The sequence below is a fragment of the Bombus bifarius genome, unplaced genomic scaffold (genome assembly GCF_011952205.1).
Source record: "Bombus bifarius isolate JDL3187 unplaced genomic scaffold, Bbif_JDL3187 scf7180000008214, whole genome shotgun sequence".
Classification (NCBI taxonomy): Eukaryota; Metazoa; Arthropoda; class Insecta; order Hymenoptera; family Apidae; genus Bombus; species Bombus bifarius.
The window spans coordinates 1,121,127-1,409,484 of record NW_022884517.1 but is presented as its reverse complement, the minus strand read 5'-3'; the positions used below and the strand labels follow the sequence as shown (position 1 = coordinate 1,409,484).

General features: G+C 33.6%; 18 protein-coding genes, 1 long non-coding RNA gene and 3 pseudogenes across 44 annotated transcripts; 10 read left to right on the top strand and 12 right to left on the bottom strand.

The window, feature by feature from the left end:
- Positions 1-20,991: 20,991 nt before the first annotated feature.
- On the top strand, positions 20,992-21,849 carry LOC117211026 (annotated as a pseudogene).
- Positions 21,850-22,553: 704 nt separating this feature from the next.
- Positions 22,554-23,907, top strand: LOC117211034 (60S ribosomal protein L12-like). Its single transcript, XM_033454592.1, has 4 exons — positions 22,554-22,711; positions 22,790-22,863; positions 23,048-23,438; positions 23,754-23,907. The coding sequence occupies exons 1-3, from the start codon at positions 22,675-22,677 to the stop codon at positions 23,432-23,434; spliced, it is 498 nt and encodes a 165-aa protein (XP_033310483.1). The 5' UTR covers positions 22,554-22,674; the 3' UTR covers positions 23,435-23,438; positions 23,754-23,907.
- Positions 23,908-24,237: 330 nt separating this feature from the next.
- On the top strand, positions 24,238-25,019 carry LOC117211025 (annotated as a pseudogene).
- Positions 25,020-25,799: 780 nt separating this feature from the next.
- Positions 25,800-27,153, top strand: LOC117211032 (60S ribosomal protein L12-like). The gene is made up of 4 exons (XM_033454589.1): positions 25,800-25,957; positions 26,036-26,109; positions 26,294-26,684; positions 27,000-27,153. The coding sequence occupies exons 1-3, from the start codon at positions 25,921-25,923 to the stop codon at positions 26,678-26,680; spliced, it is 498 nt and encodes a 165-aa protein (XP_033310480.1). The 5' UTR covers positions 25,800-25,920; the 3' UTR covers positions 26,681-26,684; positions 27,000-27,153.
- Positions 27,154-27,483: 330 nt separating this feature from the next.
- On the top strand, positions 27,484-28,265 carry LOC117211024 (annotated as a pseudogene).
- Positions 28,266-67,855: 39,590 nt separating this feature from the next.
- On the bottom strand, positions 67,856-68,839 carry LOC117211023. The gene has a single exon (XM_033454576.1). It carries the CDS (start codon positions 68,837-68,839, stop codon positions 67,856-67,858), a length of 984 nt encoding a protein of 327 aa, XP_033310467.1.
- A 188-nt stretch (positions 68,840-69,027) lies between these two features.
- On the bottom strand, positions 69,028-69,420 carry LOC117211022. Its single transcript, XM_033454575.1, has one exon. The coding sequence runs from the start codon at positions 69,418-69,420 to the stop codon at positions 69,028-69,030; it is 393 nt and encodes a 130-aa protein (XP_033310466.1).
- A 5,828-nt stretch (positions 69,421-75,248) lies between these two features.
- Positions 75,249-79,406, bottom strand: LOC117211010 (electron transfer flavoprotein-ubiquinone oxidoreductase, mitochondrial). Of its 3 annotated transcripts, none has more exons than XM_033454561.1 (8): positions 79,357-79,406; positions 77,896-78,003; positions 77,426-77,774; positions 77,046-77,352; positions 76,727-76,968; positions 76,257-76,651; positions 75,953-76,174; positions 75,249-75,557 (listed from the first exon to the last, which is right to left on the bottom strand). In XM_033454561.1, exons 2-8 carry the CDS (start codon positions 77,984-77,986, stop codon positions 75,394-75,396), a joined length of 1,770 nt encoding a protein of 589 aa, XP_033310452.1. In that variant the 5' UTR covers positions 77,987-78,003; positions 79,357-79,406; the 3' UTR covers positions 75,249-75,393. The 3 variants fall into 3 exon arrangements, with proteins under 3 accessions (XP_033310452.1, XP_033310450.1, XP_033310451.1); XM_033454559.1 differs by lacking the exon at positions 79,357-79,406 and adding an exon at positions 78,909-79,147; XM_033454560.1 differs by lacking the exon at positions 79,357-79,406 and adding an exon at positions 78,921-79,147.
- A 1,384-nt stretch (positions 79,407-80,790) lies between these two features.
- Positions 80,791-105,757, bottom strand: LOC117211008 (neurofibromin). 3 transcript variants are annotated; one of them, XM_033454554.1, is made up of 25 exons: positions 105,581-105,640; positions 102,054-102,378; positions 101,741-101,959; positions 100,826-101,513; positions 100,279-100,549; positions 99,812-100,189; positions 99,540-99,726; positions 99,057-99,098; positions 98,830-98,903; positions 97,703-98,574; positions 96,983-97,284; positions 96,300-96,861; positions 95,650-96,198; positions 95,352-95,546; positions 93,002-95,090; positions 92,471-92,611; positions 92,138-92,396; positions 91,953-92,068; positions 90,851-90,967; positions 87,747-87,833; positions 87,113-87,315; positions 86,070-86,256; positions 85,457-85,719; positions 84,078-84,248; positions 80,791-83,902 (listed from the first exon to the last, which is right to left on the bottom strand). In XM_033454554.1, the coding sequence occupies exons 1-24, from the start codon at positions 105,638-105,640 to the stop codon at positions 84,161-84,163; spliced, it is 8,274 nt and encodes a 2,757-aa protein (XP_033310445.1). In that variant the 3' UTR covers positions 80,791-83,902; positions 84,078-84,160. The 3 variants fall into 3 exon arrangements, with proteins under 3 accessions (XP_033310445.1, XP_033310446.1, XP_033310444.1); XM_033454555.1 differs by having other exon boundaries at positions 80,791-83,919; positions 87,747-87,806; XM_033454553.1 differs by having other exon boundaries at positions 80,909-83,919; positions 105,581-105,757.
- LOC117211009 (inositol-pentakisphosphate 2-kinase) lies at positions 103,436-187,494 on the bottom strand. 3 transcript variants are annotated; one of them, XM_033454556.1, is made up of 10 exons: positions 187,211-187,494; positions 151,334-151,422; positions 122,238-122,445; positions 114,232-114,436; positions 111,217-111,416; positions 110,378-110,800; positions 110,093-110,296; positions 109,452-109,807; positions 108,725-109,299; positions 103,436-103,447 (listed from the first exon to the last, which is right to left on the bottom strand). In XM_033454556.1, exons 1-9 carry the CDS (start codon positions 187,238-187,240, stop codon positions 109,107-109,109), a joined length of 1,908 nt encoding a protein of 635 aa, XP_033310447.1. In that variant the 5' UTR covers positions 187,241-187,494; the 3' UTR covers positions 103,436-103,447; positions 108,725-109,106. The 3 variants fall into 3 exon arrangements, with proteins under 3 accessions (XP_033310447.1, XP_033310448.1, XP_033310449.1); XM_033454557.1 differs by having other exon boundaries at positions 151,338-151,409; positions 187,211-187,493; XM_033454558.1 differs by lacking the exons at positions 151,334-151,422; positions 187,211-187,494 and adding an exon at positions 125,732-125,991.
- Positions 143,536-146,102, bottom strand: LOC117211012 (protein BTG2-like). Its single transcript, XM_033454564.1, has one exon. It carries the CDS (start codon positions 145,344-145,346, stop codon positions 144,831-144,833), a length of 516 nt encoding a protein of 171 aa, XP_033310455.1. The 5' UTR covers positions 145,347-146,102; the 3' UTR covers positions 143,536-144,830.
- On the bottom strand, positions 172,097-174,859 carry LOC117211011 (piggyBac transposable element-derived protein 4-like). Of its 2 annotated transcripts, none has more exons than XM_033454563.1 (4): positions 174,707-174,859; positions 173,730-174,045; positions 172,893-173,116; positions 172,097-172,815 (listed from the first exon to the last, which is right to left on the bottom strand). In XM_033454563.1, the coding sequence occupies exons 2-4, from the start codon at positions 173,794-173,796 to the stop codon at positions 172,270-172,272; spliced, it is 837 nt and encodes a 278-aa protein (XP_033310454.1). In that variant the 5' UTR covers positions 173,797-174,045; positions 174,707-174,859; the 3' UTR covers positions 172,097-172,269. The 2 variants fall into 2 exon arrangements, with proteins under 2 accessions (XP_033310454.1, XP_033310453.1); XM_033454562.1 differs by having other exon boundaries at positions 174,637-174,717.
- LOC117211014 lies at positions 180,815-182,339 on the top strand. Of its 4 annotated transcripts, none has more exons than XR_004488189.1 (3): positions 181,202-181,286; positions 181,421-181,469; positions 181,807-182,339. XR_004488189.1 is itself a non-coding variant. In XM_033454565.1 (2 exons), the coding sequence occupies exons 1-2, from the start codon at positions 181,046-181,048 to the stop codon at positions 181,931-181,933; spliced, it is 327 nt and encodes a 108-aa protein (XP_033310456.1). In that variant the 5' UTR covers positions 180,815-181,045; the 3' UTR covers positions 181,934-182,339. The 4 variants fall into 4 exon arrangements, 1 of the variants encoding a protein (XP_033310456.1); XR_004488190.1 differs by having other exon boundaries at positions 181,270-181,308; XM_033454565.1 differs by lacking the exon at positions 181,421-181,469 and having other exon boundaries at positions 180,815-181,245.
- A 1,146-nt stretch (positions 187,495-188,640) lies between the features above and the next one.
- Positions 188,641-192,108, top strand: LOC117211029 (spindle assembly abnormal protein 6 homolog). 2 transcript variants are annotated; one of them, XM_033454582.1, is made up of 5 exons: positions 188,641-188,712; positions 188,787-189,020; positions 189,130-189,656; positions 189,733-190,481; positions 190,712-192,108. In XM_033454582.1, the coding sequence occupies exons 2-5, from the start codon at positions 188,829-188,831 to the stop codon at positions 191,260-191,262; spliced, it is 2,019 nt and encodes a 672-aa protein (XP_033310473.1). In that variant the 5' UTR covers positions 188,641-188,712; positions 188,787-188,828; the 3' UTR covers positions 191,263-192,108. The 2 variants fall into 2 exon arrangements, with proteins under 2 accessions (XP_033310473.1, XP_033310471.1); XM_033454580.1 differs by having other exon boundaries at positions 188,648-189,020.
- A 1,280-nt stretch (positions 192,109-193,388) lies between these two features.
- Positions 193,389-196,647, bottom strand: LOC117211004 (pleckstrin homology domain-containing family M member 1). The gene is made up of 2 exons (XM_033454547.1): positions 194,151-196,647; positions 193,389-194,054 (listed from the first exon to the last, which is right to left on the bottom strand). The coding sequence occupies exons 1-2, from the start codon at positions 196,098-196,100 to the stop codon at positions 193,890-193,892; spliced, it is 2,115 nt and encodes a 704-aa protein (XP_033310438.1). The 5' UTR covers positions 196,101-196,647; the 3' UTR covers positions 193,389-193,889.
- A 542-nt stretch (positions 196,648-197,189) lies between these two features.
- On the bottom strand, positions 197,190-197,679 carry LOC117211045. Its single transcript, XR_004488193.1, has 2 exons — positions 197,477-197,679; positions 197,190-197,299 (listed from the first exon to the last, which is right to left on the bottom strand). It is a non-coding gene; the product is annotated as an uncharacterized LOC117211045 (long non-coding RNA).
- Positions 197,680-199,017: 1,338 nt separating this feature from the next.
- LOC117211044 (serine/threonine-protein kinase PLK1-like) lies at positions 199,018-216,712 on the top strand. 2 transcript variants are annotated; one of them, XM_033454607.1, is made up of 8 exons: positions 199,018-199,818; positions 209,204-209,308; positions 210,000-210,116; positions 212,242-212,456; positions 213,513-213,936; positions 214,584-215,017; positions 215,307-215,437; positions 216,268-216,712. In XM_033454607.1, the coding sequence occupies exons 1-8, from the start codon at positions 199,018-199,020 to the stop codon at positions 216,609-216,611; spliced, it is 2,571 nt and encodes an 856-aa protein (XP_033310498.1). In that variant the 3' UTR covers positions 216,612-216,712. The 2 variants fall into 2 exon arrangements, with proteins under 2 accessions (XP_033310498.1, XP_033310497.1); XM_033454606.1 differs by having other exon boundaries at positions 215,304-215,437.
- A 4,507-nt stretch (positions 216,713-221,219) lies between these two features.
- LOC117211043 (fibrillin-1-like) lies at positions 221,220-239,679 on the bottom strand. Of its 2 annotated transcripts, none has more exons than XM_033454603.1 (19): positions 239,182-239,661; positions 235,863-236,168; positions 235,358-235,618; positions 234,625-234,772; positions 234,149-234,363; positions 233,529-233,681; positions 230,453-230,605; positions 230,178-230,315; positions 229,390-229,648; positions 229,114-229,286; positions 228,593-228,909; positions 227,759-228,339; positions 227,309-227,403; positions 226,072-226,409; positions 225,122-225,594; positions 224,651-224,975; positions 224,046-224,298; positions 223,597-223,726; positions 221,220-223,108 (listed from the first exon to the last, which is right to left on the bottom strand). In XM_033454603.1, the coding sequence occupies exons 1-19, from the start codon at positions 239,261-239,263 to the stop codon at positions 222,703-222,705; spliced, it is 4,806 nt and encodes a 1,601-aa protein (XP_033310494.1). In that variant the 5' UTR covers positions 239,264-239,661; the 3' UTR covers positions 221,220-222,702. The 2 variants fall into 2 exon arrangements, with proteins under 2 accessions (XP_033310494.1, XP_033310495.1); XM_033454604.1 differs by having other exon boundaries at positions 222,987-223,108; positions 223,593-223,726; positions 239,182-239,679.
- Positions 239,680-245,617: 5,938 nt separating this feature from the next.
- LOC117211003 (protein SET) lies at positions 245,618-248,620 on the bottom strand. Of its 2 annotated transcripts, none has more exons than XM_033454545.1 (5): positions 248,244-248,620; positions 247,327-247,516; positions 246,605-246,810; positions 246,232-246,496; positions 245,618-246,098 (listed from the first exon to the last, which is right to left on the bottom strand). In XM_033454545.1, the coding sequence occupies exons 1-5, from the start codon at positions 248,499-248,501 to the stop codon at positions 246,073-246,075; spliced, it is 945 nt and encodes a 314-aa protein (XP_033310436.1). In that variant the 5' UTR covers positions 248,502-248,620; the 3' UTR covers positions 245,618-246,072. The 2 variants fall into 2 exon arrangements, with proteins under 2 accessions (XP_033310436.1, XP_033310437.1); XM_033454546.1 differs by having other exon boundaries at positions 246,605-246,801; positions 248,244-248,619.
- A 2,299-nt stretch (positions 248,621-250,919) lies between these two features.
- LOC117210998 (carnitine O-palmitoyltransferase 1, liver isoform) lies at positions 250,920-265,341 on the bottom strand. 7 transcript variants are annotated; one of them, XM_033454538.1, is made up of 16 exons: positions 265,281-265,341; positions 259,685-259,848; positions 259,419-259,555; positions 259,051-259,327; positions 258,548-258,871; positions 258,051-258,250; positions 257,200-257,404; positions 257,016-257,123; positions 256,906-256,931; positions 254,431-254,496; positions 253,880-253,942; positions 253,491-253,605; positions 253,048-253,317; positions 251,699-251,848; positions 251,419-251,628; positions 251,238-251,342 (listed from the first exon to the last, which is right to left on the bottom strand). In XM_033454538.1, the coding sequence occupies exons 2-16, from the start codon at positions 259,823-259,825 to the stop codon at positions 251,238-251,240; spliced, it is 2,397 nt and encodes a 798-aa protein (XP_033310429.1). In that variant the 5' UTR covers positions 259,826-259,848; positions 265,281-265,341. The 7 variants fall into 7 exon arrangements, with proteins under 7 accessions (XP_033310425.1, XP_033310432.1, XP_033310429.1 ...); XM_033454536.1 differs by lacking the exon at positions 265,281-265,341 and adding an exon at positions 265,173-265,260; XM_033454537.1 differs by lacking the exon at positions 265,281-265,341 and adding an exon at positions 260,584-260,691.
- Positions 265,342-266,162: 821 nt separating this feature from the next.
- LOC117211000 (gephyrin) lies at positions 266,163-269,502 on the top strand. The gene is made up of 11 exons (XM_033454542.1): positions 266,163-266,247; positions 266,377-266,528; positions 266,590-266,777; positions 267,236-267,449; positions 267,726-268,010; positions 268,076-268,142; positions 268,208-268,322; positions 268,397-268,672; positions 268,751-268,890; positions 268,991-269,178; positions 269,246-269,502. Exons 1-11 carry the CDS (start codon positions 266,217-266,219, stop codon positions 269,483-269,485), a joined length of 1,896 nt encoding a protein of 631 aa, XP_033310433.1. The 5' UTR covers positions 266,163-266,216; the 3' UTR covers positions 269,486-269,502.
- A 489-nt stretch (positions 269,503-269,991) lies between these two features.
- LOC117210988 lies at positions 269,992-283,546 on the top strand. 6 transcript variants are annotated; one of them, XM_033454500.1, is made up of 12 exons: positions 269,992-270,348; positions 271,094-273,530; positions 273,608-273,741; positions 273,849-273,984; positions 274,110-274,268; positions 274,637-274,775; positions 274,876-275,093; positions 275,384-275,700; positions 276,374-277,798; positions 277,877-278,036; positions 278,113-278,281; positions 278,671-283,546. In XM_033454500.1, the coding sequence occupies exons 2-12, from the start codon at positions 271,229-271,231 to the stop codon at positions 278,855-278,857; spliced, it is 5,346 nt and encodes a 1,781-aa protein (XP_033310391.1). In that variant the 5' UTR covers positions 269,992-270,348; positions 271,094-271,228; the 3' UTR covers positions 278,858-283,546. The 6 variants fall into 6 exon arrangements, with proteins under 6 accessions (XP_033310391.1, XP_033310390.1, XP_033310389.1 ...); XM_033454499.1 differs by having other exon boundaries at positions 275,378-275,700; XM_033454498.1 differs by having other exon boundaries at positions 274,864-275,093.
- The last annotated feature ends 4,812 nt before the right edge of the window (positions 283,547-288,358 follow it).

Sequence of the window (288,358 nt, the reverse complement as noted above, 5' to 3'; positions counted from 1 at the left end):
TTTGCTCGTTAAGGTCCTTCAGACCCAACAAATGTCCTTTTCTAAATCAGTTTCTAAAGACTATTGTTTACTACGGCTTGGCAAGGGAAAGTTGGGTTTTTCCACGTACGATGCTTCCTAATAACAACTTTCTATCAAGGGCAGCTAAGACCCTTCCTAATCCACCAACCTTCGTTTAACCAATTAAAAACGAAGCCTATTCCCTCACTCTCCTAAATAACATCGGCTCCAACAAATCCGATGGTCCCGTGCGCTGGAGGGACCGATCCTTAGCCTTCCACCGAGACAGCATCGTCTCCCAACGGCACTGATTTCACATCCTTCGAACGGTCAACATCCTTCGAGCGGGTATACACACCCGCAGATCAGTCACTCAATCATCTCGTACATACGCACCAGTGTAACTATCCTCGTTATAAGTTGTGGAATAAACGGTGACCTAACTTACTACTGTGCACTTCAATCAACCACCTCTGTTATCCTACCCGAAACAGGGGAACGACTGCTTCGCGGCGTCGATTCACCGAATCGTAGCGAGAATTTACGCCTCTCGCTGACGCGTTTTCCTAGCGACCGCGTCTCTCCGCGAACGGCCGTAACACTAAGTGTAATTTCCTTCCCGTTGGAGATATTTCGACGTTTAAGCGCTCGTTGAACTCCTCTATACACTGCAAATGTAATGCACTACCGTTTAAGCGTCGGAACAAGCAAAATAGTTTGCAAATCGCGAAGATTTCGTCGATTTTGATGAAAACTAAGTGTCATTTCCATCCTGTTGGAGATATTTCGACGTTTAAGCGCTCGTTGAGCTCCATTTTACACTGCAAATGTAATGCACTACCGGTTAAGCGACGAAACAAGCAAAATAGCTCGCAAATCGCGAAGATTTCGTCGATTTTGATGAAATCTAGCCGTCATTTCCTTCCCGTTGGAGATATTTCGACGTTTAAGCGCTCGTTGAACTCCATTTTACACTGTAAATGCAAAGTACTACGGTTTAAGCGTCGAAACAAGCAAAATAGGTCGCAAATCGCGAAGACTTCGTCGATTTTGATGAAATCTAGCCGTCATTTCCTTCCTGTTGGAGATATTTCGACGTTTAAGCGCTCGTTGAACTCCTCTATACACTGCAAATGTAATGCACTACCGTTTAAGCGTCGGAACAAGCAAAATAGTTCGCAAATCGCGAAGATTTCGTCGATTTTGATGAAAACTATGTGTAATTACCTTCCCGATGGAGATATTTCGACGTTTAAGTGCTCGTTGAACTCCATTTTACACTGCAAATGCAATGCACTACGGTTTAAGAGTCGAAACTAGCAAAATAGCTCGCAAATCGCGAAGATTTCGTCGATTTTGATGAAAACTATGTGTCATTTCCTTCCCGTTGGAGATATTTCGACGTTTAAGCGCTCGTTGAACTCCATTTTACACTGTAAATGCAAAGTACTACGGTTTAAGCGTCGAAACAAGCGAAACTGGTCACATATCGCGATGACTTGGTCGATTTTGATGAAATCTAGCCGTCATTTCCTTCCCGTTGGACATATTTCGACGTTTAAGCGCTCGTTGAACGCCATTTTACACTGCAAATGCAAAGCACTACCGTTTAAGCGTCGAAACAAGCAAAATAGGTCGCAAATCGCGAAGACTTCGTCGATTTTGATGAAATCTAGCCGTCATTTCCTTCCAGTTGGAGATATTTCGACGTTTAAGCGCTCGTCGAGCTCCATTTTACACTGCAAATGTAATGCACTACCGGTTAAGCGACGAAACAAGCAAAATAGCTCGCAAATCGCGAAGATTTCGTCGATTTTGATGAAAACTAAGTGTAATTTCCTTCCCGTTGGAGATATTTCGACGTTTAAGCGCTCGTTGAATTCCATTTTACACTGCAAATGGAAAGCACTACCGTTTAAGCGTCGAAACCAGCAAAATAGGTCGCAAATCGCGAAGACTTCGTCGATTTTGATGAAATCTAGATGTCATTTCCATCCTGTTGGACATATTTCGACGTTTAAGCGTTCGTTGAGCTCCATTTTACACTGCAAATGTAATGCACTACCGGTTAAGCGACGAAACAAGCAAAATAGTTCGCATATCGCAAAGATTTCGTCGATTTTGATGAAAACTATGTGTAATTTCCTTCCCGACTGAGATATTTCGACGTTTAAGTGCTCGTTGAGCTCCATTTTACACTGCAAATGCAATGCACTACGTTTTAAGAGTCGAAACAAGCAAAATAGCTCGCAAATCGCGAAGATTTCCTCGATTTTGATGAAAACTAAGTGTCATTTCCTTCCCGTTGGAGATATTTCGACGTTTAAGCGCTCGTTGAACTCCATTTTACACTGTAAATGCAAAGTACTACCGTCTAAGCGTCGAAACAAGCAAAATAGGTCGCAAATCGCGAAGACTTCGTCGATTTTGATGAAATCTAGCCGTCATTTCCATCCTGTTGGAGATATTTCGACGTTTAAGCGCTCGATGAGCTCCATTTTACACTGCAAATGTAATGCACTACCGTTTAAGCGATGAAACAAGCAAAATAGCTCGCAAGTCGCGAAGATTTCGTCGATTTTGATGGAAACTATGTGTAATTGCCTTCCCGATGGAGATATTTCGACGTTTAAGTGCTCGTTGAACTCCATTTTACACTGCAAATGCAATGCACTACGGTTTAAGAGTCGAAACAAACAAAATAGCTCGCAAATCGCGAAGATTTCGTCGATTTTGATGGAAACTATGTGTAATTTCCTTCCTGTTGGAGATATTTCAACGTTTAAGCGCTCGTTGAGCTCCATTTTACACTGCAAATGTAATGCACTACCGGTTAAGCGACGAAACAAGCAAAATAGCTCGCAAATCGCGAAGATTTCGTTGATTTTGATGAACTCTAGCCGTCATTTCCTTCCCGTTGGAGATATTTCGACGTTTAAGCGCTCGTTGAGCTCCATTTTACACTGCAAATGTAATGCACTACCGGTTAAGCGACGAAACAAGCAAAATAGGTCGCAAATCGCGAAGACTTCGACGATTTTGATGAAATCTAGATGTCATTTCCATCCTGTTGGAGATATTTCGACGTTTAAGCGCTCGTTGAGCTCCATTTTACACTGCAAATGTAATGCACTACCGGTTAAGCGACGAAACAAGCAAAATAGCTCGCAAATCGCGAAGATTTCGTCGATTTTGATGATATCTAGCCGTCATTTCCTTCCCGTTGGAGATATGTCGACGTTTAAGCGCTCGTTGAACTCCATTTTACACTGTAAATGCAAAGTACTACGGTTTAAGCGTCGAAACAAGCAAAATAGGTCGCAAATCGCGAAGATTTCGTCGATTTTGATGAAATCTAGCCGTCATTTCCTTCCTGTTGGAGATATTTCGACGTTTAAGCGCTCGCTGAACTCCATTTTACACTGCAAATGTAATGCACTACCCTCTAAGCGTCGAAACAAGCAAAATAGCTCGCAAATCGCGAAGATTTCGTCGATTTTGATGAAATCTAGCCGTCATTTCCTTCCCGTTGGAGATATTTCGACGTTTAAGCGCTCGTTGAACTCCATTTTACACTGCAAATGTAATGCACTACCGGTTAAGCGACGAAACAAGCAAAATAGCTCGCAAATCGCGAAGATTTCGTCGATTTTGATGAAATCTAGATGTCATTTCCATCCTGTTGGAGATATTTCGACGTTTAAGCGCTCGTTGAGCTCCATTTTACACTGCAAATGTAATGCACTACCGGTTAAGAGACGAAACAAGCAAAATAGCTCGCAAATCGCGAAGATTTCGTTGATTTTGATGAAATCTAGCCGTCATTTCCTTCCCGGTTGGAGATATTTCGACGTTTAAGCGCTCGTTGAGCTCCATTTTACACTGCAAATGTAATGCACTACCGGTTAAGCGACGAAACAAGCAAAATAGCTCGCAAATCGCGAAGACTTCGACGATTTTGATGAAATCTAGATGTCATTTCCATCCTGTTGGAGATATTTCGACGTTTAAGCGCTCGTTGAGCTCCATTTTACACTGTAAATGCAAAGTACTACGGTTTAAGAGTCGAAACTAGCAAAATAGCTCGCAAATCGCGAAGATTTCGTCGATTTTGATGAAAACTATGTGTCATTTCCTTCCCGTTGGAGATATTTCGACGTTTAAGCGCTCGTTGAACTCCATTTTACACTGTAAATGCAAAGTACTACGGTTTAAGCGTCGAAACAAGCGAAACTGGTCACATATCGCGATGACTTGGTCGATTTTGATGAAATCTAGCCGTCATTTCCTTCCCGTTGGACATATTTCGACGTTTAAGCGCTCGTTGAACGCCATTTTACACTGCAAATGCAAAGCACTACCGTTTAAGCGTCGAAACAAGCAAAATAGGTCGCAAATCGCGAAGACTTCGTCGATTTTGATGAAATCTAGCCGTCATTTCCTTCCAGTTGGAGATATTTCGACGTTTAAGCGCTCGTCGAGCTCCATTTTACACTGCAAATGTAATGCACTACCGGTTAAGCGACGAAACAAGCAAAATAGCTCGCAAATCGCGAAGATTTCGTCGATTTTGATGAAAACTAAGTGTAATTTCCTTCCCGTTGGAGATATTTCGACGTTTAAGCGCTCGTTGAACTCCATTTTACACTGCAAATGGAAAGCACTACCGTTTAAGCGTCGAAACCAGCAAAATAGGTCGCAAATCGCGAAGACTTCGTCGATTTTGATGAAATCTAGATGTCATTTCCATCCTGTTGGACATATTTCGACGTTTAAGCGTTCGTTGAGCTCCATTTTACACTGCAAATGTAATGCACTACCGGTTAAGCGACGAAACAAGCAAAATAGTTCGCATATCGCAAAGATTTCGTCGATTTTGATGAAAACTATGTGTAATTTCCTTCCCGATGGAGATATTTCGACGTTTAAGTGCTCGTTGAGCTCCATTTTACACTGCAAATGCAATGCACTACGTTTTAAGAGTCGAAACAAGCAAAATAGCTCGCAAATCGCGAAGATTTCCTCGATTTTGATGAAAACTAAGTGTCATTTCCTTCCCGTTGGAGATATTTCGACGTTTAAGCGCTCGTTGAACTCCATTTTACACTGTAAATGCAAAGTACTACCGTCTAAGCGTCGAAACAAGCAAAATAGGTCGCAAATCGCGAAGACTTCGTCGATTTTGATGAAATCTAGCCGTCATTTCCATCCTGTTGGAGATATTTCGACGTTTAAGCGCTCGATGAGCTCCATTTTACACTGCAAATGTAATGCACTACCGTTTAAGCGATGAAACAAGCAAAATAGCTCGCAAGTCGCGAAGATTTCGTCGATTTTGATGGAAACTATGTGTAATTGCCTTCCCGATGGAGATATTTCGACGTTTAAGTGCTCGTTGAACTCCATTTTACACTGCAAATGCAATGCACTACGGTTTAAGAGTCGAAACAAACAAAATAGCTCGCAAATCGCGAAGATTTCGTCGATTTTGATGGAAACTATGTGTAATTTCCTTCCTGTTGGAGATATTTCAACGTTTAAGCGCTCGTTGAGCTCCATTTTACACTGCAAATGTAATGCACTACCGGTTAAGCGACGAAACAAGCAAAATAGCTCGCAAATCGCGAAGATTTCGTTGATTTTGATGAACTCTAGCCGTCATTTCCTTCCCGTTGGAGATATTTCGACGTTTAAGCGCTCGTTGAGCTCCATTTTACACTGCAAATGTAATGCACTACCGGTTAAGCGACGAAACAAGCAAAATAGGTCGCAAATCGCGAAGACTTCGACGATTTTGATGAAATCTAGATGTCATTTCCATCCTGTTGGAGATATTTCGACGTTTAAGCGCTCGTTGAGCTCCATTTTACACTGCAAATGTAATGCACTACCGGTTAAGCGACGAAACAAGCAAAATAGCTCGCAAATCGCGAAGATTTCGTCGATTTTGATGATATCTAGCCGTCATTTCCTTCCCGTTGGAGATATGTCGACGTTTAAGCGCTCGTTCAACTCCATTTTACACTGGAAATGCAAAGTACTACGGTTTAAGCGTCGAAACAAGCAAAATAGGTCGCAAATCGCGAAGACTTCGTCGATTTTGATGAAATCTAGCCGTTATTTCCTTCCTGTTGGAGATATTTCGACGTTTAAGCGCTCGTTGAGCTCCATTTTACACTGCAAATGTAATGCACTACCGGTTAAGAGACGAAACAAGCAAAATAGCTCGCAAATCGCGAAGATTTCGTTGATTTTGATGAAATCTAGCCGTCATTTCCTTCCCGGTTGGAGATATTTCGACGTTTAAGCGCTCGTTGAGCTCCATTTTACACTGCAAATGTAATGCACTACCGGTTAAGCGACGAAACAAGCAAAATAGCTCGCAAATCGCGAAGACTTCGACGATTTTGATGAAATCTAGATGTCATTTCCATCCTGTTGGAGATATTTCGACGTTTAAGCGCTCGTTGAGCTCCATTTTACACTGTAAATGCAAAGTACTACGGTTTAAGAGTCGAAACTAGCAAAATAGCTCGCAAATCGCGAAGATTTCGTCGACTTTGATGAAAACTATGTGTCATTTCCTTCCCGTTGGAGATATTTCGACGTTTAAGCGCTCGTTGAACTCCATTTTACACTGTAAATGCAAAGTACTACGGTTTAAGCGTCGAAACAAGCGAAACTGGTCACATATCGCGATGACTTGGTCGATTTTGATGAAATCTAGCCGTCATTTCCTTCCCGTTGGACATATTTCGACGTTTAAGCGCTCGTTGAACGCCATTTTACACTGCAAATGCAAAGCACTACCGTTTAAGCGTCGAAACAAGCAAAATAGGTCGCAAATCGCGAAGACTTCGTCGATTTTGATGAAATCTAGCCGTCATTTCCTTCCAGTTGGAGATATTTCGACGTTTAAGCGCTCGTCGAGCTCCATTTTACACTGCAAATGTAATGCACTACCGGTTAAGCGACGAAACAAGCAAAATAGCTCGCAAATCGCGAAGATTTCGTCGATTTTGATGAAATCTAGATGTCATTTCCATCCTGTTGGACATATTTCGACGTTTAAGCGTTCGTTGAGATCCATGTTACACTGCAAATGTAATGCACTACCGGTTAAGCGACGAAACAAGCAAAATAGTTCGCATATCGCAAAGATTTCGTCGATTTTGATGAAAACTATGTGTAATTTCCTTCCCGATGGAGATATTTCGACGTTTAAGTGCTCGTTGAGCTCCATTTTACACTGCAAATGCAATGCACTACGTTTTAAGAGTCGAAACAAGCAAAATAGCTCGCAAATCGCGAAGATTTCCTCGATTTTGATGAAAACTAAGTGTCATTTCCTTCCCGTTGGAGATATTTCGACGTTTAAGCGCTCGTTGAACTCCATTTTACACTGTAAATGCAAAGTACTACCGTCTAAGCGTCGAAACAAGCAAAATAGGTCGCAAATCGCGAAGACTTCGTCGATTTTGATGAAATCTAGCCGTCATTTCCATCCTGTTGGAGACATTTCGACGTTTAAGCGCTCGATGAGCTCCATTTTACACTGCAAATGTAATGCACTACCGTTTAAGCGATGAAACAAGCAAAATAGCTCGCAAGTCGCGAAGATTTCGTCGATTTTGATGGAAACTATGTGTAATTGCCTTCCCGATGGAGATATTTCGACGTTTAAGTGCTCGTTGAACTCCATTTTACACTGCAAATGCAATGCACTACGGTTTAAGAGTCGAAACAAACAAAATAGCTCGCAAATCGCGAAGATTTCGTCGATTTTGATGGAAACTATGTGTAATTTCCTTCCTGTTGGAGATATTTCAACGTTTAAGCGCTCGTTGAGCTCCATTTTACACTGCAAATGTAATGCACTACCGGTTAAGCGACGAAACAAGCAAAATAGCTCGCAAATCGCGAAGATTTCGTTGATTTTGATGAAATCTAGCCGTCATTTCCTTCCCGTTGGAGATATTTCGACGTTTAAGCGCTCGTTGAGCTCCATTTTACACTGCAAATGTAATGCACTACCGGTTAAGCGACGAAACAAGCAAAATAGGTCGCAAATCGCGAAGACTTCGACGATTTTGATGAAATCTAGATGTCATTTCCATCCTGTTGGAGATATTTCGACGTTTAAGCGCTCGATGAGCTCCATTTTACACTGCAAATGTAATGCACTACCGGTTAAGCGACGAAACAAGCAAAATAGCTCGCAAATCGCGAAGATTTCGTCGATTTTGATGATATCTAGCCGTCATTTACTTCCCGTTGGAGATATGTCGACGTTTAAGCGCTCGTTGAACTCCATTTTACACTGTAAATGCAAAGTACTACGGTTTAAGCGTCGAAACAAGCAAAATAGGTCGCAAATCGCGAAGACTTCGTCGATTTTGATGAAATCTAGCCGTCATTTCCTTCCTGTTGGAGATATTTCGACGTTTAAGCGCTCGTTGAGCTCCATTTTACACTGCAAATGTAATGCACTACCGGTTAAGAGACGAAACAAGCAAAATAGCTCGCAAATCGCGAAGATTTCGTTGATTTTGATGAAATCTAGCCGTCATTTCCTTCCCGGTTGGAGATATTTCGACGTTTAAGCGCTCGTTGAGCTCCATTTTACACTGCAAATGTAATGCACTACCAGTTAAGCGACGAAACAAGCAAAATAGGTCGCAAATCGCGAAGACTTCGACGATTTTGATGAAATCTAGATGTCATTTCCATCCTGTTGGAGATATTTCGACGTTTAAGCGCTCGTTGAGCTCCATTTTACACTGCAAATGTAATGCACTACCGGTTAAGCGACGAAACAAGCAAAATAGCTCGCAAATCGCGAAGATTTCGTCGATTTTGATGAAATCTAGCCGTCATTTCCTTCCCGTTGGAGATATTTCGACGTTTAAGCGCTCGTTGAACTCCATTTTACACTGTAAATGCAAAGTACTACGGTTTAAGCGTCGAAACAAGCAAAATAGGTCGCAAATCGCGAAGACTTCGTCGATTTTGATGAAATCTAGCCGTCATTTCCTTCCTGTTGGAGATATTTCGACGTTTAAGCGCTCGTTGAGCTCCATTTTACACTGCAAATGTAATGCACTACCGGTTAAGAGACGAAACAAGCAAAATAGCTCGCAAATCGCGAAGATTTCGTCGATTTTGATGAAAACTAAGTGTAATTTCCATCCCGTTGGGGATATTTCGACGTTTAAGCGCTCGTTGAACTCCTCTATACACTGCAAATGTAATGCACTACCGTTTAAGCGTCGGAACAAGCAAAATAGTTCGCAAATCGCGAAGATTTCGTCGATTTTGATGAAAACTATGTGTAATTTTCTTCCCGATGGAGATATTTCGACGTTTAAGTGCTCGTTGAACTCCATTTTACACTGCAAATGCAATGCACTACGGTTTAAGAGTCGAAACTAGCAAAATAGCTCGCAAATCGCGAAGATTTCGTCGATTTTGATGAAAACTAAGTGTCATTTCCTTCCCGTTGGAGATATTTCGACGTTTAAGCGCTCGTTGAACTCCATTTTACACTGTAAATGCAAAGTAATACGGTTTAAGCGTCGAAACACGCGAAACTGGTCACATATCGCGATGACTTCGTCGATTTTGATGAAATCTAGCCGTCATTTCCTTCCCGTTGGACATATTTCGACGTTTAAGCGCTCGTTGAACGCCATTTTACACTGCAAATGCAAAGCACTACCGTTTAAGCGTCGAAACAAGCAAAATAGGTCGCAAATCGCGAAGATTTTGTCGATTTTGATGAAATCTAGCCGTCATTTCCTTCCTGTTGGAGATATTTCGACTTTTAAGCTCTCGTTGAGCTCCATTTTACACTGCAAATGTAATGCACTACCGGTTAAGCGACGAAACAAGCAAAATAGCTCGCAAATCGCGAAGATTTCGTCGATTTTGATGAAAACTAAGTGTAATTTCCTTCCCGTTGGAGATATTTCGACGTTTAAGCGCTCGTTGAACTCCTCTATACACTGCAAATGTAATGCACTACCGTTTAAGCGTCGGAACAAGCAAAATAGTTTGCAAATCGCGAAGATTTCGTCGATTTTGATGAAAACTAAGTGTCATTTCCTTCCCGTTGGAGATATTTCGACGTTTAAGCGCTCGTTGAACTCCATTTTACACTGTAAATGCAAAGTACTACCGTTTAAGCGTCGAAACAAACGAAACTGGTCGCAAATCGCGATGACTTCGTCGATTTTGATGAAATCTAGCAGTCATTTTCTTCCCTTTGGAGACATTTCGACGTTTAAGCGCTCGTTGAACTCCACATTATACTGCAAATGTAATGCGCTACCGTTTAAGCTTTGAAACAAGCAAAATAGCTCGCAAATCGCGAAGATTTCGTCGATTTATCCTATTGGAAAATTACATCGTAAAAAAATATATATATGTGTGTTCTACATTATTAAATTAAATATTAAAATATACAATATTACAACTAGCTAACACACCAATAAAATCCAGCGAAACATAACCTACGCCACGAAACATATATGTAGTATCGTGGACGAAAGGCCTGGGAAATATCGAACGAACTATGAACAGTGTCGCGAGAGCCGAGGCGCCGTCGGGCCCATCAATGTGTCATCGGTCTTTTCAAGTGCATAGTTTCGTGGAAAAGACCTACGTGACCCTGGCCACGAGCGTCTGCGGAACACGTGTGCTGTGGGCCTAGGAAAAGAACAACAGAATGCGACAACGGCCAGAGAGTTAGTCGAGAAACAGAGTGTGAGTCGAAAAGCAGAGAGTGCGAGTCGAGGAGCAGAGCGCGAGTCGAGAAACAGAGTGCGAGTCGAGGAGCCGAGTGCGAGTCGAGGAGCCGAGTGCGAGTCGAGCGGAGACGGAGGTTGCGAGTGGCGTTGCCTAGAGAGTGTGGATTGCGCTGTTTTCTGTACGTTTGGTGTGAATAGTTCAAGTTAAGCAACAATCGTCTTTTTCTGTCTGATTAACATCTCTATTGTCCACTCTTTGTAAACATATTACATCACGATATTACATATTTTTGGGGGCTCGTCCGGGATTGGACAAGACAGAAAACGAAACGGTTTAACAGAGCTATTCGAGCTAGTTGTGAATTTACCGGTACGCGGTGCGGTAAAAGACGATATCGTTGACTGTTTAAGTTTGTGTAGTGTGAAAAATGGCAAACGTCGGGGACGAACGATTGTCGTGTGAAGAGGGTTCGACGCTGGAAGAGCTGAGGAATAAACTCGCGCGAATGAACCTCCCTATATCGGGTGCGAGGTCCGTGCTGATTGCAAGGCTGAATCGGGCGTGTAGGACTGGACAATCGTATCGTAAGGGATCGACGGGCGGTGAAGAGCTAACCGGTCAACGAGATTTAGAAAATGTACAGAGAGCTGAGCGTGATTGTAACGAAGGTGAGGATGTTGAGAAAATGAATACGAAGGAGTTGAAGGAGCGCCTCGCTACTTTGGGTTTAAAAACGACGGGAAGAAAAGTAGAATTACGCGCACGGCTACGAGCGGCCATGGATGGTAATGACATATCGTCGGAAGAAGAAAGCGACGACGAAAGTGAGGATGAAGATGACAGAAAAAACGCCAGAGGATACAAGAGAGGTACGCGAAGCGTGTATCAGGACCGTGATGAATCTTGTCGAAGGGCATGCATTGATTCGACACTGAGTTTTAGAGACGTCGAAGATGCATTAGAGTCGTTTAGTGGCGACAAAGGTGAAAATGTCGAACGATGGTTCGAGTCGTTCGAGGAAGTCGCTGATACGTGCATGTGGTCGGATGGGCAGAAGGCAGTCTACGCGAGGAAGCTGCTGAAGGGATCAGCGAAAATATTTGCGAGCTTCGAGTGTCAGGATGCCAGGACTTGGCATGAGTTGAAGAGGAGGCTAGTGAAATAATTTTCGAGGAAAGTCAACAGTAGGCAAGTACATCAGAAACTTGAAGAAACAAAAAAGGAGAGTGATGAAGCATGTTTGGCTTACATGTACCGCATGCTCGAAATAGCCAGCCATGTGGACATGGAGGAGGAAGAAAAGGTGGAATACATAGTGGATGGAATAATAGACGACGAGAACAATAAGGCTGTATTGTACGGCGCTACGTCAATCAAAGAGTTGAGGAAGAGGTTAGTGATGTACGAAGAGCAGAAGAGTAGCAGAGCAAAGTCGATTGTGAAGCCGGCTAAAACCCAGAAGAACGGGAAGCCCAGTCAATCTGTAGATGCAATGAAGAAAAGAAGGTGCTTCATTTGCGGTAGTGAGGATCATCTAAGTGTTAAGTGTCCGGAGAGGGGAGAAGGTGTTAGGTGTTTCAAGTGCAGCGGATTTGGACATATTGCAGCGAGGTGTACGGCACGACCGAAAGAGACTTGCGTAGTGTCAAGATCCGAAAAGGGGAAGTATGTGAAGGAAGTGGCGATAGATGATTGTAGGTTTGTGGCACTAGTGGATACGGGTAGTGATCTCACGTTCATTCGATCAGACGAGTATGCGAGGTTAGGGTCACCACCGCTAGGTAAATGCAAGTTTAAGTTCGACGGTTTTGGTTCCGCTGGCAATGAGACCTGGGGTGAATTCACTAAGGTAATGACGGTTGATGGGTGTAAACTGCCAATCACTTTGCACGTTGTATCAAACAAAATATTGACGAAGCACGGCCTGTTGTTAGGCACTGATTTTCTGGATCAGGTAGAGTTACGGGTTAAACGAGGCGAAGTGACTTTCTTGCGGCTTGACGAACAGACTAACAAAGACGTGTCGGATGTGTTTAGAATTAACGTAGTAGAACAGACCGACGAAACAGACCTAACACACGTACGGGAACCGCATTATCGTGAAGCGATTCGAGATATCGTTAGGGGGTATAGGCCGGAGAAGAAGCGAGACGTCGGAATAGCCGCAAAAGTAGTTTTGGAAAGCGACAAGCCGGTAGCGCGAAGACCGCGAAGACCGCGAAGACTGGCGCCGTCGGAAAGAAAGGAAGAAGATGATTTGATGGAAGCGTGGACAAACGAGGGTGTCATCAAATCGTCAGACTCGGAGTATGCGAGTCCGATAGGTGTAATTAGAAAGAAAGATTTGTGTGTGCGTGTGGCTAGATGGGCCTTGTTACTAGGCGAGTTTAAGTATCAGGTGTGTCATCGGCCGAGGAAAAGTATGCAGCATGTAGATGCTCCGAGTAGGAACCCCCTGCCGAGCACTATGTATGTAACGGAGAGTGAAGACGGGCTAATTGCACGGTTGAGAAGAGCACAGAACAAGGACACTGAAGTCCGTAGGATTTTGGACGCCGCAACGTGCAGTCAGGCCGATGGGCAGGTAGTAAGAAACAATATTTTGTATAAGGAGTGTGAGGACGATGTGCTAATAGTAGTATCGAAGGCGATGAAGGGCTCAGGTAGTCAGGCAAGCGCACGAGCGTGGGCATTTCGAGGTTACCAAAACAGAAGCTAGGGTCAAGAAGGACTTCTGGTTCAAGGGGTTACGCGAAAAGGTCGAACACGTGGTATCCAACTGCCTTGACTGTAGCCTAACCGAGCGAAACATAGGTAAGCTAGAGGGGAACCTGCGAAATTACAAGAAAAGAAGAAAGCGTGTGAAGCAGTACCGAAGGAAGGACCCGCACACACCTCGATTTTATGAAACCTTGGGTCCTAAATGCCGAAAGTGACGCATCTGATGACAGCGAGATAGAAGGCAACATCTGAGGGCAGATGTTATTGCAGGATGGCCGAATGTAGTATCGTGGACGAAAGGCCTGGGAAATATCGGACGAACTATGAACAGTGTCGCGAGAGCCGAGGCGCCGTCGGGCCCATCAATGTGTCATCGGTCTTTTCAAGTGCATAGTTTCGTGGAAAAGACCTACGTGGCCCTGGCCACGAGCGTCTGCGGAACACGTGTGCGGTGGGCCTAGGAAAAGGGCCACAGAATGCGACAACGGCCAGAGAGTTAGTCGAGAAACAGAGTGTGAGTCGAAAAGCAGAGAGTGCGAGTCGAGGAGCAGAGCGCGAGTTGAGAAACAGAGTGCGAGTCGAGGAGCCGTGTGCGAGTCGAGCGGAGACGGAGGTTGCGAGTGGCGTTGCCTAGAGAGTGTGGATTGCGCTGTTTTCTGTACGTTTGGTGTGAATAGTTCAAGTTAAGCAACAATCGTCTTTTTCTGTCTGATTAACATCTCTATTGTCCACTCTTTGTAAACATATTACATCACGATATTACATATATGTACATTCCAAATTAAACCTACTAATTTAAATAAATATAATATGACACTATAGTATTAAAAATAATTAACATGTAGACAAATTTAAAGAATCACGTTGTGTGACAAAATATATATCGGAGATGAAAAGACATCGGAGCCTTCCCTTTGGAACTCCGGGAAAACCCCTTAACTCCGTAATCTGGATTCTATCATAGACCAAATTAAACAATTGTAGTTATTCAATCCGATTTTAATTGTTGGAGAGTTGTGATAATGAGCTTGGGCTCCAGACAACAGCTAGTCGTCGAACGTAGCCGCGGTCACGGGATGAACGCTTTGTCTAACAAAGGTATAGAGTAATTCCGTAGTTTTCCTTAAAATAAATATATGTGGCGGTACGCGACAATAAACATTCCAACGGTCTCTGTCCCGTAGCTCGCCACACGCCTATTCTTCGAGTAAGATGATTGCTAGATGTCGATGCGTCTCCGCAGTACATGTTCAGCTAGCCTGAGGGCCCGTTATAAATCTTAAGATTTAGCTAACTAAAGTCCTTCAAACAGACAAACAGTCTTTGTCCCAACTACGGGAAAATAGGGGAGACCTATTTTTCATCGAGCGGCGTCTCTCACTAGCAACTTTCCCTCGAGGGCGGCTAGCATCTTTTTCTAACCACCGATATAGAAATTGACCATTTAGCAACAACTCCAACTTCCCTCGCCTTCTGAACGAAGGCTATCCCCGACGAATCCGATGATCTCGTGTCCTTAGACACACCCCATTATAGTTTTCCTCTGTGACATCATCGGGACGGGAAAGTCATTCTCTCTCGCGATCTCATCGATGAAAAGAGTAACTCCTTACGACCAGTGAATATTACGCGTCCGACTTAGATTTTGTGAGCACGTTCATCTATCATCCCGTCGACCGCGGATTCGTTATTGAACCTAAGATCATTGCCATTAGTTTCTCGAGTATCTAATTACCACGGTTACTTGTCCGGTTCTATGATAATCGTATTTGCACTAGTCAATGTCTTCTCTATGGCATAACGACAACGAGTAATCCAAGCGAAGATTCGTTTCACGCCCCTAACCCTAATTCTAATGTAAACCCGACAAATATAATCATAACATTTCGTTCGTAGTATCCATTGCTTCTTTTAATGTTTTATTTAACAGTAGTTAACATTGCTATCTCGAAATCTCGAGATTGAAATTTTGAAATAATATCTCGAAATTGATTTTAAGTCACAGAGAAGTAATTGCTTTCCCTTGAAAAAGTTTGACGCCTGCCACACATGCTATATTGCTGACGAGAAGTCTCCGATTTACCACAGCAAAGAGAATACTGCGTTTTACGCGTTGAAGCTTCGAAGAATCGAACGAAGAGGAACATCGAGAGTAGTGCAACGCGTGACACAGTTCTGCAAGGCTCAAACGACCAACGAAACTGGAAGCAACGTGTTACTATCGGCCCATCGTCTTGTTGCATGTTTCTCTCGTTTATAGTAACGTAAAGACGCCGAAGTACGATCGATCTGTAAATTAACGTTCTTACCGAAACTTTACCTTGACCGATATATTGGCCGGCGTTACGGACACCACCAACCATCGTTTCAAGTGCATACATGGAAGAAAAACTTTGCAATTGCGTGCCGCTAATTCGCGGTGATTATGTCGTTAATTCGTAAGGGTTGAATTACACAGCCGAAAGCAAAGGTTTGACAGATTTACCTGTCGGGATTGATTCATCACGTAGCGGCTACAAAAAATAGGAAAACGTTTGTTCGGATTTGCATTTCCTCCCGATGTATATTTATTGAATTATATAGGTGCTATTTTTGCGGTGGTTCCATCTGCTGCAGCCTTAATTATTAAGACTTTGAAGGAAACACCTAGGGACCGAGAAAAAATAAAAAATATAAAACACAATGGAAATCTATTATTTGATGATATTGTTTCCATTGCTCGGTCAATGAGACCGAAGTCTCTTTCAAAATACCTTAGTGGTACTGTTTGTTAGGCTATATCCTTTGTGAGATCTGTTGGGTGTTTCCTTTTTAGTCTTCTTTCTATGCTTGATGTGTTGATCGTTTCCGCTGCCAGCCGGTTCGGGTCAGTTGCTATTCTTTCTCTGTACCTTCTTGCACATCTGCTAATCACCTCTTTGACCGTTGGTATTCTCAGGTCTTTCCGAATGCCCTCGTTTCTAACGTACCATGGGGCGTTTACTATTGTTCTAAGAATTTTAGCTTGCATTGTCTCTATTTTGGTTATATGGCTCATTGCTGCTGTTCCCCATAGTGGTATTTCGTACGTCCAGATTGGTTTTATGATCATTTTCTATATTTTTAATTTATTTTCTATACTGAGTTTGGATTTTCAACTTGTTAGCCAATGCATTTGTCTCCTTGTTGTCTGTATTTTGTCTATTATTGATTTAGTATGCTGTTTCCATGTGAGTTGTGTATCTATGTGGAGTCCTAGGTATTTGACTTGCCTTGTTTGTAATATGTGCGTGCCGTTAAGAAAGATGTTTGGTGGTATCTGTTTTCGCAGTGTGAATGTAATATGGTTGCATTTACTGGGGTTTGCTTTAATTTGTTTAACTTGTAGCCACTTTTCTATTTTTGTAATATGTTCTTGTAGTAATGTGACTGCTGTTACAGGGTTAGTGTGCCTGATTAGTACCGCTGTGTCGTCCGCGAATGTCAGTATTTTGCTATTGGTAGTTGTTGGTATGTTGGCTGTGTATAGTGTGTATAATATTGGTCCTAAGACGCTTCCTTGCGGAACCCCTGCCTTGATGTCTTTAACTTCGGAGTATGTGTCTTTGATTTTTACTACGAAGGTTCTGCTGCTTAAGTAAGATTTAATTAGATGGTATATCTGCTCCGGAGACTGTTTTCTGATTGATTGAAGTAGGCTATTGTGGTTTATTTTGTCAAATGCTTTTTCGATGTCCATAAAGAGTGCCGTGCAATATTGTTTTGTTTCCAGCGCCTGTAAGATTTCATTGACGAGTCTGTGCATTTGTTCTATTGTGGAGTGTTTGTTTCCGAATCCGAATTTGTGATCCGGTATTAATTTTTCCTTCTCTATTATTGGTTTTATGCGGTCGTAAATTACTTTCTCTAGTATTTTAGAGAACACAGGAAGTAATGATATTGATCTATGATGTAGTTTGATGTGGGTCTTTGCCTAATCTAGGTAACATTATGATCTGTGCCAGTTTCCAAATTTTAGGAAAGTATTGAAATCTTAGTATTGCATTAACTATTATTGTGATTTGTCTTATCGCTTTTGGCGGAAGGTTTTTCAAGATTTTTCCATTGATTAGGTCGATTCCTGGTGCTTTATTATATTTTGTTTCCTCGATTATGTTTCTAATTTCTTGTGCTGTTGTTTTGGGTATGGTGTAGTGTTTGTCAGTTGATGTACTAATGGTTAGCGCATCCTCGTCCGTATGACTATTGTGGTTGCTGTTGTTGATATTATGTGGTGTAAATGTGTTGCATAGGTGGTTGGAAAATTCTTCAGCTTGCTCTTCGTTGCTTCTTGCCCATGTGTTATCTGTTATATAGTTATCAGTTGTGTGTTATCAGTTTTATTGTCTTCTTTATTTTTTTGTGGCTTTCCATAGGGAGAAGTTGTAGTTCTCGTGTGCAGATAGTAACTCAATGAACTTTGTGAACTCGTTGTTGTTGTGTTCTTTTATTTTGTTTTTTATTTCCTTTGGAAGTTTGTTTAGGTGTTTTTTTTTTCTTTTGTTCTATGTTTTTTCTAACTATGTCTAATGGAATTATTTTTGTTTCTCTGTTGGTTGATTCAGATATGGTGGTTGCCCATGATGCTTCTTGAATAATTTCTGTAAGTGTAGTTACTGCTTGATCGATGTGTTCAGGTGTTTTCAATGGGATGTTGCAGTTGATTTTGCTCTCAATTATTTTTTTAAATGTTTGCCATTTGGTGGTTTTATTGCATAGTGTCTCTGAATTGCTGTAAAGTATTGGTTTGTTTCTGTATGTAATTATTATGGGTGTATGATCGGAGGTAAGCTCAAGGCTGAGTGCTATGTTTAATTTATTTGCGTTTAGTCCCTTTGTAACTGCAAAGTCAAGCAGGTCAGGTATTTTGCTCAGGTCTGTCGGCCAGTATGTCGATCTTCCCGTGAATAATATATTGAGGTTATTGTTTCTAGTGTATTTTTCTAAAGTTTTACCTCGAGGTGTAGTGACTCTTGATCCCCATAGTGTGTGCTTTGAGTTGTAGTCTCCAGCTGCGATATACTTGTCACCTAAGTGTTGAAAGTACTCTTCCCACATTTGTGATGTAATTTTGTGTCGCGGCGGTACATATACTGCTGACAACTGTAAATGGTTGCTGCTAGTTTGTACAGTAACGGTGGTTGCTTGTATATGTTCCTTACTAACCTGGCTGTGTAAGTGATGTTTAATGTCGTTTTTTATTACTACTGCGGGCCCTCCGTGTACTTTTCCTGAGGGATGCTTGGTATCATATATGGTGTAGTACGGTATTTTTATGTAACTTTTTGTAGTGAAGTGTGTTTTTGATAAGAGTAGTATGTCGATATTATTGTTGTACAGGAATGTTTTAGTTTCTGGGGCCCTTTGTTGTAAGCCGTTAGAGTTCCAGGCTGCTATTTTAAGCATGTCCAATTTTATTTTTTATTTTTTGCTCAGCATGTTTGTAAGTAGTTGTAGCATGACTGTGATTTGTCCCGTTTGCTGTCTGAGAACTACGTTTTGTTCGCTTATCATTTTCGTTAGCATTTCGGTGTTTTTGATGGATTGTTTTAGTAGTTCTTTGATTTTTGTAGCGTCTTCGGTGTTGTTGCTTTGATTCTGGTTGTTTGTGGGCGTTGCTTGTCTAATGTTTTGGGTTACTTGCGCGTAACTTCGGTTTCCTTGGGATCTGTGTTACTGTTTATAGCTTTTTGTTCATTTTGTGCTTACAATGTTGCTTCATTATCCGTTATACTTTGTTATGGTTGGTAGTTATCGACTGATCTATTGCGAAGTGGTGGAAACAGTTTATGTTGTAGTTGTTTCTTGATTTCACATCCTTTATAGCTGGCTGGATGGTTTCCATTACAGTTGTAACATTTGACTTCGTTTATTTTCCCTATGTAGGGACAGTGTGTTGTTAGATGGTTTTTAGCACATTTAACACATGCCGGGCTTCTGTTACAATAATTTTTAGTGTGTCCGTATTGTTGACACCGCATGCATTGTGGTATATCTTTTTTGTGGCGTGGTGGTTCCACTGTTACTATCGTATTTAGAATTCGTTTAATTTCGTAGATTTCCTTGTTGGAGCTAGGTTCCAGCTCTATTATGAATAAAGGTAGTAGTTGCTTCGTATCGTATCTTGTCATGTTGTTTATTGCACTTGTTTGGTGGCCAATTTTTGCTAATTCGTCACTTAGTTTTTTTGTGTTAGTTTTTGTATGTAGTCCTCTTATAACTACTTTGTAGCTCCTTTCCGTTTTGAGCTGGTAAGTGTGGTATATAGCATTTTTTTCTTTTAATTCTTTTATCACTTTCCTATAACTTTCTGGGGTGTTTGTTTATATTTTTACTTGTTCTAGTTTTGTTTGTTTTATTATGTAGTTTTCCTTCCCAACTATATCGTTTAGTCGATCAATAAGCGGGTTCATTATCTGGACCTCGACAAATATTGGTGTTGGTTTTGTAATGTGCGTTGATTTAGTTGTGTTTTTGGTTGCTGGGTCGTCGTCTGTTTCTTCCGTAAGTGAGCTGATGGAGTTTCTTAGTGGTAATTCTTGCAGCCATCGCTGCTTTTCTGTATCTGGATTTTCTGTTATTTTTCGTTTTTTGATGTAGTTCGCCACTTTCCAGCTTTCATCCTGTTGGGTTATTTCTTTATTGATTTCCATATCAACTTCGTTTGTAACTGAGCATTCCTGTTCTTGGTTTATTGGTTGGCTTGGTTTTGATATGTTTCTTGTTTTATTTGTCGGAGATGACAGGACACCGGAGACCTTCCCTGGAACTTCGGAGAATCCGTAGAATTGTAATTAAAGTTTACAGCTGTAATTAAGCGATTTGCTATCATTGTACTTGTTTGCGATTTGTGATAATAAACTTCGGCTCGGGGCGACAGTCAGTCGCCGAACGTAGCCGCGGTCACGGAATGAACGCTTTGTCTAACAAAGGCAAAAACTTAATAAAAAGTCATCATTTAATATATCATACATATGTAGTATTTTAATTATAAAAATTTTACGTTCCCATTGTTTCAGATTTATCATAAGGAGTAAAAAATAAAACATTTTTAATATGAAGGTGTTGTATTTTTATGTATGTTCCCTTCTTTTAATGAAATAAATAAATTAAAAATGTTTTAATGTATCATATACCTTGTACACAATGAATATATATCACACATCCATATAACATACTGTTATTGCATTTAATCAATGTTAGATATACTAATTATAGTATGTAACAAATATGTTATATAGTCAGAATAATTTGTTTGCAAGTACTGTACTAAAAGTGATTTTTAAACATAATGTTACTATTTATTTTCATTCATATAAAATTTATCTTTACTTTAGATTTGACATGTCTTAAAAGAAGCTGGATCTAATTATGATAAAGGTTTCATTTATTTAAAATTTTTTTTATTTTCTAATTTGTTAATTTATATTTTTCAATTCTGAAACGATCGAGAAATATGATATGATAAACATTATCAGCAGTGATTAATAATATTAATAATTCATTTTATTAAACATTAATAATATTTACTCTTTATATCTATTTACAGTCGTTGAAGTAACAATTTTCTTACAAGATATTAATGAGTTTAGTGATGTAAATGAAGTCTACAAAGAATGTAAGATTTAATTTATGGTTTTATTTATATAAGTGTATGTTATATTTGTGTACATGTCTACGCGCCATTTCTTTTCCTTTAGTTTTTAAGGAGAACTATCCAGCTGGATCTACATTCCAAGTTGGAAAGTTACCAATGGTGAGAAGTAACACACGTATGAATATACACATGTAATTCAAAATCTAACCGCTAACGTTAAACGTAAAATATTGCTGTAGGGTGCAAAATTTGAAATTGAAGCTATTGCTTGTTGTTGGCGAGGTAGAAACAATTTGAATATTGTAAGCAAAATTAATTTAAATGTTATATATTAATGAAATATGTTTGCATTTAAGCATTTAAATATTATTTCGAATTTACTATTTTTATGTGTGATGCTTTTATGATTATATTAATAAAAATTTGGTTCTTTTACCATATGTATATTTAAACATAAGTTTAGTTTTTAAAAACAAATAATGGGAAATAGTAATGGGAAATATCTTTCATAAATTATATTAAATATTTTTGTACTATTGAAAAACCTTAGAAATAAATATTTTTGGGAAGTTTCCTCTAATATTTTGCTTTGTACAGGGACATATAAAAAAAATAAAAAACGTAAAATAATGAATGTTAATAGTAACCTGATCAAAGTCACCAAATATTTCTTATAACATTGGCATAAAAATTAAATTTATAAAAAACACACTTAATAGTAATTCATCACAAGAAATAGTACTTTTTAATTAATATCAGGTGTAGCAAAAGAAGAATTTTTATATGTTGTAAATAAATTATATTACTTTATAAAAAAGAAAGAAAACATTTATGTATTTTCATAATAATTTATAATGCTATGACAAAAGTGTAACGATAAATGTAACTTTTATCTCGTAAAATAAAAGTAAAATCGTGAATATTGTAAGAATATTATATTTAAAATGTTTGTGTTTAAATATGTCATTGTAATAAATAAACAAAAACGTATCCTAACGAACAATACGAATGAATATGAATGATTAAAGAATAAACATGGACAACAACCAAACATAGCGGCAGATATGGATAGTATTGTGTTACATAGAGGGTGGTCCGTCATTCATGATACAAATGTGGTTAGACAGATTCTATGGCTCAAAATAAGACGAAGATCAAAAATAACAAAATTGCGTTGGGAACTTCGTTTGTGAAAAATCGAGTTTGAAAATTCATGAAGTGTACGTGAATACGAACAACCATTTCATAAAACGGCAAGAGGTGGTATCCAATTTCTACTACGCTTTGTAGTACCTAAAGCAGTAGACTGTATTCGATGTTTGTAGCGTATTAAAATGTTTTAGGAATATTTTAATAAATTGTAAAAGCGTATCCGCACTGTTCTATTACTATGATGTGTTATTATGTCACAGTTAGACGACTTGAATGTAAATCTACGTTGAGTTATATAGTTCATGTTACAGCGGTTCTTCATACCTCGATTTCACAACCTCTTTCACTCTTTTCGAACGAGATTTACCACGTGTGAGTGTTGTTCCTATTTCTTTTATTCGATTGTGTCTCATTTTGGTATTAACGTTATCATCACAATGCCACCTAAATTCGACCCTAATGAAATCAAGATAGGTATATTTTTAATATTTAATTTCAATATGTACTACAAGAATGTAAAATTTCCTCACATGTGCATATTTGTTTCAATAGTCTATCTAAGATGCGTTGGAGGTGAAGTAGGAGCAACTTCATCTCTGGCTCCAAAAATTGGTCCACTCGGTTTAGTAAGATTTTATTTTATAAATTTAAATTATTTATGAATAATATTTCTTCTAACTTTTTGAGAAACTATTCTATTTTATAATTGTAAATATTGATCTTCCTCTTTCATTGTTTGATTCTATTTTACATTCTATTGATAAATAAAAAACATTTATATAGTGCTTAAATATTGCTTTATATTTATAGTCTCCCAAGAAAGTTGGCGATGATATCGCCAAAGCTACCAGTGACTGGAAGGGTTTAAAAATCACCGTCCAGTTAACAATTCAAAATAGGCAAGCTACGATCGCAGTGGTTCCATCAGCTGCAGCCTTAATTATTAAGGCTTTAAAGGAGCCACCTAGGGACCGAAAGAAAATAAAAAATATAAAGCACAATGGAAATCTGTCGTTTGACGACATTGTTTCCATTGCTCGGTCAATGAGACCGAGGTCCATGGCGAAGTACCTTAGTGGTACTGTAAAAGAAATTCTAGGTACATGCCAATCAGTTGGATGTACCGTTGAATTTAGGCCACCACGAGAGCTTATCGAAGAAATTAATGGTGGAAAGCTCCAAGTCCCAGATGAATAATATGGTAAGTTTAGAGCTCCTTGCCAATATTTTCAGCACAATGTCTCATTTTATCAAATATTAGAGTTTATTACACAACTAAAATGATGGATAACTAAATAAATAAATGATATTTATATTGTTACGTAAAGTATTTGCTTCGAGCTCTGGGTAGGGGTTAGCATCCCATCCACCTGATAGCCGTAACAATTTATAACGTTGTTACAGACTATCGGGAATATTGCTACTGAGGAGAAAACCTCAATAAAAAGTCATCATTTAATATATCATACATATGTAGTATTTTAATTATAAAAATTTTACGTTCCCATTGTTTCAGATTTATCATAAGGAGTAAAAAATAAAACATTTTTAATATGAAGGTGTTGTATTTTTATGTATGTTCCCTTCTTTTAATGAAATAAATAAATTAAAAATGTTTTAATGTATCATATACCTTGTACACAATGAATATATATCACACATCCATATAACATACTGTTATTGCATTTAATCAATGTTAGATATACTAATTATAGTATGTAACAAATATGTTATATAGTCAGAATAATTTGTTTGCAAGTACTGTACTAAAAGTGATTTTTAAACATAATGTTACTATTTATTTTCATTCATATAAAATTTATCTTTACTTTAGATTTGACATGTCTTAAAAGAAGCTGGATCTAATTATGATAAAGGTTTCATTTATTTAAAATTTTTTTTATTTTCTAATTTGTTAATTTATATTTTTCAATTCTGAAACGATCGAGAAATATGATATGATAAACATTATCAGCAGTGATTAATAATATTAATAATTCATTTTATTAAACATTAATAATATTTACTCTTTATATCTATTTACAGTCGTTGAAGTAACAATTTTCTTACAAGATATTAATGAGTTTAGTGATGTAAATGAAGTCTACAAAGAATGTAAGATTTAATTTATGGTTTTATTTATATAAGTGTATGTTATATTTGTGTACATGTCTACGCGCCATTTCTTTTCCTTTAGTTTTTAAGGAGAACTATCCAGCTGGATCTACATTCCAAGTTGGAAAGTTACCAATGGTGAGAAGTAACACACGTATGAATATACACATGTAATTCAAAATCTAACCGCTAACGTTAAACGTAAAATATTGCTGTAGGGTGCAAAATTTGAAATTGAAGCTATTGCTTGTTGTTGGCGAGGTAGAAACAATTTGAATATTGTAAGCAAAATTAATTTAAATGTTATATATTAATGAAATATGTTTGCATTTAAGCATTTAAATATTATTTCGAATTTACTATTTTTATGTGTGATGCTTTTATGATTATATTAATAAAAATTTGGTTCTTTTACCATATGTATATTTAAACATAAGTTTAGTTTTTAAAAACAAATAATGGGAAATAGTAATGGGAAATATCTTTCATAAATTATATTAAATATTTTTGTACTATTGAAAAACCTTAGAAATAAATATTTTTGGGAAGTTTCCTCTAATATTTTGCTTTGTACAGGGACATATAAAAAAAATAAAAAACGTAAAATAATGAATGTTAATAGTAACCTGATCAAAGTCACCAAATATTTCTTATAACATTGGCATAAAAATTAAATTTATAAAAAACATACTTAATAGTAATTCATCACAAGAAATAGTACTTTTTAATTAATATCAGGTGTAGCAAAAGAAGAATTTTTATATGTTGTAAATAAATTATATTACTTTATAAAAAAGAAAGAAAACATTTATGTATTTTCATAATAATTTATAATGCTATGACAAAAGTGTAACGATAAATGTAACTTTTATCTCGTAAAATAAAAGTAAAATCGTGAATATTGTAAGAATATTATATTTAAAATGTTTGTGTTTAAATATGTCATTGTAATAAATAAACAAAAACGTATCCTAACGAACAATACGAATGAATATGAATGATTAAAGAATAAACATGGACAACAACCAAACATAGCGGCAGATATGGATAGTATTGTGTTACATAGAGGGTGGTCCGTCATTCATGATACAAATGTGGTTAGACAGATTCTATGGCTCAAAATAAGACGAAGATCAAAAATAACAAAATTGCGTTGGGAACTTCGTTTGTGAAAAATCGAGTTTGAAAATTCATGAAGTGTACGTGAATACGAACAACCATTTCATAAAACGGCAAGAGGTGGTATCCAATTTCTACTACGCTTTGTAGTACCTAAAGCAGTAGACTGTATTCGATGTTTGTAGCGTATTAAAATGTTTTAGGAATATTTTAATAAATTGTAAAAGCGTATCCGCACTGTTCTATTACTATGATGTGTTATTATGTCACAGTTAGACGACTTGAATGTAAATCTACGTTGAGTTATATAGTTCATGTTACAGCGGTTCTTCATACCTCGATTTCACAACCTCTTTCACTCTTTTCGAACGAGATTTACCACGTGTGAGTGTTGTTCCTATTTCTTTTATTCGATTGTGTCTCATTTTGGTATTAACGTTATCATCACAATGCCACCTAAATTCGACCCTAATGAAATCAAGATAGGTATATTTTTAATATTTAATTTCAATATGTACTACAAGAATGTAAAATTTCCTCACATGTGCATATTTGTTTCAATAGTCTATCTAAGATGCGTTGGAGGTGAAGTAGGAGCAACTTCATCTCTGGCTCCAAAAATTGGTCCACTCGGTTTAGTAAGATTTTATTTTATAAATTTAAATTATTTATGAATAATATTTCTTCTAACTTTTTGAGAAACTATTCTATTTTATAATTGTAAATATTGATCTTCCTCTTTCATTGTTTGATTCTATTTTACATTCTATTGATAAATAAAAAACATTTATATAGTGCTTAAATATTGCTTTATATTTATAGTCTCCCAAGAAAGTTGGCGATGATATCGCCAAAGCTACCAGTGACTGGAAGGGTTTAAAAATCACCGTCCAGTTAACAATTCAAAATAGGCAAGCTACGATCGCAGTGGTTCCATCAGCTGCAGCCTTAATTATTAAGGCTTTAAAGGAGCCACCTAGGGACCGAAAGAAAATAAAAAATATAAAGCACAATGGAAATCTGTCGTTTGACGACATTGTTTCCATTGCTCGGTCAATGAGACCGAGGTCCATGGCGAAGTACCTTAGTGGTACTGTAAAAGAAATTCTAGGTACATGCCAATCAGTTGGATGTACCGTTGAATTTAGGCCACCACGAGAGCTTATCGAAGAAATTAATGGTGGAAAGCTCCAAGTCCCAGATGAATAATATGGTAAGTTTAGAGCTCCTTGCCAATATTTTCAGCACAATGTCTCATTTTATCAAATATTAGAGTTTATTACACAACTAAAATGATGGATAACTAAATAAATAAATGATATTTATATTGTTACGTAAAGTATTTGCTTCGAGCTCTGGGTAGGGGTTAGCATCCCATCCACCTGATAGCCGTAACAATTTATAACGTTGTTACAGACTATCGGGAATATTGCTACTGAGGAGAAAACCTCAATAAAAAGTCATCATTTAATATATCATACATATGTAGTATTTTAATTATAAAAATTTTACGTTCCCATTGTTTCAGATTTATCATAAGGAGTAAAAAATAAAACATTTTTAATATGAAGGTGTTGTATTTTTATGTATGTTCCCTTCTTTTAATGAAATAAATAAATTAAAAATGTTTTAATGTATCATATACCTTGTACACAATGAATATATATCACACATCCATATAACATACTGTTATTGCATTTAATCAATGTTAGATATACTAATTATAGTATGTAACAAATATGTTATATAGTCAGAATAATTTGTTTGCAAGTACTGTACTAAAAGTGATTTTTAAACATAATGTTACTATTTATTTTCATTCATATAAAATTTATCTTTACTTTAGATTTGACATGTCTTAAAAGAAGCTGGATCTAATTATGATAAAGGTTTCATTTATTTAAAATTTTTTTTATTTTCTAATTTGTTAATTTATATTTTTCAATTCTGAAACGATCGAGAAATATGATATGATAAACATTATCAGCAGTGATTAATAATATTAATAATTCATTTTATTAAACATTAATAATATTTACTCTTTATATCTATTTACAGTCGTTGAAGTAACAATTTTCTTACAAGATATTAATGAGTTTAGTGATGTAAATGAAGTCTACAAAGAATGTAAGATTTAATTTATGGTTTTATTTATATAAGTGTATGTTATATTTGTGTACATGTCTACGCGCCATTTCTTTTCCTTTAGTTTTTAAGGAGAACTATCCAGCTGGATCTACATTCCAAGTTGGAAAGTTACCAATGGTGAGAAGTAACACACGTATGAATATACACATGTAATTCAAAATCTAACCGCTAACGTTAAACGTAAAATATTGCTGTAGGGTGCAAAATTTGAAATTGAAGCTATTGCTTGTTGTTGGCGAGGTAGAAACAATTTGAATATTGTAAGCAAAATTAATTTAAATGTTATATATTAATGAAATATGTTTGCATTTAAGCATTTAAATATTATTTCGAATTTACTATTTTTATGTGTGATGCTTTTATGATTATATTAATAAAAATTTGGTTCTTTTACCATATGTATATTTAAACATAAGTTTAGTTTTTAAAAACAAATAATGGGAAATAGTAATGGGAAATATCTTTCATAAATTATATTAAATATTTTTGTACTATTGAAAAACCTTAGAAATAAATATTTTTGGGAAGTTTCCTCTAATATTTTGCTTTGTACAGGGACATATAAAAAAAATAAAAAACGTAAAATAATGAATGTTAATAGTAACCTGATCAAAGTCACCAAATATTTCTTATAACATTGGCATAAAAATTAAATTTATAAAAAACATACTTAATAGTAATTCATCACAAGAAATAGTACTTTTTAATTAATATCAGGTGTAGCAAAAGAAGAATTTTTATATGTTGTAAATAAATTATATTACTTTATAAAAAAGAAAGAAAACATTTATGTATTTTCATAATAATTTATAATGCTATGACAAAAGTGTAACGATAAATGTAACTTTTATCTCGTAAAATAAAAGTAAAATCGTGAATATTGTAAGAATATTATATTTAAAATGTTTGTGTTTAAATATGTCATTGTAATAAATAAACAAAAACGTATCCTAACGAACAATACGAATGAATATGAATGATTAAAGAATAAACATGGACAACAACCAAACATAGCGGCAGATATGGATAGTATTGTGTTACATAGAGGGTGGTCCGTCATTCATGATACAAATGTGGTTAGACAGATTCTATGACCCACAATAGGATCCTAGTTACTAATAAAATTACAATTGCAAGACACGTAGAATTTATAGGTAAAGATGATAATTTAGTAGGATTTCAAGGAGAAGATGGACTAGAGAATGAAACACCAACAGACCAAAATAAACGTAAAAATTCCCCTCCCCCACATATCTTCATTGACGACGTCATCGACATTCAAACAATGATAAAGTCCGTTGAGAAAGAAATTAACAAAGAAGACAAACGTAAAATAAACAATAACCAAATCAAAATTCTGCCGACTAACCCAAAATCCTACAGGAAGCTAACTAAGCTACTAAAAACCATAAACGCAAACTACCACACGTATCAACCGAAGCAAGAAAGACCTTTTCGAGTGGTACTACGCAACATCCACCACTCAACTAACTTGAACGAACTGAAGTCCGAACTCCTAAATCATGGCCACGAAGTAACAAACATCAGCAACATAAGACATAGAATCTCGAAAAACCCGCTACCCTTATATTTCATAGACTTAAAACAAGAGCCAAATAATAAACAAATTTATAACATCAATCGATTAATGAACTCAGTAGTCAAATTCCAACCTCCTCTTATAAAAAAGAGATAGTGCAATGTAAAAGGTGCCAAAGGTACGGTCACATGCAGAAATACTGCAACCGTAATATCCGCTGCGTTAAATGTGCAGGTACACACCCCACTGACCAGTGCAGTAAATCACCGGAAACCCCAGCGAAGTGCATCCACTGTCAAGGTGACCATCCTGCAAATCGACGTAATGCTCGTATCGGAAACCCACTTCACCGACGAAAACTACCTGAATATAAACGGTTATAAATTCTACCATACCCAACACCCCAGCGGAAAGGCCCACGGCGACACCGGAATCATAATCAAATCAAGCATTAAGCACTACGAACATCCATCATTCCAAAAAGACTACCTTCAAGCAACAAACGTAGCAATAGAAGACTGCCATGGCACAATCACCACTTCAGCAGTATATTGTCCTCCTAGACATTCTATTTCCAAAGAAGACTTTGATAACTTCCTGGACACCCTGGGCAATAGATTCATAGCTGGAGGAGACTATAATGCCAAACATACCCAATGGGGCAGCAGACTGGTTACAGCAAGAGGCAAAAACCTCTTAAACAGCATAATAACCAACAATCTCAACTACCTTATCACATACGAACCCACATACTGGACCAGTGACACTAACAAAATACCTGACTTACTTGACTTCTTTATAACTAAAAACATCTCGTCAAGATAGTCCAAATCGACTCTTCGGCTGATCCCTCTTCTGATCACTCCATCGTGATAGCAATAGTCAGTTCAACAATTGTCGAGAATACACCTAATGGCTTCATTTATAATCAACTCACCAACTGGCAACTCTTTAGAGAAGCCTTTAATCACTCAACTTCAGCCTTAACTTCACTAAAAAGTAATGAAGAAATCGAAGCAGCCACGGAATACTTAAACACGAGCATAATAAACACTATCCGCTTCTCCACACCGACAAAGACTTCTATCAGCAAACGTGAATATCCCATTACATATTAAAAAAAATACCAGAGAAACGTAGACTAAGAAGAGTATGGGAGACCCATAGAACACCGGATGACAAACGCAAACTAAACAACGCAACTAGAAAGCTAACCAAAATCATCAAAAATTACAAAAATGAAACTCGCGCCCCCCACAAATAATCCCTCCAATCCGCCGTCCGCAAGGTGGATGGGCGCGTAGCCCTATAGCAAAAGCCAACCTGTTTGCTAAGTACTTGTCTAAAGTATTTAAACCCCACTCCTCCAAAGCTGCCGCGGACGTTACTGAATACCTGCACACTCCCTTCCAAATGTCCCCTCCCATTGAACCCTTCACTTCTGCAGAGATTATAGAATCAATCAGTCGCCTAAATCCTAAGAAAGCAGCAGGGTACGACCTAATAGGCAATAAAGCAATCAAGGAACTTCCCATAAAAGGGATTGCACTCATCACATCGATTTTTAAAGCTATCCTTAACTATATATGAAATTAGCTCCTATCGCCCAATCAGTCTTTTACCTACCCTGTCTAAACTATTCGAGAAGATGCTCACGAATCGACTCCTTCCACTCCTAAAGGACTTGAAAACACTCCCAGATCACCAATTCGGCTTTCGGAAACAACATTTAACAGTAGAGCAAATCCATCGCATAACCCACATGATCAGCCAAACCCTTGAAAGGAAAAAATATTGCTCAGCGGTATTCCTAGACATTCAACAGGAATTCGACAAAGGGCTATTATACAAGCTTCTCGCTCCTACTACTCCATCCTAAATTCCTACCTAACCAATAGACAATTCATGGTTAAATGCCTAGACGCCACTTTCACAACATTCCCAATAGAATCTGGCATACCCCAAGGTAGTGTCCTCGGACCCCTGTTGTTTTCCATATACACTGCCGATTTACCTATATCAACAGAGATAACAATAGCAACATTTGCTGACGACACAGCGCTATTAGCTTCCCACGCAGACCCGATAATTGCTTCATCCACTCTTCAGCGATGCCTCGACTCTATGGAAAAGTGGTTTCATAAATGGGGCTTCAAAATTAATGAAAAAAATCCACACATGTAACCTTCATGCTCCGGAAACAAACTTGCCCCGAGGTCACCATCAACAATACAACAATTTCTAGCAAGGACACAGTCAGATACCTGGGCATGACCCTGCACAGGAGATTAACCTGGGAAAACCACATCACAGACAAAACGAAGCAACTAAAGGACAAAGTCAAAAAATTCTATTGGCTCACTGGCCGACGATCCAAATTAAACACACAGAATAAAATTATTCTCTACAAGACCGCAATAAAACGTGTCTGGACCTACGGAATCCAACTATGGGGAACAGCAAGTAACTCCAACATTGAAATACTTCAACGCTTCCAATTGAAAACGCTAAGATCCCTAATTGATGCACCTTGGTATGTTACCAATGAAACAATACACCGCGACCTCAAGATACCCACAGTTAAAGAGGAAATAGCAAAATATAGCGACAGATATAGCAAAAGAGTCAACAAACACCGAAACCCCCTAATCACTGGACTACTTGATACGACGGACCAGATCCGCAAGCTGAAGAGACACTACCCACTACACCTAAACTTCAACTAGTTATTTAAATTAAGTAATATTTAATTATTTAAAATACTTACTTATAAATTATACTTATCTATAATAAGTATTAACTTATTATAAATAATCAGCCATGTCACTGCGCCACGCCAGAAAAACTACTAAAAATTCTCAACACGAGAATCGATTGTAATTTTAATAAATATGAAAAAAGAACTTGTCGCACTTACGGAGGCGCCGGTTCTCACGTCCGCATAGCTCGACTGCTCGGGCAGAACTAACATAAATGAAATATGAGCTAGTTTGGCCATTTCCTTGAGGTTTCTTTCTTTCTCATCCTGACCTTCTCAAATTATTTTCTATGTCCTCAAGTTTTCTTTCTGATTCGTTACTTACATTTCTCTACTCTTTTATTGCAACCTGCTCGACCTTTTCGTCATTTATTTCATTTTCATCAATTTCGTTTAAATCTGAATGTTCGTCAAAATCCTTTTCTATTTCATTATATGAAACTTTTTTCCCTATTTTTTATATGTATAGAAATAATAGCGCGTATGCACTTAAAATGGACATGCTATATACGTTATGACTAATGGCTTATGACTGTTTAGTGTAATAATAACGGTATCTACGTGTAGACTCTATTTTAGAAAACATGACATTTCAAAAAGGATATTAAATTGAAGTTAAGTTTCGATTGCGACGGACAAAGAATCGAATCCTTCTGACCATACGTTTCACCGAGGGTCAAAAGGTAATGTGAAATAATGTTTAATAGCAATTCGATGTACCGCATAGTTACTAAAGTCGATGATGCGTGTGATTTCGATACCCAATTTTTCAGAGATTTCTCGTAGCGAATCTGTCGACCGACTGAACCCGTCTAACCTTTCTTATTACCCTTTCACGCCTTAGAAGTTGGGGGAAACGTAGTATTGCTGAATAGGAAGAAATCGTGGCGTTCATGAGGCTTTCGTTTAAAAGATTTCTGCTTCGCGTTGGTCCCAAGTTTTCCATAGTCTAAATCGAACGTACGATCTCTAAATAAATATGAATGAAAATATGTTGCGCGAACATAACACCTCCTCTTTTAGATGGGATATCATTTGCTAATATGCTTCCACACTCGTAGATCGAACACGGGGCAAGAAAATACTGAAGTGAACTGTTCCCCGTAGTATGCGCGTTTCTATGTATATATGTAGGACTTATCGTTTACGTGCTTTATTCGATTTCCTGATTCTCTTAAGTATGACATTTGACATCAGTCACTGTTTTCATCGGTTGAATGGGCGACCAGCGGGCCATTCTTCCATTTGCACGATGGTTTTCTCTTGGTTGAATTGACTTTAGTGTTCTCGATCTTGAACTAAGATTCGGCACCTGTTGTTCTGAGACCGTGTGTTTGGTTGCCCCTTTTGCCTCTTTTAGCGTCACAACAACTTGCTCAATAAAAATACGCATATAGTCATTCAAATCGCGTGAATAATTCAAAGACGGGTCATTAACGAAAGAGAAATAAATTCTCCCGTTCTTCTTAACGAAATTAATTCGTTGCTCCGTTATGAACCAGTTTAATTTATAAAAAATTTTTACGTCAAAATTAATAACGCTCCAGAAGATTTATATCCTGTGAACGTCAAATGTCTTAGCCAGGTCATCAAATTTAATGTCATATTGAAAATGTATAGCCATACCATACGCAACTTTAATAAAACAATCTTGCGAGAGTCTCGTACATCCGCGCTTGGTTGACACAGGATACACGTAATCACGGAAGATATTCTCTCCGATCTTTCCTTTTCTCAGTAACGCCCGCATGGTGGCTACCCTCTGTTTTACGCGCGGAATCCCGCACGTCGACACAAGGCACGCAGCAGTGTATGTTAAAACGATTTCTTTTCACGTGACGCACATAGTTCGCCCCAACATCCACTATGTACGCCTCGTCGCCTTCCAACGTGCCTTTTACGTTATTGTCGTAATGTAGGTTAGGCAAAACCCATTCCTCACAACACAACCGCGAAGCCGCGGACATGGCATGAGGATGGTTTATTTTCCCAGTTACAACCACATCTTTATCTAATTTGTATTCAAAAATAGCAGTAGTATTTTTTATCAACGGAACCAATTTCGTTTCTTCCTTAACAAAAGTGTCTCGCTCTAGTTTCGAAAAAGGCACATTAGTATGTAAGAAACATTGACACGCGCCCATCAAATGGTAGTCACACTTTCCAGCTGTTAACGTCTTTCTTTTCAAATCGAATATGTTGTCTTCAAAAAGCAAAGCCCTCATCTGGTCAGGAGTCAAAAAATTTGTGTGTTGATTTAGATACCTTCTCAACCCCGACAAAAATTTTTCTTCCTTCTCGTTTACAATTTCGGTTTCAATGACGTCCAAAGAAAAATTTTGAAAAATTAAATAAACTTCAGAATTCCCTTTGCAGCTGCAAAAGGGCTTATAATAAACAATTTTCCCAAAACAACCAGACAACGAGGATATGTCCAATTTAAAAAAATTACCGTGCTTAATTCCCGCCAGGAAGAAGGGCCTGTTTCGTTGCTTCATCTTTTTATTTTTAATGCGCTCCTCAGGGTACCAAGCTTCACTAAGTGTTCGAATCTCGGTAACCCTAATCCTCCGTAATTTTTCGGAGCGTAAAAGAACCCGGTGGCGGTCGATGGCACCAAATGCAGAATCGCTTTAATTTCCTACATGACCTCGCTATTCATAAGCTCCAAGACACCGTCGCTTGGTAGATTAATGAATAAGTTGTAAATGAATCGAGGGAAGATATACTTTGTCAATAATTCGATCTTTTGGCATGGCTTCAAGGACCCTACTTTTCTCACCATGCTTAGAATGTCGGGCACTACTATGCCACAATGGACGGCTTTCCATGGACTAATTTTCGCACCCATATACCTGAAGGCTCCGTCTGGGTCTATTGCGGGTATTCTTGTGTTGTTGATCTTTATTTCAGGGCCCTTTATGAATCAGGTGTCCTTTTTGTCTACCACCGGGAACGCTTGAATTTTCTCGACCGATATATTCATGCCCAGGCTCTCCAGGTATTTGTGAAGCTCGTCCATCTGGCATTGTGCCTCTCTCTCGTCTTCACCAAGCAAGACGATATCATCAGCGAAGGTCAGCACAGGAATCTTGTTTCCTTCATTAATATTTATGCTCGCGGTACTATTCTTTTCGATTTCTTTCAGCAGTAGCTCAAAACATAAGTTGAACAGCCGCGGTGACAAAGGAACACCATGCTTTACTCCCCTGAGGATTTCAATCTCGACCTCTATATTGTCTTTTGTTTTTACTTGATCTTACATCCTTTATACATTTTCTCTATGACTTCTATTATAGGGGTCGGAACGCCTTTTATCGCCAGGCAAGGTCTTGTAGCGGCACTCGACAGCACAAATACCGCTACTCGACATAAACAACTAACGGACGACGGTAGCGCAGTGGTTAGCGCATTAGGTTACAAACGTTCGGAACGCGGGATCGAATCCCGGCGACCGAAGTCCGATTTTTATTCCACGATTCTAAATAGGAAGAAAATATAGCAGTACCCCTAGTAGCGACATCTACAGCCACCAGTCACAATCATCACGGACTCGACTCATCCTCTATCTTAGTCTTATCGCAAAATGGGGTATCATATTTTGAAGGCCTTGGAAATATCCACAATTGTGAATACACCCCGCCCCCGATTTCTCTTACTGTAATTCAATGCTGCATTTAATAGATCAATGTTAACTTTACATCCGCTCTCGGATGTGAATCCATTTTGCATAATATTTTGAGCGATGCCCTCTCTCAACCGTCCGTCAAAGATAGATGAGAAAATTCGGCCGAGAATTGGGCCTATTGTAATTGGCCACCAATTCTCAACTTTGCTTCCATCTTGGTTAGCTTTAGACATTAACGTTCCTTCCATGCGGCCGGAAAATAGAAATCATATCATAGTATATTGAACACTTCAGCTATTATTATCGGTAGGCCAGATATTTGGAGATGTTCGTCTTTAAAAGTCCGTCTGGCCCTGCCGCTGTTTTATATCCAATTCTTTTATTCTCTCGCCTAGTAACAACTCTGAGGCTTTGCTTTCTGGAATTATAGGATTTGTGGGTCCAATTCTACCCCACAGAGCTTCATAGAGCCTCTTCACTTCCCTTGCCTTTGGCGGTTGCCTGGCTGGTTCTAAGTTGGCTAGATCGTTGTTTACAATTACGTCGGCCAACTTTTTTGGATATTCCTTGAATATCTCCTGGTAACGTGCGTAGGAGTTCCTTTTTCTCTTATTTCTGCTTGCTTTTTTCTTTCCTTGATCCCTTACATTATAATTTGCCTTCTGATTATATCGGGGCTTATCTTTTACATTACTTTTATTTCTTAGTGCTCCATACAAAGATGTGCCAATAAAATTATCCATTTTTTCGATTAAAAGTTGTCTGCTCTCTTTTGATTCGGCCCAAATTTCATTCAATGTATGTAATGGGTGTAAATATTCCTTAACACAGGAGGAACCTCGGTTTGATTTTCAATCTCAGTTTTAAGACATTGCCGCCACTCGTGAACCATTGCCTCATTAGTTTCGTTTGTTTCTGGGCCCGCAGACGCCATGGATGGTTCAACGAGATCGTACCCGCCCTCTGTCTCTAGGGCTACCTCCTGAAGACCCCCTTCCATGTTTGCAGTTCTTAAGGTCTTCCTTTTGCTTCTTATTTGCTCAGCAGTTTTCGTTGTTAAAATTTTGCTGATCTCTAAATTGGGGTATTTGTGATCTTTATATATTGCATCAAGTTCCTTCAGGAGAGTAACCTCTTCTACTTTCCATACTCTGTCACTTGTTTCCTCTGTCCGTCGTCCCCCTTCTTTTGATATTTCTGACAGCAGGGTGCGCATGTCGTTCATGAGTCAATAGTCCTTTTTGGAACCCGAAACTCATGGGGAAAGCGTCGCATTTAAATCGACCCTCACTGGCATTGCGGGGGGTTTGCTATATTTTGGAATATGACATCTTGCCCCATGGAGCTTAAAAAAGCTCTTTCCACATTTGAAACATCCCCATTCAATGAGGGCATCCATATGATGTAGACTAAGGCGCTTGTCCAGGTCTCGCAACGTCATAAAGAAAAGATTGACTTCCTTTTTCTTGCAGACCAGACAAGCAACCTTGTCCCCCACTAACAGCACCACCATTTTAAATGTCAAGTCCAGGGACATAGCCAAGACGTCAACGATGGTCCTTTTCGAAGCGGATAAATCCGCCACAACGCTTCCGGGCCGACGCTGCGTACATGTTACCGCCGATAGCACGGGGAGGTAGGAGTGCGACTTCAACAGATGAGACCTAAGTCTCCCATGCTTCCGAGCAACTCTGACTCTCCAAGGGACCCGCAATATGACCGTTTAACAGAGGTATGCTGCTTACAGCCCTTAAGTGAGTCATAGTTACTCCCGCCGTTTACCTGCCCTTTTTTGAATTTCTTCAAGTTGACATTCAGAGCTTTGGACAGAAATCACATTACGTCAACAACCTTGGGGTCTATCGCAATTTGGTTAGAGACAGCCAGGCCGGGGATTCTCTTATCGGTATTAACCCTTTTGCTACGGCGATTCTGTTCCACGACTGAATTGGACCCCGCGCCGAAAGTATACGCATTGTTTATCTTGGAAAAAAAGGACTTTGAAAAAAGGAATGTACCGATGTGAAATAATTCTCTCAGACATCGGAGCTGGAGCGGTTACTAGCCCCGTTTCCTCGGGTGAAGGTACAGACCTTGTTCCAGCGGCCCGACTCAACGAAGATCTTAATTTCCAAGGTTATAAAATTTGGGAATCTGAGAAGATCATCACACACATTTCGGCGTACATATTCAAAATTTGTACCCAATAGTCTTGCAGGATTCACGAAGCTTACCGCGCGGTAGAAAGGAGACTGGACAGTGAATGTTTTGCTACATACAAATAACAAGTGCTACTGTAACGAGTGATAAAAGTTTAACAAATTTAAAATGATGAAATAGCACGCGAGCACAATACTAATTAAGGACCTGTACAAAGAACAGTCTATAATTCGAAAGGATGTCACGGCACACAATCGTGAATAACAGAAGGACGTGTCGCGTACACGTTTATTCTTGGCTTCTCATCGCGTTACTATCAAGATCTGGGGAGCCGGCGGCAGCGGAGACGTTATGATTTCGACTTGTTTGTCGGCTTGGTAACAGTAACGATGCATCTTCTGCTCTGTCGCACTAGGCGAGGAGGATGTTCAACTGTGGAAGATGGTGAGAATCGTTTGAAGAAAATTTCAGGGTGCCGATCACGAAGTTAGCCCTGTTGCCTAGCACACGTCAATTTGCGGAAAAATGTTTTTGGAATCTTTGATTCTTTGGATCCAGAGAATTGGTGAATCTATCAGGGGCTTTCCTGATCTTATAGCTCTATAGCACTTGCCGCGTTCGATGAACGATGAGATAAAGTAACATAGTGTGTCGAAGTGCTTCTTCAGCCGATTTAAGGATGCGGGAGATTCTGTGTTTGTCTTGAAGAAAACCTCCGAAGCGGGAATCCGGATATCTCTCAACGCAATGTGAGAGCTGTAATGGAGACTTCTGGGGTCGAAAGAATATTATTATTTATGGTCTGGAGGACGATCTCTACTTCTGCTGACTGTGTACTACTGACTGTTATCTCAGTGTTCTTATCATCGTCTACAGAGATATCAAATTCTGACAGCTCGGTGCAGAAAAATATCCAGCTTTTCCATGAGTACGAAATCCAAGAACGACTGCACCGTGACAAATCAAATGCCATCAAAACCAGTGTCACTGAACTGGAGGATCAGATCTACCTGTTACTCGTTAAATCAGTGTCACAGGTTCTCGTATCTGTTATTATTTAACGTGCTGCTCCAGGGAACGTGTCTCGCGTTATAATTACCATCGAGGATGAAAAAATTGTATTGCATAGATAGAGTTTTTCGAAAAGCGCGTCTCATTATTCGGCAGAGACGTTGTGACAAGACACAAACTTAAGAGCCTGCAACGAAAATAAAATATATGTGTCGAGTCAAAGTCCGAATCTGGGCCCGAGTCGTCCTCGTGGCGGGGGCTTGGGACAGGTAAGGATTCCTCACTGAAGCTATCCATTTTTTTTTACACTGAAGTTATTTTTATTGACACATACAAAATTGTTACAGACTTGACACAAACTCACAATGATCACACACTCGCGACGCTAGTGACAATGGTCTTAGGTTCGATAACGAATCCGCGGACAACGGGATGGTAGTCGTACGCACTCGCAAAGATCTAAGTCGGATTCTTTGTTAATATTCACTGACCGTAAGGCGTTAAACTTTTTGTCGATGAGATCGCAAGGGAGAATGACTTTCCGTGCCGGTGATACCTCAGAGGAAAACTATGATGGGGTGTGTCTAAGGACACGAGATCATCGGATTCGTCGGGGATATCCTACGTTCGGAAAGTAAGGGAAATTGACGTTGCTGCTAATTGGCCAATCTCCATATCGGTAGTTAAAAAAGGATGCTAGCCGCTCTCGAGGGAAGGTTGCTAGTGGGAGACATCGTTCGTGGAAAAATAGGTCTCTCCTGTCTTCCTGTAACTGGGACAAAGATTGTTTATCTGTTGAAGGATTTTAGGTAACTAGATATTAGTGTTTATAACGGTCCTCGGGCTAGCCGATCACGTACTGCGGAGACGCGTCGGCATCTGGTAAACATCCTGCCCGGAGAATAGGATCTGCGTGTGACGAGCTACGGGACAGAAACCGTTGGAATGTTTACTGCCACGTGCCGCTACAAATCTTTCTTTTAAGGAGAGCTATAAGGTTACTCAATGCCTTTGTTAGACGGAGAGTTTGTCCCGTTGACCGCGGCTACGTTCGGCGAATAATTGTCGCCTTGAGCCCAAGCTCATTGTCACAAGTCTCAAACAAATACAATTGGGTAGAATGACGGCAAATCGTTTAATTACAACTGTAGATTTTAATTACAATGTTTTTATGGATTTTCCCGAGGTTTCAGAGGGAAGGCACCGGTGTCCTCTTATCTCCGACATATGAAAAGTCGCGTTGTTTGCTAGATTTATCGTGACAACTGGAAGCTCCATTTTCCCCTTATCTGTACGTGTTTAGTGATTATCGCTTCGAAGTTAAATGACATGCTTATCGAAATGAATTAAATGATAAAGCCATTCCGCCCCCAAACTTGGAGTTCAAGTGGTCACACCATTTCGAAACGAAGACCGTTGAGTAGGAATGCCCTATATTTGCAGAACTGCAATAACATTGGACTTGACCTCGACCCGAGTTGACATAATGTAAACAGAAGCAGATGCGCTATGTTGGGCTGTAAATGAGGAGTATAACGCGCATCGAAATGTCGAGATACCACCAATAGCAGCCGAGATAGGTTCATTTGAATATTAAAGCCTAAATATGCAAAACTGCAATTACAATGAATTTGGCAGGGACCTGAGTTGACGTAGCTCAAACCGGCTGATGTGTACCCCATACCCCACATTTGTTGCCAAATACAGCGCACCTGTTCTTGTTTACATTATGTCAACAGGGGTCGAGGTCAAGTCCAATGTTATTGCAATACTGCATATTCAGGCTTCAACATTCAACTGAACGTATCTCCGCTACTATTGGTGATATGTCCACAATTCGATGTGCGTTATACTCCACATATGCTGCCGAATGCAGCGTACGAAATTCGGTTTGCGTTATGTCAATTCTGTGCCCTGTCAAATCCAGCATAATTGCAATTTTGCAGATTCTACCTTAAATATTCAATTGAACATATCGCCGTTTCCATTGGAGATATGTCGACAATTCGATGCCCCACATTTACTGCCAAATACAGCGCGCATCAGCCTATTTTTGCTATGTCAACCCTGGTCCCTGCCAAATCCATTGTAATTGCAGTTTTACATATTTAGTCTTCAGTATTCAATTGATCGTATCTCCATTTCCATTGGAGATATATCGACAGTTCAATGCGCGTTATACCCCTCATTTGCTGCCAAATACAGCGCACTTCAGCCGGTTTGCACTATGTCAGCTCTGTGCCCTGTGAAACTCAGCGCAGTTGCATTTTTGCAGATGATACCTTAAATATTCAATTGAACGTATCTCCGTCTCCACTGGAGATATGTCGACGATTCGATGCGCGTTCCACTCTACATTTACTGCCCAATACAGCTCACCTCTTGCTGTTTACACTATGTCAACTCAGGTCCCTGCCAAATTCATTGCAATTGCAGTTTTGCATATTTAATCCTTAATATTCAATGAAAGTATCTCGGCTGCTATTGGTGATATGTTGACAAATAGATACGCTACATACTGCATATTTGCTGCCAAATACAGCGCCCTTCAGCCCGTTTGCGCTATGTCAACTCTGTGCCCTGCCAAATCCGGTGCAGTTTCGACTTTGCAGATTGTACCTGAAATATTCAATTGAACGTATCTCCGCTTCCATTGGAGATATGTCGACAGTTCGATGCGCGTTATCTTTCGTCCATTTCGAGGAAAACTAAGCGTTACTATGTTCCCGTTTGAGATATTCGGACGTTTAAACGCTCTTTTCACTCCATTTTACACGGCAAAGTGCACGCCTCTTTCAGCGTCGAAACAAGTCCTGCAGCTAGCAAAACGCAATCATTATCGATTTTGACGAAAACTAAGAGTTACTTCGTTCCCGTTTCAGATATTTCCACGTTTACATGTTCTTTTCACTAAATTTTACACGCCCAATGTAGTGCACGCCTCCTTCAGTGTCGAAACAAACCCAGCAGCTCGCAAAACACAATCTTTCGTCGATACTGAGGAAAACTGAGCGTTAGTTCGTTCCCGTTTGAGATATTTCGGTGTTAAAACGCTCCATTCACTCCATTTTGCACGCTGAATGTAGTGCACACCTCCTTCAGTGACGAAAGAAGCCCAGCGGCTCGCAAAATGCATTGCTCCTTCGATTTTGGCGAAAAGTACGCATTATTTCTTTCCCGCTTGAGATATTTCGACGTTTAAACGCTCTTTTCATTCCAGTTTGCACACCGAATGTAGTGCACGCCTCTATTCAGCGTCGAAGCAATCTCAGCTGCTCGCAAAATGCATTCCTCCGTCGTTTTTGACGAAAACTGAGCGTTATTTCTTTCCTGTTTTTAGATATTTCGACGTTTAAACGCTCCTTTCACTCCATTTTGCACGACAAATATAGTGCACGCCTCTTTCAGAGTCGGAACGAGCCCAACAGTTCGCAAAACGCAATGTTTCGTCGATTTTGACGAAAAGTAAGAGTTATTTCGTTCCCGTTTGAGATATTTCCACGTTTAAAGTCTCTTTTCATACCATTTTACACACTGGATGTGTTGCAGGCCTCTTTCAGCACCGATGCCAGCCCAGTGTTTCGTTCTAAATGTATTGCCGTGATTGGTTGAACTTAATGATACGATTTGAGATCTAAGTTTGAAATTCCCGATTGATACTGTAGGTGCTGCCACCAGAAATAGCCTAAGGATTATTTCAAAATATTTTTTCTTCTTTTTGTATTAAGATTGCTGATATAATTTGCTACTAGTAGGAGTTGACGAAATTGCCCCGCCAGAAGTGCTGCGCAATCTCGAGTTTTTCCAAGCGTCGCACTCTCTGTAACAACTCGAATAAAATCCCAGACTTGTCTCGCCTACTCGTAGCGCAGTCCCGCCTGAACGATTCCAAAGCGTTGTATTCTCTTGATCTTTATTCAATAAGTTATATGCACATGGATAGTGTTAACTAGCGTTTGATGAAACTGGCAAATAGGTTCCACGCTTCAGCTAACCTGCTATACGCAGGAGTACTGGCACGGGAGAGAATTAAAGTTGTTAAAATAAATAATCAGTTTCGATATACAAGATTTATTCAGTTCAAATGGGTTATATTAACAACTATGCAATGATTTGTAGCGGCACTTGACAGCAAACGTCCCAACGGTTTCTATCCCGTGGCTCGCTACATAAAGATACTATCCTTCGGACAAGATGATTGCCAGATGTCGATACATTCCTTCAGAACATTTTCAGCTAAGCTAAGGACCCGCTGTAAATCTTAGGGATTTATTTAGCTAAGATCCTCCAAAGGAACAAATAGTCTTTGTCTCAACAGTCCCTATACCTATCACCCATTACGAGAAGATGCTGGAAGTCTGCTTTCCTCACGTGCGACGCTTCCTGCTAGCTACTTTCTCTCAAGGGTGGTTAGCATCCTTCTCCAACCAACGACTCAGAATTTAGCCATTAGAATTAACAGCGACGTCCATTTTCCTCCAACGTCCATTTTCAGCCTCCCTCAACGAATCCGATGGTCTCGTATCCTGAGACACACCTCATCATAGTTTCCCTATGCAGTATCATCACGAAGAAAAGGTCAGTCACGAGTCGTTTGACCGAATTGATAGTTAGTAGCTAGACTGAATCCGAGTTCCTCGGCCTCTCCGGGAATCATCGTCCGAACTCAAAGCGCATGTCGAATCGTATTTATCGTATCTTGAACTTGTATCCGCGAACCGCGAACCGAATGTAACAACCGCGAGTTTTCGCCAAGTGCACTCCTTGGATATTATCGTTAATAAATATTTATTGTTAAACAAATTCAAGTGTTCCTTCAATCACTATCACGTCCTATCACCTCAGATTTATTCCGGTTGATTTGATTATACAGGGTGGTTGATAACAGGTGGTAAAAGCGGAAAAGGGGTGATTCTACGCGAAAAAAGAAGTCGAAAATATAGAATAAAAATTAATCATTCGTATGAATGAGAGACGTTGGTATTTGTAAACGCCGTTAAACGTTTTCGCCACTATTTATATGGGCGAGAATTTCTTATTGTTATCGACTGTAATTCTTTGTAGGCATCTAGCAATAAAGTGAATTTAAATGACAGGGTTTACAGGTGGCAGACTTACTTACGAACTTTCAATTTTGATATTATGTATCGAGAAGGCAAACGAATGGCTCACGTAGATTTCTTCTAGCGGAATCCCATAGACATGCATCACAGTATAATTAACAAAGTTACAGATAAAAAAATTAACCTGGCCGAAATCTCAGGAGATTAGCTATTAGCGGAACAACGTCGCGATTCCCAAATTTCAGAAATTGCTAATAAATTGCAAAACTATTGGGTAGATGATACATTTACACTGTACATGTGAATGTGTGTGTAAGCGTTAGGGGGCGTCCAGGTCTTAGTTGAGACAAAAGACTGTCGCCAGATGTTAGAAGAATCTGGAAGAGTCGGATGAGAACAAGCGTGCGAGCAAGAAGGTTGTCGAGGTCTTCAGAGTGTAAGATGTATTGTATAGCTGTTGTGTGTAAAATAAAGTAAACGATTTGTATTTCCGAATCCTTTCTTTACCTTAACATGGTAGCAGAGCGTGGTTACTAATTTTTGCAAGCTATTTAGTGCGTGGTTTTTTAGTCTTGCGAGTTAATTCGAGTGAGTTGAGTACGGGGAGAAATTTTCCAAGGATATAAAAATAAAAGAAAAATAATTCGAGCACGTAGGAACGCTTGATTAAAGAATAGATAATCAATTAAAATGGAAAGATCGGAAAGTATAATACCAATATTTGATGCTGAGGATTACGGTATGTGGAAGAAAAGAATAACGATGTTCCTGAGGTATAAGGAATGTGATATTGTTATAACTCGAGTGAAGACCGAAACAGACAATCCAGACTGGGACAGAAAGGATCTGAAGGCGATGAATATAATTTATAGTGCAATATCAAATAGACAATTGGAATATATTTGTGAGGAAAAAACGGCGTATGAGATAATGAGAAAGTTTGACGAAATGTACTTAAGAGAGTCGACGGCACTACAGATCGTGTGCAGAAGGAGATTGGAGAGGATAAGTCTCGAAAAATACAGTGATTCAGAGTCATTTTTTTGTGATTTCGAAAAATTAATAAACGAATTAAAAAATGCCGGCGCACATGTGAGTGAGAAAGAAAAGCTAAATTACACGCTAAATGCATTACCTGAAGAGTATAACTACATAACGGATATAATAGACGCGGTGAAAAAAGAGAATCAAACGGTGGCGTACGTGAAAAATAAAATAGAGATAGCGGAAAGGAAACATAAATCAAATCAAGAAGGAATGAAATATAATGCCTTTGCTGCGAAAAAGGAAGGATGCTTCAAATGTGGAAGAGTGGGACACTTTGCAAGAGAGTGTCAAAATGGCGTCCAAGCGGGAAGCAGCAGCAGTTATTGGCGTGGGTCAACACGTGGCAGCAGCAGAGGAAGAGGAAACAAAAGCTATACGAGTAGGGGACGTGGAAACTTCTATCGTCAAACAGCAACCGACACGAGCGAATATGGCAATTCAGGAGCAGGCACATGGATGGCAACGGCGCACGCAGCACACAGCAACAAGATGAAAGGGATAAGTTTTTTTTTTTATTTATTTATTTGGATTTTACAATTTGTCCAGTAGGACATTTGGTAAAATATTATAGTGGTATACTAATATAACATGTGGGTGGCTACCCCCAGCGGGGTACCACCATCGTGTTTGTTAGCTTATGTCCTTTGTGAGATCTGTTGGGTGTTTCCTTTTTAATCTTCTTTTTATGCTTGATGTGTCGACCGTTTCCGCTGCCAGCCGGTTTGGGTGCGTTGCTATTCTTTCTCCGTACCTTCTTGCACTTTTGTTAATCTCCTCCTTGACCGTTGGTATTCCCAGGTCTTTCCGAATGTCCTCGTTCCTAACGTAACATGGCGCGTTTACTACTGTTCTGAGTATTTTCGATTGCGTTGTCTCTATTTTGGTTATATGGCTCATTGCTGCTGTTCCCCATAGTGCTATTCCGTATGTCCAGATTGGTTTTATGACCATTTTATATATTTTTAGTTTGTTTTCTATGCTTAGTTTGGATTTTCGACTTGTTAGCCAGTACATTTGTCTCCTTGCCATCTGTATTTTGTCTATTGTTGCTTTAATATGCTGTTTCCATGTGAGTCGTGAATCTAAGTGGAGTCCTAGGTATTTGACTTGCCTTGTTTGTATTATGTGTGTGCCGTTTAGTACAATGTTTGGTGGTTTCTGTTTTCGCAGTGTGAATGTAATGTGTTTGCATTTTTCGGGGTTTGGTTTGATTTGTTTTGCTTGAAACCACTTTTCTATTTTTGTGATATGTTCTTGTAGTAATGTAACTGCTGTTGCAGGGTTAGTGTGCCTGACTAGTACAGCTGTGTCATCCGCGAATGTCAGTATTTTGCTACTGTTAGTTGTTGGTATGTTGGCCGTGTATAATGTGTATAAAATGGGTCCTAGGACGCTTCCTTGCGGAACTCCTGCCTTGATTTCTTCAGCTTCCGAGTGTGTATTTTTGATTTTTACTATGAAGCTTCTGCTGCTTAGGTATGATTTGATTAGTTGGTATATCTGCCCCGGGAACTGTTTCCTGATTGATTGTAGTAGGCTAGTGTGGTTTATTTTATCGAATGCTTTTTCGATGTCCATAAAGAGTGCCGTGCAATATTGTTTTGTTTCCAGCGCCTGTAGGATTTCATTGACGAGTCTGTGCGTTTGTTCTATTGTGGAGTGTTTGTTTCTGAATCCGAATTGGTGATCCGGTATTAGATGGTTCTTCTCAATTGTTGGTTTTATCCGGTCGTAGATTACTTTCTCTAGTATCTTAGAGAACACCGGAAGTAGTGAGATTGGTCGGTAGAACTCGGTTTCGTGTGGGTCCTTGCCTGGTTTGGGTATCATTATGATTTGTGCCAGTTTCCAAGCTTTTGGGAAGTATTGTATTCTTAGTATTGCGTTTACTATTATTGTGATTTGTCTTATCGCTTTTGGCGGAAGGTTTTTCAAGATTTTGCCGTTAATTAGGTCGATTCCTGGTGCTTTATTGTTTTTTGTTTTCTCAATTATGTTTCTGATTTCTTGTGCTGTTGCTTTGGGTATGGTGTAGTGATTGTCAATTGGTGTACTAGTAGTTAGCGCATCCTCGTCCGTATGACTATTGTGGTTGCTGTTGTTGATGTTGTGTGAGGTGAATGTGTTGCATAGGTGGTTGGAAAATTCTTCAGCTTGCTCTTCGTTGCGTCTTGCCCATGTGTTGTCTGCTCTTCTGATTGCTGGTACCATTTTTGTTGTCTTCTTTATTTTTTTTGTGGCTTTCCATAGGGAGTAGTTGTAGTTCTCGTGAGCAGATAGTGACTCGATGAACTTTGTGAACTCGTTGTTGTTGTGCTCTTTTATTTTGTTTTTTATTTCTTTTGCGAGTTTATTTAGGTGTTTTTTGTTTTCTTTTGTTCTATGTTTTTGCTTTCGCTTTTCTTTTTTCTCTAATTTTTTCGAGGATGTCTAGTGGAACTGTTTTTGTTTGTCTGTTGGTTGTTTCAGGTATAGTGGTTGCCCTTGCTGCTTCTTGGATAGTTTCTGTGAGTGTTGTTACTGCTTTATCGATGTGTTCAGGTGTTTTCAGTGGGATGTTGCAGCTGATTTTGCTCTCTATTATTTCTTTGAATATTTGCCATTTGGTGGTTTTATTGCATAGCTTCTCTGTGCTGCTGTAAAGTATTGGTTTGTTTTTGTATGTAATTATTATGGGCGTATGGTCGGAGGTAAGCTCGAGGCTGGGTGCTATGTTTAGTTTATTTGCGTTTAGTCCCTTTGTAACTGCAAAGTCTAGCAGGTCAGGTATTTTGCTCAGGTCTGTCGGCCAGTATGTCGGTCTTCCTGTGGAGAATATATTGAGGTTATTATTTCTAATGTATTTTTCCAAGGTTCTGCCTCGAGGTGTGGTGATTCTTGATCCCCATAGTGTGTGCTTTGAGTTATAGTCTCCCGCTGCAATATACTTGTCACCTAAGTGTCGGAAGTAGTCTTCCCACATTTGCGTTGTGATTTTGTGTCGCGGCTGTACGTATACTGCTGACAACTGCAGTTGGTTGCGAAAGGTATAATAATGAGATTAGGTGGCTATTAGATAGCGGTTGTACCGATCACATAATTGACAATATAGATTATTTTGACAAATCTATCGATCTTAAAAAACCGGTAAATATATATTTTGCGATAATAGATCGATAAAGGCAACAAAAGTTGGAAATGTTATAAGTTATTTCGAAGCATTTGGAAAGAGAAATAAAATAAATATGAGTAAAGTTTTTTATGTGAAAGAAATGCCCGCAAACTTAATGAGCTTAGGCAGGTTAACGGATAATAACAATACGGTTATTTCAAAAGGAAATATTGCGAAAATAATAGAGAAAAACAATATACTGTTGACCGTGTTCCCTTTCCCTGTTCCCTGACCGTGACAGGGAAAGAGAAAGAGAAAGAGATAGGGAAGATTATGTCACACATATAAAACAACATATTGAAGCAGGTAAAAAAATGGGACCGGATGGATTAAAACCAGGCAATAAAAGCAAACTTGATTTGGATTCTGACGAAGATGAAGAAGAAGAACTGAAGGAGATGATGATTACGAGCCACCAGCATATATTGTGGAAAAGTTTCCAAAACCACTTAAGCCATCAGAAAGCGAAGAGAAACAAGAAAGATCAGAAAAGGAAAACAGCAGTGAGATTCACACACATTACTGTCACACATAATACAGACAAGGCAAGTCAAATACCTAGGACTCCACTTAGATACACGACTCACGTGGAAACAGCATATTAAAGCAACAATAGACAAAATACAAATGGTGTTACGTCGGGCGACTCTCTACCTGGACCAGGTCATACACCGCAGGCCAGACGGACACCAGACGTCCGCTCATTCTTACGGCGTACCCTCAATAGCCTAAGTACCCGTCATAAATCACATTAATTTGCTCGCTAAGGTCCTGCAGACCGAACAAATATCTTTTCTAAATCACCTTCTAAAGACTATTGTTTACTACGGCTTGATAAGGGAAAGTTGGGTTTTCCTGCGTACGATGCTTCCTAATAATAACTTTCTATCGAGGGCAGCTAAGACCCTTCCTAGTTCATCAACCTTCGTTAACCAATTAACAACGAAGCCTCTTTCCCTCACTCTCTTAGCCAAAATCGTCACTGTACCTCACTGCTCCTATGACGTCAGGAGAGTCAAGTCAAACTTCTTCTACACCGCTCGAAAAGTGAGCAACTAAGTACAATTCTAACGTCTAAGTCTAAGTACGAACAATCACTTCCTCTATTAAGTATCCTCTAGTGCTACGTCCACTAACACCCGAAGTTCAATTAAAAGAGCCTTGCTCTAGCGTGCATATCTAACTTACCTTCGGGCGACCGTTGTCATCTAGTAATTACATCTACTCAACAGTGTAACTGAAGTGTTGGAAATAAAACCTTATAATTCTGTGAGTCACAGTGTTATACTAGCTCAATCACTCCTATTATCTTAACGAAAATCGGGGAATCGATCAACTCGTGGTGTCGATTGCTATAACCGTAACGGGAATTTACGACTCCCGTTGACGTCTCCCCTCGCGAGTGCGTCTCCCTGCGATTGGTCGAAATTACAGATGACAAGGAGACAAATGTACTGGCTAACAAGTCAAACAACTGGCTAACTGGCTAACAAAATACTCAGAACAATAGCAAACGCACCATGGTACGTTAGAAACGAGGACATTCGGAAAGACCTGGGAATACCAACGGTCAAGGAGGAGATTAACAAAAGTGCAAGAAGGTACAGAGAAAGAATAGCAACGCACCCGAACCGGCTTTTTTTTTTATTTATTTGTTGAAATTACAATCAATACTCGCGTTGAGAATTTTCAGTAATTTTTCTGGCGTGGCGCAGTGACATGGCTGTTTATTTACAATAAGTTAATACTTATTATGGATAGGTATAATTTATAAGTATTATAAGTAAGTGTATATGCTTAATTTGGATAACTAAATGAATCTAACGTTTAGGTCTAGGTAGTGCCTCTTCAGCCTGCGAATCTGGTCCGTCGTATCGAGTAGTCCAGTGATTAGGGGGTTTCGGTGTTTGTTGACTCTTTTGCTATATCTGTCGCTATATTTTGCTATTTCCTCTTTGACTGTAGGTATCTTGAGGTCGCGATGGATGGTTTCGTTGGTAACATACCAAGGTGCGTCTATTAAGGCTCTTAGCGTTTTCGATTGGAATCGTTGTAGTATTTCGATGTTGGAGTTACTTGCTGTTCCCCATAGTTGGATTCCGTAGGTCCAGACAGGTTTTATTACGGTCTTGTAGAGGGTAATTTTATTCCGTATGTTTAGTTTGGAGCGTCGGCCCGTGAGCCAATAGAGTTTTTTTAGTTTGTACTTTAGTTGCTTCGTTTTATCTGAGATGTGTGTCTTCCACGTTAGTCTCCTGTCCAGGGTCATGCTCAGGTATCGGACTGTGTCCCTGCTAGGAACTGTTGCATTGTTGATGGTGACCTGGGGGCAGGTTTGTTTTCGGAGCGTGAAGGTTACATGTGAGGATTTCTTTTCGTTGATTTTGAAGCCCCATTTGTGAAACCACTTTTCCATGGAGTCGAGACTTCGCTGGAGAGTGGATGAGGCTATTACCGGGTCTGCGTGGGTAGCTAATAGCGCTGTGTCGTCTGCAAACGTCGCTATTGTTATATCGTTTGATATAGGTAGGTCGGCAGTGTAGATGGAGTACAGTAGGGGTCCGAGGACACTACCTAGGGGTATGCCGGCTTCTATTGGGAATGTTGCGGAAGTGGCGTCTAGGCATTTAACCATGAATTGTCTATTGGTTAGGTAGGAATTTAGGATGGAGTAGTAGGAGCGAGGTAGGATCTTTTTAAGCTTGTATAGTAGCCCTTCATGCCATACTTTGTCGAATGCCTGTTGGATGTCTAGGAATACCGCTGAGCAATATTTTTTATTTTCAAGGGTTTGGCTGATCATGTGGGTTATGCGGTGGATTTGCTCTACTGTTGAATGATGTTTTCGGAAGCCGAATTGGTGATCTGGGAGTGTTTTCAAGTTCTCTAGGATTGAAAGGAGTCGGTTCGTGAGCATCTTCTCGAATAGTTTGGACAGGGTAGGTAAAAGACTGATTGGGCGATAGGAGCTGGTTTCGTATATCGGTTTACCGGGTTTAGGGATGAGGGTAATCAATGAGATTTTCCAGGCCTTAGGATAGTGTTCCAGGCGAAGGATAGCATTAAAAATCGATGTGATGAGTGCTATCCCTTTTATGGGAAGTTCCTTGATTGCTTTATTGCCTATTAGGTCGTGTCCTGCTGCTTTCTTGGGGTTTAGGCGACTGATTGTTTCTATAGTCTCTGCAGAGGTGAAGGGTTCGATAGGAGGGGACATTTGGAAGGGGGTGTGCAAGTATTCAGTAACGTCCGCGGCGGCTTTGGGGGAATGGGGTTTGAATACTTTTGACAAGTATTTAGCAAACAGGTCGGCTTTTTCTATAGGGCTTCGCGCCCATCGGATAGGTGGGATTATTTGTGGGGGGCGTGTGAGTTTCCTGGAGGCCTTCCATAGTGAGTAGTTGGAGTCGGCTGTGGGGGATAAGCTGGCGAGGTATTTATGGAAACAGTCGTTTTTATAATTTTTTAAGGTTTTGGATAGCTTTCTAGTTGCGTTGTTTAGTTTGCGTTTGTCATCCGGTGTTCTATGGGTCTGCCATACTCTTCTTAGTCTACGTTTTTCTGCTATATTTTTTTAGTATGTATTGGGGATATTCTTGTTTGCTGTTAGATGGCTTTGTCGGTGTGGAGAAGCGGATTGCGTTTATTATGCTCGTGTTTAAGTATTCCGTGGCTGCTTCGATTTCTTCCTTTGTTTTTAGTGGGGTGAAGGCTGAGGTTGAGTGTGTAAAGACTTCTCTAAAGAGCTGCCAGTTGGTGTGTTGGTTGTGAATGGAGCCATTAGGTGTATTCTCGATGATTGTTGAACTGACTGTTGCTATCACGGGAGAATGATCAGAGGAGAGATCAGCCGAGGAGTTGATCTGGACGTGTCTTGATGAGATATTTTTAGTTACGAAGAAGTCGAGAAGGTCGGGTATTTTGTTGGTGTCAGTGGGCCAGTTTGTGGGTTGGTATGTGGTGAGGTAGTTGAGGTTGTTGTTTATTATGCTGTTTAAGAGGTTTTTGCCTCTTGCTGTAACCAGTCTGCTGCCCCATTGGATGTGCTTGGCGTTATAGTCTCCTCCAGCTATGAATCTATTGCCCAGGGTGTCCAGGAAGTTATCAAAGTCTTCTTTGGCGATGGAGTGTCTGGGAGGGCAGTATACTGCTGAGGTGGTGATTGTGCCATGACAGTCTTCTATTGCTACGTTTGTTGCTTGGAGGTAGTCTTTCTGGAATGATGGAAATTCGTAGTGCTTAATACTTGCTTTGATTATTATTCCTGTGCCACCGTGAGCCTTTCCGCTGGGGTGTTGGGTATGGTAGAATTTGTAACCATTTATTTTCAGGTAGTTCTTGTCGGTGAAGTGGGTTTCCGATACGAGCATTACGTCGATTTGCTGGTGTTTTAAGAAGAGTTCTAGTTCAAGTTTGTGTTGCGCTAGACCGTTGGCGTTCCAGAGTGCTATGCGCCTTGGTTTTATTTTGCGTCGGGGCGTGTTAATTTTTCCACGATGAGTGTTAGTAGCGATAGCAAGTGATTTATTTGCTCTGATTGTTTCTCTATTAGCTTTTCAAGCCTAGAGAAGTTGTCTGTGTTAGGTGGGTTGGGGACACTGTTTTGCGGAAGATTCCTTTGGCTGTTCGGGTTATTTTGGCTGGCAGCGGAAACGGTCGGCGCAACAAACATAAAAAGAAGACTAAAAAGGAAACACCCAACAGATCTCACAAAGTACATAACCTAACATACAAACACTCACCACACTAAAGAAATAAATCAATCAAATTCGAAGATGGTATTCCACTGGGGGTAACCATCCACATGCTATATTACTATATCACTAAGCTATAATATTTTACCAAATGTCCTACTGGACAAATTGTAAAATGTAAATAAATAAATAAAAAAAAAACACATTACTGTAGAGTAGACATCCCTTGTAGATTCGAGGAGGCGATTTGTTGTGACAATAGTGAAGATGGTAAGAATGAAGAAAATTATAAGAAGAGGAAAAGAAATAGAAAATTGGAGAAGGGTAATGACGAAGATAGAAGCAGGAAAGGTGAAGTATCTGCGAGGAACAAGGGCGAAAAATGTAACAAAAGTAGAACGAAGCGAGGAAAAGAAAGAGATAAAAAAAATAAAAAATAGGACATTGCAAATAAAAGAGAAAAGAGAGCGAGGTTGCAAAGAATGTGATATGTAGAATGAATGGATAGAGTTTGTAAATTATCGAGAGCGATTTATGGGTTAAAAGAAAGTCCGAGAGATTGGTATGAGTGTTTTGATAGGTATGTGACGAGATTAGGTTTTAACAAGAATAATGTAAGAAAAATGTTGTTTATTTGCTAATATATGTAGATGATTTGTTAATTTGTAGTAAAAACAAAAGGGGGATACAAAATATAAAGAAGTTATTAACGGATAAATTTAAAATGAAAGATTTAGGTGAAGTAAAAGAATATCTTGGAATAAATATAGAGTATGATTATATCTAAGCCAAATGAAATGAATCTAAGCCAAACAAAATACATCGAATCATTAGCAAAGAAATATAAATTACAAGACAGCAAATTGCACTGTACACCTATGGAGACAAATTTAAAAATTGAAAAAGCTGAGATAAACAGAAAGGACATTGGGTACAGGAATTTAATTGGTGCATTGCTGTATATTAGTACACATACTAGACCCGATATAAGCTATAGTGTAAATTATCTAAATAGATTTCAAGACTGTTGTAGCGAGACACATTTTAAATATGCTTTGCGAATATTGAAATATTTATACCGGACTAGAGATTTAAGGTTACAGTATAAAAGGAATGAAAAGTGTGAAACGATAGATTGTTATGTGAACGCTGATTGGACAGGAGATCATTTAGATAGGAAATCTACTTCTGGATATGTAATTAGACTGTATGGAAATGTAATCAGTTGGAAGTAAAAAAAAACAAAGGTGTGTGACAAAAGCCTCGACGTATGCAGAGTATGTAGCCCTATCAGAAGCGGTGAGTGAATTAATGTTTATTAGAGAAATTATAAAGGTCTTCAATATAAATCTAGACGATAACCCTGTAAAAATTTATGAGGATAACTCTGGAGCGATAAATATAGCAAAGTATGGAAATTTCACGAAAAATTCTAAACACATTGAAGTTCATTATCACTACGTTCGCGAATGCTTAAAGGAAAATAGGATAAATATAATTAAAGTAAGTACAGACGAAAATACTGCGGATATTTTTACGAAGCCACTGTGTAGGGAGAAATTCGAAAGGCTTAGGTCATGGTTAAATGTAAAATAAGAGGAATGTAAATAAAGCAATAAGTGTTAAATTCTCTGTTAATCAATTCGACAAGCATGTAAATACTATTAGTGTACAGTATAAATGTAAAGAGGCGTGTTGGGTAGATGATACATTTACACTGTACATGTGAACGTGTGTGTAAGCGTTAGAGGGCGTCCGGGCTTAGTGTAGACAAAAGACTGTCGCCAGATGCTAGAAGAATCTGGAAGAGTCAGTTGAGAACAAGCGTGAGCATAAGCCCGCTAATAAAATTCTGTCTTTGGTCAGTAATAATTGTCTTGGATGCAGAGAATATATAAATATGTCGTGTTTACATTAGAATTAGGGTTAGGCGCGTGAAACAAATCCTCATTTGGATTACACATTGTCGTTATGCAATAGACAAGACATTGAGTAGTGCAAATACGATTATTACAGAACTTGACAAATAGCCGTGGTACTTAGATACTCGGGAAGCTAATGACAATCATCCTAGGTTCAATAACGAATCCACGGTCAACGGGATGATACATGTACGTGCTCACAAAATCTAAGTCGGACTCTTTGTTAATAAAACGCGTAATATTCACTGATCGTAAGGCGTTACTCTTTTCGTCGATGGGACCGCAAGAAAGAATGACTTGATGATGCCACAGAGGAAAACTATGATGGGGTGTGTCTAAGGGCACGAGATCATCGGATTCGTCGAGGATAGCCTTCGTTCAGAAAGTAAGGGAAATTGACGTTGCTGCTAATTGGTCAATCTCCATATCGGTGGTTAGAAAAAGATGCTAGCCGCCCTCGAGGAAAAGTTGCTAGTGGGAGACGTCATTCGTTGGAAAAAATAGATCTTCCCTATCTTCCCGTAGTTGGCACAAAGACTGTTTGTCTGTTTGAAGGACTTTAGGTAACTAGATCTTAGTGTTTATAACGGCCCTCGGGCTAGCTGATCACGTACTGTGGAGACACGTCGGCATCTGGTAACCATCATTCCCGAAGAATAGGATCTGCGTGTGGCGAGCCACGGGACAGAAACCGTTAGAATGTTTACTGTCGCGTGCCGCTACAAATATTTCTTTTAAGGAGAGCTATAGAATTACTCCATACCTTTGTTAGGCAAAGCGTTCATCCCGTGACCGCGGCTACGTTCGACGACTGGTTGTCGCCTCGAGCCCAAGCTCATTATCACAAATCTTGAACAAATACAATCGGATCGAATGACGACAATTATATAGTATAGAGGTTTTCCGAAGTTCCAAAAGGAAAGCTTCGATCTCCTTTCATCTCCGACAAATATATTGATTTAATAGCGCGTTAATAATGGATTTGCCTTGTTGCGTCTTTGGTGGAACTAGTATCAAGTATTTCGTCAACTCGTCGTGAATCGAAAGGATAAATTGGTTTCCTTGCTTAGTCTTTGTCATTGGTCCTATAATGTCCATGGCTATTTTGTCGTGGGGGTTTAAAGATGTGTCTGAAATTGCTGGTTCTTCCTTAGGTCGTATTCTAACTAGTTTTTCTTTTTGACAAACGGCACAATTTTTAATAAGATCTTTGATTCTACTCATTAAATTTGGGATCTTAAATCGTTCTTTGATTCTTTGGTATGTCTTTTGGATTCCTAAATGCCCTATCGTACTGTTATGATTTTTCCTGAATTATTTTCTCTATCTCCTCCTTGGTTAATTCTTGGATTGGGTCCCATGCAAAAGTGACAGGGTATCGGGTATCGTTGAAATATAGAAGCATAAGTTTGATCTGGTTCTATTCTAATTCTGCAAACGTGTTGTCTCCTATACCTACTTTCTTGTTATTTCGTAATATGTCATTAATTTTTCGTAACCATATTGTCTCATCAAACTCTCCTAATTCTGTTTTAGTCAATTGATAGAAAGATTGATCGTTAGGTTTCATTGCTAATCGTTTTGGGATTTCTGATTTCTTTTACCATTTCGTAAAATGTTATAAGAAATCTAAGACTATTGTTCCTTCGCCAACGCCCAAACCACATTGAGTGCACTCGTTCTCGTCAGTTGACCGTTAACCTCCGATCAGGACGGACCTCTCAGCCCAGAAAGGGACATTAGGCTTAGGTCCTGACAGTGTGCGCGTCAAAGTAGACAACCATTCACTAAAAGAGAAGGAAAACGTGACAAAAAGTGACAAAAAGTGAAAAATATTGCAGTGGCATCATCGCTATAAATAAAAATAAAAAAAATAAAAAAAGTAGGAGTCATCGATAATGAAACCGAAAGCAAGGAGACGGAACCCACCTTAAACTCAATAAAAAAAGCCATCAAAAGAAAAATAAACACGCAAAAAACAGCCAAAAAAATCAACAATAGTTTGACTTACCACGCAAAAGACGCGGAAACTCAACCCACAACCAAACCTGGTTGCCAGGACCAAAGGACTAAAATCCTGGAAAACACAGACGAAGAATATCACTCTACCCAAGAAGAAAAGGCCAAAGAAATCAAAAACATGAAGCCCATAAAAGCTACCTCACTTCCAGCGATCACAACAAAAAACAGATTCAGTATACTACAATCAAAATCACAAACTCAATCACAACCGGGACCACCAAACAATTCAACATCGAGCTCAACATCAGAACAAATAAAAAAAAACAACAGAGCAATCAACGCCGCAGGGGCGGCTGGCCTCATCGAACAACCCAGGAGGCCCAGCGCCACCAGCATCGCCACGGGAGGACCGGGCACCTGACGGACACTCCACTAGACACACCGCAGAGGAGCGCACGGACGCCCCATCCACTACAAGGGAAATCAAGCCATCTCCAATCAACATAACACTACAAGACCCAAAGGACACAGTAGCGCTCATAGAAAAAGTGGCAAACATCAAACAATTTCATATTAAAAGAATACACACAAGTAAACATGCACTTTACCTCCGAAACCTACCAGATTTCCACAAAGCCAAAGAAACACTCCTCGCAGCCAACACAACCTTTTACACGTACACACCCAAAACAGAGAAACACACATACTTGTTGAAAGGTTTAGACAATAGTTACACTGAAGCAGGAATACTCACAGATCTACAAGCTTTACAAATAGACGACGTCCAATTTACAAAAGTCTCACGGTTTCCGACAAAAAGATCAAGGGAGAACAACATATTGCTCCCAATTTACATAATACAATTATCCCCCCACAGCAATATAAGTAACCTGTTAAGAATTAACCATTTTAACTACTTCAGGATAAAATGGGAAAAAATAATAAAAAAAAAAAAAATGATGACATAACACAATGCCACAAATGCTAGCGACTAGGTCACGCAGCGCATAACTGTAACCTAAATTACCGCTGTGTAAAATGCACTGAGCCCCATGGTCCAGGCGAGTGCAAAATAAAAAAAGAAGACGCAGTAACCAAAGACAAAATATTCTGCGTTAACTGCAAAAACTACGGACACCCCGCGTCATACAAGGGGTTCCCCAAACTCGTAGAGCTGCGCAAAAAGCTAGCCGATAAAATCAAAAAAGAATTGCCCAAATAAGCTGTAAATACGCCCCAGAACTAAGTTCTCTGACGTAGTGAAACAACAAAATTAAATCAAATAATCGAAAACACACCAGAAACAACAAATTTAGATCCGCGCTCAAACTAAAGCTCAATTACAACCGATAACACCCCCCAACTAAACATTATAAACGTTATTGAAGACTTTAAAAAAAGTATTCTCCCAGCGTTAAAAGAACAAGAAATGCAATTAAATGAAATAAAAAAAACGCTATCAACGCACGAAGAAAGGATCGACGCCATCTTCAGCACTTTCAATAGTACAGATGACGAATAACCAAAATCCACTAAACCAACAATTACAGCAAAAAACATATAAATTAAACTTAAAACATCTGAAAATAATTGCAATAAATGCCAACTCTCTAATTTCAAACCAAAAAAAATACAGTATGCTAACCCTAATAAGTAAAGAAACCCCCGACATCGTACTTATCTCAGAAACAAAACTAAACAAAAGACACAAAGTACACTTCAAAAACTACTCCATGATAAGACACGACAGACCGAACGCCAGCCAAGGAGGAGGAACAGCAATCCTCATAAAAAAAAAACCCCTCCAAAATACAAAACAATTCTAAATGACAAATAACAAGTTTCAAAATCTTAGAAACAACGATCATAAAAATAAAAATAAACAATAAGGAAAACTTATTCATCACTGCAACCTACGAAAACCAGAAAGAATTTAGCGACGAATCCAATAAACTTTTCGAACTCTTACAGCTTAACAAACCGGAAAACTACTATATAATAGTAGGCGACCTTAACGCAAAACATACAAGCTGGAAAAACGAAATAAATAACACGAGAGGCAACTTCATTACAAACTGGCTAGACAATAAAAGCATTCACTACAAAACAAACTTATACAGCTCCGAGCTACCCTCTTACCCAAAAGGAGGCTCATACCTGGACATATGCCTAGCAGATGCGCGATTAAAATTTCAAAACCAACGTCCAAATAACACTCTCAAAACCTTAGACTATGACAGTGACCATAACGCCCTAGTATTTCAGATAAACAAGAATACATCTGACTTCTTAACACTTGAAACACAGACCGAGACACCCAGGTACAATTACAAAAAGACAGACTGGAAAAAGTTCCATAACCTATTCGAACAGAACTCACTTCGCGCAAGCTGCAAAGATAAAAGAAAACAGCTTAATCTTCAGTTGCTTATTTCCAAACGACGCATATTACAAAAACACACTGACAACAGGCTACATCCCCCCAGAAGTTTTCCTATACCTAAACGAAAAAAACTACCTCCAAGACTAAAGTAATATCCCAATAATCTATCACATAAAAAGAAAAATAGGGATCAAAACTATTCTCTACGAAGAAAACTTAAATGGACAGACCGCAGACACTAGGTGGAGATACAACATGGTCCTCCCTCTGAAAGACACTAAAGACAAGCACAGAAAAAACACAAAAAAATATTGGTGGATACCGAATCCATAATAAAATAAGAGAGAAAACCATTAAACCGGCAGAACTCAATTCTGCCTCGATATAACACAGGTGTAAACATTGTAAATATTGTAAATTTTGTAAATCAACCTATTTAACATCCCCCTCTCCCTCCCCAAAGTTCACCAAATCACATAAAAGCTCCGTTCTTAGCGGCTTAAATCCAAAGAATATATTAAAACCCAAAAGTGTAAAACGCCGACACATAACATGGTATGGCTACGTCGTACCGTCGCGTATCGGTACTTTTGCCTAACACATGTTATCAAAATTCACAGTTTATTATGAATACCCAAATGTATTAAAATGTATCTTGGTCTGATAAACGTTATTTAAAAAAAAAAAAGCACTCGTTCTCGTCCGATCTCGAAAGTTAAGCAACGCTGGGCACGGATAGTACTTAGATGGGTGACCGCTTGGGAACTCCGTGTGATGTTGGCATTTAGGCGCTGGCAGCTCAGCGCCTCGGGACCGCCAAGCAGTCCGGTAGGGGAACCAGACTGTCTGGCACGGCGGTTTCGACGACAAGGCGCGGTGTGACATGGCCGCACACCGCTCCATTAGGATGTGTCGCTCGCACCAGTTCTCAGGCCTCTCTTGATCGCAGCCGGGACGGTCATCGTGGAGGTTTTAGTCGGTTGGAGTCCGGCACTACCACGCCACTTTCCCCAGAAGCGGCCTGGTGTCCGTGCGGATTTCCTCCACGTTAAAAAAAAAAGAGTCTACTGTTCCTTCAGGAGTTTCTACATTTGAATCGTGTGAATTCTAGATAAGCTATCTGCAACTGGGTTTTCTTTGCCTTTAACGTATTCGATTGTGTATTCATACTCTTCTAACTTTAGTCTCCATTGCATTAATCTAGACGATGGGTCTTTGCAATTATTCAACCATTTCAAAGCCTAATGGTCTGTTCTAATAATAAATTTTCGTCCTAACAAGTATTGTCGTAATCGTTTCAATTCCCAGACTATTGCTAATAGTTCTTTCTCAGTCGTCGTATAATTCTTTTCGGGTGGATTCAGTATACTAGAAATAAAACAACATGGGTGTCCGTCTTGTGAAAGAACTGCCCCTAGTCCTTCGTTACTTGCGTCGGTCGTTAGCGTAAAGGTTTTAGTAAAGTCGGGGTATGTTAAAACTGGTGCTTCGCATAGTCTCTGTTTTAATGTCTCAAAGCTGTTTTGTTGTTTATCTGTCTAATGGAAGTTAACGTCCTTTTTTATTAAGTCTGTTACAGGTGTAGCTATTTTAGAAAAGTTCTTTATGAATTTACGGTAGTATCCTACTAGTCTTAAAAATGATTTGACTTCTGTTGGGTTCTTCGGTATCCTAAAGTCTGTTACTGCTTGTATTTTCTTCGAGTTCGGTTTTACTCCTTCGGCTGTTATAACGTGTCCTAAGTATTCTAGTTCTGGTTTCAGGAATTCGCATTTATCGGGTTGTATCTTGAGTCCTAATTCCCTAAGTCTTTGCAAAACTATTGCTAAATTCTGGTTATGTTTCTGGATTGTACTCCGAATATTATTATGTCGTCTAAGTAAGCAAAACAGTGTTTGTTGATTAAACCTCTCAAAGCTGTGTCCATCATGCGTTGGAAAGTCGCGGGTGCGTTCTTTAATCCAAATGGCATTCTATTGTAATAAAAGTGTCCTTGGGGTGTTGAAAGCGCGGTGTATTTTTTTTAATTTAAATTCATGGGTATTTGATGAAATCCTGAGGATAAGTCTAACGCGGGAAAAAATTTCGCATTCTCTAATTGGCTCAGTATGTCTTCTATGTCAGGTAAAGGGTAGGCGTCTTGGTCTGTCAATTTTCCTGAAGCGTCTATTTTTTTGGGACTACCCAAACTGGTGAATTGTAAGGTGAATCCGATTCTTCAATAATATTTTTGTCTAACATTTCTTTCATTTGTTTTTCGATCTCGGCTTTGTGACATTCTGAGGATCTATAAGATTTGGTGTTATTAATTTTATCTTGTTTCAGTGTAGTTACGTGTTTCGTCAAGTTTGTGCAAAGTAAAAGGTCTGCCTCTAAGTTGAATACATCTATATAGTGAATTAGTATTTTTTCTATAGGTTCTCTAAATTCGCGTTCGATATGATTTGTCCTCAAAATGGCTTTGAATTTGGTCTAAATCTTTATTGTTTTCAATATAATTGAAAATTTCGTGATTTTTCACACCCGTGTTAAAGAAACATACTCTCGTTGGTTGTCCTTCCAAGTAGATCATTCGAACTCCCTTTTCTCCTGGTTGAATTACTGTGGGTTTCTGGAAGTGCAAAGTGTTGTTGTCTAATTTCAATGTTTCATTAGATATTTCGTATCGGTATTTGTCTAGACGTGGCAGACCTAGTATAGCATCTTCAATCAATGGAAAATTCTTAGGCATTAGGAAAAATTTATGGCTTTTACCAAATATTCTAAGTAGAACATATTTGCTGGTTTTATATTTGCTCTGTCCCATATGAAATGTTCGCGGTTCGTTTGTACTATAAACAGTTGATATCGATCGATTTTTTTGATTAGATTGATGCTGGCTCCTGTCGATTAAGTGCGTTACTGGTCCGTCATTCTTCCCGAACTGTACGGTAAGCAATCTTCCTGTGGTCGCGTTGACCCTTGGTATTCCTCGTTCCAATAACTTTGTTCCTCCGTATCCTGGTTGATTTCCTCCATTATGTCGTCCAAATCCGTCTCTATTTGGTTGACCCGTAAAGGTAGTCGGTTTCTTTGACTGGATGGCTGAAAATTTGAACACTGAGGATTTTTCCACACTCGAAGCACTTAGCTTTCATTCTTTCATTCGTCGATACTGAGTTTCTGCGTGGTATAGCTCCTTGATTCGTAGTTGATCGCTGGCTTTGGTGTCGTCTTTCTGGGTGACTGTTCATAGGTCGTACTTGTCTTAGTTGTTCTTCCCGTAAATCTCTTTCCATGTCTCCAGCTTCTTTCTCGGCTTCTACTAGGGTTGCTGGTTTGCTTGGTACTACCATTCATCCTATGTCGGTACGTAATCCTTTCAGATATGTCCGGCTTACACTCTGCATTACCTTTTTTTTTATACATGGAGAAATCCTCATGGACACTCGCTGTTACGGGCAACAGTAGAGTAGTGTCGGACTCTTACCGACTAAAACTTAACGGTGATCTTAACTCTTTAGTAAAGGTGTACCCGGGGTCTCTTGCGAAGTTCTACCGGGGTGCCCTATGTCCCTGTTGGTGTTGAAGAGAGACGTCCTTGTTTGAGTTGGGCCGCTAGGAGGGGACCACACTCCCTAACGCCACGTTCCCTGGTCTGACGCTCCTAGGGTCGCGGAGGCGGCGCCGCGCCCCTGCGGCGTATGGAGTCCCTCTGTTGCGACGTTCTCGATGGATCGCCCGTTCTTTCCCGGTTTCTTTCCGCCCGCTCCTTCGCCAGCATTGTTCGCAATAGGAGCGGACGGCGATGAACTCCTGGCGCCCCCTGAGCATGGCCTCAACGACCTCTTCGGGGGCTAATCTTTCGCCGATGTCGAGCCATAGGACGCGCCGCGGTTCTGCCCACGCTGAACAAAACTCCAGCGTGTGTTGCGCCGTGTCCTCCTCTTCCTCGCAGTGGTGACAGATGGAGGTCACCTCTCGCCGAATCCTTAACAAGTATTTCCCGAATACCTGCGAATACCGAGCACGTGCGTCATCCTAAAGGTCAGCGGGACCCCGCCTCGATCTCTGCAGACTTCCCAGTTGGGAAGCACCGCGCGAACAGCCCTGTGTGGCCGCACAGCGTCTTCCTCGACCAGCTGAGAGCGCCATCGCTCTCAAGTCTCCAGCTTCGCTTCCTCGCGGACGTTTAGGGCGGACTGGCAGACGGACGGCGGCGTCGGACGCCTATCCGACCCCATGCTCCTCAGGTGTTCGTACACCCGTCGGCGCGCAAGGGCCTGCAGCTCGAAAGGGGGTGGGCGCCGCCAGCACATTCGCCGACGCGTAGGATTTGGTCCTATATCCCCTCGCTATGCGGATCGCGGTCGTCCTCTGCATCCTCCTCAGCAAGATTAGGCTGCGGCGACTCGCCATCAGGTCTTCGGCCCATACGGGAGCCCCGTAAAGGACTGGGGACCGGACCACTTCCTCGTAGAGTCGGCGAACTTCCAATCCTGCTCCGCCGATGTTCAGTAGTAGGCCGCATAAAGCGTTGGCTGCAGCTATCACCCTTGGGACCAGAAGCTTGAAGTGCGGTCCGAACGTCCATTGGTTGTCGATGATGAGACCCAGTCTTCATCTGGCGTCTCACCGGGACCTCTTCTCCGTTGATGGTCACGAACAGTTCAGGAGGAGGGGTTCCTCTGCGGCGGTGTTCGAAGAACCATAAGGCCTTGGAATTGGCCGGCGACCGGCGTTGACCGGCAGGCCGGGCCTCTGGATGGCGTGTACCGCGTATGCCACGGCGTTCTCCATGAGATTCACGGTCTCGTTCCACCAACGTCCCCCGGCCAGGACCAAGGTATCGTCGGCATAGCATACCATGGCTGTGCCGGGGGCATAGGACATCGAAGGACGGAGTCGTAGGCCGTGATCCACAATATGGGTCCCAGCACGGAACCCTGCGGAACGCCACGCTCGACCGGTCTTCTTTCTTCGCCGTTCTTCCCGCTGTACATAATCCACCTGTCACTCAGGTACGTCCGGATGACTCCAACAAGATATGCCGGTACCCCGAAATATTGCAGGGCCTCCACTATCCTGGCCCAGGGAATGGCGTTGAAGGCGTTCGTGACGTCCAGGGAGACCGCTAACGCCACGCCGTCTCACCGCGTCCACCTGGTCGAGCAGGCATACCGGCCTGTACGCGGACGGCGACTCCAGCCGACGGCAGGTTCAGCGGACGATCTTCTTTCCGCAATAAGACCAATCTCGCTGTCCGCCATGTCCGGGGATAGACGCCCTCCTTTAGGCATCTGGTGAAGAGATGTTGTAGGCGGGGAGCCATGGTGTCGATCGACTCCGCCCAAACTCGGCCTGGGATGCCATCCTCTTTGTCGCTTCGAAGAGCTCCTCTTCGGTGATTCGCAGCTCTTCGCTCCACTCCGTCGTCGTCGTCGTCGTCATCGCCGCCTCGTCGTCGGAGGAGGAGGATGGCACTGACTATTTTTCGTGTTAGCGGTTGTGGGTTCTCATTAGTTATTGCGTAGGTCAGTTTGTTGAGCACTCATCGGAATCTAATGTTGAATGATTGAACTGACTCGTCTCTTCCTTGCCTTAGTGCCCTGATCTGCTCTGCGTATTCGTCAGACGTCACTTGGGCTGCTACGTTCTGTCGTAATGCGTCGAACAGATCGGTATAGTTCTCGATTCGTATATTTCGAATGCCTTGTGCTGCATTGCCTATTATTTTCTTGATCTTAATGGCCTTCAGTAACGATGCTTTTTCCGAATAAAGGTTTCTCATTGATCGGATTTCTGTTATGAAATTTTCTACGCCTATGTCATCGTCATCGTTTAATATTGGGATATATGTTACTGCTTTTTCTGCTGTCAGAAGATGCTGGTGTGTATCTCTTAGTTGCATTTGCAAGTCGTCGTCATTGTCACGTAAATTTGAGGGTTGGATGATAAAATAAAAATAGTTGAGTCGTAACACAACTATTAATTTTGTTTTAATTAAACTTTATTATGAATTCAGCAATCACAATGGAATACACACTGAATTAACACACATAAATCACAATTCACTCAAACCATGTTATGTAAAACCTAGTTAGACTGATACGTTAAGTACGTGACTGTTATAAGGGTAGAGACAGGTAAAGATATGTTGACTATTCTAAGGATACAGAATAAGTGAAGTTTTACTGACGATATTGTGTCTGGGGAAAGCTATGGGTGGGTGTGTCTAAGGACACGGGACTATCGGATTTGTTGATGACAATTTTGGTTAGGGAAGTGAGGGCAGTAGACACCGTTTCCGATTGGATAATAAGAAGGTTGGTGGACCGGAAAGGGTTTTAGCCGCCCTCGTAAGAAAGTTGCTAACGGAACATACCAGACGTGAGGAAAACCAACTTTCCGTGTTAACCCGTAGTAAACAATAAAAGTAAAAGGAAACCTAAGACAAGAGATGCTCGCTTGATCTAAAAAACCTTAACTATGAAAATTCCAAGATCCCCGGTGGGTACTTAGGACTATTGAGGGTACGCGCCAAGGATGTGCAGACATCTGGGCGCCATCCTGCCCGCGGTATGTGCCCTAGTCTCTGATGTGAATTGACGTTACATACGCCTTCTTCTCAGAACATTCAGCGGAAGGACCGTTGGGATATTGATGGCTCATTAGGCATTTCAGCGATATACATTGTCGCCGAGTGCCGCCACATCTTTATCTCCGTCATCAGTCTATTGGATTTGAACTGTGCCGGTTGTGACACCAAACTCGTCAAAACACGTCTTTTTTTTTGTAGCGAGGAGGGGAAAATGCTTTTACGCATACCCAAAGACCCGCGTCTCCGGGTTATGTGGGACTCGGCAGATGACATCGCCATACCCACTAAAAACCCCTCCTCATTCTTCCTCTGCTACGGTACTCGAGGCACCAACCCGGTACAGTCATTCGACATTACTTCAGGTTGGCCTCTACACCACGTACCCGATCCTTTGTCCTCTCTCCTCGACTCTGGTCATTCTTCTCCACCTCCCTTTCCTTAGAAAGCTGGCATTTCATCGCCTTTGTACAAAAGTCATGAAACCTGTTCCACAACCGCTCCTCTGCTGCCATCTTCTCAACGACTCGGTTCTCCAATTTAAAATCTTCACCGATCTCGACCTCCAACTCCGTTCTCTCCTCCGTCCATCTAGGGCACCAAAATAGCACATGCTCGACGTCATCCATCACCGCACCACAATCCCAACAGCTGGTGTGCGACTCTTTGCCGATCCTATGACGGTAACAGCTAAAGATACCGTGTCCCGTAAGGATCTGCATCGTATGGTAGTTGATCCTCCTCCTTATTTTGTAGAAGATCAGCGGATCTTCTACGAGTCCAATTGTAGGGGCTGTGGAGCGTCCACTCCAATCTCCACTTGTCCTCTGCCTCCATCTCCAAAACCTTCATTTCTTCCTGCCCAGCATGTGCCGCTTCTTCAGGGCTCTCCTTGATCCACCTTTTCACTCCATACTGCTTCCACCACAACCATGCCTTGATGCAAATCGGCATGCTACCGGTACGGTAGGCGGTAGACGTACGGATCAACGCTGCCCTTTGCGCCCTTCTCATGATCGTCCTATTTGTTTCTCTTCCCAGAGAGGAGGCCCATATCGGTGCGCCATATAGTACCACAGACTCCCAGACCCCATAATACAGTCTCGTGACTAAATCGTTGGGCCCACCGACGTTTGGGACCCAAGAACCGTTCCGCTTTATCACAAACTGCTTTGAGGTGGGGGGAGAATCCCCTAGCACTATTCAACACTACCCCTAGGTACTTCACAACGCGACTAGTGGAAATCTCCCCTCCCCCATCCCCCACGTCAACATTAAAAATCTTCGGAATCCTCTTCCTTGTTAAGAGGATAACCTCCGTCTTCTCCCTGGCCAGATGCAATCCAGCCTCGCAGCACCACCTGGTGGCCAAGGCTATGACCGCCTTTATCCTTTCATTAATGTCGTGGGACCCTCTGACCTTGAGTAGAACCGCCAGATCGTCAGCGAACGCTACTGCTTCGGTATCCTTCTCCAGGTCCAGCGCCTCCAGCAGCCCGTCATACGCTAGATTCCACAGTAACGGTCCTAAGACCGACCCCTGCGGGACCCCTGCGTAGACGTTCCTCCTTACGACACCGTCCCGACAGTGTACCAATATTCTCCTCTCAGCCAGATAGTCCGCTAACAACTCCTGTAGACGTCCCGGTAGCCGTCTCCTTTGAATCTCCTCCATTATCCTCTCCCTCCTTAGAGCGTTGAAGGCGTTCTTCACATCAAGGGCGACCAGAACACACACCAGGCCCTTCCTTCTACACTCTTCAGTAACTGCGACCGTCCTATCCAGGGCTTCAAGAGTCCCCTCTTTCTCCTGAAGCCGTACTGATCCCTATGGAAGGGATCCTGACCAATGCTCCTCTCTATGAGCATTTTCAGCGTGTGCTCCCATACCTTGCTCAACGCCGGCAGTATGCTAATCGGCCTATACGCCGATGACGTCCCAGGTTCTTTGCCAGGCTTGGGTATTAATACCGCCCTAGCCTCTTTCCATGCCGCCGGTATTTTTCCACCGGTATTTATTCCGTTGAGCACTGTCAGGAGCACGCTAGGTCTTTGCTCCGCCAATAATCTCACTACAGTGCCAAGAATCCCATCCACTCCAGCCGCCTTCCTGGGATCGCATTTCCCAACAGCTATCCTCGTGTCTGTTTCTTCGATGCCAAATTCTCCTTCTTCGCCTGGTAGGATCGATGTCTCTTCCTGTGTAGGCGGTCGCAGTTCCTGCCTGGTGACAAAGAGGTCGTCCAGGATTCCCTCCACTCTATCTCTTCCAAGGAGCTCCATTGGCGCCGACCGCATCATTCTCTTCCTCACTACACGACACGGCCTGCCCCATGGATCCTAATCCAAGGTGGCGCAGAACCCCTTCCAACTCTCCTCCTTGCTACGCCTGATCGCCCTTTTCAGACGCCTCCTAGCATCCTTGAATTCGGCCACCAGGACCTCGGCACCATCCTTGCGGGCCGCCACCGCATGCTGAGCTCTTCTTCTAGCTCTTAGGGTTTCGCTCCTTAACTTAGCGAGCTCATCGTTCCACCAATAGTTGGCGCTCCTCTTCGCATCCACCGGGTATTTCCTCTTCAGGTCCACTGCACACGTATGAACCAAACTCTTCTGCAGTCGTTCGCCGCATGCCGCCTCGTCAAATTTAAAGCCATTTCCGTTATATACTTCGTCAAATTTATTTATAAAACCCTCTACATCCATCTCTTTCGTCAGGTATCTAAAAGCGCCACCCTCCACCCGCTTAATATTATCCTTGAACCTATGTTCAATATATAAATGGTCAGAGGCTGAGTACCAATCTAGGACCCTACTCCCCCTCCCCCTCATTCGTCTATTAACGCTAATTATATCCGGGAAGCTAGTCCCTCCATTTCTCAGGAAGGAGTAGCTTCCCGTCGTCCTAATAGGTATAAGCTCATTCCTCGTTATAACATCGAGTAGGCATGTTCCCCTACGTTCCGTCTTAAAGCCCCCCCCCCCGCACACCGAGGATTTCGCATTAAAGTCACCGGCAACCATAATCGCCGGTGCTCTTTTTCTCCCCTCCTTTATGACCCCTTCCAGTTCCTTCAAATAATCGTTGAACTGGTCCCTGCCCTTATTGGGGGAACAATACCCACTGACGCAAAACGCATCACCAACTCTGACCCCTACAATCCCTACATTTCTTATCAGGGTCTCGCTCGCCGCATGTTTTCCATTAAACAGGGTAACCCATATCGATGCATCCCCTCCCTCGTCATTAAACCAATAAGACAACTGCCTATAGGGCTCGGAGATGACCACTATGTCCACCCTGCTTTCACATACGCACTGCATCATCAGGTCTTGCGCAAGCCTGCACCTGTTCAGGTTTATTTGTAAGACCCTAATTGGGCCCCCGTCTATTCCTACCACCTAAGCGCACCATAGGGCACGCCAACGAACCCGTTACGTGTCTTGCATTTATACCACCATGTTTCAGACACATGACGCATCTCGGCTCTCTATCACAATACTTCATACCTTCATATCAAAACCTTCATACTATGCTCAGCGCTGCCGCACCTCCTACACAACTCTCTGCCAGGGCATGCAACAGTACACCTTGCCGCCACATGCCCCAACATGTGGCACCTGTAACAGCGCCGAACATTAGCTAACTGCCTAACGGAGGCTATCGTTAGCCCAGTTCTCAGTCTCCTTTCTCTCTCGTCACTAGGCACTCCACTCTCCGGGAGGACCACTACCGCCTCTTGAGTGCCCCATGGTGCCGCCTTTATAGATTTAATTTCCACCTCCCCACTCTCCTCGATTCCCCACTGCAACCTAATTTCTTCCACCAGCTCTTCCCTGCTGGTGAGGGGGTCGATGTTCCTTATTTGTAGAGTCGCCCTGTTCACTGGAGCGGCCACCTCCATACTATCACTCAAGGCGGCTCAAAGTACGTCTGAAGTAGTCATATCTAGGTTACAATTAGGTTACGTTGAGATCTCTCAGCGCTCACGAGCTTCTAGCGAGGCTACAGTTGTATTAGTCATATCTACATATCCAACAATACATACCAAACTCACCATAGTTCATCTGAGAGCTCAAATTTCATATCGAACACGTCAAAACACGTCTGGAGTAATTGCGTTTAGGTTGCAATTAGGTTGCGTTTAGATTCCTCAGACCCCACGTGCCTTTACAAAGGTGAAAATTAGAATTTTCGCATTTGGTAACGAAATATTTCGAACGTGGCGTAGAAAAGTAATTCTGCAAACCGAAAAATACAAACATAACCCATGGATATGCGTCTATAACGATTACATTAGGATTTTGTAATACCCACGTACATCTATTATATCCGTATCTTTAAGCTGCCACGTACGTTTTCAGAGTATATTTTGGAGTTTCCGTGTTTGGAGCAATTAAGTTTGGATTTTTCACCCTTTTACCCTCTAAGTGCAGTTGAAAGAACTTGATTTGGAGTTTTTGACTCCCAAATGGGATTTCATGGGTTAGGTTGAGGATTTTCAACTGCTAAGTGGGTTTTGATTTAAGATTTTTATGCTAAAATTAGTGTTACGTCGGACGACACTCTACGTAGACCAGGCCATACACCGAGGGCCAGACGGGAACCAGATGTCCGCTCATCCTTACTGCGTACCTTCAATAGTCTTAAGGACCCATCATAAATCTCAGTAATTTACTAGCTGTGGTCCTTCAGACCGAACAAATATCTTTGTTTCTAAATCATTTTCTAAAGATTCTTGTTTACTACGACTTGACACGGGAAAGTTAGTTTTTCTCACGTACGATGCTTCCCACTAGCAACTTTCTCTCGAGGGCGGCTAAGACCCTTCCTAGTCCACCAACCTTCGTTTATCCAATCAGAAGCAATGTATACTGCCCTCACTTTCCTGACCAAAAATGTCATGAACAAATCCGATGGTCCCGTGCGCTAGACACACCCATCGCTAGCTTTCCTCCGACACAGCATTGTCACTGTACCTTACTTATTCTACAACGCTAGAATAGTCAACATGTCAGTAACGGGTTCTGTCTTTTCCCTTTTGCTACGTCAACTATAACAAAAGTTCTACGAGCCTTGCTCTATCACCAACGAATATTGTGCCAATGAAGCGCATCTCTATACGCTAAATCATTGTCAACGATACATATCATAAGCAACGGTGTAACTTAAGTGTTAAAATATATAATTTATGTTGAGGTTATTCGGTGTGTAAACAGAGAAAACACGTGGATAAATTGTAAGGTAGAAAATATATTTAAATAGAAGTGTAATAAGTAAAAATACAATTTGAGCTGGTCCAGATCCGCACGCTAGCTGTGTTACCTAATAACTGAAAAACCCCGAAGCCAACGTCGCCTGTCTACTGTTTATGGCCTGACTTCGTCGCAGTCTTTTGTCTACGCGCTGTCGATGGCTTCAGTGCTTGAGAAAACTAAAAAGGCCAGATGTAGAGTTTTCTTAGAAGTGGTAATCACTTCAACACCCTCCCTAAAACTCTACATCCCTACAAACAATTATCTCAAATTTACAAGTTATCTCTTAATATTTTCTAACTCTTGTCGTAAATATCTGAAAATTAATTTGTCAATGCCTTCTCAAGTACATTTGCCAGCCGCCTTTCTCTTTTCCATACAAATTAATTTATTACACAAAAAAAAACTAGAAGACTAAACAGATCATGTAGAGTTTTTCCTCTTTTTTTTTTGAGAAGTAATAATCACTTCGACACCCTCCCTAAAAACTCTACATGTTTACAAACAATTACCTCTTAATATCTTTTTTACTTTTCAAACCTAACTTTTTCCTTAAATATTCAAATCTCGGTTTTGGCAACGCCTTTGTACATATATCTGCCAACTGCTCTTCGCTTGTTACATACGTTATATCAATTTCGCCTCTATTGTATAAATCTCGCAAGAAATGATATCTTACGTCAATATGCTTACTTCTTTGATGGAATTCTGGATTCTTAATTAATTTCACGGCACTAGTATTGTCTACACATAGCATATACTTAAGGATCTCTAATTTACATTCAAGAAATATTTTCTTTAGCCACATAATTTCTTTCGCTCCTGAGGCTGCACTGACATATTCAGCTTCGGTCGTAGATAGAGCTATACATTGTTGTCGCTTACATTGCCATGTGATGGCCGCATTCGCATACTTACATACAACGCCTGATGTCGACTTTCTTGTTTCTTTGTCGCCTGCATAGTCAGCGTCGCTAAAGGTTTCGAGACTGCCTGCTTTTGTATATAAGAGTCCCATGTCTGCGGTCCCTTTTATGTAGCGCAAAATTCGTTTGACTAATTTCCATTGATACTGGTTTGGATTCTCTAAGTGTCTCGCCGCTATATTTATTGCAAAACTAATATCTGGCCTACTTACGGTTTGTAAAAACATTAAGTTCCCTACGGCTTCTCTGTATGGTGCGTTACAATCATTCATAGCTGTTTCCCATAACTCTTTCTTTTCGGATCTCATCGCTTCGTTAAAATCCACCGGTAATTTTTCCGCTACGTACGTTACTGGGTTACCATAAAAATCGGTTCGTTTGATCTTATCTCTATCTCTCAATTGTCTCACATTGTCGCTAGTTCCATAAGGTTGTTTTTCATGTTCACTCTCTGCACTTTCATACGTACATGCTCTATCGCTCTGCGCACTCACATCTTCGCGCTCGACAATTTTCGGTAAACTTAATTTTACGAATTTCGCATTTTCTAGTTCAGGCTTAAATATTACGTCACGGCTTAATATTACATTTTTTACTGTCGGCACGTACACTCGATACCCTCATCCGTCATCTAAATAGCCTACCAAATATCCTTTGTTAGCCTTTTTGTCAAGTTTTGTCCTTTTCTCCGCAGGTATGTGAGCAAAGCACTCAGTACCGAAAACCCTAAACTTTTCTAAATTCGGCGGTTTCCCATACCACAGTTCATATGGTGTTTTCTTATCTTGTCTTGTCGGTCCCGTCTTATTTATGACATGTACTGCTGTGTTCATGGCTTCGGCCCATAAGAACAGCGGTAGATTTGGTTTCGAATATAGCATTGACCGACCTGCCTCTACTATTGTTCTATTTTCCCTTTCTGCGACACCATTCTGTTCAGGAGTGTATGGGACGTTAATCGTGTGCCTAATTCCCTGACTTCTTAAAAATTCTTTGACTTCTTTATTTTGGAATTCTTTCCCTCCATCACTATGAATTTCTTTAATTTTATCCTTAAATTGATTTTCAACTTCTAGGCAAAAGGTTTTTAGTTTTTCAATTACTTCTGACTTACGTCGTAAGAAGTAAATCTTTGTGAATTTTGAAAAATCATCTTTAAATGTCAGAAAATACAGTTTCTTGCCTAATGACTCGACTTCCATAGGTCCACATACATCCGTATAAATAATTTCGCGAGGTTTAGTCGCCCGATTGATTTTCTCGTGAAAACTCGATCTATGCTGTTTCCCGTACGCGCAACCTTCACAGAAAAAGTTATTATCCTCTACAACTTTCATATTTGAATTCTTTAAGAATTCTTTAACATGTCTGATGTTCTGATGACATAGCCGTTCGTGCCATAACTGCAATGTGTCCGCGTTTGACTCCGCTCTATTGCTAAAATTACAAACTGACGGTATGATAACTCGCATATCTACTTTATACAAATTTCCGATAACAGAACCTCTTGCTATTATTTTCTGATTTTGTAAAAATATGCAATTGGTCCCTTCCTTTGAAATACAAAAATCTATGCCCCTTCTTACGACAGATCTAATCGAAAACAGATTTCTTTTCATACCTGGTACGTATAGAACATCGTTCATTGTACATGTTACCCATTTGCCGTCCACAAAAGTCTCTACTCTGATTTTTCCTTTGCCGCACGCATCCATGAACGTACCATCGCCGATCTCTATCTTCACCGTGTTATCGAATTCTTCGAAAACGCTGAACCATTCTCGTCGTCCTGTCATGTGATCCGTAGCTCCTGAGTCGATTATCCAAACATCAGGGTTTGCCGTTCGTATCGCTGAGGTACTTCCAATTCCGCTGTGATCCCGATTTTGGTTTCTAGGTTCCTGGTTGTCTCTACTGTTGCTTCTTTTGTTATTTTTAAAACAGTTTTTGCTGGTGTGGCCTTTCCTTTTGCATATAAAGCATCTAAAGCAATCCTTCTTTAGATGGCCAACTTTTCCACAGTTAAAGCAACTTGGTCCTTGTTTCTCGTATTCGCGTTTACTTGACTGCTTCTGCTGTTCCCTTTTATAATTATTACCTTTTGTTACCAGTGCCACCGGTGTTTCCTGGTCGTCTTTCTTCCATCTAATTTCTTCCGTCATCAGCCTGGTACTAAGCCTGTCTAAGGTCTTCTTTTCTTCTTCTACGGAATCCCACGCACTGTGAAAATGATCGAATTTGTTTGGTAACACCGATAAAATGCGTGTTATCAGCATTTTCTCGCCAATTTCACTCCCAAGGGCTTTCATCTTCGCCGCTATGAGTTCCAACTTTGATAGGTTGTAAGAGACATTTTCAGATTCTTCCCATTTAAAATCGAAGAACTGCTTCTGGACCATATTTAAATTCTCATCCGACTTCATGTCATATACTGTATTCAGCTTTTTCCACATTTCATGTGCTGTCGTGCAACATAAAAGAAGATCCAACGGTTTCTTTCCTACTGAGGTCACGATTAATTTTCTCGCTAATCGATCTGCTTTCAAAAATCTTCCACGAGCGATTTCTTTCTCCGCGCTGTTACCTGGATGACACAAATTTCCTTCACACACGTTGATCAGGTCGTCATCTTCCTCCAAAAGTGTACGCATAACAAAACGCCACTGGAGCCAATTTTCTTCGCCGCGTAACATCTCGATCTTCGCACTTGCTGATTCCATTTTAACACTATCCCTTATTTTACTAAGCACAACACTTTAACAATTTATTCACTTCACGTTGCTACCTTGCAATTTACAGCCCTGGGCCCATAACCTGTTGAGGTTATTCGGTGTGTAAACAGAGAAAACACGTGGATAAATTGTAAGGTAGAAAATATATTTAAATAGAAGTGTAATAAGTAAAAATACAATTTGAGCTGGTCCAGATCCGCACGCTAGCTGTGTTACCTAATAACTGAAAAACCCCGAAGCCAACGTCGCCTGTCTACTGTTTATGGCCTGACTTCGTCGCAGTCTTTTGTCTACGCGCTGTCGATGGCTTCAGTGCTTGAGAAAACTAAAAAGGCCAGATGTAGAGTTTTCTTAGAAGTGGTAATCACTTCAACAATTTATAACCCTGTTAATCGCAGTGTTATACCCTCTTAACCACCCCTATAATCTTAACGGAAATCAGGGGATCGATCAACTCGTGGTGTCGATTATTATAATCGTAACGGGAATTTACGACTCCCGTTGACGTGTTTCCTCCCGATTGCGTCTCCCCGCAATTGGTCGAAAATACAATTAGATTTACAATTTTTTACTTTAAAATGCTTTTTCATGGATTAGATTTTGGACTTCTAATTTCCAAGTGTGTTTATAACAGTAATGCTTTGGATTTTTAGCTTCCATGTGTATTTTCTGGGTTCCCTCCCAAATGCCAACTTTCCAACTCTGCACACTACTTATTCTTTTCTTTACAAAACTTGTATCTTCAAATTGTCTATATATTTAGTATCTTTTTGTTTTTCACATATATTTTACATTACTGTTATAAATAAATAAAAATTAGTTTTTGTAAATCTTTTACTTCATTATTGTACGTTTATGGTAAGTTATAAACACATTTAAGTATATGTACAAAAATATTATCTGTCTGTATTATGTCACAGCGTATTTTAACAAATCATTATTTATATATAAAAATACGATTTTTCTACATTCCATTATAAGCTGGGCCACCTCCACCTTCTGGTACAACCCAGTTAATGTTCTGACTCGGGTCCTTAATATCGCAGGTTTTACAGTGAATGCAGTTCTGAGCATTAATTTGCAACCTTTCTCCTTCTCCAGATTCCAATGGTACAAATTCATAAACACCTAAAACGGATAAATAATAATAATTAAAGCTCTTTTATTATCTTCCTTCGTATATTTTGTTTTGCAAATATTTGTTGTATAGATTGTATTGTATACTATACAATATATTATATACTACTGCGTACATTTAATTTATAAACTATTTATTACTAATAAGATATTAGTGATTTACTCCACTGATAGAATATCTACAATATATCAAAGTTTAATATTCGGTAGTCAATATAAGTTAATAAATTTATAATCACAAAATTTATCAAGCATGGTTTCCTTATAGTAAAAAATGTGTTAAAGAATTCTCTATAATTCTCAATAGAAGTACCTATTTCATTATTTTAAAAAATAAATATATAATATACTAATGATATTAAATGTGTTTATAAATATGTACTTACCAGCAGGACAAAATCGACCTTCTGGCCCGGCAAATATCGTTAAATTTCTTTTTACTGGTACAGTATCATCAAGCAAAGTAAGATGTGGTGGCTGATCGGCTTCATGATTTGTACCAGTAAGTGCCACCGAAGATAGTAAATCAAAAGATATTTCATTATCCGGCTGTGGATATTCTATCGGTGTACATTCCGATGCTGATTTCAAACTTTTATAATCCGGACCTAGAAAAAATATTAATAATTATTTTTATCTTTTGTCGATATTTACTACCTTCTTATTTAATTTTGTTATAAATTATTTTACCTCCATGAGACAAAGTCCATGGCTCTCTTCCTCCAATCAACATTGAAAATGCAGAATATAGCAGACCCCCGTAAATACCAAATCGAGTATGAAAACTGGGTCTTATATTCCTTATAGCTTTCAGCTCTTTATAAATCCAACTGTTTCGTATTTTATCAGTATAAGATTTCGGTTCTAAACCTTTTGTTGGCGAAGGATTATTTTCTGCACTAATTATAGCTTCAATTGCACTTTCTGCTGCTAGCATTCCACTCTTCATAGCATTATGTGTTCCTTTAATTTTAGGTACATTAAGAAATCCTGCTGTACAACCAATAAGACAACCACCAGGGAATTGAAGTTTAGGAATAGATTGAAAACCTCCTTCTACTAAGGCTCTTGCACCATACGCAATTCTAACACAAAATGTAAAATTTAGAATGAATCTTCCTATAAATATAAATATTAATTTATTCATACCGGTATCTTACCTTTTCCCACCTTCAAGTACTGGTCTAATGCTTGGGTGTTGCTTAAATCTTTGAAATTCCTTAAATGGATGTAAATAAGGATTAGAATAATCCAAACCAACAACAAAACCAATAGTAACCAGAGGTGTATCTTCACTAAGATGATATAAGAACGAACCACCATAAGTGTCTTTTTTCAATGGCCAACCAACAGTGTGTTCAACAGTGCCAGGCATATGTTTTTTTGGATCAATTTCCCAAATCTAATAACATTAATATCTATCTTATAGTTTTGAAATTATATTAAAATGCATTAAAATTTATGTTTAATGATAATTACTTCTTTTAATCCTATACCATAGGTCTGTGGTTCACAATCTTTCCTAAGATTTAATTTCTTTGAAATCTGTTTTGTAAGATGACCATGACAACCCTCTGCAAAAATTGTACATTTTGCATGCAATTCCATTCCACGTTCAAAAATATCCTTTGGTGAACCATCTTTATTAATACCAACATCATTTGTAGCAATTCCCTTAACGGATCCATCTTCATGATAAAGAACTTCTGCAGCTGCATATCCAGGATATAATTCTACACCTGCAGCTTCGGCTTGCTCACCAAGCCAGGCTACAACATGACCTAATCTAAAACAAGAAATTAGGTGAAGAATGCTTAGGATACTAACATGACCAACTTTATCATATTATAGTTTATTACCTAACAATGTAGTTTCCATGATTGTACATTGGCATTCCTTTTAAGATAGGTATTGGTAATCTGCCTTTCTCAGTGAGAAATGCGAATTTATCTTCTGTAACAGGGGTATTTAGAGGTGCTCTTAATTCCTTCCAATTTGGAAATAATTCATTTAATGCTATTGGATCTATACAAGCTCCGCTGAGAATATGGCCACCAATAGTAGAAGCCTTTTCAACAAGTGTAACTTTTAATTCTCTTCCATGCTTTCCTGCCAATTTACGTGCTTGAATTGCAGCAGATAATCCAGCTGGTCCACCTCCCACAATTAAAATATCTGTTTCATCTACATATCTTTCCATATTTACACCTGCAAATGATATTTGATACTTGAATTATCATGCAATAATATATATTAATAATGTAATAATGTATATTATTAATAAAAAGTATTGTTTTTTCATATTCAATTTCATATTTATAAATTATACCTTTCCATCTTGGATCTGATTCTCTGGGTATAATAGTGTAGTGAGTTGTAATTCTTCGAAACTTTTCTTGTGAATAAGCTCTTTGAAACATCCATTGAAATTTCTGTTCTATCAAGAAGTATGATAAAAATAAGATATTAGTAATATTTGGTACAGTTTTTTTACAATTAATATCTTAATATTTTATAATATCTTAATTTTATTATAGGAAGTTCACAAATGATAATCACCTTTATATTTTATATTTTTTTATTATTATTATATATAAGTACATGTTAAATATTTATAAAGACCAATAAAAATGTAAGACACTTGCGCACTACTTTCCTTGCTACATGTAATTTAACAAGTATAGTCTTGTATAGATCAGTACAAGTCAACAGTATCAACAAACAATCAAACCTAACCTAACAGTGAAAGTCTAAGGAGATTTCTTTAACACAGTAATTGTCTAGCATAATACGTTTTCACTTGTGTCTCTATACATATGCATATAATATATATGCATCTCTATGCATAGAGATGCATATATATTATATGCATATATTAAAATATGAGATATATGTAATTGGTGTATGAAATAAAACTATATAAAGCTATATGTATATCACAAAAGTAATGTATGTGCATATGTATATTTTCTATGTATAAATCGTAATTACAAAATAAAATAAGTTTTTATATGTTTTGCAATATCGTAAAAACATCTTATTTATTTGATAACGGACATTAATTAAGAATATTTGTTTGTTATCTTTATTCTTTATTTAATATAAATTAAAACTCACAATATGCTCTGTTAGTGATATAAGAAATGTTATAATAATAACAATAAAAAATTTTAAATTAATATGTAATAAATAATGTATAATATATAATAATTTACAATAAATTGCAGTTAATAAAATGAAAATTTGTGCGAGTAATCTAACAATCACTTGTCAAAATCCAAAATTTTTAAAGATAATAAAAATAAGATAGTAAAATTGTATTATATATCAAGCAAATATTACCAATAAACTTACGATTATTTGATGCAATAAGTATTACTCGAGACATAACTGCATATCACAATGAATGAACTGTGATCTCGACAATAATGTGTGCTACTACTCAGTTATATATACATATGTATATTACAGTATCAACGATCAACTGCTACTACAAATGTATGTCAAAATCAGCCATCAAAATTTAAAACTCGAGACTAAAGTCATGATTTTATCACAAATAATATATGTATATACAAAATAGGTTATCACCATCACCACATGCGAGGTAGATGTATACAGTGTACAGTACATATAGAGCAGCACAGACCTATGTACTGTGCGTTGCTGGAAAGATAACTAACGAAACGGCACAGGCAAGAGAGGTACTGCTGTGTATCGCTCACCGTCATACGTTGTTGTGTTGTCCTGTTTGTAATATCTAACACTTTTGACTAATACGCATGCTTACCTTTATAATTGTGTTCAGTCTATTCGAAATAACCAATCGGTCTAGTATTCCTTACGTTAGTCATCTTTGTAGTAACGCACAGTGGTATTTGTGGTAACGCATTTGTGGTATATGATACACTACATATATGTATAATATTCCTATATCTATGATAACATCTTATGGAACTTTATGCCATCACAGACCAGGTACAAATTGGACGTGACATGCAACAGATAATGCTTTTTCTAGTTCCATGTTTTTGGAATCATCTGAACTCCTTATCATTTTCGTGTCACATGCGACGTTATCGACTCAGTATCGTACTTTATTCTTAATCAATACTACTAGTTAAATTATGTAAAACTAAGAGTTTTCTATGAAATTACAGAATAAAATATGTATCGATTAGGATATCCTATAATCATAACGAAGTATAGAATGTTATACTTCTACAATACTTCAGAAAATATTACTTCATTACACTCTATCACAAAAATCCAATCCATTAAATTTCAGGAATCGATGATAGTCTCGTTAAGAGATTAATAAGTTGCCTAATTAAGTAAAAACATATTCACAGTCGTAGCCAATTAACTCATTAATTGCTTGCTACATAATACCATAATTGTATCACAGTAGTCAACATTAAAAAGTTAAAAAAATAGTAGCTCTTGTTCAAAATTACTGTTTGAATCAACTGTTAATTCAATCTGACGCGTGCTATAGAACTCTTTATGTTAGAATTCTTTATCTCGTCTAGAATAGTAATTCGTGACAGATAGATAGATAGATAGATAGATAAATAGATAGATAGATAAATGGATAAATAGATAGATAGATACAGAGAGAGAGAGATAGAGAGAGAGAGAGAGAGAGAGAGAAAGAAAGAGATTTCATAGCCATATACAAATCTCTAAATTGTTGGGAACGGAAAAGTTTTTAATGTGACGCTTATTCTGTTATTTATTGATGATCATAGCACCTTGTCTTTGCTTTTAACTTTACCAATTTTCGCGTTGGAATTACATACATATACTATAAAATTCCATCTATTTGAACTTGTCGCGGGACAAGTAGTCCCTAGACATGTATATAATATGAGCTTACTAATTCTCCCTACTATTTACGATTTGTCGATTCGTATAATAGTAGCTCACGTTTAGATGAATGAATTTACATATCAGACATTTATTTAATAAAGCACTAATTAAACTTTTTAGTTAAATAAACGGAGCTATAAAATATGGAACTTCGTGGCTCGCATTCATCAAAAGGAAATACACTTTAAAAGCGATAAATTTAAAGACATATTGAGAAAGAATGATAACTTAACACGTTTAAATGTTTAGATTATTAAATTAAAAATATAATATATTTAAGTCTATACAGCATACGATATTATTATATCAATAAATATAAAGGTCAGTGGAAGTGAATTGAAGGAGAAAAAAATTATTCGGAAACATTAAGATAGTATATTTGTCTAGAATATCTGTTGTAAATATACTCTTTTAACATCGATTGGTTTATTTACTCAACTTTGACAAGGAATTCGATAATTCCAATGTTGGAAATGTGAAACCATTAAGAATTATTTTATTTCTGTCCAAGGAATCTCTCGTTTTATAGTCACGAGTACTGCACGAACTAAGTAGATATAACACTTAAACATTTAACTAGATTAACAATGCTTTGTTCGTAGCGCAGTTCGTTCGAGATGCGCCAAAAATATCTAAGTACAAGCATTTAGAAGATTGTATATCTTACATTAACATTCGACGTAAACATACGAATAATCTATAGAACGTATTTCCTAATAATAACATATATTCTCTTATTCGACAATTTTGAAACAATTTCGTTTTCATAAAATTATAAATTTCTAAAATACGTACGTGCTATACAAATATTTATATAGTGTATTTATGTGTTGTATATTGAGAGTATTTCATAAGATATGATATATTTAACATGTGACATTCGTGTTTTAATGAGTAAACCAATTGTTACTGTTTTCGATAGACTATTGAATGTTAATTTTTAATTAAAGATACTTAAAAAATAGATACATTAGCTTTCTTACTGTTAGCATTTTCCCTTACATATTTGTGTTCAATACCATAAAAATTAGTTAAATTCTGATATAAAATGGCATTTATATTTTTGGTGTAAAATCACAAAAAAGACAGTATCAAGCAGTAATAGAATTAATATCGACTTTTAAAAGTTGATTCTTTCTAACGTATAAATAAAACGAGACAGACAAAGCAAATGGAAAACGGACTGCATTTCAATTTTGATTGCATTTTGGACTAAATTTATAGCGAAATAGAAGTATTGTTATCTAGCGTACAACATGCAAGAAAATGACAGTATTATAATTATTTAGATTCGTTACATGGGCAATTTTTTATCTGCTGATTCCTAGAAAATTAACAATCAGTAGTCATATGAAAACATGACAAGCTTGTCATTATTAATTTAAATTAGTATTCTGCAAATATGGTGTACACATGTATATGTATATGTATACCGTATGAAATACCCTATATATAGAGTATTTCGTAAGCTTTAAGTCTATTATTTAAAAAAAATCGGCACTTTTAAATTCATGCCCTGTAATTAAACTAAATCTTTACACAAATTATTGAATATTAAAATAAAACCATGCTCAATTATACAATACATGAAAACGTAACTAATAATTTCATTGAATTTTCCGTTAGATATTGTTCGACAACTTACGAAACATCCTGCATATAATATATTTATATACTATGTACAAACGCATTATCGAATTCATTACGGGTACTCTATTGCTGCGATCAACCTATTATGTGTATGTATATTAAATGTATATATTTTTCATATTTTCGTAACTGATATTCGACAGAAAAATCGACGCTTGTATCATTACCATTTGTTTTTTTTCTTTTTTCACTAATTACTAATAAATTGTCTCTCCTACATGCTTTTATGCGCTTCGGAAAAAAATAACGTGTCTTGCTTTGTACTTTAATAAGTGGTAGACAATAGAATTATTGGTGTTTTGTTTTGAGAACTCTAAAAATAACCGATCGTTCGGTTGCTCGAGCATCCTGAGACGAAAAGAGCCTCCAATGCACCGGATATATGCTGGTCCAGAACGTCTTTGTATTGTCAACTCCTTGCCACTTTTCCTCCGATATCTTTAATATATCTTTTGAATATCTGAATATTTTCAATTAATATTCCATTATGAATAAATATCGTTAAATATTATATTAACAGGAAAAGATTCTGAATTAAAGCTTGTTTAAATTCACTAAACATTAACAATATAAAAATATGTGCACATGTCTCATAAATAACGGCCAAGTGCAAGGAGTTGCAATTGTATTATGATATTCGAGAGATGAGTTCCCGACCCTCTCGAAATTTTATTTATAAACATACGCGAATTTTGCAATTGCAATCGCGCAAAACGCACATGTACCCTATTGCTTTTTCGAACAAAATACAATCACACTCAAACAATAAATATATTTATGTAGAAAAGAATATAAGTTCTTCATACATGACTGTGACATACTGTTTAAGGGATTTTGCACTGATCCAGAATCGTATTCTAGTCAAACTGCATTTTTTCTTTGTAGTAAATGTGATAACATGGAACATTCTTAGTTATTTTTATAAATACATTCCTCTCGAGATATTATATCTTTATGCACGTATATCTTTATATTCTTGTACACGAAAGTCCTGTATTTATTTACACAAGCGTTTTGAGTATCTTCATTACTTCATTGCAATTTCAATCGAATTCTTTCATCAAAAATTTGACTTGCTGGTGCCCATAACATAATGTTTTCATTAAACATACATTTTCTTTCGATTCAATCATCGCTTCATTTTACCGTAACATAAAACAACAATCTCGTTATTTGTTTTGTTATCTTAACCTCAAGTCTAATTGGAACATAACTTCTATCAGAAAATAATATCATTCCTTCCACTAAATATTACCAAGAAATGAACTCATATAGTTGGACTTCTCTGATAAACTATTTATATAATCATTTTATTCTAATAACACGGGACTATATTAAATTTGTTTAGAAATAGGGACAGATGATATAAAAATATTTAGTTGTAAAGGAATGAAAATATCCATGAATATTCAGTTATCGCCATGAAACTATGAAATATTATATATATTGATTAATTACAATTGTCTAATTACAAAAGTTTAAACAATTTTACTTTTAAAAATCGTTATTTATACAAAACATAACTCTGACGTATTAAAAATCGATGATGGACTCATTGCGTAACTTTTTTTTATATTATCACTATAATATAGAAACAATTAATCGTTGTATTAAACGTAAATTTAAGGATAATACAAAACCATCGAAATATGTTGCTAATAACAAAATAAGTTATCGACTAATAATAATAATAATCGTAAATAATAATCGACTAACAGATTGCGCTTAATTGTTTCCATTCCAGTGGGTACATTAACATGAAGTGGACGGCATTGGCTTAAACTGATTCGACATGTTGCAGCAATAACATGGAGTCAAAATATTTGCGTTTCTAAATTGAAAACATATGTATATCTTAATATTATAAAAACGCATTATTTCAATATAGTTATTACTTAGGGCAGTGCTGTTTTCTATTCACTAATAAAATGAAGGCATCATCATGCACCGCTACTATGGTTCTCATGCAAGTTTCGAAACTAAACGTACCTCAATTGTCTTTGCAACTTCCGACCAACTTGTCCTTTTCGCCCATGTTTACCCCACTGTTTCTTAGGTTCACATATTAATCGCTAAGGTTGTGAATTGTTACTACTACTCGTATTTTCTCCTTGACCCACAGAATCCAATAAAACATCTTCTCTGCTATCTATACTGTGACTAAATTTACTACCTTTATTAATACTTTAAATTTTCTTAAAAAGTATTATATTAAGATGCTTTTTTAAAACAATATACGACTGTATTATATGATAAAAATATATTTCCCCAAGTAAATGTTTCGAAAAATGAAACGTATAAACAAATATTCCACACGAAAGCTGTAAGATATTAAGAGAAATGGATCATGCTGACATTCATTGACTTTATTATAACCTTTATAAGCCTTGTGAAAGTTAACTTCAAGTATTAAAATTAGAATCTATATTTTTTAGTACATGTTCTTGTAATTGCCATCAAAATACTTGTGTAACATTTGTAAGTAAATTACTTATATCTTTTGCACAAGTCATTTTCAAGATATATCGACTTTCGAAGTTAACATGTTGTTAGCATTAGCGACATTTAAGGAACAATATTTCCCAACAATACTTGACGATATGAAACGTAAGCAAATAAAAATTTATCAGTAGCAATATTACAGATTATAAAGAATTCTTTCAAAGGAAAATAAATTTCTCCAAGCAAACGATTAAGCATTTCAACATTTATCTATTAAACTTATCAAGGACATTCACACACAAAATCGGTTCTTTTTAGGGTAACTATGATATAAGTACAAAGTCCAATCGAGTAATCTTCCCATTGTAAATATCAGATATACATAATGCCAATTTTGAAAATTCTTATTTCGAGAATAACGTTTGCAAATCACATGAGTAAGTAATATTTAGAGTGTAGAATGCCGACTTTCTGCCCGAAGGTTGTAGATTTGATTTTCCTCTCAATTGTCACTGACAAGTAATAAGCAGCGTGTGATGTGGATCTTACAGTACAGCATTGTAAACTGAAAATACAATGACGGAGTCCTATTAACTCCTTCCATGAACTCTAAGCACGGCGCGTGAGAAGCACCATGTATCCTATTGGAAATCCCGAAGATTCTCCGACGGCGTCAAGGCCACTGTATGAGGATTTTAGTCAATAAGAATCTGGCATTGAGTTGAATCTGGAGTTAACCTTCATAGTACTTTTTTCAGAATCATTGCAAGATAGAATAAATGTAAGTATGTTATACATATATGTATGTCCTCTTTCATATTTTACAACCTGTTTCAACATTATCCGTAGTACCTATATACATATATGTATCTTTCGATATATTTACTTGGGACAGCCTCGAATAATAATCGTTATTGTTCACTTACTCTATGTGAATAAAAGAAGATCTACTCCGAGAAGTTTCGTCCATTTTTTCCGAAAAAGCGCGAGAACTCGCCCGATCTCCTCCATGAGTTAAAGATTTTTTTTTTTGTGCGACTTCTGACTGATGACTATCGGATCGTTTACATTTTTCACTCGAGATTTCATTGCTATTTAAGGCTTCAACTTCATCTACCGGTAAACACGTTTCCACCATGGCTTCCAGGCAATTAACAAATAACTGAGCGCTTTCGGCTGTACAATTGGACTACGGCATACATCAATGTAAGCTTATAAATGCAACAATCAAAAAGATTACGTGGAACTTGAATTATTGGGTGATCTCGGGTAAAAAATTAAAAAAGCAAAGAAGTTGTTGTAGTACTTAAGTCACTATATCTCGTCAAGTACTATATTATCAATCTGTGTTCATAAAAGCTAGCTCGAACAGCAACAATCGGTAACGACATGACACGGTTGACAGTTCGTGTTCGTTATCACTTGCTGCGTATTACGGGCAAAAAAATTTATATTACATTTTCTACTTGTTTCATTACAAAAAATTACTCCCTTTTCGGTTGCACTACTATCTCCGTCTCACCCTAGATGGGTACTTACATTTGTGTATGGCCCTGCAAATCTCCATAATCCACCAAAACCACAACTTTGTAAGTAATGTAACTGCTGTTGACTTGTATCCTCGCACGCTATCATATTTTGTATAATTGCTTGTACAGAATTCAATATCCCTTGGTCATGGCAAGAGGATAATACATTGTTGATTTTCGCATCAAGCAAATTATGACTATAAACAGATTTAAATTCATTTAAAAAATATTAAGCATGCGTTTAAGGAATTCTGTAACATTAAATGTCTCAGTAAGCATATGCGTTATTTTAAATATCATTTCTCGCAAACCAAATTGTTCATGTTACTGTTTTTCATACTTATTTTATATTTCAACTAAGGCTAAGATACAGCTGTGAAACGAAAAAAAGTAGAAACAAATTAATAATAATAAATAATAATAATAATTTATTTGTACTCTAGGTACAGAGTCTATTGCATGGAGGTTGTTGCATTCTTATTCCTAATTTCTTACATTATATTAAATGAATTCTTGGATTGGATTCTTGACAGAAACAAATTCATTAAACAAAGTGAAATAATTGTGAATAGAATCAATTATTCATTTATCTTCATAGTATTTAATTATAATTATCTAATAATTATATGTAAATAATTATTAAATAATCATTTTAAACGAGCTCTCTCGACATAAATACAAATTACTAAATGGCTGTAACAGATCTCTTTTTCCGTTCAGAACTATCAGGTATTGTTCGATTTCGTTGGAATCCCTTCAATATACATTCCGAATTTCTTAATGTTATTTATTAACACAGGAACAAATTTATACTATTTCTGTAAATCTCACTCCTATCTTTACGTAAGTAGTGAATTGTCCTCTGAAGTCATGTGCCCTCATGTTTTGAATATTTACAAGGAACAGCGTAATAAACAGTTAAATGCATCTTTATTTTAAAATTATAAAAATCACGCTAACTTACTGTAACACTTAACAACTATTAATGTAATTGCTGTAGATGCTTTCAACGTATATATAATCTGTTTAAAATTTTGAAAGATAAAAACTTACATTACTGGGAAGACTTTTGGAAACACCACTGAGGCTTCCGCAAGATATTCATAAAGAATCCGTTGTTCGTTTTCATCGGTTGAATTTTTAACTAAAGTAACCAGAACAGTTAGAACCAAAGTTTGAGTTGAGAAATCTGTCAGTACTTCTGGATCAAGCAATATATTATTTTCGTTGCTCACGCTTACTCTGGCACTTCGATTCTGTATGAATTATAGAAATTTTACCATTTATACGTATCCTTTTATGTTACTTCGTACTTTCATTTCCTTAATTTTAGTACACATAACAAGAGTCAAGCTGTAGGTAGGTATTTTTAAAACGATTGAAGCAGAAATGTTATAAGGCAAAATTAAATGATATATTGGTATGGATTCTTACTTTATGCAGTTTTATGTCAATGCACGTATAAATGAAAGTTACATGAAAGTTTAATTTTCTCACATTGAACTTATTTAAATTCAATTAATGTCTTGAATTTCTTTCAGCTATTTATCGCTACTACTATAATGGGAACATATTATTTGTACATATGTTACGAAATCATACATATGTACATTCGTATTTGTTTAGATATTAATAAATTTAAAAAAAGATGTTTATGAGGATTATATATATGATGAGTAAATAATACCTTTGGTTCAACTTCCTCATTCGATTTTGCTTCCTTCGCAGTTGGTACAGAAAAGGATCGCTGCGTTTTAAATAAAATCCGTCCAGTCTTGTTAATGACGTATACATCGTCATTATTGTACAAATTGATGGAGCGTGATGTGTATAAGGGACAAGTTACAATGTGTTTTCCAGGCAGACATAAAGTAGACATAGGTAGATGCGAACATAGACATCGAAAGAGTAAACACAGGTTCATTCAAAAATATAAAACAATAAACAATATTACTTAATGTAAAATTGAATTTACACTTTTAAAATATCCTATAAAATATTTAAAACCTTAAATTTGATTATATTTTATAATGCATGAATATTTTGTATCTACTAACTTTTAGACTAGTAATATTTTTGTTATTTTGTTTACTTTGGAACAATTCGCAACATAAATTATAAATTTTCAAAACATCATCTTAGTATATTTTTAACTACTGTATCTGCTTATTTTTTAATTCTATTTTCACATTTCAAGTTTCGTAAAATTAAGGAATTTAGATGTAGTAAATTATTGAATATAAATAGAAATAAATAGAAACAGAAATAGAAATTAATTACAAATATACAAATACATCAAGAGCTGCATATATATACTTATGTGTAATTATCTACATATTTATTTTATTATATACATACAAACATTTGTATTTAAGTGTGTATATATATATATATATATATATATATATATATATATATATATATATATATATATATATATATGTCGGAGATGAAAGGACACCAGAGCCTCCCCTTTGGAACTTTGGAAAAAACCCTTAAAATTATAATCTAGATTCTTTAGTCAATCCGATTGCATTTGTTCAATATTTGTAATAGTGAGCATGGGCTCCAGGCGACAACCAGTCGCCGAACGTAGCCGCGGTCAAGGGGATAAACGTTTTGTCTAACAAAGATATGGGGTAATAGTATAGCACTCCTTAAAAAGAAATAGTTGTAGCGGCACTCCATAGTAAACATTCCAACGGTTTCTGTCCTGTGACTCGCCACACGCAGACCCTATTCTTCGGGCAAGACGATCACCAGATGTCAACGCATCTCCAAGGTACATGTTCAGCTAGCCCGAGAACCAGTTATAAATTTTAAGATTTAGTTAACTAAAATCCTTCAAACAGATAAACAGTCTTTGTTCTACCTACGGGAAGATAGGGGAACTTTATTTTTTTCTCACGAACGACGCTTCCCGCTAACAACTTTCCCTCAAGGACGGCTAGCATCCTTCTCTAACCACCAACATGGAAATTGACCATTTAACAGTAATGTCAATTTCCCTCAGTTTCCGAACGAAGGCTTCTCTCCACGAATCTGGTGATCTCATGCCCTTAGACACACCCCATTATAGTTTTCCTCTGCAGCATCACCGTGCCGGAGAGACACTCTCTCTCGTGCGCTCTCAGCAACTAGTTACGTGGCGTTTTAATCAGTGAATTTCTCGCGTTCTAACATCTATGTTAGACTAACATCTATGTTAGTCCAACTTAGACTTTGACGAAACAATAAATTCGTTATCCCGTTGACAGCGGATTCGTTATCGAACCCGAGGCTATTGTCATTAGGGTCGCGAGTGCCCAGTCAAGTCTGCCCAGTCGTTAATTGTCAAGTCTGTAGCATCCATACTTGTGTTAATGAACTGTACCTTCGTTATACCACAACGATGGCTAATTTCAATGAAGATTCATTCACCCACAACCCTACCTACAACGTCAACCCGACATATATATGTAAATATAAATATATATATATATATATATAAAATATATATATAAGTAATATATATATAATACATATATATATATAATATATATAAGTATATATATATATATATATATATATATATATATATATATATTTAGTTACACACCTTTAACACGTTGACTATCACGCGTGTTTTCAAAGAAATCTCCGTCAGGCCACGCGTACAGTAGTACCAAGCGTTCTCTGCTAGGTGCTCCCATCGATATTTTAGTAACGTGAATCGCTCAAGTGGTGGTCTCAAGAATGATCTTTCGTTTCATTTGTTCGCAACATTAAAACCACTAGCTGTTGTTGAATATAATGAAGGAAAGTGTGGTATAGATTATTCCGACCAAATGGTTTCTTATGCCACCACAATTAGAAAAGGAATCAAATGGTACAGAAAACTTGGCATTTAATTCTTTTTGGGAATTTCGCTTTGACGGTTTACAAAATTGCAACAAGAAAATATATAAATATTAGAATATTTAGACAATTATTAGTTGCAAAATTATTAGGGTTGTCTGAAAATACAAAAAATCCTTGTCTTCGACGGAGTCAGCATAATATCGCCGTTCGAAAAAATAATTCCGGAAGAAGCATTGGACGCGCATGCAAACTATGTTATGCAAATAAAAGGCGTCGAATGGACCGAACAAAGGCACAAAAGAATTTGAAGAAAACAACAACTTATTGTTCAAATTATCCCGACCAACCTCAGCTATGTGTAGAATGCTTTAAAGTTTTACATTCTAAATAATTGTTTTAATAAACCATTTTCGTATTTTTATTTTATAACAATTCAACTATTATTACAATTAATTATTAGTTAACAATTTATTATTATGGAATATCTTTTCAAATACCTACGACGATCGTTCGCAAGTAGTCAAATAAGCGACACCCGAGTATGGGTTACGCGGCCTGACCAGAAACTTTGCTGACACCCGAATATGGGTGTCGTGGCAGTCAACGTGTTAAAAAAGCTATATAATTCACTTACAAAATAATAATCTTTTCTTGTTTAACGAATAATCAATTTCTTGTCTTAAAATGTATAATATATAAGTAAATAGTAGTAAATTTCAGCAAAAAACAATTCATTTATAGATAACTGTTATTGTAATATTTAAAACAAAAGTAATAAAAACAATCTACTGAAAAGTACATTTTCTTGGATGTGATTATCATTATCCTGAACAAATTTTAAATAAAACATGGATACTGTAATACATAATGCATTATAAAATAAATAATGCCTTTATAAATCATTTTTACATGTTTTGTAAAATGTAATCGTACTTAATAAATAAAACATACCTGATGAGTTGAATATTGTTTTTGTTGTCTAGCTTGAGTGAGCGCAGACTGATCAAGAAGATCCCATGATTTTTGTCGACGATTAGTAGGATTACTTGATGTTGCATTAGACGTATCCTGCATCATAATATTTAATTTATCAAAATCACTTCTTTAATATTCTGATATTAAATGTACGATACATGTACACATTTATTTGAAATTTGAAAAAGTTAATGCCATTTTATGAAAAAAATTAGGATATTTCGTATACGGAGTGTCTCAATTTTAAACGATCAGACTCATTAGTTTCTTCTATAAGTAAAAACAAGAAAAAATTATTATATAAACATAGGATTGAGTTTGTTACTCTCCGCATTTAATACTTATTTTGCTTCAGATCACTGAACGCATCACGAATCGGTTCTTATTTCGAATCAATTCTTGTAAGATACACTTTTCTTGTTGACTATAGATAGTGCAAAATCTGACAATCTCGCTGGTCGAACAATGTGTCCTCCCCGATGAATCCGTTTTTCATGATAATATTCATCTATTGCCTTTAGATTTCATATTTCTTGTGTAACATTTTTTTAAAATGTTTGTAGACCTATGTTTATATAATATTCTTTTCTTATTTCTACTCATAAAATAAACTGTGAAGTTTGATCATTTAATACTTAGACACCCTATATACTTCTATGTATACAGAACAGACAAAACAAATTACGATGTGAAAATAACTTTAAAATTGTAATTAACAACAAATTATGTATAACTGCATCAAATTAACAAAATTCTTGTAAATTCTTTCACACAAGCCATTTTTTACGCACGATCTAACAGTAGACAATATATCATTAATAATAAGCAAAAAAAGATTAGAAAAGCAAATTTCCCAATTATCTTTAAATAACAAGATATCATTTCGTTATACGAGAAATATACAAACTGTTTTTCGTTCTTTTACTTGAATTAAGTTCAAATACGTATTAGTAAAAGTAATTCCGATTAATGCGCAATTAAATGACATTTATGGTCATAAATAATGCATGTCTTGAATACTTTCTACTTAAAATTTAGAATATGGTTTTAATATGAAAAAATTCTAAGAATAACTTACTGTACTGTGTGGAAGCAAAATATCAAGGTAATCTGTGCTACCAGATTCTACAGTTTTGGTCACAGCATGTCTAATATGACATCGACTCCGCACTTCCTCAGATACAGATACTAATGCTAATTAGATATAAATATATAATAATTAGTAATTTCAATTCATAAATAGAAAATTTTACATAAACTTACCAGACAAGTATGCCACACTTTCTGGTGTGACTTCAAATTTGTCTCTTCTAAATGGTTTAGCAACAATACCTAACAGCATAGTCAATACTCTGGCTGTTCTTGTAACAGTGGTAGGTGTAGGATGTCTGTATCCTTTTAATAGATGACCAACCAAAGCAAAATGAAAATTTGATTTGAACGAAAGTCCCACAGCATTATCTAATTGTTTAAAGTGCCATTCTAAAGGTTCTCGTGTTGACATCATAACTTGCTTCAAGGTCTGAAGTATTTATGCAATTTATAATAAAGATGAACACATAATATGATTATCTAATACAATACAGAAATCCTTACTTTGTCATCAAAAGTTCCTTGAGAATCCAAAGTGTGTAAATTTTGCTCGAGGAGTGCTAAACCACAGGCATATAAAGAAGCTTCGTCTAATTGAAGAATTGATGTTGCAACCCAAAATAAATATCGATGTATGGGAGATTCCTTGAAAATATGGAAATATATAAATATATATTATAATAATATATATTATTAAATATAAATATATATATAGATTAGATATTAATATAAATAATTAATTTTAAATTAATTAAAATTCCAACAACTTCACTGTTGTAAAGTTATGAAATTATTATGTTAATGATACTTATTAATAATTATTACCGAACTTTATGATAATAGAATAAACTTTAATTTGTATAATACAAATATAAGATTTAACTCTAATAATATATTAAAGGCATAATTTGCACTAACATCATGTTCCTTGAAATATATTGATACGTAACAATAAACAAATTAATTAATCAAAACGTAATTAATAAATAATTAATAATAAATTAATAATAAATAATAAACTAATACATAACTTACAGATCTAAGCAAAGGTTGTAATCGAGTGAGGCACATAATGATTGCTTCCAACAAAGTGATATCGTTAAAACTCTCGAGTGCTTTTACTAATATCCTTAGTAACTGTTTCATATCTTGATCAGTTATGCTTTTACTAATACATCCGAAAACAATCAAAGCTCGAGGTTGAAGAGCGGGATTAAAGCAGAAAGCAAAATTCCTTGCTAAAGAAGTCCAAGTTTTTAACCAATCACAGTGTGGTATGTCCCGCATACAAGCTTCCATAATTTCAAGAAGAGCATCAGTAATAATTTCTAAACTGGTTAGTGAAAGTCTTTCTTTATCGTGTGTTCCTGTAACGCTACGCTCGTTGCTAAACCATTTTTCATTCGAATGTCTATAACTAGATCTAAATGCTGTACCCGCAGCAGATTTCACTTCGCTAATTCCAAAAAGTAAATAAAATTTTGGAAGAGAAAATTCATCTAAACTCATCCGTAATATTCGATAAGTATCTTCTGAAAAGGAAGGTGAACTACAGGTGCATAACGAATGAATACTATTAATGACCAAACCATGAGTAGAAGCACGCATACTCAGACTTCCAGAGCAAACTAGAAATGTCACTGTATGAAACAAATATGGTAGATGTTTTCCTACGTCCAAGCAGTTATTAAAAGATAGCATTAATAAATATCTTGCTAGAATAGCAATGTCATTCCATCTTGTATGTCGTTCTAATAATGGTGTTGGAGAAGTACAAGTTTTATCGACAACTCGACAAAGTCTTCCTATTACTTTCTTTGCCACTAATTGAACATTTCCAGAAGCCAAAGCTACGGCGGTATCTGCCATAATTTCAACTGTAGGAGAACCAAGTCCAAAACTGACACTACGTTGAATGAAATTATCCAAGACTGTATCTATTAAGTCGGGTAGTCTTCCGATTGTGCTCCATATTTTAGCTTGTATACTTGGATACATTTCCACTTCCTCAATAGTTAATGTAATTAATTTCTCTAAAATTTTTGTAACTTGTTTCTGACGTTTCCCTCCTTCGTCGTTTGGCTTGTAAAATCGTACAAGATTATTTAACCACGGAGTCATATATTCTAAACAAAGATGTTTTAACTCAATGCTTGACAATCTGAAACCTTGTATACATTCCTCTAAAAACTCCAGTGTAAGATGAGGATCATTTGCAGCCAAGGTTTCACTTAAGTGTTTAATAAATATAGTATTATTTGATGGTATGCAAAGTCCAGATGTTTCCAAGAGTTGTCCTTCTATTTTTAAATCAAATGTTGCAGTTAAAGCACACAGTTGATTGTATGCTGCTGTTCGTAAATTTGGATCCGAGCTACCAAGATTCAGTAACGCCATGTTTAATAATGTTCCAGGTACGTCTTTAGGTCTTATCTTTGGATGAATAGATACAGATTCCGGCTGTGATAATTCCCATCGATTTCTTATATGAATTATAGCCTGTACGATACTATCACAGTCTTGATGTATAAGAGATAATGGGCCAGTTTCATTTGAAATAGTCAATGTAAATTGATTGTCATCTACTAAACAAACTTCTTCTATTTCAGATGCATAATAAACATCATTTAAGAGAACGGAATGCGACAATACTTTGCATTTCTCCGCCGAGGTAATTTGTATCGCTGTTGGTCCAACTTTTACGGATACCTTAGTATCCCTATGACAAATTTTTAAAACGCTGTTAAAAACCTTTAAATCTTCATCAAGAGATAAAGTAGCTCCAGGCAATTTTTGTTGATCGACATCGATCACATCATTTAAACGACCCGGTCCATCTATGAAAACTACCTTTCTATTACCTTTTAACGGTGCCAAAATTCTATCGTGAAACTTTATATATTCTCTCACCCAGCTATTACAATTATAAATATATGCGGCATGAATATTTTCATAGGCAACTTTAGGCAATACATAAAACCATTTTTGTAGGAATTCAGCTCTAAATCGATTGTCTGAACATGCGTGAGTGAAATCAACAACCAATTCAAATGGAGAATGGCAGAATGGTTTTAGGGTAAGAATAACATGGTATATTAGCAAATCACCATTCGTATCGCCAATTCTATAAAAGAAATACAAACAAAATTACATTAGCACATAGTTATAAATCCAAATATACATACACAACCAAACATTTTTCATCAAGTTTCTCCTTATATGATTTTGTATAATATATAAATACTACATAAAAAATATATATAATATTTAAGGTAATAATTTAACGAAATAATAATTCTTAATGTCTAATAAAAAAAAGTCCTTATTAATCAAATTAATGCTCATATCTGTAACACATACATTAACAAATTTATAAGGTACATACTTGTAACGTCTAGCAATATAATAAAACACTGGATACCCTTGTTTACTAGTTCCTGCTTGATAGAATATATTTAAATTCTTGATACTCTTAAATTCTTCATTTTCATGCATATTATGTTTTACCATAATTTCCTCAAAATTAGTTGAAGACATATCAATGTTTGACCATCGAGCGTAAGACGATGAAAAAAGTAAGCTATTAAATAAATACACTTAAATATACATATGAAAATTGCATAAACAGCATTCTTAACAATGATTTGTATAATAAAAGAAATGTATTTAATATTGTTACTTACTGTGAATCTATTGGTTTATGTTCTGGAGGACCAAGATAAGCCAATAATGTAGCCATTTTATCAAAAGGTCTTCTACCTACTGCTTTATGGTCCCGACTGCTACTAAGATAATCGCCAATTCGTTCTTGATGATTCCAAAGCAATCTATGTAATGCTAGAACATTGGCATCCGACACAAACGACATCGGATGATTAGCTTGATCGACCGTTTCACAATCTGATGCTATCTGTATAAAAAATCTTCTTCCAATTTCGAAATGTGCACGTAAGAAGTCATTAAATGGTAACATGTGTTGTTCTTTGCTAAATTCTACATGGTTTGCGATATTTTGAAGAATTTTAGACATTAACATAAGACCTCTCTTAATGTGCGGAGGTACGGGCTTATTTACAATACCCATTTCTTGAGGTGATACAATAGCTGGATTAATAAATCGCAGAAATATTACAGTTCCAACAGCTCCAATATTATTTTGTGGACACTGTGGAAATCTCTTGCTGAGTACCTGATATAAACAATGACACATAGACCGCAATTGTGGTGGAAACCTGTGAAAATACAATGAAACTAATATAATGTCAATTAATAGCTAAATTTCTTTAAGAAATGATTTATATTAATATTAACTATACAATTTCTAATAACTTACCGATCAGCTGATGATACTATAGCATCAAATACTTTTTGAGTTAATGCAACCAAATTACGACCATTCTTTTCTATATCTTCATTAGCATCTATTCTGGCACTATCAACTTCAAAACCAGTAGTGGGATCATCTAATAGAGGAGTAATTAAAGGTTCTAATAAATTTTGTAAATAACTGGCACCATAAATTTTAAAACAAAATGCCATAATTTTGCTTCCAAGACTGTTTCCACGAAATAATGTTTGCATACAATCAGAAACTTCAACTTCGCGATAAAACATATTCCATAAGAGAGAAGATAACAAGTGCTTAGCATCAAATAATGTCACAAAAACTCGTGCTAATTCGTCCATTTGATTCGTTGTTACTACATTAGCTAAGGCCATTGCGATAGGTAATTCTCCTTTGTCACTAATCATTGTAACAAGTTGAACCAATTGCTCAAACCTATCAGCTAATACTGTTTCTGCTAATGTATCAAATTCCGTTCCTTGTTGAAGAATTTTGGTGAGAACTTCCATAAATGCTGCCCGTGTTTGTAAATCTGGATTGTAACCCAAACCTATAAATATAAAAATTTTAAAATTATAAAAAATTGCAAAAGTCGGTGGAACATTTAATATAATGTTTAATGTTATATCAATAACATCAATAATATCAATGTCACGAATAATTTTGCTCACTTAGAGAATGCATTAATCCACTATCAATATTTGCGCTGAGAAGATTACTCATTGCTTGTATAGTAGCGTTGCGTAAAGTAGATAATTTGCCACTACTTAAACATGGTTGTTGAGATACTATTTCTTTTTCTTCACCAGTTACTTCATTGCAGTCGTTTAACAAATTCATGAAGAGAGTAAAATATTTTAAGAACAACTGAGATTTTGCCTCCATTAAATCACCGCGATCGGATTCTTCGGGTTGAAGAGGTAGGCCTCGTAGCAATGCTCCGACCGCTTCCATGCATGCTTGATCTAAATCTCTAAAAAATCAAATAAAACAAACATATTTGATATATACGTATAATTCATTATATTAGACAGAGACTTAATATAATATTATAATAAGATTATACCAAATACTTGATATAAGTTAATACAGATATTTAATTTTTTTAATAAACAATAAAACTGCATTTGCAATAAATTAAATGCACTGAAAATATATGCATGGTTAATTTTTTAATATTAATTCTTAATTAATTATTTGATCATTTCTATATGTTTCAATAATATTGCTTTCTTATTCAACTATAAAGAATCAATAGGTATTTTATAAAATATTAATAGGTATTTTATCTTCACTGTACATGTGATAATATATAATTAAATAGTTATTAAATTAAGCAAAAAGGAAAATATTTAATATAAATATATTTCATAGAAAAAAGTCATCTATACCGTGTGTAAACAGTCAAGTCTCCACTACTAGATGGAGTAATTTGATGAGTAGCACCCATCACCCAATCAGTTAAATATTCGACAAGTTTATTTCTAAATTTCATTTCTTGTCGGAATGCCAAGTCATCTCGTCTTTTCATCATTGCTTCGACTAGCAGACACAATTTTGTTTTGATAAGAATAGAATGTTTAGTCATGTCCAAATGTCTAACATATCTGACAATTGCTAACATCATTCCTTCTATGCTAGTCATTCCAAGATATTCAGAAGGTTGATCTGTTTTAGAATCTAGGATATTCTTCATTATGAATATTATATGCTCAATGAATTGCGTATTACCTTCCATTACTATAACTTGTCCTTGTTGATTAAAAAATTTTTCGACTATACTTTTAATCTGATCAAAAAGAATTGGATATAGCGCAGGACTCATTTCATGCCCAACCAATTCTTTTACATGTTTCTGAATTTGATTGCCAAATTTTTCATTGTTACAAATTAATAGGCGTAATAAATTATAAACAAATTGTGTACAATATTGCACTTCCTGACTTGGATTTGATAAACAAGGTGTAGGTTCTTGTTGTTTTGCACTCCTTTTTGGTTCTGAATTTGGTGGTATTCCTGACAATGATCTATTTAGAGAACGTTTCTGTAAACATACTCCACCCAAAGCACAAAGAAATCCTGTCATATTAGCCCACTCATTAATTTGTTCTTCTAATTCATGTTCTGAATTTTGGTGTGATGCTCTTCGCTTCCCTGTACTTCGATGAAATGATTCTATCTGACTATCTTCTGTTTTAGATTTGGGATAAGTCACTAACTGCCGCGAAGTTATTTCCCAATTTCTAAATGTTTCTTCCCAAGCCTAACAAGAAGAAAGAAACTTTATGAGTATATTATCTTTTTTCTCATTAAAGGAACATTAAATAAATAAATTTTGTAAAATTATTTATAATAACAAGTTACATTTACACCATGTTATATTATCTTTAAAATAATGTAACTTGCATATTTTTCTTTGAAAAATAATTCTTAAATTAAAATATTACTATTGTTAATATAATAATATATACAGTATATATGTATATATCCATTATATATATTATATGTATATACATACAGGTTGTATGCCATTTACACAGTGTTCTATTTTCCTCAATAAGACCATAATTCTTTCTTGTAAAGCAGCACGTCCTAAAAAAGATATAATATGCCTGTGAAATGCACTAATGTTAATCACAAAACAATTAGTCTACTATTGCATATAATAATTAGAATAGTAAAGAAAAATAAAACGATCTTAGTCCTGTATACATGTATGCGAATAATATTTTGAATTGTACTTACCATAATTATGATCACGATAGCATAGCTTACTTTCCCCGCTGGCTGTTATGGTAACAAGGTCTTTAATACTCTACTGCAGCCATATAAGGGTTATACTAATCAAAATACAAAGTGAATTCAAAAATTCATGAATGAATGTTTGAATTCAAGTAAAATCATTGTTAGTAGGTACCCGAACCGAAACTAGTTTAAAAAAGATACTATTTTATGTTAATCTCTCTATTTAAAGATTTTTAGTAAAAGTACATATCAGTAGTATTATGATTTTACATAAAATATATTCATGTAGAAGTAAATAAAATATTATAAAATAATTTAAAAAATAGAAATATTCCCTTTATATACAAGTATGATAAAACAAAATTAAGATTGTAATGTCATTTTACACTTATTTCTCGGTTCGAATTTCTACTTCAACTTTGGAATATATGGTATTTAATATGAAGGATAAATTGAAATAATATTTTGGATATTTAAACTCACCAGTGATTAACACAGTAGAAGCTTGTGCTAATTCAAGATATAAGTGATAGTTTGGAAGTAAACAAGTTACTGCTACTTCATCACTACCACAACGAATTTCTGCTTCTTCGCAAAGCAATGCAAAACAAGACATTGATACTAAAACTGCTTCCATATTTATACTCCACAAATACATAAAAAATACAACCTGAAAAATAAAAAACAATAAATTAAAAAACAAATATAACAATATTAAAAAAAAGTTCTGTAATATATTGTAAATCTAAACAAACCTCAAGTTTAATATGTGCTTGCTTACAAACAGCAATCTGACTACCCACATTAGCATAATCCTTATTTTGTGCCAGAAAAGCATTTCTACAAATTAATATTTCTCTAAGCCATTTTAATATACAAGTATAATTAACGATTTGGTGCTGAATCAATTTTTGGGAAATTGAGAACAGAACTTGTGAACTAACATCCCAAAAGGTATTCATTGGTGCTTCTGGATTCCATGCTTTTATTTTATCTGGATGATGTAATACCAATAATGCTTCCATTGCTTCATAAGCAATGTCTGACATTGTTGGTTGATGAACTAGTGAAACTAAACCATTAATTAATTCTAAAGTTGAACTTTGAATTTCATGACCAGCTTTTCCCTGATTCTGTAAAATAAATAACACACATATATATACATACATGTATAAGGATCTTTTTGCGAGTTAAAATTGGGATTTTTATATAAAGTATTTACATTCAACAATAACATAGGATCAGCATGAATAAGTTTCACCATCCATAAAAGTAAATTTCTATAACTCGATACTTCTTCTCCACGGTCTCTGTACTTATTTTGTTCTTTACCTTTAAGTGTTAAACTTTGAATCATTCGTAATGGTGTATGTGATATGCAACTCTGTGTGACTTTATTTAAAATATCAATAAACATATTTCTAAGTTCTGCACTACGAGAATACAGAAGATCTATTTGAGGCCACCATGGCAGTCTTGGTTGAGTTACGATTCTAAAATAAAAATTATTGATACCACATTAATATTATCAAAAAAATTACTTATTTCATTTAAAATAATGATAACAGAATTCTTTTTCAGAACATTACAATTATAAATCAAAAATTTATCATCACATGTTTAAATTTTTAACTAACAAATTATTCTCTTGAATTTCATGAAGTATACTTTTTGGTTATAACATGTAATGTATAATTTTGTATTTGCAACAAAATATGATTATATAGATATATTCAATTATGAATGAACAAAAGTATTTCTTTCCTTACTTGTATAATGAGCTAACCAAGACAAACTGGTACGTCGATGGATAATTCAGATTCAAGCAGACTTTAAGTACTTCGTTGTTATGAGGTTTAATGCGAAAGAAGCTAACAAAACAGTCTATCATTAGATCGATGTCTTGGGCAACGTAGCTTTGACCACGAGAAAATACTTTCCCTGGATTAAAAAGTAGAGCCATCAAATCACTCATAACATGTCGAACAAGTATAAAGATAACATTATTTGAATCCAGATTGTTAATGTAAGTAGATGCTTTACAAAGTTTGATACAAGTAACTGCTGCAGCTTCTACTAGTTGCCTACTAGAACTACCATGCATTCCTAGGCCTTTTTTAATACTGTCAATAAATTGCTTTTTCTTTGAATGTCTTGATGAACAGAGAGTACTAAAATCGGCATTAACTATTTCCTCCAAAACTTTTGGTGAAAGTATTAGAAGCATAATTTGTAAAGGCCAGACAGCTGCAGCTCTTCCTTTTTTATTGTCTGCAAATGTATCAAGAATGTCAAATAGTTCTTCACATGCTTTTCCCAGATCTTCATTTGGTTCTTTTTGAAGTTCAGCAAATTCATAAGAATAAGTATCCATCCAATTCCATATTGCTTTCTCCAAAGAATTCATAAGAACTATGTGAACTGACTTTTTAAGCTGTCTAAATTTTTGAATTGCTTCTGCAATAATAATGACAGTATGAATAATTATATATATATATATATATATATATATATATATATATATATATATAACTGTTATAATACTGTTATATAATAACTGTTATATATATATATACATACATATATATGTAATATATTCTACATAATCTGATAAAAAACATTTCATATATACAATAATATATACAAGTGTATGTAATAACTGAATAATAAGTATGATAAACTACCATTTAAAAGTTTCGTTAACCTATATACATCCACGTTAATATGCTGAATTAATTCAATATCACTATAGTCAGCAGTTTCGTCTCCACATTTTGCCAATTCTTGAAGTCTGGATGATATTCTGTTAAATACAGCATTAAAGAAATTTAAACTTAGTGCAAACAAAACCTTGCTAGCTAAATTTTTTAAGTGAGCATTTTGTGGATTATCGTTTGGTATATCTAAAAATAATATTATTATTTACGTTTTTAAATCTCATTATAAGTAATACCTGCACACAAACATTTATGTTAATAATACTGGAAACATAATTACCTATAAATTGACATATCTCTTTAAGCAAAAACTTTACATTCATAGCTTCATCAAATTTAGCTGTATCTTTTGGTTGATTTGCAAGACACTTTTCCAAGGTATCCAAAATAATGGTAATAGATTCATAACACTGCCGATCTTGATCTGTACTATGAAATATACGTTGACCCCCAATAGATGGCACCATTTCATTAACATTCTGAAGTATTTTGGTAAGGCTGGATATTACAAGAGAGAAACGGTATCGAGAAATTTGTATTAGACATTTTTTGTTTCTTTCTTCGTTCATACGAGAGTGGGTGGTCTGACAACTGTGACACGGCAACTATGAACAAAAAGTAAGAAATTTAGTATTAGATTTTAAATATATGACTGTATGTGAAATTATAGAAATTATCAATTTCTATTTATAATAATTTGTTATTTATATATTTTTATTAATTAGAAATTAAATGTATCAGAAATATAATAAATTTGTACACATGTATCATTATATTACACCTTATCTATTAGTTTAAATGACATTACTAGTGTAGTATATGTACAAAATGTAAAATGCAAATTAGTAAATTTAATAACACTCATGAGTTTTAGATATAGAATATTAAAATATAAAATATTGGCATAACTAAATAGTATATAAACCTCCCCTTTTTCTCTTTTCTTCATTTTCTCACGCATACATATGTACATATGTATTTATTTGATAAATCATAAAATTTATTATCATATAAAAAATATGTTTAAAAGATATTTTTTAAAATTATTATCCAAACAAATAATCATTAGCAGTGAATAATAAATAATTAATTGCCTTTATTATCTCTAATAAAATTGCACAAATACAGATGAAGTAAAATTGTATGTGATTGCTAGTGGTACAGAAAATTTGTCGATATTTATCGATAGAATATTAAATACAAAATACAAGTATATCTGTACCTATATTAAAAGAACAAGATATTAAACAAGATATAGAAGAATTAGACTTGTTACTACATTTTTATCTCCAGCAAGATAATGATCTAGGGAATATTGTTGGAATTGTAATACATCTCTCACCTTACATATTTCAGAGCCCAAATACTAATCCTATTGAGAGTGTCTGGTATGAGATTAAATAATTGAGAAATAAAGAAAAAAGGTATTACTTTAAAAAAATGATAAATTTTATTGATATAAATATCTCAATAAAATTAATTCATAGTATATAACACGACTTGGAGGTATTATTGTCGCCAAAGATGATCTAAGCAAAAATATTAATGTAAATAAAGTAATATATAACAATAGTAAATAATAATACATATGTACATATATCTATTCAAATATTTTTGTAGGCTGCATTTGAAATAAATACGCTATAAATTTTGTATATGTCGTTGAATCATTTTCTAATTTTACTGATAAAATTTTGAGACCTTTCTCTTGCTATACGTATATGTGCATACATATCTTTATACATATACATATAATTATATTGAACACTGTTTAGTGAACATCATTCTGTTCACTATAACATAGATTTCACTTGTTAAAAGGTGCAAATATAAGTGTTGGCATACTTTTGCGAGTCAGTTAAAGTGCGTTGAAGTATACCATAGATTCAAATTTTTCAATAAGTCATGCGCGATGTGAATGCAATTTTCATTCATGTATCCGTGACACGACGGATGCGATGTTGTGTAGGGTATAGGTATAGAGGGGTTACGGGACGAGGAATAAAACTCTATAATCTATAGGGTATCCCTAACTCAATCTTAAACTTCTTTTGCATGAAATATTGAATTTCATTATGTAATAAATTGTTTGCACAATCATAAATAATAAAATTGCTCATGTAAACGGTATACGTAAAATTACATCATATTTATAGAATATAATCTTTCAACTGGTTCAAAAAAACTAACGAGAGTTAGAAAAAAGAAATAAAATTAATCTCCATTTTGTAAATGTATTTTAGCTTATTAACTTCGAGTGATAGGGATGACCTGAATTTTCATTGTCATCGGATATTGATCCGAACAATTTTCTAAATATTCATAAAATAAAAATTCGATTGTTCTAAAATTGCAAGCATACATATACTTAATATAATATATGATAAATAAATAAATAAATAAATAAGTATGTGTATATATATATATATATATATATATATATATATATATATATAGCATATTTCTGAAATTTATTTATTTTGATAATAATAAAATAATAGTCAACAAATTATTGAAATAGTAGATGAATTTTAGAACACCCTATATGTATCTTAACTGAATGGGGTGGAGAGGAAAGGGAGGAGGGGGCGAAGGTCAAATCGTGGACTCCCCGGCGTGTAGAGGGAGGAGACCGCGAGAAAGCATCTTCCCATGAATGAACGAATCAACGAACAAATGAATGACAATGCATCCAGAAAAATAACGATACCAATCATTAATTATTACTCTAATAACAGGGATAATAATAGCGATTGAAATTTCTATACTAAATGTCACTTTATTTGCCGTGAAATCTGTGAGATTGATTTAGGGTCATTGCGTCATTTAAAATCTATTTTACATTTGTAGCAAATCCTAGAATACCTATGGAGAATGAGGTACAATCGCTACATTTCTAAAGCAGACGCTATCATTAAATAATATTTAAATACTGTGTAGAAAATATCTTTTATACTTTCCCCGCTAATAAAGGAGAAAAAATTAAGGGAAACAGAACAAATACGAAAATACATGCACATAAAAATCATAAACAACACAATTTTTAACTATTCCATTCGAAATTCTACCTAAACAATTGTTGGTCATGACCATTCACCATCGCTGATCCGTAGAAACATTGAATTGTTCTATACATAAATACATACCTTGCTTGGTCACATCGTGTCACGTCGTACAGAATATGGAAAGAATTGAATTTTTCTGGAGAAGCAGATGATTGTCAGAGTGTTGAAAAATGATATTTAGAAAAAATTTACTGATGTAAAAATTGCCGATTCAATATTATTTGTGTCACTCTATGCCTTAACTTTTTCACTCACCAATGAAAATTATGATTCTTGCATTTGGTTACCAGGAACTGCTACACACAAATCGTGTCAAATTTACATGAGCGATTAAATTGACCGTTGCCAGTCTTTCTAATAATCGTTAATTCAATAATTTCTCCTAATTTTAACTGCCATTTTTTCGATAGAGTTCATGAAAATGAGGAGCGTCAAAAAGCAATAAAACTAATATTAATTTTTTCTAAATGAATAATCTTCTAATGAAGCGAGAAATAGAAAAGTAAAAGAAAAAAGAAGAAACTGAGAATAAGGACACCATACTGGAAGAGATTAAAAAAGAACACAAAAGTGAAAAGTAAATAGAGGAAGAGAGTGAGAAGCAATAAGAGAAAGCACCGGAAGAGGGTAGATAAGAAAGAGAGGAGTGTTGAAGGGGGAAGGGTGCACGAAGAGGGAAGACGAATAGAAGAAAAAAGGAATGCTAAACAGATTCGTAGTTCGAGTCACAGCTGAGATGTACCTGTTCCTCGAAACGTGTGATCAGCAAATTCGCCCATTCTTCCGGCTTTTGTGTGCCCATCGCCGTCCGATGTTCAGTGACGAGCCGTCATCACGTACGACGATTTACCAGTTCGTTACGTGCATTCGACATCGGTACGTCGCCATTTACGAACGTCGACTGGCAAGGCAGGCAAGAGACGAGAGCACCGCAGCGGCTTGCTCTTTCTCTCCCGTTGGGGAGGGGCGCGGCGCGCCATGCGCCATGACTGTGACAGAGTCAAAGAATTATAGTGGGGTTTGGGACGAAGATGCTCGTAGATAGAACCGATACCGGCCGAAGTCACCCGACGACACAACATTCTCTTCTAAGCAACCAATCGTGTCACGGTCTTAGGGATGTATGACAAAATTTAAATACCCCCGTTATTCACATATATGAAATAACATATGTATGTATTTCTAAATTACTAACCGTCAATAGAGATGATTGTCCCAATAAGGTTATATTTGTATTCATAGATCTATTTTATAATATATTAAAGATTATAAAGTATTGTGTATTGATCTTTTAATTGAACTAAAATATTTTTTCTCTTTTACGATTTTAGTTTATGCTCACACTATTTCATATATTTTATAAAATATAACATTTCTTAGTCCTTACCCATTTGTTTATTGAGTGATAAATTTTTATTTTGATTATTAATAGCAGCTACAATTTGTTATAACACTAAAATTTATAATTTGCTAATCTCGAGTTACTATAAAGGATTTTATTACTAGATTTTTCAAATAGAATTTTCAAATAATTCTTTCAAACGTCTTTTCAGTATACTTTTGAACTACTGCTAATATAGTTACTTCTACTGAATCTTAATCATGTTATTCATAATCTTAGCATGATTTGGTATATGAGGTAATTAATCAGTCAAAAATTTAATCAAATTGTTCATAAAATATTTACACGTTTGTTAAGATAATTAATAGATTAGATAATTTTCTCTTAATTGCCAACATCTGAATGTTCTCTTTTCTCATAATATATTGTATGTATATTAAAAATATGGCTGATTAAAATTTGAAAGTTTAACTGTATCTTCTTAATTGCATTTATTTCTCTTTCCTTTTTGGATATGCTTAAGCACCATATTAAATATGGTGCTAGATATTCTATTTTTGTTCCACCGATGGGAAATGATTTTGATTCTATCATATATCAGTTTTAAGATTGTTTTAAGTACTGTCTATTTCCAATTTCATTTTTCTGAAACAAATTTCCAGTGTTAAGAACAACTTTTTCTTTATGGATTTTTCATGGAACTACAATTTAGTTGAAAATGTCCTAATGTAGTCACTGCAGACTACAATAATATACTACAATAATGTAACCGTTATTTAATACAACTATTTATATTTATATTACTAATAAAAGTTTTCTCTCTCTTACTCTCCCTTAACGCTGTTAGCTGTATTAGTATATACTTATATTACATAGCTATAAAAAAAGTTTTAGGTATAAGTAAGAGTAAATGTATTGAAGTAAAAAGCAGAATCATTCAAAAGTGACATGTTATTAGGAGTGATTTAAATCATTTAACACAGAGGTACATATGTATGAATACGTTTATTACTTATTAACGTATATTGATATATGTTTTAATGGAAATTGGAACTTACAAATAATTTAAAATGTACTATATAAAATCTCTAGCTTTCAATTTAATACTGGTTATTAATAATAATAGTACACAATGTAAATCATTTTTATTTCGTTAAATATTTATATACTCGCATATAGGTTAGTAATAAAACATGATGTGATATACAGTACATTATAAATTTATGTGATGTCTGTGCATTCACATAATTTATATTAAGTAAACAGTTACAAATATTTTCACGTAATGTACATGCTTTCATTTTATTTTGTTAAATATTAATTTGAAATACAATCTGATTAAGATTGCAAATTGCATATTAAATCTGAAATCCAACTTTAATAGCTACATTTCTATATATGTATATGAGAACTTTTCAAACAATTTATTTGCACATTTAGATAAATAAAATACAATATTGTCAGTCTTTTTCAAATAATGTATCATAAATGAGTAATATAAAAAATGTGCAACTTTACTTTTGACATGTATGTAAATATCCTATCGTATATTTTACATATCATTTCTACTTACTTCCTAGAGTATGTTTTATGTTGTCTTGCACAAAATGGTAATTAAATTTAATAATCTAATGGTTATCCATGAACAATAATTTATCATTAGATTGCTTTTAATTAAACTCGATATTATTATCATAAGAAATACAAATCTTAATTTAATAATAATTAGATACTATATAAATATCTCCAAATTTTTAAATAAAATAATGATTTGACTGAATGCAAATATTAATATTTAAAATTTGAAACAGAAATACTACCGAGATTATCTAGTGATCATTATATTGATGAAATAATAGTGTAATTATTTTTTTATATGGAGTGGTATATGAATTACGATTTTTGTGCTGATTCCGGCAATCGAACAAATTAATGTTTCAAACAAAAGTTCAGTGGTATCAAACTTTAAAAGTGTAATTTTTTCATAAAAAGCAAGAATCGTTCTTTATTTTTCAAATGATACCATATATGTATTTTTTGACCATGTTTTTCAGTTACCAAAAAAGACGACTTTAATAACGTTGTTAAATATGTGAACATATATCATTTTAACTAGCTGATACTATAACAATATAATCTGTTTCTTATTTGTAGTATAAGTTGATTTTTAATTACATATAATAATATAATTTATTTGTTTGTATAAAATGTAATTTACAACTTCATCGCCAATTCATTCATTTGTTTAGGAACATTGATATGTATTTACGATCAATGTGTAGGTACTAATTTAGGAACAAATTAAATTATTAGGATCAGATAATTAAAATGATACATGTTATTGCATCACTGATTTCGTTTTTTAACATAATGTGTTTAAGAATATGACAGGAAAGGTATATGGTGTTATTTAATAGAAATATAAGGATACCCCCGACCCCCCACCCCTCTGTGTGTGTGTTGATGGAAAAATGAAACTTCTTGGAAGCTCTTTTACATCCGCAAATTCTTCATCTGATACTGATGAGTTTTTATTTGAAACACTGTTAAATTATCAGAACAAGCTAAAATATCATGTCGACCGAGGAATGAACCTGCTGATTGTGTTAGATGAATATATGAATGTATAAAGTATATATTTTAATGAACAATTGTGAATTTACATTATTAATTGTGAATACTTTACAATATAACTGTAACATAATAATATTATAATTTCTGTATTATACATGTTCTACAAAAACATATCTGTTATACATATGTTCTCTATATTTATAAATATTACATATACCATAGAGATATGTAAAACATACATATATGTATAACATCTATATTTTTAAAAGATATGAGATACAGGAACGTTACACAGTAAGGTCTTACTTATAGTTGAAGATTACTATTACGGTAATCATTTTTCAAACGACTTTTAATGTTTAATTATAAATTCTTCTTCTAGAAAGGATATTACTGAATTTAAAACGTCGATGTCCCGTTGCCGATGTTTTTCAATGCAATGTAGACTTTTCGGATCTATGTCAGAAATCCTGATGTCACAAACAAAGCTGAGTCCATCCGGAAGTTGTATTATATTTTTATCGAGAATAGGCGATACTGTATTCCTACATATATATATTAGAGAAAAAAGTATATTAGTATCCAAATTTCCAGAAATTCGATTACTGTTCAAAGCTTAAATAATTGTTTCTTTAACATTTTATTAAAATATTTTTGTTATAAAATATTATTCAATATTCATATTTTCGAAACTTACGGATTTATTTCTCGAAATGACATCAATATCGAACAATCTCTAGCACATGAAAATAAGAGATAATTCTGCAGGCATAGTATACTTTCAGTATTTACATAACAATATGTTTCTTTTTCGTTACAGTGTACTTTATCTCCGTTACTTAATACGCTACATTTATTGTACCATAAATTATGTTTTTCAATTGGAATTAAGATTGGTTTCGATATAAGGATATTTTCACTAGGTTTATTAATACGTTTGTTGCCACAATAATCGTCGTGGTCAAACTTGGATTTTTTTGAAATCGAAGTATCTTTGGCATATGTTTGTATATAAGTGTCTCTTAATGTTTCAGGAATACCTATAATAGTTTTCTGAAAAATAAGAGAATTGTTAAGATATCTCTACTATATTACTAAAAGATATCTTTACTACTATAAAAACTCATTTCTATAAAACAGATATATGTACGTATATATAGTTACATATGTTATGATAAATGTTGTAAATGAAATATGTTGTTTCGTAACTTATTATTCCAATGTAGAAGTATTGATATACATGTTAGAAATAGGATTTGAATTATTTGATCACTTACATTGTACGTGGATTAAATATATGTATAATACGTAATATACAATAAGTAAATATTTACTTACTTTTTGTTTGGGACAAGATATTCGATCATCAAGTTTGAACATGTTTATTAAATTAGAATATATAATATCATCAGTTAGCCATGAACGAAACTTTGAATACGTATTATAAACGTATTCTGAGCTAATAAAAGGTAACCGCTGCATATGAAGTATTCGTTCTAGTACCGAATTATTTGGCAATATTTCTCCCTTTAAGTTGCACGTCTGTAAAAGAGATAAATTTATGTTATATTTAAACTTGACTAAACTAAGCAAATGTCACAAGGATTTAAAGTTAATATCTACCTCTCCAGTAAAATACAAATATTTCTTAGCTCTTGCTATCAGATCCGGATTAATGTATGAGGACGTCTTCGAATCTTGTTCGATAACAGATGTGCGCAATTCACGCGCAGGAAATATATTAGACTTAAATTCTTCGAAAATAAACGGACGTAAAAGAGCGGTGCAAATTAAATTACAAAAGTGATCAATGTATTCTATATTTGTAAAATTAATAGAATTGTGAAACCATTCCGTCAAGACACATTCAAGATCACTGCAAGTTGATTCTTGGTCATAAACTATAACGCCATCCTTAAAAATCTTGAGATTATTCTGTGGTGATGTTAGTAGTGCTTTTAGTGCCGATTTCATACGAGTTTCCACTCCCGAGAAGAGATCAAACGGACAATAAGTGCTACGGCATGTAATCATCTTGTTCCTTAACTGAAATGATAAAAAAGCATTAATTAAAAATATTCATTTCATTTAATTTCATCTTCAGTGAAAGATAAAGAGAAAAATAATAACATGTCATATATTGTTCATTTATTGCAACAAAAAATTTTTTAAAATTTGCTGTTTGATTTAAAAGTTGATTTATCGGTATAGGAAGTAGTTCTTATTTATATAAAACATTTAAATATATTTTCTCTAAAATTTTTGCTTTTAAGTTATATCATCGTTGTAGTAGATGAGCGGTATGAGAAATATATGTACATATTTATACATTATGTTTGCATGATATAGCTAGAATAAGTATTTATGTATGTGTGTATATATATATATATATATATATATATATATATATATATATATGTATAGGGCGTGCCGTTATTGTAAACATGAAATCATTATATTACCTTATAATATTGTGTCAGACAGTAAGGACATTTTTGAAATTTGCGGTCAATATCTTGCAGATAGCCCTGTTTTGGTTTAATTTCAACACAAAATGTTCTGTTAGTTGGAAAGAGATTAGTATTGAATTTTATTGGAAGAAACGTGTAATCCGGAAATGTTGTGGCATATATGTCCATGATTTCCTTATTACGTCGTTTATCTGAAAGAAAGGACGATTTTAGAATATGATTAGTGGATAGAAAGATATATCGAAAGCAACAGTCATTTATAGGTACATATGTTTATTAGTATAGTTTCCATGTTATTAGTGGAATATGTACCTATATATCTAAAATAGACAAATCGCGTGATCATCGTTGATGACAATAACTAAAATTTGAATAAAAATTTGTTCAGATTATCGAGATATAATTTATTGGCCAGTAACTAATACTCGTCTTCTAAAGTTGACCACATATCATGTGGGACATTTGAATTTTGAATACATACGATGCGAGGCGACGCAAACTTAATTGTGTTATCTATCAGTATCGTAATGTATAGCGTATAGTGTATAATGTATAGTATAGTCTGTATGTATAATATCTGTCATAGATATAATGCGCAGTAGTATAACTAATATAACTCCCCCCGGTCATGGCGCGTTTGGCATTAAATTAATTAGATCCTTAAAGGATAAAAGTTAGAAATATTATAATTTTATTATAATTAGATATTAGAGGATTAATTTTCATCTCATTCTATTAATGTAATTGTAAGTAACACGTATTATGTAAATCCATGGGTCATTCTTTGAAACATTTCTTCACTTTGATTAAAATACGAAAAAATTATTATTTAATAATTAATATACCTACATATTAGTACATATGTAAGTACATGATAGTTCGTTTCAAAGACTTAAAACATTTAAAATGTTTTCGCAGGTTTAATTTGCCAAAAATGTTTGTTAAATTAATAATATGTTATCTTAAAGTTATTTTATAATTATCTATATCGAGTACAAAGTTCTCATAAACGATTATACCTTCCAAGATGAAATACTCATAGTTAAAATTATGCAATTATCTTCAAACAAATAATTGCTACAATGGTAACATTTTGTACTCATTGTATAATTACAAAACATTACCAACACTAAAATAACAACTTTTTTAAGATTTCGTGAAAATTAATGATGTGTACTGTGTATTATATAGTAAAGTGTACTGTGCATTACATCGCGAATATCTTATATGATAGATATTCTGACAATTATGATCTATAACATAATAAGAATAAACGAAGTGAAAGTTATAGCGTAGTAACTCTATACTATATAGCAATAGGTATTTTAACCTTCGAAACGGTAATGTACATTTGCAAACGAATATAGTTATTAATTATGTCATATTCAACTATGAAATTACCGATTTTGGCACGATTATTGTGAAGCAATTTACAGGACTCACTGTTTATTATCATACATATTACGTCGCAACTCGATAGTTGGCGTTTCAAACATGTAGCAAGCAAAAGGGAAAAGTATCGGAAAGCCTAGTCCAGATGAAGTATACATACACAATATACATACGTACGAAAAGTCATTAAGAGGAAGCTATTCAGATTTCCTGTATAACGTGTTTTCTTCGTAATTCGAGAGGTTTCCATTTTGCGCAAACGGTTTCTCATATCGTTCTAATTTCTTCCTATCAGCTTGTCGGGTTCTCGTACAAGCAAGTTTCACGCGCATCATGTAAGTTTCAAAATATGGTGCTCATCGAGCAATAAAACTCGTATTATAATAAATTATAATAATTATTATTAGATTAATAATAAAATTTATAAATTGTACAGGCAAGATCATACCTTGTTATTCCATTAATTCATTTTATTTGTTATTAGATTCGGTATAATAAAATTTGAATACTTTTTTAAGCGACAGAAGCTATGTCGTATTTCATCAGTATCCGACGATATCTTTGAACTTGCGGCAATTATAATAATTCCTAAGGCATCTGTAATAATTCTTCGGGAAAGAGGATAGACCACGCGCGAGAAAATGATTTTGAAGTGAAGTCTGACTTGGGATGTAGCGAAGAAGATGGTGAGTCAAGCTCGATGACTCAGTAGATCATGCATCAGCTTTCCCGAAGGAGAACTAAACGGATATTACGCTGGGGCTGTACCCTTTTCGTAAGAATGATTGATCGCACGTGTATGCTCATCTCAGGGGAGCGTGTGCACCTCTTCGTGAAGGTATATACTTCCATAATAATATACAAAGGAGTAACCTTAATGTTTTCTTGAAAGTGTCTGGCGATACGATGCGACGTCGCACGACGCGGTGTCGCGTCGTCATTCTTTCGAGTTTCGAATTTCGAGTGCACACAGCACAGCTACCAGCTACCAGCTACCAGCTACCGTGTGACGTACTTGACGTACTTACTGGCGCGATGGTGTGTGAACCGTACAGAAAAGCAGCATTCATAACAGGCGCAAGTAAAGCCGAGGAACACTGAACACTATCGAATTAAATTTCATTGAATCCCGAAAAGCCTTCAGATAACACATGATTATAGGTATCTTTGAAGCAAGGTTGTACATATTACAATTTGTATTCCACTAAGATACCAAAAAATATATTTAAAAAAATTTCTTACTATAAAAATTAGCTATACATATTACTTCGTACTCTTTGATTTTTGATTAATTTCGAATGAAGACTATATTCTATTGACTATTACATTTAAAGTAGTACAAACCAAGTTTAGAGAATAAAGAAGTATATTCGTACATGTAGGATAGACTATAGACGATAACCGTTCTCCTATTCGTATCACCATACATAATACATATGTATGTATATATATGATAGCTTTTAAATTTGTAAATCAAAGTCTATCTAATTTAAAAGTATACTAAAATGATTAAAATAAATAATTTCAATGTATCACGTCACTGTAGTCTATTCTATAGTGTTTCATATAAAATTTGTTATAAGCTAGCTATGTACATAGTTTGAAAATAATTACCTGATCGTAGGGGTCGAATAGCTTCTGAAAGTTTAGCAATGTCTTTCGCATCGTAACGAAGAATCTCAGGGACTTGCGTGTACGGGCCCAAAAAACAGAAAGCCACAAACCTCACGAATTCCACTTGTCGTTCGGTTCGTTGTTTGCCGCCATCCGGTGAAACATCATCTGGCAGCGATTTCCGAAATCGAATTACTTTCTGCTCCTGAAACATACAGAGACATTAGATTTATACATATAATACGTATATAATACTTGTATATATTACATTCGAATGATACACATACAATGTATATACGCACATAATGTCATTACAATGATTTTAAATTTGCGGCAAAATGAAACCTAAACCTAAAGGTAAACCTTTTAATTTCCTTAATTAGTTTAATTTTACATACAGTGAAAGGATATCTGTTTATATACTGACTTGTGTATATATAGATATAAGCTTTTGGATAAAGGAATTTTGTTTTAAAAACGAATAAAATTATACGCATAAATTAAAACAATGTCAACCAGGTAATACTAAACCAGAATAAACTAGAATGCTTTCATTTTTTAATTACATATGTATTTCAATAATTTCGATTAAATTTGAAGACAAAATTACATTATTTAGAATCGTAAACTGTTTATTATTTGTTTATATGCATTTACGCTACAAAAGAAACTGAAGCAAAAATGAAACATCAAATTTCTCTCTCGTTCTCGATAAAAAAGCTATTTATTTAAAATTAAATTCCACGTAATTGCAGTTATAAACACTATGCCATAATTACTCCTCGGTATTTGATATATTTCTTACTATACTCACTGTTGGGGCCCTCGACAATTGCATATGAAATACACACAGTGGCTCACGAAAGTATTCGAACGCTTACACTTACAAAATTCAATTAATAAAATGAGGTGTACTAAACTAATTTGTTAAAACAATTTGGTATCTATAGTGACGGGAAAGTGTCAAGATTACATCAGTAAAATTTGAAAACGATTCAATAATATAGACAGAAGTTATGATACATTTATTAGAAACATTCATGATGTCTCACAAAAGTATTCTAACGCTGTAACATAGTTGATAGTTTTTCATCTTCCTTTGCACCGAATGTAAACATCATTGCTAAATGAAAATATTGGTACGTTCACTTGATGTTAGGATATCGTTTCAGTAACAGTAACGTAAAAGTGTGCACAATAGTATTTAAAGTGAATATCAAAAAGTCTGAAACAAAAAAGTGTGAAAGAGAAATAATATTCCGATTACACGAGGACGGCAAATCATATAACGAGATTGCAGGAATTGTGAACAGAAGTCTACATATATCATAAAAAAAGTCAAAGAATGAGGGGAACACTTGCAAACAAAACTCGATCAGGTCGACCAAAGAAATTGACTGAAAGATAGGAGAAAGTTATCCATTCGCGAATGAAAAAAATCCTACTACATCCGCTCCTCGACTCGCAAGTATGGTAGCTGATATGTTTCATAAAGAAGTTTACCCGGAATGATATCGGCGAATCTTACGAGACAACAACTTTCATGGCAGAGTACCGCGAATGAAGCCATATATTAATGCGGTAAATCATAAAAAAGATTGACTTTTGCAAAAACCTACATTAATAAAGATAATTCTTTTTGGGACAAAGTCATCTCATCGGACGAGTCAAAGTTTAACATTTTTGGCTCAGATGGTGAAAATTATGTGTGAAGAAAAGCAAATACGGAATTGGAAATTCGACATTTACATCAAATAGTGAAACACGGAGGTGGATTGGGCATGGTGTGGGGGTCCATGGCTGCTAGTGGCACCGGAAATTTGAAATTTATTGATCGAATCTACTTGATAAATATAAGTATTTAAATATTTTAAAAAATAACCTTAAAGAAAGTGCTCGTAAATTAGGATTATTGGAAGATTTCCGCTTCCAACATTATAATGACCCTAAGCATACTGCTAGAATTGTGAAAGAACGGATCGTACATAACACACCACACATGTTAATTACTCCATCGCAAAGTTCAGACATAAATCCAATTGAAAATTTATGGGCTGAAATCGGAAAAAGATTAAATAAATTTCAGATAACCTGAAAGCAAGTATTGAAAGATAAAATTATAGAAATATGGAACTCCGTTGAGTGTAGTTTTACAAAATCATTGGTTTACAGTATGGGACGTCGATTGAGACACATTATTGCTGCTAAAGGTGGTCCAACCAGATATTAATATTAAATAATTTAATAATATATGTAGCGTTCAAATACTTTTGTCAGTCATTTATAATGTGTGTTTCTAATAAATGTATCGATAACTTCTACCTACGTTGTCGAATCCTTTTCAAATTTTATTGACATAATCTTAAGACTTCCATCTTTCTATCGACATCTACTTGTCGAAGCAAATTACTTTAATATACATTATTTCGGCTATTCAAATTTGCATATGTAAGCGTTCGAATACTTTCGTGAGCCACTGTATGTACATATATCAGTATTAATATCGGTGTCGGTCATCGGTACCGTCAACAATTGAGGCACAGAAGATGGAAAACCGGTTGGATCGGATTGACGGTTTCGCGCTTCTAGCCTAAACCTAAACTTAAACTAAACTAAACAAATATCTGAAGATATGATAGCCAGTTAAAGTTAAATGGCCGTCCGTCTCTATACGTAGATATATATCCATACATATACACATTACATTACACATCCATCAAGTCGCGTTGTCTTCAAGCGTGAAGGAGCAAGGAATAAGGAACCAGTTGGACTCGCGTACGTGCAAGCGTATGAGAACGAGTACATTCTAATCAATCGTATTCTAGTATTTTAGTTAATATCAGTATTTTCTTTCGGCTTTGAACACTTATTGTATTATTTTTCTATTTTTTATTATAGTACTTTAGTTATCGTTATTCTTTGTGTTATTCTTATTGTTATTACCATTATTGAACTCAATACAGTGGTGTCATATTCCAGAAATCAAATCGCAGTCACGAGAATCTAATTAGAAAGACAGAGCAAGTTTCGAAACGGTGCAATGCGATGCAACAAATGAAACTCATCACGAAAATACTTATTGTTGGATAGCATAGAAAATCTGAAAAAACGAGGCCTTTTTCCCGTTACTTTGTCCATTGACTTTGTCAGGGAATTGAAATTAGGTCGACAGCATTTCATATCGTGGCAAACCACAATTTCCATTGCGTAGCAGGCTTCAGTTACTATCAGTGAATTGCTTAAATGACATGGTGTTAATTATTACTGGTGCGTACGTTTGTATGTACATCGCCGTTCATATAGAAAGTAGCCAATATCACTAACGAGATCACATCCTGCCAGATTATCTTCTTGAAAGAAAATAAAAAACGATCATAATCGGTTGGTCAATAATGTTTCCATAATGATCTTTTGAAAGTGTTAGAATTAGAAGTACAGCCATACATGAATAAAACGGGCATATCAATGTGACTGAGCTCGTAAATGTGTGTAATATAATATAATATAATATAATATAAAATAATATAATATAATATAATATAATATAATATAATATAATATAATATAATATGATATAATATGATATGATATGATATGATATGATATGATATGATATGATATGATATAATATAACATAATATAATATAACAAGTGAAATTAAGTTTTGAGATTTTAAAAAATTATCTATAACCTCGGTGATGAATTCGAGAAAAAGATTTTAGAAAAAAGAAATCGTACATATATGTATGTATATAGTTAGATATGCACATTTTTTAAGTTTATAAAATGTTATCAATGTGTTTCTATCAAGGGAATAATCAAGAACCGATAGAAGAAACACGCGAATGCAAATTGAGGTAATTGATAAATATGACATTTCAAGTAATTCTTGAATTAATACAAGTATATGCAGAATCTTCATCACACATCTCAATGGATAATATATCGTTTAATGGAAATTGACATGCCTAAGATTCTGAATTCAACACAAGTTGTTCAAAATCATTGAAGCTACTGGTAGGACTTGGCTTTTAGATCGCTTGGCAACAGTTCAGCGACGACGTGTAATTGGCTCTAATCGAGTGTAATTGAGTGTAATTGAGTGTAATTCAGTGTAATTCAATGAAATTCAATATAATTCAGTGGCGATGAACTTATCATTGACAAACTTGTATTTCTATTTTTGAGAAACAACAAATGGTTAATCGCAATCGAGCTAACAATAAGCAAAAATTTAGCGGTGAGCCGGTTTCGTATTATCGATTAAAAAGAAGTCGATGTAGGTAGGCGATGTCAATATACAAGCAAATATAAAATCTAGAACATCTGATTTTGCGGTATCCATGTGAACTTGTCAGGTGCTTGTCGCCTTTCATAAACGTCCAATCGATATATGTATGTATGTACATACATATACATATACATATACATATACATATACATATACATGTGCATATTCATATTCATGTACATATACCTAAGGTTGTCCTTTGGCTGACGTGGCTGTAGGTAAGTTTCTCGTGCGTCACCCACCTTTGTGCCAACAAAAGTGTGTATTACTGTGGATCTATATATTGTGTATATATGTACGTGCTTACTTTCATGACACATACCGTTTTAACACGGTATTTATCAAGGAACATGTTATAGAAAAAGATACTCTCTCCTATAAAAAAAAATTATTTATAGGAGTGTATTCGGTTCTAAACAAGTGAAAAAATTAAACATACATATACCTACATATATCTATATAAGTATGTATCTAATCTATATATCCAATACATACACAATTGATTTAGGCATCATACTTTACATCTTATTACCTGTAACATAAAATATTCTTTCTTTTCATCCTCTCGCAACCGTAATATCGTTCGATATAGCAGTACTATCCGTAGTACTAATAATATCCGTAATTTTTCAATAAAATGCAGCATCTTTTCTAATATAAATATAATTATAACAAAAACAAAAGTTACAATAGAACAGACAAATGATGCACTGATATAAGAATGGACAACATGCATGTATATCTTATTTGTTATTATAATATTAATAATAAATCAAGTTTGGAAACTGATAATTGATTAATAATTGAATTTGAGGATGAAGGAATGTAATCTGTTTTTCATAGCATAATGTACTCGTGTATGTATGTATGTATGTATGTATGTACATCGTTTTATGCACAATCACAATCACAATCACAATCACGGTATCTTCCATAATTTTGAAACGAAAAACTCATCGATCATTGATGAAATCCCCACTCTAACTCTACAGCTTAGTTTCCCACTACCTAACAATTACTCTTTCCAACGATTACGGAGGTCAACGACCATCGTTTTAATTTTAATCACTCTTCTTTTTTTATCTTTGTTCAGTTACAGATTAGAGTTATGCTTCTCTTTTCCTCACTCACGCACGCGCAGTATATATGCGCATCGACACAAAGAGAATGGTAACTTGTCCTTGTCAGTCGTTCGCTCGTTCCCCGACTGTCACTTGGTCTTTCTTTCATGAATAAGTGTACATATGATGGATATGAATAGTGATGAGTGCCGAATATCTACATATATACATATCATGCATGGAAACTCTTCCTATCATAAAACGGGAAGGCAATTAAACGTTGGCAGATGTGCGTTTTTATTTCAATGATTATTTATCAAAGAATGAAAGTATGTATTGACAATGCTAGCTTATATAAGCAGTTTATCTTTATTCATCAGTGTATATTCTATATTCTATCTCGTCTTAAAATGGAAAAATACGTTATACGTATCAATTAATAACCAATCCAAATGTCTAATGGACCTAATAGAAGAAATATGTATAGTGAATTCGAATATATACACGTATGTAATGTTTTCAATTTTGATACATATTATATTTAACGACATCCTATAAATGTGTATTATAAGTACCGATCCCTATTTTAATTTATATTCATGTATTGAATTTTTAATTCTATGCTACTTTCCAATTGGTTTAAAGTTTAACGATTGCGTTCAATCCATATATGTACGACTACAAGTATGTAAATAGTATATAGCATAGTCGTATTTGCCAAATCTTAAGAAAACGCGTTAAGCCAAGTGACGATTGATTTCTGATTGTAATTACGACTATGATATGTACAATAGTTATATCGGTTTCAAGGAACCAAGCAAGAAGTAAGCTTGCAAAGACAGACAGGAAGTGGAAATAAGCGTAATTGCGAGAACGTGAGCGAGTGATTTGTAATTCGTTGCAAGTAAGAAAACGGATGTTTATGTGATGATAGACGAATGCTGCAAATTATAAAAGGACGTGGAAAGGTGGTTGGAGAATATATAAATCGTTCGTTTGTTCAATGTACTCTTTGCGACAGCTAATTTTTTCAACGATACCAGAGAATATTGAAATCAGTTTCGAAACTCCTTGATCGCTTGAACAATGTACGAATAAATATATGTATATACATATATGCAAGATAATATCGACACATATCGACGAATGCAACTTGTAAAAATAGTTGGAAAGACATAGTAAGAGATCACGATTAAACAAGTTGAAGAGTGAAAAGTGAAAAATAATTAAAAGATTAGTTTGTATTCAATAATACACATGTATATGTAAAGGGAATTACAAAATCTCCTTACCTCAGGACATTATCTCGATTCTCCACATATTCGATGCGATATATTGCAATCTATTAAAACATTTTTATAGGTACATGTATACTATATATATTGACATATACATATGTATATTTATATACACATATTTGTTGCCTGAAATAAACAGATTCGAAGGTAACTGCAACAATGTAATAAAGCGACGATAATAATGTGACAGTAATGTAAATTTACGCGTCTTACGAGAAACATTCACAAACTATTTTAGAATAGAAAAACAGAGACCGGTGTGTCGTGACACTGTAAAACTGTAAACTGTAACGATATCGCATAGTCATAATGAATAGTGTCACATGCTAACGCATCGTAACATGTTACTCGTTATCACGTTAAACGTATTTTACTAGATGATGGATATGTTCTGCTAAAATAACTTCCATAAACCATTATATATACACACAAACTTAATTTCTGACGCAAATAGCAAAGGATCATATACACATGAGACGAATTGAAACAAGTTTATGTCAGCCAGCAAAGAAATCTCTTCTCTTTCAACATAAATTGTATAACAAGAACACTGCTTTTTCCGTTGAAACAAGGAAGTGAAAATGAAATAAAATGAATTTGGCTTATCACTGAATTTCGTCTTCGTGGTTCTTCTACCTTGTGTTTTCTCCGATGGTACTATTAGCCGTCCACGTTCTTATTATCTTCCACTCAAATAAAGAGTTGTCTCGTTGAAACCAGCCTACGCTTTTCGAAAAAGGAAACTTCGAATATCTAATTTGAACGGTTCGCCTTGATCATTTAAATTAATAGAAATACATAATTGCATTGAAATAACTCAAATTAGATTAATCATTGGCTGTTTAACATACAAGGAAATTTGCGAGTTAACAACTTGTTCTATCTTTCAACTTGATCTTTGAAGCAGTCATCTCACCCCTGCAACACTGATCTTAAATCTGTGTGCAATACTGTATAAAGTATACAATAGACAGCATACAGTGCATTTCAGTTCTTACTAGCTAATTTCTTTCTCGCAAACGATAAGTGTAGATACGGAAAAACATTCACGTTCACGATGTAAAATTTTTCAACCAACACAGCGGTAAGTATAAATACAGGTATACCTACACACATATATTAATTTTTTATATTCATTGTGTTGTTCTGTACATATTATGCATAATCTATAGGTTTTGTGATACTGTGTATGCGATTCGTAAAAATATTGCATACATCGAATTTCTCATAAGCCTCTGAAAAACTGATAACACATTTGCGATAGAACACATGAAAAAAAGACATGTAGCGATAAAAGTGAAAATACAGTGAATCAACAAATTGTCTAATTATAAGAAAGAAAGTTTGTCGTCTTACTTGTGGAAGTGCAACTACGATATTCGCATTTCCCTCGCCTCTGTAAACACAATCTCCGATAAAGGACGTTGATGAAGAAGGTGAAAGTTGTGACGTCGTTGTGGAATCATCATCCAAGCTTCCGGTGGAAGTGGTCATCGATTCTGAAGAAAAGGTTGCGGTCGGCACAGGATTTCCTTCGTTGATTGTCATTGTCTTATCTTTATCCCTGTGGAAATAATAAGTAAAGCAAAATAAGCAAAACTTGCTACCTTCACAACTGGCGTTAATTTTGTTTACTTCTTCTTTATTAACTCCATGATAAATTTACAATTTGCTTGTACAAACATTCGGTAAACTGTTTTATCATTTGTTGCTAGCAGTATTAAATTATTGTGTAGTATAGATTTACTGTGTACAATACTGCTAGCTAGGTTATTTGGGTGATTTTCTAGTCGAGCTTTATATTTGTTTGCAATTTGCGGGTCGTTCTATTTCTTCTTTAACTGTTTTAAGATCTGTCCTATTTCTTAGATTATCGTTCCAAGTATTATCGGCTGCATTGATTTTATTTGATTAACATAGCCATCGGCAACTATTCTCCAAAGTTCGATGCCGTATATATAGATGGATTTCACAATAACTTTGTATATTGATAGTTTGTTTTCAGCTACCAATGTCTGTCTCTCGTCTCGATATATTCCGAGATATATAGCGCAACTTGACGCGGGCATTAATTTGATAAGGCATTGCTATATAACGCAGTGAAAAAGTCGTATTATGTGTATGTAAATATCCTTTTTAAAGAGTATTGTTAATTATCAAATATCGTCTCATATTTATTCAACAGTGGATAATTGGCAATTATAAGATTTTCGCAACTTGATACACACACGCGCGCGCGCGCACGCACATACACACAATAAACTAAAAATTATAATTCAATTTCGTAAGTCCTAATCGTAAGTTCAATGAGAAACATTTAACAAGAAACAATTTGCCTATCATTTGCAATCCTTCTATTAGATATGAAACAATTACATATATAACATATTCATTTCCATTTTTCACTTGGTATACTATGAAATTTTCACATTATGCGAAAATTATTAAAATTATTATTATATTGTATTTTCATTATCCTTTACGTCCCAAATGAAAAACAAGCAATAGGTATACATTACTTTACATTTTATTACGTATTATCTTAAACGCATATGTAAATATGAAAGTGCACTTGGAACGCAACTAAAAATATGTACATATGTACATATTTCGAAAATAAACTAAATACATACGTACATACATATTATGAAATATATATATGTCGGAGACATGTTGGCATTTTGGGGCGTTCGATGAACCTTTACTTACTTTACCGTCGCGAATATAGCCAATATTTATCAGTACGAACGTGGACGCTACAAGAGGCTACGAGTAATGGTAATAGGATGGTCGAGATGATGGTGACAACGAATTCAGGTTCGATAACGAATCTACGATCCACGGGAGGACAAGTATCAACGTACTACTCGATTCGGATCACTCGATCGGCAATTCGTCCAACGGCTCTAACACTCTAACTCTAACTCTCTTAATCCAAAAGAGGCTGCCCTTATATACTTCTGTCGCCGCTTCTCGGGTTGCTCTTTGTTTTTAAGGAGAGCCATATAATCATTTCAGACCTCTGTCAGGTACATGCCCCTCCCGTGACCGTTAAGACTATTTCTTAGTTTTATTACTTAAGGGCGGCTATAGTAAAAGTCTGGACTAGTGTATTGGGGTTTTTCCCAACATTCCGGACGGGAAATCCCGCTGTCTTTCCATCTCCGACATATAAGTATGTATATTCAAGTATATATATGTATTCATACATATGTATATTCAAGTTATCAGATATTTTGAAAAGTAATTTTGTCGTATGTATTAATCAGCAAAAGAAATTTAACTAGCAACCGGAGAAGTAATTGAATCTCGTTGAATTTCATCTGTATTTTATCTTATTATAAGCTATAAAGGAACACAGAACCGAACAGCACCGATACTTTTACGTAATCGTTAAATTGGTAATCGTTACAAAGGATTTACATATTATATACGTATGTATTATATGTATATGTGTATTTGGTTCGAGATTACCAAGGTAGTGGATTTCTGGTGACGTAACAGACGAGTTTCGAGCAACGATGGTAATTCGGTCAAGATTTTCGCAGCCGTGACATTTCTCTACTTTAAACGTTCATTACTATATTGAAATAGATACACATATATACGAGTAAAAAGTTAGTAACGTAACATGGAAATAGTGAAATCGACCGATAAACATTCAGGTGATCGATTATAGTTGATTAATCGCAATTTTCTTGAAACGGATATGATCGGTCTACCAATTTAGTTTGTCTGCGCGTACTAATTACACATATGGTCGCGTTCCTACCTATCTAACCCTAATGTATCAGCTGTTAATATTGATCGAGTCATCGATTTACAATTTCACATTCTTATTCGGCAGATCAAACTGCCATTGACCTTTGTCTTTGTCTTTGAATTAACACCATGTCACAATCAAGTATGTATGTATGTATGTATATATTTACATATTATGCACTCGCATATGATATAACATATAACGCAATATTCACTTTAATACTGTCATTGTCGACATTGTCGAACGTTTGTATGAAAGCCTTCTTATTTTTATTCGTTTAATGCTAACTGTTCGGACGGTGACATGATCGTTGGATCTAAACCCTTGGTGGCACCCCACTTTTGCTCATCTTGACCACCCACAGCATACAAGTTGACTTATTGTTACTCGATATGTAACAGGAAGCGTGTGTATATATATACATAGACTATAAAGATTCTCTTCGCGTTAATTAAATCTTAATAAATTGCTGACGACGACGTTGCTTACAACTGATCGATATAGTCAAGCTCTCTATAACATATAACATATAGCGGTTAACACGTTAAGCGCTAAACTTTCCGACTACTATTTTTATCTTCTATTCTTATGCACAAACGCATTTTTTGTATTTATTCTGTATTCTGTATTATTTGCGTTTAACATGATAACTGCACGATTATTCGCGTTGAGGGATATTAAGTACATACATTGATATTAGGTAAAGTATAAATTATCGATTAATTTTTAATTTTCGTAAAATTGTATACTTTGACATGAAATTTTAACTTTTCTTATTTAGATGGATTTTCTCATATCGTAAAAGATAACGATAATATTTTCAGTTCTAATCTTACGTGACTCGTATTGACGTTACGGAAAGCAGATACTCATGAAGAAAAGAAGTAACATCTCTTTCCCACCTGATTTGTTCGACTCAAATCTCAAGTGTGATTTAAATTCAAGAAGACACCGATCACCGCTTCGTATCATAATTTACGAGATGACCCTTACATCGTGCATATGTATATGTATATGTATATGTAGGTATACATCGGGATCGCGAGCAACGTGCGCGAAACGGTGACGCAGAAATGATAGTACTTACAGCAAATAATAGCACGTTGTATCGCGTCACGTCGGCCCGAGGAGAGTGCAGACCGACTGTAGTCTGCGGACGGGAACACGACCAGTACGTGGCAATCCACATTCGTGTCCGTCTCCTGCTGAGAGAAAATTTAACGATAGAACCGAATAGGCAATAATACCGCTTTTAAAACCACGCTAAATAAAACTAGAACGTCGCTTGCTCCACAGATTAAGGATCTTTCTCCGAGGATTGCTGGCATAATGGCTCGCGCCAACTATTTGATATTTTAATCCACGCTTCAGGGAACATTATATAAATTGAAGTTGTTATCCGATATATCTATCGTTTAATGTTAGATATAACAAAATCATGTCTGTTAAAGTACATTATCTGAATTAAAGTTAATAATCATGAAACTAGAAAAGAAGACTAGTACCTTGATACAAGTACTGTGAACTACCGTTATTTTACCCAACTCCCGTCTTTATTTTTCAAGAATTTTATCCGCTTTTACCGTAAGTTTTGAAAACAAAGAATCACAGAAAATATGTATACTTTGCGATTATTTTGCGATCCCAGGAAGCAATCATCAAGCAAGCATTCAACTTCAAAGAATGATGTATTTAAATATTAGTAAGTAGATAACACAAGGGAATAATTACTATGTACATATAATTGTATACATATAAAAAGTGATTAAACTCATAAATAACAACAAAATTACAGAAATCTTATGTAACAGATATATAATGTTTCCTTTTAAAAATTATCTATACATTGATAATTGGTTGCTGTGATATTTCAAAAACCGGTTAACAAACTTCAAATTTTACTCGCCTATTGTACAGATATAGATACACGTCTCTTTATCATTTTTACCACCTTTATAACAATACCTTTTTCACTCGATAGCAACAAAAAATAAAAATTAAACGTTTCTTCAAAATATTTTCACTTTTTATGTACTGCTATTTTGTTCTCACTTCAGTCGTGTAAAGTATGTATAAGTGAATATAATGGTACAAATGAAAACCTACCTATATTTCTATCTTTTTATTATAAGTAACAGAAGAGATAAACGTCATAGCCCAGAGTCGTCTCTTTAATATTGATTATTGCATCACACAAAAATTTGCACATCCATCTACGATTTATCTATGGACAAGGGAGAAAAGAAAAATCAGAAAATTCCTAATATGAATTTTAAATTTTATGGGCATAAAATTATGGTTTATATCATATCCTTTGCGCATATTTCGCAGGTGCAATTATAAAATAATGTACTTTTTTGCAGACATCGAAGACAGGCGACAGGCGACAAGCGACAGGCGACTGGTGACAGGCGACAGATAACAGGAAACAGGTAACAAGCAACAGGCAACACTCAAGTTTCCAGTAACGTCCGCGCTTACATCCGTGCCGATGAATGATTCAAGCAGGCAAAGCCGGCCTGCTTTCTCTCGTTATATTTACGAAATGTATTTGAGCAAAAGATTCGTGTCTCTCCGCTAGTATATTCTTGCGTTACCTTACCTCTTGCGTAATGCGTAACTTCCGTTTACAGAACTAGATATTTCTCATACTGAAGCTACCACTACACTTTGCTAAGCAATTTCTCGTTTAGTTTTTTTATATTTTGTTCGAAATAACACGGAAGAAACGGAAATATGCATAGAGCTAGACAGAGTTTGTTAGAAGATATTGGAGACGATAGTAAATATGTTATTTCTAAATGATCACACGTCGAATAGCACTCTTTGTGTTGTTGTAGGTTGTCAATATAATAATGTCAAATATAATAACAACTATAGAAGCGTAATATGATATACTTTATTATTATTAATACAGTATATAAACGACTTTAACGGTGTTTTTCATTATTTATTTGTTATTTTTCTTTCTCTATTCGATAATTTCTAATTTTTAAAGGAGGAATGTGTATGAAAATTGACAAGTTTGATTTAACTTGCCGATTGCTTAAATTAAATTATAGCTACATCATGTTAAAAAAAAAATATTATAATAAATTAATTTGCGCGTGAGAAAGCTTAAGCGTATAGGGATGTTTCAGGTTTTAATGAATAAATTAAGCTTCTGTACATTTAGTCTGCGAAAGCTTATTTCTTAAATACTACCATATTTTATATTTCGAAAAATATGAGCTTCTTCGTTTTTTAATCCCTTTTGAAGAGATGTGCTTCTACTACATATTTACATGCTAAATATAGAGTACGTGTAGTTACGCATTGTAATATATTAACTCATATTATTTAAATTACATTCATTAATCATTTCGTAAACATAGTATGAGAACGATATAAAACATATACGTGTATAATAAACAATATTGTAATCAAACAAGAAAATAGGGAAATGGAAATGAAAATTTCATATGTAAAGCTTTGCAAACGTTATCACGTGTAATATCTTACAAGCGTAATATAATAACCATAATTATATACCAACAAATAATACGCAAGCGTTGTACATACGTTGTTTATGATTTTATAACATAGGGTCAATAAGGGGTTTTATCTAAGATCACTCGTTACCTACTGGTTTTATCGAAAAAAGTTTCAAATAAATTATGTTACATTTTAAGGAACTAATCGGGTGGATCTTTTTCTATTTTATATTTTCTGAGATGTTAAAGTAACCTACAGATTTTTAAATGGTACCGTAAAAATACTTTATAACAGCAGTCGACCCAGCTAGACATTCTCATTACTAAAGATATTGACCTATTTATACCGATAAATCATTAGTTTGGTTTTAGATATTTTAGCTTCAATTTGCCAAACTTAACGTACGTTTCCTTATTATTAACGTATTATTCCTTACAAACTTTCCTTATTGTTTTTCATATCATATGTATGTACTTATATTGTACATTAAATTTGACATTAAAGTTAAAATATTTGTTAAACTAATGGTTTTTCGGTATACATAAATTAATGCTTTTTTGTAGAGAATGTCCAGCTGGATCGACCAACGTTATAAAAAATATACGGTACCATTTAAAAAATTCAAGATAACCTTGATATCTCAGAAGATATAAGATATTAGAAAATAAAATTGCATCCGCTCGATGAATCTCTCGATGAACGCAACATAATTCATCTAAGATAGTACTTCTTATTGACTTACTCTGTATATATACGTGCGTATACCAACATTATAATCTTCCACTAACAAATTTGTCGCATTTTACCACAATCAATCAGATAATTGTCTTTTATTCGAACTAACCAGCAGAAATTATTTGTACCGATTAAACGTCATAAGTTCACGACATAACTGTTCTATAAGGTTAACGTTTCAAGGAGAAATCTCAACCATTTTACATTTCGATAAAAGCCGTTATCAAAGTTTCATGCAATTCGACAGAGTTAAACTGGTCGATGAATGAAGATAGAGCATGGACATTAATAATTCCTCAACATGTTTCATGTCATAAGAGTCTTGACGCTTTTTATCAATCTTGACGAATTGATTATTAGATGATTATTTCATTTTCCTAACGTAACAACGATAGACCTCACCGACATATATTATATACATATGCACGTAAGTATATGTATTATAATACATATTTCCATGCGCTAAGACTAGACGGGAAGCGATGATTCATAGAAATGAAGTCATTTGAATAATAAAGAGGGCCGCGTACCATATGCGTCGACTTTCGAAATCTCTAGTGAACGCATGTAAGTATATGTACACATACCATTCTATACTATAATACAGCATTCTATCATACGATATTATACCATACTATATTATACTGTATTATATTATAATGTACTATAATGTACTGTACTATACTATTCTATACTACACGTTTATGAAAACCTGTAGTGCAAACAGCGATAGAACATCATGGAAATATTGCTCAAACAGTTTCGGAGAGATATATTCTAAATAATAAATTATTTGAAATATTATTCAAGGTTGATGAAAATTCTACGTACAGAACACTGAATAATTTTTTTCAGTAATTTAATGCTTTTCTTTTCTACCCGACCTTTTTTCGCCGACATCTTTTCCTCCTGTTAGTATAAACGATAATAAACGCATACACCGGGAAAAAAATGAATTTTACAAATTCACAATTTTACTATGAAGAAAGTTAACTATAAGAAAATGTTTAATCTACACCTTTTTTATTCACGAGGAAAAGCATTACGATTGCTGGTTTTGATTCTGACGGGAAAAGTAAGAATTAATAACATTTGTTATGGTCTGCAATTACATAATGCAACCACAATGCAACGGTATATATAGTGATAAAATAAAATGATATAAAATGAAATAAAATCAAATGAAATGAAATGAAATAGAATAAAATAAAATAAAATAAAACAAAATAAAATAAAAGATTGTAGTAATAAATATACAAAATGATACTTGGAACATATAGATTATACAGATATGAGTGACTTGCACTTTGCTGTTTTATATGAAAAGTCGTTCTTTGACCATAAATTATTAATGATTATCAGAATCGGTAAGAGAAAGCTTGAAATCATTAGAAAATTGTTGAAGAATTAAATTGAAAAAATCTTTATTTCGATGCGAGTTGATGTAAAGTGTAAAAGAACATGTATAATGTATTATATATATTTATATAGGTCCTACATTGACACTTTCCACCATAGCATAAGTATATGTCGGGGCGGACATTAGAATTAGGGTTAGGGGGGTGAAACGAATCTTCGTTTGGGTTACACGTTGTCGTTATGCAATAGAGAAGACATTGACTAGTGCAAATACGATTATTATAGAGCCGAACAAGTAACAGTGGTAGTTAGGCACTCGAGAAACTAATGACAATAATCCTAGGTTCAATAACGAATCCGCGGTCGACGGGATGATAGATGAACGTACTCACAAAATCTAAGTCGGATGCGTGATATTCACTGGTCGTAAAGGGTTACTCCTTTCATCAGTGAGATCGCGAACGAGAATGTCTTTCCCGTCCCGATGATGCCACAGAGGAAAACTATAATGGGGTGTGTCTAAGGACACGAGATCATCGGATTCGTCGAGAAAAGCCTTCGTTCAGAAAGTAAGGGAAATTGGCGTTGCTGCTAATTGGTCAATCTCCATATCGGTGGTTAGAAAAAGATGCTAGCCGCCCTCGAGGGAAAGTTGCTAGTGGGAGACGCCACTCGTTGAAAAATATGTCTCCCGTATTTTCCCATAGTTGGGACGAAGACTGTTTGTCTGTTTGAAGGACTTTAGTTAACTAAACCTTAAGATTTATAACGGGCCCTCGGGCTAGCCGAACATGTACTGCGGAGACGCATCGACATCTGACAATCATCTTACTCGAAGAATAGGGTCTGCGTGTGGCGAACCACGGGACAGAAACCGTTGGAATGTTTACTGTCGCGTGTCGCCACGAATATTTCTTTTAAGGAGAGCTATAGAATTACTCCATACCTTTGTTAGACAAAGCGTTCATCCCGTGACCGCGGCTACGTTCGGCGACTGACTGTCGCCTCGAGCCCAAGCTCCATTATCACAACTCTCGAACAATTACAATCGGATTGAATAACTACAATTATTCAATTACAGACCCCGGTGTTCTTTCATCTCCGACATATATATAAGTTGAAAGATTTTTAACGGAGAGCATCGAGAGAATTCAGAAGATAAGTTTAGGGCGATCGTTCAAATACTATCGCAATTACGCTGGTTATGAAGTAAAAAATTAGCTAGCATTGCCGGATGATAATCTCGTTACAAGTTACAAGACCAGTTATCTCATTATTCACTTCGTTGTGCGACCGAATCTGGAAAATGGAAAAAACATCGCATGTTTGTAGTAGTACGTCGAACGTGTACAAAGATGATACGAGTTTACTAGACTAAGTAAACTTAATTAGTCATCGAAACATACACAATCGAGAAACATTATAAACAGCAATTTTCTTGCATTTGATGTTTCGGAAGGTCGCTTGAAATAAAATGTACCTACGTGTTCGAAAGTCGTGAACAGGTAGCAATCATTGTTACGAAAGATGCATAAGTAGATATCAAAAAGATCTAGAAAATGAGACATATATAATTAAAATCAGTCTATATATTAACTTGTAAAAAAATAAAAATATTCAACAACAGTTTTACGAAATTATTTCACTCAAATAATTATATATTGTATTAGGTTGCCCCAAAAGTTTCTTTCGTTTTATAAGGAAATAATAGGTGTACAACATTTTTTGTTTTATATTATTTTATTGAATTATGTATGATCCTATTGGATCATCTATTTATTGTAATATAATTAGATATTATTTATATTAATATAAATATAATTATATATTATAATTATTTATTAATTATATTCTGTATGATTTTATTGGTATCTGTTCCAATAGAACAAAATGGGGATCATACGTAATTCAATAAAATAATATAAAACAAAAAATGTTGTGCATCTATTATTGTATTTCCTTATAAAATGAAATAAACTTTTCGGACAATCTGATATATCATGATTTGCAATGTTCTCAGCAACAAAATATTTACTCATGGACAAAAATTTGTTATCAGTAGTTAAGACGAAACCAAAAGCAGTTTGATCGACGCTCGAAGTTTCTCGAAGTTCGTCTGATGCAACGCGACTTATTCTTTCTAATTACGAAGGTACACCGACGAATATTTAACCCGTCGAAACGGAGCTGATTTCTGACGAAAACGAATGATAGAAATGGTTCGTCGGCTGCATTAACGCCAAGAAACACAGAGGAAAAAGGTTTAATCGTACGTTTAAAAGCACTTAGTCGCCGCTTGTTAAACGTTTCGATGTCTACAGAGAACGGCTCGGCGGCGGCGTTGCCGTTGCTACAGTCCAACTGTCTTATCCATTTTCGCATAAGGTTAACGACCGATGAGTTTGCGAAACTCAGCGACTTGCAATAAGTACGAGCGTCTCATTGGAACTCGTACGGACGCGACGACGTATTCGTGTAATTTGTAATGGTGGGTTCACACCACGCTACAGACCAAAGCATGAAAAGATGTAAGCACGGATCGCTTAAAAAAGCTCGGAAATCTCCGTGACTCGAGATTACAGAAACGAACCTGCTTGTATCGTTTTTGATTACGCCACTGCGAATCACAATCCATCCACTGAACGGCTAGATCACATTGTAAAGACCGATGAGTTTGGTGGAACAAGTTGTACTTACAATGGATAATCTTCGCTGCTAACTAGAGAAAAAGAAACAAAAGAAAAGAAGAAAGAGGACAAGAGAAGGAATAGAAGAAAACAAACCCCTTTTATATCGGACACGTGAAACGTGTAAAGTGTAAGGCGTCATATTTTCGCGTGCCCTCCAACACTAGAGACGTGCACAAACGATTCTGCAACGTAAATTACACTCGACCAAAAGGAACAATAGACGGCGAAGGGAGAATGCATTGAAGAAAAGAAGCGAGAAGAGGTTGGCAATTCGATGATAACAGCAAAAGCAGAAGAAGAAACGAACATCAAAAAAAGAACAGCTATTTCCTTTTGCGGTACAATCGATAACATTGATCGAAGGCCTTCTTTCCGGACAATTTACTGTACACTGAACATATTTCAATGTTGCATTAAAAACTGAAATCAATAAATGCTACACATTATTCGTCCTCGTCTGTTACGTTATCAATTTATCAGGCTCAGAAAATGAGACCGTTGAAATATATATAACAAACGTTTATGTAATTAATAAATTCTACTACTAGAAATTAGAACCCTTAATTTTATTAAAGAAATCAAAGCTACAATTTCAAGTTTTCAATGGTGCTGTTTCAATGGCAGGGGATTAAACCATTCCAATGTCTAACGTTGATGGAGAAAACAAAAGAGACAAAATTACACGAGGAGAATGATTTAAAGTGCGAACATTAGTTTTTTCAAACAGCCGAGAAGGTTTCAAAACGAGAAAGTATGCCCCCATTGCTCATAGGTCTACCTCTCGTAAATTTATAACATGTACCTATCATTTTTGTAAATGTATCAAGTTTTCTTTTCCATTTTATCAATTTTTGCAATCCCATCATATAGACAAATCGACAATTATATTCATTAGTTAGGTTCACCTGCAAAAATTACCTAATGACTAATGTAATAAATTAATTAATCGAACATTAACATTACACTTTTGACATTTTACGTTTTACAACAGTTTTAGTAGGATTATGTTATATAGATAGGTCACTATACGTATATATACTGCCTGTAATAAAATGTATTATATTACATACATGTACATACATATATACGTATCTGTATGATGAAAATAATCTCTAATTTTTATTGTAATAAATGAAAGAATCCAATAGAATATATAAGGCTTTTTTATCCAACTCGAGTCCCTTAAATATCTCATCTTACTTCATGTTTGAAGCGGTTTGAATTTTCGTAGTATTCGAAAAGTTGAAATTATTTCGAAATGTTCACCGTTCGTTAATTACATATATATATATCTAATACTTGTTGTTCTACTAATTCTACCAACTGTCTTATTTCGTTACATATAAACAAAAATTAAATATAAATAATTGATAACCATGTTCGCGACATTATTCTCGAATTTATCATGGGCAACGATCATTGGACTAGAAACATCGAATTGATTTACACGAAAACCGGATAATTCTATTAACGGAGCATCGCATTGAAGAGAAAGTGGCGAAGCAAAGCAGGGATGACAGAAAGGGGTGGAGTTGAAACAAAGAGAAAGGAGGAAGAAAAGAAATTACGATGGTCTACAGTTTAAAGACTACATCGAATGGAATGGAATCGTGAATATCGTGATTCTAAGGCATAAGGGGGGCAGTAACCGAGCGGATCAAGCAACGTCAGGGGGCCAGGGCAACAACCGAGGCTGACCTCTACGACAACCATCGGTCGCCTTCTCTCGTCTCTTGCTTGCCCCCCCCCCCCTCGCCGGCCAATCCGACATCGTCGCTGTGAGTATGTAGTTGTAGATTGTAGTCATCACCGCTGCACCGGTACTGCCATTTCCGCGTCCCTAGCCCCTTTGGTCCCGCACGCTCGTCATTCTCCATTCTCACCAGCGCCTTCGTATCAGCCTCTGTATCCTCCTCCCAGACTGTCATCCACGGCGCATCACCTTTTGTGGTTCCTCTTTCTCTATAGCACAATAATTCGTCGCCATTTCGCAGTCCTCCTCTCTTTACGAGAGGCAAAGTGCCTCGTATTCGTATTTGTTCCACATCGTCATGGCCTGTGAACCTCAATGGCGAGAAACCTTAACAACGCTCGGGAACGGGTTTTTGAACTGCGTCTCTGTTCCTTGCAGATAAGATTTAACCTCTTTCGTTATGAAATAATTTCAGCTCGAAGAAGGAAAAACGAATCGTCTCACCCAGTTCCGATGAAATGTTTTCGCCATTTCTATCAAATCGATCTTGTACGACTTTTCTGTTGGGTTTACGCCGCGCCTGAACAGGGTACAACTTCTGTCTCCTTCGTATGGACTCGCCGTTTCCAATCAAACGTTATTTAATCACAATTCCTGCACGTACATCTCTCTGCCGGAAATTTGTGATTTGCTTTATTCCGTACATGCATGCATTTGTATAAAATGTCGATCTCTTAAATAATTTTAATCCACGTACATGATTGTGAAGTTCCTTCCTTAAAGAAACATTTTATCCTACCTAATGATTATACTATAAAATTCGCATTGCTCCTCACTTCTACGATCTTTACGATTATTCGTAACTTTTAGAATTTCAGAAGAATTTCTATTTTGCAAGCTGACAGATCCATGTAAATTTAACGAATTCCGAACAGGAAGATACTATTATAATATCATGTATTTTTCTGTAAACATACTCTGATTAATCTGTAAACATACTCTAATTAACATGAATGTATTTCTTCGCCCAAATATATGACGTGTACACACACGCGCGCGCACCGCGCACGCACGCACGCACAGAGCGTGCAATTGACGCACTCTCTTTTCGAGGTAAATTGCGGCTGATTTTCAACTTGAAAGTTCGACTTTTAATAGAGTTACGTATCGTATTCCCACGGTAACACACTTCTTCTAACTTTAATTGGCATCGTTTATGACGATAAACTCGTCGTTCTTGCGAAATTAGTTCAGTCGCTCGATCATTGAACATCGACGATTACCTGGTGTTTGATTCATCGTTTATCCATCATTGTCGCTCCACAACCACGACTCCATACAGATATGCTCTCGTTCTAACACTAAAACGTTGAGTAAAAGCTCGTCATCGATATCGATACTGACATCTCACGCGATATGGAGCCGATTTGTATCGTTAGAAAGTAACAAGAAAAACGCGCTCGGATTCATTAATTATACCTGACTATCATTTTGTGGAAAGTGCGCTTTTCTGTGGCACGACAAACTCGCTATGTGAAACTTTTGGGAAATTTTTATTCATTTTTCGAAATAGACATTTCAATTTTGTACATATGTGTGCTATCATTTAAACATCTTCGTTTTCCAAATTATTTCGATAAACTGCAATTACAAAAATTAATTTGCGACTAGATATTATATTATTATGTTAAGCTGTAACATTTATATAATATTTGTTGAATTTAGGCAATTGTGAACATACGATATACAAACAGTCAAGAAGTAAAGGAGAATATATGGATGCTACATATCTTTTTATCGGACAAGTAGAAGAGAAACAATTTACAAGTTATTAATGCATTTAAGAATAAGTATTGTAGGAAACACTTTTATGAAAACAATGGAAATCATTTTCGTTCAACTGTTTTTCATTTTACCAATAGTACCAGTTCAGTGTCATAAGAAATTTTAATTCAGGAAACAAAATTTGTCGACGTCTGCGCTTACGTTAATGATTAATCTAATTTCTATCACAGACATAGAATAACTTGTAAACAGAACATGATATCGTATACATCACATATGTGGAAGAAATCTTGGCTATTGCATACAAAGGGGCAATCAAGTGAACGATAATTTTATATGTATATCTGTATTTGACTATCAAAATTATGAAATTAAAAATTAAAGATAATATAACATGCGTAGAATAAAGTTTTTAATTCTGAATGAATGTGAATCGAAGTACAGACACACACAATACAATAATTTTTATCTCATCTACAATACATGGCAATTGCGTGATTTGCAGTAGTCATCCTAAATTGGAAATTGTACATGGAATTGTTAACGCTTTTTTTTCATTTTCATCAAAAATTTCGGATATACGTAGTTATATCGTATGTAAGTAATAGAATCACGTCACTTTTAAACTTAATTCTACTATCACAGTATGTACCTTGAAAAAATATAGTAAAACGAGCAATAATGTCTAAAATATCCTGTTTTATCATGACGCGCAAATCGTTTTAAAATAGCAAAAGAATCTTACTCTATTAACAAATATATTCATATACTGCAATATATATTATAAAAATACACAAATACAAGTGTAACTTTTGAAACGAAACTATAATCAAAGCAATAAATGAAATTTTCAAGTACATACATGTGTATGACATATATTTCGATTTGATTCTTGTTATATGTACAAATTATTAAAAATCAAGAGAAGAGATAAAAGAAAATATGAATACTTCATCAAGCATCGTATTGTACTTAAGGAGGTATTCTAGTCTAGAGGCATGAATTTCGGGCAGTTTTTGAACCTCTGTACAAACGAAACAAAAACTATTTTTACTATCCATTTTTTTATCATTTGTTTATTGATATTTTAAGATTACATGAAAAATTAAACGAAAAAAAGAAACTCAAAATTCACAAAGTTATGAGCTGGCAAAGTGGGGGGTCCAAAAAAAAAATTTTTTTCACAAAATGGCGGCCATCTGAAAAAAAATTTTTCGAAACAGAATTCAAACGGCCGCCACTTTGTGAAAAAAATTTTTTTTACTTTTTTAAGGTTCATGCTATAGCGGCATCTGTACTAATTAAGAATCCGTTCGGCTTTTTTGTTTCAGATGACCAGAAGAGTTGAAATCATGCACGCCAGAACACTCTTCTTTTTGGACTCCCCACTTTGCCAACTCATAACTTTGTGAATTTTGAGTTTCTTTTTTCGGTTAATTTTTTATGTAATCTTAAAATATCAAAAATATCAAATGATAAAAAAATGGATAGTAAAAATATTTTTTGTTTCGTTTGTACAGAGCTTCAAAAACTGCCCGAAATTCATGTCTCTAGACTAGAATACCCCCTTAATAATAATTTATGATTTCGTTATACAGGGTGGTTGGTAACCGGTGGTACAAGCGGAAAGGGGGCGATTCTACGCGAAAGAAAAAGTTGAAAATATAGAATAAAAATTTTGTTTAATCTTTTCTTTTTCTTTTTTAAATTTTTCCATCGAGACAACGATCTACAGTGAGATCCGTTATAACGTACCGCGCGCGTACCGAGCGAAAATTCAAAGCCGATTTTCTCGAAAACAAAGCCTCGAACGAAAAATTTTTATTCTATATTTTCGACTTGTTTTTTCGCATAGAATCACCCCCTTTCCGCTTGTACCACCAGTTACCAACCACCCTGTATAATTTGCCAAGATTCTTCCTAGTATATATTATTGTATAGTTTGTGAACTACTTCATACTGAATATTTATTATATTGAAATAGCGACATTACGAAAAACTCGATGTTCAAATATGTAAATTTATCGATCTGCGAACTAATACAGAGGAAATTGGTATGTGGGATTTAGGACAAAAATCAAAACACTAGACAGCGGTATTTTATATTCATGAAATTTCATAAGCACGAGGCCTTTGTTTTTATTATCTCTGTACAAAAACAGTCGAAAAAATTATAGATTTCTTTTGATAAAGATTTAATTTTTTCGAGCTCACGGCATATGTACAAGCGGGAAATGATAAACATAGTAACCTAAAAACTAAATATAATTATACATTGATATAATAATAGATATATAATAATTATAATTCGTAATAATTAATATTAAACCTACAGTCTACAGATTCGAGAGTGTACGTAACGTGTTCCTCGTGTCTGTTCCATGTATCTCGTCAAAGTTTATTCGTCTACGCGTGAGTGTGTGTGTATGTATTCGTGTCTGCCACGTATGTTTTACATGTGTTTGTTAATGACGGTATAGTATACATACATCGGTAAAGTGAATTTTTTTTATGCAGAGTTCTTCGAACAGATTATTTCGCCCGCAATTATTTTGAAATCATAGCGTGTCGTGTTATATCGTATCGTACGCGTCCAATGTATGTATATGTATAAAAGTTTGTCTATGTATGTCTCTATGTGTCTTACAATTAGCTGTCCTGCCTGTTCTGTACGTTTGTGTATATGTGAACGAATGTTTCTTTTTTACTTGTGCACTGGCCAACAGGGTCGCCGAATTCGGATCTCGATAACCTTGGGTCAGTGTTCTTCCCTTTTGGTTTTCGTCTCAAACGAGAATACGTAATAAAATCAGTATGAATTTTCCCTAATCGGTACAGTAAATGCGGTATCACAATTATGTTACCACGATGAGACCCACGGCCCACTTTATCCGAGTTGAGCACCCCTGTCAGGCTATACGCTCTCCTAATGTCCAATATCCATTCTCTTTTTTATCCCTCGTTATACTCTCAAACCTCACCCTCTCCCTCTCTCGCTCTCTTTCTTCCACGCTTTCTCTCGTTCTCACGTTCGAAAAAAAATTATTCGACTCGGACTAATCGCTTGATTTTCCTTGTTCCTTTTTAAACTATACCCTCTCTTTATACTATATATCTCGTGCATTCTCCTTCCTGGTGTCCCAACAAAACAGTTTATTTGACAGAAAAGAAAGACACGCGGCATATATGTAGTTTAATTTCGCGCTTCATATACATGTCAGATTTACTATTTCGACTATTGCCTTTCTCTCTCACACAATCTCAGTTACTCGTCATTTTATATCAACAGAGAAAGCGGAGGGAACACAATGAAAAATACGAACGGAAGACGCATGTATTCGCATTTATGTATATAAATCTATCTCGAAACAATCGCAAAATTGCACGTGTTTACGCGAAGCGAGACTGTAATCGATCAATATAATCAATATATATTATAATTTTGAAACCACAACCGTACAACTTATAATTAAACTAGCTCTAAAATTTCCGGCTATAGAAAATTAAAATCTATAAACTTAATATTAAAATATATACATACATAATGTTTGAATTTCATTTTGAAAAATAAAGAAAATAAAAAAAATAAATTCTCGCTTTCCGTCTCACGCGTCACTTTTGTGAATTCACGATTGAAATACATCGCATTTACATTAATATCGTATTTACAATTTTCGCGAATTTCAAAGGGCAATTGTTTGCAACAATCGCGCATATTTGCATAAAAAAATTGAAATATTAAATTATTGGGATTTTTTGTACAAGTGTCGCATTAAATATACACGCAATAAATATTTTTTCCATTTGCACTTTGCAATATGTTCTCTTCCCTGCATTTCCCTCTCCTTCCTCCCGCAAGCGTTCTTTACATTCGCCCCAACCCTACCATCATCATCGTCATCATCATCCCCACCCCTGGCCCTAGCATACGTACACAGTGAACGACAATGTTTTCTCATGCAGAACTTTCTCTTGCTCGTATCTCATGCACGAGCTTGCTCGCAATTCGAATCTTGTTTTTTTTTTTTTTTTTATCATTTATCTTGATTTTGTCTCGCTTTATTTAAAAAAATACTGAATTAACCAAGCTAAAATCACAGACTGCTGGTGCCATATCCCAGCGGGTTTGTACAAATTCTTCCTGAAGGACCCTATGTATAGTTACAAGATGTGTGTGTATGTGTGTATATATACATATATATACATGTATGTATATACACATATATATACATATATGTATATACACATATATATACATATAAATATGTATATATAATATATTCGTATATATATGTATATGGATATATAGTAATTACAATTCACTCATGAAACGGTGTTCTGCTTTTCTCTCACTCTCATTCTTGCAATTTGTTTCGCTGAGTTTCCGCTTGTTCTCTCGCTACGCGTGTCATGTCATTCATTTCGTGTATGTGTTCATCTGTTACGTGTGATATAATCTACAACGTGTATAATCCACATAGGCGAATCCAACGGCATATATTAAACGAGTACTCCCTATACGATGTTGTGAAAATTTTGTTTTTTCCTGGCTCCAACAAGCGAAGGGCAAATAAAACAGAAAGGGAATGTTGTCTTTTTCTAGCTGTTGTCTGAAACTGCGCTATGTGATTCTATGGTAAGTACTAGACGGTGTGCGAGATTTTCTACGTCGCCGTTCGACTCTCACACTTTCACTTGTTTCGTCCAACATTACTTTCGACAGATTTCCCAATAGGTCGTTTAGAGAGAATCGGTTTGCATTTCTGATCTTCGAGATGAAAGAGCGAATTCGAATCTCTTCTTTTTCTATTCTTGTAGTTTTACGCGCTCGGTCACAATTTGAGCATGCTTAGCAATTTTAATCGAACGTTCACAAATTCGTATTAATGTGTTCATCGACTGCAAATTAACAAAATATGTAAACGTATAGGACTCGTTAAAGGAGAGAAACCAAAGTAACCGATAGGAACGATCGAATCTTTTCCAACATAAAGTGCAGCTCGTTTACGTGGATGGAAGAACATGCAAACAAAAAGAAGTGAAATTAATGCGTATAGACAACGTTCATATACATATATGTAATGCACAATCCGCAGAGGTTGGTCGCGAACATAATTAATCTATAAATTAAATTCGTTTAAAATTGCCACGCATACTTTTCAATATAAACATATTTATATATTATATACTTTTAGATATTAGTACGATACAGGCACGTGTACTCATGATCTTATTCAGAGACGCATACACGCACTTCTAATTAGGTCGCTCTCGCACACAGAGATTGCTCATATTGTCTCTCTATTTTTAATATAATCACAGACATGGTTTCTATATAATTGCTACATACAAACACTTCTGATTCGACACCGAACGCGACAAGGCTACTCTTTCCATTTCGCTCTATTCTTCACAAACATACTTATCTTTTCTCTCTTCGTTTTTTGTCCTCTATCATACTATACGTGTTCACGATTTCATACTATGATCATTACAAATGAACGACATTCTCTCAAATTCTTGCACACCACGTTTCAATTTTTAGCGCGAGTTAATATTACGCGAATATTCCGAACAAGTATTTCCGTCACAGAAGAAAAGAAGAAACGATATATCATCCAATCATATTATCGGACGATGGTCGTTTTCATATTCTACTTGATAGTTATCAAAATCCCACTAAACTAGATACGCCATCGGAGAACCCATGATGAAACACTGTGTCTACATATATATATACATATACGAGAGTATGTACATATATGTATAATTGAACGATTTTATCTCGAAACAATAGAATTGTTATCAAGAAAGCTCCGAGAACCTAGGAAATCTCGTACGTTTTCTTAAAACTTTCTAGCTTTGAACAATGTAGGTGTCAGACAATTTTTTCTTGTTACTTTCTACTACTTCTGTAAGAAAATAATCTTTGCAAGTCGGCATGTTTCCCCATTTTCCTGTATACATATTTTGAAAGCCGTAATGAGTATAAATACATTGCTAAAGTGAACATTTTTGTGTAATATTTTTGGACATGAGAAGATTGACAATTCCTAGAATAAGAGTAATACAGTGTGTGTGAGAGAAGAATAGGAAAATATACATTAGCTCTAATAGTAGAAGTGAAAAGGAGAGGAAAAAATTGTCCCATATTTATATGGGACTCTCCTACAAAGTTACGAAAGTTTAAGAAAAATTTCATGTTTTAAGTTAGCAAAATTTTCTTGTAAATGAAATTGAAACACACACACATACACTTGCGCGTGTAACACGTAATATACCCATTACGACTTCTATTGCATATATATATATACACATATACATATATATATATGTATAAATGAAACAAGGTTGTTCGATTGTACCAATTTTGCAAAGTAGAAAACTAAAGCGATAAGAAAAAGAGATCGAGCAATACAAAAAAAACTGAGGTTGCGATGAAAAGGATAAACTTTTGCTCGCTCCTTATTCATATCAATATACATACATATATTCTTCATTTGACTCGATTCCTCTGTCACGTTCGAAACACCAGAAAAGATAATTATTCGATATATGCACGAAACATGCCCTCTCTTCGTTCGAAGAAAATCACAGATGTTTGCCTCATGTTTGTTGCTTGCTTTCACGTACACTGTACACGACACTGTTCCTTCCTTTCTTTCTTACTCTCATTCATCCTATATGGCAACACACGTACGCAACATAATATGCACACGGCACACATTCTCACTTTCAATCACGCACTCAGTTTCTTGTGCTCTCTTTTATACATTCGTTCCTCCTCGCTCTATACTCGCAAAACAGATACATAATATACAATTTGGCGCAACGTATTCGCGCAAATATGGTTTCCATCGGCTTGCGCAATACGTGCTCTCTACATACATAATACCTATATATATGTACATATAAAACTCACGCATTTTGTTAAAGGTTTGTACGTATGAAGTGTAACATGTATTCTTATTGTGTCAACGATGCCAACGCGTGGATCGAGTTCGAGACTGCTCGACTACTGATGACCAATGAAACAATGGCTATGGCCGATCCAAGAACGATAATGGGCCACTGCTACGATACCAGTGACATCGAGGATAGTTGATAAATATGATTGCCGTTAGCATGCTTGTTAACGCGTGCTGTAAGAGAAGCTCCAGATCAAAGAAGAAAATGGAAAGGTTGACACAGATTGATAATCGTTTATAGTAACAGGTCTCTTCTGTATGTTGGACAAAGTGGCGACGGAAACATATATATGTTGGTTTTTCTTGGTATGTGTTTGGTATACTCGTATGTGTGTGACTCGGTGGTAATTTGCATTGACCGTGCGAGGTTAGAGAGAAAAAAAATCCTTGAAGCTCAACCAGCGTGTTGACCATGCGGATAGAAGAGAGAATGCAGTATACATGTTATTCGTCAATTTTTCACTGGAAAACCAATTGCTTCTTTTGTCATCTTCGTCCTCGATGTTCGTCCTTCGACTTTCATCAGCGGAGGGAAAGCATACCAAGAACATCGGAACACGAGAGGGTTCAGAATAATCAATTAGATTGATAGATAAAAAACGTTCGTGGAAGAAAAGAGATTTGCGACGATAAAAACACATTGTTGAATCCTTTCCATGAGAGGGGGAGAGGGGAGAGAAGCTTGTTTCGCTTTTCCTCTCACGAGAACGGAGAGAGGGCCACAGACTGGTTCGTTGTTCCCCCACTCCAGACGTAACTTCTTTTCGAGATAAACGGAAGTACGCGGGAGGTGAGCTGAGATCAATTTGTCGGTCTGAGAGAGACCCTCGGAGCGGAGCTCGCCCATATATTATTTTCTCACATTTGCGGGCGCGATCTCGCTAGCAGTCGGTATTTTCAACAGAAAAAGCTGGAAAAACTGGATCTTCTCGTGAAATACGCCAAAACGTAAGAGGACCACTGGTCTAGTTAGACATCGTCGTTACGCGAACGCGCAATATTCTCCTCGAATATTCAAACGATGATGGTGCTCTTCTTGCCATGAATATCCTCTTTTCCTCTTTCGTATGGTTGACAAAAATTCAGGATGACACATATGTGTGTGTACGGTTGGACTAGAGTCGGTCGTGATAACGATCGCTGGGATTCCGACAAAAGCTCGTCGAACGATACGTATTGGACGAATTTTTTCGGTTAAATCAGCTTTAGCCAAAAAAAAAAACGGTTAAACACTTTTTTTACACGTTTGTTGTCCTTATTTAGATAGAACAGTGCACACTTCATTTCCTTTGAAACTCGACTTATACAGAGTAAAATTGCGCGTTCGTGTGCACGAGTCAAACATTCACCCGACCGGAGGAACGCCATCACATATCATGAAACCCATGTGCTTTGATCAATCCGAGAGCGTGATGCACGTCCAGTGAAAACGAAACAAGATGCTAGTGTTGTTGCATCGATGAATTTACGTAGAAAAACGCTTCAACTGGAAACGAACGCGGCGATCTGCTCGCTAAATTGCGAATGCTCCAATAACAACGAATCCTTGCAACTTTCGAATTGCTGCTGCTGTTGTTGCTGTTGCTGTTGATGATGTTGATGCTGATGTTGGTGCTGATGAGATTCTTCCGGTTCAGGTTCTGTACGTTCGTATAAAACGCAAATAGACCCGTTTTCACCGATTCTGTAGGATACTTCCGATGGATCGATCCACATGGTGAGCTCGCTTGGAAACAAGCTATGCAATACCGTTGGCAGTAAACCGACGTTAGCACCTGCCTGTGCAATGACTGGATCCATTTTACCGTTGATACGTATGCAACGGTAACCGGAACCACGATTTGGTCGATCTGGGAACCAGTGATCCCTGTAACGATGACGCAAAACCTCCGTCAAAGAGGACTTGAACATCTCCAGCTGACGTTCAGACAGTTGACCTGTCTGAAGACGCAGTAGATGCACCAAAAAATCCGCCGCTGACACAATTTCCAGTCTCATGGTTGGTATGCAATGCGACCCAGGACGAACGGTCTATGATAGAATTTTGCTGATAGTACAGTACCACTCTTCTTTTTCTTCCACTTCTTCCGTTGTTTTCTCCCCCGATAGAGACGTGAGAGGACGCGATCAAAAGAAAGCACTATTCCTTCCGTGATTCGAGAGGTCACGGCTCGAGAGAGGCCGTTGTTGCTCGCGGTTCGCACACAGGAGTCTTCACAAAATGGCGTCGCCGCCACGTCGCACGATCGCGTTTAGTATTCGTTCGTCGACGCTCCAGCGCGAAAAGAAATACTGAGCGCTTTTCGATTGTTCTTTCGCAAATATCGACTAAGATATGACACAATTTGTTCCAATCTTAAAAGTCTCGGCGATAGTCGCGCGTATCTTCTGTTTTAGAATTTTCAAATTTCGTTGGGCTGGTCTCCCAAAAGCGACGAAATTAATCTGTCGTAAATCAGAGATGTCGTGACGATCGTAACTTTTTCGATCGTGAACGCGTTCCAACTCGTTTCTCCCAATCGATCTCTGAGATATACCACAGAGATTCGTTAAAACGATGAAACGTAAAATTCAAAGAACGCTGCAACAATAACCTTCTTTTCTTCTACGCTTCACTTAGTGCACCTTGTAACCGGGCAAAACTTTCTCGCGAAACTCAATCGACACACTTTTTTCCGACTTACACAACAACCGCACCCACCAACTGCCAACAACTTTCTAGTGGCAGCGACCGTCGACGCGAATGAAGTAGCTTTGTCTCTTTGTTCGCGCAATCTAGAGTGGGGATAGTAGCCGCACTCTAATTGGGTCGTTCCGATTCCCACCATAACTGTCGGTCACGTGACCGTAATCTGCGCGATTTTGGCTGCGCAAATGTTTGCAGCTGCGTCCCGAATACGGATCGTCTGCGCGAATAAAGGTTCTCAATTGGTTTATGTATACTGTATACTATATACACTACCCACATCAAGCTTGCAATTGATAATTTTCTGTTCTCACAACATTTTTCTGAAATTTCAGTTACGGATACGCATATAAATATACTAATATACGATCTAAGAACTAAGAAATATTAAAGAAATATTAGTATTTTCTAGTGTAGATTAATTATACATTATTACTGAAAAATAAACGATTTAACAAATTGTTTAAACGTTATGTCAACCTTTAGTGGCTACCAAAAGAATTGTACCTAAGCGAAAAATACCGAATCAATTGGTATGATTTGATAAGATTTGAGGAAAAGTCAGAAAAAAAGTAAGAATGATATTTTCAAAATTAAAAAGGAACATAGTACGAAATGAAGGAGAATAAATTAATGCCAATTGTATTTCAATTGGTTGGTCAAAATGTGTTGAAAATCATACTAGTAATACTTATTCAAAATCATTAAGTAAAATGAAACTATCAATTTTCTTGTAGAAACAAGTGATTAGAAACAGCGTTGAGAACAAAGTATTGAGAAAACAAGTGATTAGTGTAGCTAGTATGACATCACAGAAATAACGTTCTAATATTATTATAAACATTTATAGTTAATATTATTATAGTGAATGTGTATTATTTACTTATTATTAGTCACACAAATAATTTACATAGCATTGATGGTTACTAATAAATACATCCTGTAATCCTTTGTTATACAGATTACAAATTGTGCGCGATCTTCGCACTGGCCCACCAAAAATTTTATTCTCGCCCTGTTGATGCAAGATCATTTTGTGAAACATAAGGAGATATTCTGTTACAAACAGTGTTACCTAAAACCTGTGATTACGATCTCAAGCAAATCTCCCGTGTCGAACTTTTATCTTATGGCAATAGCGTATACGGAGTGTCGGTATCAATCATCGCGAAATGTAACAAAAAGTTTAACCCATAAACAATTTTTTCAGTTTGTGGAATATCTCACACAGGGCTTTCGCAGAAAAATTCAAAGATTTACGACGTTTTATAAATTTATTTTGGCATAAAGTACTCTGACGATGCGAGTAGTAAGGCGTCCATCGCATACGCAACGATAGTCATTGGCACTAAAAGGGTTAAATAATATAGATAATTTTTGTAATATGTCTAGACATAACATAACATTATATATTATATTATATATCTTATATAATATTATATGTTAATACTATACATTATGATATACTATTTAATAAATGTAACCTATCCGATACAAATTACATATTATAAGATATTGTAAAATGTTTCAAATATTTGTCACCTACTTGAAACCGGCTTGATTTATGATATAGTATATAAATATGAGTTAGATCATTTAAAATATGGTTTGAAAAAATGTATTATGTAGGTATATATTGTAAAATAACATGCAATTACATATATATACTCTTTTAAAGGTTAAAGTAAAATTGTAGCAGATTTCTAAAATAATATTATACTTTTATACGTATTTATTACACTTTTAATTCTCGATAAAGTATCCTTATTCTTATAAGGTACCTTTACCCTTATTGGAGATTTCGAAACAAGGCATTGATTTTTGTAATAGCCTAATATATTGTAACATGTAACACGTAATGAATATTATACGGTAGTACATGTTAATAATGTTTTCATTGCTCGAAAGTCCTTGAATACATTCAGTCTTACATTTGATGTAATGCAAAATGATAATGTAAAAATGTATATATTATACGTATATTGGATTTGCGCTGATAACTATACCTTTCAAGAAGCACGAATATGTGTCGAGTATGAGTTTTTCATTATATATATAAAACTGCAAGATATATCACGTATCACGTTAATAATAAATCCTTGCACAATTATTCAAGTACGTTTTTTGTCTGAAATCCTTATTGTATCAAAATATGTCAAAAAGAAAAGCGATTCGATAAGGTACTTGTACCTAACTATAAAATATATATAGATTACTCTAATGTTATTTGATAGTTATTTACATATTGTTAGTTACATATTTATAAACTGTATTACTAATGCAAACTATGAGGAAAAAAGGGTGAGCCTTATTATACCTATTATTCTTCCACTGTTAAGTTAAGTAAATGGATATCATAATACATATGTACGGGTATTCGTTAACTAATATTACATTATGTTACATAATTCTACATTTCTGCCCTTCTTTCATTTTACTTGGTTGAGGTTAGATTATCTTTCTTTTCCTCCTTTATCAATATCAATGTGACGCTAATTATATTTAAATCAAAAGACGATAAATTTTTTTATTTCTATTTTTCTTATTTTATTTTTACTGAATTCTATTTTTCTGTTTTATTTTGCTTCCGCTTTTTAAAAATTGAATAATATATTTCATAGGATCAATAAAAACAACAATTTAAAAAAGTGAACGAAGAATTACGAAAGATGACAAATTTTTATTTTCTGTTCGGAATATGTACTCGGTGCAAAATATATATTTTATATCAGTCAGATATCAGTCAATACATATATTATTTCAATTTCTGAAAGCAAAAATTTGTATTTTTGACCTAAGGAAAAAGTTAGCTAGTCGTTTCTAGCTTAAAACATTTTGAGGTGGTGTTTATCGAGGTATTTGAGGTGTTGATCGAGTTTTGCGACTTTCAGAATAAAGATTAAAACATTTGAAAAAGGAAAGAAGAGAGAACATGACAAAGTTGAAAGTAAAAAGTGAGTATTGGATAATAGGAGAAAAAAGTGACATTTTTCTGTTTCTATACAGTGGCACAAAATGGGCTACGATTACAAGCTAGAATTATAAAAATATATATAGTCACATTTACAAACATATATATAATATTATATTATATTTATTTCTTTGCTCGAAATTCGAAAAATTCATTTATATCGTATTTCATTGAATCAAAAAACGCAGTTTACTGTATCGATTTTCTCACAATTTCCCCTGTCCATTTCGTTCTACCGTCGGCATCGCTGGATTAGTTCCCTCCCTGACCAAGCTTGATAACAGCATACCTAAAGAACGTACGTAGGTATATACCTGATGGTCGAGGGTGATTCACTATCCATGATCTTACAATAAGCATCACCGACCCCGTACTGTTTAGCTACTTAGACCGAGCCGATCGATCGAACATTAAACCAGTCCCGTCGCATCAGTTTAGAAATACGTGTCACACATTATAAAATGTAGCCCTGCGACGAGTCTGACTGTTCTTCATTTAATAACAGCGACTACAAGTCCGATGTCGACAACCGTACGCAACCTTTATACCAAAAAACCTTGCCTGCCTACTCTTGTAACCTTTTCAATTCTTCTCAACTGCCCTCTGTTTCCACAAATTCTATCAATAGCGTTTCTACGACTTGGATCAGTAACTCTCAGTCTTTTGAGTTTACAACATATCAAAATATTAACGTAACGTAACGAAATTTTTTCTTATAAATATCGAAATCTACAAATACCATTTAGAATCGCGTAATTTCTACCACTTATTACTTTGAAAAAGAACAAAAAATGTTCATTCGAAATTTTATGCAAATGTCCAATAACTGACTGGGAACCACTGATGGAAGGGTGTTCTGGAAGCCAGAACTACATACGCATACATACATAAATCGTGCAGCTTTGAACGCAATGGACGTTGTTTCCTGCACTCTATACATTATTCCTCGTTTGTTTTTGAATAACCGCGATTACAATTGGAATGATTTAAAATGTATATCGAAGATTCTAAAAAGATGAAATGTACGTATGAAAGCAATTTATGCGGGAAACATTTTATTTCATAATTTCGATATAAAAGACAAAAAGTGAGAAACTAAAAGTCTTAGAATAATAGCGTGTACTAATTTAATTAATTGTAATAAATATTTGTAAATTAATTTATGAATTAGTCGAACGAAATTATGTAATTTAGATCGTCAAGGATTTTCAAAGCTTACAACTAATTGTCACAGTCTCGTCACAATTACAAGTAGAACGATTTCAAAGCATTGTTTGTTTGCATGGAACTATATAAGAGCTTCGCGTAAATGTAACAGACTTAAATTTCCGTTGCACGGATTACGAGAGAGCGCGCAAACAAATTGCCGATATTGTACAACGGTATAATGGCAATGGTATGATCGCGTTCAAGTTTGACTCGGGATTCGTGGAAAAGTTATCGAGCATTTCCGTCCAGCTTTATCGTATAGTCTTAAGTGCAATTAACGCTCGTCTGTGTGACTCAACGCTCAACAGTGAAGAACTGCCTGCACAAACGAGACGATACGATCGTGGTTTCTGTGTGTACTGTGCAATATATATATATATATATATATATATATATATGTATGTATATTTTCAATATTGTGTATATATATATATATATATATATATATGTATGTATATTTTCAATATTGTATATGATATTCAGAAACGTGTTTGGACCGCTATACTAGCGCAATCCTCATACATATTATGTATAGTGCGTTGGAAAGTCCCGCGGAGCGACACAAGAGCAATGGAGGTACTTTTCTCTATTCTCTATCGCTCGCCCTCACGCGTTTCTATAATGCCATAATATAATATATATACATATTCCTTTATTTGTATAAATGACACTTTCAGTCAGTACGCGTTCTTAATTAAATAACATACTAATTAAATACAAATAATTCAATATTATTCGCATAGTAATAATATACTATAATATAATGTTGATCGCAATTCATCGTTTTCAGAAAAAATTAGATACTAAATATAAAACATCCGGGAAGGAAGACGGAATTCCGTATATCATATAAAAGGTATATGACAAGGATCTTGCAAAGGTATGAAAAGCAGGCCTGATTTGCCAACTGTTTCACTATGTAGAACATTTCATTCGTAATTCCGGGAGTTTACCGTTGCCAAGTTGGCAACTAAGAGTCGATCGATAAACTCAGATTATTCTGGCTGGCTTCATTCTCTGCGTATATGGACCGGTTTCGAGTAAAGTTTCCATACATATTGAGAAATCGTGTATTACCGCCGGTTCTGCATTCTTCATTAATTTAGCTAAAGTACTTACTTACTTGTTTTTACAAGTTTCCCCTTTTCTCGCCAGCCACGACTCAGCGAAAGTGACGCATGTTCTTTAATATCACCTGCAACAGAAAGCTAAACATGAATGCATGAATATTACTTTCATTTTTCAGCTAATTACATATGTACTACAATTCATTATTTTGTCATTTATTTACAGCCACTTATAGTCACCTACAGCAACCTATAGCCATGTTTTTGTGTAATTATTGTTCACTGCGATAAATGTTTTTGTGTATCTCTATAAATTGTAATAACTCATAACACATATGAGAATAATCCGAAATTTTAAAACTTCATTACTTCTTCACCCGAATAGTCCAAATCTGAGTACTTACTTCATTATACACATATATAATAGGTACTAGGCAATAATGTTATTCCGTTATACATATAACCATATATGTCATATTATAACATTTCGTTATGTTAGCTTTTCAACAAACGATTATTATACAAAAGATATTCAAATCATTTCAACGCGAACGATTTTCTTGTAGCTTCCAAGATCGCTATTAAAGTTTCAAACACATCTACAACATTGTAATAAACGTTAAACGTTAAATGTTAAACGATTGATGTCTAAATATTCCTTTTAAATAGTTGGCGCACTTTGTAGTCGCCGTCTGTAATCAGCTAACGGTAAATCATCTTAGCGCAGGATACACGAATAGATTTAATATTTCAACGAATGGCTACTTCTGTTGCTTCGTATTTTACTTATGTTATGTTATGAACGATCGCAGCAAACGAACTACGATAACTACGAAACTACTATCACTACACTAATATCGTGAATATCCGAGCCGATCAATCTACGTGAAATATTTTTCAATCTAAATGTCTGCTTCTAAAAGAAACAATTGTAGGTAATTAATTTTTTTATGTAAATATTTTATATTCTTTTTGATAAATAAGAAACATCGCTATTAACTCTGTGATTAAAAGTCGAAAACGAAATGTTGCGAATATATTTTTGGAACTAATATGATTTTAACACGTAAATACAAATTATCATGTTTACTCTGCAGATGCAGAGTGTAGGTATCGTATATATATATCGTATACATATATACAGGGTGGTTGGTAACTGGTGGTACAAGTGGAAATAAAAATTTTTCGTTTGAGGCTTTGTTTTGGAGAAAATCGACTTTGAATTTTCGCTCGGTACGCGTGCACTTTATCGCGTCTCGTTATAACGGATCTCACTGTAGATCGTTGCCTCGATGGAAAAATTAAAAAAAAGATTTTTATTCTATATTTTCGACTTCTTTTTTCGCGTAGAATCACCCCCTTTCCGCTTGTACCACCAGTTACTAACCACCCTGTACATGCATATAGGCAGTGATAGTATCTTATGCAAAAATAAATCGAAAATAGGGAATAATATGCTTTTATCTGAGGCTGATTACACGGTCGAATAGAAGGATGTGGTAAGTACCGCTATTATTGCTACTACAAAACCGCGTCTCTATCTGACGCAACGCAACACGACGCGCCGTGGAAGAATACCGGCGAATACCGGTAGATTAACGTGACGCGCATGACCACGAGCACTGAACACTACGCTCGCGAATGTTTGCGAACGTTGACGCATCCTACGGTATATGCACCATTGATGCATCTGTGATAGATACTGATGCTAAAGCAAACAGTTACGTTACCTACTCAAGGAAATATACTATAAGTATAAAGTATAATATATATACTATGTATATAAGTGTACTATATAAGTATATATACTTATATAGTATACTATACTATACCATATACTTTTCAATTCGACAAGTTTAAGATTAAAACAAGATCGCAGAATTAAAAGTTGGATACGACTGCAATGTCTTTTTGCAATTAACCCTTTTACGGCAGCGGCATTAAGATTATACAGCCATTATACATCCATTTACACATACACAAACTGTTGTTGTTAAGCATCCGAGCAATAATGCAATAGGATACCGTATAAATTATATTAATTAGTACTTATTGTTATTACTGAGTGTTATATACATACATATATGTACTTATAATATTGTTAGTTTTTAATTCATTCGTGTACATAATTATTACTATACTAAAGATAATTGAATTTCGTTTACACTTTACCGATAGAGATGTGATAGTGTAGATGTAGATACTGAAACAATGGTAATTGACGTATTGATGCACTTGTGACAATATAATAACTTAAGTGCGTAAACAGAATGATCGAGGGATATAAAGATTGAACACGATTGAACAAATGTATGTTACGATTTATAGAAATATCATGTCTACAAAAATATAAAAAAAAATTAAATATACTGCATGTCGATAAAATAATAGTAGAGCATGTGCGTTTATCGAGCCTACAACCATTTATTTTATATAGTTAAATGGTGAAAGTAATCGACACTATTTAATACATATGTAGCTATGTATAGTAATGTATGTACAGGTTATATACAGGCGACCCCAAAAACACGTCAAGCGGATGAGTGGCGGTTCTTTGTGGAGAGATAAGAGAGAAGTATACAGTACAATTTGTTCGTTCGGGGCTTTGTTTTCGAAAAAATCAAGTTTGAAAATTCATCAAGCATAATTGAACGTGACAAATTCCGGCCTGAACAGAACTAAATAATGGACAGGGGGTCATTCTATGTGTGAAAGTAAGTCGAAAATGTACGATAAAACTTGTTCACAAGAAGCTTTGTTTTCGAGAAAAATAAATTTGAAAATGTATCATACGCGTGGTATATTAAGGCCGATTCTTAACTAAACTCTATTTTCATGAAAATGAAACCTTAAGCGGAAAAATGTTATTCTCAATCTTTTACTTATTTTTGCATCTACAATAACATCTTATTGGTCGTTCATACGTACCCAATTGGTAATTAACCAAGTTCGAGTACGTGCAATTGACAAATTTTCAATTTTGAATATCTCGAAAACTAAGTCTCGGAGGAAAAAATTTCATTTTATACTTTTTTTATAGCGTATAATATATAGTATATAGTATCCAGAATCCGTTTTCACGATACAACGATTAAAGGCGGCATACGCCTCGTTACTATCCATAAATCGTGCCGAGAATGAAAATTAAAATTTATATTAAAAAGGAAAGGGTTACAAGTATATATCTATGAAACATACATATAGTACATATGTACGTATAGTATACATAGCTTAGTGGATGTAATTTCCACATCTAATCTTACGGTACAACTAAATCTAATATTTCTACCATACAAATATATCAGATTATTCATACGGAAACAAAGGATATTAGTGAATTATTAGTGAATTATTAGTGAATAATTATATGTTACAGGCTTGCATGTATGTTTTTGTAAGTTGTTTGACAGCTTTTGTAATTTTACAAGTACACATCAAATACAGTAGACAGAGCTAACTTATCTGCAACTTATAAAATTTCAATTCGTGTTTTATTACCAAATTTATTACTGTTATGCTATTATAAAAGAATTTGGTATTAATTAATAGCATTAGTTTAATTCCATAACACTGTTTAACAAATTTTAACTTTTTTCCGATGATGCAACCTTCAGTAGATGGATCTTGTAAACTTTTGAGCTAAACACGAATCTGCAAACTGTTTCTTTCCCAGAAGCCACAGTTATTGAAAAAATCAGGTTTGAAAAAAATTGCAAATTTTCAACTTTGAAGATGTTTTGTGCTTTTTACAGTAACAAATATCGAGTTGCGGTTAAGACGACAAAATGCTGTGGACTCTCCCGAATAAAAGGATATGTACCGTTACTGCATTCTAAATATTTAAATATTTTTAAACGATGATCATGGTGAAAAAGACACCTAAAACGGACCACTTTTTGCTTACATTTTCCGATTTATTTAAAAAACTAAAGGACTAAAGGAAATTCTAACATTATTACGCGATAGAGCAGACATTTTTGCTAAGGAAAGCATAAAGAAAAACTAGAAAGTCACCTTTTAATTCCAATGAAAAAACGAAGAAGTTTGGCAAAACACGTGGCTACGGCAATGGCACTCAATGCCGGCGGCTAACGACCGCGCGCATTTAACGGTTCCGGTATGCCGAACGGTAGGCAAAGCATCCGTCAACATTGAGTACCACTGTCGCTGCCCTGTATTCTGTCGAATATGATATTACGTTTCGCTTTTGCATTTAAATCAAAAGGTGATTTTCTAGCTTTTCTTAATGCTTTTCTTAATGCTTTCCTTAACATAAATCTGTTCTATCGCGTACTAATATTAGATTTTCTTCTAGACCTGTAGCTTTTGGAATGAATTGGAAAATGTAAATAAAAAAACAGTGCATTTAAACATCTATAAATGTTTATAATGCAATAACAGTACATATCATTTTATTCAGGAGAGGTCACAGAATTTTTTCGTTTCAATCGCAACTAGATAATGTTACTGTAAAAGCACGCAACATCTCCAAAGTTAAAAATATGCAATTCTTCTTAAAATTGATTTTTTCGAAAACTGCAGGGTTTAGGAAAAACCGGTTTGCAGATTCGTGTTTAGCTCGCAAATGTCTACAGAAATCACCTACTAAAGATTGGAAAATTAGAAATTAGATACATGTTGAACAATGTAATGAACCGTGTTCTGAAATCGAAATCTCAATGATAATCTTATTATTTATTGTTATAAGTGAATTTTGATCAAATGTTCAAATAAATAGTTCGGTATTGCTTTCTGTCCTTCGACTATAATTTTTGAACGATTCAAATTTATCGAAATCTAATATGAAGATTTGCTAGGTTTAAAATTTGTTAAATCTTTTCTCTTTTCATTGTCACACTTTTTAATTAAGTATGATGACTTGTAATAACTTTTGAAGCCATAGCTGCGCAAATACATACAAACTGGGGAAGCGATAGTTTCATGAACGTTACTGATCTCGTCCAAATGCTTACTTTACTGCATACATATTGTTATTACTAACGTTTGCGAACCTCTTGCAGAGAGCGAAGGATTCGCGGCTTTATCGTTAAAGTGTTTACCAAGAACTGTTCCCCGAACCGTTCCGACTAAAACTGCAGTCATCGAGATCTCAACTATAGCACCTTCGTAACTTGGCAAACTTCCACGACGAACGAATATCAACGAACAGTCATAGGGTCGATTTAAAAATAGGATGGTGGTCCTTAAAGCCCACGTTACTTAAATACAGGTTTTCACACAAGAAATCACGCTTCGGGAAAAACATGTTTAGTGTTAAGAACGCTTTTTATAACACACCGTATTTGTTGAAGGTTGAAAGACGAATAAACTTTAAAGAGTAGGTTTTCCTATCTATATCGGTTTTCGTTTCAGAATTATAATAATACACTCTGTATACAAATGTTATATACAAATGCCATACGTTAGTTTCTAAAAATTAATTTTATCATATCTTAATATGGCGCATCCACATGTACCTGCTTATAATCGTGATAATAAAATTAAAGTTTAGTTTTCTAATTAAATTACACGCTATCGAAGATAAGTAAGAGTTCGAATACTTTTGAGCGATTGTTGAATAATAAAGCGATATTTAATTTTAAATAATATAGTTCTCTTTGTAATATGTATATATACGTGTAAAAAGTATCAGGATATATAAAATAATCACGTGTAATATCCAAAGCTTTTAAGAAAGTACTATTCCTAATATGTTTGTACCTAAATACGAAAAGCGAAAAAATTGTCAAATGATTTTCAATGAAAGTAGTATTGCAAAGCAGAAAACGAATGGAATGCCTGAAACCTTACGGCTAAGGGCGACTAGGGTAAAACGAACCATATGGTCGGTCAAATATAGCAAACTCAAAATTCGCCAGCACGAGTATAAACGGGTGCTGTATATTCAAATTATGGAGTGACCCTTCTCGAAAACTTGACGAAGGGGAAAGGAGGAATTACCACGTACAAACCAGCAGGCTTGCTTCTCTAAAAATCAATAGCGCTGCTTCAACCTGGTATACGCTGATTAGTAAAGCTAGCAAAATTCGCTCCAAAAATATTAATTTCCCATTAACTTTTTACTGAATAAATATTACTCCAAGTATCGCTTTTAAATTTTGAGAAAAAGATATCACGAAAGACGCGAAAGATACGGATAATACTTAACGCTACTGCTCCAAAAGTATCCTATTGTAGTATCGTAACTACTTTAATTAGTTTATTAATGATAAGTAGATTGAACAGGTGTTAATTGAACAGAGAATAATGTTAAACACGAACGAATCGTAGTAAACGTATAATAATTAACACAACTGAATAATTAATCAACGACTCTCATCAACGCAATCCGCACTCTCTGACATCTCAACTCATACTGCTGTTAATTCGTTTATTGTCCCCTAGCAACCCCTTGTCTTTTGTCTTAGCCTTACTACATACACGCTCAGCAACCGCTTGTTTATAATCCGCACAACACCTCCCATACCCCTCATCCATGATACTACACTATTATTTCTAACGATGCGATACAATTACGTTCGAATGTTTGAAAAGTAATTTGCAACGACAAAATTAATATTTGTAGATGCCAAGCTCTATGAAACAGTTTTGTTATTTGAAAAGCTTTTCATCTTCGAGTTACTTAATTTCTACACTATGAGGCAGATAAGTACACTCACAGCAAATAACGATATAAAAAGGTGACAAATGTTGATTTCCCATTAAATTATATATGTACACATTTTAGTGATATTCACATACTATTATTAAAATTTCGAATTCAAATACTTATGTATGCATAACCTATTCCAGAGAAAACAATGGGATCGACACTCTATTATTGAATTATTAATTGAACCTCTTGTTTTACGAATCCCTTTGATAGTAACTGAAGTAAGAACAGGCTCTAACGCCATATCGGCTAAAAGATACTTTAACATTATCACAATTTGTATTTGATAATGCCCAATTCGAAGAATTCGAGTCAAAGTTAGTGTTTAAACAAAATTTCTCACAAATATAGTTTATCTGTATCCATCATATATCGAGCTGAAATTCTAATCCATACCATGAATTTTCTCGATATTGTCTATATTATAAATTATAAGTCAACGGATTGAGTTTAGATAAGTTTTCAAATAAATATTTATGTTATATTTTATATTTTATACTTTCTACCATGCCAAGTATGGTAGGTAAAGTGGATTTTACAGTAGCTTTGAATACAATGAAACAAGCTTTACAAGAAATGAGAATTGTAGAATATAGGAAGTAGAAATGGATTTCCATGGACAAAAGCAAACTACACGATTGTAAATATATAAAAAAAGACGCGCAACGATTCGCATATGGAAACCTATAAAAGCGTGCACTTTTTTATCTGGCCAGAACACAAACGCGTCGCATACGATATCCTGCACGCTGCGCTGGCAAGCTGCCGACAGGTTTGTATCGAAGATTATGCCAAGAAGGACAGTTTTCTTGCGGTTGGTAAGAGTCTGACTCCATACTCGTATCTCTTCTTCATCTTCTGCCAGTTTTGCCTCTTCGGTATCGTCTCTTCCTTCCTTTCTCGAGTTTCTGTCTCACTCGACTACTTCGGTGTGACTAAGAGATTATCGATTCGTTTAGGGAGGTCAATTTTCCAACCTTCTTCTACGAAGCAGCTAATTTCCGATTCATTATTATCAACTAAAAAATAAATTTGAAACAGAGTAGTGAGAAATTGTTAGATTCAAGCAATGACTATGCCTACGAGTTTCTCGCTACATCTTAGAAAGTGTATAATTTATGTATACCATCAACGTATCTAAGCGTACATCTAAACATGTCAAGAAGCACGAATGCGAAGTAGAAGCGGGAGACCAGAGATCGACAGTCCGGAGGAAACGAGGATGTCGATCTGTGAAACCGGTCGGGTCGGTTGTGTGGCCCAACTACGTATAATACGACTTATACAACGCAATGTTCAAACAATCTACTGTGCAGAGATGAGAAGATGACTAAGTAAAGAAGTGCGGATTTAATTCGTTATTTCTGATAGATTCAACACAGACATAAGGATAAGCACGCGTAATGTTCAAAATGGTAAAAAAAAGTGTCATATATACAAGTAACAGCATATAGTGGTATAGCGGTATAGCGGTATAGCGATATAGCAATATAACGATATAGCGATATAGCGATATAGCGATATAACGATATAGCGATATAGCAACGCATGATTACTTCTATTGCGTCCGTTTCTGGCTATCAAAACATGTATCGTCATTTTGACTAATTTTGTAATATCAGATACTTTTACAACTACGAACGTCTCCTTATATTCTATTCTTCCTCCTTTCTTATAACTTTGCACAGTAACACTCTTATTATTTACCTACTTTGTTTACATTATTCGCTATTTATAAAAATTGCTCACATTAGCAATAAAATCAATAGGAGCTTCTGAAATTGATCATAAATATTTAATATTTACGTACCTACACATCGAAATTAGTACGTATAATGGTTCTAATATTAAGTATATTGGAAATTGTAATACATGTTGCATGTAGTACATGCACATTATGTATTATGTATTATATTTAATACAAACTCATTGCAATAAACATTTAAAGCCAGCTAGTATTCGATAGATTATAAATTGTATTCTATAATGCTTCAACGAATAAAAATTACAATCCATAGCTTCGCTTAAACGTTCTAGAAGAAATTATTCAAAAGACAATATGTACTAATAAAAGTGTAAGAGTTCCACTATATGTTTCATTAATTATCAATCGTATTATACAAACATTCTTAATCTAATGTTTAATTAGTATTTTATGCTCTCTACAGTTTCCATTCGATGTACATAATATCTAACTAAACAAAGATTTTGTTCAATCTGATTTTCATTCTATATATATTTCAGTTAAAAAGTTAAAAAGTATTAAATTAAGCAAAAATTACGAGAATATTACACGTAATTTGTAGTTGAAAATATGTATCGATTTCATTAACATCGTATGTACAATGTAAATATGTACACCGTAGATATGTACAATGTAAATATGTACATATATTTAGCTGCATAAGTAGTTATCGAGGTTGAGATCAATTTTTCTACCTACGATAAAAGAGTGGAAGGAAGTTATGAAAATACGACACGCGAGAGTCCGAATCCTACAAGTAGATGAAAAATCGAATATAGCACATGTGTATTGTGTAGTGTATGTATCAAGACGAAAGGAGGCGTGAAGGCTTGGCGATTTACTAACATCAGGGCCATCTAACTGTTTTGTAGATGCATCCTACTTTTCTTTCGGCGCGCGCGAGGTGCTCAACTCAAACCACGGATTGGTTAGCCATTTGATTTGGAAATAAACAGAAATCGGAGACGAAAAACATAGATGGTTTTACTTTCGAAACCTGTCTCTCGCCCGGATTTATCTTTTGGCAGATTTTTACCTTGTTTTTCGAACAGAATGATAACTTGCACAAACACTTATATCGTTAAAACTGCAAAGTAGAAACTGGTTTTCGGTTAAATCTACAGAGCTACTCATTTCACAACGATTATGCAAAAATATGAAGCTTCACATTTTTAGTCGATATTTTTAGTTAATAAAACAACGTCGATCCGAAAACAAAAAGAATAACACTCGATAATTCGACTCAAAATACGATAAACGAACCCTCCATAAAAACGTGTAATCCTATTCTATATTTTCATGTTGATAAATTTTCTTCGTGTTACTTTGCGTGCCACAGAATCAATTGTTCGTTGTTCCTACTATTATCCTGACATGGCAAACAATGAAATAGGTGTGGAACAAGTTAAATAGAGGATGAAAAGAGCGGAAGGCTAACAGTAAGAGAGAATGAGATGTCGAACTCTTAAGCTCAAGCGGTCGCAGTCGTGCGATTGAAAATGAAGTCCGAGACGCGCGCACGCGCGGCCGTGCATATGTATGGACGTGAACGCGAACGCGAACGCGAACGCGAACGCGAACGAGAACGCGAACGCGAACGAGAACGCGAACGTGAGTGCAGTGGTCGAAGTCGAAGAAGCCCATCAGGGCCGGTTAACTTAACTGTTAGGTGGAACCTCCCTCCACTCGAAGAAAACTCTTCGTTCTACTTTTTTTTCTTTCCCTCCTTTCTGATCCTTGCGGTAGATCGGAAGCGGTGCTCAGCCTCCGCCAAATATATCTTACTGCCACTAAAATTCGAAGATTCTCTTCTTATACTTATACACAGGTTTATAATTTAAACGATAGAAGGTAGAAGAAGCGAAAAGAACAAAGCGACAAAGTACGTAATCAGAAACAGCTCAAAGCATTGACCGAGATTAACGAGCAGCGTCTCCTGTATTCGGAAAACAGAAACTCGAGCGAATGACGCTTATGTAAAAAGTAAAAGCTTATTGTTTCGTCTCTGTTGAACAATATTTACGTGTGACATGATGGTCGTGTAATGAAATTTTTATTTCGATCACGGAAGATATGTATGGTACTCGTCGAGAAGGCGTTTCTTGTAACGTTAATACGATTCTTTTTCTTAGTTCTTCATTTATTCACATTATTGAAATATTATTTTATTCTGTTGATAGCGCTTCGCTACTGTAGCCTACAGATGATACTGTATCACGTTGCTTCGCGAGAATAATTACATATACAATTTATCGATTAAATATTACATATGTATAATATTATATACAGCAACATATAATTAAACGAATTAGTTAATTCTGTTGTTTATCAGTAATCCTTACGAATGTAACTACATATAACTTTACTTTTACCTTTCGTTTTTATTTTATTACGATTGGAAAATCATTTGCAGTGTATTTTGTTTTCAATTGGAAAATTGCGCTTAAAGGTAAATTCAACAGAGATGAAAAATAATGGAGATGATAAAAATATCACAGCTCCGTTTTTAAAAGTTATTTTTACATCGGCTGTCGGAAATTTATAAAGAAAACCAAAATGTATTCGGGCTACGAACGTCTTATCAAATGTGTCTTGTACATTCTTCCTTTGACAGTGAGTGAAAAATTGAACGAGAATGCATATTATGTATGTAGTACGTATATTGGGGCCGAATAGTATTACGTATACATAAAGTATAAACATGACCAAAGATTAACATCATGAGAATGCAATTATATTCTCAGAATATGAATATTCATCGTAAATTATAACAATACGACGCGCGTATAATCTGTATGGATTATTTGCACGGAATTGACATAAAAAACAAGAGAAGTAGATCCGTATTAACAAAAATTCAAGGACTACAATTCTAAAACAAAATTTTGCATATATATAATTCAGTGTTTGATTAAGAGCTGATTAAGAGCTGATGAAGAACCATTATTGCAAACGCGTGTATGTTAATTATACATTGTGTGATGGTGACAATACCTAGTTTATGACTCGTCACTATTATTATTTTCGCCTGCTATTCGAAAAATAAAAAAGCAAACTTTATTGTATATTGAAATTTGGAATGAACTTTTATTCATATTTATTTATGTGATCTATTAATCAAATAATTTTCACGTGTAATTTTGTGATACATAACATACCTTTTTCTTTTAAGAAGACATGTTTAAAAATGGACCACCAATTTGTAATCAGAATAGTGATAGAAAAACAGTACCAAAAGTAAACAGCAAAATAGAATCAAGGAAATTTTAGTATTTCGACGTGGCACTGATCACGTAGGACGTAGGACATTACTAGATCGTTACACTGTAGTAAACGCCAACAATAATAATTATCATCTACAATTCATATACAGGGTAGTTGGTAACTGGTGGTACAGTGGTCGAAAATATAGAACAAAAATTTTTCGTTTGAGGCTTTGTTTTCGAGAAAATCGACTTTGAATTTTCGCTCGGTACACGTGCACTTTATCGCGTCTCGTTATAATGGATCTCATTGTAGATCGTTGTCTCGATAGAAAAATTAAAAAAAAAAAAATTAAAAAAATGTTTATTCTCGACTTCTTTTTTCGCGTAGAATCACCCCCTTTCCGCTTATACCACCAGTTACCAACCACTCTGTATCGGAATAAAATAAAATAAGATTCAGGGAAGAATATTTCAACGAATTCGTTTAAAGTGTTAATTTGTTCGAAGGAAACGAATCAAATAAGTAAAATGTATTGAAATTATTTAAAACTGAGATTACAAGATGACCAATAACAAAACAGAAAACAAAACAGTTTTCCAATTTCTGCGTCTGTAGGGAAGGAAGTTTGTGGGAGAGCGTCGGTATTAATGAACAGAAACCTCCCGTTCGAGCGTTCCCGAGGGAGACTAGGTTAATGGTTATGGTTAATGTTAATACATTGCACAGAGTAGGTCTCATCTCGAGACTTTCTCTCGAGCCGAACCGCCACGCTGCTGTATATTTACTTAAATCAAAATAATGTCGAATAAATTGCCCGGAGCTGTCTACTGCTCTTGGAAAGTTGTTCGTTTTGATTCGTTTCGTTTCTCCATTGCAACCTGCGATAGAAACAATATTGGCAACCATTTTGATGCTCGATCCGAGTTCGAAACTACGAACCTCGACAATTACGATCTCTTGTAGTTTCAGTCGTTGTTACGTCGCGTGAGACAAATCGCACGCCATCCCTCGTCTGGCCGCCAAAGGCCTTACGCATCGTATTGTCGGTTTTTGGATGGTCCTTAGAACAGTCCTTAGGTTTATTGTGCGCTCTTACAAATTACGGAGAAAGCGGGTAGTGACCTAACGGTAAAAGCGGGTTTTCGCGTGAACAATGTTGGTAGAAGGCTTCATCCACCTATTCTCATTCCTTAACGTTGGTCATAACCAATGGGCATCGCGGATCGTTACCCTCACTTTCCTAATGAAAAGTGTGACCAACGAATCCGCTTTCTTCATACAACACACCGACCCCGAGCTTTCCTCCGTAATAACACGAGAACGAACTTCACTTGTTCTTTGCACTTGAGCTACAACTACAGAACAGTCACCACATCTCTAGACTTGTTCCACAGTAACAGTCAGTAACAAATGGAGTAACAAACCGAGTAACAGATCGAGTAACAATCGAGTAACAGTCTGAGTGAGTAAAAAGTCAGTCATCACAGTCGCCAAATCGAAGACAGTCAATCGGCAGAAGTCACATCATCACCAACACGAAAAGAGTCTCAGGCCGTATTTACTCGTAGTTTGGCAGTCAACATACACACAATTGTATCCAATATTGAAGTTATTTAATTGTTGGAAATATATATATCATAACCTGTTAAAATCAGCGTTATACTCACTCAGCCACCCCTATTATCCTAATCGAAATAGGGGATCGATCTATTTGTGGCGTCAATTATTCGAATCGTAACGGGAATTTACGACTCCCGTTGACGCGCTTCTTCGAGATCGCGTCTCTCCGCGAACGGTCGAAACAGTCGTCTTCGTTACTTTTCCGCAGTCTTGGAATCGTCAACTTGGCAAGTTCAGTTAATGATTTCGACGAAGAGATTTCGAACTCGCAGGCGTAATACCTACATTTTACAATAGAGAAATACGGTACAGCCTCGTTTCGACTAGTCAAGTACCTAATTCGAATAACTTGACTTGTGTTCGTATAAATTAAGTAGTAATGTAAATTATAGTCAAGAATTATAGATGAACTTATTACTCGATTTAACAATACAAATGGATGTGATTTACGAATGAAAAACAAGAATCTCCAAAACAGGAAACGAAGTTGCCGCAGCATTACTTCAATTATATCAGCTATTTAGTTATTTCTTTCCAAGAGAATAATTTTTGACAAGATTCGCACTTAAAATTTAAAAGTTATCGGACAACTTATTACGTACATACATACGTAAAAGTAAAATGTAGAGAGAGAGAGAGAGAGAGAAGCTACTCGATAGAAAATCACTTGTCACGTAAAAAACTTCGAACGCGAAGAACGCCATCAACAAGATAAAAGTGAAAAACGAAGCATAAAATAATGATTCTCGTTGTTTCGATAAACTTTTTACTGAAACTTATCGTATCAGAAGCCTAGACTAAAGTCAGCCTAGCTAGAAGAAAAGAAAAGAAAAATATTTCAATTTCAGTATTTCCTTAGATTAGAAATAGAGTAAACATAAAGAGAATAATCTCACATCGATTTATGTTTTATGATAAATATACATTTACCACGTGACTATTGCCAAACATGTAACTTTCCCTGTGCGGAGAAATACGTTGGAAAGATTTGAGTAAAATACGAAACAACGCAACGTATCGTGTGCAATTAAAGACGCTATACTAAAAGCACAAAAAAAGAGAAAGGAGAAAAGAGAAAAAGAGGAAAACGAAAAGAAAGGATACAGAACAACCTTACAGACTTCTAGAACTGACCCAAATCGACAGCCAGTTTCAAAGAATTTCCAGCAAACTTTCTCGTAAACTCGTAAAATTATAACGATTCATTGACGTCACCAGAGAATTTCGTTTGTTTTTATCTTCAGAAGCAGAATAAGAACATGCTACAAGCGGATTTATTTAGCTTACAGTCGCTTTGTCGCGTGTAAACAATCTATATATATATATATATATAATATGTACAATAATATATATGTGCAAGTATGTATGTATTTTATACACAATATACAGAGTGTACAACACATCTGGTACAAACCATAACATCAAATTAAAGTTAAAGCGGTAGAAGATAAACAAAATTTCGTTAGGAAAAAGTAAAGGATGCATCTCAAATCTTCAAAATGGAGACTTTTTAAAGATTTCAAACGCAACTGTGTTTTTTAAGTGCAAACCCTACGTATTTATAATTTCAATTGAACACTTATAATTTACAATTTATAAAATCACGCTTCAAATATTCCGCCTCCTTGGCCGGCACTTTATTTAACTCTTGAACCATTGTACAACATCTTGGTAAAGTCCAACCGTTTTCGATGCGATTCTATTAAGCTGCATTTTCATCGAATTCTGGGTTTACGGTAGTATACTGATCATAATTATTCGGATACTGATTGTCCAAAGATGGACTTCTAAGTTGTCGATTATTGGAATGTGTAATCAAAAATTCTTCGATTCTTCAGATATGGAAATATTGTTAAAATGTGGTTAAAATAATTGAGCAGATATTACTTGTTATCGATTTCTGAGATCAAATCGACTTTTTTCTGCCGCATGCGATATTCTTGTCCCTTTTTTTGGGGAGTCGTTACAATTTCGTCGGTGGTTTACCAAGCGAAGGGACGTTTGTTCCAGTCAAAATACAACTTATTCGAGAAACCATTGCCTCAGAGAGACAAAGACAGAGACAGAGAATATTTGGAAGATAGGAAACGGTACTTAAAAAATACCTTTCCAGCACGACCGGACGAAGAGGGAAAATCAATTTCTGTTCTCGTAAAATTTCCTGGAACGTATCCGATTAAAGGAAGGTCACAGAGAATCGGTAGATTTTTCTTAAAGAAAACGCGTGAATAAAAAGTCGAATCTCTGCAGGTCTCCAAACAGAAACATCCGAGGAAACTAAGTCCCGGTATCAGGATGGATAACGGTGACAATAAGCGGCCTTTGTCTGAACATTTCGCAGTCTCACTCCGAGATCTACTCTACCATTTATTAATCTGCCCTACTCAAATCAAACATGTATAAAGTTTCATGTAACGATCAACGGTTACTAGAAGAAACGATTATTGTTTCAACCTTGACTTGGTTTCGTCATTCGAAATCAACTTCAATGTATACATATGTATAACAAAGGTATAACGATCCCTCAATTAATATCGCACATGCGTACGTGTATTTAATTTCCCTGTCGCATTTCTTTTTGATGGTGGTAATAAGCATTCCATTATTTGTCACAAATAACTACTACTACGTTTACCTACATATCCACGTCACTCCTTACTGTTTTCCGATATTCAAGAAGAAGAAGAATTTCATTAACTACGAGTAATATAGATATACACCAGCCATCGCTGTTTGTGTTTTATACTGTTTGGTCAAATGTAATTGTACGTCTTTGAAAACAGGTCCTATCCAAAAAAATTTGCAGAAAATCTCGCAGTGAAATATTTGTTTTTGCGGATCAACATAAAACGTCATTGTAAAAATAGATCGAGAATTATGCGGTTGTGATCTCAAAAACGGAAACGAATTGGAGAAATTTTAGCTTTGTGTAAATGCATTTTTCTCGGATATACAATATATGTATGTACATATAATATATAGAAAAGCACTTGGCACAAGATTTCAAATTATCCTTTTTCGTGCAGATTAGTTAACAAGAAATTCAATCAAACCGAGAGTAGTAATGTACGACGTTACGTGACATGGTAGTCGTTAATGACGAATAACATCGCGCAAGATGATAAAGTATAAAGCAGAAAGAAAGGAATCTGGATAAAAGAAAATATTCATTTATCGCCTATTACAATGATCGAAAAACTGTATACTCGAATATTTAAAGTTAGAAAATAGACAAATATTATCTAACGATCGTTTCAACAATTCGATCGCGCAAGTCTTCAAGATTGACTAAAGCTGAAATGAGTTATCGCGTCGTTCGAACGAATTGATTTTTATTATTAATAATTCGCCATTTACACCCCACGTAAGCCCATGACCTATTACGAACCCTTCTTGTCTCTTATTTGCGTCACCTGTCTATTTTATTGTATGTAACCTACGTTACTGCAAAATCGATCCACAGTCAGTTTATTCTTGTACGAATAAAGCGACATCTTCTCTGCCCGAAACTAATTATAAGAAGGAACCTGCTACTCGTAATTCGTTACTTGAATTTTGGCCGCGTCCAGCTGATATCATATAACTTTATATCATCGGTATTTGCGTCTATATAACATTGTGTCATGGAATTTCTCCTAGAATGCATCGAAAGAATAATTTCTATTTTATTTGATAAATAAATAAATTTTATTTACTCGTACAAGCATATTTATCCTTAATACTGGACATAACTACCATATCATTGTATTTTATACAATATGATGATACTCAAACGTGATTAGTGATTAGTGATTTTCAAAGGAATCAAACAAGCAAAAATTCCAAAGCTATAAAATAGAAGATAGAGCAATCGCAAGTGCAATTGAGAAAATAGAATTTTGCTCAAGCATTATATAAAGGCAGAGGATATTATATTATGTATGTATAAAGAATAGAGAGAACATGGATTTCATTGACGCTCGGTGTACGGTCTCGCGTTTCTCACGATCTTATTCTTTAGTAACTGTTGTAAGTTGTAATTTGTAACAATTCCGGCATAGCATTGCGAAAGGAGATCCAAGTTGGTTCCTTTCGACGAGGAAAAGGCGACATTGAATGTTGCCGATGTGGTCGATTGTTAGAGTTGGAAACAACATATACAAAGAATAACAATAAACGGGTCGACGGGGATTATTTAACTAACGGTAACGGTATGTATGGATCGCCATCGCCATCACCATCGCTCGTTCGACGCGATGGTCGAGCTCACCCGACTGGTCTAATTGTCGTGAAAATGTTTACAGGAAATCACGCGATAAAATCTTTCGCTTCACGCTATGTCGCATAGAGTTACTATATGAGTTTCAGATTCTCTATTCCGATCAATTACGACGTTGTGTTGCAACGAAATATAATTTAACGATGCTCAGTTGAAATAGAAGAATTACGTTATACGATATACTACATTGACTCATTAAGATAATGCAACACCTAACACAGAAAGCTTTCATTGATTTATCATAATTACATTGGTAACATTTGAAATTAATGCAAGAATATATACGAAATGTACACACGGTTCTAAGTTTAAATTATGACTAATAAATATCACTCATTTTTTCATACAACTATTTACTACCCTCTTTCCCAATGTTAAAATCGTGCAAGTTTCTTTCAAGCAAACGGATATTATTGAAAAAGAGATTACTTGCAAACGCAAGCAAATATTAACTTTTAGCATAATTTAGCGAAATTATAACGAAAGATAGGTCAAATTATCTCTATAATCTATAACATTAGAAGAAATAGCTAAAGAAGTATTGAATGTAATCAAAACGCTCTGATAATCAAAGTACTTGTAATAATAATGAAGTGATTTTGAAGCGATAAGCAGAAGAAAAATCTTACTTCCGTCGATGCTATCGGAAGTCAGAACACACCTGTCGAATCGTAGTGTTTTTTCGAGTCTGTCCAAGTGGAAACAGCAGAAATGCTAAAGGAAAAGGACCAACTACGACAGACGGAAAAATATCAATTTCCTGATTTATGTCGTTGCGTCATCGTATCGGTTCCTCGCAACGTTTGCATTCCCAATTACCTGTGTTCCTCCCTTCTTTCCTTTCTCTTCTCCCTCACTCCACTATATATAATACATACATACACAGCTTATTCATCCAATGATTCAACTGCTAATCACCTGCATAACCTACCAAGAATTGAATTAATTCCGAAAGATAACTTGACACGAGTTTCTATCCTCTAACATCTCTTCTCGATCTCAAAATAAAATATCCTGCATATACATACGTAAGTATGTATGTATTGATTAATGGGGAAGAGGTTATATTTGGAATATTTGACATTTCCATTTTCCACATACATTTGGAGGCAAAGCAAACTTTCTTCTCACTTTTTCAAATGCATATATATATATATATATATATATATATATATATATATATAAAAATTTTTATTTTATATTTTCGACTTCTTTTTTCGCGTAGAATCACCCCCTTTCCGCTTGTACCACCAGTTACCAACCACCTTGTACATACATACATACATTTATTTATACATACATATATATACATATATGCATACATACATATATGCTGACTTATAACAGATGTAAATATGTACATACGAGTATAATAGCATTGTATCCATCTTTTAGCAGACTATTATTGGGTCATTTGAATTCAAATAATCTTGTATCTGCTATAATTTCCAAACGACATTTTTTCATCCTTGTTATTCCCTCGAAATGTTTCCTTTTGATAAAATCAGTCAACAGTGTAGCACTGTAGCGTGCAATTTTAAGTCGTTCTCTTGTATCTACGTAAAGTTAAATATCTTTTTTGCAAACATTTCACCATTTTCCTTATAATAGCCGTGATATATGTATAAAATCGTGATTGATAGTTGTTCCGTTCGCTCCTTTATACACACATATGAAACAAGAAAGTGAGCATATTGACTTGCGAGTGACATTAGATACGAGTCTCTGAAATTTTATCTGCATAAATAAGGTATGACTTATGAAAGTTATGACAAAAACTTATCTTGAAAACTGACACATAATACATTGGCTTCTTTGAAACCAACACACGTATGTTAAACATGGAGAATATAGAAAATACAGAATATAGTAAATTGTGAGTTTCCAAGTTTTCATTTTGCAAATAGTGTCATTTTCTACTCTATTTTTAACATTATTTACACACTACTTTAAATTCTTACGATTAGTTGAATAAACAAATCTTAACTGAACACTGGTTTCATATAAAAAAGATAAAGGTATTAGTTCAGATATCGGTATCAGGTAATTTTTAAAGCACAGTAAAACAGAAAAATAATTTCTCCACGATGCATTGTCTTGAGGCACAGAAAGAGAGAAATAATCGAAAATCACAGTAACGATTATGGTTGGAATTGGAAAGAAGAAGAAAACAAAAACGGTTTAACAAGTTTTATTTCCGAGGGATCTGTGAGAGAGCAGTGTCTTTGATCGTGCCACGAACAAAGGAAAGGACCTGAGATCTGGCAACAAGGGAAACCTTTCGAAAAAGACCATAGTAGCGATGATGGCAGTAGCGCCGAGCGGAACGGCAGCGGTGGCCAAGCACGGTGCCTCCACCCTCCAAAAAACATCTGTCGGGTTGGAGTCGAACACACAGGCACACAGGACACGCCCGCATGAGCACTCGTTCGAACTTTCTCTACCAGCACCGGCTGTGCCCTGTGCTCCACGAAAAATACCATCGTTTCCTAAATACTAATCACCGAAAAACCTATAGCATCTAGAAAATACAAGTAAACTGGATACGTAATTTTTGTGAATCTCCTACGGCAGAATCTTGCAAAATTACAGGTTCTCTGAAACGACGTGTGATTTCTGTACCGTTATATACAATGATACACACATCTGGGTACTTCGATATTTCATAGATAAATGATACGAGATCCTGATTCATTTTCTTTTCTCTTTTCTTAGCAAACTAAATGAATCAGCTGCGGATATTTAGAACTTCAGATTTTTGTAAATAAGATTACAGAAATACAACTTAAATATGGATTCGTTTCATGTACTGAATATTATTATAAGTGGTACATGTCAGATATTTTATGTACTCTTACATATTATATGTATTTTTGTACATACATTCGAACATCTTTAAATTTCCCATTAAATGCATGGAAATCTGCAATTTAGTAATAATAAAATGAAATTAATCTTTTTAATCCTGCATACAGAATAAAAGAAAATTACATAATCAGAATAAATTAGGATTCTTAAACAAGCGTTTTATTACGTCCCGTGATCCTACCATATACTATAATCCATCCTTCGATCAAGATGGCTACCAACTGTTTAAACATATTTACTCAGATCCGCAATAATCGTAACACGTTGGTCGCCACGTCACCCGTATCTGGGAGACGGGTATGCTTCCGTGGGGGCCCGTTGCCCAAATATAGGTGACGCTCTTCTTGTTCGAGTTAATTAAATATAGGATATTATATATAGGATATACAAAATAAAAGAATTAAAAACACATTATATCATACTTTTTATTAATTTATATTCTGGATAAAATATTACATTATGTTATGTCGCATGGTATTTGTTAAAATATTCCAAACGCATTTGGGATGATTTCGGACACTTCGAACAATATGTTGTAGTTTTTTTTTACATTTTTTCTCACTTCTTGGCATGTGAAAGTTTGCCTCATCTTCTCGTAACATAGGGCACACATCCTTCTTACAAGCTTGCCTTGCTGATTCTTACGAATCTCCAAATGGTGGGACACCTTCTTCGTTTTCTTCCGATGGTTGTCGAGCACAGTATTTTCTGAGGACACATCGGACCATTCGGAAACGAGAATTTCCCGAAATTTTCCCGCATTTTTCTGTTTGTGGTTGTTTGGTACACAATATGAGCATTTACCATAGTTGTTCCTAAGAGTAAATGTAGTGCTAATTTCCGATACCACTTGATGCTTTTCCGTATCGTAGTGACATATGAGTTCATCTGGTTACTTCTGTCGATACCAGTTTTTCCATTATTGTATACAATTACCGCCAAAGGTTTCTGTTTCGGAGGACGTCTGCGATATGTAGAATTCGAGCTTGAAATCATAATGGGTACATGTTTTGTTGATAATATTCTAACATCTCGAACATCTCTCCGTTTGAGCATCATAATACCGTTCTTATCTTCTCGTGTTATCATTTCACCTCTCTTCAAGTGGTACGACATTATGAAATTGTTCTTTCGTTGTACCGTACAGTTCCAACGACATGCGTCCTAAAATTTAAAAATTTGACTGCTAACTGATAGCTTGTATAAAAGTTGTCGACGAACTAAGTTCGTCCTTCATTTACCAATTTATCTGCAAATTCAATGCAGACGTTTTCAGCTGTGCCAACTTGCTTACTTCCAGTGATATCTCGTCCGGAATATACTTTTGCAAACCATGTGTAACCTTCGGTGGAACACAGTTTGAATAGTTTTATACCATACTTATGTGATTTCGTCAGTATGTATTGCCGAAAAGTTAGTCGTCCCCTCCAAGAAACCATTGTCTCGTCGATTACAATATCTTCGTCTGGTGAAAAATTTTTTTTATAATTGTCTATCAATATGTTTATAAGTGGTAAAACTTTCCCTCTGCTTTTCTGTACTACGGTTTCGTTATTTGCAAAATGCAAGTTTGCTAATAGCAATTCAAAACGATTACGGGACATTCTGTTGCGTGCAAATGGAAAGTTGTAAATAGGGTTCGTTGATAAATTATTCTTATATTTTTTTATTACCTTTTAACATAGTTGAATTAGTATAGTTAAAGTTAGTATAGTTTCCATTCCATTGATTACCTTTTAACGAATTATAGCTCTGAATTTTACTAGAATATACAACTTTCATCGTTTACATAAAATTTTGTTCAACTTGGACAAAACACATTTACAGAAGTTAAAATAAAAAGCAAGACTAATTTCTTTGTATTTTTGCAGCCCATTTGTCTTCAATAAAGCATTGTCCTATCCTTATATTTACTCAAAGTAAAAAATTTGGGAAATTATAAAAATGTATGATATAATGTAATAAATGTATGATAATGATATAAATGTATGTAATAATAATCTGAAAATATGATAGCAAGTATCTTATAAAATTTATAATGTAAATTAAAAAGTCGTATATATATTTGTTTCCCTTACTTTGCATTAGTGCAGAATATTTATCTTGTTTCCTATTGATGGTTATAAGCTTCGCAGTTAACTTCATCGAAGAATTATAGCTGACGTGTGATAAAAAAAGAGAAATAGGAAATAAGCACTATCAAGCAATCGACAGAGGCTGCTAAATGACATGAATATGACAGGAAGTGGTGCCTCCACTCGATTTCTTGTGGGTCAGGAGCGTGGGTAGAAGGTAGAACCAAGTAACTGGAGCGCCCCTCCTACTCCTACAAACCTGCCCCTCCTCATTTCTACTTTCACCCTTCCTTACCGATCCTTCTGCGCTTATCCAGCTCTGTAAATGTAAGATACATAATACTGAAAAACATCTGCTGTACGTTCGTTTATCAAGAGCGAATATCCATACAAAACTATTTATAATTGAACTACATAGGAAAGATTTCTGAAACATCATTAATGTCTATTGGTAAGAATAATATTTTTAAAATAACATTGAAATGCCATCATAACTATGATATAGTGTGCGATTGTAAATATAAATGTTAATTATCGAATAGAGAAATAATGAACTTTGCTTGTTCTTATATGCTTACTTAGCTTCTAAACTTACTAACTTCACTTGAAATTAATAATGTGAAATTTCCCTTGAAATTTAAATTACCTTAGAAAAGGTATGTGAAAAAACGACATCACAAATAAATAAGAGAATATACAAAAAAAGAAGATTAAATATGTTCTATTACTTTGTCCACTATTTAAATAGAATTGCTTGTTTATAAAATTAGATAACAAAATTGTACTCTCTTTTTTAACCTTGACCTCCTTTCCACTAACACATGAAATCGAGTATAAGAATAGAATATAATATCTATGTAAATTACAAAAGAAAAAGCTTTTGGAAACAATGAAATTTTCGTGCACGAACCTTTGTCCTTTCGTAAATGTTTGTAAATAAAAAATCAAGATATTATTGCATCGTTGTGCAATTTGCGTACCATGTAACATGCTGTAACATCTGTCAGGAGTTTTCAGATTGTAGATACTCCTACAATATAGCTTCGAACAACGGGACGGACAGCCATGTTTCGGACAACATTTGAGTTCTGCCTGCTCAATACACGCTTGCACACATCAGTTTCCATTCAACTTTCCACCTTCTCATCCTGGTCATTTAAAAAAAAAACTAATCGAAAAGATTTTACTGATTGTAGGTATGCAATAGTAATGTAACTGAGATGTATAATAGGTCGGTGATGGGGCCTAAGGGCTGGTTGGTGTGTGTGAAGGCCGGCTGAGATAAGGTTCTGCTGCGGGTGTAAATGTCGCTGCTGTTTTTCTTCCACTTTTGATGCGTAGAAGAAAAATCGGACTCCGGTCGCCGGGATTCGAACCCGGGTCCCGTACCGTTCGTAACCTAAGGCGCTAACCACCGCGCTGCCGTCGTTCGACACTAGTTAGTGTCGAGTGGTGGTATTTGCTGTCAAGTGCCGCCACATAACTTAAACGTAATAACATTCTCCTAATCTTTTACAACACCGTTTTTATGCGTATACCCCATAGTAAACTTTACGTGATTGTTTGAGTAGTTACATTTTTATTTCTAGCTCTCATAGTAGTAGTAACGCAAATAAAACCAACCACCACAGGTGATCTACCGTTATATGAATAACCTAGCTTAATCATCTTTTAAATTTTATCTTTTTTTGGTGATAAGAAAACAATATCAGAGGAAAACATTATTTTGTTTCGAAAGACTAAATATTATGGTAAGCATATTTTTTTTAAATGGTAAGTACTATATATTAGTAGCATCATTATATATATTTCTAATATAAAAATACTTGTAAAATGAAATTCATGGGAATCTCTTACTGAAAAAATCATATCATTTTTATATTTAATGTTTTATTTTTTAAGAAATGTAACGCCTATACTCTTTACATAAATTAATTATGTAAGAATATTTTTGAAAAACAAATTTTTTAATAGAAAATTCATAATAATTTCGTAAACTAGATACGTCTATATAAGTAAATCTCATTGACATCGAAAAAATCATATCATTCATCAATTTTCCATTAATTTATACACTTTAATAAAACTCACTTGTGAAATTCGCTAGAAATTAATCAAAGTGACTTATGATGGTATATATACATGTACGTGCATAAGTAACTTTCAAGTTACTTGACGATACACGTATGTACATTGTACATACATATATAAATACATAGACGGTTATAAAGACTGAGAATGATATTAAGCAGCGCGGACGAAGCATCTTTAATAATGACGAGCAACTTCTACAAGTCACCGGTATAATGTAGAGCTTATTCTACTCCTGTTTTATCTCATTGCAACCGGTTTATGAAGAAATTACGCATGGCATTAGCCATTTACAGAACAAAATGAGAGTGCGCGGCATCGTACGTACCTATATTCGATCAGCTGCATTCTTCTGTTTCGTAAACTCGAGAAGATACGTTCTATATTTCCTATTCCGGTTTCCAATAAATTCTGGCAAATTATTACGTAGTATTTATGTATATTGCTAAAGGATTCTATATTATATATATATATATATATATATATATATATATATATATGTTGCAATAAGTTGTATTAAAAAGTTTTATATATATATACACATACATATTATGTAGATACTTAAATACTCTGTATAACTACAATATTGATATTTGCCAGAGAAAAATTTCTTTTATTATTTTTATTAACTTTTTCATAAAATAAAGGGAAATAAAACAAATTAGGTAGCAGAAAATTGATAATCAATATACCTATAAACAAATTCTTAATGTATCGAACTCAAATATAACAAGATTATATTACATATAATACTCAATATGTAGATACATGTTCCTCGTTTCGTCATTCCAAGCAGATGTTATATTACTATTGTCAAAAATGAATTTTTATGAGTATATATAGTATATAGTGTGCGTTCAGTTACATTCAAATTAAGAGCGGCAGCTGATATCGTTACGAGAGATCGCTTATTGCATTACACGCTCCAGGTGTTTGGTAAAGCTTATCACTATGTTCTGAGAGTCAAAAAATAGGACGCTGTCACATCGATTCTATGTCAGTTCATGAGTTTGTTATTAACCTACTTATTATATACATATTACATCCCTAGTGCACAACTTGAACAAGAAGCACAACCTCGATTCACATTATGCTACGTACCGTAGTAAATAATAAATGTTTATTTTAGAAAACAATTGATGAACAATTTATAATAATACGCATTATTTACACGAATTTATAATAAGACACACGTTAAATATTATTAATATTAATAATAAATAATATAATTTAATATAAATAATATTAAATTATAAAAATTAATAATATTAATAAAATAATATTCATTCAGCTGGTAGTGTCTATATAAACTGGAAAAATTTATTCTTAAATTGATTGTGAGTATATTTAGTTAGCAAACACTAACCTATTAGACGCGATGAGTTCCGTTTCTACTTGAATTTTTCTGGATTTTGTTTTTTCTCTTGGAAACTAAACAGGAAGAAGTTCTTGATAGCAATGACGCTAGAATTTTAATGCTACGGTATTTTAAAGAGATTTGACAACTTCTCCAATTATGAATCGCGCTCGGTATTGATGTGATCCTGCACAAGTAAACAAGATATAATTAAACATCAAAGGATGGTGGTTATACTAGGCTGATGAGTGACCGGAACAGAAGCGCAAATCTCTTCATATTTATAATAGTATAGGTATACTATACTAGATAGGACGTTTTCTAAGAGCGCACCTTTTGAATAAGTGGTAGAATTACGTGGGACGAGAGTCTCTGTACGCGTGAATGATCGCGGCTCGACTCGACTCGTGGTAAAAAGAGATACGATAAAAAGAGAGACGCGGTGAAGGGACAAGCAGCAGGGAACAAATAAAAGTAGACTGTAGAGTGCAGAGTTGCAGAGACAGCTGGTCGCTAGGGCTCTATCTCCCCAGAGAATAGAAAGAGACATAGCGCACGGCACGGTGACGGCGAACAACAAGCCTATATGACGCACGCACGGATGCACACACAGTCTGAACATAAGTGCGCACATGCGCATCGACTACCACCTACCTTCCTTCCTATATTCTGACTCTGGCCAACTTCGTGACCATCGTTCCATGACGCACCAGGAACCAGTACTACTTATATATACCAGCGATCGTGAAAATTCACTGAATTCATACTGTCATTCTCATTCAGATCAGTTTTTCTCCGTTGCTCTACCAACCAAACATAGAACTTCATCTTTTCAAAACGCGAATTATTAACTCAAAATTAAACGAAGATTATAAGATTTCATTATGTAGAGTAAGACTTGGTTATTATCGCTTATATTATAAAGAAATATGCAATATTGTTTCGAAGTAACTAACTACTAACAATACGCATATTAGCATTCAAATAAAATGCGTTCAGTTAGTATTCAAAGGAACTAGTATTTGAAACAATAAAGGATATAGTTCAAATAATAAAGTAAATGTTCACTACAAATAATTTCTAATGTATATGATTCTTATTAATTAGTGCTTTCTTTTGTAAAATAGTATGAAATGTTTAAGTACACGGTACGTGTAGAACATATATTACTCTGCGCATACAAACAGCATACACGACATTGTCATGTATCTAATTATATGGCTCTTCGCAACGGGAAAATAATATACAGGGTGGTTGGCAACTGGTGGTACAAGCGGAAAGGGGGTGATTCAACGCGAAAAAAGAAGTCGAAAATATAGAATAAAAATTTTTCGTTTGAGGCTTTGTTTTCGAGAAAATCGACTTTGAATTTTCGCTCGGTACGCGTGCAGTACGTTATAACGGATCTCACTGTAGATCGTCGTCTCGATGGAAAAATTAAAAAAAAAAATTAAAAAAAAATGTTTATTCTATATTTTCGATTTCTTTTTTCGCGTAGAATCACCCCCTTTCCGCTTGTACCACCAGTTACCAACCACCCTGTATATATAAACATTTCTTAGTTTTCCATGTGTGTTGATTACCCGTTAATTAAAACTAAATATTACAATTCTGTGTCATATATATCATAATATTTCAAGTTTCATAAATCATTATTCGCTAAACATACATAAATCTCCCTTTATTAGATTAAAATCATGCAAAAAAGAATTTTAACGTAACACTTGTTTAGACTTTAGATAGTACAAGCGATAAAATCTAGCAACGTAAACAGAAAATATACAGCTGTGATTATTTCGTGAGATATAACATAACAATGGTGAAAAATAGTAGCAGCCAAGTTATGCTTTTGCCATAATCATGCTATAACCATTTTCGTTATAGGACCGGTGGAGCCTACCGTTGTTATATCATCTTGCCATTTTTTTTTTCTCAATATCATTGACTTCATGGTTTTAAATGCTTTAAGATTTTATACTAATGTGTATGTCTAAACGTTAAACATACTGATTTACACTATCGTTTGTCTGGTATTAAAATTAAAACTGTCTAAGTAGTATACGCTATAATAGCATAGTGTATAGACAAACCACTAATACAATAGGTGTCTTAAAAGTAAGTTAGGTTTCGATTGTTGTATGGTTTCCATTTCCATCGCTTTAAGAGCTTAAAACTTAGAATTTAAAATCCATGATGCCTTGAAAATTGAAAAAGTCGTTTAGCAGAATTTTCGTTTCTTTTGTTTGAGCAAGAAACATCAAGAACAACAACAAGAAAAACACGAGAGAGAACGAGGCCGCACACCGCACCACAGGATGAGAAACGGCGTAGTGAAACGAGGTCGAATTGCGAGGTCGGGAGAGCTTCTTTTATCGCCCTTCCTTTGAAAACACATATTATGTACTCTTGCTCGTATACGCACTTTGAGTTCAAGTTGAGTTTAATTTCATGTTCTTCCTATTTTTTATTTATTTTAACTTAGAACTTTTATTTATAGAACTTAGAACCAGTAAGAAAGTATGTAAACCGGAAGTCGTCCAAAACCGAAAGGCAGGGACTATGTTTAATAAATAATAACTTAGAACCAATTTTACCAAACAAAAATGCTTATAACTAATAATCATAATTATAATAATTGTAATAAGTATATAGTTTGTAAAAACTGATTATGCAACTAAATGTAAAAACTAATTTTCGTAAATATCGCCATCAAGGTAGTATTTGAACGAACTACATATGTTACTAATTACGTAGTTGAAAAATAGGATGACTTCGATAAAAGAAGGCATATCAACTGAAAAACAAGTATAATGCGTGTAATTAAAATCTTATATGGGCGCAACGAAAACGAGCATAAACAGTTACAGAGACAGAGAAGCAATTAATCGGATGATAAACACACAATTGAAGGTGATAAAAGTGTGTATATACGCTATCAAAATAAAAATGAGAAATACAAGTCCATTTATGTCCAAGGCTAAGGTTTTATCTGCCAGCCTACGTTCAATACACAGTATATCTGGAATATCTTAAATTATAAATGGATGTGATATTACGAAAAAAAATCTAATCCAAGAATGCTAGAAAATACGTTACAAATGTCGATAATATAATATAAACGAATTATGTATATTATCGATAATTCTCATATTACCTAAAACCACTCGTTATTCTGTGCTAAAAACATCTACAGTTAATGATAAAATTGTATTATGTGATACTACGACACTTTACCGCGTGCTGCGCCGTAACCGACATGGTAGCGTCATTTCTGGAAATTGAAAACCTACTTTGTTGTCTTAGGTCTTAGTCAATAATAACGAGGAAACACCGAACCGAAAGAGATTTATAGATTTATCATATACATGCTACAAACAAACCGGTTCTTCGTATGCACCTACTTACTATCTATCCAAAAGCTCGTTTCAATCAGATCGACCACGAATTTTACCACCGTATTCTAATCTGATCACAGAACAAGCACTCGAAACTAGTTACTTCGAGAAAGACACAATAAAGAACCACAGGGATAAACTATTATTTTATTCATATGTATGCCTCAGTTTGTAAAGTGAAGTTTAGATAACATTGCGATTGCGATATGCATATATACTACGGTATATAATGTAAAAATACAATACCGCAGAAATTGTAGAAAAATTTAAAACGGTCAAAAAAAGCAATTTGTTAAACACATATGCGAGTGTTTTATATGCAGCGTGCAACACATTCTTACTTACGTGTGTATATGAATGTATACATATGTGGAGGGGCGCAGCATGGGAAGGCATGGGAAAATTATATAGAAAGACCAGGGTTCACAGCTGGAGGGGAAACTACAGAGTAGATAGACAGAAGGGAACGTCGCGTCATGTCGAGACGCACGTTGGACGCTCCGTTGAAGCGAAGAGAGGCAAGCAGCAGAGTTGAGAATCGGAGGGTCTCGGAATATGAGTGGGGCACCGCACCGCAGAGTGAAGGGAAAACCAGAGAGGCGAACAGCGAGGCGGCGAGCCAGACCTGCGCTGCCTCTACCGCTTCAGGCTTGAGGGTTAAGGCCCGTTACGCAACGTAATAACACAGTGAATTTTTTTTTTAAAAACATCGTCCAGGTACAAACCAGTCGGAAACTCGGTACACACTTGTATAACAAATGAAAATTTTCTTGTCATTTGTTTTACACTTATATTTTATTCAATGTCTATTTCATTAGTCATCTACTTATTAACGTAAATAAATTCTTCAGCAGCTTCATCATTGTTTCAAAATTCAACGTTCTTCATAGTAAAACAATAGTAAGCAATAGCAATATCGCTCAGAATGTATAGGATGCACAATAGAAAGAAGAAAGCAACATTATGTCTGAATACGCAAACAATAGGTCACTACGCAAGTAATAGATTGTCATGTTTTCGCTTCATAAAGTAGAGAAATTCTGATAACAGTCAACGGTTGTTATCAACTCACAGCGATTTCAAGTTAAAATATTTCAATTCAATCCTTAGATATGTAGGTACTACTAATTGTAAACAAAACCCAAGTATATATATATGTACATCAATGTTTTCCTATACTCTTTGTGCGTGCAAGCGTATATCGTATACACAACGTTGCCGAATTTCTATCAAGCAGAGAAAAATGGCCACCGACCAGGCATGGAGGGAAACGGGCAGTAAAAAAAAGTGAACATAGAGAGGAGAGAAAGGGAGAGATAAGAGAAGAGAGTTGGGAAAAGAGAGAGACAGAAGCCAGTGTGTAAGTAAGAGAGACGCGTGAAAGCCGCTGATACAGTGTGCAAAGGAGGGGACAAGGTGAAGAGGAGGATACTCGGCTCAGTAGCGTAACTATCATGAAGCAAATATGTATAAGGTATAAAGCAACAGATATATATAATGGAAACTGGTCAATTTGCAGTTCTTGGTAAAATTACGAAACAATGTATCCAAGAAGAAAACATCGGTATAGCGTCAAAGTTTAGAAAAAAGAAATTCGAAAATTTAATACAATTGTAAAAATTGTTTTTAATTTATTATTTAATTTAAATGTAAATTTACGTATGAATGTAAAAACGATTGAATATAATATGAGCATGATAAAGCAAGACAAAAAGGAAATTTAAAAAAATGTATGAAAACGAACGAAAATATTTTAATTAAGTATATATGTATTATAGTAAAATATTGTAATTATGTATGTATGTATGACGTATATAATTATGTATATTAATATTGTCGTGTATAGGAGACTATCTGTAATTAGGATATCAATGTATGCACAAATATTTTTCGCTGTATGTGTTAAAGTAACAAAAATTATGCATTTTGGCAAATCTAAAATTTATAACATTAATTTTTAATAATCTCAAAAATATTTTATCGCTATGTATTCATAAACTGTATTAGAATAAAACTAAATGACGATTACAGTCGATTAATAGTTAATAATATCAGCTTGAACAGCTTTTGCAGTCTTTATGTTGTACTGAACATATTATTCAGAAAAATAAAAGTGTATTAATGAAAAGAAGTTCTCGTTTACCCTGCTGCAGCGGGTATTTTTTGTGAAGGCTTGAGAAGGGAATCGAACGACTGTGTTTCCCCTCTCTTGATTACGCCACTGGCTCGACCCAGCGAGGCAGCACGGACAACCGGGTGCGCTGTTGCCAAGCGGAAATCACAGACCTACGGCATTTTCTTCTTCCACGAAAAGGAAGACGAAGACATGTATTCGTTTGCCGTGTTGCCTTCTGCATCAACCAAGCTCAAAAACAACCATCTCCATAATTGTGCGTCAATTTATTAATCTTATTTAACAATACTATCCTCAATATAAACTGCCAGTAGTATCGATCGATGTAGTAAACTATCTGTACGTCATCTGTACTACCATCACCATCACTAACGTTAATCAACGTTAAAAAATATTTTTGTCGATTAGTCCATGTCCTTTTCAGACACAGCGAGGTAAATATAGGATTATATATAAATATATATATTAGTAAATACCAAACATTTTCTTTTATTCAAGATGAACCTCCTGTTTTAATAAGCCTTTCAATCAAATAAGGACGGTACATATATATATATATATATATATGTACTATATACGATACAGAAATGCTACAGATTATTGCACTAATTTGTATTCAAAAATCGACATGTGTAATAAGTGAAATTCTGGAATAACCAGAAAATGATTTTAGCATTTACTTTCACTGTTACTACTACAATATCGATAATCGACACGTTTTATAAACGTCAGAGAAATTGCGATAGATCGACTAGAATGTCATTTTCCAGTATTTCTGCACTAACAATAACAAGAATTTAAATTATCTATCTTTTCAATGCACTTACTGATCGTTTGATTATAGCGAACTATTTATATACATTGCTAATTTTAAGAATATACTATACATACATGTACTACTTGAAACGATTAAATAATCATCAAATCAAAAATAGATAAAATATTACAGTTCTGACATTCTCAAGAAATATTGTTTTATATAATACACATTACAAGAATCCGTAATGTTCGATATTTCAACAATAGAACATCTATAAATATTGCATTGCTGATTATTATAGATAAATTTTATATTTTCACAGATCAATAATATGTACATAGTACTTGAAATATCAGATCCTAAATTAAAATAACTTTTAACTCGCAAAAGATCATTATTAATTTCATTTTATTTTATTTATTATAAATGCGTAACTTTTGCGAAATCTTTCAATTAAGTTAAAAAAAATGTTTAACAGACGTCCATAAATTTATCAAAAGAATTTATATAAACATCTTTTCCTTTGATCAAGTTTTTTTGAGCAAGTAATTTTGATTTTCTTAAAAATTTGGGTTTTTCATCGATTAGAAATTTTTAGCAATATATGCATAAAACTATGCTTCTGTATGTCTAATCAGTTCTGTTAATTATCTGTAACACTGTTCTATTCCTTATTATCCAATACCCATTGCTATTGAGGATAGTGCGTACGGAACAAAGTTTCGCAGGAAGTGATTAGAATTTCAACTGCGTAAAACTACTATTTAGACTTCTTGCTACTCATCATCTGATACAAGCTAAATTTAGTGAGAATAAAGATTTATTTAATGAAAACAAATTCTAACGAACGAAAAAATCAATATCAACTTATATGTATATAATACAATTTCTGCAAAAATTCATAAAAAAGAAGGATTTGATGAATTAACATTTTTTAACTAACATACATAATTTATTAAGATCTTACTAACAGTTTACAGAATGCTTTTTTAAACTTATTTCTTAAATAATTCAATCAACGAAAAAGTATATCATATATATGAAAACGTTTGTAAGAATAAATTCTTTGCATAAGAACTTTGAAATAAACGAGCACTGTTCTTTCAAAAAACTTATGCAACCAAGTTACACAAAGTTAAAAGTATGAGACGGTTAAATACAAGATAAATTATATTTCATTAATATATAAGGATCAAAACTAGTTTACTTATCTTTTAAAGTTCGAAATAAAATAATATTACTAAAAATATTATTATTTTATATGCTTTCTGCACGCTACTCTTCGCATAGAAGAAATAATTGCAAAGCTAAATTTGAAAGTGTACAGATGCAAGATTAAATTATTACATGTATTACGATTATTCCTCGATGTTTCAGATACTGCCTCAGAAGTGAAACGCGTGCCTTTTAAAGTAACAGATTAAATATACGCTTTTGCTTAAAAAAGGAAGTATGTTCTGACGATATCCAACTTAACGACCTCGAAAAAATCACGTAAATCACGATTTTATAAAATCTCTTCGTGATGATTTTCAAGTAAAGGAAAATTAAAGCAACAATTGTACACTATAAAAAGAAGAGCTTGTACGTGAGTGCTTATTCCCTGTTAATGTCGTTAGCGTATCGAGACAAGAATATCGATGGAGCAATACCACAGTGGTCAGTTTCGACAAATCCATGTTGAAAAAAAAGTCAATATGAAATGGAGGTCGATAGCGTGATGACCTCGAAGCCAATCGGGAATTTTACAATGCCGTGGCCTCTCGCACGAAAGATACATGCTCATGGTATATATATAAGGATGCTCTGTTGCCACGTCTTGATTCAGTATAGACTACAAACCAATAAAATAAGTTCTCCTCATGAATCCTTGGCTTTACGCTGCACTATTGATAAATCTTAAGGCAACGTCAACGATATGAGCATATCTCTTTATTTTACGTGAACCACTCGCTGTAGTCCTCTCATGAGGCGATCAAAATTAATATGTATTATTATATGTTTGTTGTTATTATATATATTAAATACGTACTATGTATGTATATTCAATTTGGATTGTCTGCGACCAGACCAACTATTAATCAATAATTAAACTTGTAACATTAAAAATTGAATAGCTTTGGTAGGAAAAATTAATTACAATTTATTTCATTTAAAGAATTACACAATAAAAATATACTTAACTTAAGAAGATTTTTTTCTTAGGTGTTCTCAATTGCATACATGTGACTTAAGAATACAAACTACAACGCGAATAACGACTATCAACAGGTTTAAGGACTGGTGTAAATAAATGCTGCAACATGGTATGGTTACGATTCCGCATTAGTGACACTGTACGTTTTAGCAGATTTATATTTCAATAAGAGAATCATTCACTTGTTTGTATTGCACCATTCGAAGGATGAATCTTCTTCAAATTGTGACGATGTACACAGATCGGAATATGTGATAGAAATATGACAACCACGCGACAAATGTAAAATCGTTCTAGGATCTGTTTTGACAATTACATTTTCAAGGAAATTAGGAAATCACAAATATATCAAATGTATATGATCAACTTTCTGCGAGGTAGAAGATATTAAGACTATATTGTATCGAAAACGAACGATACAAAGGAGAAACAAATAATATTCCGGATTCCTATAGATAAAAACCCATTGTCAGCAATATGTATGTAGAATCTATTTAGATATTTTTACTCTTCACTAAACTTTTGTGAAGATCATCGTCGATGTTTCACGGTCTATATCATATAAACATTAAAATTTTGATTGTTACGTTAGATTATATTGTTTTGTATGCACGTATGTAATATTATAATATATGTAACTATGCATGTATGTAATATTATAATTATAAATATATATATAATGTACGCGCACATTAGAGACTTGATTTTTCCACAACCAAATAATAATCTTAACATAGAAAGAGTAAGTCTAACGTGTGCATACGTATGTAAGGACATAGATATATCATGAACATAGATAAGGTAAAATTGAGGAGAATACTCCGCAATTTAATTTGTCACTTTATCTCAAATGGAGTAGATTTTGTATAATTTGTTCATAAAACAAAGAATAAAATGAAAATAACCTCCAGTTTACATGGAAATCCGAGGAAAATATACCAAACTGTTTCGCATGCAAAAGATTAAATTCAAATGGAAACTTTTAAAAAGATGCTATTTGAATTATATTGAATTAAATGAAATTGTATAAAGAGAAAATTGAATGTTTTTTCTAAACCGTTTTAAATCAAACCGTTATTTGTATAATATGTATATGTACATATGTTTTATATGTATATACATATATAACATGTTCATATTTTTCAATTTTACCAATTTCTGTGATTAAACCATAAAGTATCTAACTACTCATATGTTCTATGACTACTTTGCTCATGTGTTTGTATTTTACGTATTTATCGGAAACTTAAATATGTAAATACTTGTTTAATTGTGTACATAAAAATATAAATTTGCATAAGTATTCACAATCTACGAATAAATATTAGAAAACTTGCATACGAAATTAAAACATGTACATCTGTTAGAGGGCAGCACAAGATAATCAGTTACAGATCAAAAATGAACAAAATGAGCGCTGCGAGCAAACCGGTCGACGTGTTCTTGATACGAAGGTTTTCATGAAGTACAAATTTTATACTTAATGTTTGTTATAATAAAAATTACTCGAATAATATACAAGTTGTACTTAATACAAAATGAAAGCTTACCTCCTTTTTCTGTTTATATCTTGAATACATAGTAAAATTCAAATTGTAACTGCTGTATCCAACCTCTAACAATATAACCGACAGGGTGAAGACTCGAGATTTTAACTCTCAAAAGAAAGTCACTTGTCGCTTCATAGTAATTATGCACTCACTTTTTCGACACTATCACCCCGTAAATTTTTCTTTTTGAAACAAAGATAATAATTTCACAAACACTTTCTCAACGACATATTCAGGAACGAAATTGTCAATCACGAAACAACCGCATGGCATGGCGACCGCGGTTACAACTCGACGTATATGTACAGTATTTTAAACGATACGTCACATCCTTAATCCTTGATACTATTGGTTGCTTTCAAAAGAATCAACCAATCAGTTTTGGAAGTTTCTTATTACGCGGGAAAGTAAAGTAAATTCCGTTAGAAGTGTTGAAAATATATTTAAGAAGTCAAGCATATGCTTTTTTCTTGACAAGTTTAGATACATATCAACCTAAAGACAAATATAACACTTTTCTTAGAAGAATTAAATATAAAAGTCAAATAAAAAATTATTATCGTATAAATTACATAAAACAATAATGAACACATATACTTCGATTATATGCAGCCGCCATTGCTCCACTATTTAGATCGGATTCAAACGTCTATTGCTTTAACTGTATTGTATGTATATTATTTATAACATACTTGCGAAAAGAAAATTAGTTTCACTACTTATATGCACATATGTATATAGTACTATTTATAGTATATATTGTATAGCTAGCTGTATTAATCTATAATATATTAATAATCATATTAATATTAATACATATAGAATAAAATTGTTTATGTCAAACTAAAAAAACAATATTAATACAATATAAAAGCTGGACAAACGAAAAAGCATATATATTCTATATATTTGTTTAATGAAAGTAAAAATGGATTTTAATATATAAAAATATACATATCTTGATATATGCACATATACATATGTACATATATAAAATATGTTAATTCATATATTTCTATACGTAAATAAATGTCAATGCAAATTTAAAAAAAATGCTGTTTTTAAATATTATTGTTTATACTTACTTACATAAGTACATACATGTGTAAGTATGTATATACATATTTACTACACAAGTATATGTAATTGACATTTTTATTAGTAGTTATTAGTATTTACAAAAATAGCATAGCATATGCAATGACATTTTTATTAGCAGTTATTAGTATATGCAAAGATAACATTTAAATAAATTTTACTTCGCCAATTATGAACAGTAACAACATACAGTATTTTTAAGAAGCACTAAAACGAAATTAATTTATGTAAGTAAATCAATTATTATATTTATTGTTAGATGTAATAAGTCAAAAAAATTAATTGGAAAATTTGGAGTGAATAGGAGGGGCATTCATAGTAACGCGTAACTTTAAAAGATGGCAGCACCTGAAATACGCGTACCTCGGCTTGATATGTAGATTATAGAATTTGAAAGCTTTCATGTAAACTTTTTATAATTTATGAAAAATTAACAAATGAAATGAAAATTAAAACGTCCTTATTATTTGAAATACAGGGTGATCTAGGATTAACAGATGTTTATTAAACCTATAACCAAATGATGAATTATTTAAATAATTCGATAGGTGGTGCAGTGACTGGTGATTCTGGTTTACAATTGAACAATGTAGAAATATTATATACTAAAGTGCAAAGAGTTTATATGAAGCCACAAAATAAAGAAGAACGTCAACGTGAACTGAGGGTTAATGTGGAATGCCATGCGGGTATTAGTCCTGTATGTCGCAAGGTAGCATACATTTTAATGTTTGCATTAGCCTATAATTTGTTGATATACTAAAGGATAGTTGGAGATATATTTTTATTATTTAATAATATATTGTGTATTTATATTACAGAGTTTATGTGTTTTGTTAGCAGATGACGATGATCCTTGTTTCCTTTATTCCTTATTCATCACAGAAGACGATTTCAAAATTTTGAAATCTCAACAAGGATTATTAGTAGATTTTGATAATTTTGCGACTCAACTAATATATTTATTAGAGCAATGTCAAATACCTGCTACAAATCTATCAAAATCACCACCAAAGTTTTTGTTGTTATTAGCAGAAGAAGGTGGAGAATGGATGTTAAAATTGGTTGAAACAAATAATTTTAAACATTTATGTCATTTGAGCCTAAATATATCACCTGCAAGTGATTCAGATTTGAAAACGCACATGGCCATGAAAATTAAACAGTTGAAAGAAAATATTTTACAACAAAATAGAGATGCACTTGCACTTGAAACAAGATTGAATGACTTATTAAATAAAGTAGAAACAAAAACTAGGGAATTGGACCAATTGGAACAAAAGTATGTAACAGAAAAAAGTCAAATGCAAATACTTTCATCGGAACAAATAGGCCTTGAAAAAGATAAGTATGTAGCAACATTCATATAATTATGTGTGGTCATATATATGAAATATTTATTAAGGATTTCTAAACTTCGATAGGTTTGCCAAAGCACAGTTAGAGTGGCAGTGTCAAGGTGAAAAACAAAAAATAGAAATAGAACGTAGGCATACAGAAATAATAAAACAGCTTCATACTGAACTGGCAGAATTACGTACACAAAATTCAACGTACAAAGATAAGTTATCTCTTCTTGAAGCAACTAATGTGGAACAACTTAAACAGCTGCAAAATCTTGAAAAAGACCTTAATATTACTCAGAGAGATTTGAATCTACTGAAAAAACAAAATTCTAAATTAGATACAGATTATCATGACAGAGATAAAACAGTAAATAGTTTGAGAACAAAGGTTGCTGTACTTGAACAAGAATTAAAAGATAAAGGTATACTTATTACCAAACATACCGAAATGTTAAAAACTGCCAAAGAACAGAAACAGCACCTTGAAGATCTTCTAACTGAAAAAGAAGGTCAGTTACAACGCAAACAAAATTCTTTACGAAATTTAAGTGATGACTTGGTTAAGGCTAATGAAATATTAACAAAATTACAAAACGAACTTGCTTCCACAAAATCTAAATTAAAATTAAGAACCAGTATAGCACTTGAACAAGAAAGGTTATTAGATACTAAACAAAAAGAAGTTGGTCAATTAGAAAACAAAATGGAAAATTTAGTGAAAGAAACAAAAGATGCAAAAACAGAGATTGAAAATTTGAAAGAACAGCTCAAAACTCAACAGAATCAGTTAGAGGAGAAAGAAAAGATAATAAAGAATAATGATAATGGTAATTGAGTATTTTTAATACATTTTATTATAAAATTTTTGATTAATGATGTATACACAGAGTAATAATTTTAAATTATTAAATATTATTAGTTATATTATTTTTGTTTCTGTAATATTTAATATTTTTATATTTAATATTATTCAGAAAAATAATATTTAGTATTCTATTTTAGTATCTTAAAAGAGATTGCATTATATATTTAATATTATTATTTTATATTCTTGCAGTAATAAGTTGGTTAAATCGACGATTAGCAGATAGCCAATCTCCACTACAAAATGCTACTGTAACAGCACCAATTACAGTACCATCTTCGACTCATTTAACATTACCTCGAACGAATAAATTAGTTAGTAATAAATATGAAACACGTACATCTGCACCCAATATAGTACAATCGAATGCATTATCTGGATTACCACTGAGAAATCCCATTGTACAAAATCCAAATATTAATCAAACCACACGTATGACAGCACGATCAATGGGTGTTGGTATTACTGATAATACAATGGGCATATCAACGTTTAATAAAAGTGGTCAAATTTCGAGTACTAGTACACCTATGGAACGTATCAATTCTTTGAACAAGTTATCTGGAAATATCGCAGGTTCGTCTTTGGTACCAGTCGCTGTAGAAAATAATAATTCATCTGTACCACCAAATGGTACAAAGATAAAAAGTACAAGTGTCACACTACAGAGTGGATTAAGAAGGGCAGGTTTATCTGATAAGCCAATTTTACCATCTGCATATTTTCCTAAAACATTACATTGATTAAATATACAACAAAGACTATCAGTAGTAATTATACATCAAAGTTGTGATGCCATATAAAAACATATCAGAATATAATATTATGTATAGTATAAATGGTTATTATTTCAAGTTTAATGTTGGAAAACAGTACAAAATAGTTATGCAAAGCAAATGATGTTAAAACATTTTGAATTTTATATCTAAAGATATTGTTTTTATAAATTTATATGCATGTATTATGAGGAAATGATAGACATACTCATTTCTTATTATTTTTCCTATCTACGCGATTTAATTCGGTGTTTATTGCTAAAAGATAATAATGTAATAAAAATCATAAGAATCTATATTTTTGCAAGTACGTACTTTGCTTCTATATTCGCTAAAAAAAAAAAAGTAAATGTTGGGAAGCATAATCATCTCAGATATGATAACAAATAATATAGAATATTAATTACTAATCATCACATGCACATATTTTTTAATAACACTGTGTCAATTCATCACTGTTTTTATATAGCTACTTTATCGTGGATTTCAAATTTTAAATCAACAAAATGCTATATAAGGATTCAATTAACATTTTGTCTCAAAATTAAATACTGCTTGTTATTATAGTCCATAAAATCATAATCTTATTCTTTAAATAGGTACCTGGGAAAGCTTTTATCGTACAGATTAAAGTGTGTATATATCGTAGTTGTTACAAATTTTTTAAGCTATGTTAATCTCTAGTAAACTGAATAAATGTATTGAATAATTGGAATGTCTTATGATAAAATTAGATTAGCAGGATTTGTTATAAATTTACATTTAGTAAAATTCATGTAATATTGTCTTAAAATAAATGTATATTTTTTATAACTTTGTAATAATAAAAGCGATTTGTACGTATTTTGTATCAGGTATTTTCAGAAATAATCGTATTTATCAGATGTAACATAATATTTTTTCAGTATTTTTAAAATAGATAACGAAAATAAGATGTTGATATAAATAAAATGAACTAGAAGCTTCAACAAATTGTACAATTTTTATAAATACTGGGCGTCCTAAAATATTGGCAACAAACTTTAGGAGCATGTAGTTACTCATGAGAACAAACAGGAAGGTCTTAATAAACAGGAGTCAAAAAACCATTAGTTTCGGAATTACAAGATGTTTTTATCAGTAAGACATTATTACCTTTATGGCATACATATGTTCAATATGTTCTCCGTTAGTTTTAATACACACTTCGACATATTTCCTCATAGAAGCGCGCACATGTTGAAAGATCCCCGGCATTTCTCTTATATATCTCTTGGCAGCAGTTTTCGATTCGTTGTATTATCTCATTTACGAAGCAACTGGTTTACTATGCACTATTTTTTGTACGCTAAACATCTCGTAATTCCAAAATTATTGGTTTTTCGACCCATGCACATTAAGACATTTTTGCTTATTTTGATGATTATTACGTGCTTCTAAAGTTTGTTCCAAACATTTTAAAACACCCTGTATAACAGAAACTGTAAATATATCAAGAATATGTAAGAATAACAAATTAAAGTAATTGTAACATTTTATTATTCAAGAATCTCTTAATATTTGTTTTTCTACAATTTTTTATATGGTTATTTATACAAATTTTGCTTATATATTTTCTTTCAGACATGAAATATTTCTAGTCTACAAGGTATTTGATACATATATTTCAATTTTTTCAATAATACAATAATGAAATTTCACTAAATTTCATATGCTGGTTATATGTATATATATATATATATATACAAAAAATATAATTGCATGTTTTTATGTATCAAATTCTTATTAATGTTTAAAAACATTACGACGACTAAGTTTTATCAGTACACATGTAAAATATGTATTTGCTGGGTATAAGCCATACTGAAAGAGATTCGTTACATCATATGGATGGATACATATAATAACAGTATTAAATACAATAAATATAAAATAACTTAATAAATGATTGATATATTTTATTACCTTTTGTACATAAAATTTTAATAAAATATATATTACATAAATACATGTACATATTTCTTACATACATTCTAAAATGTATCTCAAAAAATTAATAGAACTTGCAACACACTTTTAACATATTGCAGGTATGGAAATGAGAATTTTAAATATTAAATGTACAGAGTTTTCTTTATTAGTTATTACAAATGAAATTATATAAAGCAGAAATAACAATTATTTACAAGTATAATGCCAATATACACCATTCTTGATTTAAGTGTACACACGCTATTAGTATTTCTTTAACTAGTGAAAATACCAAAAAATATTTTATATGAAAGCTGTTGAATTACATACTCGAAAGTTAATGAAATATATAGACCTGTTTTCAAGTGAAATTATACACTTTTATTACTACTGTCACCATCTTCTTTAATATTTCAAAATGAATTCAACGAGTATAACGTGTATATTTGAAGAATAATTTGTTGAATATCTAACACTTAAACTGGACTTGTTATATACTTATAAAATATTGAATTATTGAACTTCATAAAAGTAAATTTTAATGAAAATATATTCTATCAATAATTAATTTACAAGGAAGAAAATATTATAAACACTTTGTACATAAAAAATAAAAATACGTGATTTATTAAAAATTCTATTTATTAGTTTATATCAACTGAAAATGTTGGTGCATCACTCAGTGACAATTCTGTACATCCCACATCTAAGAGCGGGAGATCCATTCGTTTGCGTCTCCGTTCACACTTTGGACATGGTTTATAAGCATTTAAACATTCTGTGTGAAATACTGCATTACAGGCTCCACACTAAAATTACATAATATCTAATAACTTATTAAACTAGATTTTATTTAAGCTAGATTAAACTATTTTTATACAATTATAAAAAAAACATTTACTCACTCTGTATGTAGATTCCATGTCAAAAGGATAAATAACTTTTGGATTATTGCAAATTTCACATATAAAACCTTTCTGACTACAAAGCCAACAATTTATAACATGATTTCTTGCAAATTCTACTACTTTCTGCAGTTGTTGTGCAAGAATTCCATTGGATATATCATAAAGGTCAGAAACAGAATATTGATGAACATGTTCATACAAGTAATCTCTAGGTGCAACTTTTTTCTGTAAGGACTCGATTATAGGTTCACGACATGTAAATAAATAAGCTCTTAATAAATTTAATTGAATTCTTAATGATTGTAATTGTGCCATACTATCTACAGCCATATAAATTCGTGGATTTAAGACTTTAAGATCTAGTAGCGTAGGACAATCTTGTAAATATGCTGCAGCCTTATTGCAAACAGGGTAACATTTTAAATCCCAATTATGAATTACTCGTGATGGAATTAGATATTCATTTTGTGACATACAGTTTAAACAATAATAGTTACCAGAGAAAGAGCAAACATGTGCTTTTGAAAAGGTCATACCAATTGCATGGCCACATTCAAAACAACTATAATCTTGTACATCCAAACCTTCCTCTTTGGGAAGTTTACCCAGTTGTTCGTCAAAATTTATTGCAGCTTTATTTTCTGATTGAATTTTGATTCCATCATTAGATTGTTGCTTTTTTGGATATTTTTTTAAAAATTCTTGAAGATCTATGACTGATGCATTTCCAACAGTATGATAGCTTTGAATAATTGCATCATACGTAGGTCCATCACCAGGAGTACGAGCTGCATTTGTTCCAGAGTCATGAGATACTGCAGATGAAGTTAACGAAGATTCACAATCTTCAAATGACGTAGACCAACCCAATCTTCCAATTAATGAATTCCCTACTGTAGTTGAAACAATATTTTGCAACGTTTCATGATTCTCTACAATATGTCCAACCCCCAAATCTTCAATATTGTTGCATATATTAATTTCTGTATTATATTTTGGACTGCCATTATTTGAAATTTCCTTTTCTATTTCTTCTCCTGTTTGTAAATCCTGTTCTTCTTCTTCCTCCTTCAAAGACGGAGTTCCTCTTGAATTATTGGTTAAATGATCTATACCAATGTTATTTGATTTCTTATTAGCTAGTATAATTTTTAATGCTTCATCTTCTGTGATACAACCTGCATTATTAAGAGCAGACTGTGATGAATTAAATGAACCTAAACTACCAATAGAGCTAGCAGTTTCAACTTCATCAAAATTGTCACCATCTGTTAATTCTGTAGTTATTGTTTTTGCAATATCTACTGCACTAAATATTGGACAAGATTTCATCGGTGGTGACCATATGCCTGCTAAAAGAAGAGGAGTATTTGACCAAAAATTTAATAAGCTACTATTACAAGCTAGTTTAAAGCATATGTTGTCTAAACTTTCAATTAGTCTCTGTGCAACTTCAACAAGGTCTGTATCTCTAATGAATGCAGATCGATTGTAGTATGGCTTTAAAGCTGAATTATCTCTTTTAATGGAACAAAAATAGCTAGCTAAAAGGCCTTCGTTTAAAGCTAATCGTATCCAAGCTCTGCAATATCCAACTTCTGTCGTAAGCTGACTTAATGTTTGTATTTGATCTATAATTTGTCGATGTGAAAATACCAACAGCGGACCCCAAAAACTTGGCTGTGGCACTGCATTGAAATCTGGGCCGCTTAAAACTTCTGTTACTCGATTTAAAAGACTGTCTTTTAATCCATGTAGGAAGATAGCTTCCAAAACGGAGCACAGGGTCATACTTTCGTCGCAATTGCCAACTGCATCGTTTTCCTCCACTCCTGGTGCACTTTGCATTTCCATCACGCTGATATTTAACTGTTTTTGCAACGATTCTCTGATTAATACAATTCTCTTGTTCATCATTGGATTGACTGTTTTCAAAAACGAATTCATCTTTTCGAATTTGACGTTTCACAAGAGTAGTAGTTGCGCTATTATAGTTTGCTCTTTCAAGCATCTTTGTGATTATAATAGAAAAAGTTACCTAAATTTTAGAAGGTAACTCGATGAAATCACTAACTGTGGTAATGAGACGTAGTAGATATTATGTAAATTACATTGGCAGAACTCGTACATTACGCTGATACTAACAAAGAAACAAGGAAGTACGGTCAAAAAAAATACAAATCACAACGTGATAAGAAAAGCACGCGAACTTCGAACCAGTAATAACGCATGACAACGTAATCTCTTGATGAATGTGTGAGAAATAGGTTACATCACACAATAACAAACTATTTAACCGTGTTTACTTTATATTTAACTTAAAAATTTACAAGCATTATCTTAAGATACGAACAACTAAATCAATTTTTAACATAATGATGATTCGTTACTTTCTGACACTTGAAACATTCCTTGGGTATTCTTATACACAGATTATGAATCAGCAGCATTTCCGTCAGCTTCGTAATTTTCTTTGATAGTAATACGTATCAAAGCGATAGATTGCGCTGATATACATCAATGTGTGCTGTATCAGCTAGTGGTGACATTTGACATTGATATATATATTCGAAAATGTTTTTAATACAAGCTAGTAATATTAATTAAGTATCAATAAATGTGCTTTAATATGTTAATAGTAAATATTTAACAAATGGTATTGTAGTTATTTGTTTCATTAATTCATTGATCGGTAGATGTAGTAGATGACAATTCGTTTCATTTACTATGGTAATACGTTTTACTTATTTCAATAAAAAGGAATGATTATTACAGTTTATAGTTAAAATTTTCGTTTTGTTTATAGATCAGTATTTATAATACTAAAATCTTTGAAGCAAAATTATAGCTTTATATTCTTTAAATGATGTTCTTAATTTCAATAATTTGACATCAAAATTTAAATTGCAATAGAAATTGGAAAATAGATATAATAAATAAGAAATGTAAGAAATAATATTATGGCATAGTAAGTAATAGTAAATGGCATATAATTTGACTATACATATTTCCTTACCGCGAGTAATGTTTTTTTCCTATGCATATTTCTTTTCATATATTATGGAAATCTATTGAATTTTATGTTTGTACACAATTAGCTTCATTGTGCAAGAACGTTACCAAGATTTTATCACTGGAATCAGTTTCTGAAATATCGGACAAGCATTAAACAGTCTTAGAAAAAAATTAATTTATCAAATATATGGGAGTTGCTTTAGATTCTATAATCAAGTTTCCATTGCTACACCGTTCCTATATTTAGATATGCATTTAGCTTAGAGTATCTCAAATGTTGGAACAGGTATATGTACGTACATACATACTTGTGTGAACGACCGAATACCGAATACGCATGATAGGACAATGAGTGTTCTGAAGTGTTCTTAGTTTGACGGCGGTAGAGTTCTGGTATGGTAAAGAAGAGAGACAGAAGAAAAAAGTAAGCAAGTTGAACACGAGGACAGCGAAGCAAATACTAGAATCAGGGCCGTAGCATTCTATTGATTATTATTGCATATGGCCTTATTATTGCATATTTCCAAACTTTTATTCTGAACCTTATTAAGGAAATGAACGTTGTGAATGTATATGAAGTGCATTGCTTTCGAAATATCAATTGCATTATCAAATGCATTAATACATTTTCCCTATAACATTTTGAGGAAACGTCAAGAAATGTTAAAAAATCTGATAATGTAGGATGTAGGGTATGATAAAAATGTATATATTACATTGTAAATTTAAACAATTTTCTTTCTGCAAATAAAAGAATAGTGCCCCGATGTCGGCATTTCCCTTCTACACATTAGAAACAAGAAACAATACATTTTCTCACGAGTTACTGGTGTATAGGTGAGGTGCCTTTATGGTATTTTATTAAGTTACAAAGCTGGCAGAATATAATTTTGGAGCGAAAAATGATTTGCATGGGAGCATATTTATATTTTTGACTTTTCATGAAACATAATGTAATTGAATATATGTAAGAAATTCAAGTGTTTTATTTATTCTTGAAAAATAATATTTCGTGTTAATAATAAGGGAAAAAAGCGTAGTTGTAGATCAAAAGTTCTATCGTAATACAAAACGTTGGGGCGTACGGACCATGGGTATAGGAACAAAAAAAAAATTTTTAAGGATTACGGTATGCAGGCGGAAAATGTCAAAGCAACGTCGTTTTTATTTACGGCACTGACAATGAGAGGTCAGGTGGTGGAAGTAGTGGGGAGGACAGAGACGTAGGGTGTCTGGTCGTTTGGTCGGTGCGCGCTGCGCGCGGAACAGTGATGATTCGACTGGTCAAGATGTTGGTCTGTGTTGTATATGTAATCGTTACTGGTTGATCGATGATAAGAGAGCGTGTGCGTTTTGTTTCAACCCGTACGCGGTTCCGAATACTGTTTGCCAATTGACATTTGGAAGTTGTATTGGAAACGCTTGCTCTTTTAATAACAGATAAGTTGTTTGACAGTGTTTAATGTCGCGACACCGTTATCGAGCGATCTCAGAGTGCTCGTATGTCATGGATGTGAAGAAGTAGGCGTTGTCTGTGTTAAATGCCAAAATCAAATATAACATGACATCCCGCAGAACAAGGGAATGTAATATCATAGTGTATAAGTTGGCGGAAAAACGCGTTGCAGCGGTGGCAGTAGTAGCAGCAAAAGAAGAAAAAGAAGAAGAGGAAGGAGGAGGAGGAGGAGGAGAAGGAGGAGGAGGAGCAGAAGAGAATCGTTGTTACGTCGTTCAGGGTGCGCTGAATAATTGATTTCTTGAAGAAAAGTAAAAATATCTTGCTATAGACTATAGACTAGAGACTACAGACTATAGACGCAAGGTCTTCGAAACTGTAGGGCATCGTTAAATGAACGTAGAAGTAGAGATGTTACCTTCGAACACGCTCGAGGTGGAAGTCGGGAGTTCATCGCCTCCGAGAGAATACGAAACGAGCAATAAAAGTCTCCTCTTGGAGACGATCCCTGGCGAGTTGCATACCGAAACAACAGCTTGTCGTTTGTTAGAGGCGGAGGTCGTTGGTCGGTGTCAGGAGGAAAGCAACGAGACGGTTAAAGCTAAAACTATCCTCGAGTCCGAGTGTTGGAAAAAGAATATCGAATCAGCTGGTAGTAGCAGGTCCGTAAATAATGGATCACGTCAGAGCTTTTCCAAGGTTTCCGCATCCTTGCAGAGCCTCGTTCGTCGAAAGAGTCGGAAATACGGTGCGACCTCGTTACCCTTGGACGTAGATATTTCGACGTACTCTGCACATCCTAGTTGTCTTCTCGAGGCACCGAGGGAAAATGGTGTCGTCGATATTTACAAAAGAAACGGCGAGGAAACCACTTGCATCACCACGCGCACATCGACACTTATTTATGCTTCTTCCGTGCAACTATATTCCAGAGGTGACAACAACGTGCAAGATGTTTCCTCGTCGACGAATAACGTCGCGATCGTCACTACTACCACCAGTACCAACAACGTAACTTGTTCGGTCAGTGGAAGTCGTCTTGGTAATACCGCCTCGTCTTTGATAAGAACAACCAGCGTGATCACGGCAGGACCTTCCACATCTTCCTGGAACAATTCCGCGGAAGAGGAGTTGGATTACGTTGTCGACCCGGTTCAAGGAAATGCCTATTACAAGGGACAACTTCTTGGCAAGGTAAAAACCTTACACAAATAAAAGGCAAACACCTGTCGAATATCGGTTTTTCTTCCCTATCCTTACCTCAAGTAAGGTTTCCTAATTTTAAAGATTTAGTCTCTAATTTTTACGTGATTATTCACAACAATTATGTTTAATAACATTGAGAATATGGTGTGTAACGCGCAACATTCGTTTTTGTTGGTTGCTGCTTAAATTGATATACATATTTTGATATTAAGATTACTATTATGGTGATTATTTACGTCTGCTACTTACAATGCTCTATGTTACAATGCCCAATGCTGTCTCTTTGTTACGACATGAAAACATAAATATAAGATAAATTTGAGTATTTCGAAATTCTTGTTTACATTTGGTAATTTAGTATTTAGATTGAAGAGCAGAAAATATATGAAGCGGTCGATGGTTAATTAGAAACACTAAATTACCTTACTGAGTAATATGATTTAAAATCTAAATACGATTAGTTACCAACTGTACCAAGTAAGTATTTACACACATATGTTATTAGTCAATTAACAAGTACACTTAAGATGTTTAGATATGAGAATATTTTGTATGTGTATATACATTTGTGCATATATTGCCTGTATATATACATCGTTGGTACTATGAGGTCACATTGGTAACTCGTCTTAGATCTTTGTTTTTCGTTTACTTGATTACTAATTTCTCGTGTTGCCAACATCGTAAGCAGTTCATATTTCGTTAAATACTAGTACTTATCTTTCTATAACACTTTCCATACGCTATATACTATACGTAGTATATAGTACCTACTAATTCGTTATTTTACGAAATTATAATTTCAATTCCGTTTACCGTATCATCTGATTGTAGTTGTATGGGTCTAGTTGTCTCTTAATTGCATTCTATATATCATAGCGAGATATAACCTTGTGTTTGTTTCCCAATGATTAATTATATTCTGAATGCTCGAAAAGCGAAAATCGAAGGAACCACTTGGTATCCGTTTTTGCTTATCAACAATTTTAATGTAAAATGTTTAGAGAACGTTCTGTTGCCATAGTGGAACCTATTTATTTCAAAGGAAGCTTATGATAAGCAAAGAATCGTGAGAGAAGCAATGATCTACAATGTCTAAGTCTACACTAATGATAAGTAAATATGTAAATTGTAAAGAGTTCAAGGGAAAAACGATCATAATTGAATTGAAATCTTCAAAATCTTCATCTCGCGTCGATCGAAGCGTATCTCGCATGTATTATATTACGATTACGTAATCTTCTTGATGTTCCTGAATCCTGATGGAGTGATTTTACGACATTTGGCAAGCGAAATCTGATAAAAATTCTAAATATCTGAAGAGCATCGGTGAGGATCGATCGGCATCGGTTCACGTTCACAGCTTGTAGTTGTAAGGAATATTCTTTGTCTCTGGCTGGTGCGGTGCGATCGATCGGTAGCAAGATGCGAGTTTGCGAGGCTTCTCGTCGTTCTTGTCAACGGGAAAGAGGAAAGAGAGAGACAGACGATTTCAGAGGATGTACAATGTATGTATATACTCTGAAACTCAAACTGTGTATCCTCTATGTATCCTCTACTCGAGAAAACCGGTCGTTGTTTCGTCATCCCGATTACTCGGACGTTACTCTGTCTGACTTGCATTTTATGTTAGAAATCAAGCTCTCCGTTATATGTACATAGCTTGCTCTTCGATGATTTCGATGTTTCATGGAAACTTACTTCTGATATTTTCACCTTTCCATGCCTTTCGACCTACATCTATGTAATTTAGTTTGCACCATTACTTTATTATTTTCGACTGGTTGTGAATATGTCAGCGGCTTGTTACGGAGACCGAGCTTAAAAGGAACGAATTCGTGCCTCTTATCCTGGAAACATTTCTGTCTTACTTGCTAACAAATTATATAGAAGCTATAATAGATTCGCATTGACTTTTCATTGAAACACAGGCAAATGAGATGATCTATTATGAGTGCAATATTATCCTTTTTATATATGTACATATACTTGTGTATTACTTTTTTAAAATTATGAAGATCGCTACTTTTATACAAGAATAACTTTTCAGTCGATAAGCTGTACAATAAGCGATATATAATAACATTGCCATTAAATTTTATTTAGACATACTAAAGAACATAAAAATACAATAAAAAGCAATATCGAAAATATGTAATAAATTTGAGTATTTGTTGTTGATGATTGTAATTGTTCAAGGTAATGCTATATTACATATAAAGGTAAACCTAATGATAAAGTAATTTTGATTTAATCACCGAATTTCTGTGTTTGAAATAAGACAGAAGGAAAATAACTTGTTAGCGAAGATTAATTGAGATATTTATTGCAAAGTAATTATTATACTTTAAGACGTAAGTAATGCTTTACGGATCATCTAACTAATTGTAAGTTGTTTAATTATACTTATTTAGTAATTATTTTCAACTATGCAAAGTCTACTTTTGCCTATACGTACACGTCGTATACACGTGTCACTGACATTTGCGCCTTGCACAGATTGTCCGCTACATATGTATGTATGTATGTACGTGGATATATACAATAGATATACAATATATATGTGCATCTTGGCTGTTGGTGTATTTGTGGTGCAACCATGAGGATAAGTTCAACAGATGGGCCTCTTCCTCTCCTTTCTCTGTTCCACCTTACTCGTTCCTTTCTCCTGCAATTGCTTTTTTCTTCGTAGGCGTTCACATGCATAAAATATGTACGCAGTTCTCATCATTTCTATGGAAGTTGGAGTTGCTGGTGTCTATTAAATTAATTTCATAGATGGTACTTCCTTGGGAATTTATTTTCTATTTGAAATTGTACAAAGAGTAGGAATGTGCATGGTCAAATTAAGTTGTCTATAATTTGCTATTCATGTTATCTCGAACTGTCATATCGGCACTCGCTATGCAAGTGTCGTCTTCAATATTCTTTTGAAATTACTTATTATATATATAAGTAATAGTTTATGTTAATAAAATGTTTAGTATCGTTATGCCGTGTGATTAATTTGTTTGTGTCGAACTTTCCTTAATGAGAAGGAAAAATGTCTGACAACCTACAAATGAAAATTTTCATGTGTGAACGCGATTTTCTTAATTAAATGTCGCATGACTTGTTAACCTTATGACTTGTAATTTAACTTGAACTCTGAACGAGTTTCAAGTAAAAGTTTTTAGTAAGCATACATATATGTATTTATATAGGTCGTAGGTTTATATTTTATCTATCAAAATTTATTATCACAAAAAAATTATTTTAACAAGTAACTTACAGATTACTTTATAACCGTATACCCATATGTGTAATTTATATTATCAACTGATAAAACAACCGTGTTGTAAAACAATCGCGTCTTATTTATTTATTTAGGTTGGCAGTTGACAAACTTACATATATAGGTACTTACATCTTCTTTATAATCGTTTACCCGATGAAAATCTGTTTAGGATTAAATTAACTTAATTCGAGATTACGCAAACTATTAATTTAGAAAGACAAAAGACTATTACTGAATACTGAATACTGAAGGGGTTTAGTCATTTTCGAAATGAATGAGCGTGATTACGTTTCACGTTTGTTATTTTACAATTTTTTTTTTTATTAAGACGACTTTTCTTTCTTCTTAAATAATTAAATATTTATTTATTTGGTAATTTTAGTACTGATCGTCTTTATTAAGTAGTTAGCAACGACTTATTATTAATGATCTTTGGTAAATGATCTCTGGCGTCTGGATCGTTTATCGTGTTTGTTACCTACTGTACGGAAACTAAAAGTGCTTAAAACATTTTAATATTTGTTGCGATTGATCAATTTATACCTATCTATAAAATGTTCCTTATGGTCAATATGTTGGTACTGATGCTTTATTTTTAAAAGGTCTTAAAACGACAAAAATGATCGGGCAAACCTTTCAATTACTGATTAAGTATCGAGGCTGATGCTATAACATTATGTATACAAATATCTTGTTCTGATTATAGAAACGAGTAATAGAGATAAAAAACTAGTGTAGAATCGATAATCGAAGAACGTTCAGCCTAATATAAATATACATGCATATGTATGTGTACATAAACGTTTTTCATTTGAAGTTACTTAGAGGGCTGCGGATATTGTATTATGTCTGACGAAATGCTACTTGTATGGAATTTGTGATAACTCTTACATTGACATTTATTCTGTGCTTTTTTATGAGCCTTTTGAAGAAGATAAACAATTTCAGAAAGGAAGGATGTAGATGTAAAAAAATATAAGAATAGAATTTGTTCTTTTGTTACGGATTCTTCGCTAAATTAATTGGATTATATGTAACAATAAATCGTTTCAAATTATTGACGTAAGTTTGGTTATACAATATGTATATATTTCTATCGGCAATATAATATTTATATTGATTAATTAAGTCACGTGTGTTTCGATTCTATCAAGTTCTCTGTGAAATGAATAATCAGAAGCTCTTGGATGACAATTCATTCGGTAAAATCAACCGTACGCGATTTAACAGCGACACTATGAGATATACCTACTATGCAACAAACAAGATTGTATGTAATTTCAAATAAAAATTTGTACGACGTTCCTTTCATTAGATCATAATATTGCTACAACTTGTTTTCAGATTCCTTTCTGTCATTTTATTTAAATGCAACCACGAAACCATAATGAATTTAGACGATAAAGTCAGATTGTTCAAGTTTATTAACCTCTAGGAAATTTCACGCAAAATGAAAAAGTATCTTTATTTAAGGAAATATAATATAACAAGGTTTTTCAATGAACATTTTCAATACTTTTATGAAAAAGAAGTACGTCGTGTTTTAACCGATATTTTGTTTTTGTAAAAGTTACGATTAAATATTCAAAGGTGTAATATTGAAAATATACGATTAAAAATCTACCGTTAATTCGAATATGTTCAATATATTATTATTAAATACTTAAAAATTCTTTAGTTAAGTAAAATTTGTACGGGTTTAAGTTTGCATTCCAGCTTTCGCATGAATGTAAAAAATGTTTTTCAAAAGCAACCTGTACAATGACTAAACTGGCAATGTTGATCTTTTGCATAAAGGGTGGATCTTTTGGTAAAGGGGGGATCAAGCTACGCAGTAGAGGAATGTAACAATTTTTTAAGTAAGTACTATTATTGTAATATGTAATATAATATATCGTATGTATATGATATATATAATATATATATATTAATATACATGTGTATATACAGTGCTGCGAATAATTCTAAACACAAAAACATTTTTGCGTTATCATTGTCCATACCTGAATATGTTAAGAGAGATTATTTTTGTAAAGGCTAAATTGAACACTATAGGATATCAGGAGATGATACGTGACGAACTCTATTGCTTTTCGTAACCGAAATAGAAGATAAAAGGACAATTTTTCAACAAGACATTGCTCCCATTCATAGTCAGCTGCCACTACAAAAAAGTGGTTTCAAGATTTCGGAATTATTATCATAGCCAGCTTTTAGAAACTGTAAGTATTTACTTACTAACGGATAGTGTACCTAGCAGATTAATGAAAGTAATCAAAAGCAAAGGGGAATCCACTAATTATTAAAACGGAAAGGTAACAAAATTAACATGGAGTTTAACTTCTTTTACCCCTTTACAGCCAAAAACACAATTATAAAGCAAAATTCAATTTTTTCTTCAGCTTTGTTTTACATTATAATATTAAATTATATAAATGATTTTGTTAAACTTCGTATTAATATTATGAAAAATGTAAAAATCGGATTGGGTTTATAATTATTCTTGTCGCTGTACATGTATATAGCTTTCATCGTTACTCGAGTTTCAAGTTTAATTATAATTATCACATGATATTCGTATCACATAAGTACGCTATGTAGAACATATGTATCTATATAGATAGCGTTACGCGAAGGAAAGAGTTGATTTTGTCATATGGAAGCAATTTAGCTTCATGCGTCCGCTTGGGAAGTTTCGTTTGTATCGATGTACGATGGTGTAATTGTAATGTAAGGTGTGAAGTGTAAAGGGGTAGAGATCTTAGATTTAAACGGTCTATATAGGTATGCATCAACTTGAAAGAGAAAATCTGCGCGACCGGTTTCTATGGAATGCACGTAATATAGCTTATTAATTCGATTGTAAAGAAATCATTTTATCTACGTTTCATTTACTTTTTGCGTCTCTTGCTTTTGCCACATGTCCTTATACAGAAGTTCGGACTATCGTAACATCATAACTAACTCCCTTTTTATTGGAAGGATATACAAATAATCTTAAAAAATAAAAATCCTACATATAAATAGTTAAACCGATTACCACAAGATTACACCGAGAGGTTTTTAATAAAAAAAATCAATCCGATATTTTTCAAATAAGTCGATAGTTCGAGACATTCATTTTTATTATTCAAGTAGTATGTAATTTGGAAGATAGAGTAACATTTCTTCTTCGATAGGTCAAGGTCAATTTAATGAAAAGCTTTTCCTTCCCAAGCATTTTACTTTATCGTTTATCTATTGACTATTGAGCGCTCATACATATATAGTACGTATATCTATGCACATATAATATATGTATATTCGTTATTATTGATCATTTGGAGTGAGAAAAAGAAGCAATATTTTATTCAAGTAGAAACTGAAAGATAACTTACATTTTGTAGAGATCAGGATAATCCGCTAAAATTAAAAGTTGAAATTATTTTAAATAGTTGTGTTTGTCTCGTAACTTTCTATTCTACTGTTGCTTTCAATATGTTAACAATTTTCAGTCAACTATCAGTGTTATGTGAATAATTATTTTCAATATGTTTAGAAAGTGGTAAGTTGACTTGAAAAGGAAAAGGATAATCTTGAGACGAAAGTGAAGGTGAAAATCGGCATAAGATAAAAGAAAGGTAAAGAAAATATAAAATTCAAACATTTCTAATATCAAAGGTAGACAGCTAGACGTAGAGTAGATGTAAGATGTAATTCAAATCTTGTGCCCTTCTTATTTAACAGTAAATAGAAACTGTTCTGGCAGTTTGTCAAATTGATACGTATATTTAGACGAGTATGCACGTGAAAATGTCATCTACACCTTATCTCGAAATAAAAGACATTGATATCGTTCGAATAATCTAAGATTTTGTCAAATACATACATGTATACATACGTATATACATATATAGCTAGACTTATGTTAGTGTTAGATCAACTAGGTATTCGACTTGCTTTCTAGTGTTTTTATAAACAGGCCTATGAACACTTGTATAATACACGTTATACATATTTATATCGATATAAAATAAAACTGAATTCTTAATAAAAACCGTGTATTTTCAAAGGGCATTGATATATTATTTCTAGTCGCAAACATAAACATAGCAGCCGTTTTTCTGTACCGTCGAAGCTGCGCGGCAATTTATTTTCAAATTCATGGTGGTCCATTCCGTTAAATGATTAAACAGAAACGAAAGGCAGTGATTGCTTTTTATCCATGCAGCAACGCAGTTGTATGGACTACAAATATGCATTGGTAATGTATTTTTAGAAGACTACGGAGGATACTTAAAAATAAACGTACGACTGTTATTAAACAAGCCATAAATGCTTTAAACCGTACTTACGTGGTTGGCTTAGCTAGTACCTAAAATCTACGATCTATAGTAAATTATTCTTGAAAGTTTAGTTTAGTACCAAGTTATTGATCGAATTGAGCACAAGAACAATATTGTCATAACTGTCATAGCTATAGCAGATTTTCTTCAAATAATATTTTTATAACGGATCAGTCGAGACATTTAAGATATTAATTGTTATTAATATCTTGTACATATAGAGAACATTGCTGGAGAATTTCGATATAAATAAAAATTATTTTTGTATTATCGAAAATTTCTTCATGGAACAAATAAACGCGAAATATTCATTTTCTTCCTGAAATTTATAAATTTAGCGGAGCGGCAAATGCTACAAACCAAATTTGGCCTTCGCTCTTTCATTTGTTTCAATATTTTCCGAACGTTCGTTTTGTTCGTTTGCTCCATTTATCATCATCGTATATTATTTTACATCGTATTTTGACGTAAACAAGTAAAAAATTCGCGTCGCCAGGCTGGTGCGCGAACGGTTCGTTTTCTGACCCTGAGCAAAGATCAGATGTAAATACGTCAGGGCAGCGGTTATGGTTACCGGCAAAGATAATTTAAATTGCGTGACGATCGCGGATCACGGATCACGGATCACGGCCTAGACGCTACAAGAATTTCCCGCTCTGTAGTTTCTCACGTTTTTACTGTTTCTAGGTCTTTGTTCCTGTGCTATTTCAGCGTTACTTTAGTTTTCCTCTTAGTAAACTGCGACTGGGGGGATTCTTAATACCAAACGATTTAAACTAATTAAAAGTCGTTAATTGTTGTAACAGAAATTTTTAGAAGCTATTGCAATGAAAAGAACGTAGGTAAGAATTACGCTTACTGTATCGAAAATAAAAGGTCATTTATTTACATTCGTAAAAGAAAACTTCGTAAACATTCGTAAAATCATTCTTTTTGATGAAAAGTTAAAAGAAGAGTGGAAAGTCGGTTGTTGCTAAGAATAACGCAATGTTTATATTATTTAGTTGAGGTAAAAGTGTCCCAGAAGGAAGGAAAATGATTTGCAAATGCTGTGAATGCTATGTCGCGTCGTGACGGCTGTTTTTACTTTCCTTCTCGCTAAACGTTAAAGCTACCGTAGCAAAGCAATAAAAGATAATTTAAAGATATTCTCGTAGCAGCACGAAAGCAAATGCCCCTAAAAGAGAAAACCTTTCACTCCGAGAAGCTGAAATGGATGTTACAGGTGAAACTGTAGAATCTAACGTGAAGTTGAATTATAAGCTTAAATTTTAAACGCATGACTATTTTCCCCTATGTCTCTTTTTTTTAAATTTTTTGAATTTCTACTTATTTGAATATTTTCTTTAATTCAGATATATGCTCTGATCCTAAAGTCTCTCGCGATCAGATTGAGAAACTTAAATTCTGTTTATCGTAGATTGTAAGCAACGCATCCCGTCTTTTCTAGCTCTATAATTTCACTACAAATTTATTTCATACGTTCATATGTCTTAGTAAAGCAAAAAAAAAAAACAAATTCTATCTAGCTGCTAATTGTTTCTTCACCAGCAAATACGTAATTAATTTAAGTTGAAATCGGATTTATGATAGATTCAACGATAAAAACGATTATATCACAAATCACATATTAGATATGTGATTTACAGTGTACGTTATTACGTAATATAATCTGTAGGTATACATAAGTACATGTAATTATGTAATTATACCTATCTCTTCATAAGATATGAAATAAATTATTATCTGCGTGTTTTTGTATTATTTTCAGGGTGGATTTGCCAAAGTTTTTCTCATGACCGATGTCAGTAATGGAAATGAATATGCCTGCAAAATTATTCGGAAGAATCGGATGCAAAAAATTCATATGCAGAAGGTTTGTATTCTACATATGTACGTACATACTTATATCTCAATTTTTTTTTTAATGATTTTTTTAATCAGTATAAAAGTAATTTATATCTTTATATAACACTATAATTACACTGTTCGATAGAACTCATTATGCATTATAACTCGTATATAGTTGATAACGCTTATTTAGTATCAAGTTTCTTTCGTAAAATTTAAAATTTTCTGACATCATGAAGGTGACATTCTTTTTAAAGAGTCGGCAAGTGCGTAACGGTTATTTGGTTCCGTTCCAAAGCATTTTTGGAATCAATAGCATATTCTTCAATTATGGGACTATTAATAAAATTTTTGTGTTCAAAAAACCACAAATCTCTACCATTCAAGGGTATTATGCAAACATGTCATAATACGTATACATATTTATAATTTTCACTTTTTAGAAAGTACGTATGTAATATGAAGCAAAGTAAGGAAACGTGCAAAGACATTTGTTTATTACAATTTACTTGCTGCTTTTATCTAAAATTAGGTAAAATTTAGATAAAATTTAGATAAGATTTAGATATAATAATAGTAGGCGTGCTTAATTTATAATATATATAAACTACTTTGAAGCAGCTAAATTGGGCAAAGACCGTCGCTAAGATAATCATTTGAAGTTTTGCAGGTGGTCAGAGATGGTCGCGAGTTTAATAATGATCTATTACTTGTAGATCGCACGCGAGATTATGATCCACAAAGAGCTGAATCACGTGAACGTTGTCCAGCTGCATCACTACTTTGAGGATAACCTTAATGTGTATATGCTTCTAGAAGCCTGTCCTCGAAAGGTACCTATCGTATGTCTTGTATACCTACCTTCCTGTTGTACACTGTACACTGTACACTTTCCTACGACATATTCTTTCTATACGTTTGCAAGAATTTTCCAACCTTCTTGCTTTCGAGTCGAGTCGAGTCGATCTCCGTTGCAAGGCAAGTTCGCTTGCCTGTTACGTTAAATAAAACCTCGCTTTTATGTTAGTCAGAAAGATTACGAGGAGCTCACTCAACACTTGGAGCTTAGGGTTAACCGTGCAACAATTTATAATCCTCATAAAGAAATAAAATTGTTCCGCTGTTCTTTTCTTTAACGCCTTGTGCAATCTTCATCCTGAAACCTACCATGTACATATTTCTTCTTTCTCGGCTTTTCAGGAAGATTTGTCAACCTTTCCGACAACAGGTACTCGAAAAATAATGTGCAATACTTTGTGTAGATCTTCTCTATAGACTTTGTCTTATAAAATAGTATGTATCTGTTAAAAGTTAATACATTATATGTGTTATTGACACTAAATTCATATCAACATGCAACCGTAAACATTAATTAGAATTTCCTCTGGATAATCTTTGGCAACTTTTATTTTCACTATGCATGTACATATTTCGTTTCGTGTAACGCGTATCATTGTTATATGTATGTACATATATATGTTGGCTAGAGTTAGAATTGTTAGATGAAACCACAAACCACAAGCATCAGATTTTCGTGTGAGCAGGAAAGAGAACTAGCACTTAGTTACACTATCATCCATGACTAATCGTTCACTTGTTTATACCGTTACGTTAGGATGTGCTGGTCCGTTAACTTTAACTTCAACTAATCGCAGATCGATTATCGTTAGCTTCTAAAAAATCGTCAACATTGCTGATATTATAATAATTTCTTTATCTAAGATATCATTGAGAAACTGTTCTCTATAACAACAATAACAACAACAACAACAACAACAACAACATACGAATAGTTTACAACATAAGAACATATTAAGGGGGAAACTGCCGCTGAAATACTAAGAAGATGATCTGCTAAATATTAAATTATCATTCAACAAATATAAAAGACTTAAAAATGCAATTAAGACTCGAATTTAGACTAATATTTTGCTTTTCCCTATGCAAAAATTTATTCAATTCATGCCACGATTTTTGAAGCTTGCCTAGATAACTACCGACCCGCACTTATATGGCTAAATTACAATCGGAAAGTTTGTCTCTATGTAAAATTCATTTAGATTTTGACTAGACAGCATAGCGAATTGCCACCCTTTTCCATTTCAGCGAAAGAGAAAATAGCGTTTACGAATAAGTTACTAATTTCGAACAACGTAACAATAACAATTATCCGTAATGTGAGCAACGCGAACGTACGTACATATATACATACGTTTCCATGGGACGTTTCCTTTGCAACGAACTAGCGACCCATCGCGTCGTAAACTCTCAAAGCTAACTCCGAACGAAAATCTCCGATTTACACTATGCATCATTAACTATAACACGAAATCGCATACTTTTCCTTCTTTGTGATCACATTTTCTCGAACGTTAATTAGTCGAAATACCGACAATGTGCCACGTCTTCTGTACTTATTTTATTGCCAGAGTGCAATATTTAATATTCGTTAACTTTGTATCTATAATGATATACGATATAGATACGGCATGATGTAATGTATTATCCAAATTAAATAAATTAGTAAAATACAAAATAAAATAGGTATTACCGCTATAATTAAGAGTTCAAATAATTTTCCTATAAAGAATAACTTGAAATTGTTTTCATATTTACCTCCGGACAGATTTCTCGACGCTTTTACTTTCTTAGAAGTTAATTCATTTCGTCAAAGCATTAAACAGAAATATTATTATACCTGTTATATATAGGTATAATATATAGATAAAATATTACACACGTGTGTGTATGCACGCGCGCGTCTGTAACGGGAGTTGCGTTCAGATAAGTGAATTCAATTGACATTCAAAATATTGTGAATTGCGCTGTATTATCAATTATCAGAGATATTTAGAAAACAAGCGTCAAAGATCTCTAAATGATCCATGATTTATCCCACATTAAGCCTTTGCGTTAACTGTTAAATTAAGTTAAAACTAAGTCACTTTTGTTTGACAGAGCTTGATGCATGTGCTCAAGTACCGTGGCAAAGTTACGGAGCCGGAAGCACGCTATTACATGAAACAAATGGTAACGGGCGTTGCGTATATTCACTCTCAGAAAGTTGTTCATCGAGATTTGAAGCCAGGTAATATGTTCCTATCGGACCGTATGATTGTCAAGATCGGGGACTTTGGACTGGCGACAAGGCTTGACGGACAGTGCAGACGGGTGTAAGTTATCCTCGATCTTTCTTAATCATTTATTATTATTATTATTATTATTATTATTATTATATATTATTATTATATATTATTATTATTACGCCATACCTACGTAGAACTTGGCCCAAAATACGAGAAACTGCATGCACAGTGAATTATTTCGTTTTCCTAAAGATTATCAAATTTCTCTCTCTTGTTGATTAGTCAGAGCATATTTAATCGACTTTAAAAGTAACTAGAATTTTGAGAAACTACCTAAATAATACTAATGATATTAAGTGCTTCGATATGAATAGTTCCCTATGAACGATGAAAAGTTATTGCAATTAAAAAGTTATGAATATTTTGTAAAAGACTTATATATATATATATTTATTTATTTATTTATATGTGATGCAAGAAAACAGCTCATTGTCAGTAAGTTGATATCCAAGTATAGGTATAATTCAAGTATAATTCAATATATTATATATATATATTGAGAATACAGGAAATAATTAAAAAAAAAGTAATACACATACATACTTATATTTATATGTTCCTTACATTTATTATACATATAAATTAAGAGAACCACGTTTAAACATAGGAACTTTCGCTGATTTGTTACGCTGGTAGAATACTAATTTACATTCAACTTAAACTCTTGACCGATATGTATATAATATGTACAATATATGCACATATATTACTATTACACATATACATAACTATATATATGTATACATATATAGTTATCTTTTAACCTTAACAGTCTGTATACTTTTCATATTTTCGAATTGACGCAATTTCTATTTTCATGATTTATTTTGTTAATATTTTGCATACGTTACAATGTTTGATGGAACTGGTCGATCGTAAATACGTTCCTATTATTATGTAATCGAATAAAATAATCTCAAGTACGCCGATCAGGTAAGTAATTTCAATTTCGAGTTCCTCTGTAATTCGATTTACACGGCAGCAACGCGAGCGTAACGGAAACACATATGTGTGGCTTGAGAATAACAAGTAGCTTCATAATTAATACGAGTAAAATCGTAATAATTTCTTTTATATGCGCAGGACGATATGCGGAACACCGAATTACATTGCGCCGGAAGTGTTGTATAAGCAAGCATACAGTTACGAGGCGGATGTTTGGGCGCTCGGATGCATACTTTACGCCCTATTGGTAGGGCAACCACCTTTCGACACAGCGTCTCTTAAGGAAACTTACGCTAGAATATGTAACAATCATTATCGAGAGGTTGACGATTCGATAGCGAGCCGAAACGGACAAGATCTCATCAGGTGGCTCCTGCAGCCGAATCCTGAACTTCGGCCGTCTTTGGAAAGAGTGAAGGAACATGCTTATCTTACCAAGGAATATGTACCAACTTCCTTACCTCGCATTTCTTGTTTCCAAATGCCACGTACCTCTATAATCGATTCATCGCCTTCATCCAATTCTATAACGTCTAGGAATCAAAAACTTAATAATACTCAGGTAAATTACCGATTCGTATTACGACATCGTTTTTCATGTCTTGAGTTATTAGATCCGATCGCACAGATCCTTCCACATCTACGTCTACAATATTACATATTTTTGGTCTTACTATTGCGTTGTACAAATACATACATGCATATATATATATATATATATATATATACATATACACATACATATGTATGTATGTATATCGGCTTAGGTAAGAGATTATATGACAAAAGAAACAACTTAACAATGTTTACCTAATATGTATACACGGCATAAAACAAAATTTAAAGAATTTTGTATGTACACATGTAGTTTATTTTTGGATATTTAAACACAACAGTAGACACGTACCAAAAGGCAAAAAGTAAATATTTAGTCGTAATTCCTAAATAGCAAATTATTTTTAGTAATATTTGAATAATATCCAAACCACAAACTTTCCCAGGTGAAGTAAAATTTTTGTTTCGTTTGAATCTATAGTAATTACATTTATAGTGTGATGTAGAATTTAGCAATTAATCAAAAGTTAGATGATCTCTAATATTTGTTCTAATTTTGTTCTAATAATGTTCTAATTTTAATTAGTAAAATATTTTTCATCGTAGGAGAATATTTTTATTTCATTCAATATTTATTTAACTTTTTTATTGCAGTTACAGGTTCATACTATCCAGCAATCTCAACAGCATCAGGACCAACGGCATACACAGCAGCATTATCATCAAACAAATCTTTCCCAGAAAAATTTACGAAAGGGGTCGAAAGTGATCAGTTGGTTAGCCAGAAAATTTCGAAAAGTGCCAAAATTCAGACAAAGATTAAACAGTGTTCTTTGTCCAGATCATAAGAAAACGGGATACACCGCTCAGAGTATGCAAATGCATCAAGCGTTAGAAAGCTGTGTCACAGAAATTAAATGTAGAAACAAGCTACGTAATCATCCACCTGTAAGGGATGTCGTACCTCTGTTCATCACTAAATGGATCGATTATTCCAACAAGTATGGCCTAGGCTTTCAGCTCTCCGATAAATCTGTCGGCATTTTATTCAACGATCATACAAAAATTAGTTACACACATGACAGAAGGTCGGTATTTCTTCTTTTAACATTATACCATATATTATATTTTAAGTCTTTGAAATAAATTCTATTTCGAAAGAAACTGGATAGAGACACTAAACAATAGTTATGACATCCAAGCCTTTCGCTTTTATATTTCATTTAAGAAAAAGTAGTAATTGCAACAAAAATTGCAAGCAAAGCAAATAAATAGCTATTAGTAATATTTAGAAATTTCTATAATACTACAAACGGTTAAACATTTTTTAATCGTGTGCTTAACTTATTCAAAAATGTGGTTCCATTTGCAAAGAAGGGTGGAGTATGTGACAACCGACGATGAAGTAACAAAATATCATAGAGAGGAAGACGTTCCAGCTGCTTTGCAGAAGAAACTTGTACTATTGCAACGTTTTACACAGTACATGGATAAATTTATGACTGAAGGTAAATTATACGTGTTATACCATCTAGTTTCAAATGTGTCATAAATGGCATATAATTTTCTATTTTTGTATCTTTCAACATATTAGATTGATATAAAATATTGTTCGATTACGTTAAACACTTTTTCTAATTAAAAAATAATGTTCTACCTTCGACAAGTTTCGTGTTTCACTAGCATTGTTTTGAAGAGATGAAAAATTTGACGAAAAAAGAAATTTGAAGATGAAAAAATGAACGCTACATGTAGTTTTCAAACAAATAAATTATTAAATATGTATTAATTTACAAATACTATACAAAACGGACTAATCAAATATTTTGCCGTTGAATTGAGATTCATTTGTAAAAAAAATGTTACGAAGCAATTACTATTTAAGAGGTAGAAGTGCAAAAGTACAGCTAGTGTGATTGCATCAATTTAATACTTTAATAATTTGTGTAATAATAAGGTTACACCTTACGAGTTTTATAAATACCAAGTTATTATAATTATTAAAAATATTAAAATTATAAGCAGAAAAATTATTATACATTTTATATAAAAATTTGATGCAAAGAATGTAAAAGAATAGATGTAGCTATCAACAAGTATCGTAAAACAATAAGTGGAACCTACAAAAATCAATACCTTTTCAATGCAATTTTAGCTCTATGAATACATGATTCCTACTTATAATTTTTGCTTCTATTAAACCTCATAATTATTTATAGTGTACATACTATATTATATATATTATTATTATATATACTATTATTATATATATTATACAGTTGTATTATAGAGCAGGGTGGTGGTAAAGAATAAGAATTATTTGTTCATTGTGTTTAAGGTGGTGAAATTAAAAAACAACGAGTTGCATCAAAACACTCAAAAAACGTTTGTGTACCGCGAATGAGAAGATGGTTAAGAACTGACAAGACCATTATGATGGAACTGTCAGTACCGCTTTTACAAGTGAATTTCTTCGAGGATCATACAAAATTAGTAGTCTCGCAAGAATCCTCTAACAAAGGACACCTAATCACATATATCGATACCAGTAGACGTACATCTTCATATTGGTTAAACGATATACGAGATTTTGGCTGTACAGCAGACCTCTACGAGCGTTTATATTATGTTTACAAAGTATCTAAAGAATTTGCAGAAATGCATAATAACACAATCGCTTGACTATCAAAGATACATCGGAACGTGTGTTACTCGTTAAACGATTGAAGTTTATACTTTATGCGAAATATTATTGCAGTAAAAATAAATATAAATATTATATATATATACTTCTTGTTTCGTTAGCTGTGCTCGTTCGATTTTTTATACGGTTCTTTATTTTTCATGTTTAAAATTTATCCAATATAATTCGTTATAAATAAAATTGAAGAATAGAGAAGTAATAGAAAAACAAAAAAGTCATTCGAACCGAGTTTTTCAAATTAATTATTGTTTTTTATTTCTTCTGTATCTAATTGGGATATGCATAATACATACCTCTGCCAATGTGCCAGACTTATTTAGATTTACATATTTGGACTATATATATTAATTTGTATCAAATTATTGCATACATCGATATTATGTATATTGATTATTAATATTTTTGTTTATTTATATTATAAATAAAACTTTAAAGCGCGCATGTACGCACGTATTTAATACTAATTTAATTTTTATAGGAAAAAATATTTATAATGTACAAAATATTTTATTAGTACCTAAAAAATATATTTTTAAGGACACGAGAGTTTATTGCATTAAAACATTTAATTTCACAAAAGTTCTTCTGACTGAATAAAATGTAGTATTAATGGTAAAATTCCTGCGTATTACAAAAAATTTTTAAGATGTTAAAAAGTATCTGACGAACATTAAACGAAGAGTATATGTATACGTAATATATACACATAACGCATATTACTACATAACGTTAAGAAAAAAAATGTTTAAAAACAGCGAGTACTAATCTTACAATGTAATACATATTTTTATATGATAAAATTGATTAAATAAGATAGTTAATAAAACTATAAAATTCAGAAACTGAGAAATGGAAAATAGAATACTATTATGTAGGTTCTTTACTATCATATACAGAAGAAATCTAACAGTTATTACAACATTTCACGCATATAATTTTTATCGACTAATTCATTTCTTATGAATTCGATTCATAATTTTATGAAATTCGAAATAGTTCGAGTGCAGCTAAACGTAAGCTACGTGATAGGCATAGTTAAGGAAATTGTATGAGGAATGAAGATGAATGTTAGACGACGTTTGTTTGAGTTCTTCGATCCAGAGATATTATCTTGTTTCCTTTCTTTTTTTTACAAAATGTAGCAAAGTTGTGATGTACATATTACGTTTTGTATAAGGTTAGATAAAATGAATGATGAGACCACAGGGAGACTGACTTAAAAAATGAGGGCAATTTTACCTCGTTTTTCTTCCTTAAAAACCATTTAGACGTAAAGGTTTTCGTAAACTTTTAATTAAAGTATATAAAGCGAAGAATAGAATTCTAAAAACAATACTTGTAATAAAATGTCAAACAATCGCGTATTCATATTTTGTAAAAATCGTATCCGCAGTTATGTCGTTGACGATATACACAATCGTACCAGCCTGCGACTAAAATGATTACCAAATACAGTATCACACGCAATACCGTGTGTATACCTACATTTACTCTTGTTAGAATTCGACTAGTTTCAGAAATTTCAATTCATGCTTTGAAACAAATTAATCGTTCACCCAAATCAAATGCGAAGTTTGTTTATACAAAATGGGAAAAAATATTAGTTTTAACATCATTGTTCCATTATATTGTTAGTTTATATATTTTTTTATACGACTATGAATTTTATACATCCGGATCTATAACGCCTTAACGTTTGTAATATTATTTCTTAATATCGGTTCAAAGAAGTAATCAGTTACCTTTAGACATGATTTGTATCTTACGAATATATCTATTTGTTTTTTTAATTGGAATTAAACCAAAATGTTGGGTATTTGTTTCTTCAAACTAAATACTGCATATATTATTTTTTTAGGTTTATGTTTAAGAAATAGTTTCAAAACAATGTGCAATATGCACATTCATAGTTGTTCTTCATAAATCTTTGGTTTTCATAAGATATGTGCATCTTGTCGACAACAAATGTTCTGTGGCGGATCGGTATCAACAGGACGCCAACAGGTCGAGGCATCAACGCGGCGCAACACCTCCCGGGCGATCCGCGGGTACCAACCGCCAACACTAGAGGGCTACGACGATAACGAGTCTGTCTGTCTAACTCGCTAGCGGTCGAATATACGAGCGATTGATACAAATACCGCACCTCGTTATCGTCGTAGCCCTCTAGTGTTGGCGGTTGGTACCCGCGGATCGCCCGGGAGGTGTTGCGCCGCGTTGATGCCTCGACCTGTCGGCGTCCTGTTGATACCGATCCGCCACAGTTCAATTCGTGTGATAACACATGAACACTATCTTATATGTAATTGGTTTTAATTTGGATAGTGTAATAATGGAATAAGTATGCTTCCAAAATATTTACGAATTAAGAATATACAAGAGCATTTTTAATGTTTTGCTTTGATATAGATCATATGTATGTATATTATAGTACAAGTACTGTTACCTTTGCAAAACATTAGATCAGGATTGTTCAACTTTGTGTTCTGAATCATTGCTGTTAATATACAGTAACAATAAATATAAAATAATAAGTTATCTTCAACATATAGGGAAATCGAAAGAATAAATGTTTATTTTAATATATTGTTATAATAATAGAATAGTTTGTAATAAAAAAAGTAAACAAAAAAGGATGATACAATTGTATTTAGAAATGGTATATTTATTAAAGAATGCGGTAAAACATCACACGTTCACATTCTAAGTGCCTACACTGGACAAAAGTCTGTTTACAATATAAATTAAGATTTATTATTAGTGTAATGTAGAGAAGTTTGATTTTTTTTAAAAACATCAGTTAAAATAAAATAAAATAAAATAGAGCACTAGTTGAACAACTCTGGTATAAATTATTTTAAATAGCATCTATCCTTTGATACTAATAGCAGTGAACATGTAAAGTTAAGCGGACCAATTAAATTGGCATACATACATATACATATAACACATATGTAGAACAGTTTTTTGTTTTGATAAATTTGGTGCCAAACGCTCGTTTGTTAAAATTACTATGTATGTAAATCACTCGTTTATTTAATATAATTAGTCCCCGTAAATTTTCACAAAAATTACTTTTTCTTAATTCTTTTAATTGTTTGATCATTTGATCATAGAATAGCATTCTTGCGTTGTTAACGTATAATTTAGTATTTAAATTCCACAAATGAAAAAAAGCAAATAGCTTCACTTCTCTTAATAAATTCATTTACAATTTTGCAACTTTGTCATTAAGGAACGAAAAAGATTCCGAAAAAGATCTCAACGAAAAATAAAAAAAAAATAATCTACCCAACACTTTAACTAGCTTGGTATATGGTTTTGATAATAAACTATAGTAAATGTTTTCTGTAAATTACGGGGACTAATTGCAAGTAAAGTAGGGCGATAATAAGTTATATAATTTATACAGAAACTGAAACTCGAAGTACGCAGTAAATATACATATGAATTATAATGAATGGCAACATGTAGTAATATGTACGATACATATAAATATATATGAGTCACATTCATACCGTTTCGATATGTTTTTGATACGGTTCGATATACCCAATTATTCGAAATTGACATTCGTTTGACATCTCTGTGATGATAATTACTAACAAATAAGCAAGTGCGAATTAGGTAATAAATTGAAATTAAATCCAAATTCATATAAAAAAGGGTCAGTTTATTATTTACATATAATAATATTTGGCTTTTGGTAGCTTCAGTGCTATATAAATTAAAAATTTTTTTAATGTTAAATTTTCAAAATATAAACATTGTGCCAAATTCTTTATCTTTCTCTTGGACGAAATTGTTATCTTAAAAACGATTAATTCTTAATGTCAAAAGTTATTGGAAAAAGTAGACTTGATTATTAATTTAAGCAGTATGCAACGTATATTAATAAATTGAATTTAGCTGATATTATGGTTAAATTATATGTATATTTTGTAATGTTTGACACAAAATAAATTTTCATTTATAAAATGATTTCCATGTTTCAAATATTGATACGTCTTTTATATTTTAATTGCATTGCTACTAAAATAGTCTGTTAATATGGCTAAAAATTGACTTAAAACTTGGAATTGTTCGCACCTGCTTAATCAAGAGATCTAAGGATCTTTAGTAATCCTAGTCACGCCGATTTTCACGCGGTTTTTCGATAGGATAAGAGTATAAAAGTGAAGAGGATAGGTGAAAATAAATTGTCATCCACATGTTTATGCCACAGCGACGTATTCTTGCTGCATGCAGGCTGTTATAATTAGATTTATTATCATTATTAGTAGTACTGGCAGTAGTAATATGTTACTACTAACCCACATATATACCTACCATTATACTACGTACAATATTATGCTGCTATATACACATATATTACCACTATACACACACGTTTATACACACACATACACATATGTTATAAGTTATATCATAAGTATACTTGTTAATAGCTATTGATGTATAACTACTATAAAAGCAGTTTAGGATTACTTTATAAAATCTACCGTTGGATGCTTTCCTTGAAAGTTGGATACTATCGCTTATGTTAGCTTGTTAAAAATATGTATATCAATATTGAATCTTTTTTATGCGCAAAATAGATAGTAGTGTGCATTTATGAAACATAGCGATTTAAAATGCTTTTACTGTAAATGAAATGGCAATTGAAATAAAATGTACATGTACGAGGACTTAAGAGAAGATTAATTTTTAGAAAATGTTTTTAAGCACGAAGTCACAACTGAAGCTTGTATATTATAAAAATGTTATGATGAGTTTAAAGAATGGGAAGCATCTATTATCTATTGACATAGAAACTCATTAATACGGATCTCACGTATAATATTATTGCTGATGGAGACTTACGCGTTTGTAGGTTATAAGTAGAGTTATATGAATTTAGATTGACACGCAATTATGTATATTCTGTTAGCTATATTTTACTTTTTATCGATATTTTCCACCGCTAATCATGCTGTGGCTGTTTTGTGCAACCAGATAGCAGTGAATGCTAAAGATCTCTATTTCGTTAGCATTAGATTATACATCTCATAAGGGAAAAAGGAATAATCAAATATTTAGGTGTGCAGCAAAAGAATACACGTATATTTACATGCTCGTATTATATGTAAGTATGCAGAATTTTTTAAATTTAATATGGACGATATAACATGTATATACATATGGTATGTGGTATATACCACCATATGTAATTACATATGTACAATTACAATAATTGCGTAAATATTTTAGAAATCTTGTTACTTTTAACTTACAATAGGCAATTAGATATAGTGAATATGATCGGTTCTCTTGAAAATTGCTGTATACGTACATAAAGTATGATCACTAGCGATAGATCTATTGTTAGATATAACGAAAAGAAACGTTTCGTTATTGAAACGTGTTATAAAACTGCGATTTTGATAAGGTACATATTTACAAAGTACAGTAACGTGGAGAAAGTTAATTTAGAACGATTAATGTGATTTTATTTCGCTTTCTTACGTGTTCAAACTCACATATACCCTATGTACATATAAATCGATTTATTTACCGAAAATACAATGTGAAATTATTGTTCCATTCGTTATGATTCATTTTACATTTTCTACAACTATTCCTGCCCGTCTTCGATACTTCTTTTTGCATGTTGGAAATTAAAAGTGGAAAGATACTATTTGAAAATTTCCGTGGAAAGTTGCAATGATAACACCGTACGGTAGATATAACAAACTAGTAACAAATATGTAATATAATTACTTTGTGACAGTTTAAGAATATGAGAAATACTCTTTTTTTAAAAAAAGAACGTACTATAAAATGATATTAATATATATTTAAATCTTAGTTACATTTACGAATATAATACCTTGCTTCCTTAAACTTGGATTAGGAAATTATAATCTAAAATAAGAGTGGAGAAATGAAAGTAACTTTAGAGTGATTAAAATAAAATATTACCAATATAATGAAAACTGTACCAAAAAAATTTGTCAATACAAATATGAATCGAAATACGCGACAATTTGTCGATAATTACGCACTTGCCTTTTTAAATCCCAAGAGTTGTTAAAATTCGTATTGAGAAACGAAAATTATAATTTTTGCTACTGCACTTCCGGCAAAGATCGTATTATGATAAACTTCCATACTTAAATCGAGTTCGATTTCCTGGGGGCCTTGTATGGTTCGTGTCATTACCAAAACAACCTGTGTTGGTGCAGGCCTTCTCAATGCGAAACATGATTCTGTGGCGCGTTGCACCCCAGGTGGTGCACGCGCTTCCAGGAATGCCATACTGAATTGTATCGTTGAGCTCGGCAGATGATATCCCTTCATTTTAAATAGTTCTTCCGGTCTGTTAGGTGCAATTGGTAACATGCTCACAAGAGTAATGAAATTGTATGAATAATGCGATGGTTGTCTAAGGCAAGGTGAATCGTTGATATGGCACGGCCACGATTTCACGCATCGGCTGAAATTTCAGTAATCTATTATATAATTGGTTTACACAAAAGTTACTTAATTATGTTATGTATATAGGTATTATATGTTATTATTTTCATAAATTATCTACATGATATGCATGTACATACGTATTATATATGCGGCGGATTCGGGAAGTTAAAACTGATTAATAAATTGAAAAAAGCTAGTAGAATTTAGTAAAAAATATTACATATGTAAATTATGTTTTCACAATCACATTTATTATTGGTTTTTAATGTTTTTATGTATCCTGTATATGGAACTACGCTGCTTACGGAGCAAATCAGTTTGTTTTACTTGACTTATATTCAAAGAAAAGAATACCGTCGTAACAATCACACGTGTCATATTAGTCGTTGTTATTTTTATGTAGAACAATGTGACATTGAACGCTAACATATATAGACATATACATATGTATATTATGTAATAAGTAATACAAGGTATTGATATTGTAAAAACCAATGTACTTACTTTTTTCTTTCATGATCACGGTGATATCCCACGGGACAGTTTATTTTATTGCAACGATAACCACCTCTAGTGTTGTGACAAATTTCATCTGCTCCTCTACAGACAGGTCCTGCCTGACACTCGTCGATATCTTGGAAAAGGTAACAAAGAATTAAATTTAAAAGAAATTACAAATGTCACGTGTGCTATCAATTTTATCATCAAAGGAAAGTCAAGGACAGACGAAACAACTTGAGATTCAACTAATGGCCCACATTTTCGATGACTAGGTCAAGTACAGATTATAAGTACATAACAACGAGATAATGGAGGTAGAACACGCTTTAATAAACGACCTCAAGAGTTCTCATCGAGCATACAATACGTTTTACTCGTCGAACCTTTAACAGTTAAGGATGAAAATTTTTAAATAATATAATTTAACAATTTGAAGATAACAACAAGCATACCTTCACAAGTACGGCCGTTAAGTCCGAGTTTGTAACCATCTGGACATTTACAAGCATAACTTCCTGGTGTATTTTCACAAATTCCTACACACAAGTTGTTATCTTTGAACTCCGTACATTCATCGACGTCTGTGCAAGAACGATTATCAGCGTTTAACCTGAATCCGGGTTTACAGGCACATCTGTAATTACCCCAGACGTTGAAACACATATGTTGACACAAACCAGGGGTCCTTTGGCACTCGTCAATATCCTAAAATTTTTAGAGATTTTATCATCTTATTAACAATAATTAATAATAAAAATACTTTCCCTAATAAGTAAGAGGTTGAATGAATAAAATTACGCTGTTCCTTTATTTTAACAAAAGATACAAATGAATGAAAAAATTCTTTTCTATTATCAACATAAACCAATTATCGTTTTTCAATATATATGATCACATCTTACGAGTAGGTGTAACTTACTGATTCATTCACGTATTTAAATCATAATTAATTATAAATAATCATTTTAATTGATAAAACATAATAGCTAGGAAAAACAAACATGTAAAAAGTGAAATTCTTCAAGCATTGGAAATAAAATTAATGGGAATAACTCACTTGACAATTACCGCCAGCAAAACCACCAACATTTTCAAAACCACTTTCGCAGTTACATCGAAAAGAACCGATGGTATTTTCGCATTGACTGTTTGGTCCACATACGTTATAAAGACTGCATTCGTCGATATCAACGCAATCTTTATTCGGCCCAGCAACGTGTCCTGGTGGACAAGTGCAAACATAACCACCTACTCTATTTTCACATGTTTGATCCGGAGTACATTCGTGAGTACCATTCGCGCATTCATCTATGTCAACACAATATTGTCCTGATGTTGGGTCCAAAGTAAACCCATTACTGCATATTACTTTGAATACACACCTGAAATTTCAATATTAAACAATTATTGGGGAATTGAACTGAAAACTGCAGCACAGTTTCTACAGTTTCAAAATCTAAATTGTATATCACGTATTAAAATAATTTGCTAAATCGTAAAAAATAGATCGACCAACGTATTGATGTACCTATAAGATCCAAGAGTGTTCATACATCGCATTGTTCTGCCACAGATGTTCGGATCTTTTTGACATTCGTCTATATCCACGCATTTTCCTCCAGAACCAGCCTCAAATCCACGTAGACAACTATACGTTCCCTTCCCGGGGATAGTTAACGAAGTAGGAGTAACGGCTGCAGATATGGATGTGGATATGGATGTTGATTTACTGGTCGTGGTTGTCATTAGCGTCGTTGGGATATCAATACGAGCCTGTGGTCCCGGCATACGTGGGTTACGGTCGCATCGATAAGAGCCAAGTGTGTTCCTACATTGATAACCCGGTCCGCAGTCGTGTGTACCGAGTAGACACTCGTCGTCGTCTTCGCAGATCTCAGTGGCGGCATTCAGAGTATATCCTGTACCACACGATAGGTATCGAGTGCAAGTGTAGCTACCTATAGTATTATCGCACCTTTGACCTTGCAAACAGCTATCTTCCTGTAATAAAATTTTCACATCTATTGTCACGTCTATTTAAATCAGATTTTCGTCGAATTTTTTAATTTAAAATAATCGCAATTGAAAATAACTGCCTTTGTCGACTTTTCTTGATTTTTGACAATAACAATTATCCGTGACATTGCCCAAAGAAAAATGATGAACATACTCCAAAATTTTGCGTCGACTTGTAACAAGTGATGAAGCGAGTGAAATGATTATAAAAATTAAAAACACATTGAAAAACACTTCTTTAAGAAACCTACTGATAGCTTTTGATACAAGATATCATTAGGCAATTCTTTTTTATCGTGTAAAGAATAATTTATTCGTATTGGAAGCGAATAAAAACTCGTAAAATGCATATGCTGATGTTGAATATAAGTTTTAGTTCTATAATTCTATAAATCTGTCATAAAACTTATAAGCTTCATTGACATTGCTGGTTAATACAATAGTCGGAAATATGTATTTTACCTGCGTTTGACATTCGTTAATGTCCACACAGGCTTGAGTTAAATTCTCACGCCTAAAACCAATTCTGCATTCGCACATGTAGCTTCCCATGGTATTGATGCAGTCCTCGTTGCTACTACACGCGTCATCTATTTCCCTACATTCGTCGATGTCGACACAACGATTCTTAACGAATTTCGTTCCAGGCATACACTTTTTGCTTGACGGTGCTGGCAAGGCTGTCGTAGGCGGTTTCCTGATTCTCGGCTTCGGAGGTGTTGCGCAACTATAACCACCCGGTTGATTATAGCAAACTTCACCTACGCAAGAGTCCAAACCTTCCGCGCATTCGTCGATATCTATCAAATACGATAATTTATCTCTCATCAATAATTTGTTCGAAAGATTCAAAATATTTAACGTTTTTGCAATAAAACTGTCAATGAAGTTGAATAATAATAGTTACTTTTCTATTTGTTTATAATTCTAACACGTCTAATAATAAGTAAGTAGTAAATAATTACTATAACTATACAATGTAGTTATTGTTGGACTACGCTGGCATGAAAATAAAGTTTTAATAACAAATGATTATTTAAAATAAACCATTTGCAAGTATGTTGCTGTTTACATACGAATCCATGGCAAGTTATATAACGCGACGATTGTTAAAAAATTACTTTTGCTGTAATACCTATTAAGTATATTAAATGACCATTATAATACATGCTACATGCTTTCACTTCATGTTTAGTCAAGAAATTTAACAAGTTGATGTTAATTATAAGTAAATAAAATGGAATTGATCATTGATGGAATTTTATCGCAATCTTATAACACTTGCACACATAAAACGAGCAATAACAAAACATATCACGAGTTACTATACTATATTATATTACAAAAATAATATGCACATTATAACAAAAATGAGCTTAAACCTTACACTATGCTTCACATGCGATAAGCGAACAAGGATACTGTTTTAAAATATTTCGTAATATATCAAACTTTCGACGTTCAATTCAAAACTTGTCAATTTCCATTCTGAAAAAAGTTATAAATTATTACAAATTAATTTATAAGTTATTCTATTAATTTCATATGTTAAAAAAAAAAATTAAAATGAAAATTATGTACAAATTAATTTTTGTTTTATGTAGAGAGAGAGAGAGAGAGAGAGAGAGAGAATATTATAGTATTTTAACAACAATTTTAAGTAAATTCAATTGGAAAATTAAAATGTAGTAAAATATACCTGTGCACCTTCTTAGTCTAGGATGATATCTGAAGCCGGAAGGACAAGCAGGTTTCTGACGTTGACGCTGCTCAAACGATGTAGGTCTTTCACATCTAAACACATTACGATACGGATACGATTGATTAATTTTATAGAATTATTTAACCACATTATGTGCTTAAATAAATTCCTCGATTACATAACGGTCATATTATATAATAAAATCATGTAAATAAGAAAGAAAATTCGCTAAAAATTTTAAAGCACTTCGTAAGATCGTGCGCATTTTTTATACGCTTGTTAATAGATACATATTATTCACGAAAATTAATTAATTTCTATTAACTGAAAAGCTGAACTGAAAATAATGGTGACTATGTTGTAGATTGAAATACATCTTAATTTCTTTTTTTCCTGATGTAATGCTGTAAAACTTAAAATTCAAAATATTAAGTTAATAATGTAGACCTGTAAGTTCCAGGTAGATTGAAGCATTTTTCAAAAAGTCTAGTGTCACATTTGTGTTGGCCACGAACGCATTCGTCGATATCTTCGCATCGTTTAGTAGTTAAGGAGTATTGATAACCCGATGGACAAGACGGTAATCTAGTCAAACATTCGAAGCTGCCGTTTTTATTGACACAATACTCATGTAATTCTAATCGACAGGTGTGCAGATTTTCCAAGCACTCGTCGATATCGACGCAGCTACCATTGAAAGATCGATTATAACCGCTGCTGCAAGGCGGAATTAACTTGCACAAAAAGGAACCGTTTGTGTTAACGCATTTATGAGTGCCCTGTGGACAATCGTGTCTGCCTAAAAGACACTCGTCGACATCTTGACAACCCTTTGTCGCTGTATTAAAATACCAGCCAGTGGTACATAGTGGCAAACACATAAAACTGCCTGGGCTATTATGACATTGCTCGTAGTCTCGACAACTCAGATTTGCTGCGCACTCATCAATGTCCACACATTCTCCGCTTTTTATATCTCTAGCATATCCGAGTTTACACGGTTCCGAAAATACGTGACCATCCATATTCTACAAAATAAATTACACGGATATTTTTTAAAAGTTTAGATCATTTATAACTGTGAAAGGAAAACGCCATTAGTTATCCAAAAAATTTAAAGTGTGCAATAGCTTTGTGACAAAGACCGAAGAAGAAAATTCAAAGATGTAAACGAATATACATACGTCATGTATTTAAATTTAATATAAAATAAATTTTGAATTTATAATAAAATAGAGAAGCAATATATTTATTTATTTTATTTTATATATTAATCAATACCTGCATTATATGGTTCTTCTTAATATCTAATAGCCTGTTAATTGTTGTTGAACTTGTTGTTGTTGTTGTTGTTGTAAATGCTTCACAGATATAAGAACCGTTCGTATTAACACAAAACTGAGTTGATACATTACAAGAATGTAATCCAAGTGCACACTCGTTTATATCTTGACAAGATTCTTTACTCGAGTAATAACTATTGTTATACAACTGAAAACCAGACGGACATACTGGAGAACATCTATATCCACCTTTGAAATTTATACATTGCTCACCGATTCCACAATTTGATAAACCATTGCTACATTCATCGACATCTGCCGAAAGAAGAATTTATAACAAAGTTAAAAACAATCAATTAAGTTTATTAATATAATATAACATGATATAATATGATATAATATAATATATAATAGAGATAACACTAATTTTTTGTCGAATGGAACGTTAATTATTTTAATGAAAATGTTCACATGAAAAAAATACATAAATAAATAAACAAAATTTGAATACTCTTATACCGATACAATCTTGACTTCGTTGATCAAATATGAAACCTCTCTCGCAATTCCTTGTTTCATTAACAATTGGAAAGATTGAACTTAGTAATTTATGTCCCCTTTTATACGAATAAGCATGAGTATCTTCAACCTTTCCACGTAAATTCGTATCATGGTCACTTAATAGTTCGCATCTAATTAATTGAAATATATTAAAAATATGTACGCATATCGATGATTAATATTATTAATTGTTACATAAAATTGTTATATGAAACGATCCCTTAAAAAACGTACCTATAACTACCTATGTCATTAACACATTGTTCTGTATTTTCACACGAATGCAATTGTTCTTTACATTCGTCCACATCGATACATGCTTCCCTGGAATCATTTATCGGCTTATATCCCGCAGGACAAATCAATGACTTATCGTTTGAAAACGGAGATTCAGAATGATTCAGAGACAAGCATTCGTAACCACCTACCATATTTTTGCAGGTGGTATTTGAACTTGGACAAGGATTATTAGAGCCAGAGCATTCATCCACATCTACAAATGTAATACATATATATAAACAGAATAAATAAAAGGTTGCAATAGTTTATAATAAAAATTATATTTCAATAGTAGTCTTTAATAGAATCATCACGTTTTAATTTTTCGACTAAAATTCCAAAAATTGTATGGAATGGTTATTTCATGTTAGAAATAACGTATCGATTTGGAAAGAGGATTAAGAAGATAAAGAAAATTGTCTAAATAAAGAAATGAAAAAGTATTAAACAGGTGTATAAATTCTTACTCACATGCAAGACGGATACATGCTGAATCAACGTAAATTCACGTAATAGCGTTTGAGGTAAAATATTTTCAAACATTCGATTAATTAGTGTTAGGATATAAAAGAAAGTTTGTGCATGCACATATCTCATATTTATAGAAGAGCATAAAAATATCAAAGGAGAAACTTCCTGTTGATGTAATAAATAGCCTATCATTAGAAATATCAAACAAGTAAAACATATTCGATTGAATAATAATCACATTAATAAATCATAGAATGCTTGAAAATAGTTACCTATGCAGGCACCCAAATTAACACTGTAAATAAATCCTTCATCACATTTTACATCACATTCGTAAGCACCATCGATATTACGACATTCTTCTGTACCTTCCAAACAGCTATGAATGCCTTCTACACATTCATTCACATCTATAAAAGGAAACAAGAGTAGGTTGATATCTTTCTTTTTTATTACAAAGAAATCGCAAAAAGCGTGTATCATTATGATAAGTTTCACCCTTACGTTTTCACCTTTAAGTTAACATTTTAAATTATACAATAAATACCTTCGCATTGCTGTGACAATTTATTGAATTTAAATCCAGCGGGACAAGATTTTATTCCCTTCATTTCTAGACAGCTAAAACTGCCCTGGGTGTTGACACAAAAATTTTTCTTTCCGGGGCATGGTTTCGGTAATACAAGACACTCATCGATATCTGAAAAAAACATTGAAATTAGATAATATACGTCCACAAAATAGTATTTTATATAAAATATCAATTTACAAATGCTAACATAGATATAACATGTTCTTGCCGTAATAAAAAATTGCAAAGATAATCTAAATTCTCATTGATCTAACGTAACTCAAATTTTTGAAAGTTAATTAATATCGTTACAGATAAATAACATCCGGCCTCTACCTGCATTATTTCAATTCTACGAAACGGAAACAAAGGTATCCTTATCCAAAATTTCTTTTTATCTAAATTTTATCAGAATTTATCTAAACAATGAGACAGCCGCGATTATGTTAATCAGTTCTGATAAACATCTGGTGGATACCGTTCTCGGAAATCTATACATTTTCCATATTCGTACAATAAACTCCATGAACCACTTTGGCCACGTAGAGTTTCCAGATTTTCACAGTACATTGTATAAGGAGGTGAAAAATTGTGCTTCTTAGACAGAACGGTTACGAAAAGTGTCATCGTGTTGCTTCGCAACACGTTCGTTAAGAGCTAGTATAGTGGAATCGGGTTAAAGTTTTCTTTCGATCAACATTAACCCTTGGGGATCCGTGAAACGGTCTAAATACTCTACTTCTGTGCGGTATTTCTGCAAGCTATTCTTAGTCTTCGCTCATTTATTTGCGACATATCCACTTGTAACGTAACAATCTCTTGAATGCAATACATATACCTATGTTATATAAATTAATGCATAAAATAATTTAACCGATTTATTTAAACCTTAACATTCAAGCCCACAATCCTGTATAGCGTACAATGTACAACATAGTGGAATGTACTTCCATTTTACTAATCAAAGTTACACGAAGCCTTACTAACATTTTCTCCGACTCCCTGATTTTCCATCGGGTACGTTCACACGTCTCAATACAGAACAAGTTTTTCCAAGCCAGTGGCTCCCCGATTTCCCATCGGATTCGTCAATGAAAACTAAACCTCTCTTGTGATCTCGCATCAGATTCGTTTGCACTTTCTTCAATTTTCTAACACCACCTCGGCTTTGATTTCGCATCGAATTCGTCTGCAACCTCTGTGCCATTAACTTCCCGATTTCGCATTGGGCTCGTTCATAAAATTACACCCTTCTGCGACCCACTGACTTAGCGTCAGGTTCGTCCTCGTAAACAATAATCCTGGCGGCTACCTGAACTCGCGTCAGCTCCGTTCGTACACTTGTTACACTGTAACGGTATTCCCACGAAATACCCTCGCGTTGCTCAAAACCCCGACTCGTAATAATATAATAAAAAGTAAATTATGATTGCAAAACATTAATTGAAAAATGAAAAATCGATAAAATAGATAAAAATTAAATTCTTCGATGTACTGTTGTGCACAGTTCGGGAAGATTAGGGACCCAAAAACGACAGAAACACTTCATATCGCAGTATCAGCATCGGCACTTGGACACATTTTTAACCTCGTTTCAAAGCATTGCGTTAAGTAGCATTCTGCAAGGCTAGCAGAACTTCGCTTCTGATGTCAGCCGCTGTCTCAAAACACATACCAAACACGGATATAAAAACTATCGAGTGATCGCCGGAAAGAGTTCATTCATAAATCGTCAAACATCGTGTAATTCATATTCATCAAATATAATAGAGTATATAACTTGTATATTGTTTGTCAAGGACCGAGTTTGTTAAGAATATACATCTAAAAACCCAAAACCTTTGCCTTCGTAAACCTGAACGGTATTCTCCGACCCTAACTCAGTTAGGAAGCTGCGCCATAACAGTACTTACGATACTTGGTAATTGTTTTACAGCCATAAAATGCTTAATCCTCAAATGTTTCGAGTACTTTAAATGTAAGATAAATTAAATAAATTCTAAAAAAAAAATCTACATACATACTTACTGTAGATCGCCAGCTATAAAGTACTTAGAAAAGGATAATATCTTCTCACAAACAATTTATAGAGCATTTACTTCTATAATTATCGTCACTAGTAACTGCATAAATACGATTAAGATCCGATATAGACGAAAAACTTCTTTGTGTATGTATAGAATATCATACTTCATTTATTAATATTATAACACTAAAGTAAATAAAAAAAAATTCGTTACGTAGTTTGATATTTTAATTTTAAAATGATATGCCAGTAAAAGAACGCTAGGAATAATAACTTATGGCTTGTATTAACAGTATTAAAGCTAAAATCAATGATACTTATTAAAGCAACTTCAAGCACATATCTGTGTATAGAAAATTTTACCACGTACTTTATAAATCTGAGAAGTACATTATCTTCGCGTATATTACTTTATTAAAACATAAAAAAACATACACACTCATATACAGAAATCACGTATATACATGAAATATATCCTTTGTAATTCTGAATAGGTTAAATAATATACTTATGTATGCATATATATACATACATACATTATATATATATATACATATGTACAGGGTGTCCCCCACAACTGGAACAGGCCGAATCTCCTAAACGCTTAGGGATAGAAGAAGATGTCATAAGTGGGAGTTGAATAGTAACAGGCGGTGCATAATATACGACTAATTTTATACATCTTTGTGCATCGGAGCATCAGAAAAATGCAACTGCACTTTTTTTAAAGTGTAAACCTATATTTTTGAACTGCAATCAATGCAGTTCCTTGTGCTCTACATAAAAGTACTAACATACTTATGCCCCAAACTTATTCATTAGGAAGTTATCGAAGCTAAAAGTTCTCTGAATTATTTCAACCTTGTAATGGAACATAACGTAGATACTCTGGAACACTTGCCGAGAAACTATATATCCGATCCAAAAGATTTAAATATGTAAATTAGATATATTGAAAATAAACATTATAAAATAAATAATTGAAAATGTGCTCTTAAACAATTAGAAAATTAAATAGATTCAAACCTGTACAAAAACCTGTAGCGGCTTCCCACTGGTATCCAGGAGGACAAGTATCCTCTTCGTATCCAAGTTTATGTTTGGACGCGCACGTGTAAGATCCTATATTATTCTCGCAGTGACCAGGACATGCTCCTTTTTCTACACACTCGTTCACGTCTAAGCGGTGGGACACACAATGCCAACAGAAGTAAGCAAGGACACAAGCAAAATTGCAGTGCATCATTACAAAAATAAAATGAAGCTCATATCATTAAGCAAACATAAAATATGCTTGAAAGTGAATTTAGAACTCATAAAACATTAAGAACTTAATGTCAAAGGATATAAAATGAATTATTACTTACTACAGATTAATTAGATATTCAAATTTAACTTCGAAGAATGTATTACCATATATATATCATATGTATTACATTTATTTACATTGTAATACATATTACATGTATTATATGTATGCACATACAATATATATATATTTATTTATTTATAAATTAACTTATATATATAATAAGTTAATTCATAAAAATAATTCACTGTTAATATGGTTAGTTTAAATTCTCTTTATTGACATTTGAAAAATATTAATAATAATAGTTTGATTTGAATATCTCTTTCATACTCACCGTCACATACTTGACTGGTAGCATTGTAACGATAACCAGCGGGACAAAGAGATGAAAACTCGTTATCATCCTCAGGAATTGTACTTTTGTTTTCCGATGGTTTAGGTAAACAAGAACGTTTATCCTTCGCCAGTACGTAATCGGGATTGCAGCTACACGTAACTGCAACTCCATTGTCCGTGCAGCGTTGTTCACATGGATTGCTCGATTTGCATCTAGATCATATATGATTGCACAATGACATAGTATAATCGAACAACAAAAATATGTTGTTTTCTTGTAAAATATTCGATAAATGAATTAATAGTAAATTAAATTAAACAGTAAATAGAATAGTAAATTAATTTTATGAATTCAGTAGATATTATATAATAATTTTAACGCTGAATATTTATCAAAATGAACAATATTGTAAAATTTGCAGAAATAAAATATAATATATGTATATATATAAATATCTTATAAAGTTTTTATACCTGTCAGTAGGTAAGTCTTGACTACAAGTTTTTCCATCTTCTAGTAGAGTAAAGCCTTCGTAACATTTGCAATAATAAGATCCTGGCGTAGGGACACAAATGTCAGAACACAATAATCCCTTCATAAGTTGACAGATGTCATCTAATGCTGTAAATTAATGTTATGACGTTGCATTTCTGTTATGATCGTTGTTATATTAATTTTAAGTTGACTGGCAAGTAATGTCGAATTTTTTATTTATAATTTTATTTCTTTATTTCTCAATCACATATTATTCGTGATTTTATCTAATTGTTTTCCTATGCCGCAAAGATTTGAATATATCTTTCTAAGTGAATCGTTGATTTATCTTCGAGATTGTAATTTCAAAACTTCCACGTATGAATACTTGCAACTAATCTTTAATCGCGCAACAGTTTTCTTGTTACTTCCTTAAAATACTTTCAAAAGATATAGTTATAATAAATTTCTCCGCCGCAAGTGACAGCAAAAACAGCAAAACTCTTTTTGCGATACAATCACTCGTGGGACTCTCAATGTAAGGTAATAGAAAATTACCTTGTAAACAAATAAAATATGGACATAGAAGATAAGATATTTTGGGATAGAGATCTTCGGCAGTATTTTTCAATCATTTTAATGATTGATGATGGACTTTTATAATGAAGGAACTAGATATAAAAATATGATCGATTTTGGAGTTTTAGGACTTTATTGAATATTTCTACTTACGAGGCGTAGGTAACGATGGGGAGAAAGATGTCGAAGCCAATGTTTCAGTAGATAATGAGGAAGTCGATGTTAATGGAGATGAAGTTGATTCAGTATCGGAAGTCTCACTGAACGTCGTTGCCTTTGTAAGATCTGTGGTAGAAGTTGATGTTGTGCTCGGTGACGCTTCGTAACAACATTCCAAAAATGCAGGATCCCATGGATTCCCAAATGTAAATTTCTTAAAAGCGCATCCTTGTCCCATAGATCCAGTTAAAATACCTTCGATGGAATTTAAAAATTAATGAAAAATAATTAATGAAGAAAAAGAATGACAGAATTAAAAAAACACTGGTTCTGTTGTGGATTATTAAATTATAATTTTGACACCGTTATTTAAATTATTAAATTTTTTTATTAATTATTAATTATTAATTGTTTATATATATATATATATATATATGAAGAAGTAAATAAAAAATAAAGAGACATAAATACCAAAAAATTATATGAATATGTAAATTACCCAGTTTACAAGCTTCGCAACAGTCACGGTGATAATCACCCGGCCCTGAACGTTTACTTTTGGTATCAGAAACACACGCTAAACCAGCATGCGCATCGAATTTTCCTTTCTTGCATTGTTCCTCGTGATATGCTCTCACGCAACAGATGTCCACAGCCTCTAAGCAAAGACCTTGTTCGACTGTCGGCACTCCAGATACCGGCCCTGTGAACCTTTCACACCTTAGGCCTTCCAAAGCCCACGAAGTACCAAGCCCACAGCATTTTTCAAATTCTGCTTCCATTCTAGCTTCGCTGAACAACGCCTCTGTTACACAAACAAAATATACTTCTCTTAACAAATCTCTCTAATAACAATTATATCGGTCTTTATAATTCTTTATAACTTCTTCTTCATAACTTGAACCTTTTTCTCATTTTCCTTGAGAATATAAATTACTTCACCAAATGTTCACATTATATTATATTATAACAACTGTTTCCGTCGATAAAACAATTAAGGCATCAGAAACCTTAATACTTTTAATCTCAAACATTTAACAAATTTTACCTGAAACAACTAAAACTCGGTTTGTCTATTCTTAATTTTATAAAATGCTTAGTGTCAAATATCAAATTATTCCATCGATTTTTATATTTTTAGTAGTTCGTCTCCCTTTTATTATTCCCGCTTTGATCGTCATTTTTAAAACCATTACGAATGGAAATCAGTGTAAAGTATAAAAAATAATTATTTTTGATGATAAACTTATAACGTAAAATGATGTCTTATTTGTCTATCGTTTCCACAAACTCTCGGCAGAATTTAAGTCTATTGTGAAATCGTAAAATCCTTCCTGACGCTGCCACATGTACAGCGATAAGAAGAACAATTGTAGATAGACAACTATTTCTTACCAACCTTTGTTATTTAATTTTTACTCGTAATTCGTTTCGTATGATATATTACATTCAGTTTGTTATGCAAAAAATATACCAACTGATGACATTCCACATCTATTCGTATATACATGTGTATAAGTTTTATTTAAAATTTATCTACTAATATAATTTTATACTAAACTAAACTAAAGGTAACTAAACTAAAGGTTCAATTTCATCTATGTGCTTATCATATTCATACAACAACACTTTTGTTTTTAAATAAAAGATTTTAAATGTAGATCTTAAATGATTAGATTGAATAATATGATACGCTTGATATACTCGTAAATATGTATAATGTAGTGTAGTATACTCTCTATTTAACTCTATTGTATCTTTAAACGAATTCAATCATATGAGTCATACGAATTAAGTTTTTCAGATATGATACATGAAATAGGTGAAATAAACATATTGTTGAATGTTTTTTGAAACGTTGCATTGTCATTATACTGTTAATAAAGAAATAACAATATAATCCTATATAATCCTAATAAACATATTGCTACTAGTTTATTACGATTATAGTTCGAATTTGCTGTCATTAGTACATATTACAGTGACAACACAATTGCACAATTCTAATAAATTTTCTAATATTGAAAATTTCTTAACATTTTCGATGGACGGTCAATACACAAATTTTACTGCATTTAATTATCAACTTTCTAGACGTTATACTGTACATATGTATACATATGTATACGAGCATCTGACTTTATACGAAATTTCTTTAATATTAAAATGCGCTGTGAATTTTAACATTTGATATTAGAAAATATCAACAAATACAAAATAAATACAAGGAAATATTAATTTATCGTTCATTCCTTCGTTCAAAGTAATTAATATTGTTGTAGTATTATATTCCTTATCTTCTTATAAGGAGAGATATATCTACATTATTTTCGCTTGGATATATTATTATATGCTATGCATTACTATACAGTGGTAAAAGCAATTCTTGTTGCAGTGTTTAGCTAGAAGTCTCTATAAATCAATGAAGACTATACATACTGAGTAATAACAAAACCATAATTTGTTTAATGATAAGAATGGAACTAGCGCATACGTATGTTTCCTTGTTATTTCATTGGAAAACTACGCAACCCTTTCTGACTATCACATCTTTGCGATTTTTTTTTATTATTATTTAATTTGTATTTTACAATTTGTCCAGTTGGACATTCGGGAAATTTTTCTAGCTTAGCGATATTTGATACTAACTACATAGTTTCCGAATTCAATCCAGAAAAGAATTCTTATCTTTATTTAAACGTTTTAGAGTTGTTTATATGGATAGTATTTATTTAAAATAGGACAAAATATGTTTGAAAAATAATTATATTCCATTATTAAAAACACTCATCTTTCACTTAAAAATGTGATAGATTCTAAGCTATGCAAGTAGTTACTATTCGTTTATTATTTACTCTCGAACCCGGAACTACGTGTCCCTCTACTCTTAAGTATTCATTCTATTTAATTTGCCTATCCTTTTTCTTCGTTAATACTACCATGAACATCCCTAAACTGTAAACTATCCATCCTAAAAATCTACCGAACGTTACTTTACGCGTGTCAACTTCATATCAATTCACTTATCAATTCTAAGAAAGCGATCTCTCTAACGCGTATTCAGTTTGTCATCTCTTTACGAACAAGGAATTTAATATTTAAATAAATAGAATTTACTTAATTTCCTTTTCCATAATTGACAATTAGCTGAATTAAAACATACTTATTAGGCATATTAAATAACTCGAAGATTAATATTCTTCGAGATTAAGATATTGTTTTAATCAGAATATCATTGATGTACATACATCATAGTCATGACCCATTTTATCCCATTATGTATTTATCATAGTCATCTAGTAAAATTGGAAGAATTGTCTTTATTCTCCGTTATCGATGAAAGAAGGCGTGTTGCACGAAATTTCTTTCCTTTTTATAAAATTAATAAAACAAATAGAAAGTGGCATCTGCCTGAATGATAAACAAGGAATCCTCTAAGTTCTTCGTTTCTTCCTTTCTAGCTACAAATCATTAAAAGTATCGTTAAAAACATGATTCGAAGGAAAAATGTACGATTAATAGATTTAGATTATCTAATCGTTTACGTTCTTAACAACTAGGTACATTCTTCTCTTCATTTTAAATAAAGTAGAAACCACATAGCAGATAGAAGAAAATGCATTGTTTATGCTAGTAGTAAGTGGAGCGAAAAAAAGATCTAAGTCTAGATAAAAAATTTACATTTGAATACAGGCTCTACGCTATCAATTATTTCGAGATTTATCATCCAAAAACAAATCCAAAAACAATTAATACAATAAAATCGATTTTAGGAATAAAAACTCATTTTCCAAAAAAATTCTTAACATGAAAGATACCTCGCTTTTGTAGAGAAAATTGCTCCAACCGAATGACCAGAAGTAGAAAGAAAATCGCACATAGATCGACGAATCGGATCATCTTCTTAAAATTCCCATAAAACGAACTGGTTTTCGCGTACAAATATCACAATCTTTCAAACTGTCACGATCTTTCTCTTAATTTTTCTGTTTGTCGTTGCCAGTTTGAGTTTGAGTCGGAATCGTTGACTTGAAAGTGAAATATCGTTCTTCTTTGTCGTCGGATGCGTTCCGAGCAAACGCTCGACATGCATTAAAGCGTTCAGTTTGCCGGTAGCACGGTTTTCTCCTCTGCACCTTTCTATGTGCATCTCATTTCTTGAATTATCCCACTCTATCTTACGATACGATTCCTTTTCCCGTCTGCACTCTGTCCCTGTTTCGTGTGCGCGCGCATAAATATCAAACTGATTTCGTCGTTAGTAACGGCGCCGATTGAGAACTTGCTCAAAATTTCGCCCTAACAAGATCCTTCGATTGTTTTCTCTTTTATTTTTTTTCTTATCCTTATATATCTTCACCTAAGTTGTTTCGCTCGTGATAAATAATTTTAACTCCTTTTTTTAACATTATGTAATTTGGAAATTCCATGTTTTTCTATTATTTATCGTTATACGAATATGTGTGCATGTATATATATTTTTTAATACACTGTTACAGTGAATTTAGACTTGAAAAATTTGTTGACAATTACTAATTTTTAGGTTTCTCTGGATCTGTAAATGACAAGGGAACTAGGTCATTAATAAACAAAATTTTCGTTATATAGTTCTAACAGTATGAAAACCGAAATTCTTAGATTTTATTAACTTTAACTGAATTGTTGCTTTACATTTAAATATGCATAATATGCGCCTCTATACATATTAATAATGTATGTACAAGAACTTTAGTTCCATTACTAGAACGTAATACATATGTGTGCCTCATTTTCAAAAGAAAATCCCCCTCCGTAAGTTTCAAGAGTGTGTTGATCATCATCGTAGTACTAGTGACTTCTTCGCGGCATGTGTTCCCGGTTCGATGTTAGCATCAGAGATCCTTTTTTGTCAGTGTTCCATGAACAGTAGACGCTTTGTTGATCTCGCAAATTTCCGTACCACTTTCTTGCCGGCCATCCGTGTCGTCCTTCGTTCTCTTTGAAATACATATCTTCAAATGTTTTATCTCTATATATTTCTGTGTATCGATTGAAAATCGAAATCAAATAACCAATATTAGTACCAATTTCCATCGGAAGTCAGTCTTACGAAATCATGTTATTTTCTTTGTTCAAAATTTATTAACCAATGTCCCACTAATCTACTAATTATTTAAAAAGATCTATTATAAAAGAATCTATTAATTCTTATACAAATTAATTCTTTTCTTAATATTTTTTGTAGTATAAGTAGTTAGAACGTTTATGTACTTAAACAATATATAGTTATAAAAACTCTGTTGCTTATATATTTTACTGTTCGGATGCCTGCTAAGCATTCAAATTCAAGTCAATTCATATATGTGACGCGTTGTGTGGCGCGTTAACATTATATCATCGCATAACTTTCAATGAACTTAAATATATTGGGTAAAAGTAGAAGAAAACTATTCGTGACGATTAAGTATAAGTTAAATATAGAATGTAACACGCGCAGTGTATACGTAAAAGTTTTCTAAATTTACTCTATTACATTTATGTAATTAAATTTTCAAATACGTATTATATGTATTGAAGGAAACTATTATTATAAGAATATGTTTTATTGGAACTAATTTTCCCATTAATTCATATATAAAGAGATCAGAAAATAAAAATACACGGAAAATTCATTTTCTCATAGAGCAAACGTAAATAATAAAAACATGATAAGTATATAACAATACAATAATATAAATAATAACAATGACAAAAGCATAATCCAACTTTGTGGTTGATGCAACGTAAAATAATTACATAAAAAAAGAGAAAGACAATAAAAAAAAAGAGATTATTGCATTTTTCTGTATACGAATGTCGGTTAATCTCGGTAACAGACGGAAGTAAAAACGTGCAACAGGAGCAAGAGTAACAGTCAGTAGGCCGAGAACAGTCATCAAGCTAGCGAGGTTGCGATGACCATGACACGCGCAACTCCATAGCAATCGTCTAACAGTCTAATACCCAGATTACACTGTCTTGTGTTGTAAAAAAATCAAATATTTCGCCATCTATATCCGTCGTCTGCATACTTACGCATCGTCGTCGAACCTGAAGTGCCTTTTTTACATCCTTTTCAATGGCACCATCTGGATAATCTACTTATATATGTATATATATGGTATACATATACCTTGAAAGGGAATCAAGAGAAGTTGAAATAAACAACGCATAACGATGATATAATATGAGGAAGGTAAAGAATTTCTTTCGGTCATTAGTAAACAACATTTTTTCTCATTCCATATAATAATATTTTTTAGTATAGTAATATTTGATTAATCTTTGATTTTTCGTATACCCGATTTTGTGTATTCTTTACAATGACGATATTTTTCCGGAAAATGTGATCACTGGTAACTTTGAAAAGTGAAAATATACTATTTAGAAATGACTTGCCTTTAGTTACATACGTTTCCTCAAAACCAATACTCGCCATTGCGTATTTTTAATTAAAATAATATAATTATATAATAATATTATAATAATATAACAATATGCACAATTATACTTTAATTAAAACTATATGATTATTATTTTAAAATATTAGTTCAAAATTCCGATACATGAGTTTCAATCATCTGAAACTTGAAACAAATAATTATAATTATTTGATTATTGAATTCGTAAAAATAACGACAAATTTAATTATCATTTTACATCTTATTTTAAATTGATAATTCAAAAAGTAAAATGCTGCTTCATACATATATATAGAGACAGAAAGGTCTATATGTGGAATAGTATACAAAGCAAAATATGACAAAAACTATGATAAGGTTTAATATCGTAATAAATTATAACTTAAAGTAATTTCCGCAAATATTATTTTTTATAATGTAATAGACAAAAAAATAAGATGAATCTTGCTGCCCTTATAGAAAATACATGTCATTTTTACAAATTATTTTTCAAACTCTTATAGACGTACAATAATAAATTATTAATTTAGAAAAATGGTTTATTCTAGCTTACCTAAATAATGGTAAACTTTATTGGAAATTAGGACATTTTCAGGCGATGAAAGAAACGTCGATTATCCAAACAAGAAATTGAATTATCAAAATACGATAACTCCACAGTACCCATTATGTGTATGTATAGCATTTAAACAGGACTTGAATTATAAAAACCGCCTTTTTATACTGAATTTTTGTAAATACGTAATATTTTCTATAGATGGTACGAAGTTGACATTTTCTTTGTCAGTTGTCCTCGAAAAAATATAACAAGAACGAGAATGAATATGTGCGGAAGGAAAAAGGTATTATTATAATAGAAAATTGACCATTTTCTAACGGAAGTGTTATTAAAATTTAAATATCAACGTAGAATTGGAATTAATAAGAATAGGTATAAAATTAATAAATACACCAAATTTTCCAAACAGAAGAAAAAAGAAAAGAAAGAGTACTTTTGTTTTACTCGCTACAACAGATTTATTTTTTGTGATAAATACTTGTTATTTGTATGCAAATACCCATCTAATAAAAATGCATTCATTGACTGAGTCTCTTTATTTTACTGTATAAAATAATTGTTACGTATGTAAAACTATAAGTAATATTTATATTGAAACGCTACAAAACGGATAATTTTTAGCTTGGAAATTGCCTACTTTTTAAAAGTACCGTGTTTTAAAAAACACTTTGTTCACTGCTTTATATTGAGTATTTAAAACATTAATTATCAAGGATAATTAATTTCCGAAATTAGTTCGGATAATCGTCGTTTAGTATCACATCCCTGATTCCCTTTATATCAACAAAATTCTATAACGATTAAAGCATTTTCTCAATGAATTTTTTACCTCTTATAAAATTCATACAGAATAGTATATATTTAAATGTAATGCTTATGTGTATCTATTACCTATTATATTTATATCTTTTCCATCTTATTCCTTTGTCATATCAATTTCTTTGCAAGTTTTTACAAGAGTGAGGTAAAACAGAGGTAAGCATGAAACGTAAGCTGTTACAACATTTTTTGCTTTAAATAATTATATAAATTTTGACAAAATTTCATAAGCTTCGTTTTATATCCTTAGAAAGGAAGAAAATCAGGGATGGTCATTTAAAATAAGAATAATATTTCTAGAAAATAGTTTCTCTAAAGAAACGAAAATTCATACAAAGAAAAATAAGCAGAAAAATAAATCGTGCAAAGACGGTACTTGAAAATTGATATAACAATATTAAACGTGTTTTGCTCGGATAATGTTGTAAAAGTAAAAATTTGGGATAAAATGTTGAATCATTTTTCGTATTAAAACGTCTTACATTTGCGTATTTCTAAGTAGTTCCAAATATAAAAAACTCATTCCTATCTCAAACTGACAACTTTATTTCGTTCATTTACTGTGTGATTGCGTGACACGAGTACGTCGATTGATTCAAAAAATTCTTACACCCAGTTGTTGTACGTCCGTCTGATTCTGACTCACTTATCTCGGACATAAGTGCCCTTTGTGCGGCCATATGCCAAATCTCTACGCAGGTCTAATACGTCACGTTAACGCGCATTTTCATTAACATTGAATATTTCACTTCAGGACATTGGCTGATAATGATGACAGAATATGTCGTAGACAAGCGTACCTTATCGTTTTCTAGGAGGAATCAAATAATTGCTTACTTTGCTAACCTTTAAATATTTGGTAGAAAAATAGGAATCTTACTCTAAGAGATTTTCAATACTATAATAATTTCATGTTAATCGAAAGATTTTCCTTAATTCGAAACTGTTTTATCCAAGAGCTAATAAACAGATTTTATCCTAAAACGTGTTTCTTGGATAACTTTAAGTAATTAAATCAGATATAACTGCATGTTAACTATTTCGGGCGATGTAATTATTTGATTTTTCCTAGACTCCAAAGGAAACGCTTAATCAAACCTTTCAATAGAACCCTTATTTGCACCGAAATCTAAAATCGATCGCAATGTGTTCTTGGTTGGCACATCGCGGGAGATATAACAGAGTTATGATTACTCCTCATTCTAACTTCACCTTTGGCGCGTAACAATAATGTATAAAGGTGCCGTTAGAATTAAAAGTACGTGTCAAAATTACGCATGAAAAACGCTTGCGATATATTTTCTCTTCGCAAAAGTGGAAAATTTATAATGTAAAATCTGGAAGAAGAACGAGGTGACCTTCGTGAATTGATTTTCATTTTGAGTGTGACAAGTATCAATTCTTGATCAAGTGGAACATTTGACAAATTATAATACAAATATTTGTATATTTGTACATTTGAATAAATAGAACAGTAATAAATATCCACTAAAATAATGAGTTTTACTATATCTACCAATCGGTAGATATAGTAGTTTGGTAGATATAGTTTTACTATATCTACCAATCGGTTGTATTACATTGGATTTATTTAAATCGTATTTCAACAGATTTATATACTTAACATAATAGAATTGATTTTATCATATCATTCAACATCACTAAATTGTAGTATGATACATTTTCAAAAAGTGACAAAAGAATATGCTAAAACAATGTAATAGTTACATTTTATTTGCATTCAAAATGAATAGAGATTTAATTGAGTTTGAAATAATAAACCAATTTCATCGATAGTAAACTTAATACATATACGTACATATATGAATGTGTGTGTGTATGTGCGTGCGTGCGTGCGTGCGCGCGCGCGTGTGTGTGTGTGTATAAAATATTAGTGTATTATCATCAATAAGAAAGTCACAAAATGTTACATAATGAAAAATAACTGTATAAAAACGTTCGACACTCTCAAATAGTATAAATTTGTAATGTTACATCGCGGATATGATAGAATTATAATAAAGTTGTAAAAAAGCATGAATTCTTTACATTCTATACATCTTTATACACATTACTATGTTTTGCGATATGTTTCCAATTGACATTCAAAATAAATTCAATTACTGAGAATATATTAAATTTACCTTCACTTTCTTTACACTTCTAAATTAATAAACGAACTGTAACTGTAAATTACGATTATAATTCATAAACGTATTCTAATAATAAATTACAAATCTTAATAAATGTATCACACACATTTTACTATTTTAAAAAATTAAATCTCTCCACGATAAAAATCAAATACTGTATATTTGAACATATATCTATTATACTGTCACTCTCAAAAATATTTAAAACACCTCGTTCCGGAAGTAGTGCGATGAAGTAGATTTTTGTGACAAAACAAGATGAAAAGAACACCTGTCCACTGTCTCGTTTATATCTTATAATTTATTCTTTCCTTAATGTAATTGTATCACGATGAAGATGAGCAGGTGTTCTTCATCGTACACCTACTCTATAGAGAATGACTAGGCCATATGAATATAACTAAGGAATTCGTTCTGTATTGCGGTATAGTTTTAGAACAAAGTGCAGTGTGAAACCTATCTAATTTATCTCAGACCATTTTTTCTTTGTTTCGGCACAATCAAACAAATATTGTACTTTTGTACGTACAATTTCCTTCACGCCGATAAAGATTAGGTCTACTGAATTCTGTTTTCTACTTTATTTTCCCAAAATTGTCCCAAGGTTTATTCATATGGCTCAATATTTTCAGTTCTACAAACTTTATTTATTTTCAATCAACCTGATGTGTATTTTCAGCGATCCTTTTTTTAGTGTCTATGACTGTAACCAATATTGTGGAAAACCAACTTTATATTCTATTCTGGTTCCTCTCCCTCGCCATCTGTAACATAAACAGTAATTATAAATGTATTAGATACATTAGATACATTAGAAACTTACGTATAATAAATCTACTATTTCTATTACATTATAAATGTAACAGAAATATTAAAGAAGAAAAATATCGTCTATACCTTCACGATCCACTTCATCATCTACCAATAAATCATCCTCTTCGTTTACTCCATCATCTTCATCATTCACAGCCTCTTCTTCCTCATCATCTTCATCTACATCATCTTCGACAACAACTATGCTATCATCTCCTTCCTCACCTTCACCTGCTTCATCACCTTCGTCCGCACCACCATCTTCTTCTTCTTCCTCTTCTTCTGTATCGCAATCTTCACCATCACCTTCAATGCCATTTTCAACATCCATATCTGGTGCCAAATAATACTAAAACCAAATAATTTTGTATACAAAATCCAAATTTTTTATGTGATGAAGTCCAAATATTCAATAATAATAGATCTTTTCTTTTAATTATAATATGAATAATTTTACCTGTAATGGATTAGGCCACATATCATCTTTAATTAACTCTGCTATTTCATCTGAACTTGGATCTCCATGATCCGTAAACCAATCAAAAAATGACCTGTGTTTTAATGGCCTTTTACGACCTTTTAACGGGGCTTTGGTTTTTGCTCTTTTTGTTAAATCTGCACCTTCTTTCCAACGTATAGGTGTACTTTGAGATGCTGGATCTCCTGCAAAAATGCAGGAGATACATCAAAACTATGATTATTCAACAAGGGGTTTAACATCCACTTACAACTTCTTCAAATTGTTTGTGTTATAATTATAAATAAGACAATACAATAAAATTATTTTTTAATTCTTTCTATCATGTTAGATATAAACCTTATTAAAAAAGCTTATATGTATTTGAGAATGTATACTACAAACTTTGTCATTCTGTACAAACAAAGCCAGTAATTTTACTTTATTTAATAACTTATTTATGTTACTTATTACTTATATTACCTACATTGTTTGAACATATAATTTAATATTGAAATTAATTAAATCTGTATAAATAATTTAATATTATTCTATAAATCAGTAACTTTTGAAAATTATATTAAAGATTAAAATTTTATAGAATATATAGTAAGAAATCATAGTTTTAAATATAAAATAAATAACTAATCAAAATTGATAAAATTAAAGTAATGTTAAGAGACAATTTATAAAATAGAATTTAGATTTAGAAATGTGCTCACCAGAAGAACCTAGATGAAACTCCTTTGTAAGGACGTCATTTTCAAAATATGGGTTTTCATCAAAATGAAAATTAATTCTATAACCTGATTTAATATCTTCAAATTCTTCAACTTCTAATTTATTTAAAAATCGAAGCGCATCTTCTTCATCTTCTTCCAATATTTCTGCTATTTCCTTATTGTTTACAAACTACAGATTCACTAAGGAAATGTACATTAACTTGTCATATCATATCTTTAATGTTACGATTTATCATATTTAATTTTCATAATGTACAATATATTAACATATACATACATATTATTATGTTAATGTTATGGACGACTTATTTCTGAATAGTAGAAGTATAAAATTTTATATTCTGGTACTTTAAAGTAATTTTGAATGTAAATTAAATAGAACTACATATAAACTAAAAAAATAAAAAGAGATAGGAAAAGAATAATTGTTCAATTGATCTAACATTGTAAACATAGAAGAAAAGATCATGAAAGAAGAAAATATTTACATTTGAGTAATATGAATTACTAATTAGAATATACAACAAAATATACTATAAAAGAAAAACATCATTGTAAACATAGAAGAAAAGATCATGAAAGAAGAAAATATTTACATTTGAGTAATATGAATTACTAATTAGAATATACAACAAAAATATACTATAAAAGAAAAACTACACGCATATTTAAGGTAATGAACCGTATTACTAGAACAACGATCATGTGAAACATTTAAAAAAAATAAATATATATTGCATTCCGCGTGACCGCATGTAGTTATACATACTTCTATAGGTATACAAGGAGGCAAGATGGCGACTAGCGCCGGTGGACGCCGGCATTGCCGAGAAACGTCAAAGATATATTAGTAACTATTATTAGCGAAACCGTAATGTCATCATATGAAAGGATACAGCAGTGACCCAAAAATTGGGTATCCTCTTAATAATGTCATTCCGTTTCTGGAAATAGGGCTTACGCAACTTATTATACTTCTTCTCGACTTCGAGGATTTCATCGCTGGCCTTCTCATTGAGGCCATCGATTTGATTCTGACACCCGTCAATCTCTTCGAGTGTCTTTTGTATTTCAATGTCGTAATCGCGTGATTCAACACCCTCCCCCGAACCTGGATCCTCTAATTCCTTGGCTTTCTTGTTCGGCGAAGCCATCGTTCGACCCGCGCTCTTGTCACCACACCACTACTCTCTGTTTATTTTCAGTACGCACTCACTCCGCGTTCGTCACGCTCGTGCTCGTGTCACGAATTCGCGGCGCGTAAGCAAGCTAAACTACAACCATAGGTTTGATACCTCATCTAGACGCGAAACTACGCTACTCGAAAAACGAAAGTCTTACTACGTTATCTGAAACCATTGTGAAATGTAGAAATTGTAATATTTCGTTCCGACGAAATATTTTTATCACATCGCATTTCGTATGTTATGTGTAACATATAAATTCTACTTTCCCTTACATAAGCGTACATTTTGAAAAATATTCAAGGAATAAAATAATGTAACGATATGTATACGCTTTATAGCTTATATCAATTATATATACAAAAGTATGACTTACAATATAAAGATAAAAAGATAGAAAGATAAAAGACGACTTTTCAATATAAAACGATATTTATATTCACCTTATTGTATAAATAGTATTGATAAACCAAAACCTAAAATAATAATTTAAAAATATTTATAAATTAATGAATTGTTAAATTTTTTAATTCTTTAGGTTTTAGACTTTTATTTGAGCATTTGAAAAGTTAAAAAATTTTGTCTAGAAACCGAAAAATTTATCGGTCGAGACATAATTAAATATCATATACAGGGTGGTTGGTAACTGGTGGTACAAGCGAAAAGGGGGTGATTCTACGCGAAAAAAGAAGTCGAAAATATAGAATAAAAATTCTTCGTTTGAGGTTTTGTTTTCAAGAAAATCGACTTTGAATTTTCGCTCGGTACGCGTACACTTTATCACGTCTCGTTATAACGAATCTCACTGTAGATCGTTGTCTCGATGGAAAAATTTACAAAAAAAATTTTTTAAAATTTTTATTCTACATTTTCGACTTCTTTTTTCGCGTAGTCACTCCCTTTCCGTTTGTACCGCCACTTACCAACCACCCTGTATATACATAATCTATACATACATACATTTCAAACGCAAATATGTCAAGATTAAATGTTGAGTGGTTATTAAAGTCGGTGTATTTGTTTTTTCCTGTTCTACAAGAACACTGAAGAATAAATATAGAATCAGGTTCTGTTTAAAAAAATACTAGTAGCCTTAAAATCCCATCAAAAAATTATCATGAGGAAAAACTATTTCCACCGTCAGGTTCTAAAAATTCCCAGATATTCAAGTCTGTAATACATCTTTTCAATAGTTAGTCACTATTTGGTCCTTATAACATTTTAAAAGTAATCACTAAAAATATTTAAACGAAAAAGTTGAATGATCTTTTCATATTGCCTCTGTGAATATGTTTTGTATGTAATATAGTAACTGATTACTTTTAAGTTTCAGGTATTTCAAAAGATATAATTTTATGTATTATTAATACATTTCTTTTCCTTTGTTCATTATGATCATTTAATTATTCCACGTCCAAGGTATGTCGAGTATTTATAAATCCAAATAGTTGCATCTTATTATCATATATTTCATTTTTTCTGTTTACATCAAATAGAATAACATATTTACCTTAAAATTGTAAATTCGAGTAATAAAATTATAAAAGCACCAATACCTTGAAATACAGTTTTAATAAAGATATAGTAAAATGAATAATATATAAACTACTTATAACATTAAAATTTTGCATTGATAAGTTGCTGATATAGATCTATGGCATATTATTTAATATATTTTAAAACTAAATATACATATACATATATATATGTATATATGTATATATATATATATGTATAATTACATTTTGTATTACAAATAACACGCGTTATTGCTAATACGCAGTTAATATAAAACTTATTGTTAATCAATTACAATAATTTTTCTTCACATCTAAAATATAAAAATAGTAGTTATTGATTGATTCTACTGCAATACTAACGGTATTTGAATATTAATAATGATTTGACATATATAATATATTCGCAATTTCTGATGGTTTCACTAATAATAATCATTTTGTAGATATATTGAATATGATTAGAACTCGTATAATTGATAAAATTGGTACAAAGTTAAAAATATTAAATTACTTTATATATATATATTTATATATATATAAAGTAATTTAATATATTTATTTGTTTATTTATATCATAGAAAATTTAGTTATACAATGAATTAAACTTTCGATCTTCTACTATATAGAAGAGATGAAACCGCTTACAAAATTTAATACTATTCTCATTGCATAATGAATACACAATTTTACTATTCAAACAGCAGTCTGTTTGAAAATTTCGCACTACGTTTCTTAGTTTTTCTCTATGTTGTTTACTAAACTTTACTATTAAACGCTCAATCTTCAATAAGTTTTACAATAACCTCATTTATAACAATTTTCCTGAGAGTAATATAAAAATAGCAGTATGTATCTCTTTTTTCTAAGATAGTTTTCATAAAAAGTTTAATGACAATATTTTTTAATCATTATTACTATAATTTACAAATGTTTTCCATTCAAAAACGTTTTCCATAAAATGCTTATTATAAAAATAAAAATATTAAACTTTGTACGTTTTTAAATTTAATGTACGCTGTTAAAGAGCATGAAATATTAATGTTTAGTGTTTTTTCTGCAGACAACGTTACAAAAGATACATTTTGAGTATGTAAAGGGATCATCTTAAAACATTTAGAAAAAAAGGATTAAAATTGAAACTTTCTACTAGTATACTGTAACTGCATCTCTTTTTGCTGCAGAATAATTATGTAGAACCATTCTTTTGAGTTTGCAGCTTTTTTCTTTCAAGAAACAGATTCTTCATATCAGCTAATGCTTTTTCTATTTGTTTTGCAAATCTAGCTGCATTCTAAAAATAATTATATAAATATTTTAACTATGAGTGAAGTAATTACATAATAATAATAATTTATATAACTGCTTACTGTTTCTGGAGAATTACGTTTGCATGAAATATGGAAAAATATAAGATTTTCTCCAGCAATAATATACGAAACGCCATAACCATCATCAGCTACAGGACCAAAGCCACCTCCTGCAGAGATACAATTTGGATGTTTTTTCAAGTTTATTAATGATGTTTGCCCATGTGGCGTTTGTGAAGTAGATAATTTCCATGGTTCACTTAAAACTTCCTAAAGGAAAATTTCTTTGAAATCGTCTGAGAAAAATCATATAATTGTATTTCTTTCTTGCAAACATTACCTTTAAGAAAGGAGAGTCTACTTCTAAATATTTAGATACTACATATAGACAAAATAAATGTCTATCTATTCCTTTACCGCACATAGCATCTTGATAACCTTTTTGATGCTGTTTTGCTGCTGCCATCAATAAATCATACTTAGTCTCAACCTGTAAGAAGAATACAAAATAAATTACATAATACTAAAATAAATAAGTTAAGTTAATTAAAACTATAACTTTTTCAAATTGTTTAAAAGACACGAAAAACAAATTATATTACTATAGATATTTATATAGTTAATTAGTTATTAATACATGACTCTGTTTTAATTAATTGAACTCTAAATAAATATCAAGGCATTTTAGTATTTTGATAAAAGTTGATACTTGACAAAGAGTATGAAAATATTAAAAGTTGATATGAAACCAGAAACAATAAATTTCTATTATTAAATTATGCTAGAAGAACTTTCTGACATAATTAATTATATACATTACATTACATTAATTACACATATACATTACATTAATAATTAATTATATATATTACATAATAATAGTAATAAAACTCAGTAATTATTTACAAACCGAACGACTTCACCGATTTCAATAATCTTGAGATGTCAAGGTCAACATTTTCAACTACTTTTCCCTCTATAGATGTTACCGCTACTCGATTTTAGTTTCCAAGATATTTGCAAAACTTTCTGTTTCGATAATAATATGATTTTGATAATCGAATAATCGCTTTTTCCAATTTCGGATATCAATAATATAATATAAAACTTACTATGAATTGTATTTGTCTTATTATTTAATACCCTAAATTATTTCACAGTAGCGTTATCATCCCACAATTATCTATGCCAAATCGATTTATTTTTATCTATGCCTAACGGATTGCTTTTTCCTTTCTTATGCGAATTGAAAATGATTATCGAAAGTAAATTAGGGTCATGTAAAAATACGGACATTTTAACATCATTCAAAATCGGTAAACCCATCTGCTTTGTAAATAATTATCAAACTTTCTAATATAATAGAACTATTTTAATATAACATATTAAATGTAGCACATTAAAGTTTTTTTTTACAGTAAACCTGTTTATAAAAAACATTAATTTCATACCAAATTATGTCCTGATAATTAACTGTTACGTTCTGATTATTGAATTGAATATCAATATCACAAAATATTTTGAATGAATTTTTTGAAATAAAAAGTTCGAGAAATCGAGATTTTGACCAATATTAAAAATTTAAGTGCAACAACTTGTTCCTGACAGCTTGAAAAATTGTAATATAAAAACGTTTACACTGATCTATATAAAACTTTTGGTCCAAATAAATTTTATAGTATTACTTACAGTTGTGTTTTTACTCTCCATTGCTTTTACCCAATTCGTAGATTCAATTGTACATGGCCTCACAGTTTCTGTTCTTCCTTCCCGAAACAGTCTGGTCATAGAAGCTTCATAAGTTAAATTAAATTTACCAGAATCACGGAAATACGCTAACTGTAAGGCCATTTGTATGTATGCATCTGGTGACATTGAATTAACTTTCATAAACCCTTTACCGTACGCATCATGTACATAAATACGTAATTCGACATCATTTAATAAGTTCTGTGCAACCTGATAATTAAAAATGTTGTTAATATAATCAACTTTTTATTGCACAAAATAAATCAGAAATATCAAATGTAAGTTAGTATTTTAGTCATGGATTTATTAATAATTTTGAATTTTGATAGAAAATAACTGTAAATATGCATGTAAAAAGAAGTTTTTAATTTCATGTCTATTACTTGGTTTGATTCTTCAATTGCGGCTATGCACTTTGGATTCAAATCCCACTGAAGTCGAACAGGAGGTGGAGGTGTGAACTCTGGTACTCCCTTATTATATCCATCTTCCTTATATCTATAATACATTTGAGCAATCTTTCAAAACATGCAATATGAAAAAGTTGTAAAATTTTATATTAAATATATGAACATATATTAGTAAATCATATTTGCACAAACAATATAATATAATTACATAATAAAACACCAACAGCTTTTTAAGAAAGTTATTAATGCATGAAGTGTAAAAAATAGTTATTAGATTATGTACATAGATTAAGAATAATAATTATTTGAATACTTATGTAGCATTTGATAATTAAAGACAGAAATATAAGAAAAAGAATTACCCCATTTCCACATCATTAGCGATAACATATTCCCATAGAGATCCCATAATAGGTGCATCAGCCCTAACAAGCATATTGTAAACAAAATTTTTTTAATTATTGTGCATAAAAAAGATATTAGAATTCTACCAATTAATAGAAACAGTAATGATAAAGATGTATACATAAAACAGATGAAAAGAATGTAAGAATATTTACAGATTTTCAGAGATCTATAATCTTTATATCTGAGAATTACACAAAATGTGTAATACTAAGAGTTACTCATACGTAGAAATAAATTATAAAAAAGTACTAAACAATTGTATGTATAAAAATATAATCATATCTTTATTTTATTTTTGATTAATTTTAAGCATATTTTATGTACTTGTGTTAAATAGATATTCCTGAAACTAAGAACATGTTATGTAAAAGTTGAATAAATTTCACGAATCTTCCAATTATCTTCAAATAATGTATTGCAATTAGCTTACGAAGGATAGGTAGAGTAGGCAAGAAAAGCAAGAGACATGAAGAACACCCCAAAAGCTATGAATTTAATTTCTTACTCTCTATTGGTGATCTCCTGAGATATCACGTACTCCCACATATGTGACATCACTGCAGCATCTGCCCTGCTCATTACTTATCATTATGTATCAATTTCAATGTATTATGATTTTTTAATAATCAAAGTAAAATATTAATAGTCAATTAATTTAACTTTCAGATAACAGATTATAAAAATATATCACAATATCACTTGTGATCTGTGCAAAGCATTACATATATATACAATTTAAAATCCTACTTACATAAGTACAAACCGTACTTACATAAAATCTTTGATATGTAGAATTCTATGTATCAGATGATAACATATAATACAACATTGTTGTTGTATTACATGTTGTATTAAATTTGTAAAGAACAGAGAGCACAAAAGCAATATTGAAATATTATTCATTTATAAGGATTCATGGTGAATTTGGAGTAAAGGGGGCTCATTACGAATTTTGATGGGCTTTGTTCTAATTGCATCATTTATATATGTCGGGGTATCATTAGAATTTAAGGCGCGTAACGATTCTTCGTTTGAATTAGCCATTGTTTTATGAAACAGAGATTATATTTACGCGAATATAGAAGATTTTACAAAATATTATGAATAATGAGTTTGTTTAATGAATGATAAGATTAACGAACGATAAGTTTAACTAATGATTAGATTAAAGAATAATAAGTTTAACGAATAATAAGAGGAACGAATAATATGTCTTACGAATAATAAATTTAACGAATAATGAGATTAACGATTAATAGGTTTTACGAATAATGAATTTAATTAACGCTATTAACAATGTTCCGGGGTTCAAACGAATCCACGGTCAGCGGGATAACTCTTTACTATGCGTAGAATAATTTTAAACACAAAAAAATACGATTGCTGAGACACTCGGTAAATTGCTCGATGCACTTACACTTTCCAAGGCGATCACACGAATGAATATCTGATGAAAATCTTTTTCGCTATACGACTGCATTTGTTTGTTATATGCTCGCTGGAGGCATCGAGAAGGTTCCAATCGTCGTTGCTAGGCAGTTTCTGTCAAAAGTTTGTTGTATACTCTTTGGAAGCATCGAGAAAGATCCAAACGCCGTTGCTAGGCAGTTTCTGTCTGGAGTTTGATTCCTAATACAACGTGTGTCCCATTACATCGACATCTCCAAAGTACAATTCTATGTGCTTTCTAGGGAGAACAATACAACCGATCCACACCTTCGTCAGGCAAAACGTTTATCCCGTGACCGTGGCTACGTTCGGCGACCAGTTGTCATCTCGAACACACTTTCGCTTTCACAAATATCAAACAATTACAAATGACAATTGCTTAATTACAGCTGTGATAAAATCTAGGCTAAAGCATTAGAAGACTTCCTCAAAATTGCAAAGGGAAGGCTCCGGTTTTTCTTTCATCTCCGACATATATAAACAAAATAAAAAAAATGAGTGGTCAAAGCTGAATGACATACAAAAAAATAAAAAATAAACAAAATGATACTATCATATGATATGATTGCTAACAATCTTTTGAACAGCTTCGTGTTAACACTTTATATGGATCATAAACGATAATTTGACTTGTCATGAACACTAACCTTACTGGGTAAATAAATGAACGGTTTCAAAATTTAATTTAAAATTAATTTCAATTCATTGTTATTTCTTTCGTTCATCCAACTTTATTCTTAATTCTTATATTAACAAAAATTGGGAAATTGATTAATCAGATAATATAAAAATTTACACAAAGTTAGATGAACAAAAGAAATAACAATGAAAGTACAATTCTAAATTAAATTTTGAAATCAGTCGTTCGATCGGCCCTGGTAAGGTAAGTATTAAGGGATTAAGGAGGTTAAATTGCAATATTTTTGACTAAAATAACTAAATTTAATAACTAAAATAATTTAACTAAAATAATTTAACTAAAATAATAATAATGAAATTTCCTTTTCTTTTAAATATACGAATATCCACAAAAATCTTTATACAACCTACAAAAAGCACATTTTTATTAAAATTAAATGCTATAAAATTTTTCTGCAAAGTCAGGACATTCTTTGTCAAGATGATGAAGAGCTGCTTTATTATTGCTTCGTATGTTAAAAAATAAATATGTTATCACATACGTCATTACATATATGTATATACTTTATTTCATAAAAGTGAGTTTCTTACTATATGTATGAAGACTTTTGTGGATGATCATATATCATTTATATATAAAGAATTATGAGATAAGGTCATAATTGCTTCAAAATGCTTCTACATTTATCGTAAAAGTTTAGCTGATATTAACAAAAAGTATTTAGTTTATGTCAGAAAAAATATAATTAATATATAATAATATATGTACCCATTTCATCATAAAACGTTTTTCTTTCAATTATTTGCTTATTTTATATATTACTTTCTTGTATAGTTTATATAGTTTAATTATATTTTTATTTTTTACATATCTTAATATAAAAAGACTCACCATGAATGTTCTGCATTAAAGCCAGTCTGTAAAACATATCAATATATAGTAATTATTTATAAATTGTACTATATTGCTTTCAAATAATGTTTTCATGTAATTTCACTTACTCTGCCATTACTTCCTATACATAAAGTAAATGATTTATCGAACCATCTGTCATATCCTTTACCATGCAATAAAATTCTACCATATTGATCTAATTTATCTGGATCTTCCTAATGATAAAAATTATGTATAAAAATTATGAATATGATACAAATTTACAAATAGGATAATTCTAGTATCACTTACTGGATCGTATACATATGGTACATCATCTAGTGCAACTATAAATGCTGCTTTTTCAATAAGATCTAAAGATGCTTTATTTACTCCTTTTGAGAAAAATTCTTCTCTAGCTATTGCCCATGCAGTTCTTTCACCAGCTGTTAATGCAGCCAATTTCTCTTCACCTTCTGATGGTTCTGATTTATCATCTAAAATTTGTTGCATTTGTCTGAAATAATGAAAAATACAATATATGTACATAAGAATACAGAACGTCTGTTTTAAGTGAATATGGTAAAATATTTTCTAAACAATGTTATATAAAAAGAATATTCTTAAAAAAGTATGGTATGGAAGGAGACATAATGTTATTATAAATTATATTTACATGAAATGAAATTGATACTTATGGAGTAAATGCATATATTATAAGTGTATCTTGTTAATCCCTATTTTATCTTTTAAATATAAGTACTTTAATTTTTCTTAAATCACAATTTTTTTTATTCTACTATAAAGCAGGGAAACCTGTGATTTCTATAATTAGAAGTAAGTTCAAGATTATAAAAGAAAACAAAATCACAAATAAAATATTTCAATAGAATAAAAATTCAAAATATGTATATATATATATATATACACAAATGTTTAAACAATTTTTAATAAATAAATCTTCGAAGGTATAATGTCTTACATTTTTATTTTTCATTTTGGATAATAAAACTAATTTTATCATATATTTAATTGTATAATGTACAATGTATTGTACATTATTCTTAATGTATAAATTGTATGATGTATAATGCACAAAATGGATCTTTAATCATTACAGTAGGACTAAAATACTTTTAAACACGTTACAATATTTCACTTACATTTCAATTTCACAAGCTTGAAGGATTCTGCTTTTGTGATAAATAAGGACCTTGAAATATTTTCCCTTGTGATATACAACAATATGTTTAGAATCCTGATAATGTACAATTTTATCTGTTTCAAGCCCTGGCACTCTTGTAGTATTGAATAGTCTTTCGTATTGCCATGAACAGAGAGGCACCAAACCTTGAATTAATATCTACAAGAAAAAATAAGTATTACCTAAGGATTTATATATTGCACTGTTTTAAAATATAACAAAATTTTAATAATTTCCATCTATTATCAAATAAAATTTAAATATTGGATTATTTTGATAAAGCATAGCGAAGGTATTGAAATTATGTAATATCGGTAAAGAATAGATCATAATAAATATAAATTCAAAGAATTATTTATTAAAAATATGATTTAATATATAATCAATACAAAAATATTTAATTAAGCAGAAGCAGAAGAAAATATTTTACTTATAAAAACTTATTTATATACTGACCGGTTCTAATTCTTGGCGTTCAATGAGTCGTCGATACTGCAGACACGAATAAATAACACTTGCAGCACGGGCAACTTGTACATGAGTAGGATACATAAGAATCGCATCAATACCATAAAAGTTTGAATTCACCATGATAGGAGATCGCCCACGTAAATAAACATATTCTTCCCACCAATCAGAAACATAATTAGTGGCCCACCAAGATTTTAAAATCAAATAACGTTGAAGCTTCACACCAATGCCTCTTTGAAACTCATTTGCCAATGTCTCCATTCGAGAATAATTTTTATCGTCAAGTAATGGTCGAACACTGCGTAGGTACTAATTAAATGTATATATATTTTTATTAATATTACGTTTAATTATATCATAATAATAAATAACTAAATGAACATATCTTAGAGAAAAGGGTGAAAAATATGAAAGACCATCTTTTTTTCTAAAAAAGTGAGTACTTACTCACGGCTTATATAGGATTACGAAATATTCTATAATCTAACCCGTTTCATTGTATTTTCCACTAAGGGTAATGGTAGTCGTGGCAATGATCCTTGAAAACTATACAGCATTGGTTTGTGCCATCCAAAGAACAACTTCACTAATGTGGACCACAACTTAGTAACTCTTGAAGCATTGGACCTTTTTTCTCTTGACTCATACATCCATCCTTTGTACATAAGTAATAACTTCAAGATGTATCGCATTATATATATTACTATCAACCACAAAAACAACCCAACTATACATGATCCTGCTAAGTGTGCTAATATTGAAGATCTATGCAATGTAAACACCAGCAGTGTAAGCTTTTATTAATTCCATTAACAATTACACAAAAATTATATTAAAAAAAGATAATTAAACTTACCCTGAAAGATATGGTGCAGCTTTTTCAACAAGGTCATAAGGTACTTTGTAGCCAGCAAAATGTATTGCAGTTACCAAAGCTATAGTGAACCATAAACTTTCTAAGGAGGCAGGGTATACACCACTTCTCAAGTTATTCTGAAATTCATTTAATTATTTTCTTAAATGCTTCTTTATTATTATTTATTTATTTATTACTTATTAATTTATTATTTATTATTATCTATATTATTTAAATGTACTTTAAATTAATGTTTATTTACTTACAACAAATCTAAAAAATCTTTTCTTCCAAGAACGGATACCTGATTGCCATACTAAATGTAAAACTTCTCTATCAAAATTAACATCCCATCCCTCATGAGTAATAGAAAAACTAAATGCTACAGCTGAATGTGCTTCCGCCATATCACTAGTTATATGTTATAAAACTGAAATAAGCATAAATCAAATTTATAACAACGATAGTAACAATAATTAGTATTTTAAAAAAATACATTTTTCTTCTAACTTTAATCTAATCTTTATACATATATACTTTCCACATTCAAGATATACATATATGTATTTGCTTATAATTTGTATAATTTCTCTGATATTTCAGTAAAAATTTATTTTTGGGTACTATAAATCCAAACTAAATGTACAAATATATTTCTGAAAATTTTAGTGTCATTTGTTACGTAATTTAATAAAATATGGTGATATTTCTAATGTAAAGTTCAATAATAGTTGTAAAAAATAATAATGCAATTTTCAAATATTTTAATATATAGATTTTATATATGCACATTATACATTTGGATATGTATAAAACTTTATCCAGTTATTAATTTCTTAAGTATAAAAAAACGTCTTATTATTGTATTACTGTGCATATGTTTAAGCTATCATATTTTAGAAAACATTAAGTGCACACTTATAACTTGACTATATCATATGTTTCATTCTATAAGTCTGTATTTGTGTACTTGTTACGCATAACAAAGAAAGATTATTAACTTCAGTAAGAACTATCAAAATTGTTAAAATCAAGTATGATATACAAGCTATCTGAAGGTATCAACCATAATTGTATCATTTTTAAATAATTATTTCTAATTATATATAAAAAAATACACTTTAGCTTACGATAAAAGTTTAAAACAGTTGAAAATAACATGCACGTATACTTTCAAATAGAAACGGTTCACTTTTACGCTTCGGTTATATAACCTTGGACTTTGAACGATGCTCGTCTGGTTGGAAAAGTGGTCGTAATTTTAGCAAACAATTACTTGATCTCACTATACATTCTAAATCCACTACACATATTATCCACTGCATACATAGTCTACACATATTCTAAAATAGTATTTATTATGAATTCTATAATATAGGATATCTTGATCATATTAAATAATAGTGTCTCCCAAAGTTTTTGTAAATTTATATAATATAGACCTCTTTACTTAATTTAACTTAGCAATGTTCTCTTCCAAGTGCTTTATGTATTCTATGTATTCTCAAGTATTCTATGAATTTTTTTTTGCTATATAAATATAATAATATATTTCCAAACGAAAACATCTTAAACTTAACGTTCAACTTTCTTTAATTTGTATATGCAGACGTTCGTGAGTACTTTACGTATAGAATATTGAAATGACAGATAATTTAAATAAAAATGTAAATAAAACAAATCAAGAATTTTGAAGCTGTTTCTTCGCAAAGTTATTTCTTTAAAAACAGATAACTAAAGTTCATAATAATTCATTATCAAAATTATTTAATTAAAATAATTTTCAAGTTAGATTAGTTATTTAATTTATAAATTAATTATGCGAACGCACGTACTCTTATTGAAAACAAATTTTTTTTTTAAATTGATAGGAAAGCTATTACCGTTATTTCAAGCAAAGATATCAAAGATCATATTTGCCATTAATTTATACATCTGATAAAATTTACGTATTATTGCCATAAAAATTAAATATTCAGATATGTACTTATGTATGTATTTATGTATGAGTGGTAATGTATCTTGAATCATTTGCAACTTTTTAAAAAAGATACTATAAAGAATATGTTATAATGGGAGGATATGTTGCTTATTTTCCAATACCAATTCCAAATTACATTAGATTCTAATATAAAATATTTGAAATTTATAATTCAATTATTATTTCAGTTAAGAGAAGACAAATAGGAATTAATTGTCACGTATAATTGTTAAAATATTCAAAGACCTGTGTATAAACTTTGAGACCAACAAAATTAGGTTAGTTTTAAGTTAGTTTCCTAGATATCGTACTAGTTTCATTTATAGTAATTATCTTGCGCATCTAGTTATATACAAAATTGGATATTTATCATTCCAAAATAGAGATACTGAAGTCTTTGTAAAATTAGATAAGATTTTCTCCAAAGAACAAAGCATCATTATCCATTTTTTAATTTGTTATTGCTATAACTCATTGTATGAAAATATTGTTTTTGGTCAATAATCATATCAAGTAAATCATATTTTTATGTAATGATATTGAAACAACCAGATAATTTGTATATAAATCAGAAAAAGTTAGAATGTTTATTATTATTACTAATTACAATTTTCATTTACAACATATTTTATAAGTGTAAAAAGTATTTATGTATCGATGCATCTATGTATATGTATATGTGTATGTATGTGCTACAATTGTGGCTTCTTTAATAAGATCAACTAGCCTATTTCCTCCTAATCTACAATATCGTACTTACTATTAGAAGAGAAATAAATAAGTGGTATGAAAAAAGATGTATTAAGTCAAGAACTTCATTATTTAAATGACACTACACTATATTTCATTATCATTCTTACTTCCTTTATAGTTTACAAAATTGCTAGGTCACCATTAATTAAAATACAAATTGAAGGTTATTTTGTATGTATAATCAAAGGCCAAAGGCATACAGATGTATGTATGTATGTATGTGTGTGTGTGTGCGCGCGCGTGTGTGTGCGCGCGCGTGTGTGTGCGTGCATGTATGTATATAATGCATTAAGCAATATATCCATGACACTACTTTTCACATTCCAAAGTAAAAGAATTATATATGTATAGCTGATATTTATCAGTGAGTCGTGTTGCTGCAACTTCAGGACTGTTTACAAACGTTGCGGCACAACGAGTATAATAGATAATGGATTCAATCTACTGTTTTAAAAAATATACTTTCTGTGATGAAGAATTTACATAAGTTACTTTATACAATTTATTCCCCAAATCACCAAATAAAAATATTATAGCATAAGCGGAAAATAATCTCGTTTACAAATTAAACTAATTAATCAGCTTTACCTTAGAATATCTATTTTATATAATAAATTCACTACCTAACAGCAAATACATGCATGTATCGAATGATACATAAATAGTACCTTTTAGGAATATAATATTTAATTGCTAGCATGGAACTGTATTATAACTTGACTTTTATGTTTATTAATAAGACATGTGAAATAGAGCCTACGAAGTGATAGCACACTTCAACTATCGTCTAGATTTCTTAATTTTCCTTGAGTTGTGCAAATATAATGTATAGACACAGGCAGTCATTATTAACAATATTACAGATATTCGTTATAAAAATGAGATTGCAACAAAAATTAAACAACGGGGAAATTCAAAATTCAAAACTGTTGTTGGATAGTTATAATATGAAAAAAGAGCAAACACTTCTATGACTTCTGCGTGCTGTATTGAATTTATATTTCATAACATGTGTAATTATTCAGAAACTGAAGAGAAACATTCGTTGTTCATTTCAAATATATAAGAATATTAAACGGTTAAGACCGAAAAAAAACTTGGATTAATAGTAAAATGTATGAGGGATCAAATAAACCTTATAATAAATGCATAACATATACAGTAAAATAAAAATATTCGAGATATCTCGTATTAATCTACGAGAGATAATTCAGATGACTTGGATTATTACTATTAACACATATAAAAAAGAGGATTTTGATCATGGAAGAACAGTGTCAAATGGGTAAAGGCAGTGTTATGTTTTGGACGAGTCTGTGATGAAAAAACTGATACGGTATTAATTCAAAGACAAAATAAATAGCATCATTTATCATAATTTGATACAACAAAAATATTGTTTTCCAACACCATGATACTATAATTTCTATGTCGAAATCGTGAATCCCTATCAAATATTAAGGCTTCGTATTCATATATGTAACTCGCTACTAGCAATAAATCGAAGTTTTATTTGGTGCTTATTATCTCTATGGTAATTCATCATCTCCCACGTGAATGTATTCATAATTCTAACTATGCCAAAAGTATATAAATTTCCTTTTTTGTTTATAAAATTAGTATTGACTAGAGATTGCCAATGCTTAATGACATGTTTATAATTCATAAGAAGCTGATTAAAAGAAACATATAGATGACAAAGCTTATTAGTTCTAAATGAAATACGTAATTTTTTTTTAAATCACTTGTATCCATTAACTCTACGTTCAATATCGAGATATGATATATTTACATATCTTAGTATTGTTTGTTTTTCTTTTTAATGGTAATTTATAATTTTTGTGTTTATTTCATATTACTATATTAAATTCAAAAATTGAAACTTTGAGCAAAACATTATAATAAAAGCGTAAAGTTGAATTTTGACATCACACAAGATCATATTGAAAATTTTACTGGAAAAACGAATTATTTTAATATAAAAGACAATCATAAAATCATTGCAGTTTCGATATCGCGTAAAAAAACAAATATCTAAATAGATATTCCGCTGAATTTTATCATATCTGAAAATCCCTTAAATTTGAATACAAAATATTAATTAAGATTGATTCAAGACTATATTAGTACAAATTAATGTGCACGCACATACACTACACATACATTTGAAACATTATTACGTATATCAAGTATGTAGCTACAAATTTTAAGTATTACCTTAAAAAAACGCGTAGGTTTTAAAAAAGATATAGAAATATAATAATGTATGATGTAATACTTTACGAAAATCAATTTTTACGAAAATTGTTTATCAGAAAATTAATGTTTTTTATAAAATATTTACAATATATATATATATATATATATATATATATATATATAATATTTATACTAATAATCTTGTAATGCATACGAATATAAGTTGGAATATCCATATGGAATATTGAGAATGCAAGTAATCTTCCAAAAATATTTTGAATCTACATACTGGGAATTGTCAAATTTGTTATATGTAATAACCAATATATCATTATTACTATTATCGTTGTTGTTATTATTATTCTTAAACTATAATAATAATGAAAAAGAAATTTAATTAGAAAGTTATTTAACGTATCATGTTAATACATTCATATGTTATTACGTAGATAATTTATTTAGTATATTATGAAACCGAATTCAGTATATGAAATATATATTCTTTAAATTATATAAATTTTATAAAACATAATAACTATGTTCTTGTTTTTAGAAAAAGGTACATTCCTACTGTATACGTATATTGTTTCTTTTGTATATATAAAATGGAAGCCAAAGGTTATTAGCCTTAAGAACTGAAACTTGTATTCTGATTGGTTAAAGTGAAGGGTGTGCGTCAGTGCGTGGTCGTGCCTCCCATCTTGGATTTTTTTCGCGTAAGTAGGCCAAAATAATTTACTTAGTCGCTATTAATAAACTGCCATTTTCCCATGTGTTGTTTATATTTATAAATAAATAGAAATTAATTATCAAAACATTACCCCGGTTAACAGGAATTCCCGTGGCGTACACAGAAGTAAATTTTATGGTAGATATTTCACAAAGTAATAGGATTGTAAATCTTTGAATATCTCTCAATCCTTACACACCTTTCGTTCCACTGCCTCCACTACGACTTCGTATATAATGTACTATTCACTCAGCCTTTTAACCCCCTCCCTATATTCACAACTGTATAAAATAATCAAGTTGCCAACTTGTTGGCTAAACTAAACTATAGAATGCTCATCACTTACACGTTAATATCTTTACTTGTATATATTAACTTGCATATATGTACATATATACGATGCAACGACGATGATAACGAAAATATTACCTATAATACACGAAAGGATTCCTTATGCATAATGATGATTTACTCGGCTAACAATTATTATTTAGTCGATTAACAATAATTTAAAAATTTAATAAATTATGTATTTATTAACACAAACAATATCACTTTTATTCAAATAACAATTACATACGCACGCGCGTTCATACGCACACACATACACACATGTATATACTTTTATTTATGTACATTTTTTTAGCTAAATATTATCTTAATTCTTATTTGTTTAATATTTTTACATTTTATCTTTTGCTCAGATAAATAATAATTTTCAGCGATGTTGTTTTCGTATATAATTATCAATATTTAATAATAAATATGGTTATTATGAGTGCGGTAAATATGTGTGTTACTTACATTATACTATAGAGTATGCGTTAACGATAACAAAAACTAAGATTGGCAATACTGAAAGTTAATAAGCTTATAATTTCTCTTTAAAAACAAGTTATCTAAAAACATAAATGTTAAATATATACTCATATATACATATGTTAATATTATTTTAATTGTTTTCAAATTGTTATGCTATATGTTTACTATAATAATTTACTTATTGAGATTATAATATATTATATTATATGAGATTATATTATATACCAATTTTATTAATTTCATGTTATCATAATTTTAGTGTTATCAAACGGACATACTTAATTATCCGTGTGCAAATAATTACGTATAAAGTATGGATTCAATAAGATTCGGATTATTAACAGGTAGTTTATTACATTGTTATTACATTGTTATTTTAAAATTGTCCAAAATTTGATTTGTTTATAAATTTTATTTGTTGATTCACTTTAATAACACCATAATATGTAGTAATTTACAAATTTTATCATTAGTTAGTGATAGCTGCTATAAATGTGAAAATGAAGATAAAAGTGGACATGAAATAGAACAATGTATTAAAGATGAAAAGTCTGATATTGCAAAGATTTTAAGAGGTGAAGTATGTTATAAACATATCGTTCCTGATGACAAATTTACAATAAAGGTAATTATTTAGTATAGAATTTCATAACTTGATATGTATATGTATATTTTTATATGCATAGGAATATCTAATTTCATGGAGCAGTAATGGACAAGTAGATGTTATTCTTACAATCGGTGGAACAGGATTTTCTAAAAGAGATGTAACTCCTGAAGCAACAAAACAAATTATTCAAAAGGAAGCTCCTGGAATAATTGCAGCTATGCTAATATCCAATCTAAAAATCACTCCATTGGCTATGTTATCTAGGTACAATGTTTTTTATAAAATTAGATATTTGAAAATTATTCATTGATATCATTATCTTAACTTGTCGTGTTTTCATATTTTATATTAACGTTAGCATATATTACGGTACTTCATTAAAAAATTAGAAAATTTGTTGAATCTTTTTTGTTATTATTATTTTTATTGATAACAGATATTGTTATTATTATTTTTGGGTAATTATTTATAGAGTACGATAATATTAACATTTTTGTTGTGATATTAACATGTTTTTTGTCTTGCTTCTTAGTCTAACTAATATAACAGATATTTTTAAAACAGTAACTTATTTCTTTTTCTAACATTTATCTATTTACAAAGTTTGTTTTGTTGATAAGCATTTTCAAAATGTATGTTACATGCACACTTCATAATTTTTTTTCATTAATACACGTTTTTCGGTAGTCTTTAAATGTATATTTTAAATATATGTTATTAAGAGGTGTATGTGGAATACGAAATAAAACATTGATTATAAATTTACCGGGATCACCAAAAGCTGCAAAGGAATGCTTAAGCGTAATCGCATCTGCTATACCACATGCTGTTGACTTAATTAGAGATAATAAGGAAAGAATAAAAGATACGCATGCAAATGTGCAAAATAACATTGTTGCAGAAATTCCCTTGTCACAAGGACAAGATAAAATTATGGTAAGGTTTTATTAAATAAAATCTCTTCTAATTAAATGAATAACTTTTCGTGCATCGAAAGAAGAAATATACAGAATGTAAAAAAGTTGATTTTGTAGAAGATTTTTAGGGAGATATTACTCATAGATTTCTTTATAGATGGAGCGATAGATAAAATTTTGGATGAAAAATACCTTTCAAAAGATATTTGATATTTCGGCAATAACTCAAACATGCTATAGACGTAAACATAAATATATGTAAAAAGGAATGTATATGTATATTCTTTTTCTACAGTCATGTTTAGCTAGTATAGTTGAACGCAGTAGAGAATCTCCATATCCAATGATTTCTGTGGAGGAAGCTCTACAGTTAATACATGAACATGCAGAACTGTTAAATTTGAATGGTACATCAGAGGAGGATCTAGAAAAATGTCATGGCAGGATATTGAGTGGTGATCTATATTCTAAGTATGATTTACCACCATTTAGAGCCTCTATTAAAGATGGTTATGCAGTCTTAGCAAGCGATGGAAAAGGCAGAAGAAAAGTACTAAGTGGAATAAAAGCAGGAGACACTGTAAGCAATATCTTCAACGTATTTTGATATAACTAATATAAGATTTCAATATTATGAATTTATAGGCCACTGCGATTAAACTTGAACGTGGCATATGTGTAAGAGTAAATACAGGTGCTCCAATTCCAGATGGTATGCTTAATATGCTCAATTGGAATAATATTTTTTGCCATTTTCTTATTATTTTTTATTTAAAGATGCAACGGCAGTTGTGCAAGTTGAAGATACTAAACTTTTAAAGGGAACTTCAGATAGTATGGAGGAGAAGGAAATCGAAATTATGACAGAAATACAACCAGGCCAGGACATTAGGTATCTTGTTTTTAGTTATATGATGTTCGTTAAACAATAATATAATAGTTATTCTTTCTTTTATTTACTTTAAGGCCAATTGGTTGCGATATTAAAAAAGGAGAATTAATTTTGAAGTCAGGAACAAAACTTGGAGCAATAGAATTAGGGCTTGCTGCTGCATGTGGTTACAAAAAGATATTAGTCACTGATCTTCCAAAAATTGGTGTATTATCTACAGGAGATGAATTACAATGCCCTGGGACTACTTTAATGCCAGGACACATATATGATAGTAATAAAATTACATTATTAACAATGTTAAGGGAAAATGGTTTTGATCCTTTGGACATGGGCATTGCATTGGATGAGTAAGTTTTTCTTTATTTATATTTTGTTTCCTATATTTAAAAAACGTTATTTTAGTTTAATTGTTATATGTTATGTAGTGAGAGCATTATGGTACATAAGATTAAACATGCTCTAAAACAAGTCGACGTACTCATAACATCGGGTTCTGTATCAATGGGCGATAGAGATATGCTGAAGCCTATTTTACAATATTATTTTAATGCTACTATACATTTCGGTAATATCATTATTTAATAGTATAATTATGGTTATACACATACAATATGTATACAATAATTTTGAATATTATAGTAAACATTTGAACATTTAAATTTTAGGACGAGTAAACATGAAACCTGGGAAACCAACTACTTTTGCAACATGCTTTTTCCAAAATAAGAAAAAATATTTATTGTGTTTGCCGGGTAATCCAGTTTCTGCGACTGTTACTATGAATTTATTTGCATTGCCTTTACTAAAGCAATTATGCAAAGACTTTTCCATGCCAACGATTGTGTCAGCAAAAGTATGTAATGTATTTATGTATTTCGAATTGTTAGTCTGTATAGTATTTAATTATATTTTGATGATAGTTAATGTCATCTTATAAGTTGGATCCACGTCCGGAGTATGCAAGAGCAATTTTAAAATGGAATGATGTAGATACTTTGCCATTAGCTTACAGTACTGGAAATCAAATTAGTAGTAAATTACTTAGCTGTAAAAATGCAAATGCATTATTAATATTACCAGGATGTAAAGCAGAAAAAACTGTATTACAACAAGGGGAGGTGGTACAAGCAATGTTGTTGGGATTTACGCAATGGTCATAATTGAACAAAGACAAATAGGAGGGTAAAAATGAAATTGTTATAAACACTTTATTATCCTATATTTGGTTAATGGAATTAAAATATAATATAATATATGTACATTGTTTATACATATAAAATATTTGTATATAAAAGTTTGTTAAAAACAAGGTGTAGTTTTGAAAGTATATATTTGTATATATATATTCGTGTAATGTTCATTGTAATTCTGCAATAAAATATTTTTTAAGCGACAAAATTTTGTATAAATAAATTTATATAAATCATAGTACATTATAATACATTATAATTATATATATATATTTATATAACATTTATATATTTTGTTCTATTCCTTATTCTCTCTATATGTATGTCTATATCATTTTACGTGAAGAAGAGATGAGAAAAATCTTTACTGCTGTCTGCTACTGAGTTTAAACGAAGAAGTGATTCCATCTGGTGGAGATGTAAAGAAAACCACAGAATATAAAACCACAGAGATAGAATCTGTTATTTGGTATGGTATAAAGGAGGAGTGGGGGAGCGGCGCGAGGAAGAAAATGGCCGACAAGGCAACGGTAAAAGGGCAGGGACGTCGAGTGAGATACGTGTTTCGGGAGAAAGAAATGCGAAATCCGTGTTAGATCTTATGAAACCAGACGGGAAGTATTAGTAAAACGATCGTGTTATTGCTTCTTTTGGTGGTGTGTTCAAATAAAATATTTTCGGACTAGTCTATTGTATTGGTGTATTAATTTATTGTTTAAAAAAGCGTTCGCGGGCCGTGTGTAAGAATAAAAGGGCTTGATAGACGTAAACATAAATTATGCGTTAGTTTATGTATATTTTTTGTCGGCCGATTATACTTATATTCTACACATGTAAGTGATTTTGTTGAAAATATATTACTAGAAACTTTTATAATAGTATATGAGCTTGGCAAAATTTCGTACGTGACAAATTCATCGATCAGTAGAGTAGGTTTATGTTAGCCACTTGTGGCCATCTACGGATACATTTAAAAAGTATCCTGTTGTCCTTGTCCTTTTAATTTCTCTATCTTCAACGTGGGTTCTACATTTTTTGTGAGTTCCCTGTATTTTCTCTATGAAATACGAACGGATTCTAGTGAAAAATTTTGAACAACGAATTTATCTGATGCATGTTATATGATGGAAGTAATGAAATTCAAAGGGATCGATTTGTCAACAAGTCGATGAAAGTTCGCGCATTCGACAATCTCGATCGTAATTCTTCTTCATTTTACCGTAGAATTTGGATACTTTGTTGACTGTTAGGAAATATGGAACTGGTTTCACTTCGTTTTACTTGTACTTTAATTGCCTTTAAACATGGTTTATTTCGAATAACAATATAAAATACTAGTATGTGTGTGTGTCAGTTCGTCGTCATCTTGAGATTCTCATAAAAAAAAGAGAAATAATCGAATTATCTTTGCATTATACAAGTTTTTAATGCATATAAGACAAGTTCTCTTATTGCTAATAATATATCTTCAAAAAAAGTAGATTTCAAAAGTAGTTTACTTTGCTATTATATGTTTTGTGTTATTTTTCTATGATAAAAAAATGCTAATAAATTTTCATGTATTTGTTTTATTTTCAGAGATAGTTTCAAAAAAAGTTACAAGAGTTATAATATTTTACAATGGCAGTTAGGTAGTTTTAATGGTTTGCTCAGCGCTTTTTTAAATATTGAGCACATTTCCATCAAATTGAAAATGTAAAGGAAACAATCATAATGAAGCCACAGAAAAAGGCAGCAGTTGCCCGGAAGGCAACAAAGATGCCAACAATTGCTAAAAAACGTCGATCATTTTTAGAAAAGTCTATATCTGATATAAGAAAAGAGAAAAAGCCTAAGAAGCTTGAGAAGGGGGAGGATGCAAAGAGAAAAATAGAAAGTGATAAAAAGAAATCAGATAAAACTGAGGAAAGAAAGAAGATAGAAGATAAGAAAAAGATTGAAGAAAAGCGAAAAGAAAAATCTGAAAGAGTGGATGAAAAAAAGAAGTGTATAAAAGATTATGAAAAGAAGTGGGAAAAAACTGAGGAAAAGAAATCAGATAAAACAGATGAGAAGATCACAGATGAGTGTACTTGCGACAGTGCAGAGAAAAAGAAACTACAAAAAATGGAAGAGAAGCCAAAAGTAGATAAACAACTAATGGAAAATAAGAAGAAACCTGAAAAACTAGAAGACAAAAAGAAATGTGGTAAATTTGATGATGAAAATGTAGAAGAACAAGCGAAACTTTCAAATGTTACAGAAGAGAATGATTTGCACGAGGAAAAGTTAGATCACCTTTGTACCATTGTGAAGAAAAAATGTAAAGATGAGAAAAAGAAAGATTCAAAATTGATGAAGCCTGATATCAAGGAAAATATGAAAATATCTGTGATAAAAGATAAGAAATCAGATCGTAAAAAGCTCCTTGAGAAAGGTATGATAAATACTAAATCTCCCTTAGGACGAACTAAAAAAGATTCTAAGGCAAAATCAATGCAAAAAAAAGGTATTTCTAGAAAGACTGTTTTAGCTAAAAAATCACATTTATCGGTAGTTCAAAACCTGGTGGATAAAAAAATTAAACTAAGCAAATTGGTAAAAGATGAAGAAACATCTGTAAGTGAAGAGGATGAAACAATGAAAAGAACAAAAAGAAAAAATGTTAATATTTCTAAAAACAAAATTATGCAAGAGAAAAAACCAAAATTAGGAAAACATATGAAAGCTAAGTTGCCTTCAAAAAGTAATAAAATAAATACTGCACTAAAAAAAGATGATAAGCTAAAAACACTTGTAGAAAAAGTTATATCTAAGAAAAGATTGGATGCAAAAGAAACAGAAAAATTAACAAATGAACATAAGAAGATTATAACTAAAGATGAATTAAATGAAGAAGTAAATACAACTAATATAAAAAGCGAATTGGAAGACGATAAAGACATTGATAAAAGTAGTAAAGAAGAACAATCTCAGTCAAAATCACAAGATATTAAAAAGATTGTTAAATGCGCTCCAAAAATAGGGAAAAAGATAATGAAAAAGAAAGTTGTGAAAGTACAAATAGAGAACACTAGCCAAACTTCTTCTTCTTCTGAGGAAACATCATCCGAGGAATCTGGTAAACAAATAAAAGTTTGTGAAGATAGCTCAAATGATAACGCATCTTCTAAACAAGAGCAAGTTGATAGTGAAAATATACTTGACACAAACTTGAAAGATGAACCGATTAATGGGGACAATATAAGTGGCAATACGTTATTGTCAGAATCAGAAGATGAAAGTGATGATGAAACAAAAAAAAATAAGCAGAAAGAAATTAAAAAAAAAGAAAGATCCGGTTCACCATCTGATGAACGTGTTAGAAGAATGAGATTGTTTGGATTTTGGAGTGGACCAAAACGATATAGAGTAGCTTCCCTGAATGCATTGGCCAAAGTACATTGTTTATATGAAAATGAAACTGGAGGGGTTTATCTTGGTGGTTTCTGCAAACCAAAGCCTGAAAAGGAAAAACAAAAGAAAAATAAAGAGGAGAAAGAGGAGCAAATTCGTAAAGAAAAAGAAAAGAAGGTAGAAACTAAAGCAGAAGAAAATATCCCAAAAAGGAAACTCAGGAATGTACCAGGATTACGTGGAAAGCATTGGGATATGTTAGAAAGTTCGTCATCTTCATCTTCTTCTGATGATGAGTGTGAACGTGATAAAAATATGGAACATAACAAGAAAAAAATAATCAAACGAAGAAAGAAAAATGAAGAAGTAATGGATCTAAAGGATATGGTTGTTTGTAAAAGAATGGCAAGCCTCAATGCTACAGCTATTCTAGCTGCTTCCTACTCAGATGAAAAAAATCGTTGTGGTAGCAGTTCTGATTGTTCCAGTGAATCAGAAGTGGAAATTATTAAAAAGCGTAAACAAAATGATTCTGACATTGAGAAACGAAAGTCAAGGCAAAATCCAGAACAAGATGAAGTTCTAAAACCATCTAATAAACTTGTTATTGTGAACCAAGACACAGATGTTACTATTACTGGTACGCGATTATATTTCATTAAGTTCACTTTTCACATTTGTTTGCTATTTACATTAGAACAAAATTTTTATTTTAAGGTGTTTATGTTAATCAAACTCGATCTACGCATCATGAAGGTTATTGCAGTATTGCTGGCATGCAATATAGAATAAGTTCAACAAGTCATACTCAAACTGCAGCTACTGCAGTTGCTACTGAGCTCCATGATCAGGTTGGTATTGTTATGTGTTTTCAGAGTTTCTTTATTTTTAAATATAATTTAAAAAAGGTATGTATTAATTTAAAAATTGTTAAATGCATTTATATCTTTTGCGCCAGCAAAAATTGGAGCAACCTTGTAAATCATATACACCATTGGGGGCGCTATCTTCTATGCAACCACCAGGGAGTCAGAGTAATCATCCAAATATGTCACCTAGAAGACATTCTGCATTTTCAGCACCACATCAACATGGTAAACTATCTGTATTATTTATTATAATTATTTATTAAATAAGTATGAAATATATTGAAAATCAAGTTGATGTTTGAAAGAACAAAAATACATAGAAGTATAATATACACGAAATATAACATTAGGATATTATCAGCCGGCTGGACCACTGATACAGCACCCACCAACTTTACCACCTATTAAGGGACCTCCGCCAGAACCAACACCTACACCTCCACAGAATTCTGAAGGCTCAGATGATTTAGTTGCAACTTCTACAACTTCTGGAGGAACAAGCAGTACAGGTATATTTATATACTAATAACTATTTTACATTACAATCTTAAATTTGATAAATTTCAATTACTTTAATGCTTTGAACAATTTTTTTCATCCATATATTTATTAAGAAGAGTATAGTGTGGTATAAAATCAATGGGATGTACATATATTCCGAATATTTAGATTTACAAATTAACAAAAATTCTTTTTGTTGTACCACTAACTTTAATTTCTAACATTTTATTTAAAAAACTTTCTTAGCCTAAAATTCTTCTAATATCTAAACAATGCATACAATAAAAAATTCAACTTATGAACTTTCTGTAAGGTATTTTTAAAGATTTTGAATTGCTTATCAGTTAACATCTCTATTTTTTTTTTTTTTTTTTAGGAGGTGGATTTTATAGGGCGTATTGCCCTCAATACTATGGTACACCACCACAATATGCGGATTTGTGTTATCCACCAACATATTCTCATCCACATGCTCATCCACCGCCTTATTATAAATATGCACCCACTTATAGAAGGTAAAATATGCTAACCGTGTTATTTTTCGTTACTTTAGCAAAATTATGATTATATTCAATTTTGATTTTTAATGTACTGTAAAAAAAGGTACCTTTTCAGGCAGTATTATGGATATCAGGAATCTGGTGGAGGCGGCGGTCCTGGTAGCGGTGGTACTGCAGGAGGTCCAGCAGTTGTTGATTATCAGCCACCTCCACCGCCACCTGGTGAATACCCCCTGCCACCATATTATGGAGGATATCCTCCACCTCCACCACCACCTCCTCCACCACCCAATCCGGCATACTTGCATTCTCAGGGAAGACCTTTTGTAGATCGTGAGTATCTTAAATAGTTACCAAACATATTTTCGTTATTGTTTGTATAAAATAGTCTAGGTACAGGACGATTTTTCCTTCCTAGAAAATCATTATAAATTATGCTGTTAAGATTCATGGTTGTTCTAGTATTAAATTGTTAGTTATTATTAAATACTATGAATTTGAAAATGGTAATCTTATTGAGAAAAAAGAAATGATAGGATAAAGTATGTTGTAGTTGTTTTATTAATTACATTATACGAAATAAAATGAAAATGATATTAGAAAATAATTCGTTTTAGATGCAGCCTTCCAGGGTTGCCCATGCCCGATGCAGTCTTGTCCAAAAAACGTGGATACTGGGCCCCTTATTGGTAATGGTAAGGGAGCGCCAGTGGTATCGGGGCCCGGTCTGTCATTGCCGCCCAGTGCTTTGGTAGGTCCGCCCTCGCCGGCGAGGGGGCTAGCCGGGCTAGCGCCGCCTCACGGTGCCAATGCCTGGGATACGGATCGCGTCCAACTTAACACTCATCGCAACCTGAATCAGAACCAACCGTCGGTCCCTCCGTCTCACAATCTAGTCGGTGGACATAATCGCCCGCAAAATTCGGATTGTAAGAATAAGGTTTGTGTTACGTTTAGAGTATTTTATAACCTGAACCATGCTATCTTATCAATTTTATCGTATGTTATAGTATTCTTGTAATTCGTTAATCGCTCATTTACTGTTGTTTATTTGGTACATTTCTTGAATTATTAACTCTTCAACGACGAAGCAGTTTCATTAATAAACCCACTCCGCGGATGGAGGATTTTCGAAAATGAATAAAAGTTTCAATGCCTACATCGTGAGAAGTGAACATGTAGAAAGTATGCTTTCTGTACTTTAAATTCGTATAAAAATATCTGATGATTTTTCAAGCATTATTTACAAAAGTGATTTTAAATGCGATCATGGCACAATGCGTGTTATCGTACTTTCGACGATAATATCTGAACAAATTAAACACGTGTTATATACGTCGCTTGTCACCGATAGGTTTATGAAAGTAATAAATATTTCAGAATTGTTTGTTATAGTCGACTTTTAACTTGAAGTTTATAATGTTATAATATTACAGATTAATGTAGATTTATAAATGAATTATTAAATTTCCATAATATACTCATGCCATGGATCAATATTCAATGAATATAAAATTATAATAACTATATTAACTAATGTAATAGTTTTACAAGTTTATAAGAGATGTATTGACACATTTTGTATTTATAATTCGTAATTACAATTGTTTTAGGATGAGAAAGATTGTTCAGAGGATAAGTTACAAAAGTGCGGATGTCAGAAACATGCATGTACATCAACCTGTGAAGTCAAATTGGAAACTCTTTCACCATCTGAAAAGCTAGCAGTAACAATATGTTCAAGTAACAAATTTCATAATTTTAAGTTGGAAAATAATAATGTGAAATGTGAATCCTGTAGTGTGGAAATGGGCGACAATGTGTCCTGCGTTGCAAATTGTAACGTTAAATGTGAATCAGATTACAAATGCGATATCATGAAATGTGAACAATGTATGAAGGAAGGGCAAATGGCCATTCTTGAAATTGATAAAGATTCTGGAATATTACTTGATGATAAATTGGATGCAGATCCAGATGTTAAGGAGGAATTGAGTGATGTTGTTACGATCGATAGTGAAAGCTGGAAAAAACCGGATTATGAGCCAACTGTACAAGAAACTATCGAGGAAACTATAGATAAAGAAAGTACAGAAAAACCAGAAATAGAAGAAGAACATCCAAAATGTCAAAAAGTATCGAAAAGAAAATTATCTTTGGATAGTTTATCCGATAGTAGGAAAAAAAGGAAAGTAAGCAAAAGGACTCTTTCCGTTGGTTCTTCGCAAGATTTGAATAATAGTGATTTTTCAACCAAAATTTCTATACCAATTTTACCACTTATAAAAAAGGTTGATAACAACAGCGATGAAAGTGTTTCAAAGAAAAAACAACCTAAAAAAGATAATCAAAATCACAAACGTAAAGTAGAGTATCCAAATTGTTCAGAAAATATAACAAAGAAGTCAAAAACTTCTAAACAAAGTACAAGTAACAATATTCCAAATTATTTGAAGCGTGCTGCCAGTGATAATTCTATTATGGAAACTATTAATAATGTTATTCAACAAAGCTTACAGATGACACAGAAAAGAGATCGTAAGGGCAAAAATGTTGAAAAAACAGAGAAAAAGAAAGAGGTAAACTTATTGCCAGCAGCGAAGAAGGTTGTTAAAAAAGTTGATTTAGTAAAAGAATTGACATCAGAAAAATTGTCAAAGGTAATTACCAAGAGTAACCAATCCAAAAGTAGAACGGAAACACGAACAAAATCAAGAACACACGAGAAGAATAAATATAAAGGAAAAGGAAAATCCAAAGTATATGAAGCGAAGACAAAGGATAATGGTAAAAAGCCTGACAGTACAACAAAATCTAAAACATATGACATTCAGGAGTCTTGTAAGAAACCAGCATTGATAAAAAAGAAGCGAAAAAATACGAAGAAACTGTCTGTGAAAAAATCTAGCTCTAAAATCGAAGATTGCTTAGTAGGAAGCGAAAGCCTACTATTAACCAGAAAAACGTTTTTAAAACCCAAATGGAGTAACGGTTGGAGTTGGGAAGGTGATCCATTCGAAGCCAAAGTTTATTTAACGGTAAACATACAACTAACAGATTTATTCATGATATAAAAATATGTTGAACAGCTCTATTTATTTTATTACCTGTCTTAGAACGAAGAATCGGCTATACGTCGATGTTATGCGAGCATGAAACATGAAAGTGGTGATGTTCTAAGACCTCGTGATTGCGTTTTACTAAAAAGTGGCCCACGAAAAGCAGATTTACCATTCGTAGCAAAAATTGCTGCACTATGGGAAAATCCAGATGATGGTTTGTTTCTTAATGGTAGTTCTTAGAGATAATAAAGTAAATTTAAACTAAATAAAACAAATAAGTTTTGTTGTAGGTGAAATGATGTTTTCTTTGTTATGGTACTACAGACCTGAACATACCGAGCAAGGTAGAACTCAATATGATACCGAAGACGAAGTTTTCGCTTCACGGCATCGAGATGCAAATAGTGTTGCTTGTATAGAAGATAAATGTTATATTTTGACATTCAATGAATATTGTCGGTGAGTTATTTCATTTTAAAGGCTCGAAGATATTTTGAGTTCACAAAAAGAAAAAAACTAATTAACTCTAATAATTGTTTATTATCATTATCGACACCTAACGTAGATAAATTCTAGTTAATTCATTGTTGCAAGCACTGTCTATATTTTAACAAAAATACAAAGGTTTAAAGTTTAATATCTCATGATAATTATTGTTCAAATGGAATTGAACAATAATGACAATATAAAACTATAAAAATGTAACTTACTTTTTAATGAATATAACTTGCAACGCAATTTATTTAATGCAGCAGTTAAATATTTTACATAAAAAGGAATATCAGATTTAAGAAGATAAAACATCTTAAAAAGATAAACATCAATCACAATTTTAATATTATTTATAGGTATCGTAAAAATTTACGAAGAATCGAAGAAGGGTTAGAAAGCCCCGGTTTAATAGTTCCGCCGGGTGATCAACTATATCCAAGAGAAAATCGGCAGCCTCCGATACCAGTACCCTCGGATATGGTTCTCTTTTGTCGACGCGTTTACGATTATCGCGGTAAAAAACTTGTTAAGAATCCTGGATGACTCGATTTTTTATAAACTGCTTCGTGCTGGAACCAATGGAATGCACAAAATTTGCTGCATAAATTGAAACTGAACGTAGGTCTCCCTTCAAGCGTAATAGGCATATTGATGAGATTATTTTGATTTTAAAGATCAATGAATTTTCATCGATGTTTTCGATAATTGTTTTTGAATCTTTATGTATATAGAAAAATGTTTATATAGGTATAAATGCATTTTTTTCTATAATTAAGGGTTACGGATCACGAATAGAATTTTCTACTTGTATGTTACCTATTTTATACAATGGTTATTTGGAAGGTAAATTTCACTGCTTAAAAAGGTCTTACATTTTTAAGGGAAATGAGAATAAATAGATTCTTGACATATAATGACGCAAAATAGTCGAATTCTTAAAGTCATCAATATAAAAAAGATATATAATTAATATTACGTTAAAGTGGGTAATTATTATATATACTTATAAGATAGATATCGTTGCTTTACTTATTTTCTTACTTGCGATACGATAAAAGTCTTCAATTTTTTATTAATTCTGGCAATAAACATTCTGAAACTCATATCTAAATCTATGACGAAGATAGCATAAAAGTGTATAGAATTCGTTATAATAATCAAGTTATTGCAATATTCAGTATTGCTTGACAATGAAAATACCATTTGACGTGAATCGGATGTTTACGTGTCAAAGCAATCGGTGCGATCATTCTTTCATCAATACGGGTTGTTTTACCGCAAATGGATACGTTTTTAGGGAGATGATAGAATTTGACAATTTTATATAGAGAGTCCTATTTTTTGTGAAATAGTATTTACGATATTTAAATGAGTATTTTTCACATTGGGGATACAAATACGTATATGCTATGTATCATTGTGGCGCCCTTCTTGGAGGGGACCTTCGAACAGTTTCAAGGTAGAAATCAAACGCCTGGGGTATTTGACCATCTAGTGAAAATAGTAATGTATGCACTATGCACTGTGTTCTATGGGTGAGATGAAAGCGGACACCAAGCAGGAAACAGAACACACTTCCATTGTCTTACGATGGTTCACGAGATCCATGCATATGCATTATTTTATTACACAGAGATAATGTAAGTTTCATTTTTAATAACGGTCATTTATAACGAAGTGTTGAGAAATGGAATTGATCTGATTAAAATTTAACTGAAACACTAAGTTTCGCGTACTCGAGCAGTTACAAAACTTTCTTGGAAATTATAGAGTTCTAATTTAAATTTATCAAACTGCCATATCACAGTAAATATTTCATAATTCTTTCCGTTGTAAATTTATAAATATCTATTTATTGCTTTTTACGATTTTAAATGAAATAAAATCTTACCGAGTACGTAGAACTATTATTCAAAAAAGATAGATGATTCGAGTGATTTAGAATGATAATTCACATTCGATCACTGCGTGGAATAAAACGGTATTTTGTAAACTTCTCTTTTGTTTTAATGAAATTATATTTTTCTTATTGCAACTTTTTAATCGGAAAATATTGTCCTTTTTAACGGTATTTGTACTCTAACCCGTCACGTACTTGTACATTTCCTATGACAAGCATTAACGTTTATTTAATTTCTTTAGAATCACAATCTCTATTCTGTTGGGGAAAGTGTGGTCATACCTATAATAATCTCCTGTATCCTTATTATTTCGAGTCATATGTTATTCGTTAGCGTCATATATAGTCAATGTATCGCATCGTAGTATGCCAAAAATGTATTTGTGAATTACAAGGAACCTTACGTTAGCCAATAATATAATTATATTACACGAGAGTTTATAATAATGAGTAGTAGAAACCTTAAGAACGCAATTATTTTTACTGAAATTCCAAATAAGAATATCGTCGAATATCATATATTTTTGATTATTTGTTGAGTGGCGGGTGTTTTGTTAGAAATTATATTATTTAAAATTAATATATTGATGATACGATTATTATTTAATACCTAATATATTGGATATAGATATTAAGTTATTTCCGATAGAACGAAATATTATATGTAGTATAATAGATAGGGGAAGGGCAGAGCGCCCGTGATTGTTCCTGTCCTGTGTATGCGTGTGTGCGATGCGGAAATAATAATGGCAAAACGTTGAAAAAAAAAAGAAGAAAGAAACAAAAAGAAAAAAATAATTAAGAAATGCAATATGATAAGGAGCATGTTTAAAGATAAAGATTTATATAATATATCAAATCATTTTTTCATTTTTCGAAATCCTTTTATGGCAATTTAATATATTTTATATTTATTATTTTATCTATACCGATCAATTAGATATGATCAATGAATATATTGGTAAGAAAGCATGTTAGCATTATCTACGTGTGTACATACGTAGATGAAGAATTATGTGAGAGTATCATCGTGCGCCGTATGATGGAAGAGAAACGGAGGAATACGAACACGCTTTACCTTTGTATCCCGTTTTAATCGGTAACTTTAATCGGATCGAGCCTAAATAAAATGGTAGCGGTATGAACGAAATGCGGCGCATGTAGATGCATCATGTACCGTTCTTGCGATCTTTTACAAATAGTTTTATATTCGTTTTTATCGCATAAGTGAGATCGCATCGCGTATGCGACTATGATGCGCCGATGCATTTTGTCAGGATAATCGAAATTGTCCAAAGGTCGAGTCACAACATGTAAACATTGTGTAACTCGCATATTTGTGTAGATCTAACAATAAGCGCGATTTCACCGCTACGCGTCTCTGACAGAAAGAAAGACGAACCAGCAGCTTTTCTTCACTGCGCAAACGAAACAAATATATAGATATACTTCAACGATGGTTAATGTGGGAACATTGCAGAAAAAAACATGAAACAAAAACGTTGCATATCGTCTGTTCATTTAACGTAGCCGACAAATTTTCATCGAGTATATCGATAAATTTAATCGTTTAAGTCTGTAGAGGTATATGATTCGTGTGTGCGAAGCTCTTCAACTTAAACACCCGGCATTCGCTTTAATCTTTAATGAAAATATGTAGAATTTACCGTTGGCGAACGATTAATCAGTGGACTCTCCGTTAATTACGGCGGAGTCTGTTGATTTCTTCATTCGATTTGTCTTCGTTAATCTCAGCTTTTTGCCAATTGATGTATCCCGTAAACGTGTATGCCTTTTATATTTTCAGTATGATGAAAGTCATGTACTTCTTTTTTTTCTTTTTTCCCCGTTCAGTCAATACACATAATACGCACGTATCTGACAAACTAAACGCTTGGCGATATCTCTTCGCTCGTTTTTAACATATTTTTATGTAAGATACCATGTAACGACAAGTTTAATATCGATCGATGTCGATATCGATTCTCCTTTTACGGTTCATCGCAGTATTATGTATACATAATATTTTTCTATGTATCGATCAGTTTGAACATATAATTATGGCATACGCGACGAGAATAACAACTTTTATTACTATCACTTTTGTGCATTTTAATGATCATTTTATCGATGATATTGAAATTGAATATCGTTTAATGGCGTTTAAAACAGTCCGAGCAACAATTTCAAATAAATTTTAACGTATAAAAGAGGATATATTTAAGAAATTGTTGTTCTGATTATTTCCCATTAAATTTGAATTATATTCGACATTATAGAAAAATGCTGGTAATCGATTGGTTGAAATACAATTGACATTCATGTGTATACAGGGTGTTTCATGGATTGTAAATTAATCTCTAATGGGGAATTTTAGTACACTGTGCTTTTTGTACTTTGCAAACATATCTTCTTTTATTTTAAACGTATTCTAATCTAATCTAACGAAATCGCCCTCCAGTTTGCTACAATAATTTAATATTTATACAGCTATTAAAAGTTTGTCATAAATAGATATCTCGTAGCGTTCTTCTTTTCCATGTTTCGTAAGTGTATTGAATATATGAATATGAATAGTTTAAAGCATAAGTTATTTAGGAAAATAAAAGAAAAATGTGTCGCTGTAAATTGTATTATCATCTATCTTTCATTTTATTCAATTCTTTATATTTATATTTATGCTTATGTTTAATTTGTTAATACCATTATCATTGTTAGCATAGAAAATTGTGGAAATTGATAGAAACACGCTGACAGCGTGTGATGATAATATTTAAGGATAAAGATACTTGATATTGTTACTATAAGAATAACACATTGTACTATACGTTTACTCGAGAATTAAAACGGTTTGGAATTATCTTTTATATACATATGTACCCATATGCTGTAAATTTGTAGCGATAATGCAATTTATAAGTTATGAAACACTCTGTATGTTTTGACGTTTCTGTTCTTTGTTGTCCATAAAAGTTATCGGCTGGGGCCAGAGGTAAAAAGAGAAACATTGTACGAAGCGATCATCGATACTATTTTTATTACTGTCACCGAAAACATTGTCGTAGCAACAATTTAAAATCGTAAATACAGATTTACTAGTAAATATTGAACAGACAAATAATGGCGGGCGTTTCTCTGTTTTATTTGTTCAATAAGCAAGAGAAAAGGAACGCATAGATACGTGATTTGACTTTCCAGACATTTCTTAATAATTACAACGCGTGGCTTGTTAAATACGATAAAGAGACTTAAATATGTATAGAGAAAGGAAAAGCAGGAAAAGTGTGGTACATACCTATTACGAGTTTTAATATATTTAATCACATTAGAAACGTTTCTACAGTTAATTTCTGTAAATTGCAGTGCAAGGTAAGTACTACATACCTATATATACATTTACCATCTACGAGTACCTACGTAACATATAATGCGTGGACTATGCGGTAAACGAGGCAGTTTTAAATCGCAATCGATATAGTTTTGTATAAGTGATATTACACAAAGTTATTCGATACAAAATGTATTAAACAGAACTATCTATTGGAATGTCGATGTTTTTACAGCAATGTAGACGATATAAAAAAATATGTAAAATTAAAATGAAGCTTTGAGCTTGTTCAATTAAAAACGTTCGTAATATTTTATGTACTTTAATTGATATGCATTGATATTTTACGTGATGTACAGTTTCATTTATTTTTTGTTATCACCTCTATCATGTATTTTTCGTATTTAGGCGTATAGGCATGTATAAATTTTGAAAACCTAGAATCGTTTTTCCTCTTTTAGATTCAAATATCGTTCACTCAAGTTTTTATTTTTTTTTTTTTTTACAAGTTTGATCTATCGTTAAAAGTTAAGCAGTTCGTGGAAGAACAGAAAAAGGAAGAGGACGCGTTAGTATTAAATTTAAGTTAAGCACCGGAAGTTCGCTGAAAGACCTCCGGAAAGAGGGAAAAAAGGCCAAACGAAAGATATTCCGAGAGGTATAGGATTGGTCATTTGTCGATCGGTCTAAAGTCTAAAGTTTTAATCCGGACCAAGATGCCTAAGCCGAAAAGCCTAAAACCGAGAATGTCATCACGCCCGCTCGTGCTCGCCTAGCCATTCCTTCAGATTACATTAATTCGATTAACGAATGCCGTTTATCGTGCACGCCCCACCTCACGATCCTACGAGAACATTCTTTTTTTCCTGATTGCCATCTGAACGATCAACCTGGAGCCTGGCCAAGCGATATAATTCTCCGACTGAGAAAGTTTGAAATTTCATTTTTCATCCATCTCTATCTCTGGCAATTCTTTGTTCTTGTATCGGCAATACCTTTATAACATTTATGCAAATGTCATAAAAACAATAATTAGGTACACGTTATCTATTATTGGTAGAAATTAGGTATTTGTCTATATACGTATAGCTACATAAGTGATGATTTTTTAATTATTTGTATGAAAGTATTTATACACGAGAGATATCTGTTACTTTATCTGTTATGTTTTTCTGTGTCTAATAATCAGGAGGGGAAGAATAATAGTTTTCGTATAGATTTACCGAACAACTTCATAAAAAAGGAAAAAGAATGGAAATTAACGATCTTATAACGTAATAAATTTTATTCCAATTGCCGCTATATAATAAAGGATGTTTCATAGTAACTTTCAGGCTAGACTCTACACTTTATAACGTAATAATACAGGTATACGTAACCATATATTTATCTTAAATAAATATCCTACTTTAACTTCGCAGAAGACGCGTAGCGGAGTTTTTACGTAAATAATACGTATATGTATAACAGGTATGTATTAGGTTGTCCGAAAAGTGTCTTTCTTTTACAGACCCGGCTTTTACAACGATGCATCTTTATACAAACATGAAACCTAATCTGTCAAATGTTGTGATCTTTATTTCGATAGAACAAAATGCATCATAAATAATTCGATAAAATAATATAAAACGGAAAATGTTGTGCATCCATCATTTCCCTATAAAACGAAAGAAACTTTTCGGACGACCTAATACATAGAACTATTTCAAAATGAAATCGGTTTCTTAAAATGAACGCAGGTTGCTATAGTGTAGAATCTATAGAGAAGGAGACTGCCATTGAATGAATTGAATTGTTGAGTCGAGGGATGAGTTGGAATATCGCGATAATGCTTCTGATACCTTTTGCAAAGAATTTTACTCGTCGAGAAGTAGCTCTTTTCTACATTTGGCAAAGGTTTGCAGGCAAATGTTTGCAGGCAAATGTTAAATATCTCGACCAGATACATCTAAAACTCTAAACGATATTTTCGAATACGTTACTATCTTTTTTTGTATCGCTTCCATAAATAGATTGACCTAAAAAAATGTACGTGAATAAATGTACGTTAAGAGGTAAGACACTCAAGAAATGAAAATAACGTAATAAACATGTAAGTACATTTTTTTCTAATATTTTCTAAAAGTACTCCTATTTCTAACATGTATATTTTATACTTAATATCTCGACAGAGTAACACCATCGGAGACATTATCGTCTAATTTTTACGTTTTAGAATTTTGGAAAAAGAAAAATAGCAACAGGGATAACAAACAAACAAATGATACAAAGAGTAATTGTAAATCTTATATACATATGTATACCTATGTGTACATGGTTATAGATGCTAGGTATATGTATAATAAAGTTTGTAAAAATTGCAAGAGAAATTAAAAGCACCTGGAAATTAAAATATTCCATTTGAAACAATAAAAATTTGAAAAAATAAGTTGGTAAAACGTGTATTATGTTGTTGTTGTTCGTATTCATATTGTTCAGCGTTACCAAATGAATTCTCTTACAAAATTTATATGGAAATCCTAGCAACAAAATATCGTACAAGTTACTTATATTCAATCACGTTAGTAAATAACATATAGATATACGCAATCGCAAGGTAATTAACTTATTTTAAGGAGAATAATAGCAATCGCGGTATAGGGTAACTGATTTAACGATATAAATTGTATTCGAGAAGAACGAGGGCAAGAAGCGTAGGAAAATGAAAATATTTTAAGCAAAGTGACATATGCCGAGTATCGGTCGATCGGAGATTTTGTAGGAACTACCGATTTTGTTCGTTTTAGAAAATTTGAAGCTGTGTTTAATTGGCGGTGATCGTAGAAATCAACGAGAGACTTTCTTCGAGGTAGGCATCGCGTGACGATCTACGGAAGTTTCGGCCGTTCCCTTTTTATCTTGTCTTTGTTGCTTTTCAACGTCGCGCCGTATCTGCTGCATTCCCGTTCTGCTTTTTTTTCACTCGCCAATTCGGCCAATAGACCCTCGGAGAACCCGCTCCATAATCCATGCAAGCACCAGGACCTGTCTTCCTATCGAATCGATGGAAAGGAAAAGGAACCTTCGTCTCCTTTCTGACACGACCATTGCGAAACAAACCCTACGCTAAGAACTGCTTTTCTCGACCTCAACCTATTCTAAACTATAATTTTATTCCCCACTTCGTCGCGATTCTTATCTTTTCGGTAGGCGTATCTCTTTTAAAGGACGACAGATCGTTGCTTTGAAAACTATATTTGCACTTGTCGTGTCTTCACATTTTATTTGTTGCAAAGCGATAAATCGCTATTTCGGTAAACGAGCTACATATACCTATGGTCAATTTTCTGGGTAACACGAGTTTTCTGGGTATCTCGTTCTTTCGTAGTTAAGGGAGAAAATTATAGCGAGTAAATTACAGGAAGGCTAAGGTAATATTACCTTATTGTGTACGGTACTGTTCGTTTTCAGCTGAAAATTGGTGAACTTGTTAGCGATCTAACGCTAACTAATTAACAGGTTAGCAGTGCTAGTACCTTGATGATATCTCCAATTACACGATCGTTGATGAATTAGTTTTATCCACGATGTGAAATTAACAGATTAAACATATTCGACCAATATGTTGTAGCGACTATCGGCTCTTAATTTCTCTATGGCGAATCAAAATTACGATCGCGTATAATCTTAATCAATGGAATTGTCTTGGCGAACAAGAGAAAATCTCGTGACGGAGGGTTAACGATGAAGATACTTAGAGAGTAGATGGATTCGCGCAGGTAAGGCGCGGTCTAAGCGAAAATCGAGCAAAATGGAGGCTCGATCAAGGTTAACGATGATTCTGGTTGAAAGTTGTTGCAGCCCTCCAAAAATTTCATCGGACCAAGTAAGTAAACGCAAGGAGTCGAGGCGGCGAGGAATGATAGGAGGAGGTGAAGGGACGAAAAGAGGAGCGAAGAGAATATCGTTCGCTGGTCCAGTGGTCGGTTGGTTTCCGGTAGCACGGCGCGGCGCGGCGTGGCTGCTGGATCCTCGAAGCTCGTTCCAGTGTGGCGGAACGCGTAGTAGAATAGTGGGGTGGTTGCGAGTAGTGGCGTCGCCGGATTGGCCGAAGAGGAATTGGTCTTGGATGAGAGGATGCGAGCCGACGGTCAAAGGGAAAAGAGAGGGAGACTGAGGCTCGGAGAGCCGTGAGCCGTGAGCGAGAGAAGAGCGAAGGTGGGGAGAAGCGCGAGTCAGAGAGGGACTGGGAATCGGAACAGTTCGGATGCACACCGTGCAAGGACGGTGATTCAGTTAGCGGCGAGCCGCCGTCGGTGAGGGATCGTTGATCGTCGGTTTTTCGTTTTTCTTCGTGTCGTATCGCATCGCATCGCATCGCATCGCATTGCATCGCATCGCGCTGGTTCTGATCGTGTGGCGAGCCGCGCGTCGTGTACCGTGTTCCGTGTTCCGTCTTTCCGAGATACGAACGTTTCATGTTGAAACACAGCCGTCGCGTGTACACGCGCACGCGCCCCCGACTCGTTACAATTGCACGGCTCGCTTAGGAATGAAATTGACACGCGCGTTCCGCTTGAAAATCGAATACACCTGATTGCGAGAGACGCTCGATGAAATATATCGAAGCTGGTTAGCCTGTGTCGAATCGTCCTTGTTGAACGAACATTGGAAAAATTCGTTTCGAAATCGCGATCGCTATCGCGACGAAATTCGAATCGAAGATCTTCTAGTCTAGTCCTGAAGGAGGGAACGCGTGTGGTTCGCAAGCGGGACCGCTGCTTTTGTTTTCGCCAGCCCTCCGGTATAATGCGAACAGGAAGAAAAATCGAAGCGA

Bases quoted from the DNA above. Each gene is read 5' to 3' on its own strand.
- LOC117211043 (XM_033454603.1), bottom strand. From the start codon at position 239,263: ATGATCCGATTCGTCGATCTATGTGCGATTTTCTTTCTACTTCTGGTC. The intron at 234,773-235,357 runs GTAAGTAGAAAT...ATTAATTTACAG, and splicing joins CCCATCGTTACCTACGCCTC to CATTAGATGACATCTGTCAA. The intron at 223,109-223,596 runs GTAAGTACATTG...CTGAAATTTCAG, and splicing joins CGTGATCATGAAAGAAAAAA to CCGATGCGTGAAATCGTGGC.
- LOC117211011 (XM_033454563.1), bottom strand. From the start codon at position 173,796: ATGAAGTTAACTGCGAAGCTTATAACCATCAATAGGAAACAAGATAAA. The intron at 173,117-173,729 runs GTAAGGGAAACA...ATTTTTCACCAG, and splicing joins ATATTCTGCACTAATGCAAA to ACGAAGATATTGTAATCGAC. The intron at 172,816-172,892 runs GTAAATGAAGGA...TTTAAATTTTAG, and splicing joins TTGAATTTGCAGATAAATTG to GACGCATGTCGTTGGAACTG.
- LOC117211032 (XM_033454589.1), top strand. From the start codon at position 25,921: ATGCCACCTAAATTCGACCCTAATGAAATCAAGATAG. The intron at 25,958-26,035 runs GTATATTTTTAA...TTGTTTCAATAG, and splicing joins CCCTAATGAAATCAAGATAG to TCTATCTAAGATGCGTTGGA. The intron at 26,110-26,293 runs GTAAGATTTTAT...TTATATTTATAG, and splicing joins AAATTGGTCCACTCGGTTTA to TCTCCCAAGAAAGTTGGCGA.
- LOC117211029 (XM_033454582.1), top strand. From the start codon at position 188,829: ATGATGAATTATTTAAATAATTCGATAGGTGGTGCAGTGACTGGTGAT. The intron at 189,021-189,129 runs GTAGCATACATT...TTTATATTACAG, and splicing joins TTAGTCCTGTATGTCGCAAG to AGTTTATGTGTTTTGTTAGC. The intron at 190,482-190,711 runs GTAATTGAGTAT...ATATTCTTGCAG, and splicing joins AATAAAGAATAATGATAATG to TAATAAGTTGGTTAAATCGA.
- LOC117211003 (XM_033454545.1), bottom strand. From the start codon at position 248,501: ATGGCTTCGCCGAACAAGAAAGCCAAGGAATTAGAGGATCCAGGTTCG. The intron at 246,497-246,604 runs GTAAAATTATTC...ATTTGGTTTTAG, and splicing joins TGTGGCCTAATCCATTACAG to TATTATTTGGCACCAGATAT. The intron at 246,099-246,231 runs GTATAGACGATA...TTTATGTTACAG, and splicing joins TGATGAAGTGGATCGTGAAG to ATGGCGAGGGAGAGGAACCA.
- LOC117211044 (XM_033454606.1), top strand. From the start codon at position 199,018: ATGAACGTAGAAGTAGAGATGTTACCTTCGAACACGCTCGAGGTGGAA. The intron at 209,309-209,999 runs GTTTGTATTCTA...TATTACTTGTAG, and splicing joins AAAAAATTCATATGCAGAAG to ATCGCACGCGAGATTATGAT. The intron at 213,937-214,583 runs GTAAATTACCGA...TTTTTATTGCAG, and splicing joins AAAAACTTAATAATACTCAG to TTACAGGTTCATACTATCCA.
- LOC117211009 (XM_033454556.1), bottom strand. From the start codon at position 187,240: ATGTATTCAAGATATAAACAGAAAAAGGAG. The intron at 151,423-187,210 runs GTAAGCTTTCAT...ATTCATGTTTAG, and splicing joins GATATAAACAGAAAAAGGAG to CTTTCTGTTGCAGGTGATAT. The intron at 109,300-109,451 runs GTAAGTTTCGAA...ATATATATGTAG, and splicing joins TCATTTCGAGAAATAAATCC to GAATACAGTATCGCCTATTC.
- LOC117211014 (XM_033454565.1), top strand. From the start codon at position 181,046: ATGTCGAGACGCACGTTGGACGCTCCGTTGAAGCGAAGAGAGGCAAGC. The intron at 181,246-181,806 runs GTAATAACACAG...TCTATCAAGCAG, and splicing joins GTTAAGGCCCGTTACGCAAC to AGAAAAATGGCCACCGACCA.
- LOC117211008 (XM_033454553.1), bottom strand. From the start codon at position 105,640: ATGGGCACACAAAAGCCGGAAGAATGGGCGAATTTGCTGATCACACGT. The intron at 98,904-99,056 runs GTAAGTACAATT...TATCTTTTTTAG, and splicing joins CTATCGTGATCATAATTATG to GACGTGCTGCTTTACAAGAA. The intron at 97,285-97,702 runs GTATAGATGACT...TTGATTTTTTAG, and splicing joins GACTTGACTGTTTACACACG to AGATTTAGATCAAGCATGCA.
- LOC117211012 (XM_033454564.1), bottom strand. From the start codon at position 145,346: ATGAGACTGGAAATTGTGTCAGCGGCGGATTTTTTGGTGCATCTACTG.
- LOC117211010 (XM_033454559.1), bottom strand. From the start codon at position 78,954: ATGTCTCGAGTAATACTTATTGCATCAAATAATCGTAAGTTTATTG. The intron at 77,775-77,895 runs GTATAATTTATA...TATCATTTGCAG, and splicing joins ATCAGATCCAAGATGGAAAG to GTGTAAATATGGAAAGATAT. The intron at 76,969-77,045 runs GTAATTATCATT...TAATGTTATTAG, and splicing joins ATGGTATAGGATTAAAAGAA to ATTTGGGAAATTGATCCAAA.
- LOC117211034 (XM_033454592.1), top strand. From the start codon at position 22,675: ATGCCACCTAAATTCGACCCTAATGAAATCAAGATAG. The intron at 22,712-22,789 runs GTATATTTTTAA...TTGTTTCAATAG, and splicing joins CCCTAATGAAATCAAGATAG to TCTATCTAAGATGCGTTGGA. The intron at 22,864-23,047 runs GTAAGATTTTAT...TTATATTTATAG, and splicing joins AAATTGGTCCACTCGGTTTA to TCTCCCAAGAAAGTTGGCGA.
- LOC117210998 (XM_033454538.1), bottom strand. From the start codon at position 259,825: ATGGCGGAAGCACATTCAGCTGTAGCATTTAGTTTTTCTATTACTCAT. The intron at 256,932-257,015 runs GTAAGTGAAATT...TATGTTTTACAG, and splicing joins GTATAGGAAGTAATGGCAGA to ACTGGCTTTAATGCAGAACA. The intron at 251,629-251,698 runs GTAATGTTTGCA...ATTTTCCTTTAG, and splicing joins TAGACTCTCCTTTCTTAAAG to GAAGTTTTAAGTGAACCATG.
- LOC117211022 (XM_033454575.1), bottom strand. From the start codon at position 69,420: ATGGAGGTGGCCGCTCCAGTGAACAGGGCGACTCTACAAATAAGGAAC.
- LOC117211004 (XM_033454547.1), bottom strand. From the start codon at position 196,100: ATGAATTCGTTTTTGAAAACAGTCAATCCAATGATGAACAAGAGAATT. The intron at 194,055-194,150 runs GTGAGTAAATGT...ATGTAATTTTAG, and splicing joins ACATGGAATCTACATACAGA to TGTGGAGCCTGTAATGCAGT.
- LOC117211023 (XM_033454576.1), bottom strand. From the start codon at position 68,839: ATGCAGTGCGTATGTGAAAGCAGGGTGGACATAGTGGTCATCTCCGAG.
- LOC117211000 (XM_033454542.1), top strand. From the start codon at position 266,217: ATGGATTCAATAAGATTCGGATTATTAACAG. The intron at 268,673-268,750 runs GTAAGTTTTTCT...TATGTTATGTAG, and splicing joins ATGGGCATTGCATTGGATGA to TGAGAGCATTATGGTACATA. The intron at 269,179-269,245 runs GTATGTAATGTA...TTTTGATGATAG, and splicing joins CAACGATTGTGTCAGCAAAA to TTAATGTCATCTTATAAGTT.
- LOC117210988 (XM_033454494.1), top strand. From the start codon at position 271,229: ATGAAGCCACAGAAAAAGGCAGCAGTTGCCCGGAAGGCAACAAAGATG. The intron at 273,985-274,109 runs GTAAACTATCTG...ATATAACATTAG, and splicing joins TTCAGCACCACATCAACATG to GATATTATCAGCCGGCTGGA. The intron at 274,269-274,636 runs GTATATTTATAT...TTTTTTTTTTAG, and splicing joins TGGAGGAACAAGCAGTACAG to GAGGTGGATTTTATAGGGCG.